Genomic DNA, 288,358 nt, shown 5'->3' with positions numbered 1-288,358 from the left:
CTCATGTAACTGGTGAACACCCCCACCCACTATGCCGGACACACGCTTGACCCAGTCTTCTCCTCCAGCAAGTACATCTCCTTCAGCCACTCCACCGGACTCCACTGGACAGACCACAGCTGCGTCCACTTCAGCTTCAGAAAGACCACGACTCACCACCACCCGCAACAGGTTCCCCGCAGGAACTGGAACAAGATCACCACCGACCAGCTCACCACTTCACTGAGCCAGAACCCTCCCGCCAGCTCAACGGACCCCAACCAAGCAGCCAACAACCTCACACAGTGGCTCACCAATTGCGCTCGCCCAACCAGCCTCGACCACTCGCAGTCCGGCTTCCGCGCCAACCACAGCACCGAGACCGCCCTCATCGCAGCCACTGACGACATCCGAGCCCTGCTCGACAACTGGGAAACAGCGGCCCTCATCCTCCTGGACCTCTCCGCAGCATTCGATACGGTCTGCCACCGCACCCTCGTGCAGTGCCTCAGCAACATCGGAATCCAAGAGAAGGCACTGGAGTGGATCATCTCGTTCCTCACCGGAAGAACCCAGAGAGTCCGCCTCCCCCGTACAGATCCAAGGCCACCGAAGTCATATGCGGCGTACCACAAGGATCATCACTCAGCCCCACCCTCTTCAACGTCTACATGAGCCCCCTCGCAGCCATTGTACGCCAACACAACCTCAACATCATCTCCTACGCCGACGACACCCAGCTGATCCTCTCCCTCACCAACGACCCAGGAACCGTCAGAACCAACCTACACGAAGGGATGAAAGACGTAGTCGAGTGGATGAGGAACAGCTGCCTGAAACTGAACTCAAACAAGACGGAAGTCCTCATCCTTGGATCATCACCCTCTGCCTGGGACGACTCCTGGTGGCCCCCTGCCCTGGGCAGCGCACCCAAACCAACGGAACACGCACGCAACCTGGGCTTCATCCTGAACTCCTCCCTCTCGATGACCAGACAAGTCAACGCCGTCTCATCATCATGCTTCAACATCCTACGCATGCTCCGAAAGATCTCCTGACGGCTCGCCACCGAAACCAGGAAGACGGTCACACAGGCACTCGTCACCAGCCGACTGGACTACGGAAACACCCTCTATACCGGAACCACAGCCAAACTCCAGAAAAGACTCTAACACATCCAGAACGCCTCCACACGACTCATCTTGGACATCCCCCGACACAGCCACATCTCCGGACACCTGAGAGACCTTCACTGGCTCCCCGTCAGCAAGAGAATCACATTCCAACTCCTCACCCACGCACACAAGGCCCTCCACGACCTGGGCCCCAGGTACCTCAACAACCGCCTGACCTTCTACACTCCCACCCGCCAGCTACGATCGACCAGCCACGCCCTCGCCGCCGTGCCACGCATTCGAAGATCCACCATGGGAGGAAGATCCTTCTCCTACCTGGCAGCCAAGACTTGGAACTCCCTCCCCATCCACCTCCGCCTGACCCAAGACCACCTCTGCTTCAGGAAGCAACTCAAGACATGGCTGTTCGAGCAGTAGCGGACCCCCCTCCCCAAGCGCCTTGAGACCCTCTGGGTGAGTAGCGCGCTATACAAATATCCTGATTGATTGATTGATTGATTGCCCGCATGCTCGGGATGTGTAGCGCGCGAAGTTACCCATGAAGTTTGTCCCGCCCGCTCCCGTCCCCTTATTTCCGATCACTACTAACGTGTTCGCAAATTATTCTGTGCCAGATTGCAGTTTCTGCGTGTTCGGCAACTCTATCTTACCGACAAGCATCCTTGCGCACGCGAAAATGCTATTGAGCACGCGAGAACTACGCTACGCAGCAGTTTGCGGAGTATTCGACAACTTCGCGTTCTCCGCGGAGCGCGGAGTTGCCGAAACTCCGCAAACTCCGCGAACGGAGCGTAGTTCTTCGCCCAGGGTTAATCAGGCCTCCAAAGATTTTTCTGACACCCTTCGTTGTTTTAATTTTACTTCTCACATTTATGCCCCTACCCATGTCCATGGTCACACTCTCGACCAGATCTGGTCGGCCAGTCGGACCATTTCTTCCATCGTCATCCTTCCCTGTACTTGGTCTGACCACTCCCTCATCTCCTTTTCCATTGAACTTGCAGTCACTGATAAGCCCCCCTGCCCAAGAACGTCTTAGCACAGCACTGGAACCGGGTGGATTTTAACACTCTTCATTCTTCTTTGGCGATCTCCCTCCTTGACTTATCCGACCTCTCTCTCGATCTTCAAGTTGATGCCGTTAACACCTGGCTATCTACTTCTTGTGACTCGGTTGCCCCCCTCAGGAGGGTCAAGGCCTTCCGCCTCCACGAAGCCAATAAATGGTTCTCCAGTTACCTCAAAGCCCTTAAATTGGCTCTCAGACAGTCAGAGCGTCAGTGGAGGCGCAACTACTGTCCTCTCCTGAGGGATCGATATAGGTCTCTTTTAAAGAACTATAAGAGAGCTATCCTCTCAGCTAAATCAGAATACTTTTCTGGAAAAATCTTACTTGCGGCTAACAAATCCAAGGAGATTTTCTCCATTGTTCATAGCTTGGCCGCATCTGACCGAGTTAATTCCAACTCTGTCCCCTCCGTCTCTCCCTGAATGATTTTTTCCTTGAGAAGATTGCCAATATCAAACAGAACATTCCTTTGACATCTTCTCCTCTTCCCCCCCTTTCCTTCCTCCTTGGTCTGCTTCTCTTAATCACTTTTCACTTATTTCAAAGGAATCCTTCCTTGCTCTGCTTAGGAAGGTCAAGTCAGGCTCCCCTGCTGACTGTGGACCGGCCCGCATCTTAAGGGAGCTATTCTCTGGCTGCCCCGACCCCCCTTATCCCTTCTCAATGCATCTATTTCTCAGGGTATAGTTCCGTCCCTCTTTAAATCAGCCACAATTATTCCTATTCTGAAAAAACCCGGCTTTGACCCTACTCTCCCTGCTAATTTTAGACCCATCTCCCTGCTCCCTTACTTAGGTAAAATCCTGGAAAGCCACATTACTTCCTGCTTGTCGGCCTACATCGAGGACAACCATTTATTGGCCTCCCATCAAGCGGGTTTTCGTCCGGTCCACTCGACCCAATCTGTCCTGGACGAGCTGAAGAGCAAGGCGGATTCCAACTCTCCCCAAGCCCTGGTGCTTCTCGGTCTGTCCGCTGCTTTTGACACGGTCGACCATTCCATCCTTCTCGACCGTGTCAGGGCAGCGGGCATCCAGGGCACTGCTCTTTCCTGGCTCGCTTCTTTCCTCAAAGGCCGGACGCAAGCTGTTCGTCTCTCTGGCTTCTCTGCCCCTTCCCTTCCGGTGTCCTCTGGGGTTCCCCAAGGTTCTTCCCTTTCCCCTCTTCTTTTTAATCTCTACATTTATCCCCATATTATTTCACTGCTCAATATGGGGGTCTCCGTATTTAATTACGCTGATGACCTTCAGCTTGTTTTCGATCCCTCCCCCTCTCCTGATTCCCTTCTTAAATTTCAAACTACCCTTATTTTCATTTCTGATTGGATGAACCAAAACCACCTCAAGCTTAACCCGGACAAAACGGAGTTGGTCCTGACTGGCGGTCCTACTAGCCCTTGGACTTCTGCCTTCTGGCCTCCCATCTTCGGCCCTCCCCCGGTTCCCTCTGTCTCAGTCAGAACCATGGGAATCAAAATCAGCCAGGACCGCTCCATGCGCCCGCAGGTCAGCTCCGTTCTGTCATCCTGCTTCCTGTCCCTCAGGATTATTCGTAAGATCTCTCGTTTTTTCTCGTCTGATGCCCTTAAGATAATTATTTTGGCTATGATCCTCTCGAGATTGGACTACGGGAACTGCCTGTACGTGGGCATCACTGCCTACGAGCAGCACCGCCTCCAGACCATCCAAAACCAGGCCGCCCGTCTCATCTACCGGCTCCCTAGGTCTCACCATACCACCCCTTTACTCAAGTCCCTCCATTGGCTTCCCGTCCTGCAGAGAGCCCTTTTCACGTTGGGATGCATAGTCTTCATGGCCCGCACCCGCACGGCTCCTATTTTCATCAATTCCATGATCACTCACTATCTCCCCTGCCGCGATCTCCGTTCCTCCAGTCAGGCACTTCTTAGTGTCCCCGCTTCCGTAAGTCCAGAACAGGCGGCACGAGGTTCTCTACCCTTACCCCGCGCTTCTGGAACAGCCTTCCATACTCTATTAGGTCTATCACTGACTATCTGCATTTCCGTAAGGCGCTTAAAACTCACCTGTTTGCTCAAGCTTTCTCTTCTCAATAATCCCCTGGTATCCTCTCCATCTGCTACCGCCCAACCATCCAGCGCCAGGAAGCCGCTTGGTCACAGTGCGCTTTACAAATATTTTCAACTTCAACTTCATCGACGCTCCCGCCGGAGCCCGAGCACTGAGCCTGACAAGAACCGGACTTCCAGACATCCAACGGCCCGATCCACAGCCCCAGCAAAGCTGAGACCCGTGGAGACGACGCGAGACGTGGGACCGGCCATCTTGAAAAGTCTGCGACCTGCTAATTGTGCAGCCCCCGAGGCACCCTCGAAGCTGTGCATTGGGGATTGAGAAGCCCCAGCCCCGAGCATCATCTGCACTGAAGATCAGCCCTGCACACTCCACGAGTTCGGCGTGGGGCCCTTCTGCATTTTCCTGCTTGACGCGTCTGCCTGGTCACTTGCCCGTTGGCTAGTGGCCATCTTGGCGATGATCCTTCGAATTTACACCGCTGGTCTGGTTGCTCCAGATTGGTCCTTGCTTCCCTCAAAAGAAGCAGCCCCTCAGACCTTGCTGGTCTGAGTAAGTAGCCAACTTTGTTTCCTGCGTGGGTTGCCTTTGCCAAGGCTTGTTGACTCCAATCCTGAAGCCAACACCGCCGACAGCGAGAGCCTTCGTGGGACAGTCCATGCCTGACTCCTGGTTGTCGTTGACGCCTCCTGGTCCACGTGGCTGCAGAGACAAGCTTCCCATCAGCACCTGATTGCTTTGCGACATCGCCTGGTTCCTTCCTGGTCACTGGCTAGTGACCCAGACTCTGTCCCCTCTGCTTTCAGGTCCTCTTCATCTTCGATCAACCCTCAGATCCACCCGGACACTTCTCTCCTGGCCGCCTGCAGGATCTTTTCTCGAGGCTCCATAGGTTTCGGCGAAGAAACCCGACACACTTTGACACCTATGCACCCGCTTCCTGTGGGTGAGGTAACGAGAGTACTCCGGTGCTCCTGTGGGTATTAACTATCCAACTGTCTAGGTTTCAAGTAACTTTCACCGAGTCCAGTCAGAAGTACCCTAAAAGAACCAGTTTCCATCTTTTACGTTCCCATTTATTCTCTATGGTAACCCGCGTGTGTGTTTAGACACTGCACACGAATCCTGTGGGCCTCCTGCTTCCTAACTCTTGGTAGCTCCGCGTAGCCCCAGCGATTTCCTAGGCCCTAGGCCTAGTCACTTTCCCTGTAGTGGTTCTTATACCACTATTTTAGTATATGGTTTAGCATGCGCCTAGGGCCCTACTGTATTTTGTGCAACTTATTGTATTTAAATTGATTATCTTGTATTGTGCTTAGACCTCTGACCTCATAAAGAGTTCAGAGGGATTGCTTAGTAATAAATCACATATATATATTTTATATATATCCTGTGTGGTGTCCTTTCATTTGGTATTAAAGGGGTTACATATGGTAAAACAGCTGGCTTCACATGCCCTCTTGAGTTTAGCGTAAGACTGCTCTGTCCATGCTACCTCTTGGATAGCTGGTCTATAAGGTTGACTTTACAACCATCACCATAAGGGTTGTTTGGACTGGTGCAAGGTGCTCACTAGAATAGTGAACATCATATATCAGGCCAACTTCTCACACTGCGGTGGCTTGGCTGGAGGGGTCGCCTCGAAGGGGAGGGAGTAGCCCCTTCGGACGATTTGCAGCACCCACCTGTCTGACGTAATGGTACGCCAGTGGGGGAGGTGATGGCAGACCCTGCCCCCCACTGGGAACGAATGGACCTGAAATGTCGGACTAGGAAGGCTTAGAGGCAGATGCTGCAGGGGTGGGTGTGGACTGACCCTGCCGGTGTCCCCGGCACCGCCACGGCGTTAACCACGTCCGCGACTGCGTTGAGCCTGGGTCTGCGGCCTGTGGCTGGATGGACTTGTGGGTGTGCCCCTTCCCTGGCCACGAAAGGAGCGAAAAGTGGAAGTTTGCTGGTGTTGGCCTAGGCCGAAGGACTTGGCTGTAGCCCTGGAGTCCTTAAAAAGCTCCAGCGCAATGTCCGCCTTGTCGCCAAAGAGGCGACGGCCATCAAAGGGCATGTCCATGAGGGTGGCCTGGACATCCCCCGAAAGTTGGCGGACCTCAGCCAGGCGTGGCGGCAAACCCCCACTGTTGTTGCAATAGCCCTACCTAGCGAGTCTGTGGTGTCGAGTCCACACCGTATTGAGTAGCGTGCTGCATCCCGCCCTTCCGCCAGGGCTTGGGTGAGCTTTGCCCGACCTCCTCCGGGCACTGTGGCAGCACCTCAGCAACCGTGTCCCACAGAGAGTGGGTGTAACGGTCCAAAAGGCAGGCGGTGTTCACAGACCGCAGCCTCAAACTCAGGGAGGAGAACAGTTTCTTCCCAAACTGATCGTACCTTTTGGATTCCCGATCTGGAGGAGCGGTCGGGAATGCTGTCTGGGATGTAGAGGACTGGATCACCAGTCTCTCGGGGTGGGGTGAACGGACAGGAAGCTAGGGTCGCCCGGAGCCGGGCGGGGACGTAGGGCCACGTTCCGATCCACAGGGAGGCCTGTGGAGGGCTTGGACCAGGTGCCCAACAGAACGTCAGTGAGGTCTTTGTGGAATGGCAGTAGAGGCTCCAAGGAGCTTGCCTGCGGTTTGAGCACCTCAGTGAGGAGGTTAGTGCTCACAGCCGCGACAGGGAGCTCAAGAGTCAAGGACTTGGCCGCCCTGTTCAACACCACACCCTCCTCCGAAGCCACGGAGGGAGGAGAGACAAATCCAAAGTCGGGCGAAGTGTCCAGACCACTGGCCTCCCCTAGCTCGTCTGCCCAGTCTTGGCTCAACTGGCACTGCAGTGCCGGAGGGTCCTCAGACCCCTCCCAGTCCCCCTCGTCATCCATCTCCTGATAGTCAGGGAAAAATGATGGAGCCGGGTCATAGGTGAACTGCTCACCCATCGGCGCTGGAGGCGGTGCCGGCGGCGTCGGTCCGACCCTGGACCGGGGCTGGGACTGGGGACGTCGTCGTCTGGGGACGGTGTCGTGGGCGACAACCTTGGTGTCGGCGCCAGCGAAGGAGTCGTAAGGTCGACTGGCGATGACTCGGATACAGACCTGGATCCTGAGGGGCCCTGCGGCGTTGAAACTGGAGTCGACGACTGAACCGGGGCCGAAGCACCCAACGTCGCCGGGGCCAAAGCCGCCGGCCCGCTAGGGCTCCCAGACGGCGCCTCGACAGGGTGCGACGGAGGAAGGTAAGTCCTCATGGCCACGAGGAAGTAACTTATCTCCTCCGGCGTTGCGTGCAGCCCAGGGACCGGCGGGTGTGGAGCTGGACGCAGCACTTGCGGCTCCGGCAGAGCCACCCGAACCTCCGGCCGCGTTGAGCGAGCATCGGGGGGAGGCGGAAGAGCGAAGGCGCCTCTTCGACTTCTTTTTCGAGTGGCTCGACTAACCGGAGGACTTGGAGCCCGAGTGGTGGTGACTCGTCGAGCTGCGATGACTGTGGCTCTGTGACTGGCCCCTCGACTTCCTCCTAGAAAGGGACCATGAGCGGGGCAGAGCCAACTGCCGGAGCTCGAGCAGCTTACGGGACCGCTCCCGTCTAGCCTTCGAGGTCAAGGCCCAGCAGTCGGGGCACGACTTCTCATCGTGGTCTGCCCCAAAACAGGAAAGGCACCGACGGTGGTGGTCGGTCACCGACATCAAGTGGTGACAGTCCTCGCAAGGTTTAAACTCAGGCATCCCTACTGGCACCGAAAGGCAAAGGTCAACTCGAGAAGTGATCAAAATAGACCAAAAAAGTTAGTCAAAAAGTGACTAAGAGTACTGCTCTTCCAGGATCTGAGCTTCCTGGCGTGGAAAAAATAACTGACATCAGCACGCAAGGGCGGCGTCTAAGTACTCGGACAACGTCATCCCGGCGATCACGACGCCGACGATATTCACGGAGCCGCAGATGAAGACTAGTGACGCGCAGGAGTACTGCTGATGAAAACTTTCCGGATCCAGTCTGACGCCTGGGGATATTCTAAGGTAAGGAATCCAACACTAACCTGTTTCTTTCAGATATTCCTGATTTGACACAAATGGGAGTTTGCACCAAATCATGATTACAAGATGCGTAGGAATTAACTAACCCCCTCCCACCTCCCTGTTTTTCTCTGCTTGATTTTCGCCAGGAAAACAAATCGGAAGAACTAAAATTGCGAAAACGCACAACATTCTCAGATCTGCACATCGGAGCAAAAGCAAACCAGTTAAAATACTAACTCTTCCCCTACTCGAAAGCACGGAACACAGAATGATGTAGTCATAAAGACTTGACAAATATTGCACCCTAGTGAGGGCCGGGCCACTTTGCTGCTTGTGTGAATGCCTTTACTTGATTTCTGTGTCTGGTCGCATCTTATGCCAAAGAGATGGTCTGTTAGTACATCGTCTTTGCATCTGGTGGGAAAGACTAGAGGTCTATCTGGAAAGAAGAGATGGCCAGGGTTCTGGCTTCCTGATAGTAAACATTTGATTAGACTCAGTGCAAGTGACGTCCCTCAACCAGATTCATTAATGAACTGAAAACCTTCAATGCTAGAAATTATTATTGCATGTAAACTATGCATTGAAGCCAACCGTAAACCGTACCATCTCCAAGGTACGGTCCTTTGCGCCTCTGTAAAGGAACAATGCAGAATGCATCAGAGCCAGGTACTGTAAAGATACAGTGCAGTATGCACTAAACCAGAAACAGTGCAGTATGCATCTAAGCAGGTTACGGTAAAGGAACAGTGCAGTATACATCAAAGCTAGTCACCGTAAAGATACAATGCAGTATGCATCTAAGCCAGTTACTGTAAAGATACAAGACAGTATGCATCTAAGCCAGTTGCCGTAAAGGAACAGTGCAGTATGTATCTGTGAGACGGTGCCGCGGACTCCCCTACCTAGACGCTGCCCTCCCACACACGTACCTCCTTCCTTTCCGCCGGGACGGCAACCCCGCGAACACTTCCCCGTGTCAGAAACGGAGCTCGGAGCAGCAACCATAACAACCGGACCTCCGCCCTTCTCTCTCTTACAGGAGCCAACCAGAGACCTGTGTCCTGAGGAAGTACATCCCTCTGACCTCGGAAGTCCCGCCCCGTGGCAGCGCCAGAACAGGGAAAAGCCGAGACCAGGAACCAGAACGCCGTCGGAGCATCGTGGCAGGACACTCGGACTGGAGCGGAAGAAGGAGAGCAGGCGTATGACGAAGACGTGTGGACCGAAGAGTGGTGGAGTCCTCAGGAGGTGGCTAAAGAGCGGCCGCGACTCACTGGAGAGTTGCGGCGGACCGTGTGAGTACCCTACGACTTCCTTTTCGGTGCTCGCTGTATAGTCCCTGTAAATAACTCCCATTTCCATAGAACCACGTTCCTTGCACTGTATCGTATATGTATAGCACCCTCACAGCGTAACTAGCCCTCCCCCACACGACCCGATTGGACACCCTTTCTGTCTGCCGCCCTGCTTTTCCTTCCCCCCGATACCTCCCTTCCCTCACTGTCTCTTTCCGGCCCCCCCTCACTGCCCGGGTGACGGTGACTGTTACAATTGTGCCTTGAGGCCCAAGATAGGACTAACGGTCCCTTGTTTTCTTCTCTTGCTGCCCTCCGTGGATCCTCCCCAATACCGGAGCCGTCGTCGGAGTCCCTGAAGACCTGGACCCGAACCCAAGACCCGGAGCGGACACCGGCATCATCCCCTGGAACCTTTTTCTGCTGTGACTTTACTTTCTGCCTTCTGTAAAATAAAACTAACAGCATAGCTCACTATATTCGGCCTCCTTGCCTGCTTTTCCGGCCAGCAGCACACCCACCATCACATCTGGTGCCAGAAGTGGGATCTGCTGGAAGCATGGAGGCCGTCTTAAGGAAGATGGCGGAATCACAGGAACAGTTCGGAAAACTAATGGAGCAATTCCTGAAGACCGCTGAAGACGACAGAGGACAGCTACACGACGTTCTGAAGGGTCAGGGAGTAGCCCACGAACAAACAATGGGAAAGCTCACCGAAGCCCTGGGCCAGCAAAGGCCTATGACCTCTCTCCCTTCCGTGGTCCTACAGAAGTACGTGCCGGGGGAAGACCCGGACTACTTCTTCACCAACTTTGAAAGACTAGCCCAAGAAGGCAATTGGCCTGTGGACCGATGGGGCCAATACTTAGGACCCCTTTTAACCGGCGACTTGCAGGCCGCCTATCAACAGGCCAATATACAGGGCAACATCCCGTATACAGAGATAAAACAGTGCATATTGGAACGTCTTGGTATAGACGACGATACCTATAGGGTAAAACGGTGACAAGCGAAAGAAAGACCCCAAGAGAATCCAAGAGTCCTCTCTTTCCGAATCAGGGATCTCGCAAACAGATGGCTCAGACCCGAAGCCTCCACAAAAGAAAACATCCTTGAGAAAAAATATCTCGAACAATTCCTGAATTCCCTCCACCAGGCTACCCAGCGCTGGGTAAGACAACACTCCCGCCTCACGTTGGACACAGCCATCGAAATTGCTAGTGCTTTTAGCTGAGCTCAAGAACCCCAGCGGGGCAAGGAAGATCATCAACACAGGCCCCACAACGCGACAGCCACTCGTCCTCCCCGACCACTGTTGCCCCGAAGACCAGAACCATCTCCTCTTTTGCCCTCACCGGTCTTCTTCCGACCCCCTAACCCCGGACCCCAGTGCTATTCGTGTGGGGGTTTCGGACACATCGCCCGTGTATGCCCACAAAAGGAGGAGCCGATGGAGATCGGCCTCGTAAGGAACTATGTTTGCACCACTCCGGGGACCACACCTCCCCCGTTTCATTGCCCTGTGTCTATCGATGGACAACGAGTCATGGTCCTTGCCAACACGGATTGCCGTCAAAGCGTTCTCAGACCTAAAGACCTATCCCACCCGGTGGGTACCCCTACGGGAGTCGTAGCCATCCAATGCGTCCATGGAGATACCAAACGGTACCCCACTACCCAGGTACATGTCCAGCATCACAAGGAGCCCGGGACATGCCTCACAGAGGGTCTGGTGCCGGCTCTACCAGAGCAAGCCATCTTAGGGAGCGACTACCCCGGACTGCCTATGCTCCTCCAGGACACCACCGACTCCCTGGCCCAGTGGTGGAAGGAGGCTCCCTATTCTCAGGGTCATACATCCCCGGATAAGGATCCCAAACCACACAAACCCAAAAGCCAGAAGAGAAGAGAAAAAAAAAGACTACACCAGTGCTTATCCCGCGCTTACGGAAGACCACCCCTGGCAGACAGACAGGGATTTCAGGGCAGCACAACAAGAGGATCCCCTCCTACAGGAAGCATGGGGAAGGGCCCTACATAACGAGGATCCCTTGCAAGTAGGTCCCTACTTCTACAAAAAGAAGGGGTTACTGTACCAAAAGGGGGAGCACAACAGAACCCACAGTTATTAATCCCCGGTCCTTTCCAAGACAAAGTCCTCTTCCTGGCTCACAGCCACCTTTTAGGGGGTCATTTCGGGGATGAGAAGACCAGTCAGGCGGTCCTGGAAAAGTTCTTTTGGCCTGGCGTGCACCAGAGGATTAAGACCTACTGACGTGAATGCGCGGTCTGTCAAAAACATAGCCGTCATAGACCCCCCGAGTGCCATTACAGCCTCTCCCTCTCATCGACATCCCGTTCAGCCGAATAGGGATGGACATCATAGGACCCCTCTTGCCCTCCCGAAGCAGGTGTCGCTATTCGTTGGTCATAGTCGACTATGCCAATCGCTTTCCGGAGGCCATACCCCTACGTCAACCCACTGCCCAGAACATAGCCAAGGCCCTTATCTCTATATTTTTCCGGGTAGGGTTTCCCCGGGAAATCCTGACCGATCAGGGCACCCCTTTCGTTTCTGCTCTTATGAAACAAGTCTGTTCACAGTTAGGGATAAAACAAATCAGAACATCAGCGCATCATCCGCAAACAGACGGATTGGTTGATCGCTATAACGCCACCTTAAAGCAAACTCTAAAAAAACTCATGGGCCTAGAAGCAAAACGGTGGGAAGACATGCTACAGCTGGCCCTATTCGCCATCCGCTGCAAGACCCAGAGCAGCACAGGTTATTCCCCATATGAGTTGCTGTACGGGTGCCCCCCTCGTACCCTGTTAGACATGGCACAGGAGGCCTGGGAAGCAGAGCCGGATCGTACGCGTCCGCTCCCCGAATACCTGGAAAACCTGAAGACCCACCTGTCGGTGATTCGGGACATAGTCAGGCAGAACCTAGTGAGCGCCCAAAACAGCCAAAAGAGGCAGTATGACAAGGGCACCAGAACCCGAGTCTTTGCTGTCGGTGATCTGGTCCTCCTCATGATGCCCTCGTCCGACCAGAAGCTCCTGGGTCAATGGCAAGGACCCTACACCATCCGACGGCAGGTGACCCTGGTTACCTACGAGGTAGAGCTGGACCCCACTCGGGGTACGTCCCAGATATACTACGTGAACCTACTAAAAAAATGGGAAGGACCCCGTCCGGTCCTCTCCGGAACTAGCCCACCACTTCCTTTCCCTTTTGACCCCTGTCTTGACCCCGAGCAGAACCCCGTACAAGCTCGGGAACTCCGAGAAGCCCTATGTTCTGTGAAAGGGGTCTTCTCCTCTTCTTCGGGGCGAACCACTATCACAGAAAATGCTATTGAAACAGAGCCAGGGAAAGGTGTCCGTTTGCGACCCTACAGAGTCCCAGAGGCACCCCAGACAGTTATACGAAAGGAGATAGAAGAGATGCAGAGGAAGGGGATTATAAAGCCCTCAGTAAGCGACTGGAACTCCCCTATCGTCCTTGTGCCAAAACCTGACGGGACTGTCAGGTTTTGCATGGACTTTCGTGAGGTCAATAAAGTATCCAGCTTTGACACCTATCCCTTGCCCCGGGTGGACGAGATGATTGAGAGGATAAAAAAGGCAAAATACATCTCCACCCTTGATCTTCGCAAAGGGTATTGGCAGATCCCCCTAAGGGAACAAGACAAAAAGAAAACCGCCTTTTCCACCCCTGAGGGGTTGTACCAGTTTATAGTCATGACCTTTGGGCTTCATGGCACCCCGCCACTTTTCAGCGTGCTATGAACCACTTCTTACGGCCCCACTCCCAGTATGCCGGAGCCTATTTAGACAGCATCATTTTCAGTGATAGCACATCTATTCAATGTTGTCTCTGCCCTTGGCTCCTTTGGTTTTGCTATCAACCCCGCCAAAACCACCCTGGCAGCAAAAACAGTCAAATACCTGGGCTATCTCCTGGGGGATGGCCTGATAAAACCCAAAGAAAGCAAAACAGAGGCCATCCAATCCCTCCCCTTCCCTCAAACAAAAAGGGATCTTCTAGCCTTTTTAGGGCTTCTAGGGTATTATCGGCGGTTTGTACCCAATTTTTCACAGAGAGCAGCACCCCTCACCGATCTACTATAAAAAAAATAAACGATCCAATGAGATGCTAAGAAACCCCACTCCAGACTTGTGGCAGGCGTTCACGGACCTAAAACACGCCCTGACCTCAAGTCCTATACTGGTGAGCCCTGACTACTCGCTGCCCTTCATACTGCAAACAGATGCTTCCGATCAAGGGTTAGGGGCAGTGCTGTCACAGAAACATGACCTAGGGAACGAAAAACCCATTCTCTATTTGAGCCGAAAACTGTTCCCCAGGGAAAGACATTACGCTGTAGTGGAAAAGGAAGCCCTGGCAATAAAGTGGGCTGTGGAAAGCCTACAATACTACCTAGAGGGAAGACTTTATCCTCTACACCGATCACGTCCCCTTGGAGTGGATGTCTCGGAACAAAGGGCAGAATGACCGGGTCCTCCGCTGGTTCCTGTCCCTACAACCCTTCCATTTCAAGACAAAACACCGAAAAGGGTCTAACCAGGGTAATGCCGATTACCTTTCTCGCTACCCTCATTCACCAACCTGTACAAGAAGGACAGCTAGGAGAAGGGGATGTGAGACGGTGCCGCGGACTCCCCTACCTAGACGCTGCCCTTCCACACACGTACCTCCTTCCTTTCCGCCGGGACGTCAACCCCGCGAACACTTCCCCGTGTCAGAAACGGAGCTCGGAGCAGCAACCATAACAACCGTGTTGCGTGTTTATCTAGGTTCCTGATCGATACTGTGACCTTATCCCCCTATTCGGCTATAAATCCATTTATTCCCTATATTGGCATAACCGTTCAAGTGCGATTTTCTGAAAAGTCATCTCTGGCCTCACACGAACAGAGCCACATTCCAGCATAGTTCCCTCTGCCACTTCCTTTGCGACCAATTAGTGCAATGACAGAGCAGTAGTCACTATCTGATATTCCTAGATAACACTCCGAGTTCTTCAACAAGATAAAAACTCAGCAAACCTTGAAATCCCCGCTTGCTGTGTTTTGATTAGTAATGGAACTCTAATGAGCAACTGATAACTATCACTTCCTAGTGACATCTTTAATTGACGTCTTATGTCCAGCAAACTTGCGTCAAACCCGGCACCTGTCAGGTATAAATATTACCAACGTTGCCTTAAGCAATGCGAGCTACTGTTGCTGATGCCAGCTGCCTGCAAGACCCCGTGTTGGTAAATCTAGCACTCTGTCGCTGCAGCCTGCTGTCCCTGTGGTGGTGAAGCTGCTGATACCATTATCGCTGCTAAAGCGCGAACTATGGTGCAGTACGCTTAAGGAGCTGAACAGCCGTCCTCTGCGAAGACATCCAGCAGATTCCAGCTGCCCGCGGACGCTGTCCCCCCTCCTTCCTCGACGCGCTGAAGAGACCCGCTGCCTTTCTCGTGCAGAGAAATCCAGCCCCGGCGTTTCCGGTCTACCCTCGCGGGTGACTGGGATATCGAGAGAGACCCCTGAAGGAGATACCAATCCTCCATCATTCTATTCAGAGGTATGGTGTTGACTAAACCCTTAGACGAGAATTCTTGAAACAAACCTTGGCAAAACCAACTTAACTTAAAGCTACTTACTTACTCCCCTTCCACGTGTTAGGCTTAGGTCAGGCACACTGGGGTAGGCTTAGTTAGAAGCACCAGTTGAGTATGTTAGCCTAATGTATATATGACTGTATATATGTTTTATTACTTTTAAACCATTGTATGGCTAAGAAACCATATCAATGCTTTTACAGTTCTATTTCGCAATACTTATCTTACTGTACGTACTTTTTATAATAACAATTATTGCAATTGTGGCAATACATTTCTCTTGTACGAGAAGAAAGACTGTTCAATAAATGTTAACCTGTTATTGACAAACGCCGTCTCTCTATTCTCTACATATTGTGAAAGTAAACTGCACTAGACTGACTGAGTGAAATACATGTCTATTGTTTCACACGACCCTAGAGATTGACTCTTGATCTGAGGAGCAAAGTTGTCATGGTGCACGGTTGTTGGAAAGCTGAATCCCTTCTTGTCTGTGCCAAGGAAGCTGATCACTTCCTATGCAGAGAAGAAAGTTTCCAGTGACCTCTGAGCTAGTTGGTAACACAACCCAATTAAGTTTAGCATAGTCAGTGGAGGCCTGGAATATCCGCAGTTCCACGTCGATACTACTGTTTATGTTATTCCAATGCGCAGGGCCTAGTGGGAAACTAGGAACTACACTACATGGCGCCCAAACGTTTGGTAAGGCGATAAACTAACGCAAGACTTTTAGAGTAACTCAGTCGTGCATATTTCACACCCCTTTCTCCCGTAAATACTCCAATAGACGTCTGGAGTGGGTGAAAGATTAAAATCCGCCCGACCTTAGTAGGAAGAGATTCCTATGTAAAGCTCTGGTTTATTCAACGTTGAAGGATACAGTGTTCCAAAATATTGAGCACCTAATCTTTGTCTCCTTGGAGACCTACTCTGCAAACCTCGCATTTTCACAATGCCAGAAAACGGAACCCCTGGGGCCGCAGCAGATGCGACTCAGCAAGGTCACGAATACACAGACCCGGATGCTATTATCATCCCGGTCCACTTAAGAAGATCTATAACTTTAAAACTTATAGAAAACGGACTGACACCTCAAGGTGGTACAGTAATTTTCGTGATAGAGGCTCACGAGTATCGGCAGACAGAGGTATTCTATTCATGGATAAACTTTCCAGCGGTAAACGCTAGAACAAAAGAGTTTCACTATTACAAAATAGAGAAACCTCCGGAAGAGTACGCTCCTTTCGAGGAGATTGAAATTCCACTTAAATTTCAAGAGCACCTGCTCTGGTTTAATGGCGCCCTAAAACATAATGATCACATTACCAGGCTCGGTCCACTAGGTAGACCAGGAGCCACGTGGCCGGTTCTAGCCAGCTACACACCACATCCTGACATTGTAAAAATGTCTAAGGAAGAGCTGTTAATACAGCTAAAAACATTAATAAAAATACATAGGCAATTAGTCCAATATGTAATGCGGACTGCAACAGTCCAGCCAGCTGTTAATGTACCACAGCTGACCCCTCATCAGGGGAACACAAATAAAATTACACCACAGAACATACAGTCATGTCTTGGTAAAACACCCGTAAAACGGGAACAAATTCCTTTCTGGTTAGCACAGAAAATCACTCAAATAGAGGCAGTATTTCCTGATACTACCCCTATAGAGAAACACAGAATCTTGACCATCTGCCTTCCTATGGGAATCGCACCACACGTGGAGGACTGTGACACTTGGGGTACAGTCTTTGCTTCCATTTACACAAAAACACACGGTGTTCCGTCTATGGCGGTAATACCAGAAGTGCTAAAACAGATTCAAAATGAATTCGGTCCAGAGCCCGCTTTAAATCTAGGTATGAAATTACTGAAAGACTTCAAGCAGGTCTCGGCTATATTATTAGCCAACATTAAAGGAGAAGCAGCATCTGTGGCGATCCGCCAGAAGTTGAAGGAAACAGATATAAAAGATCCTGTTGAGCTTGCAAAAATTATAGAAAAATGCTATGAAGAATTAGGTAGAGACAGCTTGGGTGGGAAACCGGTAAAGCCCCAACTGCTCGAAAATCCTGAAAAATTATTTATTAAAAATAATTCAAACACTCCTAAAAAGAGCTGGGATATAAATAAACAATCCACTCCCAAGGAAAAAGTTTCCCAGTCCAGAGGAAGGTCTCCTCGACGGAGGGAAAGAACTCCGACTCGAGAAAGCCAGTCTCCCCAGAGGGAGCCCTCTGAGAAAAGATATAACCTTAGAAATAGGGATAATCTGAAAAAACCTGATAGATATCAAAGTATTGATACACGTCCCTCTCGATCTTTTCCACAGAATTCGGAAAGAAGAGGACGGTCAGACCCAGGAGAGCACACCAAGTCCAAAGACAAGGAACCTGCTCAGAGTAAAAAATCTCAATTTCAGAAAAAGAAGGTAGCCAGTATTAGAGTAATCAACCATGCCGAGAATACTGAGGACACAGTTGAAAAACGGGGAGTGGGCATTGACAATGTTGGACAGTGCAGCAGAAATCAGTATAGCGCGCAAGATCTTGATGAGTCATCTGGAGACAGTGGACACGAATGAATACATTCAGGTTGAAACTGCCGACGCCAGACTTAGCGAGCCCCATAAAATATACGAAATAACATTGCGTATAGAGGGTGATAAGACTAGGAAAATTAAGGGTCTATTTTGGGATAAGCTCTCAAAAGGCTATGATATTCTGTTAGCTGAAAAAGATTGGCCCCCAGAGTTTGTCAGGGAGTGCCCTCGTGGCGAAGAGGTGATTATGCCTGCCTTCTCGAATCACATACCGATTCACAAAACATATACATATGCGAGGAAATGGGCAGTGGCCCAGGCACCTGCATTATATAAAAATCATGTAGGATGGGATGAGGATTCACCTCCTCACAAAATCCAACTAAAAAGTGAACCAACTGCCCAACGGCAGTATCCCATAAAGCAAGAAGCTAAAAAACAAGTCAGGGAGATCTTAGATCAACTTGAGTACCAGGGGGTGATTGAAACATGCACCTCTCAAATGAACAATCCTTTGTTTCCTGTCTCCAAGCCAGACAATTCATATCGTCTAGTTTTGGACTACAGACACCTTAATACATGTTGCAAAACCTTTGCAGTACAAAACTCGCATAGTGCAGCCCTAATGAATAACATAGTTAGGAAAAAATATAAAACGACATTAGACATTTCTAATGGTTTCTTTTGTCAAAACATTGCACCAGAAAGCAGATATTTGACCGCTTTCTCTGCATTTGGGTCGCAGAAAAAATTCTGTTGACTCCCACAGGGGTTCAAGAACAGCCCAGGACTGTTCTCAGCTAGGGTAACAGAGTTACTACAAATCTATGATGATGAAGCATTGTCTTATGTAGATGATATTTATCTCACAGACGACGACTTGGATACTCACTTGAAAAGAGTGAACACCATTATACTTGGGTTCGCAGCAGAGGGTTACAAATTCAACTTTAAAAAGTCCCGAATTGCCCATCTGACAGTACTGTTTTTAGGGTACGAATTATCAAGTGAAGGGAAAAGCCTAGCGGACAACTTCTTAGAGAAGTGCGCTGTACTCCAAGCTCCAAAAACGCTGAAGAATTTACAATCCATACTAGGTTTTCTGAATTTCGGAAGAACTTACATTCTTAATTACGCAGAGAGGGTTAAACCTCTCTACGAACTAATTAAACCTGATTTTAAACAAATCAATTGGACTCAAAAACACACAGAAATTTTGAGATCACTGCAAACAGACATGTTAGCAAAAACAAAATTAGATACACATGACAACACGATCGATCTTGTAATCCGAGTCATCCCAGGAAGATGCGGATTCACGTACCTAACCTCTAATGAGGGAGAAAAGGTACCAATTTCAATTAAATCTCACTTGTACACACAAGCAGAAAAAACATTCAGTCACACAGAAAGAACTGTGAAAGCAGTGCAAATCGCATTAGCAAATGAACGAGAACTAGCACACGGCAAACGGATTAATATCCTTACAGCGGAATCCGCCTTCGAGGCGCTATTCAGCCCAGTAAACTTGCCTACAGTGTCACTGGATCCGAAATGGATACAGTGCATAGATTCTCTAGGAGCGGAAGATGTGAAATACTATTTCGCCCCGCAATTTGAAGAACTGAATGATTTAGAATATGAAGAAGAATATCCTCTGCCAATCGAAATTCTGCCTCTCCCACAATATGCCTGTATAATCTATACAGATAGCTTTGTACAGCATTTCAACGTAGAGAGAAAATCCTACGAGGCAGCATGTGCGATTATTAAAGGTCGTTGGCTGTGCGGTAAATTCAGACCGAAAGTAACAAAAACTGAATCTGTAAGAAACTGTTCGGTTCAAAGAACTGAAATCAGATCTTTAAAGATGACGCTCGAAAATGCAGAACGTGAATTCCCGACACTTATAGTGTGCGATTCTCATTTTTGCGTCAACTCTTACAACAATAAACTGCAGAGTTGGATTGAAAACGACTACAAAGATGACACAGGTGCCACAATAAAGCATAAATTGCTCTGGAACGAGGATAGACGGGGAAACCATGCTGGCAGTAAAAACGACCGTAAAAGGCGACTGTGCAGCACTACCCGTAAACTATCCACTCAATTATGCATACATAATCGATGCAAACTCCGTTCCTTTTGCTCGAATCCCTGGAGTGGGGGACAGAGTAATTCCAAACATGAACAGGAGAATATTTTTAATAGCAGACGCACACATGAGTTTGGGTCTTAGGCACAGAGAGATCAAGGAATCACTGACTGAATTACAATCAGTATTCTGGTGGCCGGGAATGAGTGTAGAACACCAAATATATGCAAACAACTGTGAAAACTGTAATAGGGATCGCAGTAGCGAACCTTGCTACCGGCTACCAGTCAGAAAGAGCGTAACACTGCCTACACCCAGTCCTGCGTCCTATTAACAGTTAAGACGAAAAGCACTTAAAAAATGAGGCCTCCAGCGCTCGGCTGACGCTAGAACGGTTATAAAAGATTTGCGAGTCAATATCGGCACATACGCAATTACCACGTTCCATTCTGACCAGGGTCCTGCTTTCAGCTCTCGAGCTTATGGGGAGGCCATGGCCAGCATGGGAATTGGGTTGCGGTATTCTTGTCCGTCGCACCCCGAAGGGAACAGTGTGGTAGAAAGAAAAAACTGTGACATAAAGCAATCTATAACAGCGAAGGTATTAGGTTCAGGCGCTGGGTGGGTCAAACATTTAATAAGTGTCCAGACTAGTCTTAACAACATGCCAAGAAATTCTCTAAAAGGTTTCAGCCCATACGAACTATTGTTCGGAATTAGAATGAGAGTTCAGGACCTCGATAGTCAGATGTCAGTGGTACAAGAAGAAACAACGCACTTTGATGTAAAGGATCGTTTGGCTGTTTTACAGGAACTGAATGAAACAAGAAAATCATTAAGCAACATAAAGTTAAAGCAACAGCCAAGTACCACTGACGAGGCACCACCCACAACAGCCCCAGCAAGGCCTGTCTGGATTCCAAAGATTGGGGATCTACTCAGAGAAAAGATCGCGGTTAAGAAGGAATTTGGGCCTTCTTACAGAAAAGCAGTACCTGTCTTGGCAGTCACCGGAACAAGATCAGTTGTGCTACCGCCCCTTGCTGGTAAAAAGGAGAACAGAGTTGTGTCCATCGATCTGGTAAAACCACAAGCATGTGGCCTATAATCAACAGTAGGCCCAGTGGACTCCCAAGAAACAACAGAATACCCAAACTTGCAACAATTCAAGAAGTTCAAACTGAAAGACTAATCACATTCGATCAGCCTGCAGTGCACAATGAAGGACTATGCAATAATGCCATGGAACTCGTGCCTCTTGAAACACAGATTGAAACAGTTCGTCAAGAAACAACACCAGTCTACAATGATGTGGCATCAGAAAGTGCTACCGATAGACAGATTGAAAGAACAATCCCATCAATTGACAGAACTGCCTCTGGTTATTTCATCAACTTCGACAACTTCTCTGAAGATTTAAACGACCCCGAAGTGATGCCAGAAACAAAAAAGACTTTTAAAGAAAAAGCAACGGAACTCTATCAACTGAAGGAAATCTACCTTATTTCCCCTTGGCTAGAGTTCTGGTTCGGTCTAGGTGTATTTTTCCTCCTGCTTTGGCTCATCATGGTACTATGTTTGGGAAAATTCATTGAAGGAAAATATATTACAATGGACACAGCAAGTCAGAACATCAACCTAGTCCTGAAACCACACAGATCATCCCACGTGAAGAAAAGAGAACTGTCAACAGTAAATGTCACAGCAATTCCAATACCTGGTGGGGTAGTATGGGAGAAAACAGACTATGAGATCTATGGTCCGGTAGAAATCCTGAAGTATCCTCATCAACTAAAGGTTTCCTTAAGTGACTTTGTGACACCTAGTACATTCTCTGATGATTGGGACTTTAACAGTATTAATGACATGATGTCTGATTTAGTAATGTCAGCTAGATTCACAGATCATGATTATTTACAAGGTTCATCTAGTTATGAGCAGTTATTCTGTTACACCCACTATGGGGATCACTACTTGCATAAATCTGCACAGCCTAGAAATGTTTTTATGTATAATCAATGGGAACATTGTTCTACACCACCTAAAAGCAGTTCTAAAGCATTCTTTGAGAAATTCAAATACTTCTCAGGGTTTAACACCAGTGATGCAGAAACATTTTATTACAAACTGTTAGATAAAACAGGAATGAAAACAATGCTGACAAATTCTAAATTGATATATTCAGAAGCATTTTATGACAAAATGATGACATTTGGTTTTGATTATTGGAAAAATAATATTGAAACGAAAATAATTTGGGGTACAAAAGATTGGCAGGTGCAAGGCATTGAAGCACTATTTAGAACCTGCATGATACCAGAACAAATGTTATTTTTAAATGACACAATACACCAAACATCTTGTCTTGGCCTAGCTAAGATCAAAGACCTTAAAACACCGTCTATACCAAAGCCAATACCTGAAAATGCAACCGCAGATATTGAGTTAGACGTGTCACAAATTTTACATTTCAACAGAACACATCCTGATTGGAAAAAGTGGTTAATCTGGCCTACAGACACAAATAGCTGTCAAGATAGATTCCTGAATAAAACACAGGGGTTAAAAATGACCAGATTAGACTCAAGATACTCCCAGAGACAACATCCAGGGATTATAACAACATACAGTGTAGGGAAACTCTGCCTTGAATGGCTAACCTCGTCCACACTGGCTGAAATTAAGCAACACTTGTCTTTACTAAAAGATGGTGCTGATTTGCGCGATTTCATTCTTGGACCACGCAAACAGCGTAAAAAGCGTTTCATAGCGACCAGTATCTATGCTGCTTACAACGAGGCTTGGAAAGTAAAGCAAATTGAAACTGCTGAAAAAATACGAGAAATTGATCGTATTAATTTGGAGAAATCACTTTCTGTAGTAGACAATGGGTTAATGACTCTGTCTTCCAGAATATATTCGTTGGACAATATTGTATCCTCTGCCTTTGATGTGATAGACAGAGATTTGCTAATGTTACAACATGGCCAGTCTCAATTACGCTCTATTATAGAATTAGGCTGGACGCTGCAAAATCTTCGTTCAGGCTATGTGCCTTGGCGTTTAATCAACACAACGTCATTATTTTCCAGTTTTAACCTTACTGATAAACAGATCAGTTTGGCACAGAAAGGAGCAGACTATACAATCCTGAGCATCGAAAAACTCGAGAGATTACCAGTCAGAGAGTCCTGTCATTGAATGGATAATACACAGAATTATCACAATTCCGATAACAACTTTCCGATTTAAAAAGTGCCTTGAGTACATACCTGCTGGCCAGTATGAACAATTGGGTAAAGGATGTGTAAAATCCGAATGGAAATTACCATACACTCATTCTTGCTATAGTGACAGTGACAAAAATGTATTTCTTAGTGGTGAAAATTGTAAACATTCACTAAGCGGTATACTTTTGTGTCAGGGTATTAATTTACACGGAGCATGTGATGGAAATTCAAACAACCTTTCATGCCACCAGCTAGTCACACCTGCAACTCAGATAGAGCCCTTCTTTATGCAACTCGCGAACGGGAGTTACATTCTTAGAACGGATCACAGATGTTGTGGCCTCGTGCCAGGGAAAAGTTATCTAGTAGAAGTAACATCCATGGTCAAATGCTGTATGCAAGCATTGTTTCCGAGTGGGCCTCCAGACATAGTGACTCCCATCTGGCCTCGTCTGAATCTCTATTCTATACGAATTGATACATTAAGCAAAGTGAAATCTGTACTTTTACAGACAACAGTGCCTATAACGTCATCTAAAGAGACGTATGATCTTCTAGTTGCAAGGACAGCTACTGAAGTTCATGACCTTTTATCAACAAATTGCCCCGTGCATTTCGTAGAAATGTTCAGCCAGCTCCTTAACATGTCTAGTGCAACAAGCATCCCAGGCATATTTAAGACAGTCTTTACGGGACTGTTAACACCCTTCCAGGCAATTTTGGGAATCTTTCCTAATTTTGTGCACTCCATTTTTTTTTTTTTTTTTGAAAACCTTTATTGTGCATCAAATCAGTACAAATACGGGCCTACAACCTTCCGGCCGGCCACGCTAACAATTGAGCATCAATGCAACTTTACGACGACACAGCAATATCTTCGTTATAGGCAAGCATTAAATGAGTTACACTGTAAGTATCATATTACCATGTCTCAGGATCGGTGAAGGTTAATTTTAAGGTTTTCATCGCGACATTGAAGTTCAGGTCGTACTACTCCGTACTAATACAAGCAAGAAGAAGAGAACTAGGTCCATGTAGGTGGGACTCGACAACAAACATCCATATCAATCAGTGCGGCTCGCAACATGCAAGTTCCAGCCAGAGGACGGCCACACAGTATGCATACCCCAGGAGAGGACGCAACATCCCAACCAACACCGCGCCACCACCCATCCCCCAGTCTGCCTAACATGGGCCTAGGAAAGAGGAAATTATATAAAAACAAAAGGGACCATAGAAATAAACACCAACTAAAACGTACCCCCCACCCTACACACATGCAGAGGCTACGGCCTACCCCCCCCCCTAGCAGAGTGTTTCATCTCCCCATAAACCCGAAATGTAGTAAGAAAAGAGAAATTGAGAAGAAGAAAGAAAAGGAACGAAAAAGAAGCACATTTCACATAAGACCGGAGGAGGGCCAATCCAGCATGTCCGATGCAATGAACACACGAATAGCAACGTTACCCACGGCCGCCCGACCCCAGGCCCGACCTAGTACCTAATCGACTTGTACCTCCAACAAATTACGTCCACAGTCCCGGCCATACACATAGAAAGCAGCAGCATAATCGAACACATCATCAACCCTGTCCCCTTCGAACCGGCGTGTCAACAGGGTCCAAGTCCAGATCAGCCAATGTGGATGGGGAGGGCTCCGGTGAAATCCAGCGCAGGAGTCGAGGTGCTTGCGATGGGGCAAATTGTTTGAAAGTTCGATGGCATAGGGCACAAGAGTTCTTCACGGCCAAACCGAAATCCGCACCACTGGGCGCAGGACCAAATAAAAGTTCCAGCGTAGCAGCCCGACGGGGTCCAAACGGCAAGTCCAGAATGATGCGAGGAAGCATGTCGCCAGAGAACAAAGGAGAAGGGCAACATGGCGTCCGAGGCCCGAGCAACGGCCCCAGCGAAGAAGCAGTGCCGCCGGACCCTCCCGAGGTGGAGCCGAGGGGCACCACAGCAGTCATGGAGATGCGCCCATCCATCGCCCCGGTACACTCCAGAGCGGGTGATCCACCTTCAACCGATGGAGGATGTGGCGCAGTGCGCAGAGCTGAGGGGCAATCGTGACCAGCTGGAAGGATCTCAGTGAGCCGGGCCCCCAAATCGGTAGTGATGACACGGAAGGCCATACGCAAGTCCACAATTGCATCTAGGACATCACGCAGCCCCAGCGGAGGATCCAGAATGGGAGATGCGCAACTGGCCACCATCTTGTGTGCACGGCTGTGGAGCGCCATGGAAGCAAGCCTTACTCGTCAGCGAGCCGCCCCCGAAGGTCTGTGCAATGTCTGCAGGGCACAGCTGGCACTGGGATGGGAAGGCAGCCGGTCAAAAAGGGGGGCTTCATAGATCAGGGAGCCGGCAAAGCAGGGAAATCCACTGGCAGATGCAAGAATGCAGACGCGGAAAATGGCGTCCGCCGCGGGAGAGTGCAACAAAGAAGCAATCCCGGCCCTCATCCAGCGAGACCGGGATACAATGAGTGGAGGCGACACAATGTTGCAGGGAAGGCGCGCTGGGCAGCCAAGCCGAGGAAAGCTGCAGTGAGAAAGCCCAGCGCCAGCCCGTGGAGTCAGGCCACCGGCTCCTCCCCCTCCGCTGCGGCCGCCGCTGTTGTTGTCGCCGCCGGCCGTCTCCGCACTCGATGTCCCTGCTGTGGCCACTCAAGAGGCCGGGGTGGAAGCGGAGGCTCTACACCCCCGGGATCGCTCCGCTTTCGCCGGAATTCGTCGCAGCGGGAGTAGGAGCGTCTCCGAGGTAAGTGGGGTTCGCGGAGGTGCAGGATTAGGGTCAGGATATCGGAAAAAGGCACCCGGGTCGACGGAGCCGAGGCGCTAGGCGGCCATCTCGGCTGCTGGCTAGGCTCCTCCTCGTGCACTCCATTTTTGGCGGCATACCATTATTTTTGGGACTCGTCGCAGGGATTCTATTTTTGACCCTCCTGCTTCGTTATGGCAAGCCTCGGCTCAGACATAGCTCCCATGGGAATGGAAGAGACAAACCTAGCAATGCGCTACGGGGACAGGATAACTAACGTCCTTGGATTGGCCAGGCTGAGAGATCTAAACATGACCTGGTTCCTTTCATTCAGACCGATATGGCAAAATTGCATTTTACCTGTGCTACGGTGTATGCTGTGCGGCGATGAATGCGTGTTGGACATCTGTCTTTCACTTCCATCAGCAGTACCAATGGACGTCGATACTTTGCTCAGTCCAATAACGGCTCACGCATTGTGTTGTCCCCAGCGGCTACCAATCCTGATGACGGCATTCGTGGAGACTCCTGTGCTACAGCCAAGTGGTAACAGTGGAGCGAGTGACAAAAGCAACATCATCCAGGTACAACGTTCTGTGAGCATTGCTGGTCCTGACTATGATGACAGCAATCATTCTCACACCTGCCAAGTTACAGCGCTATCTAATTTGGTTGAACTATCACCTGAATTTGTAGACCAATTCTTTGAGAGCCTGTCTGATACGATGTTCTCACCCGTACAGAAACAATAACTTTTAGAAGCTTTTCCGACACACAGCGTTCCCATGAACTCTGAATTCGGCCTTCAGTTTTGATCAACAAAAACTGCCAAGAGCTTTGGAAATCTATTTTCTTTGAATTGGACAATTTTTCTAATATTGACTTATTTTTTGGCACGAACAATTCTTTGCTTAACGTAAAAACTATTCTTAGAGAACAGAAGCTTCACACTTCTATTTCTAAACACATCTAGAGACATAACAATATTACACCAGCCTCTAGCACACATGTTATTACAATGCATTTTTATGTGATGATTTATCTCGCCTTTCTTCTGTCAGAGATACTTCATGTGTAATTCCTTTTGCATAATCGTTCATTGATTTCATATGCAATTAATTTTTTTGAATGATTACTATGCTTTAAAAAACGTACAGTACCTAAATTCATGTATTACAAGTACGCCTATTTCAAATGCATTTATGTATTTTGGGGTGGGCAATGTTACACATGCATCTAATTGCTTTAGTTTTAGTAATTTTGATGGACATTAACCCGTGGAGTGGGTGTTGCGTGTTTATCTAGGTTCCTGATCGATACTGTGACCTTATGCCCCTATTCAGCCTCTCCCTCTCATCGACATCCCGTTCAGCCGAATAGGGATGGACATCATAGGACCCCTCTTGCCCTCCCGAAGCAGGTGTCGCTATTCGTTGGTCATAGTCGACTATGCCAATCGCTTTCCGGAGGCCATACCCCTACGTCAACCCACTGCCCAGAACATAGCCAAGGCCCTTATCTCTATATTTTTCCGGGTAGGGTTTCCCCGGGAAATCCTGACCGATCAGGGCACCCCTTTCGTTTCTGCTCTTATGAAACAAGTATGTTCACAGTTAGGGATAAAACAAATCAGAACATCAGCGCATCATCCGCAAACAGACGGATTGGTTGATCGCTATAACGCCACCTTAAAGCAAACTCTAAAAAAACTCATGGGCCTAGAAGCAAAACGGTGGGAAGACATGCTACAGCTGGCCCTATTCGCCATCCGCTGCAAGACCCAGAGCAGCACAGGTTATTCCCCATATGAGTTGCTGTACGGGTGCCCCCCTCGTACCCTGTTAGACATGGCACAGGAGGCCTGGGAAGCAGAGCCGGATCGTACGCGTCCGCTCCCCGAATACCTGGAAAACCTGAAGACCCACCTGTCGGTGATTCGGGACATAGTCAGGCAGAACCTAGTGAGCGCCCAAAACAGCCAAAAGAGGCAGTATGACAAGGGCACCAGAACCCGAGTCTTTGCTGTCGGTGATCTGGTCCTCCTCATGATGCCCTCGTCCGACCAGAAGCTCCTGGGTCAATGGCAAGGACCCTACACCATCCGACGGCAGGTGACCCTGGTTACCTACGAGGTAGAGCTGGACCCCACTCGGGGTACGTCCCAGATATACTACGTGAACCTACTAAAAAAATGGGAAGGACCCCGTCCGGTCCTCTCCGGAACTAGCCCACCACTTCCTTTCCCTTTTGACCCCTGTCTTGACCCCGAGCAGAACCCCGTACAAGCTCGGGAACTCCGAGAAGCCCTATGTTCTGTGAAAGGGGTCTTCTCCTCTTCTTCGGGGCGAACCACTATCACAGAAAATGCTATTGAAACAGAGCCAGGGAAAGGTGTCCGTTTGCGACCCTACAGAGTCCCAGAGGCACCCCGGACAGTTATACGAAAGAAGATAGAAGAGATGCAGAGGAAGGGGATTATAAAGCCCTCAGTAAGCGACTGGAACTCCCCTATCGTCCTTGTGCCAAAACCTGACGGGACTGTCAGGTTTTGCATGGACTTTCGTGAGAAGTATCCAGCTTTGACACCTATCCCTTGCCCCGGGTGGACGAGATGATTGAGAGGATAAAAAAGGCAAAATACATCTCCACCCTTGATCTTCGCAAAGGGTATTGGCAGATCCCCCTAAGGGAACAAGACAAAAAGAAAACCGCCTTTTCCACCCCTGAGGGGTTGTACCAGTTTATAGTCATGACCTTTGGGCTTCATGGCACCCCCGCCACTTTTCAGCGTGCTATGAACCACTTCTTACGGCCCCACTCCCAGTATGCCGGAGCCTATTTAGACAGCATCATTTTCAGTGATAGCACATCTATTCAATGTTGTCTCTGCCCTTGGCTCCTTTGGTTTTGCTATCAACCCCGCCAAAACCACCCTGGCAGCAAAAACAGTCAAATACCTGGGCTATCTCCTGGGGGATGGCCTGATAAAACCCAAAGAAAGCAAAACAGAGGCCATCCAATCCCTCCCCTTCCCTCAAACAAAAAGGGATCTTCTAGCCTTTTTAGGGCTTCTAGGGTATTATCGGCGGTTTGTACCCAATTTTTCACAGAGAGCAGCACCCCTCACCGATCTACTATAAAAAAAATAAACGATCCAATGAGATGCTAAGAAACCCCACTCCAGACTTGTGGCAGGCGTTCACGGACCTAAAACACGCCCTGACCTCAAGTCCTATACTGGTGAGCCCTGACTACTCGCTGCCCTTCATACTGCAAACAGATGCTTCCGATCAAGGGTTAGGGGCAGTGCTGTCACAGAAACATGACCTAGGGAACGAAAAACCCATTCTCTATTTGAGCCGAAAACTGTTCCCCAGGGAAAGACATTACGCTGTAGTGGAAAAGGAAGCCCTGGCAATAAAGTGGGCTGTGGAAAGCCTACAATACTACCTAGAGGGAAGACTTTATCCTCTACACCGATCACGTCCCCTTGGAGTGGATGTCTCGGAACAAAGGGCAGAATGACCGGGTCCTCCGCTGGTTCCTGTCCCTACAACCCTTCCATTTCAAGACAAAACACCGAAAAGGGTCTAACCAGGGTAATGCCGATTACCTTTCTCGCTACCCTCATTCACCAACCCGTACAAGAAGGACAGCTAGGAGAAGGGGATGTGAGACGGTGCCGCGGACTCCCCTACCTAGACGCTGCCCTTCCACACACGTACCTCCTTCCTTTCCGCCGGGACGTCAACCCCGCGAACACTTCCCCGTGTCAGAAACGGAGCTCGGAGCAGCAACCATAACAACTGTGTTGCGTGTTTATCTAGGTTCCTGATCGATACTGTGACCTTATGCCCCTATTCGGCTATAAATCCATTTATTCCCTATATTGGCATAACCGTTCAAGTGCGATTTTCTGAAAAGTCATTTCTGGCCTCACACGAACAGAGCCACATTCCAGCATAGTTCCCTCTGCCACTTCCTTTGCGACCAATTAGTGCAATGACAGAGCAGTAGTCACTATCTGATATTCCTAGATAACACTCCGAGTTCTTCAACAAGATAAAAACTCAGCAAACCTGGAAATCCCCGCTTGCTGTGTTTTGATTAGTAATGGAACTCTAATGAGCAACTGATAACTATCACTTCCTAGTGACATCTTTAATTGACGTCTTATGTCCAGCAAACTTGCGTCAAACCCGGCACCTGTCAGGTATAAATATTACCAACGTTGCCTTAAGCAATGCGAGCTACTGTTGCTGATGCCAGCTGCCTGCAAGACCCCGTGTTGGTAAATCTAGCACTCTGTCGCTGCAGCCTGCTGTCCCTGTGGTGGTGAAGCTGCTGATACCATTATCGCTGCTAAAGCGCGAACTATGGTGCAATACGCTTAAGGAGCTGAACAGCCGTCCTCTGCGAAGACATCCAGCAGATTCCAGCTGCCCGCGGACGCTGTCCCCCCTCCTTCCTCGACGCGCGGAAGAGACCCGCTGCCTTTCTCGTGCAGAGAAATCCAGCCCTGGCGTTTCCGGTCTACCCTCGCGGGTGACTGGGATATCGAGAGAGACCCCTGAAGGAGATACCAATCCTCCATCATTCTATTCAGAGGTATGGTGTTGACTAAACCCTTAGACGAGAATTCTTGAAACAAACCTTGGCAAAACCAACTTAACTTAAAGCTACTTACTTACTCCCCTTCCACGTGTTAGGCTTAGGTCAGGCACACTGGGGTAGGCTTAGTTAGAAGCACCAGTTGAGTATGTTAGCCTAATGTATATATGACTGTATATATGTTTTATTACTTTTAAACCATTGTATGGCTAAGAAACCATATCAATGCTTTTACAGTTCTATTTCGCAATACTTATCTTACTGTACGTACTTTTTATAATAACAATTATTGCAATTGTGGCAATACATTTCTCTTGTACGAGAAGAAAGACTGTTCAATAAATGTTAACCCGTTATTGACAAACGCCCGTCTCTCTATTCTCTACATATTGTGAAAGTAAACTGCACTAGACTGACTGAGTGAAATACATGTCTATTGTTTCACACGACCCTAGAGATTGACTCTTGATCTGAGGAGCAAAGTTGTCATGTTGCACGGTTGTTGGAAAGCTGAATCCCTTCTTGTCTGTGCCAAGGAAGCTGATCACTTCCTATGCAGAGAAGAAAGTTTCCAGTGACCTCTGAGCTAGTTGGTAACACAACCCAATTAAGTTTAGCATAGTCAGTGGATGCCTGGAATATCCGCAGTTCCACGTCGATACTACTGTTTATGTTATTCCAATGCGCAGGGCCTAGTGGGAAACTAGGAACTACACTACAACCGGACCCCCACCCTTCTCTCTCTTACAGGAGCCAACCAGAGACCTGTGTCCTGAGGAAGTACATCCCTGTGACCTCGGAAGCCCCGCCCCCGTGGCAGCACCAGAACAGGGAAAAGCCGAGACCAGGAACCAGAACGCCGTCGGAGCATCGTGGCAGGACACTCGGACTGGAGCGGAAGAAGGAGAGCAGGCGTACGACGAAGACGTGTGGACCGAAGAGTGGTGGAGTCCTCAGGAGGTGGCTAAAGAGCGGCCGCGACTCACTGGAGAGTTGCGGCGGACCGTGTGAGTACCCTACGACTTCCTTTTCGGTGCTCGCTAGGAGCTCGCTGTATAGTCCCTGTAAATAACTCCCATCTCCATAGAACCACGTTCCTTGCACTGTATCATATATGTATAGCACCCTCACAGCGTAACTAGCCCTCCCCCACACGACCCGATTTGACACCCTTTCTGTCTGCCGCCCTGCTTTTCCTTCCCCCGATACCTCCCTTCCCTCACTGTCTCTTTCCGCCCCCCCCCCTCACTGCCCGGGTGATGGTGACTGTTACAATTGTGCCTTGAGGCCCAAGATAGGACTAACGGTCCCCTGTTTTCTTCTCTTGCTGCCCTCTGTGGATCCTCCCCAATACCGGAGCCGTCGTCGGAGTCCCTGAAGACCTGGACCCGAACCCAAGACCCGGAGTGGACACCGGCATCATCCCTTGGAACCTTTTTCTGCTGTGACTTTACTTTCTGCCTTCTGTAAAATAAAACTAACAGCATAGCCCACTATATTCGGCCTCCTTGCCTGCTTTTCTGGCCTGCAGCACACCCACCATCACAGTATCTAAACCAGTTACTGTAAAGATAGAATACAGTATGCATCTAAGCCAGTTACCATAAAGATACAATGCGGTATGCATCTAAGCCAGTTACTGTATGTATACACAATACAGTATGCATCTAAACCAGTTGCCGTAAATGAACAGTGCAGTATGCATCTAAGACAGTTACCATAAAGATACAATACAGTGTGCATGTAAGACAATTACCGCAAAAGAACAATACAGTATGTGTGTAAGCCAGTTACCGTAAAGGAACAATACAGTGTGCCTCTAAGCCAGTTACCGTAAAGGAACAATACATTGTGCATCTAAGCCAGTTAGCGTAAAGGAACAATACAGTATGCATCAGAGTCAGTTACCGTACAGGAACAATACAGTATGCATCTGAGCCAGTTACCGTAAAGGAACAAAGCAGTATGCATCTAAGCCAGTTACCGTAAAGAAACAGAGCAGTATGCATCTAAGCCAGTTACCGTAAAGGAACAATACAGTATGCATCTAAGCCAGTTACCATAAAGGAACAGTGCAGTATGCATCTAAGCCAGGTATTGTACAGGACAGTACAGTACAGTATTTATCTAATATAACAAACAAGACCTTGGTGCTATCAGCAATATTTTTCTTAAGAAATACAAAGCCCTCTAGCCAATGTCACATATAGGGATTGGTCATGCTCCAGTAAAAACTCAGAAACAGACCATATGTTACGGTGTAGTTTTTTCTAGGTAACACGCCTAAGGACCATCAAAATCACTCAAAAGTAAATACAAAAAAAATATTCAAAAAATTATTGGAAGTGCCTCACATAGGCGACCACCATGAGTCGGTTGGATGTTGCTCACCAACTGGCTCGCTGTATCATCATCAGCACTTTTCTATAGTAACAGGAGGACTTAGCGCTATGCATATCGCAAATAGTGGTCAATGTGTATAACTACTAATTACCGTCATAACAGTACATCATCCTCCTGTAAGTCCTCAAAAAAGGAAGAAAAAATGTAATACCTTACTTTCAAAATAAATTTAAAATGAGTCAAACAAGGAATGTCAAATTAACTTAACTCTATGCCGAGGCTCATGGTTAGAAACAATATATCATGTTTAGATCATTTTAATGCGAACGGCCAACATGTTTCATTGCCAAACAAGAACTACTGGCAAATTCATCAGGGAAAGAGGACCAGTTGTCCCCAAATTTGCACTGCACCTGGAAAAAGAAGAAGTAAACAACAACAAAGAGTGGACAAAACACATATAACGCATCAAATGGGTGAATTTATGAATCTCATTTTACCAAAACTCCCTTTATCCTTTATAATATTTTTACCATATGACCAACGGGTGCACACCTACCAGTAGATCATAGAAGATGATTCTAGGGCAAATGTAGCGGTCGCTTATAGATTAAAAAGAGTCAATGAACATAAGGCAGCAATATCACATGAGGCCTCAACCGTTTGACAGCGCATCACAAAGCATATCCAGTAATCATAGTGGCAACCATCCTGTGTTTTGCATTGCTACCAGATAAAATATGGAGTAGTTTCTTACCTGTAACTCTAGTTCTGTAGTAGGGGTATCTCTGTTATAGTCATAATCTAGTGAATAGTCCCGCCCATGTGCGTGGACCCCGGAGCAATCAAAAATAATCTCTTAAGTTATCTTCATTGCAGTCCTGCATAGACACTGAAGAGAAAATTAAAGACAATAATGCAGCCTGTACCTACAAGGCTACACTGTCCAGTACTTCAACTAGAAATGCCAAGGATATAACACCAATAACACATTCAACACAATCTGTCAAGTTTCACCCATAGAGAAACTTTCCTCCCCTCACCAAATCCTTGGAATGATAGAGAGGAAGGTAAGGACAGACAAGCCTCCATAGGCTGCCATTATGTGTCTGGAAAAGGGATACCGTGCCTTTAAGGAACTCTCTGGAGATCCTCGGTATCCCAGCATGCTCAGCCCCTTCCTTTTACTTTCAGTTTTTTTGAAGGTGCATAAAGCAAGGCCTGTAGCATACATTACAATACCATTTTCTCCACCGGGGAGGAGGGAGGGCGCTTATGACTATAACAGTGATACCCCTACTACAGAAGAACAAGTTACTTACCTTCGGTAACGATATATCTGTAAGAAACAGTAGTTAGTATTAGATTCCTTACCTTAGAGTACACCCAGGCGTTAGACTGGATCCGGAAATTTTTGCGTAGCAGTACCCTAGCGCGTCGGTAGGCGTCGTCTGCGGCTCCGCGTCCGTCGTCGGCGTCGTGGGCGCCGTGATGACGTTGTCGCAGTACTTAGACGCCGCCTCCGCGCGCTGTCAGGTCTTAGACACAGCTTTTCCGCGCCAGAAACGCAGAGCCATGTTAAAAACCAACACTGGTGCCATTGAAAGTAGGGCCCTGAAAGGGGATGACCTTAACCCTAGATATCGGTTCGCAGAACTGGGAGGGGTGTGGCGGTAAGGAATCTAATACTAACTACTGTTTCTTACAGATATATCGTTACCGAAGGTAAGTAACTTGTTCATCTGAAAGAAACAGGTTAGTATAAGATTCTTTACCTTAGAACAGATACCCCAGCAACACCAACCGCGGTGGTGGATCTGCGAACCAATAATCACACCAGAAAGTCCTGGAGGGCGGAACGGCCAAAGAAGCCATCTTTCCGGACTTGGCTGTCCAAGCAGTAGTGTCTTGCAAACATGTGCAGCGATGCCCACGTAGCTGCCTGACAGATGTCCTGCAAGGGGACTCCCCGGCCCAGGGCAGTGGTAGCCGTCGTGGCCCGAGTGGAATGGGCCCTCAGCCCAACAGGAGGCTCCTTCACCAAGGAGTAACAAGCCTTGATACACAAGACGACCCACCGAGAGATGGTCGGCTTGTGCACCGCCCATCCCTTCTTAGCGCCCACGTAACCAACAAAGAGTTGGTCATCCACCCGGAACTGGCGAGTGCGATCCAGATAAAACAAGAGCACACGTTTTGGGTCCAGATGGTGGAGCCGCTCTTCCTCCTTTGAGGGATGCGGATGCGGAAAGAAGGTGAGCAAGGTGATAGACTGCCCGATGTGGAAGGCCGTGACAACCTTGGTCAGGAAAGAGGGTCTAGTCCGCAACACAACCTTGTCCGGATGGACAGAAAGGAAAGGAGGTTTGGATGAAAGAGCCTGGAGCTCACTCACTCTCCTGGCAGAGGTGATGGCAACCAGGAAAGCAGTCTTCAGAGTAAGAAGGCGGAGAGGACAGTTGTGAAGTGGCTCAAAGGGACCGCACATCAGATAGGTAAGAACCAGGTTTAAGTCCCACTGAGGCCTCACAAATGGAACAGGTGGAAACGTGTGTGTGATGCCTTTCAGAAAACGAGTTACAATAGAGGACTAGAACAAAGATGGTTGATCAGGCAGCCTTAGAAAGGGTGAAAGGGCAGAAAGGTAGCCCTTGATAGTGCCCAGAGCAGAGCCCTGCTGGGCAAGAGAAAGAAGGAAGAGAAGAACCTCAGAAACAGGGGCAGAGAGAGGATCCACAGCCTTTGCTGTGCACCATGCCACAAATCTGTTCCACCTGCAGGCGTATACCGAGTTTGTGGAGGGACGCCTGGCTGCCAGAATGACATTACAGACTTCAGGAGGCAAGTCAAATGGCCTCAACTGTCGCCGCTCAATCTCCAAGCATGGAGGTGGAGACTGGACAGGTTCGGGTGGAGGACCGTCCCCTGCTGCTGCGACAGAAGGTCCTCCTGAAGAGGCAGACGAACCGGGGGAATCGACTGACATACTGAGTAGCTCCGGATACCAGTATCTTCGTGCCCAGTCCGGAGCCACAAGGATGACTTGGGCCCGGGCGCGTTTGATCTTCTTCAGCACTCTGGGCAGAAGTGGTATAGGCGGAAAGGCGTACAACAGACCGCAACTCCACTTGCGACGAAAAGCGTCTCCGAGCGAGTGCCGCCTTGGAAATTCCAACGCGCAGAACTGATGACATTGCGCGTTCTCTTCGGTGGCGAATAGATCTAACCAAGGCTCTCCCCACTGCAGAAAGAGACCTTGCGCCACGTCGGAGTTCAGACGCCATTCGTGATACATCATGTACCGGCGGCTGAGTTCGTCCGCTCCCTGGCGTTGAGAGAACCTGCCAGGTGTTCAACCACCAGGGTCACGCCCTGATGTTCCAGCCACTGCCAGAGGCGCAGAGCCTCCTGACAGAGGGTCCACGACCCCACCCAGCCCTGTTTGTTGCATTACCACATGGCGGTGGTTTTGTCCGTGAACACCTGCACTACACTCCCCCGGACAGAGGGGAGGAATGCCTTCAGTGCTAGACGAATCGCCCGCAGCTCCAAAAGGTTGATATGGAGCCGGGACTCCGCCGGAGACCAGAGGCCTCTGATCTCCGCCTCTCCCATGTGGCCTCCCCAGCCCTGGAGGGACGCGTCCGTCACAACTACGTGCTCCGGTTGGGGAAGGGAGAGGGATCTGCCACTGACCCAATCGCGGTCCGTGAGCCATCACTGCAGTGGTCTCGCAGTGCCCTCCGAGATAAGGACATGGTCGGACAGGTTGCCCTGATGCTGGGCCCACTGAAACTTCCGGTCCCACTGCAGAGCCCGCATCCGCCATCGGGCGTGAAGCACCAGAAAGATGCAGGAGGCCATCAGCCCCAGAAGCCGCAGCGTCAACCTGACCGAGATTCGGGATAAAGGCTGAAAGATCGGAATCAGAGCCTGAATATCCCAAACTCGCTGTTCGGGAGGATAAACCCGAAACTGCGCCAAGTCGAGAACCGCTCCGATGAAGAGGAGCTTCTGGGAGGGGCACAGGTGTGACTTCGGCACATTGATGGAGAACCCCAGCTGGTGCAGGAGGTCTGCTGTCGTCTGGAGGTGGCTGACGACTGTCTGGGGCGAGCCCGCCTTCAACAACCAGTTGTCGAGATAGGGGAAGACTGAAACCCCTTATCTGCGCAGATGAGCTGCGACCACCGCTCCGATGAAGAGGAGCTTCTGGGAGGGGCACAGGTGTGACTTCGGCACATTGATGGAGAACCCCAGCTGGTGCAGGAGGTCTGCTGTCGTCTGGAGGTGGCTGACGACTGTCTGGGGCGAGCCCGCCTTCAACAACCAGTCGTCGTCGAGGTAGGGGAAGACAAACCCCAAACCTGCGCAGATGAGCTGCGACCACCGCCATCACCTTTGTGAACACCCGTGGGGCGCTGGTAAGGCCGAAGGGGGGCACAGTAAACTGAAAGTGCTCGTGGCCTACCGTGAATCGCAGGTAGCGCCGGTGGGCCGGCAGGACGGGGATGTGGAAATATGCGTCCTGCAAGTCCAACGTTACAATCCAGTCTCCTGGGTCCAGGGCAGCTAGGACCTGAGCCAGTGTCAGCATTTTGAACTTCTCCTTCCGGAGGAAGCTGTTGACGTTCCGTAGATCCAAGATAGGGCGTAGGCCCCCTTTGCCCTTCTTGGGTACCAGAAAATAGTGGGAGTAGCAACCACACCCTACATCTGGCCCAGGAACGCGTTCGATGGCCCCCTTGGCCAAGCGGGCCGTAACTTCCTCCTGCAGAAGTCACAAGTGATCTCCCGACATGCGGTGGTATTGCGGTGGCATGGCTGGAGGGGTCGCCTCGAAGGGGAGGGAGTAGCCCCATTGGACGATTTGCAGCACCCACCTGTCCGATGTGACAGTGCGCCAGGGGAGGAGGTGATGGCGAACCCTGCCCCCCACTGGCGTCACATGGGCCTGAAAGCACAGACTAGGGGGGTTTTGAAGCGGATGCTGCAGGGGTAGTTGTGGACTGGCCTCGCCCTTGTCCCCGACCGCCGTCACAGCGGTTTCCATGGCCGCCACCGCGTTGGAAATTAGTCTGCGGTGCGTGGTTGGCAGCACGTGTGGGGGCGCCCCTTCCTTGGCCGCGAAAGGCACCCGTTTGCTCGCGCGGAGCCGAGAGGCCCAAGGACTTGGCCGTAGCCCTGGAGTCCTTAAAGCGCTCAAGCGCATGGTCTGCCTTGTCGCCAAAAAGGCGACGGCCATCAAACGGCATGTCCATGAGAGTATTCTGGACATCGGCCGAAAAGTTGGCGGACCTCAACCAGGCGTGGCGACGAATCGCCACTGTCACTGCCATCGCTCTGCCCAGTGAGTCGTGGTATCCAGCCCACACCGGATGGAAAAGCGCACTGCATCTCGACCCTCCGCAAGGGCTTGGGCGAGTTTAGCCTTGATCTCCGCCGGGCATTGTGGCAGCACGTCCGCGACCGTGTCCCACAGAGAGTGGGTATAGCGGCCCGAGAGGCATGCGGTGTTGGAAGACCGCAGTCCCAAACTCAGGGAGGAGAGTACCTTCTTGCCGTATTGCTCATACCTCTTGGATTCCCGATCGGGTGGAGCCGACGGGAATGCGATCTGGGAGTTGGAGGCCTGGATGACCAGGCTCTCAGGGGTGGGATGGGTGGACAGGAAACAAGGGTCGCCCGGAGCCGGGCGGTGGCGTCTGGCCACGGTCCTATCTACAGGCGGACCTGTAGCGGGCCTGGACCAAGTGCCCAAAAGAACGTCAGTCAAGGCCTTATTAAACTGCAGCAGAGGCTCGGTCGAGCTAGACAGCGGTTTAAGGACCTCAGTGAGGAGGTTAGTCCTCACGGCCGAGACGGGAAGCTCAAGGCCCAAGGCCTTGGCCGCCCGCGTCAACACCACACTGTAGGTTGCCCCCTCGTCCGTAGCCACGGTAGGGGGTGAGACAAAACCATTGTCTGGCGATGTGCCCAGACCACTGGCATCCCCAAGTTCACCTGTCCAGTCCTGCTGGGACTGACACTCACGTGTCAGAGGGTCCTCAGACCCCTCCCAATACTCCTCATCACCCATGTCCTGAAAATCAGGGTTGTCAAAGGATGGGGACGGTTAATTGAAGTAAAACTCTCCAAGTGGCGTCGAAAGTGGTGCCGTTACGATGCCGGAACCGGATCGAGGGAGGCATCGGGGACGGCGGCGCCCGAAGGCGGTGCCGGAGGTGACACCCTAGGGACCGGCGCCAGTGAGGTGGTTAGGTCAACCGGCGACGACCCGGATACGGAAGCGGATCCATCAGAGCCCTGCCGCGGCGGGCCCGAAGCCGTCGGCTGCTTTGGGGCCGAAGCACCCGCCGGCGTCGGGGCGAAAGCACCCGACTGGCTAGGGCCCACAGACGGGTCCGCTGGGCCCGAAGGCGCCGCGGAGCCCGTTGGAGGAGAGAGGGACCTCGTGGCCATGAGGAAGCGCTCGATCTCCTCAGGCGTCGCTTGCTGCCCAGGGACCAGAGGGTACGGGGCAGGCCGCGACGCCCGCGACTCCGACGGAGCCGCGTGGGCGGTATCACCTGAACTCCCGGCCGCATCGCGCAAGCGTCGGGGGGGAAGGAATCAGAAGAGCGATGACGTCTCTTCAACTTCTTGTGCTTACCTGACGACTTCGAGCCTGAAGAGTGATGGCGACTCCGCAACCGGTCCCTCGACCTCTGTCCGGACCAGGACCTCTCGCGGCGCGGGCCGACTGCCGGAGCTTGAGCCGCTTGCGGGACTGCTCCCGCCTAGCTTTCGAAGTCAGGGCTCGGCAGTCGGGGCAGGCCTTGTTGGCGTGGTAGACGCCGAGACAGCGAATGCACAGACGGTGAGGGTCGGTTACCGACATCAGTCGGTCGCAGTGCTCACAGGGCTTAAAACCTGGCATCCCTACCGGCAGAGTTCGGAGGCGAAGACTCGAAAATGATCAAAAGGGATTGTAAAAAGTTTAGTCAAAAAATGACTAAGGTACCACTTTTTCCGGATCTGCGCTGCTGGCGCGGAAAAAAGAACTGACGTCAGCGCGCGGAGGCGGCGTCTAAGTACTCCGACGTCATCACGGCGCCCACGACAGACGCGGAGCTGCAGATGACGCCTATCGACGCGCAAGGGTACTGAGACGCAAAAATTTCCGGATCCAGTCTGACGCCTGGGGATATTCTAAGGTAAGGAATCGAATACTAACCTGTTTCTTTCAGACCTGGAGTTATAGGTAAGAAACTACTCCTTCTGTAGCAGGGGATCTCTGTGTATAGTCATAATCCAGTGAAAAGAATGGCAAGTCCATCCAAAAACAACCCGGCGGTGGAGAAATATAGACAACACCACTATTGTGCGAACAAATTCCGCAGCGAAGCCTGCCCATCCTGAGCATCTGCTCTGGCATCCGAGTCCAGACAGTAGTGCTTAGCAAAGGTGTGGACCGACTTCCAAGTGGCCGCCCTGCAGATCTCTGCAATGGGAACATTTCGAAGCAAAGCTGTTGTAGCTGCTTTGCCCCTGGTAGAATAAGCCTTAGGCTTACCCCCTAAGGTCTTATTCGCTTTCTGATAACAGAGCTGGATACATGACACAATCCACCTAGAGATGGACTGTTTCGAAGTAGCCAGACCAGTCCTAACCGACCCATAGTTGAGAAACAGCTGGTCGGATCTATGGATATCCTTCGTCTTATCCAGATAGAATTTCAACACCCTCCTGACATCCAGGGAATGAAGAGACCGTTCCGCTGGAGTTGAAGGATTCTGGAAAAATGTTGGTAAAGTTATAGTCTGATTAACATAAAAATCAGAAATCACCTTGGGAAGGAACTTAGGGTGAGTACGCATAACAACCTTAGCAGCATGAAATACAGTATAAGGTTCCTGGCAACACAATGCCTGAATTTCACTCACTGTGCGGGCCGATGTAATGGCCAACAGGAACGCCGCCTTCCAAGACAGGTGCTGCAATGAAGCCTTATGAATTGGCTCGAAGGGTTCCTTCATCAGCCTGGACAGCACCACATTGAGTTCCCATGAAGGCGAAGGAAGCCGAAAAAGAGGGAACGCCTTCTTTAACCCTTCCAAAAAATCCTTAATCACAGGAATCAGGAAGAAGGATGTCTGTTAAGGGTCTTTTCTGTAAGCAGTCAATGCAGCTAGATGAACCTTAATGGAATGAAAATTAAGGCCAGACTGAGCTAGATGCAGGAGGTATGAAAGGATAACGTCCTCCTTGCAGGTCGTCGGATCAAAGTTCTTAGACATGCACCAGATGCAGAATCTCTTCCATTTGTAAGTATAAGATGTCCTAGTAGATGGCCTCTTAGCCTCCTTCAATATGTCCATGCAATCCTCAGGAAGATTCAAGTGGCCATATTGCACTATCTCAGTGTAGGAGAGTAGGGTCTGCAATCCTATGGTCACCCCAGATTTTTGCTTATTGCTTCACTGGTTTACGACTTTCCCTGGCTGTGGGCCTGCTAATCAGACCCACAGCCTAGCTGTTCTCTCTCTAAATTGACACACATGTACTTAAGGTGTATTTACCAATTGGTATTGGGTCACTCTTATAAGTCCTTTTACAGTGTACCATAGGTACCCAGGGCATACGTGCTCCCAAGGCCTACCAGGGGCTGCAGCATGTATTATGCCACCCCTGGCTGGCCATCTAAACAGACAACAGGCTGGTTTACACAGCTGGTGCAAGGTGGTGTAATCACCCTTTGCTGCAGATATAGTATACCTATATCTAACCTAAAATGGACACATATATTCCTATAAGTCACTCCTATGGCAGGCCTTATCAATCCTGAAGGCAGAGTGCTTGGAAATATGTGAGATGGTGCTCTAGCATGAGCTGAGCCAGTCTGCAGCTTTCGGAACCATGTCCTTTAGCTGTTTCCATGATAGTGCCATACCATATACTCTTAAGTGCATTATAATCCTCGCGGTTACTGCTAACTTCGGTTTGGCATTATCAAAACATGTTGAGTAAGGTGTCATACGATTTGGAATACTACCAGAACTAGAACCTGGTTATAGTTAACCCGAGCCTCAGCATCACAAAATGGATGCTGCTGCCACAGACACAAGTCTGAACTTCTGCTGCTGGGAGTCCTGCCAGCAAGGGAGGCCTGGACAAAGGGTTTCCTACCTGGGGAGATGCCAGCACCACCCCAGACTGGACTTTGTGTATCCAGATAGGCAGGGCTGAAATGAATGAGACATGCCTGGGGCACACAAGGTGTCCCTGTGCATACCCCGGTTCAAACCAGTTGCTGGGGCACTCCAGCCCCAGCTCTGGCGCGAAACCTGACAAAGGATAGGGGGTGTAACCACCCCCCTTTCTGGTCCCACCCATGGGAGGGACCTTGTCACTAGTACAGTCCCCTTTAGCAGAATAAAGGTAGGAGCCAGTCCCATTCCAAATTAGATTATCCTGAACAACTCTACAAAGAAGAAACTCTGGACTTCGACGTTCTGCTCCACAGAAGACTGAAGAAATCTCCCTTGTGGCCAAGGAGTGACCACCCTGCATCGGCAGGCACCATCAAGCGTCCTAGCGGTTCACTTTGTCGTCTTTCCTTGTGGAACCAGACTTCAGAGCCAGACGAGACCCGGACTTCCAGACCTCTCCGACCTCAACTCACATCTGCAGCACAGCTGAGATCCGTGGGTACGACGAGACACGTGGGACCGGCCATCTTGAAGAAACTGCACTTCGCTTCCAGCACGGCCTCTGAGGCACCCTCGAGTGAGTGCTTTGGGGATTGAGAAGCCCCAGCCCCGAGCAGCTCCTGCACCGAAGACCAGCCCTCCAGCATCCACGAGATCTGTGTGGGGCCCTTCGGCTTGATTGCTACTCGACGCGTTGTCTGGTCACTTGCCGGCTGGCTAGTGGCCTCCTTGACGACGAAATCTTGAAACACCACCGCTAGTCTGTTTGCTCCAGACTGGCCCTTGCTTCCCTGCAAAGGAGAAGTACCCCGGACCCTCCTGGTCCACACCAGACGCCATCTTTAATTGCCGCGTGGGTTGGATTTGCCAAGGCCGGTTGACTCCGATCCTGGAACAGACACCGCCGACAGTTAGAGATTGCGTGGAACAGCTCGTGCCTCCATCCTGGTCCTCGAAGACGCCTCCTGGTTCACGTGGCTGCAGAGTCAAGCGTCACCTCTTCACCTGATCGCGACAACATCATCTGGTTCCTTCCTGGTTCCACTCCAGTCACTGGCTAGTGACTTTGAACACTGTCCCCTCTGCTTTCAGGTCTCCATCTTCTATGATCCGCCCTTGGATCACTCCTGACATCTTCCTCCTAGTCGCCTGCAGCATATTTTCTCCAAGGCTCCATTGACTTCAACGCGGAAACCCGACACTTTCACACCTTTGCACCCGCAGCCCGTGGGTGAGGTAACGAGAGCATTTTGGTGCTCATAGGTAGATTGACTCTCCTAGTGTCTAGGTATCCTGTAGTTTTAGTCTCAACCAGTCGGAACTGTCCTTACTCACCTATTTTGTAAATTGTTCATGCCCATTGACTTTTCATTGAAGCCCGCGATTGTGTTTTAACACTGCACACGCGTCCCGTGGGCCTCCTGCTCCTTACCTAAGGTTATGGTAGCGTAGCCCCAGCGATTCTACAGCCTCTGGGCATCCTCATTTCTTCTATCGTTCTACTTAACCCATTTACTTAGTATATGGTTTGTCGTGCCCCTAGGGCACCATTGTAATTGTGCGACTTACTGTATTTTTCTGAAGAGTATTGTTTTGTGTTTAGCCCTCTGATCTCATAAAGAGTTCAGAGGTGTTTGTTAGTAATAAATATATTGTTTATTTTCATAACAACCTGTGTGGTGACCTTTCATCTGGAATTCAAGGGGTTATATGTGGTAAAACAGCTGGCTTCACATGCCAAAAGAGTTTAGCCTAAGACTGCTCTGTCCATGCTACCATTAGGATAGCTGGTCTATAAGGTTGACTTACAACCAATCACCATAAGGTGATCACTAGAACTAGTGAGCATCATATATCAGGCCAACTTCCCACACTCAGGAGCCATGCTGCCAAACTCAACGATGAGAGGTTGGGGTGCACCATCTGCCCCCCGAACTTCGTGAGAAGGTCCGGCCGACACGGCAGCCGCCGATGAGGTAGGATCGACCGGTGAAGCAGGTCCGTGAACCACCACTGTCTGGGCCATTCAGGCGCAATGAGGATCATCCGCGCCCGGGATCGGGCAGCTTGATGAGCACCGCTGGAATCAGGGAAATGGGTGGAAAAGCGTACAGAAAGCTGTTCGACCAGCTTATCCATAACGCGTTCTCCAGAGTCCCCGGCTGGTAATACCTCGAGGCGAAGTTGCGGCATTTGCTGTTTTCTGCGGTGGCGAATAGATCCACGTCTGGAGTAACCCACATGGCCAAGATGTCGTCGAGCACGTCGTCGTTTATGACCCATTCGTGGTTTTCGTGAAGCAACCTGCTTAGGGCGTCCGCCTGAACATTCTGCACACCTGGCAGATGAGTTGCCGTTATCGTCAAACCTCTGGCTAGCAGCCATTGCCAGATCGCCTGCGCTTCCTGTGACAGTGTGCGCGTTCTTGAGCCCCCCTGCTTGTTGAGGTAATACATCGTGGTCGTATTGTCCGTCTGCACAAGCAAGGAGTTGGTCTGGAAGGACGGATGAAAGGCCTTCAGTGGCAAGTGAACAGCTCTACGCTCCAGGAAATTGATGTGATACGTGGACTCTGTCTGAGACCACGTTCCCTGGATCTGTAGATGGTCTGAATGCGCTCCCCATTCCAGGAGAGACACATCCGTAACGATAGTCTGAGTTGGGATGTCCTTGTGGAAAGGAACCCCTCTGAGGAGATTCTCTGCAGAGCACCACCATCTCAGGGACTGTTGGGCGTGAAGAGACAACTGCATCCGGTCGTCCCAACACCCTTTCCCCTGGTCGCCCAAACATTCCTGTAGTGGCCTCATGTGAAGGCGCGTGTATGGAGTGAGGCAGATACAAGAGGCCATCAATCCCAGTAGAGAAGAGACCGTCCTCACTGTTGTAGATGGAGCAGCTATGAGCCTTCCGAAAGATGGATAAGCGTCTCTCCTCCGAAGGAGACACGCTTGCCGACAGCGTATTGATGGAGGCTCCCAAGTACTGCAGGCATTGTCCAGGAATCGGAACAGACTTGGACAGATTTATGTGCAACCCCAGACGGTTCAACAGGACGGCCGTCCTGTTGAAGTGCAATTGTGCTTCCTGAAAGGTGGAGGCCTTGATCAACCAATCGTCCAGGTACGGGTAGACAAACACCTTGTTCTTTCTCAGGTGCGCTGCTACCACAGCAATGCATTTCGAAAAAGTCCTGGGTGCAGACTTCAGTCCAAACGGTAGTACGGTGTATTGATAGTGATTGACGCCGACAAGGAAGCGCAGGAACTTCCGATGTTTAAGTGCAATGGGCACATGGAAGTACGCATCTTGCAGATATATCACACACAGCCAGTCTCCTCTCTGCAGCTGAGGATAAATCTGGTGCAAAGACAGCATGCGAAACCTTTCCCTGTGAATCCACTTGTTTGCTTGTCGCAAATCCAGAATGGGTCTGAACTAGTTCTTGTCCTTCTGTACTAGGAAGAAGTGTGAGTAAAGACCCTGTCCCCTTTGATACAGAGGGACATCTTCTATTGCCCTTTTTCTTAAGAGGGTATCGGCCTACGCCTGGAGCTCGCACAGTTGGAACTGCGAGCCGACCTGTGGAATTGCTTGAGGCGGGCTGGTGAAACGAAGACTGTATCCATTGCAAACAATATTCAGCACCCACTTGTCCTGAGTAATGTTTCTCCACTCTGCCAGGTAATGTTGAATGCTTCCCCCCACCGGAGCGGGTAGCGGATGAAGGGGAAGAAGCACCTCAGGGGCTAGACCCAGCCAGGCCTTTGGTCGTGGAGGAAGACTGTTGACCACCTCGGCCCGTCTGCCGCTTTTGGAACAGTTTCCAGCCTGTCGACCTTGCCCTCTGCCTTGCGCCCCGTACTGCCTCTGGAACGGGCGGAAGGTCTTTTTCTGTTCCTTAGGCTTTTCCAACCCGACAGCAGTCAGGGTTTCTGCCTCCTCCTTCATGCAGGCCATCTCGTCGTCCGCATGTTTCCCGAAGAGGGTCTCGCCCAAAAAGGATAGGTTAGCAACCCTCTGCTGTGCCTCGGGTTTTAAGAATGTAAGACGCAGCCAGGCGTGTCGCCTCAGGTTGGCCCCATGGCAGTACCCGTGGGCTGCCAAGAGGGAAGAATCCGCAGGCGAACTTATTACCTGGTTGGAAACCAGAAGCCCTTCAGCGAGGATCTCTTAGAAATCTTCCCTCTTCTCCCGGGGAAGGTGTTCCGCAAACTGTTGGAGGGACTCCCACAGAGCCTGATCATAACGTCCCAACAGGGTTGAGGCACTCGCGGCCTTCATCGATGTGGAGGCCGTCCCGCAAACCTTCCTGCCTGCCGAATCCATCCAGCGGCTCTCCTAGTCAGGAGGCACTGTTGATGATGGGGTGGTGGCGTGTTGTTTTCTTGCCGCCGTCACGATCACCGAGTCAGGCGTGGGATCCACCTGAAGAAATGCTGGGTCCAAGTCAGGAGCCATAAATTTCTTCTGCAGCCTTGAAGGTGCCGATCTCGTAGACGCAGGCGCGAGGAACAGTTCCATGGCCGGTTCTACCAGCCCAGGCACCAAGGGCAGCAAAGGATGAGACAACTGCTTCTTGTGCAGCGTTTCGAAGATGACGGATGTCAATGGTGCGGGCACAGTGAGCGTGATGCCCAGCTTAGCCGCTCCTTGTAGCAACACATCCTGGAAGGACACTATGTCGTCTACTGGAGACACCCTTGTCCGAGGGGAATCAGTCAGGGTAGGTGAATAGTCCCTGGCACTAGAGCTATCCATGTAGCAGGACCTCAACCTGTCCCTCCAGTGGCGCCGTCTGGATCTTGTAGAAGAGCGACGGCGACTCCTGGATCTATCCCTCCGTCTGGAGCGGGATCTCTACCTCCGCGGCCTCGGACGTTCCACGGGCCACAGCGGTGAGCGCTGTGGAGGTCTAAACGGGGGCCTAGGTTGCAGTGGCCCTGTAGGTGGTGTCGGAAGATGTGGTAGCGAGGCAGACCTCGGCGAAGGTGGTGGAGTAGGAGGTGGAGGATGATGAGGAGGAACAGGTGGCGGAGGCGGCGTCTGGTTACGTGGAGGAGGGTCCTTAGGTAACGGAGGCAGTGTAGGTGACCTCGGCTTGGCGGGGGAATAACCTTGTGAGTGCCCCGAACCCAGAGACTCTTCCCCTCTCTTCCTTTTCTTCACCTGACCTGAAGGGGGGGACCTCGAGGCCGTACCCCTGGTAGCCGAGCGACGGCGCCATCGCGACCGTGGACTTGTGGTGACAGTAGACAAAGTCCTGGCCTTGGAACTCCTCCTGGGGGGCGATGCTCTCCTCCTCGACGCTGAGCGCCTTTTCGACGGCGATGAACGCCATCTCGACGTCGACGAACGCGGTCTCGACGTCGATGAACGCCTCCTCGACGTCGACGATTTCCTTCTCGACGCCGACGATTTCCCTCTCGACGTCGAGTCGAAGTTGAACGACGGCGACGCCTCGACCTTGACCGCCTGCGCCTTCTTGAACCCTCTCGACGTCGATATTGTTTTGACGACGAAGCCGTTCTCGATGTCGACCTTGGAGGTCTCAACGCCAATCCCCTCGACGCCGACCGCCGACATCGCTTCGACCCAGAGCCCTGGGGAGACAGGGAGCAGACCGTGGTCATTCCTCTCGACGCCGATGTCGAGGCTATCGACGTCGAAAGAGACCGGTGGTGTTTTCTGGCCTTCTTCTTACTGGGGAGCCCACCAGAGGCCTCAGCATGGGCAGAGGAAGAAGCCCCTTCCTGCCCAGACACACCGTGACCTTGCGGTCTTCTTTGCTCCAGTCCTTGGAGCCTGATCTTCTCTCGGTCCTTCAGGGTCCTACTTGAAAACTGCAGGCAGATCTCACAAGTCCCAGGAACATGAGAAGAAGGGAGACACAGGATAATGACCCTGTGTGGATCAGATCTTGCCTTCTTCCTGGCACACTCTGGACATTTCTCAAATAAGGCAGGCATATTTGATAAAAGAGTGGCCAAATCACCAAAAAAGTCAAGAGGCAAAAACACGTCAAGTGAACACACTAACACTTTAAAAGTGCCAAAAAGTTAACAAATTACCCAAAAAGGGAGAGCTCAATGCTCCAGGGTCCTGCTAGCAGGAGCCGGAAAAAAGAACTGAAAGTAAAAGGAAGGGGCTGAGCATGCTGGGATACTGAGGGTCTCCAGAGAGTTCCTTAAAGGCAGGGTATCCCTTTTCCAGACACATAATGGCAGCCTATGGAGGATTGTCTGTCCTTACCTTCCTCTCTATCATTCCAAGGATTTGGTGAGGGGAGAAAAGTTTTTCTATGGGTGAAACTTGACAGATTGTTATGAATGTGTTGTTGGTGTTATATCCTTGGCATTTCTAGTTGAAGTACTCGACAGTGTAGCCTTGTAGGTACAGGCTCCATTATTGTCTTCAATTTTCTCTTAAGTGTCTATGCAGGACTGCAATGAAGACAACTTAAGAGATTATTTTTGATTGCTCCGGGGTCCATGCACATGGGCGGGACTATTCACTAGATTATGACCATACACAGAGTTCCCCTACTACAGAATTAGCAGCTCTCCCAAACTTCATGTACAGGATTAACATCCATATCACACACAGTAAGCAGATCCCCTAGCAACCTTCTCGAGAGACATATCCAAGCGTAATGAACCCGTGTTTTAGTATGTTGTTAAACCACCACTCGGGTTTTATTCACGAGCACAAAAGAGAAATAGATGTTGGTTTTCTATATCAAATACGGGCCAAACACTAGTGAAGACCCAGGCAACTCACAGGACTTTCCCTCAGTGCCGTCAGACCGTTTACAGCCACACTGCCAAACCGGCTCAGCTGTGCAAAGGAAAAAGGCTCCGGCCACGTTCTACATCTTTCAAAGGCAGGTCGCTGGACTGCAAACCACCCGGTTGCCATCTTGTATGTACACACTAGGACGCAGCAACAGTATTTATCTAATCCATTTAGCATTGAAGAACAAGACTGGGCATCAACACCATTTGCTGTAGAGGATCAATGTAGTATGCAGTCAGTTAATGTAAAGGAGCAGTGTAGAAGTATGGTCTAACTACATATATTACTTTCTTTGAGAAAACGTTCAATAAACTCAAGCTCAGTCCAAGGACTCCCTCACTTGACATTTGTCAAAGGAGCCTAGAATGACCTTAAGGGAACCAGCTGAAAAATTCAGAAAGATGAGGAGAGACGACTGTACAAGATCTGTTCCAAGGATAACCATGGTAACAAAATGAATAATTAAAGTGTAAAGAATGTGAATCTATGACAGATTGAAAGCTGTTGAAATCATAGATCACCTAAACTGACGGTACGAGAGAGCTACAAAAAGAGCAGCTGCTCTTAGAACGGAGGAGCCAATTGGAGGAGGAGAAAGGGAAGAAACTATGCAAAACTATTTTGATATATACAGCAGAAAGATAAACATTACTCAACTATAACCATCAGTTTGCAGCTCGCCTATATAATGTACACACGCAGAGCAAACTCTTCCACCCCCTGTGTTGGGCCTGAACACTTCACAAACAAGCCAATCAGCAAAGCCAATGGTTCAATGTATAGAATATTCTCAATATGCAGCACATACCCTACTGTACATTTTTATGCTGTGCATAAAATGTAAAACAGTTACCCTCACCTCCATCACAGTGTTGGCACGCATGGAGTGGGAGGCAGTAATACCTTTAGCCCAGTCTGTCCAATTAGCACTTGACTTCCAGCAAGAATACAATGTGTTGAGACGGCCACGATGCCTCCATACCGAGTGGTATATTCCGTAGGAAAGTAATTATAATCCGGTTCTTATAAAAAAAAAATGTGACCATCTTGAGTCGTTTGGTAGTGGAGACACCTCTTTGCAGAGTGCCTCGTACACAGGAGTGGCTTTGACTTGAAACTTTCAGTGTTTCTACAGTGAGGTCTGCAGCACTTCTCACTCTGGATCTCATATCAAACATTGGTGGTCCTAATAAAACCTGCTTTGGCCTATGGCAGGATGCCTATTAAAACAAAGGCATTGGAGTTCCTATACCCCTATTTACTTGGCTATCTCATTGTGCTTTTTAACAAATCTTTGTAACCGAACAAGTGTTCGCTATTAAGGAGAAAGTTAGCGTGTCTGAAATCTTGAGAAAATGTTCAACTCAGAAAAAAATGGCAAGTGTTTAGCATTAATATGCTGGGTGCGGTAGGCAGTTTCTGCTACATCCGAGCCCCTTCTAGTGCCAGAATTAGTATTAGCCTTACCCTCATTGATAATTTCCTCCAAGTACTTAGGTTGTGCCTTCGTGAAATATTTTCATTTTCTTCGTCTACTCTCATTGGAAATATTCATAATGGAGAAATTGAGCTTGTGAGTCACCTATATGCGAGTTGGTGGCTGCCACTGTGGCTAAACGTCTGTCTACCTGTGGCCCGCAAGTGATTTATCTCCTTACTTCATCAAGTGGCAAAATGACTGGGGGAAAACCTGCAAGCTTGATTAACCACCACTGAATTAAATTCTACATGGTCTCTAATGCATAGAGGATGTTGGGGAGCAACTTCATATCTGTGTTCAATCTCTTGAATGAGCGTCTTATTAATTTACTTATTTATTGAGCACAGATTAATAGCATGGGAGAGTGGTCGAAACCACAGCTATATTAAAAAAGCAATATGTAACCATATTTAAGTGGTTGAGCATCCTAAAATATGTGGGTGGCCCTGCCCAAGTGCGGATGGGAACATGCAATCAAGGTTACAAAGATCATGTGAGGAACTTGGGGCGCCAAGCAAATTGTTGCTATTTCAACACGTGTTTTCAGAACCTCAAGGGTTACCAATACTTCTGGAACAGCGCCCCTCAATCTGGAGAGTTCTTGCCTGCAGTATTGTGCTTCTGTAGTGCTCTATATTTACATCTATCATCAGCATTTTTCCCATTGGTCTGGATCTACGGACAGTAATAATGTTTTGAGTATGTAGGCAATCTGTTAAACTGCTTTAGGGGTCTTGAATGATACTCTTGCTTCAAGAGGAAGCCACTGCTAGATTGGAGTTCAATGTCTTTGTTCCCACTGCTAGTTTAGTAACTGCATGCAACGGACCACCCTTTGAGAGAGTCCAAGGTTGTGCTAGAGTAACATTTTCTTCATTCATATCAAATATCTCTAGTGTTTTGGACCACAAGATGAATTTCTTCTCTTCTTTAGGAATATTTGCTAAATAAATGAAGATGCTAAGTGCACAACATATGATTGTAGGTTTTACATATTAACTTTCAACGTCACTGAAGATCTGGCAGTAGGTAGTACCTAAAGAGATCTGGTTTTAGTATCAGCATGAATACATTTTGATTGATGTACTCTGTTCTGCTCAAATGAAAAAGAAATTTTCTTTCTCAATCTGTATCACAATGCTTCGATGGTATGCTACCATCTGCATATCTCCATCACATGCAGACGTGTCATCAGAGGGGAGAGCTCAACAGGGTAGGAATCTAACCCTCATAGGTCAATCTGGTGTTTGTGTGAGGTATCAGTCTTCCATAAGTCGCTTTGGATCTGGGTTTTGGACGTCATTTCATTGTTTCTCCTTATCCGAGTCAAACGGTGAAGACAAAGTAGCAATAGGCTGCACAAATGCATTTTCTCCCTGTGGATCTACCTTATCACAAGGTAACAAATGTGTTCAAAGAGGTCTGGGAACTCATCAGCAGTCCTCTTGTGCCTCTGTGCGCACTATATAAGAAATTGTGAGCCTCCTTAAATGGATGAATCAAGGCAGAATCTGTTCACAGTTAACTGCTGAAGTGCAGCCTCTCTTGGGGGCAACGTGGACAATGATCTCTCTAACTTTAGGTCTATCCGGTTCTTCCATACAGAAAAGCTTAGTGAATGTGGGAATAGTAGACTATTGTTGCAGCTTTACAGATGTCTGAAAGGCAAATGCTTCATAAGATAGGTATAGTGGAACCCACTTTGCAAGTCAAATTTGCACAAAGGCCCGCATTGTAAACTTGCTTTCCAAAGTGAGACTTCGGAAAAGCTATGAAGAGCTGCTTAGCTTTCCTGATAGATTTTGTACGATCAATGCAGTATAAAAGACCTTTTTTTAAATGTGAGTAAAACCCATTTGGCAACCAAATATATCTGCGGGAAGGCTCACCAACAGTCTGATTAACATGGAAAGATGAGGGAACCTTTGGAAAAAAAAAAAAGGCTGCATTCTCAGGACAAACATCATTTATGCACTTGAATAAATAGCTCCTTCACTATTGGGTTGCAGTTCACTTATGCTACGGAGGGAGGTGATTGCAATAAGGGAGGGAACTGCAGGAAAGGAACTGCATTGGACAAGAGTGTAGTTGCCTAAAAGCTGTTTAACCTCTTCAGTGCTCATGACAAGGTTAACTCGTCATGGGTTTTACGTGGGCTGTGCTTATGACGAGTTGACCTTGTCATGAACAATGGGAATTGTCATAATGCAGCACCGGACGGGAAAACCCCTTAGCACCCAAGGTGTTAACACAGCCATACGGTTGGCCTTTGCACTTCTTTCAAAATTAGAGCTGTAGAAAACTAAATTCTACGACCTCAGTAGTCCAAATGCAGGATTCAGTGCACTGATGCCTGGATGGGTGCCCTTAATATGGCTTAGCAGGTCTGGTCTTGGGCTTGGGGGAGGCTAATTGACATTTCAATAGTGGCAAGTACCACAAAGGCCTTGCCTAGGTGGGACAGTCATCCAGCTATGGTTGGTATGTTGTGGTGAAGATTTGCTGACATTACCTTCAGTCATTTGGTAAACACTTATGGGGCAATTGTGACCCTGAATGGTAGAACTTAAGTACTGGCCATGAGCAGGGCTTCTAGGGATGTAGAAGCAGATGTCCTTGATTGACACTGAGGGTCACCAAGAAGTCCAGTTGACTTGACATCTTGACTATGCATGATAGTCTCAGTTCAGCAGTCATAGCTCTGGTATCTGCAACAATGTCCCGACGTTCCTGAGGATGAGAAAGTAAAGAGAATGGATGCGGTTTCCTCGCTGATGAGGAGGGACAGGTTTCATAGCCCACTTTTGGAGCAATACCTGCACAACCTCTTGATGCAGCTGTTGGTCTAGGCTGATGCGGTGTCTGTGTGGTGAAATATTTGGAGAAGCTCTGTGAAATATCAGGGAGTATCCGTAGGTGACTACAGAAAGCATCCATTGGTCAGGTGTTATAAACTCCCACTGAGGCAGGTATAACTAGACGCGTTGCCTGACAGGTGTAAAGTAATCAAAGTAAATATGCAGGTCACAGATTTGAGGCTGATGAGCCCTTGTTCAGGGTGCTTCTGGCTATTGCTATGGAATCCACCTCTAGAGTATGATCTGGTGGTTTCTGTTTGAATAAAAGACTGCTATGACTGGAACTGGGCGAGTAAACCTCCCACAGAGTTCACTAAGTGGTTGACGAATCCTTCAACTGGTATACATTATAATTGGAGACCCAGCCTACAGAGCTGATGTGCCAGTAAGGGCCAGCTACCACTGCTACTAACCTACACGTGGCATCAACTGTCTTACTCTCCTTATAGGGCTAAAATAACACACTCTTACGTGACAAATGCGTTTGAAGGTGTTCAAGTGGAACATGCCCAAATGCATGGGCTCTTGCTTGGCTACCTTGTATTTCGTTACTACCCGAGGTGTGACAATATATGTTTTCACTGGAGGAGACAGAATTAATAAAACCCTTCCTTGCATTATATCAATTTGATCCCCCTGGCCTTCAGTAGGATGCTGGTCACATGCAGTCTGTCCTTATGCCGCATTTGGAGTTTCTCGACTCGGAAATGGACTAAGTGGACTTTTATGCCAAAGCAAGGTGTGGTTTGAGAGAAAGCCCCCCGGTGGCAAAGGTATATTTTAGGGATGAGGTGCCTAGGGAGCAGTGCCGACCACTGAGGGTCCTTTGGAGGCAAGTTGACCATAATGTATAGCCCTCTTAGTGCCATTGCTTGCCGAGGAGGTGAGGCTCCAATTGACGTTGAATGCCTGAGGCAACATCATGTATGTGATGGATATGCAAAACCCTAGGTGTTGTCTTTATCCTGGGAGTAGGTTCCATCAAGTTCCCTGGAGAAGATTGGTCCGCAAAGTCTAAGTTGTTAAAGGACACACATGCTGGACTACGCTGCCCATGGGTCCTCGGACTATAGGAAGCCGTTGCTCTTTCGCCACTGGAGTAATTTCCTTCTGCCTCAGCAATACCTTGTCAGGATCGTGGCACTGTGTTCTGCATCGTATAATGCACCCACCATATATTAATTCAAGGCCTGATGGTCTTCTTACAAGCCAGACATGCTTACTCATTGTGGTCCCACTGGAGACTGAGGACATAAACCCAAAGCTGATCGGACTACTGAAACTTACTATTGTAGTTGGGGCAAAATGTACATGACATGTTCTCTGTACACTCTCCCACATCACCTTGTCATATGACCTGGCACCAGGATTCTTGACGTAATCCAGTTCCTACACAGGTGACAATCATACAAGGCTCAGGTGAAGCGGTCATCGGTCGTACAAAAATCTCTCGAAATAATTTTGTTTTCCCTTTGTCTCAGTGTCGAAATGGTCAGACCCTTATAGGGGAGAAATATCAAAACCTTTAGTTCGAAGAAAAAGAACTAGCAACGTCCGCACCCAACACTAAATGGCAGGAGCGTGCACAGCACGTGATCTATAGCAGCACATGCTGCAAACAATACTTTCCATGCCTCCTTAGTGTTATGAATAATGTTATTGCATTGGGCACATATACTACTAGAATCATACCTTTACGCAACAGGACAGTCAATCTCAAAGCAATGACTCCGCATTTCAAACCATCTTAACATTTTTTGCCATCGACAATAAGGCAGATGTTTCCAGGCTCACTTGGAGGTGAAACCCACAAAATAACCCTAAAGCAACAGTATCATCAGAAATATAATGCCCTCATTAAAAGGACGCGTCCTGCTTGCCTTCTCGCAAAAAACTAAAAAAGGCAAAGATGATCTCCACATATGGCATCTCTCGCAATGGCCGAACTAGATACAACTCTGAGGCTACAACTGAAAAGAAACAAACTCTGTATATTGTATTCAAAGGAGGCTTCTCCCACTATAGCAGATCTTGTAACAGCTGGGAGTGTGTATTAGATAGCTGTAGAAGTACAATAGAAGAAGGGTTTAAATAGCAGTGCACTACACAAACAAGGAGCATCAACATTTTCTCCACCTTATAAAATAAAATGGTTACTTACATATCGGTATAGTTTGGCAGCAGCAAGATTTTTCTGGATTCACATGTTGTACATTATTTTAGCATCTTGTGGTTGGGTCCGGAATACTTTTATATTTGTCCTCTTTCTCTTTTTGTGTGTGGCATTTTTAGTTTTCCTTTGGTGGCTTGTCCGTCTGCCACAATGTCAGATGTGAGCCCTGGAACCCCTTGTGCTTGGTCGGAATCTTCAGGCTCTTTTTTTCCTCCTTAGCAACCTTTTTTCTGTTCATGTAATTTCACAACTGACATTTGCAATGCACCGAATTTCTCAGGAAGGTCAGAAGTTGAAAGTGAATCCAGAACAATTAACAAGCTGCAAAACTATGCCTGCAGGCAAATAAACATCTCACTTTGAAGCATGAACCTTCTTTGGATACACATTCTATGTACTGATTTTGTAGCAGTATCCTTCCTTATTATTGGAGGTGCGTTGAAATGAGCTTGTGTTTACAAACAGATGCTTTAGTAGACTTTGACCCATTTGTGCTTCCATATGAACTTGGATGTCCACACAATGTTTTGTGAATGTGTGTATAGAAGACCAAGCAGCTGACACACATATATTTTTAATAGGTACAGTCGCTAAGATAGTGTGAATTCCAAGTGAAGTGGGATCTGGGTTTTACTTCAAATGAACGCCAGCAATCGTGCAATGATAGTAACTTGTGGGCCCTTGCTTGCTTCTGAAAAAGAGACAAATAATTAAGTTGCTTTCCAGATTTCTTTTGTGCTTCAAGCTAATAAAGGACTGCCCTATGGGCATCCAGAGTACAAAGGGCCTTTTCGGCTTGTGTCTTTGGTTGCTGGAAAAACCCCAGTAGTCGAATGGGCGGACACGCGTGGATATGTGATGCGACTTTGGTAGGAAAATGGGGCACGTTTGCAGGACTATTCTATCCTTGAGGATTTCCAAGTACGGTTCTTGTAGTGTTAGTGCTCATGGTTCATTTACCCAGCGTTGTGATGTAATAGCAATTAGGAAATTGGTTTAAAGAGTCAGGAATTTTGCACCAGCAGAATCCAAAAAGTCAGACTTCCACCCTTCCTCGCTAAACTCACAGAGATCAACTGCGGAGTACCCCAGGGATCATCGCTCAGCCCCACACTCTTCAATATCTACATGGCCCCCCTCATCAGACAGCATAGTATCCTTTCTGGCGACTCTCCCTCACCAAGGACTCCGTCGCCACCAGACTCCGCTTCCAGAAAGGAATGAAGCATGTTGCATCCTGAATGAGCAGCAGCTGCCTGAAACTTAACTCGGAGAAAACAGCAGTCCTCGTTCTCGGAACCTACCCCTCTGCATGGGACAACACCTGGTGGCCTACCACCCTCGGTAGCCCCCCTATCCCCACGGACCATGCCCAGAACCTCAGTATCATACTCAACTCCTCCCTCATCATGACCCGACAGACCAACACCGTCGCCCCCACCTGCTTCAACACCCTCCGCCTCCTTCGTAAGACCTTCAAATGGATCCCCCCCAGAATCAAGAAAGACCGCCACTCATGCACTTATAACCAGCAGACTGGACTACGGAAACGCTCTCTATGCCAGGATCAACAAATCTCTTCTCCGCAAACTCAAGACCATACACACAGCAGCCAGACTCGTCCTTGGCATCCCCCGACATACACACATCACCCAACACCTGCAAGACCTCCACTGTCTCCCCGTCGAAAGACGAGAGTAACCTGCAAGATACTCACCCATGCCCACAAATGCCTCCACACCCCGGACCCCACTCTCAACAAAAGAATTTCCTTCCACATACCCAAGAGTAACCTCCGTTCCGACAACCTTGCAGAAACCCCACTCATCCGCAGAGACAGAACAGGTGGAAAAGCTTTCTCCTACACCGCAGCTAAGACCTAGAACGACATCCCAATCAACATCAGAATCGCTCCCACTCTGCACAGCTTTAGGAAGACCCTCAAGATCTGGCTCTTCGACTGACCGGACCTCCACCCCCCACGTGCCTTGAGACCCTTAAGGGGGAGTAGCGCGCTCCACAATTCCCTGATTGATTGATTTGTGTAGTGGTTAAAAAATTTCCTTTATTAACTGGGTAGGCATCAGATTCCAAAAAGGGGCTGGTACCGATCTGGAAGGAGCTATATCCTTTGCTCCTAAGAACCTTTTCGTAAACAGTGTTCTGAACACGCATCTACCTATCTGTTCCCTCGTGTAGGCCACTATAGCTTATAACAGGAATTTGAGTGAAATGTGAGTTAACTCTCGTCTTGCAGCTATGGTAGCTACCAGTGGCATAGGTGCCTAGAAGTGATGTTTTGGCATTTAGCATTTTCTGGTTTTGCAAACAGATCTATCACTGGCAGTTTTAAAAACGATTGGTGCACGTTTTTAGCGATCAGCGCTTTGCACCACAGTAATAGTTTAATACTTGTTTTAATCCTCAACGGAGTGCTGGTCTCGATCCCACTTCCTGCCCGCCTCGGTCCGACTCGGTGATTCATTACCGTTGTGCGGAGGGCGGACAGGTGAGGGCCAGGCACTTCCGGGAGCGGTCAGCGCTCTAGCTGTCAGCAGGGGGCTATTTAGCCATCGCCTCACAGGAAGCGCGCAGCGATTGCGCGCAGCCTCATTGCAGCCGAAGACCAGCCAAAGAGCTGCCCGTCTGCGCCCGTCCGCGACAGGACGAGGCGACGGAGGCGGCAGTTCCATACTATGCCGCCACTCAGTGCAGAGAAATATATCAGGTACGAGGCTTCCTCCCTTTTACTATTAGGGCAACATACCTCCCCTTGTTACATAGATGGCAACAGACCCTGCTTCGAAGGACCTTTCTCATGCAAAAAATGCCATTATTCCTCCATGCAATTTTCCGACTCTCAAAAACCTAGCATGTCTTCTGATAACATGCATTGTATCCTTATTAACGTTCGATCGATGCCCAAACACCAGATTGAGATCTGGGACTTAATACACTCCCTAACTCCAGATATTTGTTTCATTACTGAAACTTGGTTAAAGCCTCATACGGTATCTGCCATCACCCTGGGAGTACCTATGGGATACAAACTACACCATTCTGATCGCCCCGAAAAAATAGGCGACGGCATTGCCATAATTTATAAAGACCACCTCAAACTGGACATTTTAGATAAACAATGCTGCAAAGAAATGGAAATAATGGTTTTCAGAATTAACTTCCCTAACAGAAAGACTAGTAAGGGAGCACTTATATACAGACCACCACTTCCATGTCCCAGCTTCTCCACATCTCTTTTAGAGACGCTAGGCCCACATATACGGGCCAATGAGGACTTCCTTCTCCTAGGAGATTTTAATATTCACACCGACCAACCTGACTCCACGGGGACCAAGAGTTTGTCTACTGATATGACAACCATTGGTCTTACACAAAAGAATCAGGGTCCCACACATGAAGGTGGACACTGCATCGACCTGATATACACTAACTTTGACAATATATTGTGTCACAAACCCACCCAAGTCAATTGGTCTGATCATTTTTTACTACAATTCACCATCCTTAAAGTTAACAAAGCCCCCCATAAGAAACCCCTACCCCCCACTATACGGAGACAGTGGCACAAACTCACACTGGAGGCATTACAGAAGGTGTGGGAAAAACCAGACATCAAAGATACTGAGGAAGTAGAATGTAGCCTAACTATGCTTCAGCAATCTCTAACTACAGCCATTGACAAAATTGCCCCCTGAAAACATTCAAACAATTCCCGGTGGCCAAACAGGAAAAATGGTATACTGAGGCTCTCAGAAAAGAGAAGCAAGAATGCAGGAGGATAGAGAAGAGATGGAGGAAATCACACTCCGAGGATAACAAAAAGGCACATCGTGCAGCTCAAACCAACTATTACAAACATATCAAAGCTGCCCGTAAAAATAACATTGCCCAACAGCTCATAGAAGACGGCAATTCTCCTAAAGAATTGTATAGGATTCTAGAAACATTCGTAAAACCTATGGCTTGTATAAGTCCTGATGACTTTTCACAAAGTTTATGTGAAGAAGTCTCTTTATACTTCGAAAATAAAATAGAATCCATCTATGATAAAATTCTAGTATCCCAAACAAATAGTGACACTCTGACCGTCTCCTCCCCTAACGAAAACATTAACCTCACGCTGACTACATTCCCTCCTATCAACACTGAAGAGATGCACACATTAATGACCCAAGTTAAATCTGGGTCGCCAGATGATCTTACCCCTGTTAAAACCCTAACCTCCCTCAGTACCTTGTTAGCCCCCCACATTCAGGATGTAATTAACCAGTCTCTCAAAGAGGGAAAAGTACCAACCGAATGGAAAAGAGCCGTGGTGAACCCCATCCGCAAGAACGCGGCTCTCCCGTGGACGGAGCTTTTTAACCTCCGGCCCATCTCCCTCCTGCCTTATTTCAGCAAGCTGGCCGAGAAACATGTCAACGCAGACCTGTCTAATTACATCGAGGCAGCGGGCGGCCTGGACCACTCACAATCTGGTTTCAGGCCAAACCATAGCACCGAATCAGCCCTCCTGTCGGTGACAGACAACATCCGAATGTCACTTGACAGGGGGAGCTCAGTGATTCTGGTGCTATTGGATTTGTCCGCTGCCTTCGACACGGTGTCGCATAAAATCCTTCTCGACCGCCTGAAGGGAGTGGGAGTAAAAGGGACCGCCCTTGCGTGGCTTGAAAGCTTTCTTGAAGACAGACAACAAGGTGTCAAACTAGGCTCCCATAAATCTGTCTGCAGGAAGCTTACCAAAGGTGTGCCACAGGGCTCATGCTTGAGCCCACGTTATTCAACGTATATGTGGCCCCTTTGGCGGAGACTATAAGATCCTATGGGTTCTCCCCAATCTCTTACGCTGACGATACTCAGCTGTTGTTTCCCTTCCAAACCATCACACCTGCAGTCATGCAGTCATTTCAAAATGGCATGAGAGCTGTGGCAGGTTGGATGGCCCAGAACTTCCTCCAATGCAATGTGACTAAAACCGAAGTCATGTTGTTTGGAGGGGCCACCCTGCTCTGGTCTCCGGATTGGTGGCCACTTGAGCTAGGACCTGTCCTAGCGCCCAAACAGACCATCAAAAACCTAGGAGTACGCCTAGACCAAACTCTGATTCTAAAAGATCATGTCAGCCAAGTTACGGGAACGTGTTTCCGAACAATTGGTCTTCTACGGCGTATCTTCCCTTTCCTGCCTAACACCCACAGGAAAACGCTGGTACAGGCACTGGTCCTTGGGCGGGTGGACTATTGTAATGGTCTACTCATCTCTGCCAACCATGAACAACTACGCAGACTGCAGGTGGTGCAGAACACCGCAGCAAGACTCATCCTGAATGCCCCCCCCCCGCACTCCATCCCGCCCCCTCCTTTCCCTCCTTCACTGGCTTCCAGTGCAACAACGGGTAAATTTCAAACTCTGCTGAATTATGCACAAGTGCATCTATGGGTTTGGTCCCAAATATCTAAAAGATATTTTCTTTCCCTACTCTCCCGGACGTGCTCTGCGATCCAGCAACACCATGTTGCTACATGTACCCAAAGTCACCAGAGCGAGACAGGGTGGCCGAGCACCCTCTGTTAAAGGCCCCTTGTTGTGGAATTCCCTTCCACCTCAGCTGAGACAAATCTCCAACCTCTTTTCCTTTAGGAAAAAACTAAAAACATACTTGTTCACACAAGATTAACTTTTCTTTTTCTCTACCCTTCTGTCATCCCCTTAACAAAGCTGGTCCGAATCACACAGAAGCTACGCGCGGAGATACCCCTTCGGGGCTGATTCATGCGCGTTATAAGAATATAAATAAATAAAAATAAATAAATCTACCTCTGGTGTATCTCTTTATTTGAACACCCTTACCAACACTTGTTGCTTTAACTTGCATTCGTGAGAAACGGTTGATTGTCTGCCACTACATTTTATACAGTTGGTAGGTGTATTGCTATCAAGGTCATCAGTTTTTGGAAGGCACATTTCCAAATGTCTTGGGATAGTTTTGACAAGTATATGACCTAACTCTCCTTTCTTGTTGCCGTAAAACACTGCAGTTGGGTTTCTGTTAGTATTTGCACTCTCCTTCCACATACTTATTTCTGGAGGTTCAAAAAAAAGTGCCATGTTTATTTGATGTACTGTTTCCCACAAACCCCTGATGTTGAGGTTCCATCCTGTGTGGAAGGCAGCTGTGGTGATGGTCACCGCTGGAGTTGGGTTAGAAATGCCCTGCCTACTGCTATATCATTCAAGCTCCACCACACCATTTGTTCCTACACCCTTCGCAATGACTAGATCTTTCCAACTCCCCATTGCTTGGTCTGCAGCCATTCTTAGATTGGTCTTATATGCAACTTGGCATGCAAGATCAGTGGGATACAGGAAGTCATCATGCCCAACATTGTTCCCAACGTCCTCATTGGTAGAGCTTAAAGGAGATCTTGCTCCATCAATACTAGTATCCTCAAAGTTGTGGGGACTGCTTTTCCCTCCAATGTATAGAGTATTGCTCCTGAAACGACCTTTTACCTCTATGGTATTGGTGAGACTTTTTGCAGATTTACGGAGAAGCTCAGTTTGTGCAGGCCTGCTTCTATGCTCCTTTGGTATTGAGTGAACAAGCTCTCTTCTGCTAGCCAGTGGACTCCATAAGGGTTCACATGTATCCCCTGTGCTCTTAGGTATGATGCTACTGAAGCAAATATTTCATAAACACTCTTGTTGCTGACTTTATAGCATACGGGAATACCTTGAACTGATAGTGTATCTGGTTTCTGACAAAGCAGATACATCATTTGTGCTTCTTCTTCATGGAACAAGCAGGTAGGCGTCTTTGGGATCTATTGTCACCATGTAATCCTTTTCCCACAGTCATGGGATAACCCCTTGAAGTGTTGTCATCTTGAATTTTAGTGTTTATATGAATTGTTCAGAAAAAGCAAGTTCAAAATAGGGCTCATTGTCTTGTCCGATTTTAGTACCAAGAAATAGAACATGTAGGTTCCCTGATTAATCACTAACTTTGGATTCCTTTCTACTGCTGCTCTTTCACCGCCTGCTGTAGACGCAGTCGCTCTTCTTTTGTACGTGTCCTTTTCTTCTGTTTCGCGCTTTGAGGAACTTTTAAGAGCTTGATGCAGTAGTGATGCTGGATGAGTTTCAGTACCTTATTGTCAGAGGTGATGTTCCTCCACCCCTGAAGGAACACCCCTACTCTGCTCCCCAGTGGTGTTATGAGATGGGGTTGGTCTTGTGGAAAGTCACTTGCTCAAAGACCCTACTCCTCAACGCTGGCTTCCTCTACTTGTTCTGCCTCGAAATGACTGTTGCGGAGTTGTGGTGAACTGCCACTGCTTGTTGTGGCCATGTTTGCTGGTATGATGGAGGGTCTCTTCATGGGTATCTATGGAAGTGTCTTGTTGAACGCTGACCCAAACCAATGGTCTCCTGTGAACACAGTGTTAATAATGCTCACCATCACTTCATGCTTTAAGCCTGAGCAATATCTGCAGCCTCTAAAGCAGATTTAAGGCATGTATTGCCAACTGTCTTGCTTTCATCTATAATCGAGGTTTCCCTCTTTTGGTATTGTTCAGGGAGATGTCTCTTAAGTTCAACGATTACCTCCCACTGCAGGTATGCAGTGTGTTTGGATTGCAATTTTCCATTGGGTGTCAGCCTCCCTTCCCTGTCCCAGGATGCTTGACAGCAAAGGAAGGTACAGACTATTCCTCTGTGAAGAAGACGGTTTCTAGTAAAAAAAAATAATTTGTGATTTCTCATCTTCTAGATAGACCCCCTGTTTGTCTGTAGCTCTTTTATCACCACATTCTACAAAGCGGTGTCATCTGTAGAAGGTGGCCTCGAAGAATCATATTTGATAACGTCTTCTGGTGAATGGAGTTGAGGTCCGGACAGGTTTCTGTGCTTTCCAGGTCCTGAAAGAGCCCCTGCTTGAACATGTACTCCTCTTTGAGGAATACCACTTGCTCTTCTTCCTCAGCTTCGGAAGTCGTAGGTGGCTATAGCTCAGTTCACTCTCCCTTCTCTTATTGTTTTTTCCCCAAGTGGCTGAGAAGAGATTCAAAATTCCTTGAACGATGTGTCAAAGTACTCATTTTTTAGGATTGCTACCATTTCAGCTTTAAAGCATCTCTTCTTTCGTTTGACCATGAGGGTCCATTGACCATTAAAGGCACTGTCTTTCTATTCAGTTGGACTGTCCTACTTTTGGTCCTTTCTCCTCTCTCCATCTCGATTGCTTTTCCTGCTTTGAGGATGTGTCAGAGGGACGTCCTCCACCAATGTCTATGTGTCAGGACACTAGGGATCTTTTTGTTTCAACTTCCCTTGTGGAGGTTTTATGCGTTGAGGGTGCCCTTTAGGACTTCGAGTCTGAATGCTTAAACTCAGTCCCACTGTGCTTTTGCACACAGTTTTTTGTGTTCTCCATCTTTCTGCTTTTTCCCAGACTGCTGTTTTTTAATCTCAATGATATCTATCCTCTTCGATGTCGGATCCTTCTCCTTGTGCTCCTCCATATTCATGACAATAGAGCGATGGAGTCATCGTCGCTCAACAAACAAAGCTCTCTCAGGGAAATATATTCTTTCTTCTGTGACAGAACTGTTACTACTCTTCCCTGGTTCAAAATGTCTTTGGTTGAAACTGCAAGAATGACTCACAACCTTCAGGGATGTGATCCCAGGGCAAGTAGAGGGTGGAGACCATGTAGCACTCCTTTAACGATTCTAACCCCACAGCTGTAAATTCGTCAACCATGCGGCTGATAACCCACATAGCACAGCTACTTCTATTCTACACTCTTTGGTGCTTCTTCGTTACCTTCGATGGATATTCCTTTACGGTGGTTTCTCGACTGTTCCTTCAAAGTTTGGCTCGACAATCCATCACATTTTCTCAACTGTTTCTTCAGCATTAGATGTTTCTGCTTCCAGATCCAACGATGGATAAAAAGCATCTGGGAAAAATCCACCATACACAAGACCTTCTGGATCACACTTCAGAAGTCATACAGAAGGAACATACAACCGAATTGGGAATGATGGCGCCCAAAACAAAAAAAGAGTAAAAGGACACATAGGAAAGTATTCCGGACTCCACGACTAGACAGCAGAAAAAAGCACAGCATGTGATGCCAGAAAAGATTCATCATACTGCATAAAAATGTGTACACTTAAATAATAAAACGTGGGAGATTGACATTCTCTCTTTTGGGCACCTGCTTCAGAGGCATTTCTGAGGTCAAACAACTGTGAAAGCAGCACTGCAGAGAACCATCGCAAGCACATCTGTACACTAGGAAAATGCAAGAGAAATACAATACACTTTCTCTCAATTTGAATCTGTACTTACTTGAGAGATGTGATCAACAGTAATCGTCTCAGTGAGATTTGAAACAGGTACATTCCTATCATAGACACTTGATTGTAATGGGAGGATCAAAGAATTGTTAGTAAGTACATAAAGAGAAACCCATACAGTTCAAGGAGACTAGGATTGCATCTAAATGCCAAGAGGATGGAGACAGCGATGGAAACTTAAAATAAGCAAAGGCAGTCAAGTTCAAAATTCATTAAAAAAATTAAAATTAACCAAACAATACCAATCCCAGATACTTCTGCTTTATGTACAGTTTCCAATTTTCACCTGGGCAGCACAATCATGTTTATCCTCTGTTGAGGTTGCACTCGTCTTCTCCATATTGCTCTTCTGCTGAAAACCCAATAAATACACCCATTGGCGTCCTTTATGCAACAATGTCTTTTAAGACAGTATACAAATCTCCAACAGTGTGTTTTAGCTTTGCATCTCTGGAGGAATGCAAGGATTCGTCCATATTTCCTCCATTTCCCCACAAAATAGAAGTCCCTTTCAACATTACTCTGGCATTTCAGTTTCATACAATAATGTGACAAGGTCCCAGTGCCTCTTTTTTCTAACACTGGGAAATGTAAAGGTTGGTAAATGGATGATATTTTGCGACATAAAATGAGTGAAACAAAACTTCCAATCAGACCAGAGATCGTATTTTGGAGGCCCCAGCAAGATCGGGCCAGCTGTTCCGGCACAGGCATCTTCTGGAAGGCCCCAACAGCGGTGCAAGGCCACTTCAGATGGCTTATAGGGACAACTGGTATCACTCCTGGAGACCTTGGCAACCATTATAACCCAAAAATCTCAGCATGTTTAGGAGGGCAGGATCTTTCAGAAGTCCACTGCAAAAGCGGGGTGGAATCTGGAGGCTGTGGGTGTTCCAGAAGGCCACAAAAAGTAGTAAGATCAGTTCCGAAGGCGTGACGTGTTTTCAAAGGCCACAGAGAATTATGACACTTATCCTGGAGGCAAGAATGAGCTCAGAGGCCAGCTATGCAGGCTTGATTTCTACATGAAAACAAGCATGTTTGAGGCCTAAACAATCCAAGTCTAGTTCTCATGGTCAGGGGGTTTCCTGAAACTCACAAGAAGCTCTAACACGGACTGCAGGCAGGTTTGCTAAGCATGACCAAATCAAACCGTAAGTCCAGTTCAAGTGGCTTGATGTTTCTGAATGCCATAATGAAAAACCTGAGATCTGTTTTCGTGATGCTGTATGTTTCTGTGGGGCACAAGCAGCAAGTTCAATTCTGGATACCTGGAATGTTCTAATTAATTCACACATGATTTAAGGATCTGTTCTTGAGACTCTGAACGGCAATGTTTCACAAGGCAAATTCTTTAAGCTTTTGGTGTGTAGGTCGGCGGCCACAATAATGTCAGCCTGGCTCTTGAAAAACAGTGTTTTAGATGCCATAATACGTTCTGAGGTCAGTTGCAAAGGACTGGTATAAGTTGCTGACATTCGTATAGCCTGGGGCAGATCTGAAGGCATTGAGCTAAATGGCATCTTCCGCCGAGTTTCAACACAATGCAACCTTTGGAGACGTGCTTTCATCTCGCCCTTTCAGTCTTAAGTATATTGGCTGAAACTCATTATTTTATGTGAGATACAAGGACAGAGAAAGAACCGAGGGAAGACAGAAACTAAGAGCACAAGAGAAACAAAGAGGATGATAGAGAGTGGATAAGAGAAAAGGAAAGATGGTCATATAATTAGCAAGACAGAAAAGGGATGATAGAAACGTGAAAGTCCAGGTAGTAAACTGAATTGAAAAAGTATCCATCAAAAATAATTTACACTACCCATAAAAACGAGGCAATTACTGAAACTCCTGTATGAGACCAGCTCCACATACCTCACATAAAAATGCAAATGTAGAATAAGGTGCTGGGCGTTTGCCTGTAACACATTTTTTTGTGTAGACCTGCTGAAGTCTTTCCTGCAAGTAAGGAACTTCTTGAGAACAAGCTAACAGAAGGACCTGTGGTGCTACACAATATTGGGACAAGAGATTGCTAGCATCCTCTCTCTTGATCAGCAGAAATTTAGTAGCAGTTTGAAACAAAAGAGGGAGATCGTCAATGCCTGTCCATTAAAAAACCGATGAGTTTGTTTTTGACTGTGGCCAGCCCATTTTGTAAGTCCATTCTTTCCCTTTTTCCACTCCAGAGGATGGCACAAAAGAAAGCAGCAAGCAAAGAAGGCATCCTCATCAGCAGCAGCCCAGCTTGCCAACTACTGCAAATTAAGCTCTGTTGACAACTGACAATGTTATCAATATTTTAGAGCAATGCCTAACAGCTCCACGGCTGGAGAGGGCCCCAGCCTAGAGTCCCTGAACCAAGGAGTGGAAAGCAGCAGGAAGAAGTAAAACAAAAAACACCATCCTGAACCCTAAAAACACTTCTGATTCCAGTTCCCAACTCCCATATGACATATGTCCACCTCTACCCATCCCCAGGATTCTCCTCCAAACAGGGACTGAGGGCCTATCCCTGAGGTCGTTTCTCCGGCTTAGCAGCCAGTGCTTGGACAAACACCAGGTCACTGAGGTACGAGGCGCAGAGTGTTGACCAAGTAGGGGTTTAGGTCTTCAGAGTTGACGGCCCGGTGTAGAGAAGGCTCCGACGCACTGCGCTCCAGCTTTGGCAGGGCACGCTGAAGTATTTCGATGGATACCAGGATCTGGAAAGCAAACAAAGAAAAATAGGATTAAGATGTAGAAAGGATGAGTGAGTGAAGGGAGAGGTGAAATATACAGCATGTTATCCTCTTGGGACAGGAGGGAAGGGGTGCAGCTAGAGTAGATGCGCAAGTCAGGCTGGACACACTTGCAAACATCACAAATAGATGGAAAGTGTGTCATGACACCAGTAGATTCCAGTGCTGAAGGGAGCAGCGGACGCACTATTGAGAAGACGGGTCAGGGGAGGGTGCAGATTAGTCAATGAATCCTTATGACTGATCAAAGTGATCTACTATTTATTTTTGTATCTACATTACACAGACACAAGGATGCCTACAGCAGCTTATATAGGGCACAAAAAGATGCACTAGAACAGAGTAGCAAAAGCATATGTAGAATGAGTCTTACAGAAGTACAGCTGACCCTTATTGGAATTTAGGGCTGGACATAGGTAGACACAGGTCAGAAAAAGTGGTCGGAAATTGAGCACCAACGTTTTGTGACCCCCCCCCCTCCCCAATTTTGCGATGCGCCCGAAAATCTCGTCTCCCAGGGGTTGCAGAACAACCTAATTAATACAGATAGGGCAGTCAGGTCGCTACTTATTTTGCAACCTTCTGTGTTTGGATATAAACGCAGGAACTGTGGCCTGCAAGGAACAGAAGCATACCAGCATCCCTGTGTTTGCATTTCCACAGTAGGATTTTTATTTTTAAGTGATTTTGCAAATCGCAATGTTAGCCACCACAAATGAGCTTTGCATATCTGGCTCTTAGTGGCCTACAAAGGAGTTAGATGAGAGGGGAGCACATACCATGAGCAGCCGTCGCGTGGAATAGAGCCAAAAGATTGGGATACAGAATTTAGACTAGTAGGTGAGTTTTGAGCAGGTGAGTTTGCAGGCTTTTCAAGAACAATATGATTATTATGGATTCATATACGTGGTTCCACAGCCTGGACTAGACAAAAGAGAGAAGACCTAGTTTAATGTCTTGCATTTATTTGATTTCGCAATTCCCAGAAAGAAGCAGAATTTCTTCTTGTCATTCTTTCTTCTCCAGAGGTTTTCAAATCATCCTTTAGGTAACTAGTACGTTGGAAGTGCAGAACTTCCCAGGCTGTAAGTAAAGGCTATTTTGAAGATGAATCATGACTAACAGTAGCCACTGGAGATCTTTTAAGATAGGTGTGATGTAGTCTCAATTTTTCTGGCTGTGGGATGTCCATTAAAGGTACAACTACTATTTTGGAAGTATGGCTAACAAGCATTCCCTCCATAGAGGTGAAGGAGTACCGCAGGGTGTTCAGCTGTCCTGTAGGAGATAAGGCATTACAATGCATGCCTTTTCCTTGCAGCCTTTACCTTGCATTGAAAGTATATTTATCCTTGTGCCTTCAACATACACTGTTTATACCCAATTACATCACTGATGTTATGTACAATGACAGCATTGAGAACATTACTGATGACATCTGAAATGACATCATTTATGACAACACTGTGCATAGCAGAGACGGAAGTTATAGTTGTGTTAGGGCTTGAGATATAGTTACTGTAGCTAACTATAACTGGTGAATTTCAGTACCATTTACTAGGGACTTACAAAGGGTGCTAAAGGTTTTGCCATTTGTGGGAACAATTGTACAGTTTTGGGAAAGAGCTCTGGCACTGAGAACCTGGTTAGCAGGAACCCAGAGCACTTTCAGTCGAAATCACATAATTTACCAGGCACGCAATGGGGGTGACAATGTCAAAAAGGGCACTTTCCTACATAAGCACCCTCCGACCCCCAAATGAAAGAGGATGAAACTAACCTTTCCCAAGTGAGTCTGCATCTTTTAAGTGGAAGAACCTGGAAAGGCCATCTTGCATTGGCATGGTCAGCCCAGGTCTCTGTTACACTGTAAAATCCATTCCCTGTAGGGAGTGAGAGCTAAAAAAGAATGGCCTCAAATCCTTCAGGAATCAAACGACAGCAGAGGCTTCGCCTTCAAAGAAACTCCAACACTGCTCGCTGGGAAGTAACCTCCTGCTAATGAAAGCAACAGGTTGGTCCTGGCCTCATACGTTGTTTGGGATAGGACTGCTCCTATTCCATGTTCAGACGCATCTGTCTGCACTATGAACTGCTTTGCAATATCTGGACATTTTAGAATGGGTGCTGAGCACATTGCTTCCTTCTGAGTTTCAAAAGCCTTTTGACAGCTCACGGTCTAGTTCACTTTCTTTTGCATCTTCTGGGTGCTCAATTCTGTGAAGGGGGCTTAATGGACCCATATCCCTTCACAAACCTTCTGTAAAATGAAGTTACACCAACAAATGCCCTGAATTTGGTCTGGGTGGCTGGAGCTACCCAGTCCAGAATTGTTTGGAACTTGGGTTGTAGAGGTTGAACCTGGCCTCCACTACAAGGTGGCCCAAGTATACAACAGAGCCTTGCCCTATCTGGCACTTTCTTGCCTTGATAGAGAGACCTGCACTTCACAGAGTCTCGAGGACGTTGCCAAAGTGGACCAGGTGATCCTGCCAGGTGGAGCTAAAGACCGCAATATCGTCAAGAATTAAGCTGCAATTAAGGATTCCAAACCGGCAAGGACTTTATTCACCAACCTTTGGAAGTTGGCCGGGACATTCTTTAGACCGAAGGGCATAAAAGTAAACTGGTAATGCCCATCTGGGTCCAAGAATGCAGATTTCTTTTTTGCTCCAGTGGTTAGACCTATCTGCCAGTACCCCGATGTCATATCAAAAGTACTGAGATATTTGGCTGCCCCTAACCTGTCATTTAGTTCATCAGCCCTAGGAATTAGGTGTGCATCAGTCTTAGTTACAGCATTGAGGCCCCTATAATCCACACAAAACGTAAACTCTTTCTTTCCACCCTGGGAGTGAAGTTTGTGGCCTAAGTCAACTAGGCTGGTAAAGGGGTTCTCAGAGGATTTCATGGCTTCCAATTTCAGCATGTAGCTTAATTCAGCTTTGATGTTCTCCTTGACATGATCAGACTTCCTGTAAATAATTTTACAGGTGGGCTATTTCCAGTGTCCACATCATGTGTACACAAGCTAGTCTGACCAAGGGTCAAAGCGAAGAGCTCAGAATATTGATTTATAACTTGCCTGCAATCAGTCTGCTGTTGGGCAGTGAGGGTATCTGAAAAGACACCCTATCTTTAGGGCTGTTTGAGAGGAGGTCAGGCAGAGGTTCACCCTCTGCTTCCTGATCTTCATCTGTGACCATGAGTATGGTCATTCCAGCACTGTCATGATAGGGTTTAAGGCGGTTGACAGTATGACCCTATGGGGGTTCCTGCAACTGCCAAGGTCCACCAGAAAGGTGACCTCCCCTTTTCTCTCTAGGATAGGATAGGGCTAAACCCATTTATCCTAGAGAGCCGTAGGAGCCACAGGCTCTAAAACTAATACCTTCTGTCCTGGTTGGAACTCCACCAGTGCAGCCTTTTGGTCATACCAGAGAATCTGGAGCTCTTGGCTGGCCTCAAGATTTTTAGTTGCTTTCTTCATGTACTGAACCATTTAGGAACAAATGCCAAGCACGTAATCCACAATGTCCTCTTTAGGCTCTTTGAGGCCTCCCCCAGCCTTACTTTACAAGGCACACTGGCCCTCTTACAGGATGACCAAACAGAAGTTCAAAGGGGGAAAACTCTACTACCTTCTGTGGCTCTTCCCGGTTGGTGAAAAGCAGGCATTGCATTAAGGCATTCAATCTCCTTCTGAGCTTTTCAGGGAGTCCACAAATCATACTTTTCAATGTCTTGTTGAACCTCTCAACAAGGCCATTTGTTTGCGGATGATACTTGTAGTCACCCCACATTCTGCTCACATGTGTTTCAGGTAACCAGACATGAAGTTTGTACCTCTGTCTGACACCACCTCCTTTGGAAAATCCACTCTCGTAAAGATACCAATGAGGGCTCTAGCTTCTGCAGGAGCAGTAGTAGTCCTCTAGGGAAATCGCTTTAGGATACCCGGTAGCATGATCCACTACTACTAGTATCAATCTGTTTCCTGAGCCAGTTGGAGGGTCAAGGGGACCGACCATGTCCATCCCTATCCTTTCAAAGGGAACCCCAACCACTGGAAGTGGAATTAAGGGGGCCTTTGGGTGGCTACCTGTCTTGTCACTGGCTTGACAGGTGGCACAGAAGTTGGAAAACGCATTTACCTTCTGGGGTATACGTGGCCAGTAGAAGTGGTTCACCAACATATTTCATGTTTTGGCCTGGCCAAGATGCCCAGCTAAGGGGATGTCAAGGATCAATGTGAGGAGAAGCTCTTTAAACTGCTGAGGTACTACCACTCTCCTAGTGGCACCAGGTTTGGGATCTCTGGCCTTAGTGTAAAGGAGACCGACCTCCCAATACGTCCTATGGGAGCCACTGACTTCTCCCTTTTCCTGATCAGCAGCTTGCTTTTTGAGGCTTTCAAGAGTGGAACATGTCCCCTGCCCCTGAACCACAGTTCATCCCTAGAGGGTCCCCTGGGCTCAAGAGCTCTGTCATTAAAGGCCCAAGCTCCTGGGGCTCAGTTCCCTTTGGGGCTGACAGGTCTTCTCCCTGATAAGAGAGGGCATGAGTTGGTATCAGTTTAGAAACTGGTTTCCCATCATTCCTGCCCTTTCTCCTGGAAGGTTGGGCCAATATCCCAGGTGCCAATTCTTCTTTTTCACCATGGGCTCACAATGTTCTCTGGTTTTCACATACACCCATTCAGGTCTACCGAGCACTACCACCTTCTTTTCGCCAGTAACCCCTCTCCATTCTAAGGATACCACCGCCATGGGTGTACCTTATCCTGATATTCAGCACTGAGAACAGTATAGGTCTCACCAGTCAAGTACTGTTTTGAGGACAGTAGTGGCTCAGCCACCATGGTGACTCTGGCACTAGTGTCTCTCAGTGCTTTAACGCAAATTCCATTTATATATAGCTGTTGTCTGTATTTTTCCATATTAATGGCCCAGACAGCCAGGGCAGGTACATCCACCGTTCCCTCTGAGAGTAAAGTTGCCTCAGTCAGCTCTCTGACACAGCCATGGTTCACCTGTGATCTCATCTGGAAACTTACCAATGCATCTACTGCAGGTGCACTAGAGGAATTCTTTTTATTTGGGCAGCTAAGGTCTCCAAATCGGTGTCCAGGAGCTTTACAATCATGACACAAAGTCTTTTTTGGGATCGCAGTTCTTCCCCTGGTACCCTAAGACTGTGTAGAGTTTTGGGCACTCCCTCCTGAGCAGGCTTTTGGGGGCCTTTAGAACACTCTTTGTTTTTGTCTTTTTTTTATCACAATCTTTCCCTTGGGGGGCTTGGCCACCTCTTTCTTTTGGTCATTCCCACCAGTGGTAGTTTTGGTCACACTTGTTTTGACCGAGTGGTCGGTCTTCTTCCCCAACTCTTGAGGAGAAAGTGAACCTATGTCTACCAGGTACTGATGTAACTTCTCCTGATAACAATTACTTAACAGATGCGCTTTCAGCACTAAATTGTAAAGCCCATCATAATCGTGCACATTGTTACCTTTCAACCAGCCACCTAGTGTTTTCACAGAAAAGTCTACAAAATCTACCCGCTTCAGACTCTGGATTTTTTGAGTCTCCCTGAACCTGATCGAATATGCTACTTACCAGTATGCATCTGTTCTTGGCATGTAGGGCTGCTGACATCCATATCTGTGCATAGATCGCCGCCTAGTGTTGGGTCCGGATGATCGCACATTGTTGTCCTGGAAGAGTCTTCGAAGTATCACGAGATAGGTGGCTCCTCCTCTGGAATACAGTGCGCATGGGCATCGACTACATCCCCCAGATTGTTTTTAGACATTGTGGCAAAGATGGAGTGTAACACCGTGAGTGATGACCATGCTAAGAGTGATTCTGGGTGCTGCAGCCGCTACAGGCGCCGGGGAGGAGGGCGGGCGATATGAATGTCAGCAGCCCTACATGCCAAGAACAGATGCATACTGGTAAGTAGCATATTCGGTTCGAGGCATGTGGGCTGCTGAATTCATATCTGTGCATAGAATACATAGCAGTCCCTCCATTAGCGGCGGCCGCCTGTGCCAGCTGCAGCAGTTTGAAAAAGTGGTTTTAGAACAGCCTGCCCTACAGCTGCCTGCTGTTTGGAGTGCACATGTACACAGTAGTGTTTCGTAAATGCGTGTGTGGTAGACCATGTGGCTGCTCTACATATGTCTTCTAAAGGAATATTTCCAAGGAAAGCCATGGAGGCCCCCAACTTTCGGGTGGAGTGGGCCCGTGGGGGGACTGTTAAAGTGCGCTTGGCTTTTTGATAACAAATTTGAATGCACTTAACGATCCACCTGGCTATACCCGCTTTGGAAATGAAGTTGCCTTTGTGTTGTGGCGAAAAGGCAACAAATAGTTGTTTTGTTTTCCAAAAATCTTTGGTCCTATCAATGTAGTACATTAAGGCTCTCTTGACGTCTAGTGTGTGGAGCATTCTCTCCGCCACTGACTCAGGATTTTGGAAGAACACAGGCAGTTCTATAGTCTGATTTATATGGAACTGTGAAACCACCTTAGGAAAAAACTTAGGGTTAGTGCGAAGCACCAGCCTGTTGGAGTGAATTTGTATAAATGGCTCTTGGATAGTTAGTGCCTGGAGTTCACTAACGCGTCTCAGCGATTTAATCGCTATCAGGAAAGCCACTTTCCATGTTAAGAACTGAATCTCGCATGAATGTAGAGGCTCAAAAGTTGGACCCATCAGTCTGGTGAGGACCACATATAGGTTCCATTCAGGAGCCGGTGGGGTCCGGGGAGGAATGACTCGTTTGAGTCCTTCCAGAAAAGCTTTGATGGCAGGTACTCTGAAAAGTGAGAGATGCTGCCTGTTGTGTAGATAAGCTGCTATTGCGGACAAATGTATACGAATGGAAGCATAGGCCAGATTGCATTTGTATAGATGCAACAGATAACAAATGATGTTGTGAGTAGATGCATCTAGTGGGTTGATGTTGTGGTCAGCACAATAAATGATGTACCGCTTCCATTTCGCCGCGTAACATGCTCTGGTGGTGGGCTTCCTTGCCTCCCTTATGATATCCATACAGTCTGGAGGCAAGTTGAGGTAGCCAAATTCTAAGACTTCCGGAGCTAGATCGCCAGGTTGAGCTGTTGCGGATCTGGATGCTGAATGTCGCCATGGCTCTGCGTCAAAAGCCTGGGTGTGAGGTGTAGCCTTTGATGCGGTACCACGGATAGTTCTAGAAACATGGTGTACCATGGTTGGCGTGCCCACGTCTGAGCAACCAGGATGAGTGTCATCGAGTGTTGCTTCAGCTTGCGTGCCACCAGCGGTATTAGAGGTGCTGGGGGAAAAGCGTACGCAAATATGCCTGACCAGTTCATCCATATTGCATTGCCCTGCGACTGTGGGTGTGGGAACCTGGCGGCAAAGCTTTGGCATTTGGCGTTTTCCTTTGTGGCGAACAGGTCTATCTCTGGATGACCCCACTGCTGGAAGTACGGGTGGAGTACTGATGGATGTATCTCCCACTCGTGTATTTGGTGGCTGTACCGGCTGAGCAGGTCCGCCATCTGATTGTCTTTGCCTGGGAGGTGTTCCGCCATGAGGAAGATGTTCCTTTGAATGGCCCACTTCCACATGCTCTGAGCCAGATGAGACAACTGTGGAGAGTGTGTACCTCCCTGCTTCTGAATGTAGTACATGGCCGTCATGTTGTCCGTCCGGATCAACACGACCTTGTTGCACAGATGTACTTTGAATGCTTTCATTGCCATGAAGATAGCCATCAGTTCTAGAAGGTTGATGTGCATCTTCTTTTGCTGCGTTGTCCATAGTCCCTGCACTGTGTAGTGGAGTACATGAGCTCCCCATCCCTGGAGAGATGCGTCCGTTGTCAGAATGATCTGTGGCACAGGCTCCTGGAACGGTCGTCCCCTCCAAAGGTTTTGTGGATTCCACCAATGCAGAAAGTTGTATGCACAACAGGTTACCAACACTAGGTCTTTCAACTGTCCGTGAACCTGATTCCACTGACGTGCTAAGCACTCCTGAAGCGGACGCATATGTAGTCTCGCGTGCGGGACTATGAAGATGCAGGAGGCCATCATGCCTATCAACTGCATGAACGCTCGTGCCGGAAGCGAGTGTTGCGGTCTGAATTTTTGAATCAGCAATTGAATGCTGTTGATCCTCACTGAACTTGGCTGTGCTGTGGCTGCCAGAGTGTCTATTGTCGCGCCCAGATACTGTCGTACGTGGGTGGGCTGAAGGTTGGACTTTGGGTAATTCAGTGAGAATCCCAGATCGTGAAGAAGGTGAATGGTGTGGGACATGTGGGCGGCACACTGCTCTGCCGACTTTGCTTGGTTAAGCCAGTCGTAGACGTGAACATTCTGTCTCCGTAGGTGTGCAGCCACTGTCGCCAGGCACTTTGTAAACACCCTGGGTGACGTCGTCACTCCGAAAGGGAGGACCTTGAATTGGTAATGCTGATTTTGAATGGTGAATCTGAGATATTTTCTGTGTGACGGGTGTAGCGGAATATGAAAGTGTGCATCCTTCAGATCTAATGTTGCAAGGAAATCTCCCCGACTGAGCAACGGTAGGACCTGCTGCAGTGTTAGCATGTGAAAGTGTTCTGACAGGATGTACTGGTTTAGGGGTCTGAGGTCCAGTATGGGTCTGAGGGACCCGTCCTTTTTTGGGATTAAGAAGTACAGTGAGTACACTCCTGTGCCCCTTTCTTCCACAGGCACGAGTTCGATTGCTCCTTTTTGCAGCATGACGAGTACCACCTGCTGCAATAAGTGCAAATGCTCAGTGGACATAGGACGGTGTCTTGGGGGTATGGTGGGTGGAGTGGATGTTAACTCCAGACAATAACCGTACTGGATAAGCTTCCTGACCCACCTGTCTGTGGTGATGGATTTCCAGACTGGCAGGAACTGTTGTAGTCTCCCCCGACCGGTGTTGTATGGTCGGGGGGCAGTGACAAGGCGTCACTGTTTGTTAGTGGCGGAGGATCTGGAGCTGTTGTTTCCACGTCCTCTGCCCTTGGCGCTGTTTCCACGATAGCCACCTCTATTTTTTTTGGTGTATGTGGTTTGCGCGCCCGCTTTATTGTACTGTGTTTGCTGGGACAGCTGGCCTCTGGAAACTCCTCTATTGTTTGAGCGACGAAAAGAACCACCCCTGAACTGCTGCGACTGGAGAGCCCCCATAGACTTTGCAGTTTCAGTGTCCTTTTTGATTTTTTCCAAGCTGGTGTCCACCTCTGGGCCAAATAACAGGGTTTACAGGCTGAGTTAGTTTGGTGGTCTGTATCTCTGGCTTGAACCCGGAGATTCTAAGCCAGACATGTCGCCTCAACATCACACTGGTGTTAATGGCTCTGGCCGTGGTGTCTGCTGCGTCCAGTGCCCACTTGATAGAAGCATTTGATATGAGCTTTCCTTCCTGAATGAACATCTCTGCTGCCTCCTTATATTCATCTGGCAAGTGTTGTAACAGGGTCTCAAGTGTATCGTAATGGGCCCTGTCATATCTGGCTAAGAGTGCCTGAGTGTTTGAAATGCGCCAGATATTGGCCGCTTGAGCTGCCACCCGTTTCCCTGATGCTTCTAGCACTTTAGATTCTTTGTCAGGGGGAGGAGCATCACCCTTTGTTTGCGAGTTTGCCCTCTTCCGGGCATTGGAAACAACCAGAGAGTCCAACGGCAACTGTCCCTTAATGTAGGTAGGGTCCCCAGGCGCCGGTTTGTACTTCTTTTCAATTCTGGGGTTTATTACCCTGGCCCTTGTGGGCTCTTTAAATTTGTCTCCAGCATGTTTTAAAACCCCCTTCAGCATTGGCAGAGTCTTGACAGTTCTTTCTGAGGTGGAAAAGGTGTCAAACAGAAAATCCACTTCAATAGGGTCAGCATGGAGCTGGACATCATGATTTTTGGCTGCCCTTTCAATAAGTGCATTAAACGCTGCCGAGTCTTCAGTAGGCGATGTTTTTACAGCATACACATGACTGTCCGGGGCAGTGTGTGGATCCCCTGGGTCAGCAGCGTCCGCCCAGGGTTCATTTTGATCTTCTGGATCAGTGTCCACAGGATAGCTGTACTCCTCATTGTCACCTTCCCCTGTCTCCACATCCGAGTAAGTGGGCGAAACAGGAGCAGTGTCTTGGCCACGTGGAGATAGAGGTTTGACAAGAACGGGTGTTGTAGTAGAATCCTTCTTCTTTTTCAATGGGATTCTATATGACTCCATAGGCTGTTCCGGGGCGATCTTTCTTTTGTAAATTGAAAGTCTACCCGTGTCGGCATCGATGAATTGTTCCGACTGCTCTTCAAGCGAGGGTTGTCGATGCTTTGTGACCAGTACCGCAGTTGTGGGCTTCGGCCCCATGGACACCTTCTTGGACGCTTCGACGGCCATCTTCGGGGCGAAGGCCTTAGGTAGCACTTTCGGCGGCAGCGTGAACTGGATGGGCGCCGGCGACTTTTGAGGTTTACTGGCAGGCTTTGGTGGTGGAGTATCATTTGGTCCGACAGCCGAAGCCTTTTCTTAATTCGCTTGAGCGATTCCGACACCTGCTTCGAGAAGGAGGCGGACGGCTGCGTCGACTCGACGGGTTCCTTCGAGCCACCGCCAGGCGTGGACTCGAGGTTCGTACCGCTCTTAGCCTTGTCTGGTCGATGCGTAGGAACGAGAACCTTCTGAGCTCAGAGTCCTTTGTCTGTGTCGACGGTCTTCGGCGCCAATTTTTTCGGGTCGACGTCTTTGACCAGTTTTTTCGGTGTCCCAGTCTTCAGCTCAACACCCTTTAGCGACCTCACCGGGTCGATAACACCTTTTTGCTTCGTCGTTGCCGATAGTTCAGAGGACTTCGAGCCGACCAAAGCAATACCCACTTTCCTTTCGGTTTCGATTTCGCCTCTAATGCTTTTGGTTGCTTAGACACCAAAGCTTTCTCTTTCGGTTTCGATTTGGCAACCCGTGGCTCCTTCGAAGTGTCCAAAGCCGGGCCCGAAGGTGAGGCTGTAGAACCTAGTGTAAGATCTTGGGTAAGGCCATGTGGCGATCCCTTGACCTGAGCCTTATTAAGTGTCTCGGCCCCAGTATCAGCGTTCGGGCCTAGCTCCTCGCTCGAGCTATCTTCCATGGCCCCAAAGGCCCCATCGTCGTCTCCTACCTCGTTGACGACGTCTTCAGTATCGACCATTTCAATATCAGCGTCGTAGCTGGAGTCGATCTCCGATGCGGGATCAGACAGGTCCTCTCGAACCTCCCGCTCTGCTCCCTCATCGTCCCCGGCATCGAATACGTTCACCGGGTCAGGTGCCGTCTGCTGGGCTTCCTTGCGCGCTGCGCGTCGAAGTCGAATCGTCTTCTTGGAGCGGAAACGAGAACAAGCCATACAGCTGGCTTCATCGTGATCCGGCGACAGGCACTTGTTGCACACCGGGTGGACGTCGATGTGAGGATATTTTGAGTTACACACAGGACATCTCTTGAACGGGCTCCGTTCCATGATGGTTCGTCGATAAGGCCTCTGGCGTCGACCGGGCCTTCAGTGCTGAAAAGCCACGCGGCTCCTCTGGATGTCCGGCTCGGGAACTGAGCTGGAACAGAACTGGGCACCGATCGCAAGACAATACCGACGATATACTAAAGGCCTTTTGGCCAAAAAGAAAGTTTTTTATCGATTCCGAACTTGAGTTAACAAATATGCATCCGAACCCAATGGAGGAGCCACCTATCTCGTGATACTTCGAAGACTCTTCCAGGACAACAATGTGCGATCATCCGGACCCAACACTAGGCGGCGATCTATGCACAGATATGAATTCAGCAGCCCACATGCCTCGAACCCTGTATTTTTTAGTGGTGAGTCCAAAGCCCTCAATCAGGGTGTCCTTCATGAGGTCATAAGACTCAGCATCTGGCTCATTCGGTGTCAGGAGCCTATCCCTACACTCCTAAGAATAGCTCCCAAAGAAGACAGCCCTAATACTTCTTGTTCAGCGGTTTCATTTTACAGGCCCTCTCAAAGGCTGTAAACCACTTGGAATCATCATCAATCTCTGAGTATTTTGGAACAATCCCTTGGGGAATTTTAGGGTCAAAACCTTTTTCCCCGTTTATAATTTTGCTGCAACCCGAGATAGGTCCTAGGCCTATCTCAATTATTTCCTTTTCTAGAGCCAGAAGTGTAAATATCCACTGATATTCTTCTGGTTAGCTACTTAAGATCTCAATCTCTTCAGGGTTTAGCTCTTCTGGAACAATACTAGGAGTGCTCCCAGTGGAGTGGCTATCTGAGAGGTTGGAGTAAGAGTCATTGTCAACCTCATTCACCTCCTGATCTTCCTCATCATACCCGATGGGGGAATATTTACATGCCAAGGCATTTTCCTTTTCTGCCAGCAACTGCTACAGATGAGCTTTTGCGGTTTTAGGTCCCATGGCAAGCTCTCATGCCTTACACACCTCCTTAAGTTGGGAAACCCTAAGGTGCGGATAGGGAACCATGTGGAGTTCCTGGAAGCTCCCTTCAACAGACATGGGGGCATATTACCAAGCAATAGCGATAATTATCGCTATTGCTTGGTTAGAGACAAAAATGTACTGCTGAGCTGCGGCGATTTTTATCGCAGATAAACCTTGGTATTACCAAGGTTTATCGCAAATGCGATAAAAATCGGCCGCAATGCATGAATATCGCTGAAAAGTCAGCGATATTCATGCATTACCGAGCTAATGCTCTTAGCCATGTTATCCACCTCCCATTGGATAACGTGGCTAAGAACTGCTCAGGGCAGGTGTTAGCTTTTGGAGATATTCGCGCTTAGCGCGAATGTCTCCATAAGTTGGTAATAGGAGATAGCGATGTTAGCGACTGTTTCCAGTCGCTAAAATCTTGGCACGCCCACTTTGCATGTCATTAGTGATAAATATCACTGACATGCAAAGTGGGGCCCAAGATGGTCGCTATCTCCTACTAGCTGTCGCTAACTGGTGTTAGCGACAGCTAGGTAATAGGGAGATAATTTTATCTCCGCTTTCTTGGCTTTTAAAGCCAAAAAAGTGGAGATAAACCCCCTTGATAATATGCCCCATGGTTTTTAAACCAGTTAGGAATTTTATAAGGACTTAAAAATACTAAGTACTGCTAAAGGCCTAACTTACTTTACTACTTGTTAAATTCCAAACAGTTTTGCAAAGGAGCATAACCAAGGCCATAACAGCAATTTTAAAACAATTTAGAAAAAAATAACAAAATAAAAAAAAAAGTTTTTAGAGACAATTTTGGATTCCTCTGTGGAATCACTTATGAACCAAGTGGTACAGAAAATGTAAAGTCTTGTACACCACCGCTGCACCACCAATATAGGAAGCTGGCTCTTTATGTGATATATCGAAGAGTTGATATACCGTGTATAGAGTCTAGGGGTTCCCTTAGGAGTAGACAGGGGCTGGCTATGCAATTCCAAAGTGCTATCAGAGCTTAATGTGGTCGAGCTGCCACAATGATCAATAAAAGACATACACAACTCAAAAAGATCTACACTAATTTATAAAAATAGCAAGTATCTTTATATATGTTAAGGCATCAGAGAAAAATTGTTCAGGTAAGTACGTTTTTAAATATAAACTCTTATCACTTTAAAAAGTAGACACTGCAATTTTTGAGGTATGCAATGTTATCGTATGGGAGGAAGAACAAGTTCTGCAAACAGGCATGGTACAGCGACATAAAAGGCCAATCTCCAGGAGTTAGGGTGAGTGGTGGCCAAGCAGCACCAGCACTATACCACCAGCAGCACAGGGGTGGTCGGGTGCAGGATACAAAACAGTATTGGAGCCCAATGTATTTCAATGGGGGTCGGTCCCTGCGGAAAGAGGCTCAAGGCTCTGGCCAGCAGGCCAGTCAGGCTGAACAATTAAGTGGGCTAAGACTGTGCGATGTTTGGGGACAGGTGGACACCTTTGGTCCTCTTCTCCATGGCCATGGGGCAACAGGTGCAGGGGTGTCCTAAGGCGTCTTGTTTTTCCTTACCGGGGCAGTTGTGGCTGAGGGAGCCTGTATGCAGAGGCTGCAATGACGTCGGGGAATCCAGAAGGGGTGAAACCACAATGTACTCTAGCTCTGAAGGGCTGGGTGACCTTGTTGACACTGGTGAGGCACTTCAACTTGGGCTGGAGGCTACTGGTACAGTGGTGGCTTCCGGTGTAGAGTTTTGGTGGTTCTGCAGGCCTCAAAGGCTTCTCCTTTAGAGTTTTTCAGAACATGTCTGCTGTATATGGGAGGTGTTGAGTTTTTTTCTAAGGCAGGCAGTCCTCCTAGGTTTCCAGAGTCTACAGCTGCAGGAAGAGTTGACTTTGGTGTCGTTTTCAAAGAGGGATGTAATGAGGCTGCTACGGTTGGCACCAGGTCAGCTGCTTCTCTGCTTTTGTTGCTCTTCAGTGTATTCTCTCTTCTTAGGTCATCAGGATCTGCTTCTCTGGTGCCAGGTGATCTACTAAACACTGCATTGAGGAGCACTAGGGGACTGTAAGATAGTAGCCAATAGACTACTGACCCTTGGGGGTCACTACGCTCCCTATATTACCACTTCCTGTGGGAAGTGAGCATAATCCTGTTTCAGAATTCCTAAGTATGCCATCAAAAGATGGCTGCTTCTGAAAAATTGTATCCACCACCGTAGGGGTGGTACTAGTCTGGAGGTGGCACGCCTACCTGACAAACTAGTTTTCCCACCTGTCCAGATGCTAAGGGGGCTCTGAACAGGGAGTAGCTACCCGCTTCCCCTGTGAGGGGAGTCAGATTCGCATTCCAAAGAAGGTAACTTCTTTGAAGCTTGCCGGCCCAAGGAGACTAATTAGCAGTTCATCCTGTGGGTGGGTGTATTACACCCTCTCCCCAAACAGACCTTTGTTCTGGGTCTCCTGAGAGCAAAGGCTCTTACCCTAGGAGGACAGAACAGTCCTCATAGGGTGGCAGAAACCAGTCAGCAGGCACATCCGAGGCTAGTAGGTTTTCAGGGAGCAAAGCTAAGGTGCCCTCTGGGTGCATGTATTGGTAAATCCAACACTGGCATCATTGTGGGTTTATCAATATGAGAAGCTTGATACCAAATACCCCTTTTTCAGGTGAAGCCATCATGTAGTTGGGGAACACATTTTTACGAGTATCCAGTGCATGTCTTAAGATGGCTTCCCTGGTCACGTGTACTGGCAGTAATAGGACTGACCAGCACAAGGGCCTATTTGCTCATGCAGGCATGCCCTCACATGTAATATTCAGCACCCTGCCTTAGGGCTGTTACGGCTGGTGTAGTGGTGACATACAAATATCACAAGTAATGATAGGGGATATGACACACAGGGATGTGTTACATTGTTTACACTTTTGTCTGCACCGAGGCATGCAGCCTACAATGGCAGTCTTGCATGTGCTTGGCGAAGGGGTCCCTTAGGGTGGCATAATTCATGCCGCAGCCCTAAGGGGCCCTCTTTTGTACCTCAGACCCTAGGTACCACGGTACCATTAACTAGGGACTTCCAGAGGGTACTAAAGGTTTTGCCAACTGGGGGACCAATTGAACAGTTTTGGGAAAGAGCTATGGAACTAGGACCCTGGTTTGCAGAAACCCAGTGCACTTTCAGTCAAAATCACATCATTTACCTTGCAAAAAGTGCCAGTGAATCACACATTACAAGATTAACAGATTAAAACTGCATGTATGGCAAGAATCAAAAGGTGGTCATCTGATCCAAGAAGCAGAACTTCGCAAGAGTTCTTGAAAAGTGCAAAATTGTGTTTACCACGTGCAACCCTTTGCAGTTTGTGATCCTTTAAATAGCAGGTATTAAGGGTTACAAAACCAATGTATCAACTTTTGAAGGATTAAAGTGCGAGTTGACCATGCTTTGGATACAAACCTCATATTTGCAAACTACTGATCGATCTTGGCAGGGAGTGCTTCACAAGTTAAAACATTAATAATTTTACACACAATTCCATGCAACATTTTTTTTATTTGAGGGTGGGGCTTGTGGGACATTCTGCAATCCCATTCTAGCATGTATTTTCTCATTTCCTAAACTGTGATATTTTTGCTACACATGGCATAATACTGACTAATGTATTAATGCTTGATAGTCAATGTTTTTTGCACATGGCGGCATGCAACTTTACTTCAATATGCATCTAAAACTACTCTACCCTGAACCATTACACATCCTTTTGACTCTGGTCTCCAAATGGATTATAATGGAGTGGAAGGAGTTTCATTCACTCCTTGCATGTGCTAATGTTACTGAGGCTGCTTCATTATGCTTGGACTGCTCTCTCATGATTTGCATGTCAAAGTTCTACACCAATAGTACTGACCTGGGGAAAGAGTGGCCGTTCATCTCTCTTGAACTTCAGACAGTTCACCAGCAGTCTCCTCATTGCCTTGGGGCAGTTGTTGGATACCTTGGTCAAGTCTGGTGACAGGTACCCACGCCCTACCATGAATATGATCTGCAGGACAGAAGCATTAGGATTTTAAATATCACACAAGCCAATCCCCCTTTTCACAGAAATAAAATGTAACTTCAAATCATACTTTATTCGGTCGTTCCGACCATAAAAGTGCAAGTGCTAACAGTACATGATTGCAAAAATTAAAACATTACAATGAATTTGGTATGACCAAAAAAGTGCAAGTGCTTACAGTACGGAACCTCAAGTTTGAGTACATAGCAAACGTTTGCAAAAAACAATTACAATAAGTTGTTAGAAAAGGTGTAACAATCAAGACTAAATCAATTAAAAAAGACAAGTTAAAAAGAATAAAAAGTCCAGTAAACATGGGGAAAGCCCCAATGGAGTACATTTAAAATCCTGCTAAAATCACAAAAATAAAGGTGAGACTCTGTGCTACGTTGCAAATGACTGCATAGTTCTTGTTAGGAGGTTTGGGAAGATGGAGTGGAAATTGTAAGTTCACCAGTTCACATCTTTAGTGTGAGCCTTCTAATTATCCACATTTTCCCAAGCAACTTGGCTACTGCACAGAGACCGCCGCCGCCTGCAAAGAGCCCCGCCTGGAGAGCCGGAGACGAGTACGGGTGAGTGGGGGCCTACTTCCTTTGCTGAGCTGCGAGGGATCCGAGTGGGAATTCTGAAAATATCGAGCCCCCAAAGAGTGGGGTTGGGGGGGTTCTCTATGTGTGTATGTGCATGCGTGTGTGTGTGCGCGCTCGGCGGGGTGGGGGGGTTCTCTATGTGTGTGTGTGTGTGTGTGTGTGTGCGTGCCTGCTTACAAGGAGCCAAGGGAGACAGGAGATTGTGAACGTGCGTGCGATCTGATCCGATTCTGAAAGGTTGCGCGTGCACATCACTTGTCTCCTGTCTCCCTTGACTCCTTGTAAGCAGAAATGATTACAATAGAGTCTTGCAGCGACAATCACTTTTCAATCGGTTCGCAGTGCGAGACCTAAAAAGGCCTTCAATCTTCTTAGGACTGGTAGAGTGCAACTGTCTGGGAATTCTCCAAGTCGCCTTGTAGCTGGCTATCTATATAGTGCTCCAAAACTAAGTACACTGCAGAGAATCTAGGCAAACCTTACACGTTAACAGAGGCAAAAAATATACCACTAAATGTTCTCTTTTGTGATGGTGTGGGAGAGCCGTTTAAGCTCATCAGAGGGTAGTGCTCAGAGACAATAAATGAGACACACTCAAATAAATCCGAGACCAATTTAGAAAAATAGCTTGTATTTTTATATTAATGTTGATACCAAGAATTTCGCAAGCATGTAATTACCTTTTTAAAATAACAAATTTCACAGGCAAGTAAAATGTTCACTTAAATGCGTCTTTACGCATAATGCTTTCCTAAGGGGATCCCCCTCAGGACTTTAAGGTGGTAGGGAGGGAAGGTCCAAAGTACCACCAGCAGTTAGAGTTTACCTGCCCTGGGGCGTTTGGGTGCAGAAGTGCTGGTCAGGTTGGTAGACTTCCACGATACACCGAAGAAAGGGGGGGTGGGTACCTAAACACAAACTGCAGAGGAGTACTTGGGGACAAGTCCAGGAGCTCCCAACAGGGGGCTCGGTTCACAAAGCCAATGGTTGCAAGGCAGCATAGTCGGTTTTCAGGAAACCGGGCAGGGGTGCTCGGGTGCAGAAGGGTTAGGTTGGATGGGCTGGTGCGTCGCAGCTCCTTGTGGTGATCGGTCTCGCTGGTTGAGGGTGCAAAAATCAGGACAGCTGGGCAACTCTGGAAGGGGGTCACCGTGGAACTGATGTCCCTAGACGGATGCTCATTCTCAGTGCCACTGGAGTACGGATTGGACTCAAACAGGCTTTGGTTGCTGCAAGGGGTGTCCCAAATATTGGTGCTGTTCACCTCCGGTTGGTCCTGGCGTCTTCTCACTAGGTGGGGCGACTGATTAGACCTTCTGGAGCATGGTGACCTCTTTCTGCTGCATCAGTACGATCGGGGAACGGCAGCACAGTAAAGGACTCTGCTGTTTTGATGCTTGCGGACTGAAGGGAATAACTCCTTTACTCTGAAGGAGAGTGCTGGCAATTTGCAAAGGGGTGGCAGTCTATCAAAATTCTTATCAGAGGTTTTTCGCAGCTCTTCTTTGTCCTTTTCCTTCTGGGTCCATCAAATCAGAATTCCAGGCATCGGGGGGGACATCTAAACACTCAATTTAAGGGTGTTAAGGGGAGTGACTACATGCCCTATATGAACACGGCTCCTGAGTAGCTAATTTTCCCACCTGTTCCAGTACCAAATGGAACTGGGATGGGCTTTCCCCAGTCTGCGGGAAGCAAGGGTTGCATATCAAAGGCGGCAGAGGCCTTTGAAGCCTCCTGCCTTGTTATGCTGATAATTAGCCAGCCTATTTGGGAGAGTTGACAACACCTCCAGCCAAAGCGGGCATGGTTTCTGCCCTTATCGAGCTTGTGCGCTCACCTATAGGTGGTCAGAAACATGCCTGTGGTGCAAGGCTGATCTGTACCAGTCGGCCAGAGGTTGGTAGGTTTTCAGGGGGCACCTCTAAGGTACCCTCTGAGTGGATGTATTAAAAAAATCAATCACTGGAATCAATGTGGGTTTATTAAGATGAGATGTTTGATACCAAGCACCTTTTGTTTCATTAAAGCCATCATATAGCTGGGGAACTTGTAATGACCAGTGCACAGTACATATACTCAAGAGGGCTTTCCTGTTCGCCGGCAAAGTCCAAGAATCGACATGGCCATTACAGGGGAATATCTGCTCATGCAGATATGTCCTCACTTGCAATATAATGCACCCTGCCTTAGGGCTGAAAGGCCTGCCTTAGGGGCGACTTACATATATTGCATGCAGTGTCTGCAAACAAGGCACACAGGAGCGGTGCCATGTTGTGTCTTCAATTATGTCTGCACCACGTCACAGAGCATGCAAAGGCAGTTTGATTGAGTGTGGTGAGGGGTCCCTTAGGGTGGCACAAAACGAACTGCAGCCCTTAGGGACCCTCTTTAGCATCCATGCGCTAGTTACCAGGGCTACCATTTACTAGGGACTTATAGGGCTGCTAAAGGTATTGCTAATTAGACAATCAATTGTACAGTTTTAGTGAAAGAGAGCTGGCACTGGGGACCTGGACAGCAGGTATAAAACAAGCATGACAGTTGGATCAAGAGTAGGTGTCACTAGAGCCCAGGAGAGAGCTAATGTGACCTTTGGCACGTATGTGAAGGAATAAACTGGTGCAGGCAGGGAGCCGGACAGGGACCCAACTTAGAGGCCAATTAGGATGGCGGTGAATCTGCATCCTCCTGGCCGGCGGAAGCCACCGCCGGCCTAGAGGATGCGGATTCACCGCCGCGGCCACAGAAAACACCCACCGCCAGATTAGGATGGCGGTGGGACCAGCGGCGGATGGCAGGTCCATCTACCGCTGATCCGCAGGGTGTGGAAGGCTATTTGGTGGCGGTGTTTGCAAGACACCGTCAACCAAATTACGATGTGCATTGCAACATGCTTTTCCACGGCGGCTTTTCCGCCGTGGAAAAGCAGGTGGTCTTTGGTGTTTGGGGGCCCGTTGCAGGCCCCCAAAGTGTCGGGGGTGCACAAGGGGGGTACCTATGGTACCCCCAGCATTTACATCGACAAAGCAGCAGGCACCGCGCGGTGCCTGCCGCTTTGTGCATGTAAATGTAAAACATGCATTTTTTACCTTGCGGCGGGTGCTGCTTTAAGCAGCACCCGCCGCAAGGTTAAAAATACAAGATGTGACCGCCAGGGTGGCGGTCACATCCTAATTGCACCGGAGGGACAGCCGCTGCCCCTGCGGACGGTCCCTCTACCTTACCTCAGGGGTGGCGGACGGACGCAGGTCCGTCCGCCATCCTAATGACCCCCATAGTTAGTTGGGGCAGAGGCTGGGCCTACCAACTTGGGGCCACTGCAATTCCATTGTGTCTGACAGCATTCCAAAGTCCAGAGGGGGACAGCATTGCCCAGAAAAGTTGCATCATGGTCTACTTGTAGTACTCTACAAGCTGCAAGGGTTTCACAATAGCCTGGGGAACTCTGATGTGCTTGGACCAGCCTCAGAATAAATTCAAAGTCAGAAGAGAGTCGCAGAGTCTGGTCTGTTGAGTGCATACTGTCACACTTCTCCTTGGAGCAGGAGCGACGGGACTGAGAACAGTCTTGCTTGGACTGCTTAATTTTTTTGTGAGACTTTTCTTGACTTACCCAAAGCCAATGACTTGGAGGGGGGCTGAGACCCAGAATGGGTGTGGCCCACAACCAAATCCATCCATTATTGAACCTATACGAGATATCCTACTGCTTGAGGTAGTTGTGCGGTGGTGTCCTGTTAGAGCTTTCACTTTTTTTCTGTTTCTCCTCTATTTCAGGTAGGGGTCTGGTGGTGTGCCCGAACACTTGGGGAGGCCAGCTTCCAAGTAATTCTTCTTGCACGGAGCCTATCCTCCCCATGACAATTGGAGTTCTTATTAAGCATCACTTGGACAATGCCAGTGCGAGTTCTGAGCTCAACTGCTATCAAGTTGGGACTGCAATAGAGACTACTTAGGAGGAGGAACATGGCTCAAACTTTCTGGTTCAAGTCTCTGAAGCAAAAAGACACTTGGTCCATATAACTGCACCCAGCGAGGCAGAATGGCTGAACCTCTCAGTGCAAAGGGTCCGGCTCAAAGCTTTGTTCAGCAGAGGATTTGTACCTCAATGCCCAAACAAGGAGCTTGGTTTGTCTCTGTGAGACAGAGCTTACAGAGCAGGAGTAGGGTTTTGTTTCTTAAGGTACTCAGCTTCACTGTCCTTTCCTGGACTGTGTAAACATAGTCTGGGTGGGACAAGTTATCTGGCTACTCATACATACATACCGCTCAAATAAGACCTGTGATGCTGACCTCCATGTGGGAAGGTACCTGGGGGCAGAGGTCTTCACAGTGCCTCATGGACTCTAGGTAGCAATGTACCCACAAGTTGAGAATAGTTATGGCACCTAATTGGTTTATGGGCGTCCACCACATGGTGGCGGTCTCAGCAAATTCTTTAGAGCACACCACGAAAATTTAGCAAATAAACTTCTTGAGGGAAATTATGAAACTCACTTGTGTAATGGGTAATAGTTAGAATATGGCACCAGAGGCGGTGGGTGTTGCTGGGTGCAGTAGAATATCTTGGGCCTTTACACTTATATCAGTGTCATCTTAAGAATGTTTTGGGGGCACCAGGCAATACATATTTTGGGTGCTCCTGTTCAGAACAACTATGTAGTTCATAACCCATTTTCTGGAAATTCAAGATCCATGATGCCAAACAGTATTGAATAATATGTCAAAGTGCTGTGTGTCGATTTAGATACCTTATATAGGTTTCCAGATGTATGCCCTTATATAGGCACAATTCTCTTTGCCCTTATTTAGGCATAGCAATCCAACCCTTATTTAGGTATTATCCATGCTAACCAAATACAGGCATGGTCACCTACATCCGTCCAACTACGTCACCACGAGTTCTTTGAAAACCAGACTCTTAAGCCTTTAGGACTTTGCTTGGAATATTGATTTCTCCATGAACTCCTTTATTATGCATGAACATCTATTTCTAAGGGGTTCATTCATGGCGTTCCTATGCCCGACTTGTACGTCAATTCTGGCATTCCTAAACACCTTCAAGGTATAAATATACCTTCACTTGCTCTGGCAAACTAGAGTGCACGGTACGGTCCAGATGCATACTTGCACAACGCAGTTTGCCACGGCAAGTTCGGAAGGAGATCGAGCCCCCGCCTGACTCACTGACCAGACACTGTCATCTTCCTCGCAGAGAATCCAGCTCCAGTGTTTCTGACTCCCCTTGCGGGGTGTTAGAGATCGAGACCCCGAAAGAGATTCCAACCTCTCTCATTCTAAGGTATGGAGCGGACTTTTGGCAAATCTTGGCAACACCTATCTAAACTATAGCGAAGCAACACCTACTTATCACCTCGTACTACACTTAGGTCAGGTACACTGAGGTAGAACTAGCTAGAAGCACCAGTTGAGTATTTATATTTTAGCCTGTGTTATTTATGTATGTATTTTTATGAATAGGTCATAGCTACTAGTCATGCTATTGAAATATTATTTTATCCTACTGCTAACGCTGTACGTATTAAACTTCGCATTCTGTCTCCCAATTGTAGCAGCTCATATCTCTTGCATGAGAAATAAGACTGTTCAATAAACCCTTTTTATTGAAACGCCCGTCTCCCCATTTCTGTGCAACTCTGTAGAAACGAAGCATGCACGATTGACTGAGTGAAACTGTTATCGTTTCTGAGACTGTTCCGATTCTAAAGGGAAACAAAGATGTCATGTTTATGCGGTTTTCAGAAACTAATCCCTACTTGTTCTTTCGAGAAGTTTCTAGTGACTTCTGAGTTAGCTGGCACACACAAGTAATTAAGTTTAATGTACTTGATAGAGGCATACTGACCTCAGTCCTATGACAAAACTATAGTGTACATTATTCCAATGCGCATAGCCTATCAGGGATATAGGAACTACACTACAAAAGAGTGAGATTGAGAAATAGACAGAATCAAGATAGAGAAAAAAAAATCAATTGCCCACTTTGCCCATGCCTTAAAATGTCTGACTTATATTTTTACATTTTAAGCACTGGCGCTCTGTCATAAGGGTAATATTAACAGCAAGGTCGATGTTACATCTGAAACTTATAAAAACTCCAAAGAGAGGGTACACTTACCTTGAGCATATCCCATTCATCTTTTACAACCTTCCCTCTAACACCCAATCAACTCTTTCAAATTTACATGCTACACTACTCGATGACACCTCATCATGATAGACTGTAATAATGGATACCTACTACAAGCAACAATCTAGAACGGGAAACATCCATTACAACACAGTCATTACATCGTACTACTTTTACAATGCAACTGCCTTTACAACGCATGCCATTACATCGCATGCCATTACAAGGCATATCATTACAAGGCATATCATTACAAGGCACATCATTACAATGCACATCACTACAACGCACGTCACTACAACGCACGTCACTACAAGGCACGTCACTACAAGGCACGTCACTACAAGGCACGTCACTACAAGGCACGTCACTACAAGGCACGTCACTACAAGGCACGTCACTACAAGGCACGTCACTACAAGGCACGTCACTACAAGGCACGTCACTACAAGGCACGTCACTACAAGGCACGTCACTACAAGGCACGCCACTACAAGGCACGCCACTACAAGGCACGCCACTACAAGGCGTGCCACTACAACGCGTGCCACTACAACGCGTGCCACTACAACGCATGCCACTACAACGCATGCCACTACAACGCATGCCACTACAACGCATGCCACTACAACGCATGCCACTACAACGCATAACTTTGCAATGCATACCTTTACAACGCATTATAAGGTAAGTAATGGAGCTATTTTTAGTTTTAGGGTGGGTATGGGTTTTGGGGTAGATGGGAATAGTAATTTTTACCCCTACACTATCCATCACTTTCCCTACTGTTCCACTCACTGGAGTGGAAATAGTAATGTTTATCCCTACACTACCCAACAGTTACCATACTGTTGCCCTAAATGTATTATGCGTTGTAATGGTATGCGTAGTAATGAAACGCGTTGTAATGGTAGTTTGTAAAAATGTGTTGTAATGGCATGCGTTGTAAAATCATGCAATGTAATGGTAGTTGTGATGAAAAAAGGTGTTGTAAAAGCTTGCGCTGTAATGTCATGTATTCATCTAGGACCGTGCCTCCGTAGATCAATAACTGAGTCAAAACCTCCGTAAACAGGTATCCTGATAAGCTGGAACTATTCATCAAAAAAGAATCCTACAACGGGACTTAGGAAACTGATTGATGCAACAACACTGCTCAGCATGGTCAAAAATTTGCGACTGGTCACGAACCGACAGTACAGGCAGAAGCAGTGGTCAATTTCTCTCTTCACAGGTTGACGCCTCGAAGAAGGATCTTTCCTTTCCATTGCTGCCTGCAACATGTACATGCAACCAATGCTCCCCTGAATGGAGTCCACTGGATTGGCAAACGGTGTTGCAAGATCACATCTACACTAGACAGAACAAGTCCATATTTCGACAAATAAACACATATGTTCTTCAAAACCCTTTGCATCAACCACTGGGTCATCCATGGCACAGGCGATCACTATTAGCAAAAATAATCTGAATACACACACCCATAAGTAGTCTGCTATCCACTTCGGAAGTACCAACTGTCTTCCAGAATCACCAGACACTACGCATGAAAGGATCCTCGTATTTGACACAATTAGATGAACCTCGGAACTCAGTACTGATACACATTAGGAACCTAAGTGAAAAAATGGCCTTCAGAAAAGACACCTTGTTAACATTACGGTGACTATCGCAGAGCAATAGGTATCTTTTACTGACAAAGGCACACAGAAGTAGAATGGTGTCAGCTGCCAACCACTGGAAAAATAAAGGCTCACAGTGACCTTGCATACCCTCAATAAGAAATATAAAAAAATGTTTATGCATATTTCAGCACATAAAAATTGTTTAACAATGCTGAACCTATCCGTTATAATTGAATGGGCTTATGACTGCTTCATTGGTATTCAAATCTCCACTGACAGTTTTGCTGTGAGCAAAACAGGAAATAACAATTGGCTATTTGGTCAAACATCAACTGAATGTTGTTAAGTTCAGCCATCAACCACATTCATGACGATGTGTTTCTGTTTTCTAAGACATGCATCTACTCAGTACTGTACACTGAAGCACAAAACAATATTGCAGCATTAAGTGAAAAGGTACATTATCAAAGTAAATGACTACTTTAATAACCTTAAAGCATTAATTTAGAACTTAGTCAACAGAATGCATCTTTTCAACTCAATTTGTAAACAGTAATTCCAGGTATGTATTAATAGACATGAAATTATAATGAGTATTTCTCTAAGTTCTTTCAAAGGTTGCCAAGTTATTTGTCTTTTGCTTGTGACAGAATGCTCAGGTGCCTTGCTATTATATCAGTCATGGGAAACATACATTACAACGCAACTTTTAGGACGCACTATCAGCCATACCTATGTAGGGCACAAATGCTTTGGTATCAGGATGCGCCATGAATTGTATATGTAACTGCAGCTTAAAGATGTTAAAGTGCTTCATGGTAAATGCAAAAGTGCCATCAGCTATGAGGTACAGCTAGACAAACCCCTATCATTACCCCTGTCTGGAATGACAATGACAAGAACTAAGGAGTACAGCGAGGCCTACCCAATCTACAAGCTAGAATTATCCAATACCGGTCTCCAGGAGGGTGTTCAAAGGCAGCATCCACTCCACATGTACCTTGTCACTTCTTACACAATTAATTATTTCACAACAGCTCTAACAAATTCCCTAATCAGAAAGTCCCACGCAGCAGCATCTAAATGATCATACATTCCTTACTACGGTCTTGCTTTCTTAAATGAGCTATTTCTTTAGTATACTTCACATCAAGCACCAAATAAAAGCCAATAAGGAGGTTTAAAACTACCTCCTCCCCTCAAGTAGCTTAAAATATTAATGCTAGCTACAAAGGTGAAATTAAGAATAATGAACAGCACAATCTCTTCTGTCTTTTCATGGCTTCTGACATAACAAACAAATATTTATTTATTACAGACCGACTCACCTCCTTGAGAGACCTTTCCCTGCACAGACAATGTGTATCTTGTTATACAATTTCCTACCCAACATACAATAACAAAAGGGCGTGAGGTGCCACGCTTCCACTGTGCTCCCTCACAAGTATTCTACACACGAAAAAAGCGAAAGAGAAAAGTAAATCCAAAATAAACAAACACTCTCTAGGAAACACTCATTGGTTTTAACCTCTTGTGTGCTCATGACGGCCTGGTTTCGTCATAACGGCGCCGCTCCGCCCACGCACAGTTAATTCCCCGCCAGGCCGCAAACCACTGCTAGGCAATTCTGATGGAACATATTCTTGACATCAAGTAATAAGCAGTACACAGTGATTGATGCTCTAAAAAAACTGCAGAGAGCCTAAGAGGGTCACATGAGCCTATTTACTGTTTATCTTTATTTTCTTAGGTTAAAGAATGCAGCTTGTGCTGAAGTTCCTAAGGTTTCGGACTATGCTGTTATGAAAGTGTATGGTTTCCATCTACAACAGAAATGATCACTTCTACAAGTGACGCAAGGAAGGAATATGAAACTTAGGGTTGAAGAACAAGTTACTTGCCTTCAATAACGCTTTCTCGAGTAAAGACTAAATTTGCCCGCAGACTCTCTTAGAATTATCCGCAGTTGTCAGACTGTTCCGGAAATATTTTATGAGCAGTACTCTTGCATGCCAGTAGGTGGCGTCGTTCGGCTTCATGAGGCATCTTCAGCCACACCAGGAGTGACATGCTTGGTGCCTAAATAGGCGAAACTCAAGTGCGCTGATGTCAGTTTCTTTTCGTAACCTTCCATGCCAGAGCAGAGAGCCATCATGAACACGGAGCTCTGGTGTGTGGAACAAGGCCCTGAAAAGGGAACAGTCCTGTACCTAAAAATCTGTCCGTAGAGCTGGGAGGATGGCTGGGTCGGTAAGGAATCTGCAGCTATATAGCGTTGATACCCGATAAGGTGTTATTGAAGGTAAGTAACTTGTTCATCTGATAGAGACTTCTAGCTGCAGATTCCTTACCTTAGATACCCAAGCAACACCTCTCCGGAGGTGGGTCTGCAAACACAATTTAAACCAGTAAGACCAGCAGGATTGAAAAGGCAAAGTGCCCATTCTGATGGACAGGACTGTCCAGGCAGTAGTGCTGGGTGAGCATCTGCTGTGAAGCCCAGGTTGCTGCCTGGCATATGTCCAGCAGCAGAACTCCATGTTCTAGCACAGTGGTCGCAGCCTTCGCTCTGGTGGAATAAGATTGCTTCTTGGCCAATACGCAGCAGATCTTAAAGCAGAGCACGATCTATGTGGAGACAGCTTGCTTCTGCATGGCCTTTCCTTTCTTTGCCCGACACACCCCACAAAGAGTTGATCTTTCGGTCAAGGTAGAGTGCAAACTCACTTTTTCGGTCCAGGCTGTGGAGTCTCTCCTCTTCTTTAGAGGGATGAGGTGGAGTGTAAAAGGTAGGCAAAGTGATGGACTAGTGTACATGGAACAGGGAGATCACCTTCGACACAAAGGATGCCAGAGTTCAAAGGACCAGCTTGTCTGGGGAAGGAAAGGCCGTCTTGATGGTGAGAAGCCTAAGAACGCGGTACAAAAGGGGGTGGTGATAGACGGAGCATCTGAATAAATCAAACACTCACACCCAGTCAAAAGATCAGGGTTTAATCCATCACCGCTCTTTAGGCCACTCTGCCACCCTAGTACAGACATGGCTATATGCAAATCAGTCTGACCCTGTGCCTCATGGGAACAGTCCAGCCCGAACTGCCATGCCATGTCTTCCTTGGACCGGAAACAAGCTTCCGAGGACCGGTTTCTGGCATTCCAGATGTATTCAGCCCGGCTTGCTTGAATCCAGTGGCAAAGTGAGCAAGGGACTCACGTCTGAGCATACCCTGCCACACTTATGGCGGCCAAAAGCAGTACAAAAAGGGGGTGGTGATAGTCGGAGCATCTGAATCAATTAAACACTCACACCCAGTCAAAAGATCTGGGTCTAATCCATCACCGTTCTTGAGCCCACAAAGCCTAAGAAGGCCGGTTTGAAGTGGCTCAAAGGGAGCTCACACCAGAAAGGTACTAACCAAGTTAAGTTCCCACTGAGGCATAACGAAGGGAGCAAGAGGAAACATGTTGCACACCTTTAAGAAACCTATTTACAATAGAGGACTTGAAAAGAGAAAGCAGATCAAAAGTGGAGATAGCAGACTAATAACCCTTCAAAGTGCCCAATGCAGAGCCCTGTGCGGCTAGGGCAAGGTTGAACAAGAGAATTTCTGAAAGTGGTACAGATAAAGGGTCAACCTGTTTGGCTGTCCACCATGCCACAAACCTACTCCAATGGCCGGCATACAGCGATTTGATGGAAGGACACTGAGCTGCCAAAATGACATCCCTGACTTTGGACAGAAGCTCAAAAGCTGTCAACTGGTGCAGCTCAATGGCCACGCATGAAGGTAGAGCGTTGACAGGTTCAGATGGAGAACTCTGCCCTGTAGCTGCGACAGGAGATCCTCCCGAATGGGCAGCCTGATCGGAGTACTGATGGGCATGCTCAACACCTCGGGATATCAGACTCTCCATGCTCAGTCCAGAGCCACGACGATCACTTCAGCCCAGTTATTCCTGATCTTGAGAATCTGGACAGGAGGGGTATTGGCGGAAAGGCGTGCAGGAGGCCGGAGCTCCACTCAAGACAAAAAGATTCTCTGAGTGAGAGCCGCCTTGAAAATTCAAGCACGCAGAAGTGCGGAGATTGTGCGTCCTTGGCAGTGCCAAACAGATCTAATCTAGGCTCTCCCCATTCTTAGAGGAGTACCTGCAACGCCTCCAGATGGAGACACCATTCATGATCTGCGAGCCATCTTCAGCTGAGTTTGTCCGATCAGGCATTTAGAGAACCTACCAGAGGTTGAACCACCAGGGAAATGCCCAGATGGTCCAGACATGTCAAGGGATACAGAGGGTCCGTGACCCTACCCTGCCCTATTTATTGCAGTACTACATAGCAGTGGTGTTGTCTGTGAACCCCTGCACTAGCATTTCCTTCATTGAGGATAGAAAGGCTTTTAATGCCATTGGGATCGCAAAGAGCTCCAACAGGTTGAGTCCGAATTCCACTGGAGACCAGAGCCCTCTAATCTCCACCTCTCACAGATGGCTGCCCCAGCCCAGGAGTGACGCGTTTATCACTACTGTTAGCACTAGTTTGATAAGGGAAAAGAGCCTGCTGCAGACCCAATCGCGGTCCGTCATACACCAAAGCACATCTTTTGCTGTGCCCTTCGAGATCTGGACCACTTCAGAGAAATTCCCAGATGCTGCGCCCACTGGAACTTTAGGTCCCACTGCAGAGCCTGCACATGCCAATGGGCATGCGTCACTAGCAGGAGACCATGAGGCCCAGCAGCCTCAGAGTTGGTCTCAATCCGAAACCCAGGATGCAGGCTGAAATATCTTTATCATAGCCTAAATATTCCGGACTTGCTGCTCAGAAGGATAAGCCCGAAACCGCACTTTGGCGCGCTGATAGTGAACACCAGAGAGTGCAGGAAGTCAGTCATAGTCTGGTGGTGGGAGACAACCGTTTGGGATGAGCCCACCTTCAACAGCCAGTCGTTGAGATAGGCGAAGACTGGAACCCCTCATCTTCGCAGATGACCTGCAACCACAGCCATCACCTTGATGAACACCCAATGTGCGCTGGTAAGGCCAAAGGGGAGCATGGCAAACTGAAAGCCCTTCTGACCAACCGTGAACCGCAGGCAATGTCTGAGGGCAGGTAGGACGGGACTGTGGAAGTATGCAACCTGCAAGTCCAACTCAACCATCCAGTCTTCAGAGTCTGGGGCTGCCAGGATGCATAAGTATTTTGAATTTCTCCTTTTCAAGAGGAAATTTAAAGGGTGCATGTCTAAGATAAGACAAAGGTCTCTGTCCTTTTTGAGCACCAAAAATTATTAGGAACAACAACCGTGACCTACTTCTGAAGCTGGCACCCTCTCTATGGCTTCCTTGGTCAAGAGAACTGCTCGTTCCTGGCAGAGCCTCTTGCAAGTGGGTGGCATCGGTGGAAGGGTAGTCATGAAATGGAGGGAGAAGCCCTTTCGGATACTCTGGAGAACCTAGTGTTGGATGTTATGGACCTCTAGTGGTGCAGGTGAGGGCCACTGGTTGCCTATGATGGTTGGAGAGCAAATTAAAGAGGTATGGAGGCTATGGGTGCTGGACTGGCCTGACCTGTGGCTACCTAACTTACAAAGTTTGTGAGAATTGCATCCTTGGCCAGCCTGGGGCTGGATTGCTTGCATGTTGTGGGGGCTGGGTAAAGACAAGGCTGTAAACCCCTTATGTAGACCAGATAGGAATACTAGGGTTGGCAAGGGGCCACGGAAAGGCCCAAGGACGAAGCCCTACCTCTGCTATCCTTGAAGTGCCGCAGTGCTGAGGCAGCCTTGTCTCAGAAAAGACGGCAGCCATTAAAGAGCATATCCATAAGTGAGTCTTGGACACCCCCGAAAAGCTAGTGGTTCTCACCCAAGCATCGTGCCTAAGGACCACCAACAACGAAATCGCTCTGCCTAGCGAGTTGGTCATATCCAGTCCACAACATATGGCCAACTTGGCTGGAGTTTCTACCGCCAGCCACAGCCTTGGAGTATGGCCCAGAGCACCTCTGGGACCAAAGGCAGAACATGCACAACTGAATCCCAGAATGAGTGGAAGTATCAGCCCAAAAGCCATGTGGTGTTCACAGACTGCAGTGCAAGGCTGGCGGAAGAAAACATCTTCTTCCCCAAGGTATTCAGCCTCTTGAAATCCCTGCCCAGTGGAGTAGTAAGAAATGCACCAGGATGTACTTTGAAGGTGGAGGCTTGGACACTCAAGCTCTCTGGGTGGGGTGCTCTACAAGGAATCCATGGTCCCCTGGAGCAGGGCAATGGTGGAGGACAATTCTGCTATTCACAGCAACCCATGTGCAGGGCTTGGACCAGGCTCCAAGTAGGACATCTGTGAGGGCTTCATTAAATGGGAGAAGCGGTTCAGATCGGGTTAATCCCATCTTACACCGGGCTGAGGCACCTCCATCAAAATGTTCACCTTGACTGCCACAGTGGGCAGCTGATGGTCCAGGATCTCAGCTGCCGGTCTCACCACCACTGAAAATGAGGCTCCCTCCTCTGTAGCCGCGGTAGGAGATACCAAGCCAGTATCTGGAGATGTGTCCAGTCCACTGGCATCCGCCAGATTCATACCAGGTGCCCTTGGTATTAGTCAGGGTCCAGTCGGCCCTCCCATTCTTCCTCAAGTCCTAGCGCACAGGAATAAGGCACAGGCTCCATTCTGGAGAGAATGCCTTCAGTCGGCGTCAGCGTCGGATGACGCCCATGCATTTCCATGTTGGAAATGAGAATGGGGATCGCTCTTATGGTGAGCTCCAGGTACATCGGCATTGGAGCCAGGGAAGGCCAAGGGACATGCCTAGTGCCAGGGGCGAACCAGCCGGTGGATGACCAATAGGCGCCCCTCCCGAATCACTGGGGCCCAAAGGCGTGCCAACAGGGACAAATGTGCCCAAAGGCATGCCAACAGGGACACATGTGAGGTGCATGATCTCATAAAAATCACAGAGTTCGGTGGGTGTCATTCCGGCTCTGGGAAACTCTCTGAGACATGGGATGACTGCGACAGATGTGGAGAAGTTAAAGCCCTCTTTGGCTTTTTGTGCTTGCGGGACTTACCTGAATGCCCGGCCAACTTCTCTTGCGACGACAATCTATGGCTCCGCAACCTATCCTAGGTAGTTTCACTCGACTGGGATTGAGACGGTTGCGGTGTCGAGAGGCAAGGTGCTTGAGGAACTGTTCCCTCATCGCTTGGAGTGCATGGCATGGCAATCGAAGCAGGTCTTGGCATTGTGGTTGCGCTCGAGACACCAGAGGCAGATGAGGTGTGGGTCCAATAGACATTTGCTAGTGACAGGCACCACAGGGCTTAAAACCAGCCTTCCTTGTGCCACACCAGGAGATAAAGTCTCAAAAAAGCCTTCGACAAAAGGTTGAAAAAGGTCAGTCAAAACGTGACTAGGGGTAGCTTTTCTCCGGATCTGCACTGACTGATATAGAAAGAAAAGTACTGACGTCAGCACGCCAGGGTGGCTCTTATAAAGGCCCCATGTATGTAATTTCCTGTGAAGAAAAAGTCACACGGAGCCGAATGACTCCACCTTCTGGTGCATAGGGGTACTGCTCCCGAAAAATTTCAGAATCCAGTCTGAGGCAAGGGGATAATTCTAAGGTAAGGAATCTGTGGCTAGCAGTCTATCAGATATGTATTTTAAAAAATGTATAAAGTACAATTTTATCATTAGGTGAATTTAATTGATATTAACTTTTTAGCATAAACAAAGTTCATGACTTTATGATTTGATTCCTAATAAATTTTGGAAGAACTTCTATTAACGGTCTATTGTTAACTTCCAAAATACATTGGTATAATGATTCTGGAGTTGCTTGCCACCCTATTGCCAGGTGCTGCTTAGAGGACCCTTAAATGTAATTAAAGGGGACCCTTGGAGGGGAAACATACTTTACCTCGCATTTTTTACTCCGCGTGTCTTTACTCCACAATTTTACTCCGCCAAAACTTTTGCAACGCAGGGCTTTAGACTGCAAACTGTTACAACGCATTCCCCAAAAGTTACGCCCCCCCCTAGAGTTAGAATAGTAACTGAGTTTAATGGGGTATGCATTGTAAAGCCGTGCATTGTAAAAATTGTGCGGAGTAAGAACTGTGGGGTAAAATCATGCGGGGTAAATACATGTGGGGTAACGTCATACAACCCCCTTGGAGTGCAAGCTATGCACTGCTACTCCAGAACAGTACACTTGGGGTTCCCTAACTCTTGATGTAATGCTCAGGTTAGCAAATACCATTTTGGAAAGGTCGTTAAGTTGGTATTAAGGGCTTTTTTTGATCTGTCACCCAGAATCTGTAAAGTTTCTTGCAGTTCTAGATCTGACCTAAGACAGCTGACATTTGCAAAGCTCAGACCTACGCCCCTTTTATAAGAGAGAGATTTGAATGGAATCACCTCCAAGTACTTGAGATAATTTAGTGTGTGGATTTGGTGCTCCTGACAAGTACAGAATACTGTGTCAAGCTTATCACATTGATCAGTAATGTGCATCAAGCGTCTTAATGTTAGTAGCAACAGGTCAAATCTGTGTCAGTACTAAAGAGACTGCCACAAAGAATGCCAACGTCATGCCAAAAGTACACATGAATGTAGACTTGATCCACAAAAAAGCCAACTGCATACACATATGATGGGACAGAACAAGACTTTGTACATACAAGACAATTAGAAAATGCATGAATCTAAGCCGGCGTGGTAGGATCCACAGGTCAAGGATTACTGGCTCAGTGGGCACAGCTGAGGTTATGTGACTGGACATTAGAGAGAGAGGCTAGAATGTTAAAAAAGAGATAAAGAAAAACAGGTGGGGAGAGTGGATGAAGTCGAGTAGTGGAGCAGTGAAGAGGGAGAGACGAGAGAATGAGAAAAACCGTGATGGAGAGTAAAAGAATGATATACACAGAGGGACTTAAACCCTGCTACACTGTCAACCAGTGATATTCATGTAATGAAATGCAAACAATGTGGGATCATTAAGCACTGCTAATATTTAATTTTTTTGAAGCTTGATTCCGGTCCAGGGAAGACATGGCTTGGCAGTTCGGAATGGACTGTTCCCACGAGGCACAGGGTCAGACTGATTTGCATATGGCCATGCCTGAACTGGGGTGGCGGAGTGAGCTAAAGAACGGTGATAGATTAAACCCAGATCAGTTGACTGGGGGTGAGTGTTTGTATTGTCAACGCTCCGTCCATCACCCCCTTTGGTTTAACTTTTAATTTGGGCACACAATCTCAGTGCACAGTAACAGAGCCTTCATTCAGAGGGATTGAGGAAGCAACTCCTGTTTTAGATCATAATTGCTTGCTAGTGTGGTATTCTGAACGCATTTCAAACGTATTATTATTTGGTTCTTATGCGTCAAGAATCATAAGAGAATATATACATTATTGCCACAAGAAGGTCTCTGTAGCACTCTTCAGCTCTCACCTGGTCTCGGTTGTTAATGCTGGAGTAAGGCAGGATCCCCGTCATGAGCTCGTAGAGAACTACTCCATAAGCATAGCAGTCGGACTGAAAGCTGTAGGGATTACTGTCTTGCATTCTTATCACCTCCGGCGCCTGGAGAAGAAAGCAGGAAACTGGCATAATCAAATCAAGATGGGTGTTTCAAGGAAAAATATTAATCATCAATAAACGCACAGACATGATTGCATAAAACTTCATTTCCAATCCAGTTCATCCATTTTCATTGCTCATCGCTACCCATAATCTTGGTTTGTACCAGACATATTGCATTGTAATTTTTTTTAATAAGAGCACAAAGGTTTCTGTGCTTCACCGCTCTGAGGTCCCAGCAGTGGAAACCTCATTCTCTGCAGGCAAAGGACAGAATCATTATCTATTACTAAAGTTCAATGCAGCCACCATACGTACTTAAACCCAGCCGTGTCCATGTTCCGAGGTATTCGGGTGAATGCAAATGATTATGTATCAGTGCACTCATTGAGTATATTAAATATATTGGCTGAGGGCAGTTGTTTTATGGAGCGCTACCCTGTCAGATTCCTTCTAGCTCCGAAGTCCAGAACATCCAATAAGTATTGCAGATACTATACCATAATGTGTGTCAGAGGTGCTTAGCAAGGGAAGGAATTCTAAGCTAATCCACTTATTCCCATTCATCAATATATATATATATATATATATAAATAAACAATTGTGCTCCTCCTTACATGTAAAACTTTTTTTAAAAATTAAGGTTGACAATTTTAAATGAAAAGTATCCAAACCTTCAGTAAATGCCCCAAGGCAATTCAGTACACCCTTAGCCAGGGGACACAATTATACAGGTTTCACAAAGCTGTGAAACAGAGCAATGTGGTTAAAATAATATATCAAAAAACACAAAAGGTGACAGGAGGAACACTTGCACATACATGCATATATTTTCAAACGGCAAAGAGGGAGATTTTGAAAATAAAATCAGGGGAATGACTTACTCCTATTGACTAACATTGTAAAAGAGGCAATTTCAGGTGGGAGACAGCTTATTGAAGCATTTGGAACTTCAAATAATCAGTAGTCTCCCGCCTGAATCGGATCAGTTGGCATGTATGCTTGCACTAAGACAAAATTCTGGCAATTGCTCAGGGTAGGATTCCTACCCATATTTCCATTGTCCACCATGCCCCCTCAGCTAGACCCAGGCTTATGCATATCAGTTTTGACCTCGCTCCAATAGGAACAGTCTAACCTGAACTGCCAAGCCAGGCTCTCTCTGAACCGGAACACAAGCTATCCAAGACCGGTTTTGACCCAGCTGGGTCTCTTCAGTCAGGTGTAGCTTGGTTTCAGTGGCACTGAAAGTAAGTGACCAATGTCTGATCATAACCGTAGCCACGTAGGGCATTACATCAAATGCACAAAAGCAGCGGGAGGAATTATTGCTAAAAGTCTAACCACTGACAATTACAATGGCCAGTATTCCAATCCATTGTTCTTTGGCCCACAATGTCACCCTAGATTAGACCCAGCCATATGCAAATCTGTTTTGGGCCATCCTCGGATAGGTCCAGCTCAGCCTAAAGTTGCTAAGCCAGGTCTTCAGTGAAGGGGAACACAAGCAACCCAAGACGTGTTTCAGCATGACTGGGCACGGTGGGAGTCCGCCCGATTCAACATAACAGCAACATGCACTGTGATGTGAAATGTGATCCAACAAATATGCGGCTGAGTTTTGGTCAAAAGATATGTGCTGAAATATGGATTTGTAGACCCTTCACACCACATCTCCCCCCAAAAATGCTCTAGCTATCCTTTTATGTTTGAATTGTAAGAACATATGGTAATGCCACGTCTAACTTCCTCAGAGACAAAAGACTTGGGAGTAGTGCTCAACTAGGATCTCCCTTTTAAAAGACGAATCAATGAGCACTAAAGTGACAAAAATGTGACATAACCCTATAATGATAGAACAGCAACAGTAGGGTGCAGTGAGAGAATCACTACAGTTACTATTTACAAAAGGAGCAAGAGCTCTCTCTCTCGCTCTCCCTCCCTTTCTCTAGAGGGAGAGAGAGAGAGAGAGAGAGAGAGAGAGAGAGAGAGAGAGAGAGAGAGAGAGAGAGAGCGCGAGAGAGAGAGAGAGAGAGAGAGAGCGAGAGAGAGAGACATCCCTCAATCCCCTTCAACCCAAAGTCACAAGTGCATATCAGCAGGCATACACACGATTCTGGAGTAAGCAGCCATAAATAAAACAACCCATGCTCTTCAACAATACATCTCAATATATGGCTGAACAGAATAGGAGGGCTGAGAGAGTAAAGGAACGACTGAGTACATTCTCTTTGTAACAGTATCTAAAGCATAAAGGCGAATGTGGTGGAGCCAGTATAAGGGTATCTGAATTAAACATCCAGGATCAGAAAGAATTTCAGTCTCTTAAATTGCTTGACGTACATAATTGTCATTAGTAGCTGGGGATGTGTATTCCACAGCTTTGGTCCTAGAGCTAGCACAACTTTACAAACCATTATTGGTGATGAGCTGCATCAAGACCTGGTGCAGTCTCAGTGTTTCACTATGAACATGCTATATCACTGCCTCTGTCCAGTGAGCCGGCCGTGAGTGCATAATTCCGCTCACACATACAGTACTCTAAATATGAACCTAGATTTCATGGCAAGGCCATGCAGCCTTGGGAGAATTGCAGAAATACAATTACACTTAGCAGCTATCAACTATTGAGAACTTTACTCAATACAGCCTGACAGTTGCCACTACAGTAATTATTGTGAGATCCAAACATTGTGCATGCAACCTGATCTTGCTTATCAACACAAGGTTGTAAGTTGACCAGACCTTAAATCTTAACAGTTTGGATTTTGAGCCCAAGACTTCAAAAAAGAGTAGCCTTGGCCCAGCTTTTTAACCAAGTAGGGCAAACCCCCTAGCAAAGCTACATCTTACTGGCATTTAAGGGCAACAAGTTTCCTTCTATCCAGGTCTAGCAGACTTTCATGCTTTCCACTCTTTTGTTCAATTGCTTACTATAACTATATAACACTTTCTTCAGCATACACTCTAGTGTCTAGAAAAACAGAGCATTTGACTTCTCCCTTATCCTTTCCAACAGCCTGTTTCACAGTGTAATCCTCGGAGTGGCCTTACGAAAGCCCTCTCTTTTGACTGCTTCTAATAGGACCAATACAGGCTCTATGTACAGAAGAAGGCCACAGGATAAAAACAGAGTTGCACAGACTAAACTGCTCTTGTATTTTCTCTGACACACTACACTCTTGTTGATTTTTGTAGTGATTGCCTGGGTGGGAGGGAGAGGGAGGGGTTTGTGGCGCTGCAAACATAATGTGTAAACTTAATTCTGCAAAATGACTGGCTGCATCATTCTTCTTCTATAAAATCAGGCATTATTCGTGCTTTGGCTGCCATTTAAAGAAAGGGTTGTCTTCAGAGCTGTGTCTGATCCACAGGCCCCACTTTGGACAAGAGATCGAAGAGCGACTTCACAAAACCATCTCATCCTGCTGCTGCTAGATACAAACAGTTCATGGGATCACCTCTTCACTTTCACAGCTTTTCCCTGTGGAACACTCTTGCTCTGCCTCTTCGCTCACAATAACTACAATGATCTTATTTGCTAATTCTGTCTGCTGTTTCCAACATTCCTGTTCGATCAGTGCCCTGAAGCATTCTCTGGTGACCTTGCGCTTAATAAGAACAATAAATAAATACATGAAAAAGTATACACTGCTAATGGGGATATGTTGTGTCTATAGGTTTGCAAGGCCTGACGAGGCTTTGATACTTCTCATCACTCTTAGTGTTTTCTTGATCAGTTGGTCTTGACCCATATAGTCAGGGATGACCGCATAGGCATTAAAAACAAATTTTATTTCAGACAATGACAGGTTATTACGAGAGTACACTGTAAATTGTTCTCGTTACTGATCGATGGGCTGAACTAGGTGACTGGGACTGTCCCTAACATTCCTAAATTTATATTTAACGTAGTCCAATGGCTTTTCAGAACAGCCTCTCACCTTGCAGAGGAGGCATCTCTTATACACAGGGTTTGCCTGAAAATGCACTCCTCCTATCAGAGAAGTGAATGAGGCTGAGACTGGCAGTGATAATCGAAGATCACATGGCCAGAGGAGGAAAGTTTGTTATGGGACATGAGTAGGACAAATGAGAATAGATATTGTAAAGGACATCGGAGGGAGGGCCACGCTGAAGAGGTTCATCACAGTATTTCTTTAATGGCGGTAACTATTAGGTCCATGGTTCATTTTAGTGAAAATACGTAGGGATCATCTTCAAGTGGTCCAATATTTATGGGCGTTTGTGAATCAATGAGTTAGATGCTGGGACGTTTGTGGTACTGCTGTGCCAAATCCACATATAAAGCACATACGTTTTCTTCTCTACGATACAGGTGGTTTAGGTTTGTACACAAACATCGGACCTTAAAAACAAATGACTTCCCTTTGGTAATGTTATTTCTGGTGAATACTCTATCTAATCGCATACTTCTAAACCTTGTCATTATTCGCAAGTGTGAGATTGGATCTGGAAAATTCAAAACAGCACTCCTGTGTACACGCAAGTGGCGGAGTGGGACTCCATTCTACTTCGGAAGTGACAAACGTAGTCCCATTTAATCTCTACCCACACACTGACACCACTTTCAGTAACATTTCGGCCCCCTAAAATGCGGACCACTGTGCAAGAGAACAAACCAGTGTGCAGATTCCCAAACTGGGATCTTTTTCAATGGAAGAGACCATACCGCAGAACGGGGAGGTGGGAGGTCGGTGAGGAATTTGTGGTTAGATAAAGCATACAGTATTCACCAGAAAGAGTGGTACCAAAGGGAAGTAACTAGTTTTTCTAATCACAGAGTCCTAACCCTGTAAACAGTTATTAAAGTGTTACCTCCCAAGGTAATGGGTCTATGGAATGGCTCAGGCTAATGTTCTGCAGGACCGGGTGAGCAAAACCCATCTATACAGACTGGGCTGTCGGGCAGTAGTGCTTAGCTAAAGTGTACACTGAAGCTCACATAGCTGCCTGAAAGCTATCCAGGACAGGCACTTCCTGTGTTGCCTTTCTTTACCCCAGACAAACTCACAAAGAGAAGATAGACAACCAAAGGTTCTTTGGTACGAGCAATGTAAAAGTGGAGTGCTCTCTTGGGGTACAAATGCGGGAGTCTCACTTACTCTTTCTACGAATTAGGGGAGCAAAGAATGTTGGAAGAGTGATAGCTTGTCAATATGAAACGGCATCACCACCTTTGGCAATAATGCCACTCAAGTCCTGCGTAGCAGTTTGTCCATAAAAAAAGAATGTAAAAGGATGCTGGCACTGAGAGGGCCCGACATTAATAATAAACGCATTTATAGAGCGCATGGTTACACTCGGCCAGTGTGTCCCCGCGCTGCGGTGCGAAACTGCTACAACCCCTAACCCTACCCCTAGCCTAGCCCAGCATGCCTATCCTGTAGGGAGAAGATAAGTTTTCAGATTTTTTCGGAAGATAGCTTCCGAGCCCTCCAGCCGGAGGCTCACAGGGAGCTTGTTCCAATGCTGTGCTGCCAAACAGAGAAAAGAGCGGCCGCCCGTCCTAGCTTTCTTAATGGCAGGGATGCACACCTGACCCGTCCCCTACAATCTCAATTGGCGTGTTGGGATTAGAGCCTCAATAAATCAAACAGATAGGATGGACACGTCCCCTGAATCATGCGATGGCAAACGCACAGTGCTTTAAACAGGACTCTCTCCCTTATCGGCAGCCAGTGCAGGGAAGCACGCGCCATCTTCGAAGAGGCCGGACAAGGGAGCATAAGAACCAGCCGAGCAGCCGCGTTCTGTATAGCTTGAAGTCTTTGCATACATTTACGCCTGGCCCCCAGATACAGAACATTACTATAATCAAGGCGCATGGTTACCAGGGCATGCACCATGGTCTTTCTGGCTGCGGTGGGAAGCAAATCCAGGGTTTTCCGGAGGCCTCTCAGGTCCCAAAACAGGCCCCTGCGACCCGCCTGGTGTGATACTCAGGATAGCTTCGTATCCAGCCAAACCCCTAAGTTCTTTGCCCGATCGCAGGGCATCAGGGTGGGCCCCAAATTCTGCGGCCACCATGCTGATGACCACACCGATGGGGCTCTCCCCACCACAAGCACCTCGATCTTACTGCTGTTCAACTTCAAGCAGTTATTCACCATCCTTGACGCAAGGTCTTGCATGCAAGCCACGAAATTGGAGGCTGCCGTATCCTGTGCTTGTGTCAGGGAGACCACCAGCTGCGTGTCATCGGCATAGGACACAACCCTGATCTCAAAACCATCTGCAATCTCCGCTAAAGGTGTAACAGAAATTAAACAGGGTCGGGCTCTGGGTTGACCCTTGCGGTACTCCCCGTTTCAACTTGATGACACTGGAGTGATGAGAGCCCTGCCTCACCCGAAAGCTGCGGTCGGACAACAAGGATTAAATCTAGCTCAATGCACTCCCTGACACTCCTCCTTTCCTCAGACACTGCAGCAAGGTATGGTGAGCAACAGTGTCGAAGGCGGAAATTAAATCCAACAGGATTAAGGCCCCCGTCTGTCCCTCGTCTACGTCTTTCCTGATGGTTTCCATGGAGAGTAACAGGGCTGATTCTGTCGAGTGGAGTGCCCGAAAACCAGACTGCGTGAGATGCAAAAGATTGTGTTTCCCAATATGCCCAATAAGTTGCATATTCACCACCTTCTCTGCAACCTTTGCGAAGTAGGGAAGTAGAGAGATTGGGCGAAGATTATCAATTTGATCTGGACTAATGTGCGGTTTCTTAGGTAGCGGGAAGACTACGGCTTCCTTCCATCTCGCTGGCACGGTCCCGGTCATGAAAGATAATTCCAATAGGTGTCTAATGCATGGCTCAAGAGTTCCAATGCTCCCTCCAAATACTTTAGGGGAGGCAGGGTCTCTTGGAAAGCCCAACTTGACACTCATACAGATTTTCATTAGCAGCTCTGTAGGGGGAACAATAAATCTATCAATGCATTCCACCTCTGGAATGTGCCCTGCTTCCCCAGGGATCTTGTGATCTATTCGAGAGGGGTCGGGGAAGGTGGAGTAGATTTCCTCCACCTTATCAGCAAAGAAATCTGACACACGATTACATGATTCCTCTGAACCAATTGCTGGCACTGCCGTAGTTGCTAGGGATGAAATTTCTTTGTAGACCCTAAAAAGCTCCCTTGCCGAATTCTCCGCCGCCCCAATTCTTTCCTGGTAATACGATGCCTTTGCCCTTCTAATGAGCCCATGATAGCCCTTCAGAGCGACTTTATATTCCCACCTGACCTGGACCAAGTAGTCTTTCCTCCACCTCCTTTCTAGGCGTTTACAGTCCACTTTAGCAGTTCTCAGGGCGTTGTTATACCAGGGAGCAGATTTTTGTACTCTCCCTGGTCTTTGATGCGTCCAGGGCGCAGTGCTCTCCAGTGCTTCCGTAATGCGGCTATCCAAATTTCCACATATACTTTTGACATCTGTGCCCCTCGGCACCCACCCTGAGAAAGAGCGCTATTAAACTTCTCCTGAGACAAGCCAGCCCACTTCCGGTGTGCTGTGTCCCTCTTGGATATCACCTGTAACTTTAACCCCGGCAGCCTCAGCCCAAACGGGACCAGGAAATGGTCTGACCATGGGAATGGGAGAGGAGGGTTCACAACTATGTCCTCCCAGTTAGCAAAAATGGGGTCAAGCAGATGACCCAGATGGTGTGTTGGGGAATCAGATTTTAGCGTCAGTTGTAGGGTCGCCAATTCTTGACACAGCTCCCCGGCCCCCACGTTCTTTGCATCATCGAAATGCAAGTTCAAGTCGCAAAGTACTAAAAGTTTTTTGTAGCGCAATGCTGGCTGCAAAAGACATTCTATCAGGCTAGTGGAAAAGCGAGTAGGGGGTCCAAGCGGTCTATAGACCAGGAGCCGTTTCAAGATGTAGTTCGTAGCCACCCTGATTGTGAAGAACCCAGCATCACTATCTGAGATGGTGACCGGCTCTAGGACACATTGGATGGTGTGTTTGAATATAATCGCCACCCCGCCTCCTCTAATGGAGCCCCTATCAACCCTAGTGATCCCGTAACCACTAGGAAGTGCCTCCAGGATCTCTGGTGCGGAATCCTCCTCCAGCCACATCTCAGAGAGGAAATTCTAAGGCGACACTCTAAAGACACTTTGTGGATAGTGCTGGAGGGGCAGAGTATTGAAGATCAGGACATTGTGTGTCGGATTGGAAAGGGCTGTGAAACCTGTTGAGTGAGCAGTTGGGGCTGGCACTCCCGATTTGCCAGGCCCTCAAGCAAAGCCCCTAAAAGGGTGAAATTGCCGCAGGGACTGCCGGTCTAGAACAGCGAAAGTGCTGTGGCTCGGCTTTCTTTAAATCCTTCTAGGGCAGACACTGCATATCACTAAACAGGCAAAAACCATCAAACAGAATATCCAATTAGGACAAATGAATACCCCCGAGAAACCTATGGACGTCATCCATGGGTGGCGTCGAAGCACCATGCCTGCTCCAATAGCCTTCCCTACACAGTCTGTGGTGTTCAGGCCTTAGTGAATGATGAATTTGGCCATATCCCAACCATCTTGAATGGTCTGAGCTAAAGAAGCCTGGAAGTCTTCTTGGACGGCATGTAAGATCTCTAAATGTCCCCAAGTGCATGGATATAACATTCAAGCAGGCAGCTCGCATTAGCTGACCTCAAGGCTAGGTTGAAGAGAACATAACAGTGTGGGGTGAGTTGTCCAGCCCACTGGCCATCTGTAACTCCTTACACCAGTGGTCTTCGTCATTAAAAGGGGGAGCAAATCTGTTCCCATCCTCACCATTGTCTTTCCTAGAAGCCTGGCTCTAAGTGAAGTGTGCACCAAAAAGCTGATGTAATGTGTGTGCATGAGCATGGCTGCGTGTTAGTGGAATTGTGTCTGAGTCCAATGGGTTTAACATGGGTTGTGGCATATCAAGATCTGGACGTGGCCATGGCCAAGCTGAAGCTGGACGGGAGTCAGACATCACAATAGGCTGCGGGTTATCCTCTGTTGCCAGTGGCATCTGGTTTGTGGCGTCGATCCTGATACAGAAGTTGAAGAGGGCTCAAATATTATGGATCATTACGAATCAGACACCACCCCCTGAATCTGTCCCAGGAGGACTTGGTTTTCTCATCAAAGAACTTCCAGCACTCACCATCGAGTAAGTCACTGCTTGTATAAACGTCTGCTTCGACCCATTTTGTCCAGACGATATATTTTACCAAGTTTGTTCTTGTGTACAGGTAAACAGACAACTGCAACCCAGATAAGACAGGGAAACGTAACTGACAATAATGAGTTCAGAAATGCACTACTGGTTACTAATGCAGAAAGCATTTACCTAAAATAGGAGTTTTTTACCGGGGCAGAGTCAGACTCTAAGATAAAGTTTGTTGTTGGTTATGGTAGGGGTGCACAATTAGATGTTTTAAGGAACAACTTCCCTAAAAGTGAAAAAATGCAATCAACTGCTTTAGCAAGACGGTTACCCAGTAACATTGGGTGAAAAATGCCATAAATTTGACCTTAGCTTTTGAAATGCAAGTAACATGGCTAATATAAATGTCCCCGCACCTCTTCGTATACTGACAAATGTTTTCGGTCTAGTACATCAGTGCATCCCAAATTGACCGCCGTGAAGAAAAATAATTTGCCAGGGATGGGAGGGCGAACTACAACAGAAATTAGAGGACCATCTACCCTAAGGACAGGGTTGACTGCACATATAAGGGGACAACTGAATAACACTTGCGGAATCAGAACTCTTTTAAAAGATAACACACCGGGAGCAAGCACATCTATGTTCCAAGTTTGTAACTGAAGTGACATTTTCCCCAATGCGTTCTCAGAAGCACTCCGTGGTAAACCTGGCCTTGTGGCGTGGTTCCCCCCCGTTCCTCAGCTCCCCCGTTAGCCCAGCTCCGTACTTAGAGGCCCCTGGCTACCCTGCCCATGCCCCCCACACGCCAGCGGCCCGCATCGGCCTGTCCCCGGCCACCTTCCCAGCCCGCGCGCCCCAGTCCCCGCAAGGCCCCATAGGCCCACCGGCAGCCATTTTCCCTTCCCGAGGTCCCTGACTCCGTGGGCTTAGCATGACCCCAGCCCCAGCGAAGCTTAGGCTCCAGACGCGCCAGCCCCCGTTGGGAGGGTGAGGGCTACCCTAGTGAGAGAAGACAGGGAGTTTCGATGGCACCTCTGGCCTCCCCTGAGAGACTGGTTTCTGTCACAACTCTGGTCTTCCCCTGGGGGCCAGTTTCGATTGCACCTCTGGCCTCCCCGAGTGCTGGCTCCAGACTTGCTGGACGTCTGGGAATTCCCGGACGCATCCTCAAAGGGATCAAAGGACCAACTGCCGGACCTCCGCCTACGGGGGTCCGGACATCAAAGAGCCCCTGGACTATATCAAGGCCCGCCCCTGAACTAGCGGCAGTTGTATCTTGGACAAGAAAACCCTGCTGATCTGATCGCGGCTGAACTGAACTTCGTAACTCTTCGAGCCCTGCTGACGCTGTCGCGGCTCATTCTCGGAACTGGAACATCGGAGTCCTGCTGACCTCGTCGCGGCTTAAGCTTGAACCCTGAAGATCTGCACCGAACATTCTGAGCCCTGCTGACGTGGTCGCGGCTCCTAACGAACTAACCTCCGGACCGAGCCCTGCTGATTTTGTCGCGGCTCGAGGAGTACTCTAGTCCGGCTGGACTATCGACGCTACCAACACGAATTGAGTCATCCTCAAGTGAGTAAGACCTCCAGTGCGACTACCATCTTCCATAACCCCCATGCTCGAGGATTGAGAGCTGTGCGCAGGGTACGCTAGGTACTGGCCAAAGAGACTGAGACTGTCCCGCTACCCCTTCCCTGAAACCTTGAGACTTTGGCGATCCCTTGATCGTGTGTACATAAGAGTGCTAATTCTTTTACCTGATTATAAAGAAATTGATATCGGAAATCCACCGTGTGGTGCCTGTTCATTAATGTGGTGTGGTCCTCGTGTGTACGATTCAATACTTGGGGTCTCCCCCTGTGGGGATCTCTCGTTAAGGCTCTGCGTTATTGGTGGGAGAGGCCGGTCACGAAGGAGTCGGGTAGACATAACCTGGCCTCTGGGACTGCCCCTTCTAACACTCTGTAATATTATGAACGGTACAGGGTTGCATCCAATTACAGAAACAACTGCTGTCAGTCCAAGAGAAAGGAAGAGCAACACCGGGAGAAACCAATTAGTCTCAATTACCAGCTCCCACCACAGAAGGGGCAGATAAACTACTAGACAAGCTAGGGGAGACAAAGGTGTAAGTGGGTCTTGCTAATGAGCGTAGAGGGGTTACCATGTGATGTTGTTAATCTATTAGAAAGCAAGGATGATTAAGAGGGGGTTCTCAGAGGGATTAGAGAATCTGTATTAAAAAACATACCTCAAGCATCAAAGGTATAGTTACATTTGGAGGACACATTACCTTGGATGGCTTAGACTGCTTATGACACAAAAGATCCCTCAACTTGCCAGTACTGCCCATTCGGGTCTACATTGGAGCGATCCACTCATACAGGGATGAAAGAAACAAGCATAGAAAAACGGGACCAGAGTGATAAAGTAGAACTTGAGGAGCAAGACACTGTGCACTAGTGATGTTTAAGGTCCTTGGACGCCTTTCTCCTAATTAAGGCTGTTCAGAATGACCCAATATTACTTTCAGTACTGGAACAGAAAACTATCCATTTAGGGTCTCCTCCTCAATGTGGAGGTTGGTGGCCACTCTTCAAGGTGTTCATGGAGGACAAGTGGAAATACAGAGAGCCTCTGTCAGACAATGAAACTGATGCAGCTAGCTGACCGAGAGATCCCCACTTTAGAGAAGATTAACCAAGCCGAGACTCCCCCTAAGAGGCACTGGTCCAGGCAGAGGAGAGTTTCCTAAGGACTCAGACAGTTGCATCTAAGAGAGAGAAGGGCCTTGAGCTATGGTGCTTCTGGGGCTAGGTAGTTTCCTCAAGTCAGTTTAAGCAGGAGGGGACAAGGGAGTGGGGCATCCCAAACTTTTCTAGAACCAAGGCAAGTTGGCAGTGAGTTGTCATCCACTAATTTAACTTTACCCAGAGTTCATGGAGGGAAGAGATGGGCAGTATAGTAGTTATGCTAAACAGGGTCATGGTAGAGATGAAGCGGACATCCCAAGACTAACTGAAGCAATATAACCAGGAAACAAAGCTGTGTGCTTCTCCATATTTACTTTACAACTAGGCCCATTCTGAAAAGAGGTACTTACTGGTTTAATACAGTAATCAATCTAGAACCGGGCATGCTGTGGAGGCGGTACAAATCCTATTACTTATGCAAGATTCAGGACTGGGTGAGAAAGGGCATGGTGTCTTAATTAATTTAGAAGTGCTGCAATCATCAGTAGCAACTAGGTAATTCCGAACGGTATGTTGCCCTATGATACTTCTTGAGCAGAACCATAACATTGAAAGCAATATGAATGGTCAATAATTAACATTTTAATCTTTTCTTAAACTCACCATCCAGAGGATTGATCCGCTGGGCTGCTCCACCTGCTGAGACCCACTCCACCGTGTTTTCACCGTGGCCAGGCCAAAGTCACCAATCTTCACAGTAAGGCCTTCATGCAGGAAGATATCTGCTTGAGAGTGAAGGATCATAAACAAAATGTGACGCAGAGCTATAAGAGATGACCTTAAAGGACAGATGTGACCATTTTTTTTTAGCAGTCACAAACCCTCCAACTGGCAAAATCTAAATATTTGCTACATACTATATCCATTTTAAGAGTCAATAAAGTTTTGCCAACTTCTAAAATTGATTAAGAAATTACCACTGAGTCGCAGAAAGAGGGTGTCCCTTCCAAACTGCAATTCAGTACAATATGAATCAATGATTTCTGACCGAAAAAAACAGTTGCAAACCATTGATTAGTAACGGACTTCCATGTTGGGGTGCTAATTGATTATTAAAGGAGAAGGGACGTCTTTTGCATCACTTTCCCTTTGGCAGATTTAGCTGAAGTAGTTTCACTGTAGCTTTTCAAATTTCGTTTTTGTTTTATAAAGCAACCCGATTTACTATAAGGGAATGGGGCTGCATTAAAAAAAAAAAGTTTTAAATTCTGAAAAGCAATAACAGTGATGGAGGTCTACTGACTCTTGCAGGCTTTTATCTTTGAGACTGTAGCCCTTAGTAGTGATTTGAAAATTGCGACCTGCCAAATTAATATTCATCAGAGATGTCAATCTTCGAAGAACTACGATTTCTTATTTTGGAAACTGTCCTAATTAGGGCACAGACGGGTTTGTCAAAAGAAATTGCACGCACTTTTTGCAACCAGGTATTTAGTACATCTGGCCCTTGATCCTCACGTACAGCGGCTCACAAAGCTCAAACACAAACTCGCTCAGCTGTCTTACGAGCAAAATGTGTACACAGAATAATGAAGAATACAGTGGAGTCATTATGCAAAATAACTTGCATCACCCTTATCTCTAGCACATTTGTATGGTGAAACGTCTGAGCTCGGGCATTTGGTAGAAAAGTCTTCAAACCTTTAAACTACAGAAAATTCCTTTCTTATTTCGGGGACATGCCACCACCCAACTCCTGATTGTTAGACTACGTTCTAAGTGTGTATTCCAACTGTTCTTACAGGACACCTCTAAAGGAACATTTCTATGCTAGACACTGAGGCCAAGCATGACTTCAAATCTAGCCTTTAGTAATCATAATAGTGTTTGTTAGACGGGACCTGGAGGGTCGGCCGAGGACAAGGGGAGAGGTCTCCGGGGAGAGCCGTCTCCAGCGATCGTACAGACAAGTAACTTCCCCCCCACAGATGGACACCACACAAAGATAAGGTTTAACGTTCTTTATAAGCAATCTGGAAGTACGGTAGGATGGTACAAGGAGGTCAGGACTCAGGGGTCCCCTCGATTCTAGTCTCTTTGAAGGGAAAAGGGGTAGCGGGACAGTCTTGTTACCAATCTGGTAGTTGCGATGAAAAATGATGGTTAGCTCACAATCCTCGAGCTCGGCGTTCTAGGAGGACGGGCCGCGGCGGCACCAGCAGGTCCCGAGATGGTCGTAGGTAGCAACGGTCCGCGACAGCGCGAGCAGGTCCCGACGAAGGTGGTAGTTACAACGGTCCGCGGCAGCGCCAGCAGGTCCCGACGAGGAGGAAGGTTGCAGAAGGCTGCGGCAGCGCCAGCAGGCAGGACGATAGTTCACAAGGCAGGGCTGCGGCAGCGCCAGCAGTCCGTCAAGGATGAGTTCTTCACGGTGTCTCTCGACTCCAGGATACAACTGCCTTCCTGCTCTGGAGCTGCCCCAGTTATAGGGCTGGTGCCCTTTGATGTCCGGACCCTCGCACTTGGAGGTCGGGAGGTCCGGGATGAGGGAGTCCAGACACCCAGCAGGGGGGTGGAGCCAGCGCCCGGGGGAGCTGGGGGCGATCGGCACCTGGAGGGGGAGAGCCATCGAAACTCTTCTCTCCCATTGACCTGCCAAGTGGTCCGCTCACCTCCCGGGTGGATGGTGGTGCCGGGCTGTCGGGGCCTGGCCAGGCCCAGGGTTAGGGTCGAGTTGAGGCCACGCGGCCTCGTGGTGCAAGGTCCAAGATGGCGGCTGGGCCCGGGCGATGGTGCCGGTGGAGGCTCAGGCCGGTGTTACGGAGATGTTCGGGGCATGGGTCCTGTGTGGGACGGGGTTACTGGTTACTTCTGGGGGTGGCCTCTGGAGTGCCGGTGTCCGGGCTCTGTCATGCGGGGAGGGAGCGAGCCGCTTTCTGGGGCCTGTCCAACAGTGTTCAATATTTGAAACAAGACTTGAAGACCCGGTTAACTGCAACTAAAAAAATTGAGACTACTAGATCGACAGATGTGCGACTCACAGACTCCAAATCCAAGATATTATTGAGGTCCACAACAAATAGCAGGTAGTCTGTGGCAAAAACAGGCTAGAAAATTCAGACTTCATTAATCTCAGTACAATTCTTACTTTAATGAGGGTAAAATGTTACTTCACAAATCATTCGACGCTTGGAAACCCATACTAAAGAGGAAGAATCTCTCCACTGTGAGCCCTCAAAGAACAGCAAAAGCAACATACCCACGATGCAGCACTTTGCCAAGGCCCAGTTCTGGTCTCACAGGGGTTGGAGCTAAAACCACCAACAAGTGCGGGGGGCATGAAGAATGAGTCAGGGAGAGCACTCATAACAAAGGAGGAGGAAATGCCTAGCTGGGAGAACGGGGTGCAGAGGGAACACCTGAGACAATGACAGTGTATAAACCAAGCTAGGGCAAGTATACAAGAAGTATCAGACACCTTTGGGAAAAATTGCCATAATATAGATTCCTCCCTCACTGATCTTGGCCATTTGAAGAGAAAAGAATGGACCTGGGCCTCAACGCCCACTTGGTTCTATAGATGCCGCCCGAAAAGAATTGGAGACTCTGTTGAGTCGAGCACAAGGGCCATCATCCTGAAAAAGAAAGGATGCAGTACATCCAAATTATGAAAGTAACCATGTCATACTAATCGCACATCACTGATACAGAAGAAAGTGACCAGGAGAAAGAATCTCCGAGCGTGTGAGACTGCAAAAGAATAAGATAATGAGTAAAAGAAAGAACAAGTGAGAGAAACAGGGCGTGTGAAAGGAAAAAAAGACATCTACTGAGAATGTTGCTGTTTCAAGCTATTGCCATTGAAACATTGAGTATAGGAGAGTGTTTCAGGAACTGAGGAAGCCAGTCACATCTGGGGGTAAAGGCTACTGAGTGGCACCTGAGAGAGTTAAGCACCCCGCAGAGAGAGAAGCTACTGTCTTAGTTTGAAGCCAAGATTAGCTAACAGAATTGTTACTGTGGGAGAAAAAAGTCTGTCAGACCAGCGGATGTCTGGATGGGAGTTGTACATCTCCTTGGAGGGTAGGGATGTCTTCTCGGATATCATTCAGAAAAGTACAGTTCTTCCACTGATTGACTAGTTTAGTCTAATAGGCACAAAAACATTTTTAAAGGAGGAATGAAACACATATACACTTTTCCTCTAACTGAAAAAATGATATAGAAATAATGGGGGGTTTCAACAAAATTATACCCAATGCAAACAAGGAGCAAGTGAGTGAATTGGTAATTGCCAATAACGTTATTGAACAATCACAAATAACAATAGTACTCATTAAATAAAAGATCCTCACCAAAAACAATGGAAATAGCGCCTTGGAAACAGAGCTTTATTGTGATTGCGATCTTCCAAAGCGGGTCCCCAAGGCTAAGAAATCATCATCACAAAAGGAGAACTTAGAGGCCTCTGGAGGAGACATCAATAGCCCAGCCCACAGAGAGTTGCTTTACAAATCCACATTTGTGCCAAGGAGGTCATCAGGACATTGGCCAAATCTGCCTGTCGCACCAAGCAAATGTACCTACATCTGACTCAACCCTGGTCTTTTATCGTAGTGGCACATACATTAAACAATGTACAGAAATGAAGGGACACACCCCTTCCATACACTCCTCACCTGATCCTAATAAGTGACTTATCATCAAAGGATACTGTTGGATTTCAGGTCCCGATGGATTATGTTCTTGGCGTGAAGATAACTGAGGAGGACAAGAATGATACGTAATCATGGTCAAGAGCATATCCTAACATATTTTGCTATATTTTGTGATAACTAAACCACATCATGAGACCCAATAAATAGAAGATTTGTACTAACAAAGCATATGAATAAAGTACTGTCCGGTTGATTTTTCATGGGGGTTGGGTGCAGAGTACAAAGAAATAAGTTTTATCATCAAGGGAGAAAGGGCAAAGATATGAGAGGAGCTAGAATCACTGTAAACAGAAGGAAAGATTACCTACTTGAACACCTAAGCTCTCACTGATACCAATCTTCATTAATGTCATAAAACATTATTGGTCCCACCTGGGGCCAGATTCTGGACTATATAGGAGAACTCATATCTGTTTGTATATCCAGGTGCTCTTTCACATAAGTAGTGGGAGCAGAGAACTGCAGAGGGCAGAACATTTGCTGGTACTTGTAATAATTGCAATTGGGGTACAAACTGGTCTCTGTAGAATCCCGGTTGCCATGACCAACTAGAAAAGGAGCTGGCCTTCCTAGTGTGCAGCCAACACTTGACTTCAAGGAAGACTTACTTGTACATGGTACATATGAGTAAGGACCCGAACAAAGATCCCCAGAACAGACTGAGACTCCAATCAGCAATGTGATTCTTGTAATCCGGTTGGCCAGAGTCACTACATGAAATCAGGATCATGACCTTGGTCACAGTGCCTCTGCAATACTTTCCTTCCGTCATCTGTTGTGAGGATGCACTGTCCGTAACCTGTCCTCTACTCTTTATGGCTCCGGTATTTTACAACAGCCCCCCCCCCCCCCCCCCCCCCCCTCTCCCAACCGCCTTCTAAACCCGGGCATTCTTTTGGCTACAGCTGGACGCTTGGATTTCAGAACTGTCTGACCCATTTCCCTAGTTATCACTGTTCAGGAGATATTGTAGTTTGATTGTAAGCTGTGTTGGGACCATTATCTTATTTCCAAAGTACTAGTGGGCATCATTTTAGTCTTGTGGTGCCACCTATACTGAGGGGTGTCCCAATCTCCCAACCATGGAAAGGTTAGACAGCGAGCAGCCGACTTGAATTACAGGCAAATAAAATGTATCGCCCCAACAGACACACTGCTATCTCCGTTAACGTTGAAATAGCCTGCACAGATTGGAAGACCATCCGCTTAAGTAGCCGGTCCCAGGTGAGCAGTGTTCTACTGGACACAGACTACATCAGATTGTCCACTGAGAAGGCAACTCACAGAATCCAAGTACACGTTTTTTTTTATTTTTAGCTGGGCGTCAAACTTCTTATTTGGGTTGTCAAAAACTGTTAATAATTGTATTGTAAACTCAGTGAAGGCCATTAAATTGTCTAGTTGGTGCCTAGAGTCAGACACATTGAACCAGAGAGCGGGGCAGTTTGCAATTCTAATACCTTTCGTCTGTCTGGCACTTCGACAAAAAGGGTAAAACCTGCTGATTCATGAAAGTTTCCAAGACCTTACAAACACTGTCTCTTTGAATAAAATTGGCAAACCGGCTCATTTTTATACAAAAACCCAGAAGTTGGCATGTGAACTGTTAAAAAAAGAATTTCGATGCAGACATGTCGGGCTTGGGGATGCTAGAACCTTTCAGTGTGGCATACTAGAACCAATGGGTATGGGATGCTAGCTTAGGGATGCTAGAACATTTGGGTCTGGGATGCTAGAACATTTGGGTCTGGGATGCTAGGACCTCTGGGCATGGGATGCTAGGACCTCTGGGCATGGGATGCTAGGACCTCTGGGCATGGGATGCTAGGACCTCTGGGCATGGGATGCTAGGACCTCTGGGCATGGGATGCTAGGACCTCTGGGCATGGGATGCTAGGAACTCTTGGCATGGGATGCTAGGAACTCTTGGCATGGGATGCTAGGAACTCTTGGCATGGGATGCTAGGAACTCTTGGCATGGGATGCTAGGAACTCTTGGCATGGGATGCTAGGAACTCTTGGCATGGGATGCTAGGAACTCTTGGCATGGGATGCTAGGAACTCTTGGCATGGGATGCTAGGAACTCTTGGCATGGGATGCTAGGAACTCTTGGCATGGGATGCTAGGAACTCTGGGCATGGGATGCTAGAACTCTGGGCATGGGATGCTAGAACTCTGGGCATGGGATGCTAGAACTCTGGGCATGGGATGCTAGAACTCTGGGCATGGGATGCTAGAACTCTGGGCATGGGATGCTAGAACTCTGGGCATGGGATGCTAGGAACTCTGGGCATGGGATGCAAGGACCTCTGGCTTTGGGATGCACACATCTGGCTTTGGGAAGCACTAAGGTCTAGATTTTGGATTGCTGGGACCTCTGGCTTTGGGATGCTAGAACCTTTGGCTTTGTGATGCTGGGAAATCTGGCTGTCGGATGCACATATGCCTGGGTCCAGGATGCATGTATGTCTGGGTCTTAGATGCATGCTTGTATGGATTTGTGATGCATGCATGTCTGTGATGCATGCATGTCTGGAATGCACGCATGTCTGGAATGCACGCATGTCTGGAATGCCCGCATGTCTTGGGATGGGATGCTAGAACCTCTGGGTATGGGAAGTGAGGACCTCTGGCCTTGGGATGCTAGGAACTCTGGCTATTGGATGCACCTATGTCTGGCATTTCGGATGAACGCATGTCTGAGACTGGGATGCATGCTTGTCTGGCATTGGGATGCTGAAACCTCTGGTTTGGACTGCTGGGAAAGCTGGCTTTGAGATGCGAGGACCACTGGCTTTGGGATGTATGCACCTCTGGCTTATATCAATGTTCCTCTTTGATTACCTATTCTTCTTTGACCTGTGTTCAGGCCAGGACGCTCCCCCACCGCTCCAGCATCCCCTGCTGGTGCTGTGTCCCTGTCCGCTGCCCCTCGCTGCTGCTGAGAAGTCGAGGCCCTCCTCCAACCGCAGGCTCCCGCCTGCGCCTCATTCCTGGTGGCCCAGTGGTGGGCGGTAAGTATTCGGTTTGTTCTGCTGCCTGCTTTATTTTGCCCCGCCTCATATTTTTGTCTCCTGTATCTGTGTTGTCTCTGTCTCCTGTTTTCTCTGTGCGCTGCGTTAGTTAACTGTCGCCTGTATCTGTTGCACTGTCTCTCTGTACTCTGCTTTGGCTAACTGCTGCCTGTAATTTGTTGCCTACTTCTCTGTGCGCTTCTTGTCAACTGTTGCCCTTTGTTTTGCCCATTTCTATGCCCTTGTGCTGTGCCAGTTCTCCCACCCGCTCCCCGCATTCCTTTCCCGCCACTGCTCCCCCGCCCCCCTTCTCTCATTCGCTTCCCGCCACCCGCCTCCCAGCTGCTCCTCCCTCCCTCCACCCCCTCTTAATGCCATCGTCCACAAGGCCAGCCCTCAAGGTCACCACCCACGCAGACGACATCCTCAACACCGCCGAACACCTGCAATTCCGGATCCACACTGACCCCAACACCACCCTCAGAGGAACTCTCATTAACAGACCCCCCCGGACCCGCTTCAGCGACTCCATCGCCGACCTCGCCAGCACCCATGCACTCACCTCCACGGACTACATCCTCTTTGGGGACCTGAACTTTCACCTCGAGAACAACAACAACGCCAACTCCTCCACGCTGATCGCCAACCTCGAGCTCCGACAACTCGTCACCGCGCCCACTCACGCCGTCGGCCACACGCTGGACGCAGTCTTCTCCACAAGCACCCACGTCACTTTCAACCACACCACCGAACCTCACTGGACCGACCACCGCTGCATTCACTTCACCTTCAAAAAACCAACCACGTACCATCGCACCCAACAGCTGTCTCGCCGCTGCTGGAGCAAAGTCACTGAAGATCAGCTGATTAACACCCTCTCCCAGAACACACCCACCGATCCCACCAACCTAGACGCCGCAGCCAGCAACCTCAGATAGTGGATCAACGGCTGTGCCAACACCCTCGCCCAACTGAAGAAACCCTCCAACAACCACGCCAGCAAGAGAGCCACCTGGTTCACCGACGAGCTCCTGGCCTCCAAGCGCGCACGCCGGAAACTGGAGAAGAAATGGCTCCACGATCGAACATCCGGACAACCACGCAGCCCTCATGGACGCCATCCACAGACACCACCACCTCATCAGATCAGCCAAGAGATCCTCCTTCAAAGACCACCTGGATAACAATGCACACAACAGCAAAGAGCTCTTCCGCATCGTAAAAGAACTCTCCAACCCTAGCGCCAACACCAACAACATCCCGCCCTCACAGGAACTGTGCGACTCACTGGCCATCTTCTTCCACCGCAAGATCGCCGACATCCACGAAAGCTTCAACACCACGACCACGCCAGGCTCCACCCCTCTCCTGAACACCAACCGCCTGACCACTTGGTCCAACGTCAGCAACGTCAAGAACTCCATCCACTCAGGATCACCGACAGACCCGTGCCCACACCACATATTCAACAAGGCAGACGCAGCCATCGCACCCCAACTACGGAAGATCGACATCTCCTTCAAAACAGCGACATTCCCGGAAAGCTGGAAGCACGCCGAAATCAACGCCCTCCTCAACAATCCCAAGGCGATCCCCAAGGACCTCAAGAACTTCAGGCCCATCTCCCTGCTCCTGTTCCCGGCGAAGGTCATTGAGAAAATCGTCAACATGCAATTGACCCGCCACCTCGAAGACAACAACATCCTGGACCCGTCCCAATCCGGTTCAGACGAAACCACAACACTGAGACAGCCCTCATCGCCGCCACAGACGACATCAGGCGCCAATTAGACAACAGCGAAACATCTGCCCTCATCCTCCTGGACCTCTCGGCCGCCTTCAACATGGGCTGCCATTGCACTCTAAAAACACGCCTCCAAGAAGCCGGTATCCAAGAGAAGGCCCTCGACTGGACCACATCCTTTCTCTCCAACAGATCCCAGAGCGTCCGCATCCCACCTTTCCGATCCGAAGTCACGGACATCATCTGAGGCGTCTCCCAGGACTCTTCCCTCAGCCCGACGCTGTTCAACATCTACATGGCCCCCCTCGCACAAGTGGCCCGCCACCACAACCTCAACATAATCTCCTACGCCGACGACACTCAGCTCATCCTCTCCCTCACCAAGGACCCACGCACCGCCAAAACCAATATCCATGACGGAATAATGGCCATCGCCGACTGAATGAGGAGCAGCCGTCTGAAACTGAACTCGGATAAGGCGGAGGTCCTCATCCTCGGACCCAACGACTCAGTCTGGGAAGATTCCTGCTGGCCAACCACTCTGGGGACAGCACCGACACCCACCAACCACGCACGCAATCTTGGATTCATCCTCGACTCCTCCCTCTCCATGTCCAAACAGGTCAACGCTGTATCCTCCTCCTACTACAACAACCTCCGCATGCTCCGCAGGATCCACAAGTGGATCCCGACCGAAACAAGAAGGACGGTGACACAGGCCCTCGTCAGCAGCAGGATCGACTACGGCAACGCACTCCACGCCGGAATCCCAGCCAAACACCTACGACGACTACAGCGCATCCAAAATGCCTCCGCCCGACTGATCATCAACGTCCCCCGCCGCAGCCACATCACCCCCACCTGAGAATCCTACACTGGTTCCCCGTCGACAAGAGGATCACCTTCAAACTCCTCACCCACGCACACAAAGCACTTCACAACGCCAGACATGCCTACCTGAACAGCAGACTCAGCTTCCACACCCCGACCCGCCAGCTCCGCCAGTCTCATCCTTGCCGCCGTCCCCCGCATCCAACGAACAACCTCAGGCGGCAGATCCTTCTCCTACCTCGCTGCCAAGGCCTGGAACACCCTTCCTACCCACCTACCGCAGACTGAAGACCTACTCGCCTTCAGAAGACTCCTCAAGACCTGGCTATTCGAACAGTACCCTCACGGGTAAATAGCGCGCTCTACAAATAGATTGATTGATTGATTGATTGATTCTTTAAAGCTATAATAGAGGATGGACTAGCAGTACACTCAGTGTTATTTACTGTGTCATTGCTTATCTGCGTTTCCAACCCTAACTATCCACCAAAGTAAACCACGCCTGCATGTATTCACCAACCGGGGAGAGTCAAGTGCCTAACGGGAGGGATTTATTTATCCAACTGGAGGGGAACAGAATTAGGTTGTCTAGAAATCTGCTGTAAATAGTACCCACACAACATAATGCCCAGTAGCCTCTCCTACCCCCGGTAACCCATATAATAGTCTCACATTCCTTAGAAGCACAGACACTGATGTCTGCCCAGAACACTTCCTTATTTTCATCCAGGGGGAATAAGAGACTGGTCAACAGGTGTAGCTTAAAGTAAATAATGTTATTATCAGATTACAAGCAAAAAGAAAAATTTTCCCACTTCCAAGCCTCATATAGGGGGCCTGCACTTGCGGACATATATCTTCATTTGGCCCACTGGGGGAAGGCCAGAACTCGTCAACACAGATCACCAAGGCCACCATGAAAACATCAGGACACCAACAGTTGATTTTCTTCAACCTTAGCCCAAACAGACTTCTAGGCGGAGTAGGAAGGGGGGAGCGAAGTGCTCTACAGCCTTAGCACAAACTGAGGCACAAAAAAGAAGCAAAAACAGCGTCTGTTTTCTTAACCAACATCACCACCAATGGCCCTTTAAACATTTATAGAAGGCTATAGATAATGGTTGAAATAAGGTCCACAAAAATCAATGTTTCTATATCTGACCAAGAATATAAAACATTTTTCAGAAGTATAGCCAGTGTTTCAAGGAGATACTTGAAGTGGTCAAAATTAATGTGAAGCACGTCTTTTACTGTCACAACATAATTAATAAAGCAAAGGAAATGGTGGAAGAAGTGCGGCTATTCAGTGAAATCTTTAGATCATCATTTGGGAACAAATGGGTTAACAAAGACATAGGTGGGCTTTAATGAACCACATGCATTTTCAAATGGAGATGTTGGAAATCAAAGGCTGATGTTGGTAAGGTCCTTTGCAAGAGGCACATGACGAACTACCACAAAGTCATTCAAGAAACTAAAAGGCCAACTATGCAAAAAAAAAATCACTAGGCCACACATCAAACTAGGAGGTTATTTAGAATGTACCAGGATATAAACAATCTGGAAGCCTTAAAGAAACGCTCCTTGACGTGGCAGCACTGTGAAGACCTCATGGTCTTCTTTGAATTCTCAAATTATTAAAATCCTCCAACTTTATTTAGAAACTCTGAACCATCATCTCATGCTCTCACGCCAACTACCTTTGATTCAGTTTTCGAAACCTCTTTTCACACGATGACAAACAAGAAGTATCAAACTTGGTCCAAGGAACAAAAGCTTCCATAATTCCATTTTACAATGCTCAGCAGCCCCTAATAAACAATTCCTGCTCTCTCTTCAGGTAGATGTCAAAGCCGTGATCAACTCCTACTTTTTCACAGTTGTAACAGGCTTCTTCAAAACACCACCATCATATCTCTGCTAACAAAAGTAGCTGCAACATAAATACATGCAACTAAACCTTTTACGTCATGACTGCCAATCTGCCTGTTCTTGTAAGCAAGGGGCACTGCAAAAAAAAAAGGCTGCTGTAGTACTTGTTGTAAAACAAGTACTTGACATAGTGGATCATAATATACTGAGGAACTGATGAGTGGACTCAAGGAATGTGCAGAGTAATTGTTTTTTTCACGTTGTTTTAGATTTGTTCCATTTTCACCAACCAGATCCAATGATTCGGAATTGGGTCAGTGGGATTATCACTTCTGAGTCGGTTATGTGAGTTTCCATCAAGACCCATCTCTTTTGTGTCTGCTCGTCAACATTTACACATGGACATTGGCAATGCCTTTTAGAGAAGTAATGGACAACCCTCCAAATGTACCCTGACAGCACTCAAATCCACTAACAGCTAGTAAACAGGCCACTGAGTTTCAAGTTTATTTTATTTTATTTGATTTAGTTCTCCACTGAGTACCACAAATATTTAGCACCATAGTCAATTTTGAACCGTTTTGTTAAAAGCTTTCGTTTTAATACAAAGATAAAAATGGTTTAAAAATTTAAAAAGTTATAACATACAAATTCATTTGGCGGAGCTTTATATAAATTAATAATTTCATGTACTGAGTTGATTCTACATTTAGCATAGACTGGGTGTAGAAACCTTTTCCTTGCCTTAACAACTGTTGCATTTGGGCAGGTAAACAAAAGATGCTCCAAGTCCTGCTCTCCACCATTACACAGATTACAAATAGTGCTTTCTTTTGAATGCCACCTAGATGTAACAGTTTTTACAGGGAGTATTCCTAATCTGAGCAGGACAATCGATCTCCTAGCCCCATGGTTAAGATTAAATTTAATGTACTGTTGAGGTTTCTTGAATTCAAAAGACTCTGCAACATTTTTGTATAGGGGCAATTTAAGACAATGCTGAGAGTCAAGGTCAAAGCTAAGTCTTGGCGTAAAATGCTTTAAAAAGAGTTTCAGGTGAGCAGGTGTCCAGGATAGTAGCAAATTAGTGTTAGTCTCGGAGAGTTTGTAAGCCGTTAAAACGTTTCTTGAGAATACATGCTTCGATGATCCGCGTTCGAATATTTCTATTTTAAGCAAGGATCGGAGCGTTTCTTCCTCCGCATGTAGGAGATTGTATGCCCACCTGATTACATTAGCGATTCCTCGGGCGTAGGCACTAGTTAGTGAATACTCTAGGCGGAGGGCTTGTACTGGTACTACCTGGGACAACTTTGTTAGTTTCCGTAGAATCTTTCCTTCTCTTAGGGATAGAAAGTTCCATTGACTTATTGGTATGTATTCCAAAGCATATGACAGAACTGGTGGAATTTTAACGCTGTATACTTTAAGCATGGACAAGAAGTGTCTTTGTCCAGAAGCGGCGTACAGCCTAGAGAGTGCTCCCACGTGCATATCCGATTTCCGGGTCAAATTCAGGGTGTGGGGCCTATTCTGTAAAGACTTAGTAAAGATTCGACCTAGATAAGTGTATTCGTTTACGACTTCCACCCTTTTTTCACCTAGGGACCAATGGAATTTGATACTCCTTTTCCTTCCTGAGAACGGGACTATTTTTGTTTTCGCGATGTTTGGGATTAGAAAGTTTTCCTCGGAGTATTTGTGGAGTGCCGGAAGGCTCCTTTGCAGACCAAATGGGGTTAGATCTAGTATAATTATATCGTCTGCATATAATATCGTGTTTATTTTGTGGAAGGCAATTTTTGGTGGAAAGTTACTTATCTCCTGGAAACGATGAGGCAGATCACTAAGGTACAGGGAAAACAGTAGGGGAGCGAGGAGGCATCCTTGCCATAGGCCGTTTGGAGTCGGGATAGAACTAGTGAGACCCTTTTCCCTTCCCATTTGAACCTGTCACCAGGTTTTTGTATGTAGTGATATTAGTATATGCAGTTATTTGTCCGAGATGCCCATTTTGCCAAGTTTTCTCCAGAGGGTTCCTCTATCCACTCTGTCAAATGCAGTGGAAAAGTCGATAAAAGCAGCGTATACGACCTGAGATTTAGCAGTCACATATTTATCAGGGATGGTTTGTAACACTGCAATGTTGTCCCGCCACTGAATTAGGTTAACATCTCCATGTGCCTGAACTGTGTATTTGTTTGGCTGTAAGAGAGCTTATTTCGCTTTAAAGGAGGAAAAACAGACATCTTCCTATAACTCGAAGACAAGAGTCTACACCTTACTGCCATTCATGCGTCCAGCCAATCTAGGTGAATCACCTTAAAGAAATCAGAAACTTATGAAATAGGGGGCCTCATCCAACTTTGAAGTCTCCATCAATCTCTAGGCGAGTGCAGTAATCTGGAGCATCAATTTGGAGCTTTCACTAATCCCTAAAGATAAAGTGATCACAAAACGGAGCTAACTAGAGCCCTTCTGATGCCACACAGAGACTTTTACAGCAGAGCTTATACTGTGCTCACAAGGAGGTTGATCGAAAGGCCTAAGAGAATCAAGATGCCAAATAGGTCTCAACTTGTGGTGATACAACCACCTAAAGGCTGCCAGGAAAGCACTTTACTGGCTTCCAGTAGCAGCAGGATTGCAGTTCACAGTTCTTTTGTGGCATGCACAAGAATAACTATGGCAGAGCTACAGGATCCCTGCAGAAACTGGACATCTAATACGTGCCTAACTGCAAACAGCATTGGCCAATGACAATCCTTACAATTTAATGTGCCTTGAGACTGGATAAACATGGTAAGAAATCCAGGGACCCAAACAATGGAACTCCTAGAACCCAGGCAACAGAGCAGAACCAAACAAATTGTTTTTCAAGGCAGGCCTGAAGAAGTGATTCTTACACCAAGCTTTCAACTAATCATTGCATTTTGTGGGGCAGAGAACAGTGGACCGGGCCTTCCCTTCAGTGACAGCACTGGACTGAACTTGGTCCTTTTCTGTATTCCGCCTAATACATTGAAGTAACCAGAAGGACATGTAGAGATCTGTTAAAACTTAAATAAGTGGATCATATTTAGGAAATATTTAATGCATTAGATTGTGCACTTTTTTGAGAAAAGTATTTGCTAGGCATTCCTAAACATTTTCTGCTTCTCTGAATAATTGAGGGACAGCAAAACAGTATTTGCTTATTACAAAGCTTGGTGAAATAATTGCTTTAATCATTAAAATCCAGTTAAAAACACGTTGTGTCAGCAACAATTTTCATTAAAACAAGGTGACATTTAATCTTTAAGCAACTGAGCTTGGTGCCACCATAAAATGAGGTATTTTAACTTTTTTTTTACACTTAAAGTACTTGAATTTCTTTCTCTGCTGTTTACAGCCTCATACGAACATTCACTACTACCTGAAGTGGCTTACAAATAAAACTCTGAATACATGTACAGTTCATTTCATTTAGAAAACAATGTTTTGCATGCTATCTTTATTATTCATAGCAACAGAATAGTGATGCCTATGAAAATTAGTTACAAAAAAGAGTGATAAGTACATAAATATTGACAAAAACCAATTACTCAAGGGCAGGGTGGGAATGTTCCCTGCACTAAATGTCTATTATTGGGTGGGTGAAGTAAGAGATACAATTGTCAAAATTCCAAATTTTCATATGGAGAAAAGTAGAAGTGTACTGTTCATAACAATATTTTAAAGAAGGTTTGAAACAGGTCGGGGAGGGAATACTGTACATGAATGTTTTTCAAGCAAGATGAGCAAAAGAAGCATTGCCAGTGCATACAAGGTGCATTTATGGGTTTGAAAGACACAGAGTTAGGCCTAGAAGTTTAAAAGCTTCCAACTGCTCTCATAAGATTAATCCGGGAAGGGGGACTCATTGGTTGCTGACATTTGGTGTTCTATTGCTTGAAACACAGCAGACAGGCTTTAGGTCGGTTGAAATGCACATCTAATACAAGCATACAGGGACAAGATATACAAGGGTTGCTACTTACTCCATTCCCTGAGCTGTTTGCCGAGCAACATCAATGAGTTGAAACATGTCAAAGCGGGTCTCGTTCACATGTAGGTGATGGTACAGGCTGCTCCCTTCACACCATTGTGTGATGATGGCAAAGGTGGGCTTTGTCATAAAGCCCATGAAGAGCAAGATGTTCACATGACGCGTCTTCCTGTTAGAAACCAAGTAAAGAAAAGTAACTCATAAGGGAATAAAGTGACAGTATGTTTGTCCAGCTAACATCCAAGGGTTCCATAGATAAGAATACTGACTGTTCGTTGGGAACAAGAAGTATGCTGAAACTACTTGAAGGAAGCGAGAAGCGACAGGTAGATAAACAAGGCTATAACCAAGTGATCCAGACACACCAAGTTACTCACCTTCATATCCTCCTTACTCTTAAGTTACTGGCATGATTCACCAACTAGAATAGCACAAAACGCAAGTGCACGTTCCTCTGATCCCACAGCATGCCCTCAAAATGTGGCACAATCTTCCTTCCTGGGGTCTTCATCAGCAGTCGCAAATACACTCAACAGGCAGGGATTCTAAGAGGCTTTGTACGAAAGAATGGAAAACAGGACCAGACCCTTGCAAAAGTTACTATGTTGAGTAACAGAATATGTAGAGCCTACAGAAAGCATAGTGTGTGGTTAAGGTACCTGCTTACCGACCAGGGAAAGCTTTTGTGAGCCATGTGGTGCAAACCTAGGTTGAAAGCAATGAAGCACAGATAACATACCTATGCAGCGTGCCCCATTCTCAGCCTGAAACAACCTCTCTAAGTCAATCCTGAATAGAAGGTACTCAACTGGCTGCTGTCAACGAATGAGTCAAATTCTAAACACTCTGTTTTGCACATTAAGTCAAGCATTTTGAAAGTTGTTGCTCCTGACCAGACACGCAAAATCGACCTCTGAGGTAAGCGAAGACTCTCCAAGTCAAGATACAAACATTTTGGAAGAAAAACCTCTGCTGTCCAGTCTCTTCCTATGAAATCCTTTCCACTAACAAATACTCCCACAAAACAAAGTGGAGGGAGCAGAAGTGCTGCTGATGTCCAGAATCTATGGGCACCCTTACAGGAACTGGCTTGTGGGGAGCAGACCTCGCCGGAGTGTATAGAGCCCAAGACTCAAGGAAGCGCGTGTAAGACCGCTGTTAAAAAAAACAGGTGCAGACCCCGCAATACTAAAAAATTACAGGCCGATCTCTCAGTTACCATTCCTCTCTAAAGTACTGGAACAACATGTACTAAAATCCCTGTCCGTGTACTTGGAGTCCCACTCTCTGCTTCACGAACGACAAGCAGGGTTCCGAGCACATCACAGCACCGAGTTGGTGATGCTCTCGGTGCTGGATGAACTGAGAGGCCTGGCTGACGGTAAAAAACCGAGCGCCCTGATTTTGTTAGACCTTTCAGCGGCGTTCGATACCGTCAGCCATGCGTTGTTGCTGGAAAGACTGAGTGATTTTGGCATCAAAGGCCTGGCCTTTAGTTGGTTGCAGTCTTTTCTGTCAGGAAGGACACAAAGAATACAACTTGGAGAAGAAGCTTCCGCAGTGGGAAAGTTAGAATGTGGGGTGCCTCCGGGCTCGGCCCCATCCCCACTGCTGTTTAACTTATACCTACAGCCTCTGATTGCCTCCCTGGCGAGTATGGGCTGCACAGTATACAATTACGCGGATGACACGCAGCTGTTGCTGAGTGTCGACAATACAAGTGCAGCTCAACTCCACACTCAGAATATCTTGAGATACACGGTCCAGTGGATGACAGGAAACCTCCTAAAAATCAACCCAGATAAGACTGAGGTCCTGGTGATTCCATCCGCCACTTCACCATGGTGTGATCTCTACTGGCCCGCAGAGCTAGGCCCAGCCCCAAAACCCAGCCTGAACGTGAAGAGCCTGGGGATCAAATTGGACTGTGACCTCTCTATGGTCAACCAAATTTCCTCAGTAGTGGGCAGTTGTACTAATATTATCCGACAGCTACGGAAATTAGTACCTATCATTTCCTAATTTATGCTACGTTCCATTGTCGCAGCCACTGTGATCTCAAGAATAGATTACGGAAACGCCCTCTACCTTGGCCTACCAAAAACTCTGACAAATAGGCTACAGGTGGTGATGAATGACGCTGCCCGTCTTATCTTCAGATTGCCAAGACGTACCAAAGCATCCCCCCTGTTACAAAGTCTCCATTGGCTCCCTATCAAATAACGAGTGGAATTCAAAAGCTTGTGCATAGCCCACAAAGCCATCTATGGTATGGCGCCCGCATACATTAAAGATCGTCTGACAGTGTATAGCCCAAAGAGAGTTCTCAGATCCTCAGACTCTCAACTATTGGTCTGCCCTCAGTACAAACTTGCCACCAAGGGCGGAAGAGCCTGTTCGGTGCTGGTTCCTCAGCTATGGAACACACTACCTGAGCCACTGCGCAGGGAAGAAAACCTCCTACGCTTTAGAAGGGGGTTGAAAACGTTGCTGTTTAGGAGGTCCTTGTGAGCCACTTAGGCTAGTGGATGCCTTCTGTATTGTCAAAGTTGTTGTTTTACCATCGATTCCCGAGCGTTTAGAGGCCTGTAGGTGATTGAGCGCGCTATAAATCAAAAATAACAATAACAATAACAATAACAAGAAGCCCAAAGGTGTGACAGAGCCCAATGTGAAGCCGGAGGAGCCCAAGGATCACTCAGAGGTTGGAGAAAGCACAATCATGCTAGGAGATGTGGATGCGACTGTGCATGGTGCAGTAAGCAGGGGTAGTACTGGGGTTGAAAGAAATCATCCTAAGAAACTATTGGTGCAGGTACTGTCCTCTTTAGTTCCATATATGTCAGACACCTGTACGATTACTAATATAGTGCAGCCTAAACATCACTCGTGTGGCGTTTCACACCCTGGTCCTCCAGGCGTGCTGGCCCTGGCCTTGGCCCAGTGCAGAAAACAATGACTGGTGTTTTTCAGTAAATGGCCTGAGAGGACCCACATGTGGTTAAAGTTATCCAAACTAGTGGCCCCCCTGGGCATTTTGAGTGAACATTTTTGGGATCAGTCTGCTTCTTCAGACCCTGCACAATCTGATAAACTCTTACCTGAGACTTTAATCTTTAACCCTATTACCCTGAACAACAGTGGGGAATCAGTTTTGAGCAGCTGTTTTTAGAAATACAGTAATACAGGGATCCATGACCTCCTGAGATGGGCCACAACCACTACTGTCACCATCAAAAAGACTTGCGGTGACAATGTCAATGGGAGGACTACGGACTGGCAGAGGGTAGACCCTACTCACTACTAGTGCAGGTACTTCCTGTGTAACCGTAGGACCAGAATGTGGCAGTACATATCCTGCAAATAGAGGGAGTACCAAGAATAGCACTCCTGCTCCATTTCCTGCTCTGGCACAAACTCCGCCACTCCTTTTTGCAACTAAACCACCTCCACATGTAGTTTTCGCCTTTGATCCTATGCTAGTAGGGACTGTTGAGGTTGCGTATTGGTGATGGGTGTGGAGCTGCAGGAAGGAAAGAATATACTTTCATTCTACAATCTGACGGACACATTGATCTAATAGTACAGCCCTTACGTCCTGTGAAAAGAAGGATATAAATAAAAATGACCTTTCAGATGGTCAGGTAGGTTTGAAACAATCTTTGCCGCCACAAGGCATAGGTACAGAGGTAAGAAGGGATGTGGCGATGAATGAACGCAATGCTAGCCTGCCCACTGAGAACACTTTCTTACCCACTACTTTCAGTTTATTGCACTTTGTTCGTCGGGTGGGTAGGAAAGGATCCCTGATTGAGTTTTGCACAGGAGGAAATTTGTACCATAAGACCCTGCAGCGCAGGATGGACCAAAAGAAATACTGGGTCCTCTGGTGCGGACCTATAAAGCCTATTGTCGCTGTTCAACGCAAAGACTGTGGTTGGTTTTGCCCATGCATCCTTCCACTGAGGTAGTGAAGCACTTTGGCTGCCTTCTTAAAAGATCGCATCGAAGCAGGTCTTGGGAGTGGATCAATATCAATATTTTGTGATGTATCCAGCCAAATAGAATTCTAAAATTGTAGATAGTGGGTCGCTTCAGATGTGGGGAGTGGTGGAAGGGATAGACTCTTGCTGTCATCTGCGTCCTGATGCTCTTCAAACAAGCAGAGGATCGGAGTCCATTTCTTGTATGGTGTGCTATTAACACTGGCGGGCATCAGCACATTTATCCCTTCATTCCTCCTCCTCTGTTAGTCTCTGAGCCTCACTCTTGTACTGCAGTATCTTGACTGGGGCCAGCAGGACATCATGAGGAGATGGTGGTAGCGGAAGCGGCGCTGGGGACAGCTTCTACATCAGCACAGGAGCAAGAGGAACAAGCGAAGGTCCTGGCAATGGCGCAAAATTAGATGGTGCCAAGGAACGTCCCAACATTATAAAAGGGATGCTGGAGGAGGACTAATTTCCACCAGTTCTGTCTCAGGTGAAGATACAGCCAGGAACAGAGGAGAGTGGTGATGGCTTACCCTTCAACCACAATCGCCTCATTGATGCTGCTGTTGCTGCTGCTGCCGTCGACAGAAGTGCCTATCAATGAGGATCTGCTGCGTCGCCACAGAAGGCACAACTGCTGAAAAGGAGCATTCCTCTGAATCAGCTTCAGAGACTGCATCTGAAGAAGACAAACGCACAAACACATCAGCCCGGAGGCCAGCAACTGCCAGCGAGCCAGCCAAGTGCATTCAATCCCAGTGGCCCAGAGATGCATGATACCACAGTCTGTAGTCCCCAGTCACAGATAGTGAAGTCTGAGGGTGCGACTTTCAGACTGCCCAGACCCGCATGGCTGATTAGCCAGGCTATTTCAGCAGGTAACGAAGGGCTGCATCCACACAAACGGAGAGACTGTATCTAATACGGGGACAGAGAAATCTGCCTGTATGAATGCTAAACTTTGTCAATATAAACATATCAGGCCTAAAGACTACTTAACTGACCAATGAGCTAAATATCGGTTATAACATAGTGATCCACATCTGTGTATAATGTATGCATATTCTCTGTATCTTTGCACAAGGTACTCTAGGTGAGGGAGTTTTCGTGAGAAAGAAAGAGAGAGAAAGAGAGCATGCAGAAGTGGGCACCAAAGAGGGTATGAGCATACAACCCTGCACCTGGACCGCCTTTACCTTTGTAGTAGTGGGCAGTATTTTGTTTTACTGTATGAGTATAATACTTTTCTGTAACAAGATGATAAGCACAGCGCTGGATAATGTGCCTGTTGGTTGATGGTTGACTTTTGAGTCCCTTACATGACCTCCGTGAGAAGGCTTTGGAAGTTCACCACTGCTAGCCTGGGAGTCAAGTGTGGAAAGGGTGAATTTGGTCCAGGAATAGAGCTATAGTAGCATGAACCCTACGACACCAGTGGCAAACAACCTCAACTACCAGAGTTTGGTCCGTAGCCCCTGTCTGCACTCTGGCACCCGGCATGGGGTCTGACCCACATACTTCGCTTTTTGGTACTGTGGCAGGCATGGATGCCACTTCTGCTACAGGAAAGTGCTTTCCTAGAGTATAAACGAAGGGTAGAGGGTGGGGGGTGTTTGAGGATAAGGTATGAGAGAGATGTATAAGATTTCTGGATGAAAATAAAGCTTTGTTAAAAGGAATGAATGAGGCTCATAATATACAATTGTAAATGGGCATCGATATATGCTGATGGTTAAGTGCCACACTGTGTTGTGGTTCATTCTGAAAGTCAGTCGCAAAATTACCTCAAGACTTGCATCTCATTTTTGAAGGCCTGGATCTGCTCAGCTGTGGGATTGGTGACCTTCAGAATCTTCACTGCCACGTCCCCATGCCATTTGCCTTTGAAGACTGTGCCAAAGGAGCCAGTGCCGATTCGCTTTTTAACATCAACTTCATTGCTATTCACCTCCCAGTAGTAACCTGAATCCCGATATCCAAGTGGTTTCTGTGTGGGGTTTGCAGACAAAAGTTATCTTGACGAACTGATCCCAATAACATAGGATGAAATAGCCGGCATGTGCACAGGCTCACATGTATATCTGGAAGACTTGCACAAAACAATGTCAAAGTGATGAAAGTCACACTTACCACTTTTTTGTCAGCTGAGGAAGAGGGTTTGCGATCAGAAGGCGATTTGGGATGTGGTGACTTCCTCCCGGGGGAGACTACGTTAGAGCTGCCAGGGGACACTCTAGGAGCACTGTCGCCTTCTGCTATCGGAAAGACAGACAGCATTCTAATCAACTGGTGTGCCAAAGAGAGAGTGACCTACTGGTAAGTAGAGGAAGAAGTGTGTACTTACGGGAAACTGCTTGGCCACTCAATGCCAGCTGCAAAAGAGAGCAAAGGGTACAGGAGTTAGCTCAATAAACATTAAGGGTACAGTGTGCACCAATGTTTACATTGAAGAATGAGAAAAATATCACAGTGCAGTTCCTAAAAGACTATATCCATATGAAATACATTTTAATATGGTGGTAAGAACATCAAAGCATCCAAAAATACTGGACAAGAATTCAGAACCCAACTAACTGTGCAGAAGGAGAGTCCTTAAGAAGGGCCCGCTAATGTGATCTGTCTGAGAACTCATCACTGAAAGGATTACAGTTGGGCTGATTTGGCTTATTGTTGTCTTTTTAATTGTAAACTGATGCAACAGTATCAGAGTGATTTACAAATAGCTTAGATGATATCAAGCACACAACATGAAACACCACAAAGAACAGTTGGGGTAAATCATCCATGGGAAGGACAGGCATATGTACACAGTTTATTTCTTGGAAATAATATTTTCAAAAGACGCTCTTTGGGCATCCACCTTAACATTAGGATGCTCTGATTAAATTCAGCATACTTCCTGGGTCTTGCTAACTTTCATGTTCTAGCTTGACTTGAATGTTTTCAGTATTATTCATCTTGGGGATATCGGAAAAGAGAGTGATTTGCTCCTGGCAACTAGGGAGCATCACACAATTATCGATCTGTCACGGAGGTTATGACAGCAGGTTCAGAAAAATCATACTATATGTGTTACAGTAAATATTGAATTGGATTTTAGATTTCAGTAGGAACAAAGGAGAGGTACGTTTTAACTATATTGGGGTTATCTAGATGCTTTATTAGATTCTCTGTATGACTGGAGCTGCTTCAGGCACAATGCATTTCATTGCAGCTAGATACATTTCAAGCACACCAGTCTGAATTGTGTTACCTTCATTGACTGACAGCAGCACTGCTAGTAATTTGAAAGTTCTTAGAAGAGATCATGGGCTCAGTACCTTTCAAGTCAGTAGACAGTAGATTGCCTTGGTAACATGGCCTTAGCACTGAAGAATATCATTTATGAAGTTTAGTGACAAAACTGTAGGAGAGACTCTAAGCAGCTTCAACTTATCCAACAATATTTGTGTGCAGGAATGAATGCTTCTTTCTATAAACAGAAGAAGCCAATCCGTGTCGCCCAGTTTTAATTTTAGCCAATAGGAAGTCATTTAACTTTAGGAAACACCTTCATTTTCAAGACGTGATTGAGAAATGTCATCCTCATGCTGGTCATCATATATAAATGGGGGAAAGACTGCCATCTAATGAAGCAAGCTACACATTATTTTATGTAGCAATAATCATGGAGAGAGGTTGTGATGAACTCTGAGGCACTCCCCAGGTAACACATGTCTGGACATCCAAATGACCCAACTTGTTCCATCAGAAGGCAGGAAGATAAACCATTCAGCACAGTTAGTTTTCCTTAGGGTGCCCATTTTATTCCATGCCATCACGGACAGTTACCAATCGTGGTCTTTTCACTTACAAATCATTGCTATTAGGTTCTTACTCTTTACTCCAATGTAAGCAAACCAACACTACAACGCTACACAATGAACGAGCGCCTTGAGACCCTCACAGGTGAGTAGCCGCGCTAAACAAACTGATTGATTGTCACATGAAGCCCAGGTTTGAAACAGTGTCTGCTGACTTGAAACGAAGTGGTGACCTTAATTTTCCCCATCCAAATGGGGGGCATGCTCAGCTATGTCCCAATGCTGGCAGTATTGAGGGCTGCTACAGTAAAGATTTGTGTGGTTGTGCGGCTAAGGACATTGTGGCTATTGTGGAATAGAATTGGTATTTGAGGTATTTGGGTTTTAATTATCCTTTCCATGGCTCTCCGGTCCATCAGTATTTAGCCTGTGGCTCTAATGATTCAGGTGGGGAAACTGAAGAGTGATGGCTATATATTTATACAGTCTTCGTCGCCAATGTGCCAGTGTTAAAATGATCCTTTCCGTCCTCTTTGGAAATATGAACTATAGTATATTTGTCTGGCATTCACACGGGTCGGGCTAGAGCAAGGAGATCTACAGGTTTGATGTGTCTTTAACATTGAGCTGATGGCTGTAATTATTTAATCTACAAACTAATGGAAGTCATACCTCTGTAGACGTTAATGGTAGCCATTTTGGATGAAGCTACCAGAAGGCAAAAGTGTTTGGTTGAAAGACCTTAAGGAAGCTGCAGGTAGGGTTGCAAATAGAAGGTATACTATTTGTAGGGATTAAGATTAGGCAAGCAGACCAATGACACTGGGAAGTTTTCCAAACCGCATTGTAATGAAAGCTGCACAATCCTGGTTGTAAAAAGGGAACATGCAATGAATAAGGAAGAGAAGCTGTGACAGCAAAGTGTTCATGGGAAAGTGTCATATCAATTCCCCAGGCATCAGCAAAGCTACATCCCACCCCCTGCCGTTTGTAAGCCATGAATGCCTGTATTGTGTGGCATAAAATAATTTTAACAGGTGCAAAAGGTACTTACTTTTTACATTGTTTGTCAAAATCACAACTGGGCAACACACCATAGATGTCTGTTATCAGAGAAATAACTGGTTCCTCTTGTAAGGCATCTCATGCACTTACAAAACACACTATCTTGGGTAGAAATATGGAAGACGAAATAAAAGCCAAGCTTACAAAATCAATTGTAGTTCAATTAGACTTATCTGCTTCTAGATTACTTCTGCTTTCTGATATCACAATCCAAGTGTCCTGACTGCCGATTGAGTGCCAAATATCCAAATGGGGGCTTCAGAACTTGCAGTTCCAGCACATTTTCCCTGACTTTTTATAAGCATTGGAAAAGGATTTTGCAATTATGTGTACCAGAGTCAATTTACATTCTGGGTACTCATTTGTGGTGAATCGAAACTCTTTCAGTCAAACACTGTTGCTGTAGATTGTGTTCATGAGTCATACTAATAGCCTAGCTATAGTACAAACAAGCCTTTAATGCAAGTGACTCAAGTTGGAATCAATCATACTCCCTGGGACTGAGAACAAAGGTTATTAATGGGACTCTTGCATTTGTAAGTAAAGTGATCCATGATGGAGGCTCTGTTCAGATATCAAACATATATATATATGTCTTAAATGCACAACCAGCCAACAGACAAAACGTTTAGAGTGTGAGTAAGAGAAACCACTCATTTTGAGGGGCAAATTTCATACTCAGCTCTTGGCGAAGATTAGGTGGGAGATACGAGACACATTTTGGGCCTAACATTAGTAGTGACATTTTTTGGAATCAAGTTAGCCCCCAAAAAAGGCAGCTTCTACAATTAGAAATCAGTGGGAAAGCATACCGATCAGGGACATTAGCTATGCGTCATCAATAGTACACTAATCTGGACATCCTTTTCTATACTCAAAATATGGGAATTTCGCTTACAACCAGGATGTCGCTAGAATACATTTCACACTAGAACACCTATAGAAATGAAAAATGCATCCCTTTATCTACTTAATTCACCTGTGCATGGAAAGCATTCACTTAAAGATGCTTATTCACACTCAAAATTTGCCCAGACCAACGTACGTTTTACTGTTGTGGTTCTATTAATAATCACCACAAAATCTACTTAGTGTTGAAAGGAGGGGATGTTCATGGAGAAACAAAGACATTTAATCATATTATATGCATTTTAAACAAATAGTGATGATTAATTCCCATGCCATATTTAGAAGAAAGGTACTAACAGCTTCAAGCAGATAGGAGGGTGCATTTCTTCAAACTCAGAAGAGTGCATGGGCAACAGTTACATTTACCTCTATCATGCTGCTGTCCACTGGTGTTGTGGTGCTAATCATGTGCACATTGGGGGTGGAGGTGGAGCGGTGTCGTTGCAGGGGTTGGCCCTCACCAGGAAAGGTAAAAGCATCTGTGTTCCTATGCACACGGGCACTGAAAAGTAAAAGGAGAGAATTTGTGTGAACAGGTAGTGACACTGCCACCAAAGTCCAGATCAAACAACACATCAAATGCAGCTTGAGGCAAAAATAGACGATGAACCATCAAGAAGCTTTTAATTAGCCTAGTTATTTAACAATAGTTTGGACTACATACCATTCTAAAGTGTATTGTCATTGCCAGTAACACACAACACATTCTGACTCAGCAAAAAAGGTGCCATCACCAAGCATCTGTGACTGCAGTAAGGATGCTGCAATACTGGGCGTGTCTTTCGAAGATGGCACCACTGACCAGGCATAAAAGAACATGCCACCACTGGCAGAAGGCAGAGAGAGGACTATGCTGTTCAGAAAAGATGTAATCTAAGAATTGATGAGCTTCACGCACACTGGGTAGCATTAACATATATTTAAAGCAGGCTTATGCTGATATATTTTGTACTGAGTGCTTTAGCAACAGTATATAGAACAAAAGCAATACCATAAAAGACAATTGTCTTTTTAAAAAATGACCAGGAAATACATTCAAAATTGTCAAATGAAGACAGACACCATATTTTTAAAGTGTTTCATACAAACACCAGTCAGGCTAAAAGCAAAAGCAGACTATTTGAAAAGTAATCATCATAAAGCTTTATTCAGCCACAAAGACCATAAAAGCACAATAAAAACACCGTTTAATATGCCAGATCACAATAAAATCATGCAAATATCAACTGTCCCCCACATTTAAAAGAAAAGTAAGAGTACTTAAAGAACTATTTTAAAATCCCTGTGAATTACAAAATTTCATGACAGCTTTTTGGCTCACATACAAGAGTCCTTCCAAACGCATAACCTTGAGCTAAAGTGCATGTCTCCTTCTCAGTGCTTGAGTAATACAGTTTAAGGCTGAGCAGCAAATAGTTCGGGACTCCAAGCGCTGGAGGAAACACAAACCCTCCTGGTGATTGTTAAAATATCTCCCTCTCAAAATTGGGCACAGAATCCGTAACCTGAGAGAGGAATGTAGCATGCAAAAGAGCATAAAGTTCTTCGTTAATCAATGAAGTTTCCCATCCTACGGACAGTAAGGTAGCGATGGAAACTAAGTACCTGGCAATGGGAAAGGCACCAAAAAGTGAATCTTGTTCCCGTGTCACCTACTTAGGTAGAACCTTAGCTCTGGTTCATTTACCCAGGACAAATAGGACTCCACACTTTTTTTTTTTTTGTGAATACCTTTATTTGACATTTTCAACCAGATACAAACACGGGCCTACAACCCCCAGGGCTGGCCGCTAAGCAGTTGCAACACAGTACTACAATGAAAACTTCAGACCCAGCCTCCCGGGAGCATAGGAGCTACATCCACAATACGTACTGGTTGGAAAACATATCAAATTAGAAACAGGATACAAAAGTTTTCATTTTATAATATAAAATATAAGGATCAGGTGCCGTACAATTACTCAAGCTACGAAGTGGTGGCGAGCGAATTAGCAATGTGTCCACAGTGAATCCATTTTCATGTAAGTCAGTGGCGTTTAAGCAAACGACACCCAGGATGAACAAGCATACTATTACGGTTCGCACCAACAATTACGCCCGCCCCTTGGCCCCGAAACATCGCGAGAGTTGAGGCACAGATATGAAAACAGAGATGGGCCTAACAAGGAACCCACTACACTGACCCGGAAAAGGAGAAAAGAAAAGGCCTAAGAAAGATAAGAAGAGAAAAAAGGCCATAGAAACAAAGAAAAACAAAACTCCCATCCCCCACCCCCCACCCTGCACCCCTGCAGATGACTACGGCCTACCCCCTAGCAGCGTGCCTGTCGCCCAAAAACCGAAACCCGAAATATAGAAGAAACAGAGAAAAAAGGAAAAGAAATTAACCCCACCCGAAGAGGGGAAATGGAGGAGGGCTTAATTCGAAGCACTCCCGGTCTCTCGCCCCCGACCTAACCAACCCCGCCCCGGACTCCGTTGATTCAATAAAACAATCCCGTTAACCATAATACCACAATGAACAACCCAGAAAACAATCTCAGCCTTGGCCCCGGCGATGAAATTTGCTGAGTCCGTAAGGGGAAGAAAGCCCCGTCCTCAAAAAATCGAATGGTACACAGAAATTGGCAGAACAGGGGTCCACAGATGAAAAAGGAACGGCAGGTCCCAAAGTAGTCGGCTGGTACCAACGATGCCCCTCCCCGTCTCCGAAGCCAGGCTTTATCCCATCCGCCATCTTGATAGACTGACTGGGGAGGGGGGGTCGACACGGTCCAAAACAGTTCACAGTCCCAATTAGAAGGAATCGAAGTGGGGACAGCACAAAAATGTTCCGACAGTTGCAAAACCGGGATCCCAACGGGTTAATTGAATCACCAAGCACAGTACTTTCGGGTAGCTCCACTGCGATGGGGGCAAATACAGCTTCCAGCGCCGGGTCTAAGTACGCCACCGGGGCGTCAATCGAAAGGCGAGCTGGCCGCCGGGTCTCGGGCGTCAAGTCAGGATCCGGTCTCGACCCTTTGACTTCATCCGCCGCCAACAGCAGGTTGCGGGTCCGTGCTTCAACAGTCTCCTGGAGCGCCACAAGGGCCTCCAGCACCGTCCGCAATGACGGGCCACTTTGAGCCTGCTCCGTCAGCCTCCGTTTTCCCACGGGCATGGTGGTCCCCAGGGAGAGGCGCCTTCTCCGGGGGAAAGTTAAGCGGAGCAGGTATTAGCCATGAGGGACAGACTGTTAGCGTGCAGTAGCGCGGAGTGAGATTCCGACCCAAGGGGCGCCGGCGGTATGGATGCCGGACCCCCGGACCGGGACTCCCGCAACACAGCACCGTGCGCCCTCGTCACCTTACCTCCTATAGAGCACCAGGCAGCAGATGGTGGCAAAGCAATCCCAAAATTCCGAGTGTTCCAGAGACCGGACCCAACCGCATTCAGCAGTCCGTTGTTGTTCAACTCGGACCAGGCTAGGCCAGCACTCGAGACCCCGGCTTCTCGGCTGGGTTAGGCCTCAAATCGATCCTCGCCGTTACTCCGCTCCACGATGTCGGAGAAACTCCAGGATTACATCAATGGAGTGCAAGTCGGGGCACACACACGGATCCGGGGCAGGAAATCATGATAGGTGGCAGGATATTAGAGCGTAGGACGGAGGTCAGCGGAGCCGGGAGACTATGCGGCCATCTTGGTTGGTGTCATGGCTCCTCCGGACTCCACACCTTTAGATGTAGAAAGTGGCACTTATGATTGAACCGTGACCAGGTCTAGTACCTACATGAACCTAGCTTTTTCACTATATGCAATATATTTTTCTTTTATTAAATTCTTAGCACTCAGTCCCAGGTCACAAAAAGTGTTCTTAATGTACTTGAGCCACGGTATTGCAATCATATTAATCTGCACAAGGCAATCTTTTATTATATTACATGTGAAACATAGTTCCTGTGTGATCCTAATTTTGCACCATAATTGAATGGGGGCCATGCCTACCTTAGCTTCCAAAAACCCCCAAACCAGCCCGTATGGGTAATAAAACTTGGGGTGGTCTTTGGGGTCCTTAATAATCTATTTAAAATATATTTTCTGCTCCTTGTAGAGCTTTAGGAATAGAATAACCCCATACCCCTGCCCCGTATGTGCCCATGCTGAGAGCTTTACTGTTATAAAGCATAACCATTTCTGGGAGGGGCTTTGTCCTAAATTCTTTGCAAAACTTAAAATTGATTTAGAAGCTGCCTCCATCCCGTGTCTTCTCTGAATTAATAACCTGTCCCAGTTTATGTTCTCATTAAAAATCAGACCTTGATAACTAAAAGCTATTGTTTTTTTAACCTCAACCCTCCCCCCAATCATTTTTTTTTTTTTTTTACAGAGTATGTTTTGGTTTCAACAAAATAAGAGTGTCCAAATTTAATTACTTTGTGACAACAAGAGCAAGAGAAAGGAAAATACAAGACCCAACTCAGGTTTGTATAGAAGGCCCTCACTCACCAACCTGGTTGGTGACATGCTTCATCATCGGGCCCCACTGGGAGAGGCCGAAAGCCTCCCCAGTGTGCTTCAACGCCAAATTTACTGTGGAGCAGGTTTTTGTGAATTTGCGAGAAGTGAGTGATAATAGTGATGATTAAAAATGTCTGAATTGTATCAAAAAAAGGAATTTTAATGTTTGATCAATTGGACATATTAAAAGCAAAGTGTAGGAAAATATGCCAAATAAATTGTTGGTTATTTCCAATAGCTTATAAGTGGGTCAACATGTTTCTGCCTTGAAACGGTATAAAATTACCAGGCATTTATCAGGACCATGTGTGGACTAAACCCTGGCGGTATGGGCACGCTAAGGCCCACCCTAACCTGGGGACGTGAAAGTGAAAATTTATGTAAAAAAGTGCATTGAGAAGGAAAAAATTCCCCCTATGGTACTCCCGATTTGAGAGACCTCAAAATTAGTGTAATGCACTTGAATGATGAGAAGAATGTACACCATGGATCTCGGGAGGGGGGTGGTGGCGAAATCGACACACCGCCCTCTCGACGCCAGGCACCCACTGGAAAACTGCTTCTACCCTCTGAAACCGGATCCCAAAGAGTATGTTTTGGGTCACAGGTCATAACATAAGATTTACATGAATTCACCTTCAGATCTTGCATAATTTGATTAAAACAATTTAAAAATGATTGCAACCCATTTGCTGTGAGCACAATTAAAACTGTGCTGTCCACATACAATAGTACAGGGATTAATCGGTACCAATTTTGGGGAAGTCACAGGTGCAAGAAATTTAAAAAGTCTCCAAGGGATTTATATACGCTAAAAATAAAAAAGGGGCCAAAATACAGCCTTGTCTGACTCCAAGATTGACTTGAATTGGGGACGTATAGTCTCCTTGTTGCGCATAGCGGAACCTCATATGGGTATCTTGATGTAAAGTTTTTAAAACATGAACTAATACATGGTCAATCCCTGCATGGTCCAAGATTCCCCATAAAAGGTCCCTGTCCATCAAGTCAAAGGCACAGGAGAGGTCCAGGACGGCCATATGTATGGCCCCTCTCCTGGCCTTAGCATATTTACCTAGGATCAAAGTTAGGTTCAGAGCTTGCTTTGTGGTCCCCAAGCCCAGGCGAAAACCATATTGCACTTTTGTAAAGAATTCTCTTTCGCTCACTCCTCGAATTTGCTAAAATTACCCTAACAAAAATTTGAACTGAGGTATCTAATAATGAAATGGGTCTGTAGTTTATAGGGGAGTTTCTATCACCTTACTTATAAATGGGAACAGTGATGAGATTCCTTCCAGGTCTCTATAGCTCCCTTTTTAACACCTGGTCTAAAAACGTTTGTTAGCAACAGGGCCTAGATGTCAAGGTCATGTTTAAAAAAACTCTGCCTCGGCCCCATTTGGGCCTGGTGCCTTCCCAGTTGCAGGACTTAAAATTGCTTTACGAACTTCACCCATCGAAATGGTCTCACAAAAGTTTAGAATTTCTCGGACTAAAATTCAGAAGTCAAAGACAGCAGTGGTAGATACACAGTAATGCAGGTACCACTGCTCTGGACACATTACCTCAAAGTAAATGATCAACAAAGTTATGTCTTGGAGAAAGGACAGAGGTGGCAGAGTGGGCAGAACTACCGTTAACCTTGTGATATTTCTGGAAAACTGCAAAACCTATGATGCGATTATCCTAATCAGCTTTAACCGACACTGCTTTAAACCCATACGATCTGGTGTAACAGTGAAAGGTTTGCAGTAAACTATAGCAGATGTCGTCATTTTTGTGCAATATAAAATCTGATCATGTATCACTTTGAAAATGCCAGACATATCTAACGAGAAGTTGCAATCTTACCTTGAACTAAAACTCTAGCCATCACCAGTTAAATATTACCATGACAGTCTTGTGATAAATCTGAGCAAAGGTACAAAAACTAATGCGACTTTGCCAGAACAGTGTTTAAAATATCTGGGTAGGCTAAAGAGAAGGATTAGTGTTAACAATACGAGAGGGTATTACTAGATTTAGTGATAATATTGAGCTGATGCTTTTGCTTTATTGAAGAAATATTTTGCTCTCAAGGTTCTAATAAATAGAACATGTGTCACATATTAAAACCGCCAAGTAAGTAAGCAATGTGATCTTGAACTCTTAACCTAATATAGAGCATGTTTAAATTAGCATAGCCATGCCACAGGCTGTACAAGCCTTTTTTCTTTTATTCACCAATGTAATAATTCAGTCCACACACGGGAGTCAGTATCAATCATGACAAATGCACTGCCTGAAGGCCAAATTCTCAGCTTTCCTAGAGTGACCAGAAATGCCCACGACCAAATGACACACTTTAGCATAAATTCACTTTGTTATCATACAGGCAGGCAAGTAATAGAACCTGATTTAACTATTTAACTAAAATATGCAAATTAAGTGGCTGATTAAGCACCCACACCACTGGTGACATATCCGCCCTATTTACAGTTAGGCCTATGGAGGACATTCCACTGGTGGATAACACTCCTGCTACTCTGCCCGTGAGCAGAGGGAACTACCACCAGACGTTATAGCTAACCACCCGACCCAGGATAGATGGATTTCCTCAGAAAATCCATTGAGGTGTTCCTAACATTTTGAAAATACTAGCAACTAAAAGATTAGATAAATGGGCACAGACAGTATGCCCTCTACTTTGGGGGTACAATTTCAGTGAACTCATTTACCTGTAGAGCTTGCACCAGGCAGCAGGCTTGCACCAGGCAAGACAGTGACTGGCATATTTTACTTGTCCTGCGTGTTGAGTGGGAAAATAAATCTGCTTACATTGCAGGTCAAAAATCTTCTATTCAAACTCTACACCTGCCATACTTTGTTTCTAAGGAAAAGCTAGATCTTCCCTGTTCACCATTACTCACCTTTCAGGCTGTGGGGTAAGAGGCTCAGTAAGCTGGAGGTATTCCGGATAACCTGACATTTCCGTGAAACCTGAGGAGTAGGATCTGAAATGGAATGGATAAAAATATTATGCTAATGAACTGTGTAAATATGAGAAAAGTTATCAAAGCTCAATGGAGGATATGCAAATATTATGTGCAGCGTGGAACGTAGTGGTAGTGTGTGGTTAAAATTAATTCTAGGGATAAAGCTGGAAACGCTAATTCTTCTACATGAACATAAAAAAGATAAGCAGAAACTCATCTTGAAAGTATGCTCAATTAGTTAGTGAACTACATACTCTGAATTTAAACTGAAGGCCTACCAAACAACACTGCACCGTGTGTCTCTGCTAGGCGTGGTTCAAAGACATATAATCAAGAAAATAAATGACACTTCTGGGAGAGGGATGTTGGGCAAGGTCATATGTAGGAAAGGGAGGTGGCGGGCGTCTAACTCACGGTGGCTTGTGTATCTTGGTCATGTCAACACAGGCAGTCGGCACCTTGCTGCTGCAGTGCTGATGGAACTTGTAGCCGCAGGTCTGGCAACGGAAGCCATGGAAGAGGAACTTCAGGCAGAAATCACAGAAAGCCATGTTGAAGTAGGTTTTGCGCACCTGCAGAAAGTTATGGAGACACAACGTACAGTGAGATGAGGGGGATTAAGTGAGGTCAAAGACGACTGTGAGCTATATTGGAAAATGCAAGAGCACTGCAAAAAACAAGAATAGCGAGGATGGAAATCACATGAAAGAAAGAGAGAATCATTTATCCGCTGGGAGACTAGTAGAAAAGTCATTGGGCTAACAGAGACCAATCCTCCCTGGTCACAATATAAATATTTTCAAGTGTTTTTATTATTTTTATATTTGTATATACACACCACAGAGTATCAACAATACACAAATTTAGTACAAACAGTAATATAAACACCTTCAATCGCTCAAATCGCTCTGGGATCGTCCTGCAAGGCCTCCTCATTTCCCACCCAAGTGAGCCATTATTAAACATGCATACCACCGATGCACTACCATCCACCGCCAGAAAGGGAATATTTGCCAAAAGCATGTGTTCAAGCTTTACACCATCTTCCATGTTATAGGAGGACAAACATATAGGTGAATGGCAATTTATTTTTTGTGGTGCCATTACCATCTCCTTCAGAGAGATAATGGGCATCTACCCTAAGGTTGCTTAGCATTGAAGACCAAAGTCTTATCAGGTAACATCATTCGAGATGTTAAATCTTTTTCTAATGGTAAACAGAACAGACATGGCTGGAACGCTTTCTGCAAAAATTCAATTTTGTGGGGCCATCAGGTCATGGAAGCCCAATCAGCATATTCATTTTCCTAGTAATAAATGGCTGAAACAATGGGTTGCTTACAAAAAACAATAAAAGTAATGTCTCTGACAAACTGGGAGCTTTCTTACAGCACATGGGGGAAACTTGTTTTTTTTTTTACATTCCAGATGCGTATGCTTTGGGGTGGCAGTTTTAAACAGGAAAAAAGGTCATCAATCCTTCTGATCGCCTGTAACTGGCTGCCCTGTGGTGGATGGCCTGCAGGTAAGATGTTCCCCATGGTAGAGACAGAAGAGCCTCTGCCTTTGAAAATGAAGCTGCTCCCCCAAACGGAAATCCTGAAAATGGGTATCCTGCCAATTTTTTGTACGTTTGTAGTCACTATCATTGTTAGAATTGGGGGTCTCTAGTTGGCACAGGTAGGTACTTGTGACAAATAGGGACCCTCTCCTCTAGTCAGAGTAAGGGTTATTATACTCCTAAAAATAACCCCTGCTCACCCTCTAGGTGGCGTGGCGCAAGCAGTCAAGGCTTATTTCAGAGGCGGTGTAAGTTAAGCATTTATGACCCCATACAGTAACCCAGTGACAATACTACAAATGGACACCACACAGGTTTTATATCAAAAAGAAGTTATACTTTATACTACTATTATAAAGAGAGAACACAAACCTTTTGGCAAGGTAAACTCGGGAACCACAGCGCCAATCCACACAACCAGATACATTGTAGAAATTGTCAGGGTGTGCAGATGGACATAGGCTATAAAAAATAAAAATAAAACGTACATTTAAAAATATAACTTTTTTTTAAAAGTAGTGCCCTGAGATTAGTGCCGGCCGCGACGCTGCTCTGGCCGTGACGAAGCGCTGGCGACGTGCGTGATGACTAGGAGGAGATACATGGAGCTGCGGTGAAGTGAGCATGGAGCTGCGGTGAAGTGAGGAGCGTGGGCGCGTCATGGCGAAGAGGAGCGTGGTGAAGTGAAGATCGAGGGAAGGCAGCTCAGGTAAAGTAAATGCTCATTGAAATCAGGGCGGGAGGGAGTCGGGCCAGGAGGGGGGCGGTAGCGGGTGTGCACAGAGGGACAGGTGGGAGGAGTGGGGCGGGAGGAGTGGGGGCGGGTGCACTGCCCCCAGCCCCTTTCTGCCCCAGGCAACGCTGGGGCGGGCTGCTAGTACTTTATATAGAGTTACCACAAGACCAATGACGACAAAAAGAATTTACAGTACTATTAGCTTTCAAGAGTTGTTGTTGAAAAACGCTTAAATCAAGGTTCTGTGCAAGTCGATAGCCCTGACGGGCTACAGCGTTGTTAAAAATAATAGAGTCTAGCAAATCCAGCAGACCGCGTCGGTACGGGCCCACTCAAATGGTCGACAGACTCAGTCACAGTACCTTTTACTTGGGGCGGCAGGCACGGATGTGCGAGCCGGTTCCGGTGATCGTCGCGTTGCAGGACGCGTTGTCCCTCAATGTGGTGCAGGCAGCGGCCCGTTGACAGAGTCGGTGGATCCAAGGCTTGAATTGCAGGGCGAGACGGTGCTTCGATGCGGTGCTTGCAGCTTGCGGTGCGGCGAACGAGCCGGAGTTCGGGAGCTGGCGTCGATCAGTCCGGACAACGGTGCGAGTCGGGCGGTGCGTCGCAAAGCGTGTGAGGCGGTGCCCAACTCCGGTGCGGTCACAGGACTCGAAATCAGCAGTAGTGACCGTGTCGGTCAGACCAGTTCAATTCGGTGTAGCGAGGCGTTGCACGTCGTGGTGTCCTTCCAGTCGCGGTGCATGCTACTGTTCAGTGTCGGCGTCAGGACGGAGTCAGTGAGCGCAGAGCTTGCGTTGTTCGAGGCGGAAGTTGCTTGAGGCGGTGCCTATAGGAAACCGGGCCGGTCGGGAGAGTCGGTCACAGCTCCCTGCCTCAATCAATCAATCAAAGCATTTGTATAGCGCGCTACTCACCCGGAGGGTCTTAAGGCGCTTGGGGGGGATCCTCTACTGCTCGAACAGCTAGGTCTTGAGTTGCTTCCTGAAGGCGAGGTGGTCTTGGGTCAGGCGGAGGTGGGTGGGGAGGGAGTTCCACGTCTTGGCGGCCAGGTAGGAGAAGGATCTTCCTCCTGTCTTCCTCCGGTTGTGGCTCTTCGGATGCGGGGGACGGCGGCGAGGGCGTGTCTGGTTGATCGAAGCTGGCGAGTGGGAGTGTAGAAGTTCAGGCGGTCGTTGAGGTATCTTGGGCCTTGGTTGTGGAGAGCTTTGTGTGTGTGGGTGAGGAGTCGGAACATGATTCTCTTGTTGACGGGGAGCCAAGGCAGGTTTCTTAGGTGTGCGGAGATGTGGCTGTGTCAGGGGATGTCCAGGATGAGTCATGCTGAGGCGTTCTGAATACGCTGGAGTCTTTTCTGGAGTTTTGCGGTGGTACCGGCGTAGAGGGAGTTGCCGTAGTCCAGTCGGCTGGTGACGAGGGCCTGGGTGACCGTCTTCCTGGTTTCGGTGGGGATCCACCGGAAGATCTTCCGTAGCATGCGTAGGATGTTGAAGCATGACGAGGAGACGGCGTTGACTTGTTTGGCCATCGAGAGGGAGGAGTCCAGGATGAAGCCCAGGTTGCGTGCGTGGTCCGTTGGTTTGGGTGCGCTGCCCAGGGCAGGGGGCCACCAGGAGTCGTCCCAGGCGGAGGGCGAAGATCTCAGGATGAGGACTTCCGTCTTATCTGAGTTCAGTTTCAGGCAGCTGTTCATCATCCACTCGGCTACGTCTTTCATCCCTTCGTGTAGGTTGGTTCTGGCGGTGGCGGGGTCGTTGGTGAGGGAGAGGATCAGCTGGGTGTCGTCTGCTTAGGAGAGGATGTTGAGGTTGTGTTGGCGTGCGATGGGGCTCATGTAGATGTTGACCAGCGTGGGGCTGAGTGATGATCCTTGTGGTACGCCGCAGCTGACTTCGGTGGCTTCTGATCTGAACGGGGGGAGGCGGACTCTCTGTGTCCTTCTGGCGAGGAAGGAGATGATCCATTCCAGTGCCTTCTCTTGGATTCAGACATTGCTGAGGCGCTATACAAGGGTGCGGTGGCAGACAGTGTCGAACGCCGCGGAGAGGTCCAGGAGGATGAGGGCCGCTGTTTCCCCGTTGTCGAGCAGGGCTCGGATGTCATCAGTGGCTGCGATGAGGGCGGTCTCGGTGCTGTGGTTGGCTCGGAATCCGGACTGCGAGTGGTCGAGGGATCCGTTCGTCTCGAGGAAGGCGGTCAGCTGTCTGTTGGCGGTCTTCTCGATTACTTTGGCCGGAAACGGGAGGAGAGATGGGGCGGTAGTTTCTGAGATCGGTGGGGTCTGCTGCTGGTTTCTTCAGGAGGGCACTGAGTTTGGCGTGCTTCCAGCTCTCCGGGAAGGTTGCGGTGTCGAAGAAGGCGTTGTTGGTGTCCCATAGATGGGGTGAGATGACGGAGTCAGCCTTGTTGAAGACGTGGTGAGGGCAGGGGTCGGTTGGAGATCCGGAGTGGATGGAGTTCATCGTGCGGATGGTGTCTTCGGTGTTGATCGGGGTCCAAGCGTGGAGGATGGTGGTGGTGGGGGGCGGGGTTGGGCTGGTGCGGTTGTAGCGTGCGTCGGCTGTGGCTGAAGCTGTTGTGTATGTCTGCGATCTTGCTGTGCTATGGGTTGCAAGGACACCCCATCGCAAGACCTTGCAGAGGTCTTGCGATGGGGTGATGTCGTTGTTTCCGGCGCTGGGGTTGGAGAGCTCTTTAACGATGTTGAAGAGTTCCTTGCTGTTGTGGGCGTTGTTGTCCAGTCGTTCCTTGAATGCGGTTTTCTTGGTGGTGTGGATCAGTTGGTGGTGTTTTCGAGTGGCGAGCTTGAGGGTGGTCATGTTGTCTGGAGTCGGGTCTCTGCGCCAGGCTTTCTCGAGGGCTCAGCAGTTCTTCTTGGAGCTCTTGAGTTAATCGGTGAACCAGGATGCTTTCTTGCTGCCGGGTCTGCTGGGAGGGGTCCTCAGTGGTGCGAGTTCGTCTGCGCAGTTGCTGATCCACCTCGTGAGGTTGTCGGCGGCATGGTTGGGGTTCGCTGAGCTGGCGGGAGGGTTCTTGTTCAAGGATGCGGCGAGCTGGTCAGCTGTGATCTTGTTCCAGCTTCTGCGGGGAACCTGTTGCTGGTGGTGGTTGATCGTGGTCCTTCTGAAGCTGAAGTGGATGCAGCTGTGGTCCGTCCAGTGGAGTCCAGTGGCGTGGCTGAAGGAGATATCCTTGCTGGAGGAGAAGACTGGGTCGAGCGTATGGCCGGCGTAGTGGGTGGGGGCGGTCACCAGCTGCTTGAGTCCGAGGTTGGCGAGGTTGTCCAGCAGGGTGGTGGTGTTGCGGTCGTTGTTGTTCTCCAGGTGGAAGTTGAGGTCCCCGAGGAGGATGTAGTCAGCGGAGGGGAGGGCGTGCGGGCTGATGAAGTCGGCGATGTCTTTGCTGAATTGTGTGCGTGGTCCCGGGGGTCTGTAGTTGAGGGTGCCTCTGAGGGTGGTCTTGGGGTCGGTGTGGATCTGGAAGTGCAGGTGTTCGGCGGCTGTGAGGATGTCGTCTGAGTTGGTCATGATGCGGATGGTGTTCTTGTGGACGATGGCGAGGCCTCCTCCCGTCTGTTTGACGCGGTCTCTCCGGGTAATCTTGTATCCGTCCGGGATGGCGATGGCGAAGTCGGGCGCTGAGGAGGCGTTCATCCATGTTTCCGTGAGGAAGGCGACGTCTGGGGATGTCGAGTCGAGGAGGTTCCAGAGCTCCACGACGTGTCTGTGGACGGAGCGGGTGTTGAGCAGGATGCACTTGAGGAGGTTGCTGCTGGGGGTCGGCTTTGTGGGTGCGGTGCAGGTCCGGATGCAGGAGAACTTGCAGGACTGGCAGGTGAAGGGTCCGTGGGTGCGTCTCGGGGTGGCTCGGTAGCACCCGGGGGTTCGGCCGATGTTGAGTGCGTTGAGGGTGGCGGCGTCGTAGGTCCGGCAGGTGGGGTGGCCTCTGCGGGGGCCAGGGGTTCTGGCGCTGGGCGCGGTCCGGGCCCAGTCCAGGCGCGGACGGGCGCAGACGGGCTTACCTTTGGCGCACCTTCGGCGCTCAATCGGTGCTCCCGCTGCGCGGTCGCTCTGGGGGCGTCATAAGTAGCCACTTGTTTCCAGCAGCAATTCACAAAGGCTGGTGAAGTCCACTGGTCCTGGGACTTCGGTCAGGGGGCAAGCTCTCTTCCAAGCCCTTGGAGATCTTTGCACAAGTTGAAAGAAAAGTCCACAAAGTTCTTTCTCCTCTTTTTGGCAGTCAGGCAACCACTGCAGGCCAATCCCCCAAGCAGCACATCAGCTTGGGAATAGTCTCTCCTCAGTTTCTTCAGGTTCCTTCTCCTCAGCAGAGGTTTTGTCTTGTAAGCCCAAAAGTGATCTAATTTCATGGGATTAGGGTCCCAATACTTATACCCCAAAATCCTTTGTTCTCTGAGGGGAGAGGGGCCTGTGCCCAGTTCGAGCCGGTTCTGAAGCACTCTGTTTACCAGACTTCTCCTTTCCCTTCATAGCGCAGGCCAGGCACATCAGACGCCCCACAGGAGGTGGAACCAGCAATATAGAAGGCAAGTATAGTCCTGGAGCACTTTGACAGTCTTTCTTCTTTTCTTTCAGTGTGCAGGGCAGAGACATCAGACGCACCACAGGGGGTGGAGCCAGATTGTAGAGGGAAGGCCCAGCCCTATTCAGGTCCCAGGTGCAACTCCTCCCTTCCATCTAGATGCATATCTCTCTATTAACCACCGGGCTGCCCCAGCCTGTCTCATGGAATTTTAAAGTTGTGTCACACACAAACCCAGACAAGGAATACACAACCTGGAAGAGGCGGCCTCAATTGGTTAGGCAAGCAAATACCTACTTTCTAAAAGTGGTATTTGCAAACACAGAATATTAAAATAAACGTTCCTAAAAGATTTACTTTATTATTCTGAGTCCAGGCATACTAAACTCGAATTTCTACCATGTTCTCTGAGTCTGCTAGGATTATAAAGTGTAATATTTCTACAGCCCATTCTAGCCTATGAAGAACAGGTAGCCTTGCAATAGTGAAAAACAAAAATGGCTGTAATTCACTATTAGGACATGCCACACACATCAGGGCTTGTCCTACCTTATTCTTACAATGCACCCTGCCCTTGGGCCTACCATAGGGGTGACTAATATGAAGAAAAGAGAAGGTTTGGAAGGGAGACCCACACCAATGGTGCCAGGTCTAACAATCATAATCTAAATTACTCCCCACAACTTTACGGAAACAACATGACACTGCATCCTGTACAGTCTACCCTAGTTCGGAAGTCAAAATATGCCATTTCTAAAGGTTTCTCTTTCATTTTTTTAGTAGTATTTTGTATTGTTTCTTTTTTGCCTTTAGCTAGGTTTTATATTTTTAATATTAAAACCTATTTTCAATTTCAGATAAACATTAATTTGAGAACTCTGAATTCTACAGGAACCTCCTTTGTTCCTCCCTAGAGAAGCCAGATATATCCAAGTTTGGCAAGGTGGGGCATGAAACTATTGAATACTAACAATGGAACACTACAAAAATTAACAGAAAAAGGAACAAGAATTAAATAATAGTATCAGAAATGGGAAATGTTAGAGACAGCCACTTCTTAATCTGAATGTAGCTAGTATAACCTTTTAGGAGAGTCAGAGTGAACAATCCACAATCAGTTTTGTCATGATGAAAACCTTTAAACAGATGTTCCAGTGCATACCACCGGTGAGACTCATAAGTGGAAGACTTGTCCTAGCCTCGATGGCATGATGCTATACAGCCATACAGAGTGCAAAGGGCACTTTAGGAAATGGTTAGCGTTAAAAAGCAGGTGCTGCACAATACACCATTCAGAGAAGGTTTAACATCTTACATTCAGTATCCTGCTCAATTACAAAACCTGCACAGAGTAGTGGTTAAATACCTGAAGAAAATGTATCACATTAAGAAACTGCATTTCTTCCAGTCAGCTATGCAGTCGTGTGCAGGCAAGATTTAGCGTCAAGTTTTAAAAGAAGTAAAGGACTACTGGGGAATATGTTTTAATCTGCCAACAATGACAAATTAGAGTGGGATGCCCCAATAGTCTGAGAGGGCTGGGACTTACAAAGTTGTGCATTGAAAGTGGTACATCGTCCAACACCTCCACTAGAAGCTCCTCCCCTGCCAGCGGGCTGATGTCCGTCTCCCAATCCGTTAGAGCCTTGCGCCTGTAAAAGAGAGGAGAAGTGGAAATGGATATGAGAAAACAAGTGGTGGAAAAAACTGGGACATGATTTTAAAATATCCACCAGCCTTACAAAATATACTATACAATAGTGCAGAACTGCCATCCAAACAAATATATCAAGGCACCTCAGCCCTGACCTGCTTTGCCACTTACAAAACAGTACTAAGAAGAACAAACAGCACTGCTGACATGCCATTCATGACAAGATGTTCACAGACTGAGACCCAGACAAGACAGAAGTCCTCATCCTGGGACCATCCCCCTCCGCCTGGGATGACTCCTGGTGGTCGCCGGCCCTGGGCACTGCCCCCAAGCCAACGGACCACGCACGCAACCTGGGCTTCATCCTGGACTCCTCCCTCGCGATGACCAAGCAAGTCAACGCCGTCTCGTCATCCTGCTTCAACAACCTGCGCATGCTCCGAAAGATCTTCCGGTGGATCCCCACCAAAACCAGGAAGACGGTCCCCCAGGCCCTCGTCACCAGCCATCTGGACTACGGGAACACCCTCTACGCTGGAACCACAGCCAAACTCCAGAAAAGACTCCAGCGCCTACAGAACGCCTCGGCACAACTCATCCTGGACATCCCCCATCACAGCCAAATCTCTGCCCATCTGAGAGACCTGCACTGACTCCCCGTCAGCAAGAGGGTCACGTTCAGACTCCTCACGCACGCACACAAGTCTCTCCACGACATGGGCCCCAAATACCTCAACAACCGCCTCTCATTCTACACACCCACTCCGATCGGCCAGCCTCGCCCTCGCCTCCGTCCCACGATTTCGCAAAACCACCGCCGAAAGAAAATCCTTCTCCTACCTGGCGGCCAAGACATGGAACTCCCTCCCCACCCACCTACGGCTGACCCAGGACCACCTCTTCTTCAGGAAACAACTCAAGACCTGGCTGTTCGAGCAGTAGAGACTATCCCCCCTCCCAGCGCCTTGAGACCCTAGCGGGTGAGTAGCGCGCTCTACAAATTTGTTGATTGATTGATTGATTATGAGCGGTCAGATGCGGTGCCAGACTCCAGCTATCAGCATTGCCGTACATCCTACATATACCATCACCTAGTGTTCACCCGTGTTCAGGGACACTTTTAGTTAATAAAGTGTTTTCTCTGATGCTTTCGTTCCGGGTTTCAACCAATCATCACTGCGACCTCCATTGGTAACTCTCCAATTGTCTAGACTCAAGCGAGGCCACCGTCTTGGGCCATAGTACATTATTATTTCCTTCAATACATTTCCCCTCACCTCCGCGCCCAAACGTGTTAAGGAACAATGTTTAGTTAATAAAGTTCCTCTCTAAGATGGCCGCCCCAGTTGAGTCCCCGGTCACATACACGGTGACACACGGTGACCTACGGCAAGTACGGTCTTGTCGCCACGTGTACCACTATTTCTTAAATTACCAGCACACCCATAGAGGGACCATTTTTATTTCAAGGGACGCTAAATTTGGTGTGCGAATTTCCGTCTAGTAACACCCGCCGTATTTCCAAGATATCGACAATCTCAATGAATGTGCAGCATTAATGCCGGAGTTGGCGTAACTGTAACGAATAATCTCAATGTGCGCCATAACAAATGAATACAATGCCTTTCACATAATCCCTCAATGTCACCATATATAATCGCATGTTGGTAACAGCTGTTGATACTACTCTCTTTCATGATTCCAGCCACTGCAAGCGCTATTTAATCATGGTTGGAATCGTCGCCATCGACCCAATCACTGGTGGTGCATGGATGAATATTAGATCCTGTTGCACTATATAGCCCTATATTGCAATGAGCAGAGTCCAGGAAGTGGTAAGGAGGCAGACTAGTGCTGGCTCTTCCCCAAAACAAATGTTTTTTTTAAATCGATGTTCCCTTTCTGTGATTTCTGTCTTTACCTGTGGTTGTTACAGTTTAAAAATTGTAGTTTTAACCTGCCTGTGATTGGATATTTTATCACCGGTTTTGTGTTTTAAAAGTGTTTTTTCCTGCCCATGATTGCTTCCATTTAACGTGTTGAATTGTGGGATTTGCAGTCCAAACTCAGTAGTTTTCCCTCTTATTGCTGATGACTTTGTTCTCCCTCCAAATTTCTCCTTTGCTTTGTGCTAAGACCTGTATGTTAAAACAGTGCACCCCGAGCCACCATTTTGTGTTCACAAGCCAGTGAAACAAGCCCCCCTGCCTCCCCCCCAGCAACTGGGATATTCTACATTAGAGGGTGCTTCTGTGAGCTGTTTAAACTGTGTTTACTAGGGACTGTGCACTTCGTTTTTTAGCCAGTAGAGGGAGTAACGTTTTATTCAAACAGTATAGTTAGATTTCAAGTTAGTGAGGCCTTTACCTGCAGAAGTCCAACGTGTGGATTGAGCCGGTCTGTCTCCTAGGAGATTCTGAACAGGAAAAGCAGCTTCCAACTCCCTGGCCAGCAAACCTTGTCTGAGGTCGCTGGGACCTTATATGGTCTGATATTGTTTGGTACATGTGTACACTGAATGGTGGTTGTATCTGATGTTTCTATTGGATTAGGGTTAGTGTCCTCATTGGTTGGGTATTTGAGTGTTCTGATTGGTTTCTGGGTCTGTAATTCAATCAATGTAGGGTTGGGACTAGGGCTAGGGTTAGGATTTTCTATTGGAAGTAGGGATTAGGGTTTCTTGTGTTATTAGTTGTTGGGACTAGGGTGGGACAACGGCTAGGATTAGACATTTAACTGGAAGTAGCGATTAGGGCTTCTGGTGTGATTGGTTGCTGGACTGGTTGTGGGACTAAGAGTAGGGTTAGGCTTTCTATTGGAAGTAGGTACTAGGGCTTCCTGTGCCATTGGTTGCTTGGACTTGGGGTGGGGCTACTGATAGGGCTAGGGCCTCTATTGTACGTAGAGATTAGGGTTTTTGAACTGATTGGGTGCTGGGACTAGGGCTAAGATTAGCTGTAAGGTCCTGGTCTCCTATTGGTTCTAGATTTTTAGGGCTAGTTTTGTGATCGGATAGTGTTAGGGCTAGGGTTCCCATTGGCTGACAAGGTCACCCGATTACTAGGGCTACAAAAGGCCAGGCTTAGGGCGTCTCAGCCCGGGCATCGAGGCTAAGGGCGGAGAGGACCAGAGCAGTCGCCTGTTTGAGCCTTTTCAAGACTGACCAGGGCCAGGGCCAGGAATGCTGCCCAATATACATACCTCCATTATGCATCTATATACTTTCAATATACTTATGGATCTATATATTTATCACTTTCTTCTAATTTAGCATTTCCAATGCACTTCCCTATTTCTCAGCCTATACATCCACTCTCTCAATTAACCCCATACCACTAATATGATCCCCAAAAAAACCCTTTCTAGACTCTCTCCTACACTACCCCTCCTTGCATCATCTTACACCTCTTTTACTATACTGATCCCCCAAAACAAACTTTTCTAAACTCTTCCCTCTTTTCTACCCCTCCCCAACCCTTCTCAATTCAAATAACTGACTAACATATCCACCACTAAAATTACGTTCATGTTTCACCATACTAATTCAACACTAACCCTGTTGGGTTCCAGAGTAGCGTGCTACTTGCGCTTAAAAACCCCATCAGGGGTAGCAAGCGGTATATATATACAAACCTCTTTCCCTTCACTATCCCGCCACCTACCCTTCTCTCCCCACATAACTGAATAACATATCCACTATTCAAATTACTTCATATTTTACTATACTAATTTTCAACACTAATCCTTTATGAGTTCCGGAGTGGCGTGCTACTCGCCAGAAAAGAGATTCAACATCCATCAGGGGTAACAAGTGCTATATGAATGCAAACCTTTCTTCGCCTTTTATCCCTCCGCTATCCTTCTCACTCCAAATAACTGACTAATATCCACCACTGAAATTACTTTCATATTACACCATTTTAATCCACCACTAATCCTTTATGGGCTTCCTGAATAGCATGTTTCAACACCCCATCAGGGGTAACAAGTGCTATATAAATACAAACCTTTTTTCCTCCTCTATCCTTCTGCTATCATTCCAAATTACAAACTAACCTATCCACCACTTAAAATGTATTTGCATGTTTCACTATACTAATTCAACACTAATCCTCTATGGGTCCCGGAGTAGCGTGCTACCCGCCGAAAAAGCGATTTGGGGGTAGTAAGCGCTATATAAATGAAATTACAATACAGTACAATAACGAGTATTTGTTTTGATTTAGATTTTAACCAGACATTGGACCTTTTTGTTCTCTTTATTTAACTCCCCAGGTTTCTTAGGTTTATCACCTCGGGATCACTCAACCCGGGGCGTTTAACTGCTTCTGGTTATCAGTTAAGAAACCATTGAACCAGACTTGTGGTAGTGCAAAATACCCATTATCATTCTTCTGGTCCTGATGAAGTGCCACCAGACCAGTTAGGGGCTAACCTGGCATGAAACATGTCGACCCTTTGCACAACACTAGCCCTATAGGATCATTATATCCAGTTATGGCTTATTACTTTTAATTAGGCTTGTGCGCCCTGGGAATAAACACATTTAGTTAGGACAGCCCTAGAACTATTTCAACCCACTCACACACCCACACACACCCACACTCACCCTATGACTCCATCCAAAAAAGACCTCTGTCAAAAGAGACCCTAAGCGGGTGCCCGTCAAGCATGGCAGCCCCGGCCCGACTAGGAGCAAGGCCCAATGATTAAGCATGACATCCTTTGGGGCGTGTGAGGGCACTTTTTAGAAAAGACCTTTCTCCCCTACCCTTTGGAACCGCACACTCCCTGTATTTCTGTCTAGTGTGACTGACACACAAACACAGCTTCTCCCCTTTGTGACTGGGACGGATTAAACAGCTGTGCTTTGCAAGTCTGTTCCTTCAGCAGCTCACCCTTCAATGAGCCTGTAGACTGCACAGCAACCCTGGTTCAATCCTCTGACCTTCAGTGCCTTGTCCAGCGCCTCATAAACGCTCATTCCTGGTCTGACGATATTCACCTGCACAAAATAGAAAAGACAAGATAGAATGTAGTCGCAATTGCACCCAACAACAATGATTAACAGAGAAGAATGGGAAAGAGTAGGCAATCCGCCTTCTCAGTTGAGGGCCTTAAGGGACCCAGAGGTCGAGAGAAAGGAGAACAAACGAAACCAACATATATTCATCAACCTGCAAACAACTGTAGGACATAATAAAATATTTAAATAAGTAAACTAGGAACACACACGTATGGGAAAGGAGATTAAGGATCTGATAACGATGGCGGTGAACTCGCCACCGACGGGCTAACGGTGGTGGGTTCACTGCCATCGTAAGGCCCTTTTTCGCCCGCCATATTAATATGGCGGGCGGTAACGCGATGGTCGGAAACTCCGACCGCCACACATCCGACAGGCTCCTTGAGCTCACCGGTGCAACGGAGGGCCTCCCAATCCCTTAAATGACGGCAGTGCCTAAAATGCACCACCGTTGGGATTGCAATGGTACATCCCGCCAACCATTCCATAGCTGTTCTCCCGCTATGGAAAGGCTGGCGGGGATGGACTTTGGGGGCCCCGGGCACTTTATGTTTTGTTTGGGGGTCACCTATGGTGTCCCCCAACATTTTCCTGCACTATGTGGCAGGCACTGCAAGGTGCCAGCCACGTAGTGCAGGGAAACGTACTGCGTGCCGTTTTTACATTGTGGTGGGTACGGCGGGTGCTGCTGCCAGCAGCACATTACATAAGACTTTTTTCCATGTTTTGCCCTATATTTTGCCTGTGCCCTGCAAACATTTAGGGCTGTCAATTATTACATTTTAGGTACGCTTATTCAACTAAAATCCTAAAGATTAGTGGTACTGCAGTAACACACACTTCATTTCTATTTTGATCATAGCACTTCTGTGTACCCTACGAAACCTCTCGGTGAAGTGTGCGTGATGTGTTTACCACATGTTGTAAGTTTCTCCTATTCCAAGTTTTCAACAAGAAAATGACGCACAACATGCACCAAATTCCAAAAGCTGCCTTTTTTTGGAACCTTTTCTCCGTTAAAACATTTTGGCAGGTTTAGCCTGGCGGAGTTTTGCAGTGGATAACTAAGAGGGCGTCAGAATGATAACACAACTCATAATTCTCATGCCTATACAAACTCTTGCTAAAAAAAGAAATAGAATATAGCTCTTAATTTATAATGGGGGTCATAGAGTTCTAGTTAGAGAGGCAGATCGGCACTATCACCACTTACAGTGCCTGATTGTTGGTGCAACACTAAATCTCTGTATATAAAACACCTGCCACAGAGCCATCTTGCAGGCCAAGGTTTTTAATGTGCAGGGAGGCAATCTTACACAACAAATCTCTAGATCTCCTTTGCACTGATACAGGCACACCTCCTCTCAGAATGACACTGGGAATATTTCAGGAAATATATCCTTTTGCTTAGAGACACAGATCAATTTAGCCATCGTTTCCATAGTTTCCTTGAAATGGTTCATACCTCCGCAGATTTCTGTGCATGACACCAAAATGAAGACAGAATTATTGTCCCCAAATATGTTGAATTTGCCATAATTGTTTCATTGCTAATGTAAGTTGAGTATGAATGCACTGTGTCAGAAATGTGGTAAGCTTTGCTAATGTAACCATCAAGTGAAAAAAATACATTAGTGACCTTCAGGGATCTGCATGAAAATTCTAAGACAACCGGAGGGCCTTTACCTTTTTAAACATAGCATAAACATTACAGTTTATAATAAAGCCATAAGCTGCAGTGGCAAATCTGGTTTTCCACACTTGTCCAGTGAGCAGATGGGAAGCACCCTCTCTGTATTCTTCACTCTCCTTACTCACCACAGTGCGCTGTTGGTTCGGCAGGTAGACCTTGATGGTGCCCCCCGACTTGGGCACATCCTCCGGGGATGCGCGATGCGGGCGCGGGGTTGGGAGCTCCATAATCGGTGCAGAAAGCATCACCACACTGCCCTTACCGAGTTTACAAGTAAGGGGAGAAGGACTAAATCCATTGGAGAGGAAGCCTGAGGAGTCATGGGTGCGCTTCATTGGCGGCCTAGGAGGGATGTAGAGAGGGAGAATAAGATTATTAAAAAGTGAACAAATCAAGGGTTTTTCTTAGAGCTCAGTTTAGTAGATCAATGCCTGAAATGTAGTGCCCCTCAATCTCTTTCTCTGGGAAACAGCAAGAAATATATCACAGGGCTCAAGATGCCTTCAACACAGATAGCAAATGTGCCCCTTGGATTCACCACATCGTTCAAGCAGCAAAGTTAGATGCACCCCCAAGATTACACATAACTCACAGGTAGAGAACACGGGCAGCAGAGCAAATCCTCTGCTTACAAGCATCGAACATGTTCAACAGCACAACCTTCTCAGTTACACACATCTTACAGACTGATATAGGAGACCTCTAGGACGTGCTCAACACACCTTACAGAATCCGAAATTATTACAGAGCTATCGCTCATGCTACAGACATATTACAAGCTCAGTCCTCAGGTAGCACATATCCCCCCAGGTCCAGGAAACATACATGTCACACAAACAGCTCTTTCAAAGCAGAGGTGTCCATCCATAAGGTTAGTCTGACTTGAGTGGGTTAATGCTTCCTGGTTTGAACCAGCAAGGCTACACCTCGGGGTTACAATGTATATGATCGGGTTTTAGGTAATAGAACAAATACATTGCTAATTACAGAGACTATGAAATCTTTAACATGTGACCCAAGCTACGGAGGTGTTACTAGGCAAGACCGCTGAGAGCGGAGGTTCAAGTCCAGGCTACACTGATCGACTTGACATGCTATGATTATGCTAGTTTTTCAGGCTGTCTTACGGATTAGAAGAAAGCAGGCTCAAGGCAACACATCGGGATTTCATAAAGCACGAACACCAGAACTAGCAGACAGACTCTACTCGGGTAGGCGAATTGTATCTTGAGAGGGCCACAGATTTCCTAAAGCTTCAGCCGCAAAATGTAATTCTCAGCAGTCCCATAGTCCCTGAAACACCTCCCATGCTCTCATCTGCAGCTCTCCCAACCCCCTGTAGTATTGATTTGCTATTATTAAGTCATGGACACTTACAGGGATCTATTTTTGGCTGCTTAGCCACGTGTTAATCAATTCATCTCTATGATGCTCTAAGACAGGCATCATTATTCAGGAAAAGCACAAAACATGGACTTGCTTTTTAGATATGTTAAGCTTTCAGAAAATAAGTGTAAGATGGTTCTTTGGGGTTACATCAAACGATTCAAGAAGTCCACTTTACCAGACACAGGGCTTATGCGGCTTTGTTTTGTGGGTTTGCAGGATGTGCAAATGCAATGTATGGATGGTAAAAGCATATTTATGCACCACTTGATACTTCAGGTTTGTCATTTGTTCTGCAGTGTTACCATAGGTGATGAATTATTATTCACTAACTCAGCACTATTCATTTTACCACCTAAGGAATGGTGAAAAGGTGAAGTGCTAGGCTCAGTACCCCAAACGGAGAGGTTCTGGTTTCACACAGATCTGTGCACTGGCTGCTTAACTCAATGAGAGAAGGGTGGCTTGGATTGATTTCAGTGTACACTATTTCATATATACTACAAATGAGTAAGTGGTTCTGATGTTTTGAGAATGCAGAAATTGTAAATAAAAATAATCATGAAAATATGACATTGAAGGTTAACAAAAGACAAAAAGAGAACACTTGTGCCATGTCATATGGTTCAAGAAGCACCTTCTCTACATGGTCTAACTAGCCCTTTGGAATGACCCTGCCTGACTGACTACACCCAACCATCTTTCAGAAAGGCCTAAAATAGGCACTTAGCTGGTCCTATCTTGTATTTTTCTGAGATGCATAGTTAAGAAAAATAAGGACTGCAGGAGCTGCCAAGCCTAGGTATTTCTTTGGCGGTTATGTGCCTTGTCACCACTTGCTTGAGCTTTAGGACACTGACGGTGTAAGTACAGCAGCAAACTATTGGCACCAGAGTTAGGTGTGCAGGTAATTTACCATTGGTATCATACGCATGCAATACAGCTGATAAACACAAAGCAGCCAAACAGATAATATGCATATATAAAATACGGCTACCCTGACTAGACACATAGCATACAACCATGCAAATGCACACCACAAAAGAAGAGCCTTCGAGTTTATCAAACTTACAAAACATCACACTAATTACATAAAGCATCACACTGAATAAATCTTCTAGTTACCGAAGATCAAATTAGAGGATATGGTTTCTGGTGGCCCCACTGGAGCCACTACAAAGAGTGTACAGAGATACAAAACAGAAGGAACTAACACTAGCCAGGCATTGATGATGAGCAGTAGAGCGGGGGGGGGGGGGGGGGGGGGGCACAAATTTAAGTGAGTGCCCTAAACACAATAGTAAGCATTAGAATGCTTACAGATACAACAGAAGCATAAAACGGATGGAGAACTGAGCAGATACTCATTGTAGGTAATCAAGACCTTAGATGGACAATGCACCAGCACATGCGCGGACCCCTGGCCCTACAAGCTGTTAAAATTCTGCAAAACAATATCACTAGGAGTTACAGAGCACTCCTACAACAAGCCCAATGACACCCAGAAATTGCTCTCAGCGGATCTAGTCACAGATGATAGGGTCATTATGCTTTTTACTTGGAAAGGACTTTTGGTCTAGGAGTGTGATACAAGTGACATTAGTCCTTTAGTCCTTTACGCACCAGAAAATCAATATTAATATATATTCCATCCTTTAGTCTTCATGTATAAGCAGTTCTCTGTGTCGCTACTGCGGTCCCTCCCAGCCATCAAGTGTCAATAGATTTCCAAAAAGGAGACGGTAGTACTTCAACACCTTCTCTGAAAACTGCCAACCCCAATTTGAGGCGAACAGTGTTAAAGCTTCAAGCTAAAATACAGCAAGAAACTGTTCGAAATGTAGAAGACACTTTTGCAGGAGGGCAATTGGGCCTCAACACTGCAGCCAGCTTAACTGCGTTATATGCAAAGAGAACCATAAATGTGTTCATACCCAGAAGTGACAAAATCTTTTTCTGGAGGTGTGAAGAAGGGCGAGACATGAAAATAAGCAGTGACAGATTAATAGTGCTGCAGTGAAGAGAAGAATTATATATTTCTTTGTCTGGTCTCGAGAAAATATCAGAAGCTGGTGCAGGACTCCAAGCTAGATGGAATCAAAGAGCTACTGACATCAAGTCCATACCCCAATATTTGTGTACTCCTCCCAACTACATCAGCTTTAAAATCTCAGCTCTAGCTCATTAGATTGTTAGAGGTAGTAAACGGGAAACAATTATTAATGAGGAGAAACTGCAAAGAAAAGAAAAAATACAAATTTGCATTTTTGTGCATCTGGAGCCGACATTCTGCAGAAACCCTGTTGACATTGCTTTTCTTCATTTTCTGCCTTTACCTTGTATAATGAAAAGCATGCAATTAAGAAAGCACTTGACAGAAATGTTAAAGCTACAAGCCTTCCTGCCCACACAACTCCAATGTCCCGGACGCCTACAAGGAACAAACATCCACTCAGAACGACTCTCCCGGCGACCACCAGAGCTTCACCACTCTAGTCAACAACTACCAGAAAGCACCTCTAAAATCCCCTCTGCTGGAATGGCCCTGCATCCCTAAATAAGGAAAATGCACCCTCTTCTAAATCAAAAGCCTACCTGCTTCTTCAAAGGGGGGTGGGATCAGCTGCCAAAATTATTTGTGGAAGAAGAGACAGACTGCCAACAAGTACCAAGCGTGCCGAGCGCCTCACACGGTCTGCCCACTACCTAGGATGGGAAACACAGACAGGGGGGGGAGGCAGAGATCTGCGCACAACACGCAGCGTGCATGCAGGAGGGGTTAACACACAAAATGGAGGCCAGGTTTTTTTTTCCTTTTAAAATGTTAAACTGTTTTTGAACACTGCTGGGGAGACAGATGGCAATTTCTCTTCCAGCAGAGCTCCTGTGAAAAATCCTCTAATTAATTTACAAACTGTTCCGTCTCCGGGAGGGATGCAGCAAGTATTAATGCAAGAAGAAAATGTGCCCTTGCAGTTTCTCAGAAATTAAGGTGAACTATGCTATTTCACTGGGAGACGAAGGGGTGCTCATCTGGATTCGTATCACGAGGGAACACATTTGTTTTAACTGGAGGAGATGTAGCTTTGTAAAATCATTGGAAAGTTGACAGGGCTTTGAGAGCGCTGGGTGGGAATTTCCAGTCTCGATGACGTGTATTCCTGTTTTTGATTGGTAAATGATTCCTCGACACATTTGCAGAGGCTCTACATCTCTTTCATGAAGACAGTCACTTCTGATTTTCCGAAGTGTCACTATGTGAATCTCTAAAGGAAGCTTCTTGCTATAAACTATCCCTTGATGGATAGCTACAGGCTCAAGAAGGTGTCCCATCCACTCCTATGCCTTGAATTGCAATATTAGAAGACCAGTGAAAGTCAAAGTGGTTGTGAGCAATTTATGTCTGTGGAAGTGGCTTCGCCTGCCACGAACAGATCCATCTATCCCAGGCAATCCAGATCGGTGTACAATTCAGTGGAGATTTCTCTGGCTACTCCCACAGCAGGATCTATGAGGGCAAGAGTTGCAGGCAAAAAAGATGCACGGCAGTCCAACACACTGCTCAGGAAAACCAGAACACTGCTGCATGACCGAATAGAGACTCGCCAGAGATGTGAGATGAACCAGAGCAGCAGACTGCTGACTGTGCAGGGGGCAGCCAATTCTGGACAACAAAGATGGGCAGCCTGGTGCCTGTAGTGTAGAGAAGAATACAGCAGGAGGCCTCTTTGTCTTTCGTCTGCTCTCTGGTTTACAGAAGTGAGTAGAAGGGGTCCATTTCTAAGAGTGGGCACTGTATTGAAGCAACCATCTTAGGGGGAAAAAAACTTGACAACCTGGGAAAATAACAACTGCCCCTTCCCTCTTTGGTCCCCAAACGTGATGGGCGTTTGATAAAGGAGGCGGACAGGTTCACCTACATAGGGAATTAAATAACAGTAGTTGTAGGGTTGACCAGCTACTTTCGAAACTATTTATTTTCATGTGCAAGACTTTAAAGGCATATCTGTTTTGGGGTTCAGTTTACAACACAAAAAACTTTGTTGAAAATAGGGTGAACATTTCTACCCTGACCATACTCACCCTTTACTCACCCCTTCACATTTTGTCTAGTCATTTGGAGGATGGCTGAGATTCCCTACCCAATTAAACGCACATCTGATAGAAAATATCTATATTCCATATCTTAGTCAACTGCCACCTCTCAGTCACTGGCAAGATGCAGGTTTCGGATGAAGTTTCCATCAGTGTTGCAGGGAAGAAAAAGGAAAAGGGGACGCAAATAGGTAAAGGCTAAGTGATATAAAACAAAGAAAATTTCTACTGCACCTCTCGCGATTTGTAATTGTGGTCTCCTCCAGGGTCATTACAGAACTTCTATAACCGCTTTTATTTCAATATCAAGCAGGGATGAAATTTTTAAAAGCTGATTCTTAGCACCTAAAAAGCAAAAGCACCTCGCCAGTCAACCACATAGTATGTATAATTTTTACATATCAAACTGTAGCTACATTTCAACCCAAATGAGAAGGTATAGTCACAATATTTTGCTTTTAGATGGAAGCTGATGCACCAGGATAAATCAAATTCCCTCAGCAAATGAACTTTTTTTTTATCTTAACCCACAAAGTACTGCACTCGCTCCTTGCACTATATGGAGCTTGCTTCTACACTAGGAGGTGACCAAAGCTCTCTTTATTGGTGGAAGAACTTATGCTATAGACATTTTTAGAGTGCAGCGGTTACCCAAGGGTATCCTGGTGCTAGTCACTTCACCTTTCGAAAGAGAATGGAAAAAGGGGTTTGGTTATCAAAAAGCCAGGTTTTTAGACCCCTCCTGAATTCTAAAAGATGAACGGCATTTCTCTGGTGGAAAGGAAGGTCATTCCAGGCTTTTGCCGCACAAAAAGCAAAACTTCTACCACCCAAAACTACTTTTTTGTAAGAGGCACTATGACAAACTTGGCTCCCAGTGTGCGAAGGGTTCTTTTCGGAGTTTACCATTGAAACAGACGTTTAAAATGGTCGGGTCCTAAACCTTGCAGAGCCTTAAAAGCCATGCAGAGGGACTTAAAACGCACTTGATTCCTTACCGGGAGCCAGTGCAATTTTTTTTTTTATTTCTTTTGATAGTGGGGAGAAAATGGACGTCCCAGTGAGTAGTCTGGCAGCTGCATTTTGCAACAGCTGAAGTTTATTCATGAATCTTTTTTGACTGTTTAAATAGAGACTATTGCAATAATCCAGCCTCAACATGACCAGTGGTGGGACTACTGTTTGCCGGCTACCGGATGGTAAAAAACAGCAATATTTTCTTAACTGCTCTAAGAACATGTGCTGTTGTCGATGCCACTGCATCTACTTGATCACTCAAGGTAAGTCTCTTATCCAATATTACTACCAGGTTTTAACCTTTTTTGAGGGCATAGGGAGAGTGCCCATAGAGTCCGGCCACCAGTTTGGGGTCCAGAAGTGAGTATCATTCCCAAAGAGAATAACTTCAGTTTTGCCTGAGTTTAATTTTAGGCAATTATCGGACATCCATCTCCCAAATGATTCCATACAGTCTTGGAAGCGTTTATCCATACCCACCTCCTGGCCTGGAAGCAGAGATACCGCAATTTGGGTGTCATCTGCGTAAGAGGTGAGACCAAACGCAAATGCACCCATAAGAGTTGCCAATGATTAGACATACATGTTAAAAAGTGTAGGGTTCAGGGACAATCCCTGCGGGATGCTACAAGGCAGTGCAAAAGGTTTAGACTGATATTTACCCAGTGAAACAATTTGTCCTCGGTCTGCTAAAAAGGATTTTACAAGATCCCATTCTTTAGCCTGGATCCCTCATGCTCTTAGCCGATCCATCAAGATGTCATGATGGACCATATCAAAGGCTGCGTAAAGATCCAGTAGGATCAAAGCCGCCTTACCACCCCGGTCCACGGCTTCCCTAATCTCCTCTGTTGCCTTAATGAGAGCGGACTCTGTACTGTGTTGATTCATAATTAGTTTAATCAGTTTTGCTGGAAGAGGGAGACGTGAAATAGGGCGAAAGTTGTTTGGATCCTTGGGGTCCAATCTAGGTTTTTCTAGAAGGGGCAAAATTGAATCAACCTCCCAAAGTTTCGGGAAATGCCCTGTTTCAAACATAACATTGTAGATAGATGAAAGTGCTAGAGTGACCAGGCCCGGGGACAATTTGAGCACGGTAACTGGGCATGGATCATAGGGCGATCCTGATTTAGCTGCCATAAGAAGCCCAAAAATGTAATTCGAGGACGGTGGTACGGATTTGTCCAGGTTATAGGGGGTAGACTCCGTGGGTTTAATTTCCTATTTTGCCGTATTCACCGTGGCAGTGCTTGAACAGCTAAAAGCCGAGAAGATGGTATCCACTTTATTCAAAAAGAACTTAGCGATATCTTCACATAGTTCTTGACTGGACTTTAACTGGACAGAGAGAGGGCAGGCTTTAAACCGTTCTGAACAGCTCTTTCGCAGAATTTTTCGCTAAATCAATTTGGGTTGCATAAAACTTTTGTTAAGAGGACAATAGGAGTTGTTTATAACTCTGGAGACTGGTTTTATATAACCTTTTCTCTGTTTCTTTGTAGTATTTCCTCCAGCTCCTCTCAAGACGTTTATACTTACATTTTTGATTTCTCAATTCTTCTGTAAACCACGGAGCGGAGGGTTGTGATTTTTTAGGGAAGAGGGTTTTTACTGGGGCTACTTTACAACAGGCTCGCTCCACCCATTTAGTGTATGCGATGGTAGCCTCCTCCACTCCCAAAGGAATTTGACCTGCCGTGGAAGTAAGGAGTTCCTGAAAAACGGTCCCCTCAACTTTATTCCAGACTCTGATTACTGATTGTCCTTTCGGACATTTCCCACTTGTGCGCTGAGCCGTGAGAGTCAACTCAAATTGAACGGCAGCATGATCGGCCCACACCAGAGGTACTAACCCAGTGAACAGAAGGCAGGGATGGTTCAAGAAAATGCCAGCCAAGGTATGTCCTGCCACATGATTCGGACCACTTACGTGATGCCTAAGGTCGACGCTGTTGATCATGTCGATCAGATTCACTTTGTTTGGTTCGGTACCAGCCTCCAGGTAGTAATTAAAGTCTCCCATAATAGTATAGGCGTCGGTGCAAAGGCCCTCTTCCAGTAAACTTCCAATGGATGCTGCAAAGGGGTTCCTAGCTCCTGGCGGTCTATACAATAAAATACCCTTAAAGGTATCATGGTGGGATAAACTAAAATTGAACAACAAGACCTCACATGCGGAGTTGGAGGCAGGTTGAAAAACGGCCTTAATAGCACTATGGTAAATCACAGCCAATCCCCAGTTCTTAATAGGCCTATTTAAAGTATGGCATAGAAACCCTGGTGGGGTGGATGTCACTAAATCCAGACCAGGAGCTTTGTCAGTCCATGCTTCCATAAAGAAAGCCATCTTTATATCCCTTTCCTCGATAAGCATTACACACTCTGTGCTGTGCTTAACCAATGACCTAGCATTGAGCAATATACATTTAAACACTTGAGTTTCATGCCTGGATGACACTGTCCTAATTTGCTTCTATTCTTCATATTTTAATATACCGCTGTATTGGGAGAATGAATATTCTCACTTTTACACACCGCCATTAGCGGGAATTCACGTATCAAAGTCAGCGTTCTAGACGCTGAGCTACACGTCACCCATGTGATGACGTGCACTTTCCCCCGGAAGCCGGTTCCCGTTCCGTAATCTTTCTTAAACAATAAGTGTGGTCCCCCCATCGCCAGCCTGCTCCTGAGGACACCGAATAGGTTACCCGGCGGGAGAGACCTCCACTCCAAGTAAGACTGATCCAATCAGGGTGCTGCCGGCTCTACAAGCCTGTGGCCGCTGCACCCGTCTCTTCCTTTACTGCAACGCCATTATTTGGTTTTTACTGGAGAGCCAGGCTTTTTATTGATTTCCTCCTCTCTTTCTTTCCCTCTGTCGCCATAGTTTGTGATTTAAAGGCTGCACCCTCCCAGGAACAGATACGCAAGCCATCATAACGATTAGTGTAACTATCTAAACTAATCACTGTGTTTACCTTTCACTACTCATTATAATATTACTACTTGTTCACGGCGCAACATAGCCGGACTCGTATTACAATATATTTGACCATTCACTGCCACAGGTTCGCACCGAACACCCATGCTATAAACCAAAAACAGGCCCTATTTTTCTACAGTATTTGATGGCATGACCACCGTTTTGTATACAAGCAGAGCTTATTGACTGCATGATATGTGTATGAATGGGTAATGCACGAATGTCTGACACTGCGTGTTGCCGCACTTTACTCCATTTCATGAATATTACCATCAAGGAGTAACAAACTGAATGTTTGAGTCCTGCTTGACTGTGTATTAGATTATGTCCTTTTCTCTTTCAGGTAATAGCCAAATCACGGTCAGTCCTTTTTGGCATACACAGTGCTCCTTAGTGCGAGCACTGAAAAAGCCCTAACACGTGGTTATTATTTTTTACCACACAATTTCACTTACGTCAATTGAGTGGTCCTGAAGAAAGCCCCATTTATTTTTATAGCGGGCTGAAACATGTTGACCATCATAGGATAATATTTGGCTACATATAGTATCTTTTATCCACTCTCTTGTTTTTAATAATACTCGGCGTCACCAAGAATAAACTGTCAGGTAGAATCCAGGAGGTACATTTATATTTACACTCACTTCATCACATTCACTTAAACCTCAAACCTGCTCCACTGTATACAGGTGTTGTCGCACAGCTGAGTGGCATTTGGCTGCTCAGCTGGGACCCGATGATGAAACATGACACCAACCAGGTTGGTGTGTGAGGTTTTTCTTAAAAAACCAATGAGGTGCCAGACATTACCGTGTCAGTCATTAAATGTGGCCGTCTTAGTTGGTTTATAACTGAATCTAGGGACAAGAACGGCATCCGCACGTCTTAGCTCTCTCTCATTTTTTTTTCAACTGTCCTAATATCATCAGGAGACCTAATGGGCTGATTTAGGATATTAGGTAGGGTTACTTTACATTTGGGACAGACAGCAGAAAGAGCAAATGGCTTTACATTAAAAGATAGACACATGCAGTCCCTATCCTTGCCCGCCGTATTCAGTCCTAACAGAGTAATTTGTGAATATGTGCACGTGAAGGGCTTACCTGACCTGAAACTAAAAGGGGTCTTGGCACGGAGCGCGGGCCAAGCCGGCTGGGCTTGCCTTTGGCACAACTTCGGCGTGACCGCTGCGCGCCCGTACCAGCATCTCAATTTATGTAGAAGTCCGGGAAAAGCCTTGTCCACTGACCGTCCGACCCCCAAGATGGCGGCCCCGCCCGACTCAAGCGACTATGACCACGTTCCAGCCAAGCGTCAGTCCCCAGTCACAAATCATTCAACACAGAAAACTGTGATGTATTGGGACATTGGCAGTCATGCTATTGCAGGCAATTCGACAATTATGAACTTTTGCATTATATGATACAGAAAATACTTATTGCTGCATTACAATTTTTATTTTTTGTAAACAGTAAGACTTTTTAACAGAAATTGTCAAACGGTGCTGGAAACTGGCTAGGAAAGTGATGCCTCAGCCTCATGGATGCAGATAGTGGACCAGAACGGAAAATCCGTGTGGAATAGAGCCAGATCGTAGTAGCATCACAAGTCTATTCTCCCCCTTTCCATACACTCACGATACAAGACTTTGTGTCACATAGGAGGAACAGTACTGCAGGAAAACGTAAGCTCTGTCCTAGGACTGTTTTCAATCGAATTGGTATACAACAAGAAGCACACCCCTCCAATGTTAGCATTGTGATAAAAACATCGCAAAGAAGACTGTAAGACTGTAAGGGCAACTAGACAAGCAGAATGTCCCTCTAGTGCTCGGATCATAGAGAAACATTTGCTTGGGCAACCATCTAGGGGTACAGAACAAGCAGCTCACCCCTCTGGTGTTGGGATCACAAAGAAGCATTTGCACATGAGATGGTCAAAGGGTAGACGACAAGCATCACATACCTCCCATGCTGGGATCACAAAGAAGCGTTTGCATGGGTGACCATTTAGGGGTACACAACAAGCATCATGTCCCTCCGATGCTGGGATCACAAAGAAGCTTTGGCATAGGTGACCGTGTAGGGTATAGGACAAGCAGCACGCCTCTCCCATGCTGGGATCACAAAAATCATATGCACAGGACACGGTCAAGGGGTACCTGAAAAGGAACATGCTCCAAAGATGATGGGATCACAAAGAGGTGTTTGCACAGGTGACGCTGTAGGAGTACATGACAAGCAGCACGCCCTTCTGATGCTGGGATCACAGAAAAGCATTGGCATAGGTGACTATGAAGGGGTACATGAAAAGCAGCACACCCCTCTGATGCTGTGATCACAAAGAAGTTTACACACAAGGCCATCAAGCGGTAAATGAAAAGAAGGATGCCCATCCGATAGAATCAAAAAGAAGCGTTTGCATGGGTGACCATATCGGGATACATGACAAGCAGAACAACCTTATATTGCTTAATGAAATTAGTATTTTACTATGACTTGTGCATAATGCACTAGACCTGGGAGGATTGTTGTATGCCCAAGGGGCCCGGATCCATACTAAACTTTCAGTGTACCCCAGTTAAGTTAATGATTTCCATTTAGACTAATTTTATGTACATTTATCAATTTTATGTGGATACTGTAAAAATGTGGCATAGATCCAACTACACAATACTTTCACTGGAAGCTTAAATGACTTAGTTTGTGGCACCAAGCCCTCGATCATATATGGGCTGCAAATGGAACTCAAACTCGCATCAACTAAGTACTGCTTGTGCAGGGTCTGGAACTTGCTGGTTGTGCAACTTGGCATATTCCTTTTTGCACTCCTCAGAGCGGGGAGTAACGCACAAGTGTGTAATAAGCTCACTATATTTGTGTCAAGCTTGAATTTGTCGAAATCAGCCTGAGGAACCCCCCTGGAATTTGCAATTTAGGCCAGATGTGTCAAAAGTAAAGAGGAGTTTGCCCTCGTTATCACTTCAGCAAGGTTCTTATCACATGTGGGATGTAAAATGCACACAAAAAGCGTATTTGGTAAACATGGACTCCGGGAAGTTTGGTATTTACAAGGTGTGCAATTTATGCCAAACTGCACAACGTAGAATGGGGGGTAACTCACAAACTATGCATCAGCAATATTTGTCCACTAGATTTGCACCACTTTAGATCTGCTATAAATCAGCCAGACAAAGATGCCCAGAATATGCAGTTTGCCCCCAGGTTGTACTCTCAGAAGTCCACATAATTTTGCACCCAACCAGAATTACCTTGGCGCATGGGATCTGGCCCAAGTAGAGCTGCAGGTTGTAATCTAGGCAAGTATTATTTGCAAATGCTGTGATTTCATCTCTTTGTACGCTTAGAGTTTAGATGAACAACTTACACCAGATCTCCCGCCAGCAAAGACTCAATACTATTTATGTCCCAAAATACTTGAAATGCTACATTTCACACTGGACACCAGTGCATCATTAATTAGCGAGATCATTCTGACAATATACACTCTTCTCCCCAAGGGCAATGCACTACTGGAGGAAGGCAGCATGATCATCCAACTGGCACTTGATTAGATGTGTAAACGTGGTGACAGACTGACTGGCAACCTGCCAACAAAAAGAGAGTCCGCGACCATCACAGTGACAACACTCCGACTGAGGTCTCCATTTTCTAAACTATTAAACCATATAAAGGAGTGAGAGACACACTGACATGAGAACAAGACAACTTAAAAATTATTATCGAACGGTGTGTCGTTTTTACATTGCCCATGTCAGACAAGCTGCACCAAAAGGGCAGAGAGAAGCAGCGACAAGCTTTGGTTTCAACAATGAGGACCACATGTGCTCAGTAACTGCTGTTCCCTTGCAAGAAGACAGGTACCACTTACGCGAACAGCTATCAGAAGGGCAGAAAAAAATGGATGAATACAGCCCCAGCACGAAACGGGTCCCCTAAGTAAACTAACATGACTCAACAGTACATGTAGTGACTCAGCTTTGGAGGTGTTTAATCCCTGCCGACTGTTTAAGAGGTTCCAATAAGAACTTCTGCATTCATGATCACAGCACGGCGTGAAATTCAAAACTAGCAACCCAGGCAGCGTCTAAAGATTGACGCCCCAATAAACAGATCAGTCTCATGTAAGTGACAGCAACAGGAAGACTGATATGTTACAGCAGAAGGGAATACAGAATGCAAAGTAAAGCAGGGGGTGGGGCGATAATAGGAAGGCAGGTTAAAGTAACAGAGACTTCAGGCAGCAATCACAAGCGAGGGGCCATTGTGGGCAGGTACATCTACTAGAGCGACAGGCAAGCCCGCCAGCATTCTCGAGTAGGTTGCCCACAAAAAGTGGGAAGTTCTCTTGGAGAAACATGTAATTCATACTATATTCGAAAGTTGCTGTCCAGAACAAATATAAAGAACCCCTAGAGTAGGAGGAAATCCAAATTGCAACTAACGCTGTGTGCGCTCAACAGGTCGCTGACCTCTCAGTTTAGGAGTCTATCCAGAAACAGCCTTGGTCTGAAATATGGTAAAGGTTCACAGATAGTCAAGCATCACAGGGAAGTTTGAAGCAATTATGGACAATGATTCAGGTCACATACAAAGCTCCTATGGGTAGAGATGAATAATGTGATGAGGTTTTCCACTGAAACTAGTTAGACTGCAAGTGTTCGCACACCAACTACCATACTATTAACAAAGGGCATTAAACAACATGTCTGCTACATGTGTTTCAACAGCCAGGTCAGTAACTGTAGTGCAATATGTTTTTTTAATAATTTGCATCTGTGGCTGGTTGTGTGATTGTATGAGTGTGGGTGGCTGTGTGTGGAAGAGGTTGGGTGGCAATATGGGTGGGTTGGATGGGTGGCTGTGTGTGTGTTTTTGGGTGGGTGTCTGTGTGCGGGTGGGGGTGGCTGTGTGTGTGCAGGGGTGGCGGAGTGTGGGATGATGGCTGTGTGTGTGTGCAATGATGGCTGTGTGTGTAGGTGTGTCGGAGTGTATCAAATATTGTGAACTGGAAACAGAGAGCCCACAGGAGTAGGGCCAGGGCAGCAGACGACACAATGAATTGATCAGAAGAGGTCACGCCTGAGAATTTGGCGGTTCCGGAATGGACATGAGAGAGTAATGAGCATGGATTAGGCCATGCTTCAATTTTACTTTCATTATTTGGAATAGCTGAGAATTCATGACAACAATCAAAACATCAGCAGATTGCTTAGTCATCGTTGTAGACTGACTTAATGATGTCTAAACGTTGAGGGACTTTTATGTGTAGGTATGTGGAGCATGGTAAACTCCAAGTTAGATCCTAGGGATACATTTACGAATAGAACTCGCAGCTCACCTCTAGAAGGATAAGGAAAAGGCCAGCTATGGCCACAACAATGAGCTGTTGGAGGCAGTGGGTATTGGCTCTGATACTTCCAGCCCATGTACATTGTCTCTGCCATTCAGGAACGACCCAGAGTTTCACGAAATAAATCAAATATAGGAAAGATTCATGTTAAATGTATGCATTTTAAAGTTTACTCAGAGGACGTTTTTTAGAGCGATGCAGAGTAAAAGGGCTTTGGGGACCCACACTGAGTAAATAGATCAATTTCGCTAGGTATTTAAATAAGGCAGGTTTTAGGGTCACTGTGTTTTAGTATGTGATGTTGCAATATCGCTATTTATTTAAGGAAGATGCATGCCAATTAGCAAATGGGCATTGGAAACGGAATCAATTCCTGGCAGCTAAGGAGTGAATTAATCAAGTTTGCAAGATGAGGTATGTTTGGATCACATTCAGAGGCATATGGTACAAATAGACATATTTCATAGAGAAATGGATTAAAAAGATCCTTTTAGAGTAAGGCAAAGAATAAGTGAAACAATCTCAGTATTATGAATGATTCATGAGAATCTCTCCATCAAAGAACAGGTTTCCTGTCTGTGGCACCTGTTTTGCTACAAAGCACGTGCTTCAAAAAGTGTTCTAGTGGCTCCCCTTAAGTTTCAGGTAAATCCTTATTTAGACCGCGGTCATGAGTCATATTGACTACGGTAATGCCCTGATGGTTGCAGTGAATGAAGCTCTTTTTTCCAAACTACAGGTGGTTCAGAATACAGCAGCACGTTTGCTCTGTAATCTTCTTCCTGGTACCCCATCAGCTCAAACTATAAAAGCACTGCACTGGCTGCTGGTCAGAAAGCGGTCCTGGTTGTAACTTATTTGTCTCACTCATAAGTTGTTGGCTGGCAAGGGTCTGATTTATTTTCAAAGGAGACGTATCCCCTACTGCCCCATGAGACATCTTAGATCCAAGGAAAAAGCCCTTCTCAGTGCCGGCCATGTCCGTACCTCGAGATTCGCAAAAAACACAGTTGATGGACAGAATGTAGACCAATGTCATACATTCACCCCAGTACAAGGATCTGGGCCTAAATCCATCGTTGTTTTGCACTCCACACCACCCTGGGTTAGACACTGGCTATATGCAAATCAGCTCTGACCCTGTGCCTCATGGGAACAGTCCAGTCCGAACTACCAAGCCATGTCTTTCCCAGACCGGAATCAAGCATCCAAGGACCGGTTTCTGGCTATCAGCCTTCATCAGCCTGGATAGCTTGACTCCAGTGGTGTGGAGAGCCTGGGACTCACGTCTGAGTATACCCAGCACACTCGGGGTGAAAATTGCAAAAAACACAGTTGATGGATAGAATGTAGAACAATGTCATACATTCACCCCAGTACAAGGATCTGGGCCTAAATCCATCGTTTTTTTGCACTCCACACCACTCTGGGTTAGACACTGGCTATATGCAAATCAGCTCTGAACCTGTGCCTCGAGATTCACCAGCCGGTCCTTTTACTACCTGGCCCCCTTTCACTGGAATAAACCACCTTTTCATATTCGCTCGAGCAGGATTTGGCAGACTAAAAAACATTTGAAGACATGGCTATTCTAATGTGTTTGTCTTGCTCCGTCTCTGGGAAAGCGCTGAGATACAGGTGTGATTCGCTTGTGTTATATAAAGTACAGTTAAGATAACATTGTACAGTAAGCAAGGTTAAGATTCATCAATCCTTCTCATCTAAACAGGATCCTTTGGAGGTAAGAAAGCGGTAATGTATCCATATTTGGGGAGATGCAACAAACCAAGATATTTCACTGAATTGTGGGTAACAAAACATTTTAGAGAGGTATACTTCGACCAAATTCACAAGAATAGTTACTGGAGGGGGGGCGTTGAAACTATGGAAAATCACAACAGGGAGGGGAACATGGCGGCAGTAGGCTAACTGCCGCGGTACTCCGCTCTAGGCTATAGCGGAGCGTTTGTTTATTTTGGCACAATGAGGACTTCTTAAGATTTTTGTAGCTCTCGTAACGTAAAAATGAGCTATTAGTTGTTTATACTTCTAAATCCATATCGAAAGAAAAAGAAAAACCTTTTTTCGGACGAAAAGTTTGCTCCGACCGTTAGCGCGTTCTCTCCTCGCTCTTCATGTGCGTTCAGAGGGGCGTGTTCCAGATTGTTTCAGCGTCCATCAGAGCTCTTTCGCACAGCTCTCTAGCGGGTCAGCCGTCACTGCAGACGCCAGCAGTGTTGTGGAAGTGGCATCGAGCCGCCCTGGAGCTCCGCCGTGGGAGGCAACTGCGGTCCCTTTGCAGAGACCTTTGCTCTGTGAGTATAGCGAGGGAGGGGAGCGAAACCGCACAAAAGGATATGGCAGTACCAGCAGCAACTGTTTTGGGATCTATAACGGCTACAGCAGCAGCAGCAGAATTTGATCCACTGGAATCAGCTGCAAAGAAGGTGAGGGGAGACAAGGAGGGGGGAAGACAGTCAACAGCAAAAGTTTGAAGGTACGAGAAGAGATACTTGAAGAGGGGCCGGACCCAGGCGCGGGTCCTAGTGAAAAGCAGAGAGAAAGTAGCTTGGTTAAAAACCCACGTTCTTCTACCCTCAGAAGCCATTACTTAAACCAAGTTGAGTTTCCCCCAAACTTGCATTCAACAACCACTAATAAGGGCCGTAGAGGTAATACGTAAAGCTAATAAGCATCAAAACTCGTCTCAAAAAAGGTGAGGTAAGATCAATTGGAAGAAAGGGGGCGCGAGTGGGATAACACCTTCATTGCGATCCTATTTTAAGGTCATTCCTCAGGTTTTTAATCTGGCTCAGAGCAATCCCTCTGCAGTCTGTGCCTCTCCAGGTATAACCCTGATCAAAGTTATATCTGGTTGTCTGGCTTCTTTAGATTCTAATTTACAAAATATGGAGGAGGAGGCCCGCAATGAAGATCAAACTGGGGAGAAGGGATGTGTATACACTGACACTATATTGATAGATGTTAATTCAGCTATCCTGTCTACGGAAACATCAGCAGAGCAGGGCATTGAAAATAACAACAGTGTTAGTGGTTCTCCAGTTCTTTGCGAGGCTGTCACAACTTCTATGGTATCAATCAGTTCTGCTGAAGCAGAAGTCTGTAGCTCCCCAGGTGAGCGTATATGTCTGGAGGTTGATATATGCCCTGAGCCGGAAGAGTCAGGGAATCGACAACTAGACTCCCTTCCAAATGTAAACCAGAACATTCAGCTGCAAACTGCCCATATCCCCCCTCCTAGCTCTGACATCCCTTTTGGACTACCTGCTTTTGCCACCAATATACCCCCAGATCTCTCACTCCCCTCAATATTATCTATGTTTTCTAATCTATCAGCTGACATTAAACGAGGTTTGAGGAGTCATCAAAAATCCAGAGAGAGATTAGATCATACTCGGAGTCGTTAGACAGCAAGATTGATGGGCATTTTTCAAGAACTGGGGCGTTGGAAGAAACAACGGCTGCAATGTCTCTTGAATTGGAAAATGCTAAGGAGGATATAGTTAAACTCAAAAGACAGGAGACCGCTCTGGCTGATAGAATGGAGGTCCTGGAAAATAATGTGAGGCGTTGCAACATCCGCATTCTAAATGTACCCGAAGGAAGCGAAGGATCTGACATCAAGTCCTATATCATCCAACTCCTTACAAAATCTCTCAATCTAACCCACACAGAGGAGAAATTGAATGTAGACATCCAGGGGATTCATAGGGACCCCTTCAGGCGAAATCTGCAGCGGACGAAGCCCCGGAAGATACTAGTTAACTTTCATACTTTCCTATTGAAGGATCATATCCCCAACTTAGCCCTTAAACAAAAATCCCTAGCTGGTGGAGATTTACTTTTCAAATAAGATCCAACCTTTCAAGGGTAATCCTGGATAGGCAGTGGGAACTGGGCAGGAGAATGGAGACCTTTAGGAATCTGGGTGTGTCAGTACAGTTGAGCTTTCCTGCAGCTTTGAAGATTATGTTTAATAATAAAATGTTCAACATCCGCTCAGTTCAGGCAGCAGATGAGCTATTGATGAATATTGGTACTCCTAAGGGTTAAGGGCAGGTCAGGTCTGGGCTGAGAGATTGGGGGCTTGTCTACTCTTTCGGCACTTAGGCAAAGAGTATAGAGACTATATATTATAACCATATCTTGATCTTCCCCAGCTTTCTGTTTTTCTTACTCTTGGAAGCACATAATAAGGAAAAAAAAAGAAAAAAAGGAAAAAAAATATAAAAACCCTTAAAAAAGTATTAAAATCTTTAGCAGAGCTACAATATAATAGAACACTAATATCAATAACTTGTGAAAAATCACAAACTTGTGCATCTCATACCTTGAGGAATTTATCCTGATTTCGAGTGTAGCCACAATAGGTAAAACTATTGGCAGATTTATCCAGTCCTCAACACTATAATAAATAACGCTTCGTGGGGCCTTAGAATGGGTCAGGGGTACCACAAACCGGACGTGCTCCGGTTGGACAAACAAGGGTTCCTCAAGGGAGGGTGGGCGGGGTTCACGTGGGTGAGGGTTAGGGTAAAAAATTATAAAATGTTTCTCATTTCTGAATTGGTTGTTGACAATTCTATTTTTCAAAAATGGACAGACTTTGCATCTCAGACATATACTAAGGGTTGTAAGCTTGTAAGGTCTAGCCTCACTAGGTATATTAGCCATGAGTACTATTAAGATTCTCTCCTGGAATGTTAATGGCCTGCGCACCAAACCCAAATCAAACACGATTCTACAATATATACGTGATTTTGATGCGCAGGTCATTATACTTCAGGAGACACATCTGGTTGAGGCTGAAGTACTCGATATGGTAAATAAAAACAGATGGATAGATCTGTCTGTTACCACTTCTCAAGCAGTTAATACTAGAGGGGTTACCATTTTTTTTTAAAAACAATCACTACTAGACTCATAGAGCAGAAAGTAGATCCCACAGGTAGGTGGGCTATCGGGACCGTCGTGATAGGTGGCTCACGCTTTACGATAGCTGGGTACTATGGGCCTAATCGAGATGACCCCTCTGCCTTGGTATCATTATTCTCCGAGCTTTTGCACTTCCCAGAACCTGTCATAATAGCAGGAGATTTTAATATTGTACTTGACCCCTTGTTAGACAAGACTACCTCTAGTCGGCAACATACTCTGTCTAAATCCAGAGATGTTTTACTTAAAGCTATGTCTCAATACGGAATTATAGACATTTGGAGAGTAAGGTCGGGCAGAAAACTGGTTTTTCTTTCCGAAATTACAAATATCGTCACAGATCCAGGATCGATTTCTTTTTAGTAAGTAGAGCTTTGCTTAATTCAGCAAAGAGTGTCACCTACCTACCATCCCATCTGTCGGATCATTCAGCTGTTCTTTTAGTACTGATTCAACCTCCGATCAGGTCATGGTCTATTGATAGGTCTTTCCTTACATCTCCAGATGATTTGGAGTATATTAGAGCAGAAGCACCAAAATTCTTTCAAGTTAACCTCGGTTCTGCGAGCTCTAGCTCTGTATGGGACGCTTTTATATGTTCCTTGCGAGGGGTTATTAAGAACAAAACCACGTTCCGAAGGAGGCAGTACCACCAAGAAGTTGCATCTATAGAGGCTAACCTATTGCTAGTCCAAACTGAACTAGAAACTTCCAATAATGCTCCTGATTCTGTCACATTGGCTAAACAGGAGGAGCTGCTTAAACTTAAAGGGCAACTAGCTTCAGTACTTAATCAGCGTATTCTTCAAAGGTGGGAAGCAAGCAAACTAGCCCATTTTGAATTTGGAGAAGGGGCGGGTAAACTTCTAGCTTGGAAGTCTAGAACTGATCGGACCCGCAATAATATAGGATCTATAACAACTAGTTCCGGTACTGTATCTTCGGACTTAGAAATAAGATCAGCCTTTAAAGACTTCTTTCAGACTATCTAGTAGGAGGACAATAACATCTCCTCTAAAAATATAAGGAAGTGGCAGAGCAACATTACACTGCCATCACTTTCCTCAGAACAAAGTGCCTTTTTAGATCAGGGAATAACGGAAGAAGAGGTAGTGACTGCTATACATAACAGCAAAGGCGGTAAGGCGGCGGGGCCATTTGGCTTGCCCGCCGAGATATATAAACACCTTGCGGGTGATATTGCTCCTTTTCTTGCCGTATTATTTAATCAAGTTCTGCTGGAGGGTGATTTACCGCCCGTATCTTGGAATAAAGCATCAATTACACTCATTTTTAAACCAGGCAAGGTTTCAACCGACTGCGGCTCTTACCGCCCTATTTCAATACTCAACGCTGACTATAAGATCTTCACGTCACTCTTGGCTAAGAGGTTGGGTCAGGTCGCTCCCTCAGTCTTACATTCCAACCAAAAGGGCTTTGTTAAAGGTCGCCAGCTCTTCGAGCTGACGTACGACCTGATAGGAGCAATCGATATGGCAACTAACTCCTTACTACCCTTGGCTATTCTCACGCTGGATGCCACCAAGGCCTTCGACAGGGTCAACTGGTTGTACCTGTCGGGGGCCTTGGAAAAATTCGGCGTGGGTCGGGCTTTCCGCAGAGCGGTGGAACTTCTATACCATAATCCATCTGCTTCGGTCTTGGTTAATGGCGGTTTGTCGGAACCATTTACTATTACAAGGGGCACACGACAGGGCTGCCCTCTATCGCCCCTGCTTTTTGATCTCTATATTGAGCCGTTTGATAAAAAAATTCGGGAGGACAATAACATCCTACCTTTTAAATATAGAGACTGGGAAAAAAGGTGTCCCTGTATGCTGATGATATTATGATTATGACTTCAGATATCAGCACTGCATTCCCGGCAGTCATAAATCTAGCATTGGAATTCGGTAACATCTCTGGGTATGAAGTAAACGCCACCAAGACCAAGGTTATGGTGTGGAACAGCGTAGCAACTGGGCTTTCTGTGCAACTCAGCGGTAACATGAGATATCTAGGCATAAGAATTGTTAAAGATATCAACCTGATCGCCTCTACTAACTTCACCCTAGTTGCTAAAGAGTGTAGGAAGTTAATGGGCTCTTGGGGACATCTCCCATTGACACTCCTGGGCCGTTCAAACCTAGTCAAAATGTCCATTTTACCTAAGTGAACTTTTATTTTTTATTTTTTTAAATTTTTTTTTGGAAAACCTTTATTGTGCATAAGTAAAACAAATACGGGCCCACAACCGTCAGGCCGGCCGCGATACATTTCAAGCACAAGTGCAAGCAATGCGGTTCCCCAGCGTCATCAGGTGACTTAGCAACTATCAATGGACATGACACAGAATGTATTCATGTCGCCGAAGAGAAGGAGCATTGAAGGTTAATTTTGTAAAAGTTTTTTCGGTCAAAATATAAGAAGTGAAGAATAGGAACGTAGGAGAATTGAGTCCGTACATTAGCTTCACGACATGAGCAGGCAGCATCATCAATGGAAACAGCAATGAAATTTAACACCCTGGGCAATATGGCGGCGCAAAGGAAAACAACAAGAGCTTCAGTCAGCATTTACGCCCCACCCACAGCGCCACCCACTCCCTGCTAACCCCTATCGCGGACCCAAAACAGAAACAGGTTAAGAAAGCGCAGAAAACTAGAAAAAATAAGGCCCATAGAAATGAAATGATGAAAACTAAATCTAACCCCCCACCCTACACCAATGCGGAGGCTACGGCCTACCCCCCCCCCGCAAGTGTCTGTCGCCCATTAAAGAACCCGAAATATAGACCAAGAAAGGAAGGGAGAAAGAAGGAAGATGAAAAGAAAAAGAACAAGCATTGGAAATGCAATAGGTCTCGCAGCATTAGAGTTAGTGCTTTTAGAATTGTTTATGGTTTTTTTTGTAAATCTTTAGCATTTTTGTTTCCTGTAGCCAATGCTAAAGAATTAAAAAAAAAAAGCCATAAACATTTCTAAAAGCTCTAACTCAAATGCTCCGAGACCTATTGCACTGTGTGAGGGTGAGGGGTTGAGGGTGAGTGAGGGTGAGGGTGGGTGAGGGTGGGTGAGGGTGAGTGAGGGTGAGTGAGGGTGAGGGTGAGTGAGGGTGAGTGAGGGTGAGGGTGAGTGAGGGTGAGAGTGGGTGAGGGTGAGTGAGGGTGAGTGAGGGTGAGGGTGAGTGAGGGTGAGGGTGAGTGAGGGTGAGGGTGAGTGAGGGTGAGGGTGAGTGAGGGTGAGTGAGGGTGAGGGTGAGTGAGGGTGAGGGTGAGTGAGGGTGAGTGAGTGAGGGTGAGGGTGAGTGAGGGTGAGTGAGGGTGAGGGTGAGTGAGGGTGAGGGGTTGATGTTGAGGGGTTGAGGGTGAGTGAGAGTGAGGGTGAGTGAGGGTGAGTGAGGGTGAGTGAGAGTGAGGGTGAGTGAGGGTGAGAGTGGGTGAGGGTGAGTGAGGGTGAGGGTGAGTGAGGGTGAGGGTGAGTGAGGGTGAGTGAGGGTGAGTGAGGGTGAGGGTGAGTGAGGGTGAGTGAGGGTGAGGGTGAGTGAGGGTGAGGGTGAGTGAGGGTGAGGGTGAGTGAGGGTGAGTGAGGGTGAGGGTGAGTGAGGGTGAGGGTGGGTGAGGGTGAGTGAGGGTGAGTGAGGGTGAGGGTGAGTGAGGGTGAGGGTGAGTGAGGGTGAGGGTGGGTGAGGGTGAGTGAGGGTGAGTTAGGATGAGGGGTTGAGGGTGTGTGAGGGTGAGTGAGGGGTTGAGGGTGAGTGAGGGTGAGTTAGGATGAGGGGTTGAGGGTGAGTGAGGGTGAGGGTGGGGGGTTGAGGGTGAGTGAGGATGAGTGAGAGTGAGGGTGAGTGAGGGGTTGAGGGTGAGGGGGTGAGTGAGGGGGTGAGTGAGGGTGAGTGAGGGTGAGTGAGGGTGAGTGAGGGTGAGTGAGGGTGAGTGAGTGAGGGTGAGTGAGAGTGAGGGTGAGGGGTTGAGGGTGAGTGAGGGTGGGTGAGGGTGAGTGAGGGTGAGGGGTTGAGGGTGAGTGAGGGTGAGGGTGAGTGAGGGTGAGGGTGAGTGAGGGTGAGGGTGAGTGAGGGTGAGGGGTTGAGGGTGAGTGAGGGTGAGTGAGGGTGAGTGAGGGTGAGGGGTTGATGTTGAGGGGTTGAGGGTGAGTGAGGGGTTGAGGTTGAGTGAGAGTGAGGGTGAGTGAGGGTGAGGGGTTGAGGGTGAGTGAGGGTGAGTGAGGGTGAGTGAGGGTGAGGGGTTGAGGGTGAGTGAGGGTGAGGGGTTGAGGGTGAGTGAGGGTGAGTGAGGGTGAGGGGTTGAGGGTGAGTGAGGGTGAGGGGTTGAGGGTGAGTGAGGGTGAGGGGTTGAGGGTGAGGGGTTGAGGGTGAGTGAGGGTGAGGGGTTGAGGGTGAGGGGTTGAGGGTGAGTGAGGGTGAGGGGTTGAGGGTGAGGGGTTGAGGGTGAGTGAGGGTGAGTGAGGGGTTGAGGGTGAGTGAGTGTGAGGGTGAGTGAGGGTGAGGGAGTGAGGGTGAGTGAGGGGTTGAGGGTGAGTGAGGGTGAGGGGTTGAGGGTGAGTGAGGGTGAGGGGTTGAGGGTGAGTGAGGGTGAGGGTGAGTGAGGGTGAGGGTGAGTGAGGGTGAGTGAGGGTGAGGGGTTGAGGGTGTGTGAGGGTGAGGGGTTGAGGGTGAGTGAGGGTGAGGGGTTGAGGGTGAGTGAGGGTGAGGGGTTGAGGGTGAGTGAGGGTGAGGGGTTGAGGGTGAGTGAGTGTGAGGGTGAGTGAGGGTGAGGGAGTGAGGGTGAGTGAGTGTGAGGGTGAGTGAGGGTGAGGGAGTGAGGGTGAGTGAGGGGTTGAGGGTGAGTGAGGGTGAGGGGTTGAGGGTGAGGGGTTGAGGGTAAGTGAGGGTGAGTGAGGGTGAGGGGTTGAGGGTGAGTGAGGGTGAGGGGTTGAGGGTGAGTGAGGGTGAGGGGTTGAGGGTGAGTGAGTGTGAGGGTGAGTGAGGGTGAGGGAGTGAGGGTGAGTGAGGGGTTGAGGGTGAGTGAGGGTGAGGGGTTGAGGGTGAGTGAGGGTGAGGGTGAGTGAGGGTGAGGGTGAGTGAGGGTGAGGGTGAGTGAGGGTGAGTGAGGGTGAGGGTGAGTGAGGGTGAGTGAGGGTGAGTGAGGGTGAGTGAGGGTGAGTGAGGGTGAGTGAGGGTGAGGGTGAGTGAGGTGAGGGTGAGTGAGGGTGAGTGAGGGTGAGTGAGGGTGAGGGTGAGTGAGTGAGGGTGAGTGAGGGTGAGTGAGGGTGAGGGTGAGTGAGGGTGAGGGGTTGATGTTGAGGGGTTGAGGGTGAGTGAGAGTGAGGGTGAGTGAGGGTGAGTGAGAGTGAGGGTGAGTGAGGGTGAGGGTGAGTGAGGGTGAGTGAGGGTGAGTGAGGGTGAGTGAGGGTGAGTGAGTGAGGGTGAGTGAGGGTGAGTGAGGGTGAGTGAGGGTGAGGGTGAGTGAGGGTGAGTGAGGGTGAGTGAGGGTGAGTGAGGGTGAGGGTGAGGGTGAGTGAGGGTGAGTGAGGGTGAGGGTGAGTGAGGGTGAGGGTGGGTGAGGGTGAGGGTGGGTGAGGGTGAGTGAGGGTGAGTGAGGGTGAGGGTGGGTGAGGGTGAGTGAGGGTGAGTGAGGGTGAGGGTGAGTGAGGGTGAGTTAGGATGAGGGGTTGAGGGTGAGTGAGGGTGAGTGAGGGGTTGAGGGTGAGTGAGGGTGAGTTAGGATGAGGGGTTGAGGGTGAGTGAGGGTGAGGGTGGGGGGTTGAGGGTGAGTGAGGATGAGTGAGAGTGAGGGTGAGTGAGGGGTTGAGGGTGAGGGGGTGAGTGAGGGTGAGTGAGGGTGAGTGAGGGTGAGTGAGGGTGAGTGAGGGTGAGTGAGGGTGAGTGAGGGTGAGTGAGGGTGAGTGAGTGAGGGTGAGTGAGAGTGAGGGTGAGGGGTTGAGGGTGAGTGAGGGTGGGTGAGGGTGAGTGAGGGTGAGTGAGGGTGAGGGGTTGAGGGTGAGTGAGGGTGAGGGTGAGTGAGGGTGAGGGTGAGTGAGGGTGAGGGTGAGTGAGGGTGAGGGTGAGTGAGGGTGAGGGGTTGAGGGTGAGTGAGGGTGAGTGAGGGTGAGTGAGGGTGAGGGGTTGATGTTGAGGGGTTGAGGGTGAGTGAGGGGTTGAGGTTGAGTGAGAGTGAGGGTGAGGGGTTGAGGGTGAGTGAGGGTGAGTGAGGGTGAGGGGTTGAGGGTGAGTGAGGGTGAGGGGTTGAGGGTGAGTGAGGGTGAGTGAGGGTGAGGGGTTGAGGGTGAGTGAGGGTGAGGGGTTGAGGGTGAGTGAGGGTGAGGGGTTGAGGGTGAGGGGTTGAGGGTGAGTGAGGGTGAGGGGTTGAGGGTGAGGGGTTGAGGGTGAGTGAGGGTGAGGGGTTGAGGGTGAGGGGTTGAGGGTGAGTGAGGGTGAGTGAGGGGTTGAGGGTGAGGGTGAGTGAGGGTGAGTGAGGGTGAGTGAGGGTGAGTGAGGGTGAGAGTGGGTGAGGGTGAGGGTGAGAGTGGGTGAGGGTGAGGGTGAGTGAGGGTGAGGGTGAGTGAGGGTGAGGGTGAGTGAGGGTGAGGGTGAGTGAGGGTGAGGGTGAGTGAGGGTGAGTGAGGGTGAGGGTGAGTGAGGGTGAGTGAGTGAGGGTGAGGGTGAGTGAGGGTGAGTGAGGGTGAGGGTGAGTGAGGGTGAGGGGTTGATGTTGAGGGGTTGAGGGTGAGTGAGAGTGAGGGTGAGTGAGGGTGAGTGAGTGTGAGTGAGAGTGAGGGTGAGTGAGGGTGAGAGTGGGTGAGTGAGGGTGAGGGTGAGTGAGGGTGAGTGAGGGTGAGGGTGAGTGAGGGTGAGGGAGGGTGAGGGTGAGTGAGGGTGAGTGAGGGTGAGGGTGAGTGAGGGTGAGGGTGAGTGAGGGTGAGGGTGAGTGAGGGTGAGTGAGGGTGAGGGTGAGTGAGGGTGAGGGTGGGTGAGGGTGAGTGAGGGTGAGTGAGGGTGAGGGTGAGTGAGGGTGAGGGTGAGTGAGGGTGAGGGTGGGTGAGGGTGAGTGAGGGTGAGTTAGGATGAGGGGTTGAGGGTGAGTGAGGGTGAGTGAGGGGTTGAGGGTGAGTGAGGGTGAGTTAGGATGAGGGGTTGAGGGTGAGTGAGGGTGAGGGTGGGGGGTTGAGGGTGAGTGAGGATGAGTGAGAGTGAGGGTGAGTGAGGGGTTGAGGGTGAGGGGGTGAGTGAGGGTGAGTGAGGGTGAGTGAGGGTGAGTGAGGGTGAGTGAGGGTGAGTGAGGGTGAGTGAGGGTGAGTGAGTGAGGGTGAGTGAGAGTGAGGGTGAGGGGTTGAGGGTGAGTGAGGGTGGGTGAGGCTGAGTGAGGGTGAGGGGTTGAGGGTGAGTGAGGGTGAGGGTGAGTGAGGGTGAGGGTGAGTGAGGGTGAGGGTGAGTGAGGGTGAGGGGTTGAGGGTGAGTGAGGGTGAGTGAGGGTGAGTGAGGGTGAGGGGTTGATGTTGAGGGGTTGATGGTGAGTGAGGGGTTGAGGTGAGTGAGAGTGAGGGTGAGTGAGGGTGAGGGGTTGAGGGTGAGTGAGGGTGAGTGAGGGTGAGTGAGGGTGAGGGGTTGAGGGTGAGTGAGGGTGAGGGGTTGAGGGTGAGTGAGGGTGAGTGAGGGTGAGGGGTTGAGGGTGAGTGAGGGTGAGGGGTTGAGGGTGAGTGAGGGTGAGGGGTTGAGGGTGAGGGGTTGAGGGTGAGTGAGGGTGAGGGGTTGAGGGTGAGGGGTTGAGGGTGAGTGAGGGTGAGGGGTTGAGGGTGAGGGGTTGAGGGTGAGTGAGGGTGAGTGAGGGGCTGAGGGTGAGTGAGTGTGAGGGTGAGTGAGGGTGAGGGAGTGAGGGTGGAGTGAGGGGTTGAGGGTGAGTGAGGGTGAGGGGTTGAGGGTGAGTGAGGGTGAGGGGTTGAGGGTGAGTGAGGGTGAGGGTGAGTGAGGGTGAGGGTGAGTGAGGGTGAGGGTGAGTGAGGGTGAGTGAGGGTGAGGGGTTGAGGGTGAGTGAGGGTGAGGGGTTGAGGGTGAGTGAGGGTGAGGGGTTGAGGGTGAGTGAGGGTGAGGGGTTGAGGGTGAGTGAGTGTGAGGGTGAGTGAGGGTGAGGGAGTGAGGGTGAGTGAGTGTGAGGGTGAGTGAGGGTGAGGGAGTGAGGGTGAGTGAGGGGTTGAGGGTGAGTGAGGGTGAGGGGTTGAGGGTGAGGGGTTGAGGGTGAGGGGTTGAGGGTAAGTGAGGGTGAGTGAGGGTGAGGGGTTGAGGGTGAGTGAGGGTGAGGGGTTGAGGGTGAGTGAGGGTGAGGGGTTGAGGGTGAGTGAGTGTGAGGGTGAGTGAGGGTGAGGGAGTGAGGGTGAGTGAGGGGTTGAGGGTGAGTGAGGGTGAGGGGTTGAGGGTGAGTGAGGGTGAGGGTGAGTGAGGGTGAGGGTGAGTGAGGGTGAGTGAGGGTGAGGGTGAGTGAGGGTGAGTGAGGGTGAGTGAGGGTGAGTGAGGGTGAGTGAGGGTGAGTGAGGGTGAGTGAGGGTGAGTGAGGGTGAGTGAGGGTGAGTGAGGGTGAGGGTGAGTGAGGGTGAGGGTGAGTGAGGGTGAGTGAGGGTGAGGGTGAGTGAGGGTGAGGGTGAGTGAGTGAGGGTGAGGGTGAGTGAGGGTGAGTGAGGGTGAGGGTGAGGGTGAGTGAGGGTGAGGGGTTGATGTTGAGGGGTTGAGGGTGAGTGAGAGTGAGGGTGAGTGAGGGTGAGTGAGGGTGAGTGAGAGTGAGGGTGAGTGAGGGTGAGAGTGGGTGAGGGTGAGTGAGGGTGAGGGTGAGTGAGGGTGAGTGAGGGTGAGTGAGGGTGAGTGAAGGTGAGGGTGAGTGAGGGTGAGGGTGAGTGAGGGTGAGTGAGGGTGAGGGTGAGGGTGAGGGTGAGGGTGAGGGTGAGGGTGAGTGAGGGTGAGGGTGAGGGTGGGTGAGGGTGAGTGAGGGTGAGGGTGGGTGAGGGTGAGTGAGGGTGAGTGAGGGTGAGTGAGGGTGAGGGTGAGGGTGAGTGAGGGTGAGGGTGGGTGAGGGTGAGTGAGGGTGAGGGTGAGTGAGGGTGAGTGAGGGTGAGTTAGGATGAGGGGTTGAGGGTGAGTGAGGGTGAGTGAGGGGTTGAGGGTGAGTGAGGGTGAGTTAGGATGAGGGGTTGAGGGTGAGTGAGGGTGAGGGTGGGGGGTTGAGGGTGAGTGAGGATGAGTGAGAGTGAGGGTGAGTGAGGGGTTGAGGGTGAGGGGGTGAGTGAGGGTGAGTGAGGGTGAGTGAGGGTGAGTGAGGGTGAGTGAGGGTGAGTGAGGGTGAGTGAGGGTGAGTGAGTGAGGGTGAGTGAGAGTGAGGGTGAGGGGTTGAGGGTGAGTGAGGGTGGGTGAGGGTGAGTGAGGGTGAGTGAGGGTGAGGGGTTGAGGGTGAGTGAGGGTGAGGGTGAGTGAGGGTGAGGGTGAGTGAGGGTGAGGGTGAGTGAGGGTGAGGGGTTGAGGGTGAGTGAGGGTGAGTGAGGGTGAGTGAGGGTGAGGGGTTGATGTTGAGGGGTTGAGGGTGAGTGAGGGGTTGAGGTTGAGTGAGAGTGAGGGTGAGTGAGGGTGAGGGGTTGAGGGTGAGTGAGGGTGAGTGAGGGTGAGGGGTTGAGGGTGAGTGAGGGTGAGGGGTTGAGGGTGAGTGAGGGTGAGTGAGGGTGAGGGGTTGAGGGTGAGTGAGGGTGAGGGGTTGAGGGTGAGTGAGGGTGAGGGGTTGAGGGTGAGGGGTTGAGGGTGAGTGAGGGTGAGGGGTTGAGGGTGAGGGGTTGAGGGTGAGTGAGGGTGAGGGGTTGAGGGTGAGGGGTTGAGGGTGAGTGAGGGTGAGTGAGGGGTTGAGGGTGAGTGAGTGTGAGGGTGAGTGAGGGTGAGGGAGTGAGGGTGAGTGAGGGGTTGAGGGTGAGTGAGGGTGAGGGGTTGAGGGTGAGTGAGGGTGAGTGAGGGTGAGGGGTTGAGGGTGGGTGAGGGTGAGTGAGGGTGAGGGTGAGTGAGGGTGAGGGTGAGTGAGGGTGAGGGGTTGAGGGTGAGTGAGGGTGAGGGGTTGAGGGTGAGTGAGGGTGAGGGGTTGAGGGTGAGTGAGTGTGAGGGTGAGTGAGGGTGAGGGAGTGAGGGTGAGGGAGTGTGAGGGTGAGTGAGGGTGAGGGAGTGAGGGTGAGTGAGGGGTTGAGGGTGAGTGAGGGTGAGGGGTTGAGGGTGAGGGGTTGAGGGTGAGGGGTTGAGGGTAAGTGAGGGTGAGTGAGGGTGAGGGGTTGAGGGTGAGTGAGGGTGAGGGGTTGAGGGTGAGTGAGGGTGAGGGGTTGAGGGTGAGTGAGTGTGAGGGTGAGTGAGGGTGAGGGAGTGAGGATGAGTGAGGGGTTGAGGGTGAGTGAGGGTGAGGGGTTGAGGGTGAGTGAGGGTGAGGGTGAGTGAGGGTGAGGGTGAGTGAGGGTGAGTGAGGGTGAGGGTGAGTGAGGGTGAGGGTGAGTGAGGGTGAGGGTGAGTGAGGGTGAGGGTGAGTGAGGGTGAGTGAGGGTGAGGGGTTGAGGGTGAGTGAGGGTGAGGGGTTGAGGGTGAGTGAGTGTGAGGGTGAGGGAGTGAGGGTGAGTGAGTGTGAGGGTGAGTGAGGGTGAGGGAGTGAGGGTGAGTGAGGGGTTGAGGGTGAGTGAGGGTGAGGGGTTGAGGGTGAGGGGTTGAGGGTGAGGGGTTGAGGGTAAGTGAGGGTGAGTGAGGGTGAGGGGTTGAGGGTGAGTGAGGGTGAGGGGTTGAGGGTGAGTGAGGGTGAGGGGTTGAGGGTGAGTGAGGGTGAGGGTGAGTGAGGGTGAGGGTGAGTGAGGGTGAGTGAGGGTGAGGGTGAGTGAGGGTGAGTGAGGGTGAGTGAGGGTGAGTGAGGGTGAGTGAGGGTGAGTGAGGGTGAGTGAGGGTGAGTGAGTGAGTGTGAGTGAGGGTTCAAATCGGTATTTGGGGGGTAGCTTTGAAATCAGTAGTCTTCGATCTGAACCGGGTGTGTTGGAATGTAAGGTGTCTGGCAGTGGATTAATGAGTCATGACCTGTATTTAAGACCATCCGCCTCGATATCAGGCGAGACGAGATTTACTCGTACAACCGTGGGCTTCTGAGCAGAGCTTCGGGCATAGACACTTTGTTTTTAAAATAAATTAAACACTGCTCTTAGTCCCAAGTCAGACACTCTATCACTGACGCTTTGGGAGCTTACGGGATTATTGCCCCAGCTACCATGTCAGGGAGGGAACGAGAGAAGCACCGGGAAGCCAGCAGCTCCCACTGCAGGATATGGGCTGCCACGGTATACAAAAAGAGAATGATAGTAGGAGACTCGTAAGTCTCCTACTATCATTCTCTTTTTGTATACCGTGGCAGCCCATATCCTGCACTGGGAGCTGCTGGCTTCCCGGTGCTTCTCTCGTTCCCTCCCTGACATGGTCGCTGGGGCAATAATCCTGTAAGCTCCCAAAGCGTCAGTGATAGAGTGTCTGATTTGGGACTAAGAGCAGTGTTTAATTTATTTTAAAAACAAAAGGCATATACGCGCACAGACAATTATATAAAATCGGTGCACCAATGGTGCCAAAGTAGGAGATTGCGAGGGCGTTAAAGTTTGTGGTCATGAAGAGAGCACTTCCTCCTCCCCACGGGGTCTGTAGAAAAGAGCAGAGGAGGGAGAGAGGCTTGAATGGAGCGAGGGGAACCTGCATAGATAATGAGCCCCATTCACAAAAATGCACGGAGAGGGGGAGGGGAGATGCTCGCAGCCTCTGCTGAGAAGGAGCTGAGTGCAATTAGCTGCATCCATCACAGAGAAGAGGAGGGGGCTTGGGGGATGGGAGGGGGAAATGGGATGTGCCAATTTGCCAGCACATACAAAAACATCCGCTTGCTGCCAAAGGCAAGAGACACTTTTCCAGACAGGGGGAGGGGAGACAAGCATGGGGGAGGGGAGTTATGACTTATAAAACAAACCCCACTTTAAAAATGTATAATACGCCATTGTGAGTGAGCGGAGATAAATACATGCCAGGTGGTGGGTGCCCAAGTGTCACTAAAGCTAGGGAAATGTGTGTGGGGTTGGTCAGACGTGGCGCTCTGATTGACGGACCAGGAAGTTACATAGCGCCTTCGATTAGATCTGGCAGCTGTTTAATTGGACAACAACAAAAAATCAAATTGGATTGTAAAGAAATCGCTAAACCCTTTCATGTTATTTTTGCACACCGCAAAGTGAAAGAAACGGGGCACGAGAAATTGTTCACCTAAGTCCTTTATTGGTGGGGAGGGGGCACATTTTATGCGGTGGCTCATATGGTGGCTTTAAGTTTAGTTGTGCTTGAATGTTACGGTAGGTGTATTGGGCACGCAGCTAACATCAGACACACAATTAAGGGGCATTTTAGCAAGAGAAAGGTGTCTTAGTAAATAACGAATTGCGTTTTTAAAGCATAGAGTAAAAAAATGCCTCTCCGTACTTACGTTGTTGACATGAAATTGCACGTCTCGGCCGGAGCAGGGGGCGGAGCAGGGAGAGCGGGCTTTGGAATGTAATTGACACGGCCGGCCGGTCGTGAAACTGAAAGCATGGCCGGCCGGCCGTGAAAGCCTTTGATGCGGCAGGGAAAATGCGAGACGGCGGGGAGGGGGCGGAGCGGGTAAACAAAGACGGACGTGCACGCGCTTTTAAGCTCAATGCGCATGCGCATTGAGCTTAAAAGTCACGGGCACTGCAAGGAATCGCCACGATTCCTTGCAGTGTGGATAAAGAGTAGATAAGTCCCAATACTCTCGCCTTGCTCGATGCACATGCGCATCGACAGGCGAGACCTAAAAAGGAAGTCAACACTTGAAATATAGGGAGGAAGAAAGAATAAACCATTCTACCACTCCCAAAGAAAAAGGGGGGAAGGGAAGGCGGGGAGGAGCCCACCCAAGATCGAATCTCCCGGACCCTCCAGCCCCGTGCAACTCCTACGCCGTGCAGAGCAAGAAATTTGAAAGGCATACAATCAAAAAAGGGGGGGGGAACAGAAGTAGTCACAGCCAGGTTACCGGGTCAGCACATGAACGACCACCCCATCAGTAAGGTATACAACAGGACGTGCCCACCTCCACCCCACATTAGGAATGGCCACAATTAACAACAAAATACCCGATGAGGGCCAAGTACTAAGTCTCCCGAGCTCCCCGGCCATTGAATACTCCCCACCCCTCACAGAACGATGAAATCAGGATCTTCATAAACTAAAGAGAATAGGGAGAGACATCACACAGCACAACAGCGCGCGTTGAGGAAGCGTCCCAACCCGGGTCCCCCCTCCGCCCTCAGTCACAGTACACAGGAAAAGACCTCCCTAGCCCTGGCCGGATCTCAATCGTCCCCCTGAACATGGCCCCGGAAAAGGTCCCGCCCCTGCATGGACAAAGGGGTAAGATGGCCGCCCTCGGCAAGACGAAGATCCCCAAGCACAAAATGGACCCCGCCTGTCCCATACATTGATGGCAAACTATAAACACACCGTTCCATTTTCAGCCTGTTGTAGCAAAAAATAACACATTGAGGGCGCACCATGCGTGACATTCATAGTCAACGAAAACAGTTGCAGTGCCAGCGGAGCCTTGAACAAACACAGCGATACAGTATCCGACTGCGTTAACTGTGGCAGGATGGGAAACAGTGTAGCCTCCACAGGAGAAGCTGACGACGGTCGGTTTGAGTAAGCATTGTGAGAAAGCTGCTCCATCATACAGTTCCACGGAAACAATGTGTCGCTGTCAATGCAAAGGGGGGGCTGATCGGTGCAACAAGAAGAGCCGATATCCAGTACACTCCCCAATCCGATACCGACTTCATCCAGCTTTGCACCAAGCGCTTGAGAACACTTGTGCCAGTCCGCCCTTAAGTCGGAAATCGCGGCAATAACGGAGGCATAGGTTAAAGCAGGCTGGTGTTCTATTATATCCACAATCCTGGGTGCACCAAAACGTTCCACATTCCTCTCGAGGCCGTGCGGGTCAGTCCAGTCGGGAGCTGAAGTGCCGTCCGCCAGTTCCGTAGAGGGAGCAGCCGCCATGTTAAGCACCCTAATGAGCTCACCGGTTCCCTTGGCGAATCCCTTACTGGACAGTGAAAATGCGTTCTCAGCGTACCGCGGGCCAGCCACCGGTGAGTGATGATACACAAAAGTCCCCCTCGCGCGGGCACCAACAGGTAGAAGCACAAAAGCAAGCCAAAGCGGCCAGGTCCGTGCCGGCCAGGAAAGGAAAAGCGCGACTCACCTCGGCGCCGCACCGAGAAGGGACGTCAATTTAGACCCACAATCGGTCAACACACACTGTCCATTGGGGGGGGCTAATGCAGGCGCCGTCACAGCCACCAGGTTGGCGGGGAAGGGATAGCAGAGCTGCTCCTCAGTCGACCATCAGGAGATCAAGCCATCCCCGGCAGAACAAAGCAGCACGGGGTCCGGTCTTAGGGCTCGGTAATGGCGATCGTGTCAGCACTTCGATTTTACCAGCTAGCGGGCAAGTAGGGACACCGGAGAAACACCCCCGGCAACAGCGCGTTTCCCTCGTCCTCCCGCAGTAGCGCTGTAGCAGGATTAAGATCAGGATAGTAATGCAGGAATCACAGGCTCGGGGAGCCGGGCCACTACACGTCCGTCTCCGCTGCCATCTTGGCTCCTCCCCCCCGAACTTTTATTTTTAACAGTATACCACTATATTTTGAAACATCACTAATTGCGAAGATGCAGAGTGATATCTCTTCATTTGTTTGGAAGAACAAAAATGTAAGAATAGCCTGGAAGAAATTAAGGCGTCGCAGGGAGAAGGGTGGTTTGGCCGGCCCAGACCTCCAGATTTACACCTGGGCCTTTCAGATGACACATGCCCGAATGTTGCTAAAAACTCCATCAGACCAAGGCATAGGGTTGATGTTTACAACATTACTACAGTGTGAAGGACTAGGGCAGTTGGGTTTTCTTTTTAAGTTTGGAGACCCAAAATTTTTCAAGAAGATCAAACTGAAGGCGTTGCAGGGCCTAGCAAGAACTTGGTACAATCTTAGAGTTACTACTAAAATAGGATACTACTCGAATAGATCTCCTATATGGGATCTCCCTGCTCCTCCTGGTTGGGCTAACGATGTACTGATAAGTCCATTAATAGACGCCGGAATCTCAACATGGGGTGAACTGTTTGTGGAAGGGGACATGCTTTCCTGGGAACATTTAGCGAGCAAGGTGGGCCCCAATTTCTCTAGATTGAAGTTTTTACAAATTTCAAGTTGGGCACAAGCACAAACAGCTGGGGCTCCCCGTCGCCCAAACATGCCCCTAGGAGGAAGTAGCCAACTGGAATCTTCTTTACTTGATAAAACACCTGCACCCAAGGAGGTTTCCTTTTTCTACAACTTAATCTTAGAGGAGATAGATGGGGAATTCCATCTTCCAGACCAACTACGGGGCTCCTTGTTGCCTTCTTTTAATTTGCATGAACTATGGCTAGCATCCTGCAACGTTCTCTGGGATATAGTCAAACCAGCTTGACTCCGTAGAAACCACCAGTAAATCCTTCACAGGGCTTACTATTCCCCCCAGAGACTGTCTAAATTTTCAACAGGGGAACCGGTGGCGTGTGCCCGGTGCGGCCTAGTGGCGGCCTCGGATGCACACATGTTTTACGACTGTCTACACTTAAAGTCTTATTGGCATTCAATAGGCAACAAACTAACATCTTCAACAGGCTCCACCGTGGTTATAGATCTCCGGCTAGTAATATTTGGAGTAGTAGACCAGAAGCGAAGTTCAACTAATAACCTTTTGTTCTATTCCATATTGGTGGCCGGACGAGAAATCTGCAAGCAGTGGAAAGAGGCTTCTGCTCCGTCGTTACATGACTGGTGTTCCTCCATGTTACAAATATCAACAAGCATTTACAATGCAATGGTTTCGCCTTTGGAAAAGTTAGAGTTATTGGCATTGCTCATGACATTTCTTTTTTTTTTTTAACTTATAAATAAATGGCATTGTTATTTACATTGCCAACAGCTCTCTCAGCCCACACAGCCCTCACAGCCCACACAGCTCTCACAGCGCACATAGCCCACACAACTCTCACAGCCCACACAACTCTCACAGCCCACACAACTCTCACAGCCCACACAACTCTCACAGCCCACACAACTCTCACAGCCCACACAACTCTCACAGCCCACACAGCTCTCACAGCCCACACAGCTCTCACAGCCCACACAGCTCTCACAGCCCACACAGCTCTCACAGCCCACACAGCTCTCACAGCCCACACAGCTCTCACAGCCCACACAGCTCTCACAGCCCACACAGCTCTCACAGCCCACACAGCTCTCACAGCCCACACAGCTCTCACAGCCCACACAGCTCTCACAGCCCACACAGCTCTCACAGCCCACACAGCTCTCACAGCCCACACAGCTCTCACATCCCTCACAGCTGTCACAGCCCTCACAGCTGTCACAGCCCTCACACTTAAGTTTTTAAGGCACTCCTGATGCAGCAATATTTTACCTGAAAATCCCGAAAGCATGGAGTGTGATAATTTCCGGTTATGGTGTTACCCTTCCATTAGGAGACTGCCCTGAGGGTTTTAGAGTTATTGCTGAAATTGTTATTTTTACATTTCAGCATTTGCCTTCGACACTCAGGGCTATATTACATGGACACACTTTGCCAGGTCTTACCTAGTGAAAAGTGTCCTTGAATAAGAATCAAGATTCCGCCTTTTAATTGTAGCTCTATATGTACATATTGTATTTCAATTTATTGCTCTCAATATCTTCCTGTATCTTTTTACTCGGCTGAGAGGATGTCATTATCAAACCTATGTAGAGACACAATGACTACAGCATTAGGAGTAACCTAAAAATCAAAAGAAAAGTTTGATTCGCTTTCTAAAAGTCAGTGTGTGAAACACAACAGGCCTGAAAGCACTCGTCTGTGAGGTCACTACCTCTTCCAGGCTCATCACAGGTGAGTAATGTTCAACACTGCCAACACTGCGAATGGAAGAAAATAGAAAACCCCTTCCACTCCTAAATCAAAGAACACATTCCTGAATTTCCGATTAAGGAAATTTCACCCGAAAATCAAGACAAGAGCTACACTGCTAAGGAGTACCCGCCTTTTAACTACAGTAAAATGAGCCTGAAATGTTGAGCTCTCAGGGCCATTATATTAAATGTGGCCTTACCAGGCACCTGTCAAAGATGATGAATGGATCAGTGTATTTTTGGAACCCGTCAAAGTTAGATTAATAAGAGAAAGAGTGCAGAGTGTTTGATTACCCATGCTGGCTGAGACACCACTTACATGTAAAATACAGCAGCAGTGGTTCCACACAGGCAGTGGTTCCAGGCAGCTTTGTGTCGGTCAGAATCTAAGAACGAAGCAAGATCGTTCTTAGGAGAGTCCAAGTCCACAAGGGAGGTGGCCAAGCTTGTTCAGCAAACAGCTGAACAAGCTAAACTGCAAGGGGCAGACGGATTGGGTGGTTAAAGGAGGGGAAAACATAATCAACACTTCACTTTTCTGAACAAACATGGATATCAGATACAGTAATTTACACCGGGCAGACAGTTTGGCCACAAGGAGGCAAAGTGCAAAGCACACTGGGATAGGAGGTAGACACACACAAACTTCATTGTTTCAACAGAAACAAATAGCTATATAAACAACGCCTTATTCACGTCAAAGAGTTGAAAAAGCTGCAATATTTCATAATAACTAGGACAGCCACAAACACCAATAATGGGACAGTAAAAAGAGCATTAGTGGAGCGAAATGTTGCTGGAGCAGGCAGGCATGATTTGGTTGAAGGAATACACTGAGAAAGACAAGCAATCAATAACACTCAAACAAATAATGCTTACAATAGGAAAGAGAACACAGTAAAGACACTGAGGCATTGTCTACAATGACAACCGAACAGGGATCATTCATGATGGGAAATTTACAACGAGGAAAACAAGTGAAATACAATTACACTAAAATATTCTGAATTAGGACAAGGAAACGCATACACCGGAGTAGGGAGACACAACACTGGACATAGACACACACAAGATTTGTCAATAAAGCATCACTGGGGCAATAATATACTAATAAAGTGACAAGAGACCTAACATTGGACACTGACACTTTTTAGAGTTGCCAGTACAGCAACAGAGGGGCAATGATATACTGATACCAGGATCAGGGGTACACTAACATGGAGACTAGGATAACAGGCATGCAGTTAACATTGGGACCGGACACAGGGATACACTTACACGTGATCAGGGAACAAATGGACAATGGCACATATAAGAGGGGATATGCCTACACTGGGAGAAGAAGCACATGGATTTATGTACAGGCAATACACAGACACACAGAAAGCAAAAGGTCCCGGGGTACACCCATCATAGAACAGGAGGCACATACTTTGCGTCAGAGAATGAGCAAGGACCTGACAAATCATTGAGAACACAACAGATAATACTGAATAGAAGTGTAGGATTTTGATTTGAGGCAAAAACACTAGAGCAACAAGACAATGGAGCAGAGAACACCAATACTTCAACTAGGGGACATGATATCCCTTTCCAAGCAAGACATGCATCAACTGTGGGCCAGGGAAAACACCACAACAGAATGGAAAAGAACCAACTCTATCACACGCAATGCACTAATGCACTAAGAAGGAAGCAGACATCCAAACAGTGCTCAACACTCGAGTGGCTGTTGGTAGGAGGATGCAAGACCAAACTGGCCTCCCCTTCCCCACCTCCCCTAACGGACCTGTGCTGGGGCGTTGGGAGCAGAACTACTCGTGGGAGCCTGCAGCCACGAGCCTTGGGGATTAGGAGATAGAGATGGTGCGGGGGCTCGAGGTGTCGGGATCTGGGGGTTCTGGTAAATTGGGGGTGAAAGTCCTCGAGGTTGCGTCCCTTGTGCACACTAGTGTCTCTCCCATGTTCGTGAGTCCAGCCCCGGGCTCTGGGTCATTGTCCGCTCCCCCCGGTCTGACTCGTGCTTCACACATCCCAGGACCCAAGAAAACTCCACACACATGCAGAGCAGAGATCTCACCTGGGCGGCATGGCGGAGGGAGGGCTGCGACCACGGCAGGTACGGAATGAGTGTGCCAGCCTGGGGCACCCTGGGCACAGCCGGAGCTCTGGGACCCGCCGAGGAGCCGACAATCCAGGAGAGGAAAGTGCTGAAGAGCCAGCGAAGTGCAACTGAGAGCAGCAACTGGAACCCGGCGGAATGCATCCCAGGGCAGTGAGCCGGCGGGTCCTAGCGCCAGACGGGTACCAGGCTGGCTCTTCGGTGCCAGAGGGCTTGGACAAGGCGCACTGTGCAACGCCAGAGGGAAAGATGGGCAAATGCAAGAGAGGCCAAGTATGGGGAAAGTAAGACTTGCCCAGAACCAGAGCATTAAAGACTACTCAAGCAGGGTGGCAATACTGGCACTGAGCCAGAACCAAAGCTGGCACGGGATCGTGAATGAAGGGGTCAGCGGCTGCCACAGAATAATGGGGAACAGGACTGGCACAGAGAGAATTAGCAACGCTGAGACGCAACCGAGGGATAACACTGGCACCGCACCAGGGCATTAAAAACCGGCACCGGCGGGGGAGGTGCGTCTGAGCGAGGCCGAAAAGATAAAACTCACAGGGCCACGGAAGAAAGTGGGAACGACTGCCATGGTACAAGTGGGGCATACCGGTCACTGGAAGGGGTGGCAAGGCTGAAATAGAACCAGGGGTTAGAAGACTGGCACTGGAGCCTCGCTGCCCGTATCGGGCGCAGTGCTGGCTGGCGGGAAAGCATTGTCCGCTCCCCCCGGTCTGACTCGTGCTTCACACATCCCAGGACCCAAGAAAACTCCACACACATGCAGAGCAGAGATCTCACCTGGGCGGCATGGCGGAGGGAGGGCTGCGACCACGGCAGGTACGGAATGAGTGTGCCAGCCTGGGGCACCCTGGGCACAGCCGGAGCTCTGGGACCCGCCGAGGAGCCGACAATCCAGGAGAGGAAAGTGCTGAAGAGCCAGCGAAGTGCAACTGAGAGCAGCAACTGGAACCCGGCGGAATGCATCCCAGGGTAGTGAGCCGGCGGGTCCTAGCGCCAGACGGGTACCAGGCTAGACACGGAAGCGGGAGGGGGGGGCGGGAAAGACACGGAAGCGGGAGGGGGAGGGGCGGGAACGGCGGACAAAATGCAGAAACTTACAAAGTGGGGGGGGGGGGGGCGGAACGGCACAGACGACATGAGACAACGGACGGGACCCGCCGAGGAGCCGACAATCCAGGAGAGGAAAGTGCTGAAGAGCCAGCGAAGTGCAACTGAGAGCAGCAACTGGAACCCGGCGGAATGCATCCCAGGGCAGTGAGCCGGCGGGTCCTAGCGCCAGACGGGTACCAGGCTAGACACGGAAGCGGGAGGGGGGGGCGGGAAAGACACGGAAGCGGGAGGCGGAGGGGCGGGAACGGCGGACAAAATGCGGAAACTTACAAAGTGGGGGGGGGGCGGAACGGCACAGACGACATGAGACAACGGACGGCGGGAGGGAGGCGGGAAACGGCGGGAGGAGGGACACAAGGCAGGACAGCAGCAAACACGGCCCGGCCGGACCAGACACGGGGGCGTTCCCGGCGTCGCGTGACGTCGGCAAAAGCCAAAGAATCTCGGGAACGCCCCCGTGTCTGGTCCGGCATTGACGGACGCCTCTCTGTTCCAATGGCTAGCCTCCATTTATGGAGCTAGCCAATGAAGCAGAGAGGCGTGTTCAAGTCACCCATACTAGAAACTACAGATTTCTCTGGAGGAGGAGCCTAACGGCTCCGCCCCCCAGCGAAACCTAAAAATGGATCTTTTCAGGGCTGGAAAATCAGATAAACGAGCTTTTTGGCAGAAACTCGATTGGTCCCACTAGTTTGAGCTTTGTTCCCCCCCTCCCCAGTTCTAATGATTACGAAGCCATGATACACTTTTTCTGCTATAAAATCTTCGCCCTCTCTCTAGGCGAATTGGTGATAAAAGCAATGGTGGTAACTGGCTAATGGTAAATATCTGTCTAACAGGTAATAAGGTGTAAAGATTGGATGGGAGAACGATATAGCTGAAGAGTTTTGGCGGATCCGTACATCGATTATACCCCTGTCTTTGACTGAGACAGCATGTCAATCTCACCATATGCCATTCTTCCCTGTCCATTGGTTCGACAGATTAGAGCCATGGTGGAGATGAGGAACAAAAAAAAACCAAGTAGTTACTGGACTGATAGGGCGGTGCAGTACAGCAATTTCGAGGTACTCCTGGGGCAATCATATTTAAGTCGAGTATACTACAGTCTAACTAGATAGAACCCTTTCAGGAAGATGTGAAACAGCATCCACCGTGGGAAGAAAAAAAAGAAGGTCGAGGGTAATTGCAGAAAGTTCTGGAGAGATGTAGCAAGTGTAATCTGGATAAATAGATTAATTTCAGGGAGTTACAAGATCAACCGCATCCCTTCTTTCCAATGAAGAAACTGGGCCATTAATGATTAATTGAGAAATATTCAGTGTTTCGATCCACTTCAGGAGGATCAGTCCCATACATTATTCATTTATTTTTTTAATTAAAAAAAAATAGGACAAGGGTTAAATTGATGCATTTCCTATAGATATAGGGGTGAGGGTTGTGAATTTAGTATTTACAGAGAGAACGCCATTGATGACTGATAAAGGAGAACATTTTAGACTGATTTAACAAATAAAGCACATTATGCATCATAAGATATTCTACAGGAAGGCATGTGTACAGGTGACAAGCAGCGCTCTACAAATCCACCTTCCAATACATTTAAGTTTCCTATCCATATTGCCCGGTATAAATGGACCAATTTTAAAGAGTGGCTTTGGAAATGGAAATCAGTAAGGGTAGATGCTAAATAAATGTATCGACCTTAGCGACAGAGGATTCTGTAAGGATTCCTGGACTGACACATCTCAGAAAGAAAATCAAGATCGGAACATCCCTTATACACAGTAACCTACTAAACTAAACTGATTCGTTTTGTGCTACAGATAGAGCTAACTAGTGGAGACTTTAGAGAACGATATTACTGCGGTCTGGAGACTCAGTATTGAATACACACTAAATGGCAGTGTTCCAAGATCTGGTGTCATCAATCCCCATCCAGGTGACTTCTTGCAACTACTTCCGTCTACATTAGCTGGCTAAACAACATTACTACAGGAGTGGCCAGAAGCTGTGCAGGGCCAGATTAGTCGGGCAGATCTTCACTTAAATACATTCTAATACGGGATGCGGTGGTTTTGTTCCTAGAGGTTCCTTTTACAACTTGAGTTAGTTGACCTAGAGCCAAGAAGGAAACTACATTGCTTTGTTGGATGGATAAACTGCTCTACTCAAATATCAATGGGTATTCAGTCGTATCACTTGCACTCTCCAGTTATTTCAGTACAATTAAACTCACTATGGGGGGTTCTAGAACACATATACGGTAATAATTCATGTATTACACAAAATACGCTTCAAGGAAAGAAACAAGCATTATCAAAGGCCACAGGTCTGACTTTAAAATACTACGTCATGCACTCACATGGGCAAACCTCTCATGCTACACTCAAACTACCCTGCATGGGCACACAACCTCATGCAACAAATATACAGCTACACCCTTGCCCTCACACAAATTCATTACTCACCCTGCACTCACAAAGGAACACAGCCTGCATTCACAAGGGCACACCTCTCACCTTGCACTCACAGGGGCACATCACTCAACTTGCACTCACAAGGGCACATCTCTCACCTTGCACTCACAAGGGCACATCATTCACCTTGCACTCACAAGGGCACATCATTCACCTTGCACTCACAAGGGCACATCACTCAACTTGCACTCACAAGGGCACATCACTCACCTTGCACTCACAAGGGCACATCACTCACCTTGCACTCACAAGGGCACATCACTCACCTTGCACTCACAAGGGCACATCACTCACCTTACACTCACAAGGGCACATCACTCACCTTGCACTCACAAGGGCACATCACTCACCTTGCACTCACAAGGGCACATCACTCACCTTGCACTCACACAGGCACACCCCTCACCCTGCACTCACACAGGCACACCCCTCACCCTGAACTCATACAGGCACACCACTCACCCTGCACTCGCACAAGCACACCACTCACCCTGCACTCACACAGGCACACCATTCACACAGGCACACCACCCACCACACACTCACACAGGCACTCCACTCACCCTGTACTCACAAAAGCCCACCATTCACCCTGCACTCACACAGGCACACCAATAATACAGGCACAACTCTCATCTTGCATATATACAAGGATACACCACTCACTCCATTCACCCTCCATGCACATAGGCACATCTTTCACCTTCCATTCATTCGGACTGCTCTTGACAGGCAGATCATCAAAATATAGAGAATGGTGGATGTTTCCGAAATGAAAAGCCACTGCTGATGAGCACATGCCTTGGAGAGCTATCATTCTTCTAAAGCCCTGGTCGTGCACAGTATCTGAATAGCCAAAAGGCAGATTTGATATTCTGAAACGGAGGAAGCACTGTGGGCAACAACCGGCAGGGCCTGTACAGCCAGCCTAGGGCTGCTGGCCAGCTGTGACTTGTGAATGGATCCAACCATCAACAGACTGACCACAACAGGGGTGATGTGGGGTTTAATGAGTAATGGTGGGAGTTTGTGGGTAAGATGACAATCGGGACAGATGTGTGATACTGAGCTCGGTACACGGCCCTGCCGATAATCCTACAAAATGCTGTTCACCTGAGCCAGAACAGAGCTAAGGGCAGTGGAGCGACTGTTTGCAGGGTTCCTGGGCTCCTGCCCAGCATTTGAGCAGGAGTACAGCCCGCAAGACTGCATGCGTGGAGTGCGGTGAGACTGGGCAACCAGATGTGGGCCTCGACAGCCTAGGAGGAGTGTGCAAGAAGTGAATGGCGAATGACGTGCTTGGATGGTGAGGAGGCTGTGGCGGCAGAGCAGATGCAGTAGCAGGCCTCCACTGGACTCCACGAGGCGGGAGGGCCCAGTCACCCTCAAAAGGAACAATCAGGATCCCCGTGTTATCTGGTGCTTGGCACAGTGAGGCAGAGTGGACGTGGGGTAGGACCACAGGCCTGCCCCGCCCCAGAGAGAGTGTGGAAGTGGCGGGCCCCACATGGAGACAGCGCACAACTATAGTATGGCCTGGAGGTACAGGCAAAAGGATGATGCAGACGGGCCTACAGCCTGGCCTGCTGATCCGGGGGTGAAGGGCTTGGGGCATCTGATGAGGGGGGAAAGATGGCTCTGTACTGGAAGGTGTCCCATGGACCCCACTACCTCTGTGGGCATAGCGGAAAAAGCGAGGGCCTAAGTATGACATTTACCTTGAAAAATGTTTAACTGACGAGCTGGCTGGAAGGCTCCTGAAATGTTTCCCCAACGATCGAGCGCATCGCCTGCCTGTCTGACCTCCACAGCCGGGAGCGGCTCCAGGACCTGTAATAGCTAGACTGCTTAATAATAGTGATGGGGATCTCATCCTACTACTGTTCCATACCAAAGGAACCTAGAAATACGAAAATGTGACAATCACGTCGTACCCTGACTACATGGCGAACGTCTAAAAACTCTAGAACTATTTTGGGGCAGTAAAGTAACAGTTATGGACCCAGCCAGCCTGCGAGTGGTGGATGGAGAAACAAACCACTTCTTAAATTCCTCAGAGGAGTCATTAGCATAGTTAGAATTTAAAAGGGTTGGGGGCGGAGTCCAGCTGCTGCGGGATAGATAGGAGCCAGATCCAATCGATGACGTGGGAGATGGCCACATGAGCAAGAGCGAAGGTATTATTGGAGGTTCTATAGCACAGCGGAAACCCCTTCACAGTCCTGCAGTCAGACCATGGTTCAGACTCCGACTCACAGATAACTGATCACTGATACAAGGTGCAGATGGAGGTCATGTGTGCAACAGGGCCAGGCACAGACATGCAGCCAATTGCACCCATTTATTCACCCAAAGAAGGCACCCACCAGCAGTACACGCGGCCCCTTGTATAATGTTGTGGCGTTGAATATTCACAGCATGACAACTCCTAAAAGATGTCATGCGGTCTATATGCATCTGAGGCTCTGCAATATACAGATAGCCTACCTTCAGGCAACCAACCTCGTACAGTCACAATTTAGTAAAATATGTAGGATGTGGCGGGAATAGTCATATGGCACGTCCTACTCTGCCTTTGCCTGAGAAGTACTGATCTGGAAGGCTCTGAGAGTACCCCTTGTGTTAGATACTTGCAACACAAACCCGGATGGCAGATATGTGATGGTGGAGGGATGAATGGATGGAGCGTTCCTGATACTCCTAGTGAGGTATGCCCGGATTGTGAACCACTGATTTTCTTAACCGACTCTCCCCATCTCTCATTCGCAATCTGAGAACCTTATGCCTGTTCCGGGTGAGGGAGGATTTTTAACTGTGTTATGGATCTAGGGTTGGACCACTCTACTCTCCTGATGCCCAACACAACAGGTCACAGAGTAACTCCGCACCTCCAAAACTTGGCCACTATCTAGGCAACTTCACGAGGAATGAAGAATCATGCACCCCAAAGTGGGAATATTCATACTACTCAGCGATGCACAGCTGCCCACTAGGCTAGACATGTTTTTCTATGGGGCAGAATTGTGTACGAAGGTGACCGCCTCTGAGTATCTGGCTCGTACAACATCAGATCACTGTCCGCTGTTGCGGTCGATACACTGGGGAAGGGACAAAGCCAGGATCCTGACCTGGCAGTTTCATACTGAGGCGTTGTTGGATGCACCATTCCGTGACATGATAGGTACACACATTCCTGAATAAATACTTCTTTGTGAATGAAGGGTTAGTCACCACTACGGAGATGGAGTGGGAAGCTTCAAGGTAGTGGTAAGAGGTCATTGCATTAACACGGCATGGGGGTTAAATCCCCATTACAGACGGAGATCCTAGACATGGAAAGTGCCATGCGTACAACAGAAAAGGTGACACCTACACAGCCCAATCATGAGAAGAGATTATGCGACCCACGCATACAATATACAGATTTGACCACTAGACTCAGTAACATTGACTACAGGGACCACATGACCAGACTAGATGGTGAGAGCAATAGGAATGGTACCTTACTGGCTTGGCTCCTGAGAGTTGAAACTGATAGATCACCTCTAGGAGCCATTGAAACCCGAGGAGGGAGGCGGTCAACAACCAAGACAGCATTAACACAGCTTTTGCGTACTATTATGCCACGCTATACATAGAACCCAAACTGGGTCATAGCTCATGCGCAAGAACATATGTCCACGAGACCAGGGAGCCCATACTTAATCCACTTCACCGGCAGGATATCGAACATCCACTACAGACGGACTAGATCCACACAGCACTACCACAGCTGGCGCGCAATAGAAGACCTGGATCAAGTGGATACAGGTACAATTTTATGCCACCTACAGGGCACTGGTGGTACCAAACCTATTACAGGTTTACAAGGAGGCGGGCCAACGGTATCTTGTCAGATTCTATGTGGGAAGTGCTGAGAAAGGTAATTCCGAAACCAGTGAGGAATCCAACGGATGTGCAATCTTACTGCCCTCTCTCCCTCTTCAAGGACATTGTCTCATATGAACCAAAATGGATTTAAACCAGGAAGGAGGACCTTCTTTAATGTCCGCTGTCTCTGGAGCTTGATAAGCAACGAAGAGGTGTTGGCGGAGGGCTGCCTAGAGGTGTCATTGGACATTGAAAAGACATTTGATACTTTGGGCTGGTCGTATCTCCTTGAGGTCCTGTTGGACATGAGATTTGGACCAACATTTCTTGCATGGATTAAAATATATCATCAACTGTTGCTTAGAGATAAAACAGGTCGGACACTCTCACCTCTGTTCAGTATACAGAGGGGCATGAGGCAGGGCTGCCCGCTATTGCTGATGATTTTTGCATTGGAAAGGGAACCACTGGTTTGCAGGCTTCATATACTGGCAGGCGACTGGCAGGTTTGTGCATTTGGGAGATGGCATGTGATATACTTATGCGAAGATGAAGCGCTGGTCTACCTATGAGGCACTATTGAGTCCCTGTCCACCCCGATTGAGGCACTGGTGTCGTTTGGGAAGCATCAGGCCTATGGGTGAACTGAAAGAAATGTTGGATTAAATATCTATATAGAGCAGTGCTACAGATAATTTAAGCTTGGAGAAGGACCACACAAAAAAGCAAAATGTGAGAATATTAAGAATGCATTAAATCTGTACATGCTGCATTTGAAGAATTTGTGTCAGCAAATTTTATTAGCTAAGAGAAAACATTTTAGTTACACAATTTATTTGTTTAGCAGCAGTAACCTTAGGATCGGAAACATACAAAAGAGAGAAAAACAATGGGGTTGGTTACCACTGAAACAAAGTGATTTTTTGTGATGTGGATTATTTGCATCCACTATCCAGTCATCATAGGCAAAGACAGACATATCAATACCCAATGTGACTTACAGGTATAACATACTTCTTCACAGTTTAGGGGAACTGCTACAGTAATTGCTTGGCTCACAAAAAAAAAAAAAGATTACATTTTAAAAATATTTTTTTACCGGGGTGGTAGAAAGCTCTACTATAGCAGCCGGTACGTTTTTGTACATTAACACTGGGAGTAACTCAATCACATGGGATGCTACATCGTAGGTAAGTACAGGTAAAAGTGAGTTTTGGTTCACACGCCCCAAACCACTGAAATTTACAAGTATTGGTAGCTACGCACAAAATAACTCTTACCACTCGCCATGGAGCCATGTTATTCTCTCGATCGCTTTTTTGTTTGTTTCTACCTATGCCAAATTGGTATTCTCAGCATGGCGGGCGTGAGAAGCTAATCATATTAAGCAAATGTAAGTGTTTTCCAAAATCTGATTCAGAACCATAACTTACTTTTTAACTCTTTCTATGCATTTCATTTTTTTATGATTTACTTAATTATAAACCTCCTGTGGCAAAGGCCCTGATCTGAAATATCCTTAGCTGCCCAACCCACACTGTGAAGGACTTTGGCTATAGGGTCAGGCACAGCTAGGAACCTGTTGTGGCAGCACATCCTCACTGCACGCAACCTGCCATGTATCCATTCTCTTCTGTGCCCAGACGTCGGCCAGGCCAGCTCAACATCTACCTCAAGCTGTGCGCAGGGGGTGGTTGCAGGGCTTGCCTGGACTTGTAATGGGCTTAATCTGCTAGTTCCCAACTTTCATGCAGATTAATAAACAGCACCAAAGTTATTAACAATTGAAAGTCTAATTGCCCTCCAAATTGGCATACCGAACAACAAATTTTTCAAGCTTCTGAGCAAATTTTGTGCAGAATGTTATTAGCAAATTAACACTCTTTGCTCCCTTACTCTGTTGTTAAGGCTGCCTCCTGTAGGTAGATATGCAGAAACGTAATCCTAAAGGAAGTTTAAATCTGACCAGTACCTGCGAAATTGTGTGACTATTTATCAGACAGTGCCAAAGTTCTTAGTAAACCAAACTGTTTAACTACGCCCTCACCCTTAACTTTGCCCCAATTTAGATCTTCACGAAATGAGGTATACCTGCACTGGGTATCACTTGCTACTTGTCAGCACATTTGACACAAACTGACTAAACAATGCCAGGTATTAGCAAATTCATTTTAGAGACACACTCCTTTAAATATGCCCCACCTTTATGGATTGGCACAAAACTTGACATACCAACAGAAAACGAACCCTTCCAAGCTTTTGCCAAATTTAGTAAAGATTCATCGCACAGCACCAAACATGATAGCAAATTAACACCGTTTACGCTCCCCCACCCCCTCTTATGGATATACTCAAATTCAAAAATACTAACAGCAATCTGAAAGTAATGAGTGCCAAATTCCAGACCTATTCCTCAAACGATGCCCAAGTTTTAAGGTCAATGACAAATAGCTTTTTAACTGACAAAAATGAAAAAAAGGTTTTAACCCTTTAAATCCTGCCCAACCCTTTTTCTTAAACGCAGATATCTCAAAACCTGCGTAACGGATTTACAGCAAATAATAAAGGCATGCTTATTGAACCAATTTCTACTTTTGTTCCAAGGTTCTCTCTTAACTTTTTCCCGTGGACAATCTTCACTGAACTGGTCATGATGAAACTTAGATGATATACGCTAATTCAAATAAAAGATGTTTTTTCTGCATATGCCCAGCCCTAAAAATAAACCAAAATACTTTTTTTAAAACTTACACTGCTAAGATTGGGTGTGAAAACTTGGAAAGAAGCCATTGAAATATGATTTAACTGTGGTGACGAGTGTCTATTGTCAAGCTCTGTAAAGTTCATGTCGGCCACTCCAAATAAACTCTTGGCAGCATCAGCTAACTTGGTCATCTGACAAGTGCAGGATTACCCAGTTCAACCGGCCTCTTTGCCTTGTCAGACTCTTGCAGGAATGAGCTCTCCGATTGGTTGCCAGCAACATAAGAAAAATGTTGCTGGCAGCGATTACAGGAATGGAGGACTTAGTCGCCTGTCATGAACTCTATTCCTCTAATGATGAACCAGGCAGTTACCATATCGACATCCGATATATATCCATGAAAGATGAGGAATCCTACATAGTGCAAAAGACTTTTTCATCAAATTACAGACGCCACTCAGCGATAAAAACCGCGAGAGAGATAACTACAAAGCTGTTTAAAATCGGTATAGATTTTAAACATGTATAAAGAATGTATGTAAAAAAAATATAAAACATTTTTTTATAAAAACATGAAAAGTGATACAATTCGTACCATAAAGGAGTATAACTTTTTAATTGCCAAATTAAAAAATAACTATTGATATCACAATATTATTCCCAATACAAACCTAGCCATATTGGAAACGTTTTGCAATGGAGTACTCTCAAAACTCAATCACACTGGGAAAGATGTTGAACTTTGAAGGGTTCAGGTTTATTCTTCCCTCTCTACACTTAACCATATTGTGGAATGTGTTAAGAGTTTGACTGGCTTTAGATTCACTATTCCCACTCCAAAACGTAACCACAGTAGGGACTTATTGGAATTTGTGGAGGTGAAAGTTACTATTCCAACTCAAAATGTGACCACACGCAGACAATGTTGGACTTTGGGGGATGAAATGTACTATTCCAACTGGAAACAATTTCAATGGTTTTTTAAATGCTAATTCCTAACTATATTAGGCCTGAAACCTATGGTTTTTTAAGTGAATTTGCATGGTTTTTCAAATGCTATTTCCCAACTATATAAGGCCTGAAACCTATGGTTTTTTCAGTGAATTTGCAAGGTTTTTTAAATGCTAATTCCTAACTATATAAGGCCTGAAACCTATGGTTTTTTTCAGTGAATATACATATATATATATATATATATATATATATATATATATATATATATATATAAAAAAAAAACAGTCCACATAAAGAATTCTAAATAAACATATCCCCTTTTCCTTACAAAGATTTATAAGCAAAAAAAAACATACCTAAATACTATTCAACAAGATACACTCATATTAACTTTTGAAATAAATAACTGATAATACTATTATATTCACAGGAGAAAACGTTCACCTCAAGAAAACATTCCCCTTACTGATTATTCAGTTCCTGCACTTCTGTAGAATAACATTTCCTTAATTTACGAGCTTTGCAAACATCAACATTTTGCAACTCTACAGTATTTTCTTTTACCTTCATGACTTTACATGATGAGGACCGAACACAATTACCCTTCCTTCTCATCCTTCCTCTTTTGTACTTGACTCAGTCATTTACAACAGACGAACATGATTTGCATTTTGAAATCGTCTCATGCCTCTACTGATAATTCTTTTGATATTCATACACTCTCTCAATCACATCCAACAGACAAATTATCCTTCATCTAACCCGGATACACTCTTGAATGAGGTTTGTTGCCTTTTAATAAACAAAAAGGTTTAATAAGGCTAACAAACAATGTGGTGTGGTTCTATAATACCAAAGCATCTTTTGAAATTCACTCTTCTACCATTTTCTCTAGAGTGATACACATCAGTACAATGGCGAGCAACACACTTTCTGCAGGAATTCCTTCATACAGCCAGACACAAATTGAGGGTCATTAGCCATTGTTATTTCCTTCGGCCACCCTTCCCGTACTAACACATCACTCAAGAACTCCACCACACTTTTGGTATTTACACAATTCACAAATTTTACTTCAGGCCATTTGAAAAATAGTCCATCAATACTACAGCATACGTTACTGAGCATTCCTTTACCTGGAACGGCCCACAGATATCCATACCCAATTTTTATCAAGGTCCAATTGGGAATTCCACAGGTGTTACTGGTGTCTTCTGAAACTTATCACTCATAGTACAAACAGTTTCTAACAAATATCTCACTCATACTATCCATACCAGGCCTCCAAAACTGATTTCTAGCCTCTTCTTCATTCCACACGTTCTGCCATGCCCTTCATGAAATAAATAAATAATTAAATAAACTTCCCTCAATTTTATTGGAACAACCAACTTATCACCACCATACAATGTATTATCAATACATACCAATTCCTCCAAATAGCTTTATAATTATCCAATAACAAAGATTTACATTGTTCGCTTGGCCAACCTTCAATCAAACATTTCTTGATCACCAGCATTTCTTCATCAAATTCAACTTCACAATTCCACTCTTCCTCTGCAATAATATTATAGCATTCAGATACAGCAGCCACAAACACCTCCTCATCGCCCTCACAACTTTCCCTCACAGCATTATTCTCCACTAAAAGTGGAAGGGGAGATAAACAATCAGTATTGATATCAATATGTCCTGGAACATATTTAACTTCAAAGGGAAATTCCTGCAAATAGTAAGCCACTTTGCCAACCTATGTGTAGCCTTGGTAGAAACTACTTCAATTAACGGTTTATGATCAGTCCTCAACTCAAATGCACTGTCCCAAATGTCACTTTTAAAATGATTGATAGTCCACCACCATGCTAATTCATTGTGCTATGCATGCGTGGGTTCTGATCCCATCTTCCCGCCACTAATGAGTCACCTTGATTGCTTAAAGGTGCTAAAGCCTCTTTTTTAATTACACTGCATGTTCGTTCTGCTCCATTGAGTACGAGAAGCAAACGCAACCACTTTTTCCTTATCATTCCTTGTTTGGATCAAAACAGCTTCTACACCATGCGTACTGGCATCCGTAACAATTATAGAACAGTCTTTCATATCGAAAAGCTTCAAATTCACAGCATTTTACAATGTTGTTCTTAATCCATGCAAAGTTATCTTCACATTCTGAAGTCCAAACAAATTTAAAATTTTTGTTCAATAGCACTCGTATCTCTCTAGTCAAATCCGAAAAATACTCCATAAAGTTAGCGTAATATTCTGTGATTCCCAAGAATGACCTTAGTTGTTCCCTATTTATTAGAGAAGGAGCTTTTTTTTAAATTTTTATTTCCTCCACCAACTTCATTTTTGGACTTATATCACCTTCCGAGGTAGCATGACCTAAATATACTACCTGTTCGAATGCAAACTTGCACTTATTCAAAGTCGCTGTTAATCCAGCATCACTTATTAATTTTAAAAGTTTCTCTAAGCTGGTATTGAGCTTGTTCAATTCCTTTCCCCAGACCAAGGAATCATCTGAAAAACCTTTACATTAGGTTTATTTACAAACAACTTCTGTATAATTCTTTGGAAGACTGCAGAAGCGGAGGGAATTCCGAAGGGCATTCGTACAAACCTACACAAACCCTCAGGCGTTATGAAAGATGTTCAATATTTCAATAATTGATGTACCTTAATCTGATGATACGCCTGAGATGAATTAAGTGAAGAAAACAAATTAGCTTCACCATTATCATTTATGTTTGAAAGTGGATACTTATCCACCCAAATTGACTTATTCAGATCTCGGAGATCGTTGCACATATAACTTCTTCGCCAAAACTATAGGATTTACCCACTCAACAAATTCCACTTGCCTAATAATCTCTTCACACTCCAACTGGTTCAGATCTTCCCACAAGGCAGCTGTCATGGCTATCGTTCCATTTCAAACCTTATGCACAATTGGTCTTGCATTGTCTCCAAGTATAATTTTATGACCAAACCCCTTGAAACAACCTAATTTAGATGAAAGAACACTTGAAAACAGGTTCTACCAATTTCAGCTAGAATTACAATTGGATTCAGTCAACAAAACTTGGTCGGTATGATTATGATCCAAAATGTATAACAAACAACTTCTGATCAACTAATCTTAATAGTTTTTTTCTAGAACTAACTACGTACACCCTAGATCGTATTTTCCATTCTTTAAAAACAATATCCGATTCACAACATCAGAACAACTGAAGTTTCTTCCCACAATAACCTACAAGATTAATATTGGCCTCCTCTAGTGCAATGTTTCCCAATTGCTTGAATGTGTTTTCATCAATTATGGTGTGTGGGAAACATGAATCTACCCAAACTTCAAAGCCCTTCTCCAACACAAGTATCTCTCATTTTGGCAGACTACATGATTCCAATACAGTGTGTACTCCCAATTCAGCTACCACCAACACCTCATCATCCTCATTATTCGACTCCTTATAATAGCTATCAACTTTCACTCAAATCATTTTACAATATTGCCTCTTGTACACCCGAGAAAAATGTCCCATTGGTTTACACTTGTAGCATCGGACATTAATAGCTGTGCAGTTTGGGAATGATGCCATATGTTTTTACTACCTCTGCGATAATATTTATCCTCCTCCTATTCTCTTATTCTATCCTCCTTCACAATTACATCTGAATTGTTTGAATATTTTGTTTTGACCATCTCCAGCTAAAACAGCTTGCCCTGGAGGATGTAGGTTCTTGTTGGTCCCCAAGCTGATTCAATTCCATTACATATTGTGAAGTGCTTTCAACTTTCTTAGCAATTAAGATTGCTTTCTCCAATGTGGGCTGGTTCTTTATTGAAGAGCATGCGATCCACAGGTGAGGTAACATCCAGGTCTTGCGTCAACTGACAATAATAGAATTACAGTCATATGTAATCAATGACTTGGAACTCCTAGGATACCAAAGGCTCCTTAACGCGCTCTTCTTAAATCTTATTATTATAATACATATAGATGCCAGGGTTCTTAACACTGCGACATATTGTTTAACAGTCTCTCCAGTCAATTGTCCACAAAAAAAAAATCAGTGGGGCTCTACCAGAATGTTTATCTTAGCTGTATAATTATCTCCTAAAGCTCTTATTACCTGCAAAACCTCATCATCATCCTCCTCAATGCCCCTTTCCTCTTCCTTGGCTTGCACATCACATGGTGGCATGGGTAATTTTTTAAGTATCTTTTACTCCCAGATTATGTCCTAATATGGCCAATTTGCGTTTATGCAAAAATGCACCACCCTTATGGCTTCCAAGTGGGTTTGAATGCATCACACCAGTCTTCCCATAACATCAATGAATCACCAGGAGTAGAAAGGAACGGTGGTGGAGTAGTTCTAGATTCCAAACTAGCCACATTAACAATATTATTAAATGTAAACAAGGATTTGCACTGCAATAGGTCTCGCATTAGGAAAGTTTGAGCTATTGGTCTTGTAAATGACAATTTTTTTTATTTATGTGTTGGTTTTCAAAATAGATAAAATAATAGCTTTGTCATTTACAATGACAATAGTTATAAATTTCGCAAATGTGACACCTATAGCATTTGTAATGCAACATGTTTTGTATTTACGTGACTTAGATGTATTGATATTACAAATAACAATGGTTTTTAATTTTTTAAAATAATTAATACTTAAATAAAAGTGATTGTAATTTATAATGGCAATAGCTTAAACTTTTGTAAACAACTTTTGTTAAGATCATGTTCAGTGTATTTTATTGTGACGAAAATGCAAAAACAGAAGTGAAATATTAACATATTTTTTGTGACATTTGTAATAAAGCTTGAAACATTGAGAGAACATATTTGAACCAGTTGTTTTTTAATGGTTGCACAGATTGATGCTGTGGTGGCGTTGAGTGATGTGGTGGTGCCGTGAGTGATGCTGTGGAGGCCGCGAGCGATGCTGTGGAGGCCCCGAGCGATGCTGTGGAGGCCCCGAGCGATGCTGTGGAGGCCCCGAGCGATGCTGTGGAGGCCCCGAGCGATGCTGTGGAGGCCCGAGCGATGCTGTGGAGGCCCCGAGCGATGCTGTGGAGGCCCCGAGCGATGCTGTGGAGGCCCCGAGCGATGCTGTGGAGGCCCCGAGCGATGCTGTGGAGGCCCCGAGCGATGCTGTGGAGGCCCTGAGCGATGCTGTGGAGGCCCTGAGCGATGCTGTGGTGGTGCTGAGTGATAAGGTGGTGGTGCTGAGTGATAAGGTGGTGGTGCTGAGTGATAATGTGGTGGTGCTGAGTGATGCTGGGGTAGCGCTGAGTGATGATGCTGAGTGATGCTGGGGTGGCACCGAGTGATGCTGGGGTGGCACCGAGTGATGCTGGGGTGGCACCGAGTGATGCCGGGGTGGTGCTAAGTGATGCCGGGGTGGTGCTGTGTGATGCTGGGGTGATGCTGAGTGATGCTGGGGTGGTGCTTAGTGATGCTGGGGTGGTGCTGAGTGATGCTGGGGTGGTGCTGAGTGATGCTGGGGTGGTGCTGAGTGATGCTGGGGTGGTGCTGAGTGATGCTGGGGTGGTGCTGAGTGATGCTGGGGTGGTGCTGAGTGATGCTGGGGTGGTGCTGAGCGATGCTGGGGTGGTGCTGAGCGATGCTGGGGTGGTGCTGAGCGATGCTGGGGTGGTGCTGAGCGATGCTGGGGTGGTGCTGAGCGATGCTGGGGTGGTGCTGAGTGATGCTGGGGTGGTGCTGAGTGATGCTGGGGTGGTGCTGAGTGATGCTGGGGTGGTGCTGGGGTGGTGCTGGGGTGGTGCTGGGGTGGTGCTGGGGTGGTGCTGAGTGATGCTGTGGTGGTGCTGAGTGATGCTGTGGTGGTGCTGAGTGGTGCTGCGGAGGCCCCGAGTAATGCTGTGGAGGCCCAGAGTGATGGTGTGGAGGCCCTGAGTGATGGTGTGGAGGCCCTGAGTGATGGTGTGGAGGCCCTGAGTGATGGTGTGGAGGCCCTGAGTGATGGTGTGGAGGCCCTGAGTGATGGTGTGGAGGCCCTGAGTGATGCTGTAGTGTTCTAGAGTGGTGCTGTGGTGGTGCTGAGTGATCATGTGGTGGTGCTGAGTGATGCTGGGAGTAGCGCTGAGTGATGATGTGGTGATGCCAAGTGATGATGTGGTGATGCCGAGTGGTGCTGTGGTGGTGCCGAGTGATGCTGTGGTGGCGCTGAGTGATGCTGGGGTGGCGCTGAGTGATGCTGGGGTGGCGCTGAGTGATGCTGGGGTGGCGCTGAGTGATGCTGGGGTGGCGCTGAGTGATGCTGGGGTGGCGCTGAGTGATGCTGGGGTGGCGCTGAGTGATGCTGGGGTGGCGCTGAGTGATGCTGGGTGGTGCTGTGTTGTGCTGTAGTGGTGCTCAGTGACGTGGTGGTGCTGAGTGATGCTGTGGTGATGCTGAGTGATGCTGTGGTGGTGCTGAGTGATGCTGGGGTGGCACCGAGTGATGCCGGGGTGGCACTGAGTGATGCCGGGGTGGCACCGAGTGATGCCGGGGTGGCACCGAGTGATGCCGGGGTGGCACCGAGTGATGCCGGGGTGGCACCGAGTGATGCCGGGGTGGCACCGAGTGATGCCGGGGTGGCACCGAGTGATGCCGGGGTGGCACCGAGTGATGCTGGGGTGGCACCGAGTGATGCTGGGGTGGCACCGAGTGATGCCGGGGTGGCACCGAGTGATGCCGGGGTGGTGCTGAGTGATGCTGGGGTGGTGCTGAGTGATGATGTGGTGATGCCAAGTGGTGCTGTGGTGGTGCTGAGTGATGCTGGGGTGGCGCTGAGTGATGCTGGGGTGGCGCTGAGTGATGCTGGGGTGGCGCTGAGTGATGCTGGGTGGTGCTGTGTTGTGCTGTAGTGGTGCTCAGTGACGTGGTGGTGCTGAGTGATGCTGTGGTGGTGCTGAGTGATGCTGTGGTGGTGCTGAGGGATGCTGTGGTGGTGCTGAGGGATGCTGTGGTGGTGCTGAGGGATGCTGTGGTGGTGCTGAGTGGTGTTGTGGTAGAGCATAGTGATGATGTGGTGGTGCTGAGTGATGCTGTGGTAGTGCTGAGTGGTGCTGTGTTGTTGCTGAGTGTTGATAGTGAAGTAGCGTCTGTTAGGGCGGCGGCTTGGAGTGTGTCAGTGTGGTCACAGTTCGTACTTGTGAACGTTTCTACTTTGTACATTGCAGCCAGCTTTGGAGTGGATTGCAAATTAGCGCTAACAAGGGGAGAACAAGGAAACGATCTTATAAATAATACCAAATAAACGCCTACATAATTTTAGCTTGCACCATTTAGGCGGATTTACCAAAGTCTACATTTTAGAAAGTGTGCCTTCATGCGAAGCCAGTGTAGGCTAAATGTGACCAGATACTAAACAAGAAAAATAATAATAAGCAAACACTGGCTTTGTTTTCAAGCAACCCCGTTTAAAGCCAGTAACTGAAGGAGGCTGGAAATAAAAAAAACTTTACAAGCTTGACTCTTCCTGCTCCGGCGGAGAGAAAAAAAAATGAAAAGTGTCCGGGAAATGCTCTCGGCATTGCGGGGGCAGGAGAGCAGATCCCTTTGAAGTGAAGCTCTCGGCGCGCTGGAGAAGCGTGAGCCTGGTGGGGGGGGGGGGAGGGGGCGGGATGCCAGCGAGTGTAATCTCTGCTTGCATAAAACCTGTAGAATGAGGTTACGCTGGGATAGGGCTGCATTAAAAGCAGTGAAAGTGTTGCACTGGAAGGGAACAGGAGTAGAATAAGTCAGAATGTACTGAGGAGGCATAAGGGATGGGACGGAAGTACATGAATGAGGTTGTCTTGAGACAAGGCTCCACTGGAATGGTGCTGCCCCGTGCCTCCCTACAACTGCGGGAGAATAAGCGTTAATTAGAATAACTCAGATTTGGAATCTGGCCTCAGTGGTGTAATGCTGCACCGCCGTGCGTTAGGAAAGGCTTCAATGAAATGGCACTGGGCGATAATGCACAGAGTGAGGGCCCACAATGAGGCGTTAATACAACGAGGTAGCACTGGAGAGGCAGACCTGAGCGAGGATGCGCCGTAATGAGGCCATCTTGCACTAAAGCTCGCTCGGAATGAGGCTGCACTGAAACGAGGGTGTCTTGAGACTCCCAAGATGAAGCAGCACTGATTACGAATGCACTAGAATGAGTCAGCGCTAGAAAACTATAGTGCTGAGAGGTGCGGCACTGGAATGCGTTGGTGCTAGAAGACTATAACGCTGAGTGGTGCAGCACTGGAATGAGTCGGCGCTAGAAGACTATAGCGCTGACTGTAGAAAGACACAAGTGTTCTAATGCACAGCTACCCTGAGCAAGGCAGGTCGACCAAACTGAGGCCACACTGGAGGAAGACTGAAACGGAACGAGGCAGTATTGAGTAACACTGCACGAACTGAGGCCTAACTGGAATGAGGAGCGCCACAATTATGCACTACTTAGCAAAAAGACACTCTAAGAAGACAACATTAGAAGTAAACCTTTTTGTAACACCCAATAGAAGCACTAGTGCGAAATCTGGCTGACCCAACAAGGCTGCACTGAAAGAGTAAGCGCAACGACGACAAGGCAGCGACTGGGGAGTGTCCGCTCCGATCGTCGACGCTGCACTTGAATAAGGCATCCCTTTGAAGTGAAGCTCTCAGCGCGCTGGAGAAGCGTGAGCCTGGTGGAGGGGGGGGGGGGGGCGGGATGCCAGCGAGTGGGAGGGAACGGGCCAAGCGCGCGTTCGTGAAGTCACGGATGAACAATTAACACACATTTGGTTCAGTACTAATAGGTTCGAGTATAACTCGACCTAAAAAGCATTGCTGTGGCGGGGGCGGGGAGCATTTCTTTTGCTACTGATGAGGCGGGCGGGGGAGCGGCAGCCTTCCCTTGAAGTCTGATGCGGCGGGCACGCAATAGGCTGGCAGCACTGTAAACAAGTCTTTGGAGGAGGGCTGACTAATGCGATGATGCGAGGCGGTTCGGGGGAGCAAACGGCAAGCGCGTGCATGGGCACATGCACTCGACGTAATCCGCCTGGTGGTTTCAGAGCTTGGTTTGCCCTCTATACTCTCGTCTATTTATCACTTACGTGATAGAATAGTTGCAACCTAAAAAAAAGTACATACTAAATTATAATAACTTTCTCAAACGCCACTAACATACAGTTTTAGTGCAGGTTCTAATATCTGCCAATGCCAACAATACCTAATCAAATGTCAACTGTAACTTACTGCAAGCAGCCGTACTATATTTCCTCAGGAAATGTGATCCGTGTGATACTGCTTAAGGTCGTGTCAGGACAATACTTTGTACCTGTGTGCCTAGTTAGAACGCACGTGCCTGAGCTCAAGCGTGAAATCTGTTTCTGCGTTAAGAGCGTTCTCTTCATACACGTCTTTGAAATGCACAAGATTGAGCGTGCAGTCTGCCCCCCGTCCGAACAGTCTCCGACAAAAAACCTCATGCCAATCAGAGGCCAAATGGTGTCAACATTGTGCCGTAGCACCTCCGGCAATGCAGCTGCAGTCCTCGTGCATCGGCACAGCATCGGGTCGTACATGCTAGCCAGGAATCCAGAAACCGAGCGCAAGCACCAGCCAACAGCGCTCCTCCTGTCTGGAAACCTCAAAGAGACACTGGAGAACACACTCCTGATGTTGCCACTGAGTCCTTCACCTGGACTGCTTAATGGTGAGCTTTTCAATAAGCTCAGTGTCCTCCAGCTATTTCCTTTGACCACAACTTCCCAACTGTTGTCAATAGAATTCTAGCAAAAGGTTAGTAAGGGCGCACTACACGATTGTTCTAGTTTGTATGGTTGTATGGTGCACCAAGGTATCACTCGCTGATGTAAAGTGTATCGAAATGACTCTGTTGGTTGCACCCCCATAGATATGGGGTGTCTCCCGGGGTCCAATAATTCCTTCTGCAAGGAAGGCTATTATAGGGTCATCAATAAATGCGTACAATAGTTCATCTTTTTTGAAGCTTAATGTTTATTCCATCTTGTTATTTTCACAAAGATGTGAAGTTCATATTTTTTCACTTTAGTTCATGAGTAGACATTTAAACCTTCCCAATGCATTTCGGCAAATCATATGCCTTCATCCAGGGGATCTCTCTAAAACAAAACAAATAATACCACATTCAATTTCAATCCTTAGTACTTTGCTTCCCAGTGAACCTTAATTAAACATATACAAATCATAATTCATGATTCTATAAGTTAACTGTTAATCTATGCCTCATGGCGTTATATTCAAGTGGATATGATATGTTGAGGAAAACATTGCAAACCCCAAGCGTCTTAACTGAGTACCCTTATGTGAAGCTGTAATGAGCTAGACCCGCTTCGCATGCATGTTCGAGTGATTACTATCGATATAACTGTAGGCTGTAAAAAATTATGATACTCGAGTCTGTGGCGAAAAACGTGTACTAACACACAATTCTACTGATGTGGGCTAACCAAAGTAACGAGGCAGCAAGGCTCTCAGAAAGCGGGCTTACCGTACGAATGTTTAATGCGTCCCGTACTTCTCTCATGAACCGGAAGCACTGAAAAATGCTCCGGAAGTTTAAATAATCCCTATGATGGGCCGCGTCTGTTGCTGAGCAACACTCGAGTTTTTAATAAAAACGTCAAAATATACAATGTTTATGTGATGTAAATCCTACTAGTGTAGTGTGTGACGGATATATGAAGCACTACTAACAGAAAGATAGTCATGGTACTGAAACATGAAATGTCCGTATTGGTATGGTATAATCTCAATAAAGAATCTGAAAAAAAGATGATAAAAAAAGATGTGAAGTGTTGCATGGTTTCAGACCAATGCTATGGTTAATGAACCCTAAATAAACATATAAGTAGTTTGAACTGGGTAGGATCAATGAATGAATGTGAAAAAAGCCACTTATCGGATTAAGGAACAAAAAAAACACATGATTATAGATAACAAGTAAATTCCATACGGTCATTAAGGCCATAGGGAGTCACGCTGGTCAAAATGGAAATCCAATAATTCTCTCTTTGTAGTAGTCTATTTTTATGATCTTGTCCTTCCATTTTTGGTACGTTCTCAAGAACACAAAATCTTAATTGACTAATGTTATGACTCATCTCAATGAAATGTTGAGCCATTGTTGATTTCAATTGTTTTGTTCTGATATTTGATTTATGTTCGTTCAATCTGACCGCTAGTGTGGTATACATGTTAAAGTGCCCCTGTGGGAAGATATACGTGGGCCAAACGGAACGCAAGATCAAAATCAGATTGTATGGAATTTACTTGTTATCTATAATCATGTGTTTTTTTGTTCCTTAATCCGATAAGTGGCTTTTTTCACATTCATTTATTGATCCTACCCAGTTCAAACTACTTATATGTTTATTTAGGGTTCATTAACCATAGCATTGGTCTGAAACCATGCAACACTTCACATCTTTTTTATCATCTTTTTTTCAGATTCTTTATTGAGATTATACCATACCAATACGGACATTTCATGTTTCAGTACCATGACTATCTTTCTGTTATTAGCGCTTGATATATCCTTCACACACTACACTAGTAGGATTTACATCACATAAACATTGTATATTTTGACGTTTTTATTAAACACTCGAGTGTTGCTCAGCAACAGACGCGACTCGTCATAGGGATTATTTAAACTTCCGGAGCATTATTCAGTGCATCCGGTTCATGAGAGAAGTACGGGACGCATTAAACGTTCGTACGGTAAGCCCGCTTTCTGAGAGCCTTGCTGCCTCGTTACTTTGGTTAGCCCACATCAATAGAATTGTGTGTTAGTACACGTTTTCGCCACAGACTCGAGTATCATCATTTTTTACGGCCTACAGTTATAGCGATAGTAATCACTCGAACATGCATGCGAAGCGGGTCTAGCTAATTACAGCTTCACATAAGGGTACTCAGTTAAGACGCTTGGGGTTTGCAATGTTTTCCTCAACATATCATATCCACTTGAATATAACGCCATGAGGCATAGATTAACAGTTAACTTATAGAATCATGAATTATGATTTATATATGTTTAATTAAGGTTCACTGGGAAGCAAAGTACGTAGGATCGAAATTGAATGTGGTATTATTTAGTTTGTTTTAGAGAGATCCCCTGGATGAAGGCATATGATTTGCCGAAAAGCATTGGGAAGGTTTAAATGTCTACTCGTGAACTAAAGTGAAAAAAACTGAACTTCACATCTTTGTGAAAATACCAAGATGGAATTAACATTAAGCTTCAAATTGTACTCATTTATTGATGACCCTATAATAGCCTTCCTTGCAGAAGGAATTATTGGAGCCCGGGGGCACACCCCATATCTATGGGGGTGCAACCAACAGAGTCAATAGAATTCTTCCTTCCTTTCCCTTCTGTCTATATATATATAAAAACGAAAGCATGTCTGTTTGTCCTTTATGCAATACTACACCATTCATCCGATCGGCATGAAATTTTGAGAAGTTGTTGAGTACACTCCTGCGAAGTTTTCTGGCAAAAAGAAAAAGAAAAAAAAGAAAAATGTGTTAAATATCGGCCCCCCGGTCTCCCAGGGCCCTCGTAATCTTTCCAATAATGAACGTTTACAGTTTCCAGTGCCACTCGCTTTTGCAATGACCATCAACAAAGCACAAGGACAATCGCTGCAAGTGTGTGGACTAGATTTGGAGAATTTGTGCTTCTCACATGGACAACTGTATGTGGCCAGCTCACACGTCGGAAAACCTTCTGATTTATTTGTGTACGCACCAAACGGAAAAACTAAAAATACCGTGTATCCACAAGCACTCGAATAAATAAACAGAATTAAAACACTTTGAAGTGTTTTCCATATTAAAATGAATAAGTTTCAATAAAAATGACACAATGTAAATTGAAGGTTATCATAACAAGTTTCCTTAAATTTCCTTTCTTCTGAGATCGCAGCAACGCGCGACGGGTAAGCTAGTTACACATATAAAACATTCCACATAACAAAATTGAAATACAACAAACGCTATCAGGCATTAAAGCATGAGTGTACATTTATCAGTATAAAAATGTGGAAGCATATTAGTGTCTGATTAATTTTTTCACAAAATTCAAAATAAATATGGATAAACAGAAAAAACTGTCAAAAATAGGCATGGCTAAATACATATAGAAATGTTCAAAAAGTAAATACCATAAAACTAGCCCTGCTTATATCAAACATTGCTCCCCATTAAAAAAGATGTACTTCTCAAATTACTGATGCTGAGAAAGAAATGCGCCTGTAGGTAACACTAAGTATCAGATTGAAATCTCTGAGTAGAAAGAATAGAGTTATGGGTACAAGTGGGTCAAGAACAATGTCAATTACAAAATGATGGTTTTCAACTCAAGGAAAGTTTAAAGTTAACACATTCACAGTGAGAAATAACTCAAATATATAGACCAGGAATAAAAGTTTCAGGACCACTTTATAATCAGTATTCCAATGCTTTTTTATATATGGACTAGTTCTTCTTCATAAAGACGCACAAAAAGACAAACAAGGATGGAGCTAGAAGCAGGTAACTCACTGCCAGCTCTCGTAGGGCACAGGCTGACACAACATCTAGAGATTCCAATCAAAACTGTCACTGGCAAAGTTATTTGCTCATCAACAAATGTAGCACCCAAAGCAAGAGAACCCCATCTCCATTCAACAAATACTGCAGCCAACGCACTACACAACACCTCTTTATCAAACGGATAAAGAAGTCAAGAAAAATGAACACCTCTCTAATCAGCGATCAAAGAAAACATGTTGGACTACATCGAGACAATGCAAGGGTGACAGCAAGTTGTGACGTTGTCGAAGGTTTTCTAAGGAAACAAGACAATTCACACTTGACTTTCTTGTGCACTTTCTTTATGAGAATTAGGTTTAAAGACATCCTTAAAATCAACCTGAAATACAATCAATTCACTGACAGGTCAGACAAACAAATTGTTTAATGGCCTACAAGGGCCTATGAACAGCAGAATATTTTTTGTGGGTCGAGTGGATCAGATAGGGGTTCAAGAGGACTAAATCTTCATAAAAGCAAACTAAGTGAGAGCACGGATTAAGGCGTCAGAGAATGAAGAACTGTGCATGGCTGTCAGTGGCACTGAAACAAGAGGTCAGTGACATTAACAAATGACCCTTCCATCCAGTAATCACAAGAGAGTATCAGAGGGTCAAAACTGAGACAAGCTAATTGTAAAAGACAGAACAGGTGTAGCGCTCCCACTGGCCATATGACTAAGGGGCAAAGGCTATAAAATATGCCAGATCAAGATCAGTATCTGGTCTCTGGCTCCCATCAGTCACCACTCGGAACCGCCCTTCATCATTTGGGGCTCCGAGGACCAACACTGTACCAGATCTTGGTATATTAACAGAAAGAGGTGATCTTCCTGTTAGTCAGTAAGTGTTGGTGTTATGGTTGAGACCATATGTGTTGGTAAAGTAACTGACAGGGTTGGAAAAAGGTGTAGTGTGCAGTGCAAGAAAAAACCAGGAGAAATATAAGGGTGAATAAAATTGGTTTAAGGAGCAAAAATTAATTTAATGAGGTATAACTCCTAGCACCAATATTAAAAAATAGCTCAGACAGGGCGAATTTATAACCTGTCTAGTGGTGTGACGTGGTCGACATGTTTCAGCAAAACTGGCCACTAGCCTTGCTTTCTTCAGGACCTAATTAAATACAGCTACTGCAAACAAAGAAACCCAACGTGATAGATAAGTAAACAGTAAAATGTAGTGTAGGAACGACACAGAAAAGTCACCTGAACCTCCAGGTTGTGTCTGTTCCAGATCTCTTCATACACTCAGCGGTGGGCTGAAATAAAAAGCATGGCGTGAGCTAATCCCCCCATACCTGTCTGAAACAAGCCTGTCTAGTATACCTGGTGCAATTCATCCACATAGGTGTAGTCCATGACTTGGACTCTGAACAGGCACACTGACCAAGTTTGAGTAAAAACGTGGAAATTGAAGCATTTCAAGTTTCACAGGGTACCCCTTACCTGATTAGTAAGAAGTATACACCTCACCCCGCCTGGCTGCGGCTCAGGACTGGTGAAGCACCGCTCTAAAAAAAGGGTGAATAAATTCAAATACAAGAATCATTCACCGTATCATGTCTGGACTCGATCAATGAGAGCACTAGTCATAGCTGAATGTTAGCAGGTAGTGTATGGCGGTAGAAATCTCATAACCGCTTGTACACAGAATGTGTTCAATGTTGCATATTATCTTTAGTTGCAAGATCCAATCATCAACTGCACTGAGCCGGGTAGTGTGTGGCGGTAGAGATGTCATAACCGCTTTAACACAGAATGTATTCAATGTTACATGTTATCTTAAGTGGCAAGACCAAATGCCAAATATGCTATGCCCAAACGTGGGAACCTCTGATGTCCATAACCTTTCGAAAGACATTGCGTGCCCCGCGGGTGAATGACTGTTAAGGCGTGGAAAAGGGACCCAAAGAACCCGTTACTAACGGATTACATGCTCAAGACTGCGTGCTATGGCTCTAAAAACGCACGCTGTAGCTCAGGAAGCGCTGCGCACACTCACCTGTCCGTCGGTACTTCCTAGCGGCATCTGTGCCGTCTGGGGAGGTGACGGCGGTGTGTTCACGAGGGGATTATATGACGCGTGCCCTCATTGGTTCATTGCGCTCACGTGACGCGCCGAACAGAGCGTCATGCGTTAGTGATAAAACGGAGCACCTGATAGGGGCAGCGTCCCGGCTAGGTAACCAATAGCGATCCTAGTCGATGAAAACAATAACAATGAACTTAATCCCTCGGCAATGGAAGTATGTTGAATAGTGTGATTAACCCAGAGTGGAGTGCATCACTTTACACACCTAGATTACAAAGCTAGCCACAATAGCGAAGTCCTTGATCTTGAAAAGGTTATAATAAAAATTATGACCATATCAGAGGTCGCACGATAAAGGACATAGCAGGCAAAAGAAAGTATAAAAATGAGGCGCAGTCCCCCCGGGATGTATCTGTGGGATGAGACAGGTATCATATTGGCATCAAATGAATTGCTCACTGGCCTAGAGGTGTATATACATTTTACATTAAATGACCATTAGAGCATATTTGACAAAGTCTGATCACCATGCTGAGTCGAAGACACAACAAGGGGATGACTCAAAACGAGGACCAGGGGATATCATCATTCAGCCCCGTGCGGTCGGTCCCCAACCTTAGTACCTATTTTTGTTCATTCTTGTGTAAGAAATCGCTCACATTGGTGATATGGGATGGAATGAATGGTTTCTCCAAGACCGTCCATTTGAAGGACGTGGGTGTGTGATTTTGCGTGATGAAATGATTGGTGAGTTTGGTAGCCTGTCTCCTGCAATTAATAGTACTTCTGTGCTCAGATAGCCGCACCTTTATTTTGCGGGTGGTCATCCCGACATATCTAAGCTGACAAGGGCAGGTTATGAGATAGATTAATTTGTCGCTATTACAGTTCGTGAACTTAAGTTGTCTCCAAGGTCTAGAAGTCCCGATGTCTATCTCATTTGTCCTAGATGTTTGGGGACATGATTGGCAAGTGCCACACAGATGGTGGCCAGACACAGGGGGTAGATCCCAAAGGGTACCTACAGCTCTCGGAGTCTCATCAGGGGGTCTGGTGTGTACCATCCTGTCCCGCAGATTGGGACCCCTTTTAAAGGAGAATAGTGGTTGTAAAATAGAATGTGGTCCTGAGTTCAAGATGGGCCAGCGTTTCTTAACCGCTTTCTTAATACAGTGCGACAGTGTGCCAAAGGTGTGTACAAAGGTTAGCCTTTCAAGGGGTGCTTTAGGAGTGGTAGGTTCTAAAAGTGCTTCCCTATTGTTGTTACTGGCACGTTTCAAAGCTCGATGTACCAAACGGGGAGGGTATTTCCTTGCGACAAGCTGGCTTTTGAGTGCAGTGGAATGTGTTCCGAAAGCAGTGTCAGTGGAGCAGTTTCTTTGGACTCGCAGGAACTGTCCAAACGGAAGATTATCCCGCAAGGACTTGGGATGGTGACTGTCATATAACAACAGAGAGTTCCTGGACATAGGTTTCCTGTACAATTCGGATTCCAAACCCGTGGACGTGGCTTTAATCATGAGATCAAGAAAGGCTAGCTTGTTTTCGCCAATCTCAATAGAGGTGTATACCCCAGGACGAAACCCTGGAGGTCATTCACTCCTTACTGGACACCACCGAGAGAGATACCATCACTCCAATACATTTTATCATGGCTTGTGCCACCCTAGCCATGAAGAAGAACTTCTTCCAGTTCGAAGATAACATCTATTTACAAGTGTCTGGAACGAGCATGGGTAGCGTTTATGCCCCGAGCCTGGCAAACCTCTACGTGCACTATTTCGAACAGCGGTTTGTCCTCAATGAGTCCATTCCATATCGTGAACAGATAAGAACATGGAGACGATATATTGATGATATTCTGGTGGTGTGGCGGGGCTCCAGAGACAGCTGTCAAGACTTCCTCGGTTGGTTGAATAGCAGGAATGCCTTTTTACGTTTCACCGTTGAGATTGGCGAAAACAAGCTAGCCTTTCTTGATCTCATGATTAAAGCCACGTCCACGGGTTTGGAATCCGAATTGTACAGGAAACCTATGTCCAGGAACTCTCTGTTGTTATATGACAGTCACCATCCCAAGTCCTTGCGGGATAATCTTCCGTTTGGACAGTTCCTGCGAGTCCAAAGAAACTGCTCCACTGACACTGCTTTCGGAACACATTCCACTGCACTCAAAAGCCAGCTTGTCGCAAGGAAATACCCTCCCCGTTTGGTACATCGAGCTTTGAAACGTGCCAGTAACAACAATAGGGAAGCACTTTTAGAACCTACCACTCCTAAAGCACCCCTTGAAAGGCTAACCTTTGTACACACCTTTGGCACACTGTCGCACAGTATTAAGAAAGCGGTTAAGAAACGCTGGCCCATCTTGAACTCAGGACCACATTCTATTTTACAACCACTATTCTCCTTTAAAAGGGGTCCCAATCTGCGGGACAGGATGGTACACACCAGACCCCCTGATGAGACTCCGAGAGCTGTAGGTACCCTTTGGGATCTACCCCCTGTGTCTGGCCACCATCCGTGTGGCACTTGCCAATCATGTCCCCAAACATCTAGGACAAATGAGATAGACATCGGGACTTCTAGACCTTGGAGACAACTTAAGTTCACGAACTGTAATAGCGACAAATTAATCTATCTCATAACCTGCCCTTGTCAGCTTAGATATGTCGGGATGACCACCCGCAAAATAAAGGTGCGGCTATCTGAGCACAGAAGTACTATTAATTGCAGGAGACAGGCTACCAAACTCACCAATCATTTCATCACGCAAAATCACACACCCACGTCCTTCAAATGGACGGTCTTGGAGAAACCATTCATTCCATCCCATATCACCAATGTGAGCGATTTCTTACACAAGAAAGAACAAAAATGGGTACTAAGGTTGGGGACCGACCGCACGGGGCTGAATGATGATATCCCCTGGTCCTCGTTTTGAGTCATCCCCTTGTTGTGTCTTCGACTCAGCATGGTGATCAGACTTTGTCAAATATGCTCTAATGGTCATTTAATGTAAAATGTATATACACCTCTAGGCCAGTGAGCAATTCATTTGATGCCAATATGATACCTGTCTCATCCCACAGATACATCCCGGGGGGACTGCGCCTCATTTTTATACTTTCTTTTGCCTGCTATGTCCTTTATCGTGCGACCTCTGATATGGTCATAATTTTTATTATAACCTTTTCAAGATCAAGGACTTCGCTATTGTGGCTAGCTTTGTAATCTAGGTGTGTAAAGTGATGCACTCCACTCTGGGTTAATCACACTATTCAACATACTTCCATTGCCGAGGGATTAAGTTCATTGTTATGGTTTTCATCGACTAGGATCGCTATTGGTTACCTAGCCGGGACGCTACCCCTATCAGGTGCTCCGTTTTATCACTAACGCATGACGCTCTGTTCGGCGCGTCACGTGAGCGCAATGAACCAATGAGGGCACGCGTCATATAATCCCCTCGTGAACACACCGCCGTCACCTCCCCAGACGGCACAGATGCCGCTAGGAAGTACCGACGGACAGGTGAGTGTGCGCAGCGCTTCCTGAGCTACAGCGTGCGTTTTTAGAGCCATAGCACGCAGTCTTGAGCATGTAATCCGTTAGTAACGGGTTCTTTGGGTCCCTTTTCCACGCCTTAACAGTCATTCACCCGCGGGGCACGCAATGTCTTTCGAAAGGTTATGGACATCAGAGGTTCCCACGTTTGGGCATAGCATATTTGGCATTTGGTCTTGCCACTTAAGATAACATGTAACATTGAATACATTCTGTGTTAAAGCGGTTATGACATCTCTACCGCCACACACTACCCGGCTCAGTGCAGTTGATAATTGGATCTTGCAACTAAAGATAATATGCAACATTGAACACATTCTGTGTACAAGCGGTTATGAGATTTCTACCGCCATACACTACCTGCTAACATTCAGCTATGACTAGTGCTCTCATTGATCGAGTCCAGACATGATACGGTGAATGATTCTTGTATTTGAATTTATTCACCCTTTTTTTAGAGCGGTGCTTCACCAGTCCTGAGCCGCAGCCAGGCGGGGTGAGGTGTATACTTCTTACTAATCAGGTAAGGGGTACCCTGTGAAACTTGAAATGCTTCAATTTCCACGTTTTTACTCAAACTTGGTCAGTGTGCCTGTTCAGAGTCCAAGTCATGGACTACACCTATGTGGATGAATTGCACCAGGTATACTAGACAGGCTTGTTTCAGACAGGTATGGGGGGGGATTAGCTCACTCCATGCTTTTTATTTCAGCCCACCGCTGAGTGTATGAAGAGATCTGGAACAGACACAACCTGGAGGTTCAGGTGACTTTTCTGTGTCGTTCCTACACTACATTTTACTGTTTACTTATCTATCACGTTGGGTTTCTTTGTTTGCAGTAGCTGTATTTAATTAGGTCCTGAAGAAAGCAAGGCTAGTGGCCAGTTTTGCTGAAACATGTCGACCACGTCACACCACTAGACAGGTTATAAATTCGCCCTGTCTGAGCTATTTTTTAATATTGGTGCTAGGAGTTATACCTCATTAAATTAATTTTTGCTCCTTAAACCAATTTTATTCACCCTTATATTTCTCCTGGTTTTTTCTTACACTACACCTTTTTCCAACCCTGTCAGTTACTTTACCAACACATATGGTCTCAACCATAACACCAACACTTACTGACTAACAGGAAGATCACCTCTTTCTGTTAATATACCAAGATCTGGTACAGTGTTGGTCCTCGGAGCCCCAAATGATGAAGGGCGGTTCCGAGTGGTGACTGATGGGAGCCAGAGACCAGATACTGATCTTGATCTGGCATATTTTATAGCCTTTGCCCCTTAGTCATATGGCCAGTGGGAGCGCTACACCTGTTCTGTCTTTTACAATTAGCTTGTCTCACTTTTGACCCTCTGATACTCTCTTGTGATTACTGTTAGATGGGCCTGTTTTCAGAGCTGGTCATTAAACTGCCCACGGGTCCCCTTTACTGTATGTGTTTTGGACCTTCCATCCAGTAGGCATAAATGTGTTTTATTGGAAAATGGTTTGAACTGGGAACATTTTGGCAAATCAATTTCAAATGATTTACATTCTTAAAAGAAATAGGCACTTCCAACTTGTGTTGGCTTTTTTCAGGATACGGCCTAAAGGAAGAGTGTCTGTGTATATTAGCACCGTGATTGTGTAATCAATAATACGACACGATGATTCTTTTTACCTGGTTTTCTGTTTGGTATTGAGCGCTTAGGCCACCAGGATTAAAAATCGCCAAGGGCTGGTACAATTTGCTTCCACATAGGGGTAACTGGTGTAAATGATAGTGGACATCAATGCAAGTGCAACTGGGGGTAGACCGAGACTACAATGCACGAGATGTAAGGGCTAACTGGAATCGTCTAGCAGTTTCAATGAGTTATGTTGGTCATTTAAAAATGTGCACTCATTTCAAATTAACATAACTGAAATAAAACTTAGTATGTAAAGAACAAACTACTCTCTTGTTTAGATAGTGAACTTTTCAAACGGTTCTTTTACCCATGGACATGCAAATGTACTTATGAATTAGATACTGCCAAGCGGCATGGATAATTCAAACTGATCAAGGAGCATGTCTGAGAAGTGGCAAGATTAAAATAGACACAGTTGGTATTAATTAGTATAGGTGTACAGAACTGTATATGAATAGTTAGCCGAGTATAAATTACAAGGACAACGTAGTAATATTTAATAAAGTGCTGCCTAGAGAACCCTTGGAGGATATCATTTTCATGGATAACTATGGTCCAGTAATTTCTACAACTCAGGTGAACAAATTGGTGTGCATTGTGTGATTAAAGCACCATCTTAACTCTAATGTCCTGTATTTGCCTCAATTCCCACTAGCAGACAATCCCTGTTTACAAGCAGATTCAGAACGCAATGCAGACCTTGAATTGGGCATTTACATCCAAATGGCCCTAGCCTAACATTACCTCTTGACACAACACAACTTCTAGATCGTTTCCTCTACTTCAGCCTCTGACGTACACTTCAGAATGGTTACCCCTCTTTCTCAGGGAAGCCACTGATGCAGGGAGCTCTTTTGTAGATAAATCCACCCATGTCATGCCATCACACTCTCTCTCATATCTATTGAGTGGTGACTGACTCCAGGGTGATGGGAGCAGAGACTGCCAAACACAGCTAGGATTCAGATTAAAGACACAGGAGCAAGGTCGATAGTAGTGCTCCCAAAGTAGAGACATTTCCCTCAATAGCAGACAATTTGCTACATCACATACCTGCATAGCTTATATTACACTGCAATTAGACTGAAATCTTTTAGCACATAAGTAGACATGGATTGTGCACAATGGCAAAACCCAGAAGCTGGTTTCACACACCTGGCCAGGAAATGTCCTTTTTGCTAGAGTACTAGCTACTGCTTTTTACTAAACTCTCAGACATGATTGATACACCCACAACTGTCTCCATTAGTGGCTATTCTTGGGTTTGGAAAGGGCTTCTGAGCTTCCACATGTCAGTTTTCAGCTCTGACACGGTTGCTAGAAAAGAGAAACTAGAGGCTATTTGTGAGGCAAGAGGTCCACTGCTAATTATCAAGGATTGGCACAAAGACTTCGCGTATTGCAACAACATGGTTGATATAAATGACATTGTTACTTACACATATCATCAACCAGAGATGCACGAGATCCTATCTGAACATATTTACTGAAAAGGGAAACGTGATAGAAGGAGACTGACTATAAGTGATGTTTTTGAGATAATGTGGTGCATTAGAGGTACTTGATATGATAATTAGACAGGGTGCACGTTAGTCCTAGAATGCCAACTCATGTAAGAGCAAATGTTAGAAGGGTTTAAGAGAGAATAGACTGATTGATCCCTGGATCTAGAGAGAGTAATACTAACAACGCTTCTAAAGCTTTATATTGCTCTTTATCTGTTTCATATGTCTAACATCATATACTGCAGATTGATTATGTACTGTTGAATAGAAATGTGTCGACTATTGTGAGTCAGAAAGCAAAAAGCGTGTACACACTGTTGAATGCAATTTAATACATACATCAGGGTTGGTAAATTGTTAATGATTATGACTGGACATGCCAGAAAACATAACAAAACACAATGTCAAATGGCGCGCAAAGCAAACTCATGGATCAGACACTAGGTTAACCACTCGGAAAACGAGGAGGGGGGAGGGATCAGCAATAAGAGAAGGGGGATGAGAAGAGTTTGGGGTAGAAATAAAATGCGGGGAGGGGTTGAGGAGGAGGAGGGAGGGAGGGAGAACCAGACGAGGACAGGGGAGTTGTGAGGGAGCAGAAGAAATAATACCTCAATGACAGCACGAGCAGTGGACGGGCACTAATTAAGTTCAATCAATCTGTGCTTTGTCCATGCTTAACCTATACGAATGGAAGCGACAATTGGCCAGCACTTGCCAAGGCTGCAAGGAAGAGCGACACTGAAGCAAACAAATGGTAAGCAATGGGCAGGCTCCGAGCCTTTTATTTTAAACAATAGTGTCTCGCAAGCAAGAGCACAAGCATCGCACACGTTGTCACAGGTTCAATCTAAAAACTAGTGCTTGAAAAGCAAGCAGTGATGCCAGCCAATTTGAGATATGGTAAAAAGGCAATGGTCCTTGGGAGTGACAAACACAAGATTGACTAGCTGGTACATGAATAAGAAGCAGGCAAACAACAGTGTCAGAAACGACAACCATTAGTAAACAATAGGAAGGCTCCAAACCACTATATGTTTTGGCAAAAGCCAGTGCATGCTCTGTCTAGTAGACTTGACCCAAAGAATTGCATTGACGCCAACGATTGGTAAGTAATGGGTGGGTTCTGAGCCCTTTATTGATAACAATAGTGTCTCGCAAACAAGAGCAAATGCAGCGCATAAGTTGTCGCAAGCTCAACCTAAAAACTAGTGCTTGAAAAGCAAGCAGTGACACCAGCCAATTAAAGATATGGTAAAAAGGCAATGCTCCATGGAAGTGACAAACACAAGATTGACAAGCTGGGGCACGATTAATAAGCAGGCAAATGACAGCGTCAGAAATGACAATTAATGGTAAACAATTGCCAGGCTCCAAACCACAATATGTTTTGCGCAGGCACAGTCTAGTAGACTCGAACCATAGAATTGCATGATGAAAGTGAAACACTTAAAAGCGCAAACATGACAACTTATGAAGAACTATAATAACTACCCTACAAAAGATGTACATAGATCCTAAATCAAAACTAAATATGACATGAATACTATTTATACCGCACGAGCTGAACCACCTTATTTCGACTTAAGCAAAGACACTATGAAAAGGACGACAAGGTGAGCAGGTTGCTAACCTTACAGGTGCAGTAAGGCAAAGCACATAGAATAATACTGGCAATTGTAGATGACTGACAAGCTACTGGCAAATCCAACTCATAACAAATGAGTTTGATACTTTCTAGAAATATTTATACATATCCTCCACATCCAACATTTATAGAAAGAAAGAGATATTCATGCAAAACATAGATACCACAAATCTCTCAAGTGAACATCGTCTATCATTAGATTAATAAATCACAGAAGGAGAGATAGTGAAAGGAATAGATGAAATGACAATGAACAAAGCACAGGGGAAGCTGGATTACTCATCGAGTTTTATAAAAATGACAAGGAAACTAAAGAACACCATTGCTGTACAAATGTTTGAGGAAACAACAGAAAATGACCATATAACTGCAGAATGCAATAGAACGTAGATAGCTTTAATTCCAAAATCAAACAGGTAGCCATTAAAGTGTGTCAATTACAGGTGTATCTCTCTCACCCATTCAGACATTAAGATATTAACGAAAATCATGCCAAACAGATTGAAAAAGTCGATTGCATTATTAATACATCCACTGCAAGTGGAATCTGTCCTTAAGCGATCTTCTACTAACCACTTAAGATTATCATACCACCAGTGGCAGGTGTAAGAAAATACTAAAGACATATTAATGTCCCAGTTGGCGCCTGAAATTCATTCAACCTGGTTGAATGGTCATATGTGTTTCGCACCTTGGATAAGATTATATTGGGTGTCACCTTACTTAGTAAAGTTAGCTGGCTCCACAATTGACCACAAACCTCTGAAAGTGGCCATGGGCTCGAGAAATGGTCTACCCTGCAACTGAATACGTGAAGTAAAATTAGCTTATTAGAATTATAGGTTCAAGACACATAGACTCTGAGCTGGGTGGAATTGTAAAGACATCCTTAATTGTAAAGAAGATTTAACGATATCTTTATTATACAAACTACCTACAGATTTTATACATCATGCAAATAGGTTTGAAAATAATTATATTCTGGACAGAGAGCTATTGAAGTTGATGTAAACAGTTGGTAATGTGATTAATCGTTTTCAAGTTTACAAAGTTCTAACCAGAGCATTTAAAAAATGTGCAGGAGGTAGACATTCTTCTAGGAGAGACTCAAGAAGCGGCACATTTCTAATGGGAAATGAAATATTACTTGGATCAAAACAGGACTGGGAAAGCTACTCACAGATAGTATAAAGGAAGTTCAGATGTTATGCGTGCTGTGAAAAATACAGGACAATGCCTTTTCTTGAAACAGAGTTTCACCGCACTAATGAAACAAGTGTCTAAACCACAAACATCGCGTACAGTGGGGCAACTTCAAACATCTAAAAGCGTATCCTGTCAAAACACAGTGACCTGGATATATTATGAGAAGCATGGAGTTCTCTGCAGTTTTGGTGTAAACGTCTTACAAAAAAGTATCTAAAATGTGTCACAAATGAGTTACGAAAATGTCACATAGAGGAACTTAGAAGATGCTGAAACTTTGGCAAGTATGGAAAGGTCCATACCAATCAGATACACAGAGAGTGCAAAATGCATACATGTAATTCCAGGCACACACATATACATACAAAACAAGAGGGTGGTTCCTAGACAGGGGTTCTTACCTGCCGCCTCCCCGCAATTGATCTTAAGTAATCCAACTCCCTCTGCTTTCCTTCGACTCTAACTGACTTCAATAGATGAAGGACACTAACCGACTTCGATAAGTGAAGGCGCGGCGAAGCAATCGGAAGGCTAAGTTACAATGATTGGCATGTCCAAGAATGGGACAGGGAGGGGCTTAAAGGCTGGGCTTCCCTATAAAGCCTCTCATTGGTTAAACAAAAATAAGTAGCCCGGAAAAGACAGCCCACCCGCCCCGGAAGATGCCGTCCCTGCGGCATCCCTGAAACAGATCTTCCTCCTCTCTCAGGAAGCGAAGGCCGGGTTGACCCGGAAGTGATGATGACCCAGCCGCATACGGGCCGGTATTGCTGAATACGCTGCTGACAGTTTTGCAGGAGCTTGCGTCAGTTACAGATTGAGTACCGGAGTGTAAAACAAGTGAGGGGCGAGTGCGGAGGATGAGCTCTGCGGAACGGTGGCAACTTTCCATGGTCAGGCGGGGATGTGGCTAGTAGTTGTGCTGTAATGGAGAGTGGCACCTTGTTCATTGAGTTTACCTTCCTGACAAGTGGTGGCAAAGCCAGTAGTTGTGGCTTGCACTTGTACTTTTGACTTAAACAAACCCTGCTGCTTAAAGATAATGTTTTCTGTATACGTTGCATTAATAATTGGTCCTCATGCAATACAGATCAGGCATCACCCGAACACCAAACAGCTAATCGGTGAGATAAGAGTGGACTACGAATACCCAATTTAAGCTGAGTCTGAGCTCACGATTTATTTTATTTCATTTAAAGAGTTTTATATAATGTGAACATGACCCATGGATATTGCAGTTCTGTACACAGCAAAATCAAGCTAACAACAAAAAATACATTTGGAACTGATGATAAAAGCAGGTAAGACAGTTCTCAGTCTATAATCGTCTGCTGTCTGGACATGATCACGGATTAGCAGTTGTGGTGTGGGTAGGAATAGATCTTAAAATAAAATGATCCAAAATCCAGGGCTTAAGTGTGATGAAAAAACTAGGGGGGGGGGGCTCAAAGGGGCTTAGATGATATAGTTAAGGGTGTTGCTTAAAACGCCTTAGTCAAAAATCTGTGCTTAGCATAGTGAGCCGCACGACTGGCATGTTGGTGCTTCTGTGATTGAATATATATATATATATATATATATATATATATATATATATATATATATATATATATATATCTATCCAAAAGGCTGCTTGCAAAGGTTAGGTGCAACGACGAATTCCCAGTCAGCACCAAGGAAGCAGACACGAGCCCAAAATATGTGCAAAAAGCAAGTAGCGTTTATATATATATATATATATAATACAATAAGATTACCTTCAACAAACCTGGACTTTTTGCTTTGTCAATGGCTGTTAGTTGCATAAGATACATATGCAACAACTATGGCTTTGTTGCATATGTATTATTGACAATACTTACGTTCTGAAATGATGAACTTGTAAAAGAACCATGAGGAATGTCATTGAAGTTACTTCAAAGGCAGTGAAGAGTGGTATTGCTGCAGAGTTAAGATTTTTTTTCGCCCCGAGATTGGGGGCAAAAATGGAGAGCTTATAGAGACCTGTTTTGGCACCTGCCTTTTAGAACAGCCGGTGCTGACCACCAGCAAGACCCGGCCCACTTCAAGCCATGGAAAGGGTATAAAGTGTTGCTTACGGGCCAGATCTGTTGTCATTCTAGTTGGGTGCTGTGATCCCCAATATCATAAGCTTCCATGAATGAGGAAGAAGTTCACAAAAACTAAAATGTTAGGGTGACCAGATTGTGAATACCAATATGGTGTTGCGGTCTAGTGTTCCAACCACCATGTGAGAGCGTAAAGCATTGTGGGCGAGGCACGCGCATTGTGTACGGGGCGCTCTCCCTCTGACTAATAAAGAACCTACAAAGTACCTACAACATCTGTACTTCTTTTAAAGGTTGGAGCTCAACATTACAAACTGGCGACGAGGTGGAGGGAACCTCGACCTGCAGCATACTAGGCTCTTCACTTGCAAATGTGCACGAGCAGTCACGCAGCACCATGGACCTCAACTTCAGGTCAGTCAGAGGGGAAGTCCAGCGGAACGAAGGCCAGTGGCAGGAGGCGCCTCCGGATAATTGCCTGCAAGCGGAAACTGGCTCCACCATCAGCCGCATTCAAGGTAAAATTCAGGCACTGGAGCACTGGAGCACATAACTCCAAACTACACGCAAGAGCACCACCGGTCAGCAGCCCTGCAGTGCTTGCCTGCGGTGCGTTCCTGCGCAAGTAGTAGACAAGTACCCTTCAAGTTCCACGTGGACACAAGACGGGCAAGCACCCACGCCTTGCTTCCCCGCTTTGCTGATTCCCATACTGGTCCAGAGCGGCGTGCCTGGAAGTCATCCCTGTGTAGTACACACTCCCTGCATCTACCAGGCCTACAATACCAACAGCGCCTGCTTGCTGCGTGAAGCAGTCTGCAACACACAAGTAAATCACGCCAAGCAACACTGAGTTTGGGGACATAATGGGACTTCACCACTCACATGGTGCCACCCCTGTCCAACGGTACAGTCCGCCCACCGTTACTCCTTCCATCTAATGGTGTTTCCTCATTCCTATGTCCACCAGCTAACCACCATGTGTGCCCAGACCATCTCGCTTACCAACCCCGTCCCGTTCCTGCCGAAACCAGGCGAGCCAGCCATGAAGTGGGCTGATTGGAAGGGTTACTTCCTAAACTATCTATCTGCCCTGGAGGATGACGGGGAAGAGGCCTTCTCAAGAAAAACCCAGGAAGAAAATCCTGTTGCACAACCTAGGTCCGGAAGGTTTGAGAATACGAGAGCATGGTAAAAAAGACTAAGGGTCCCAATGATGAAGACATATTCCAGCATGCGTTGGAAGACTTGGACAGTCATTACCAACCAGTAGTTTGCACAGCCATAGACTGATACAGTTTCTTTCAGAGGAAGCAAAATGATACAGAGACAGTGGAAAACTATGTGGCTGCGCTGAAAAGACTGGCAGTGAATTGCAAATTTGGCCACCTTCATGTTGATCTAGTGCAAGATCAGATCATAATGCACACGGTCAACACGAATGTACAAGAGAAGTTGTGGGTGAGTGGGGATGCTCCCCTTAACGAGACCATTGCGATTGTAAAGAAAGCAGAACTGTCCAAAAGATGCTCAGTTGCTGCAAAGAGAGACAGTGAGAGCAAACCCACAGTGTGCAGAGTGAGTGACACGAAAGCGCCTAGTGACAAACCACAATCCAACACTGGAATCAGAAACTGCAGGAGGCCGGTAAAGAAATATACAGGACCCAACAAATCTCCAAGTGATCATAGAGGCAGTTGCTATAGATGTGGGAGTCAAGCGCATATGGCAAATTATAGGCGGGGTCCTGCTTTCATTGTCAAGTGTTCCTTTTGTGGGGTAATGGGTCATTTTGGCAAAGTCTGCAGAAGGAAACTCAGCAATGCTACGGTTAAATGTGTTATGTATGAGTCAGAAACAGAAGGAGGGGAGGCTGATGTTGAAGATGACTGTATTTTGTGCAAGGATGACCAAATCATGGGTATTGATTGCAACAGTAGTAGGAAGCCCTTGTGTATGTTGTCTATTGGGGGTGTCCAAGTATCCATGGTAGCAGACTCAGGGTCCCCATACACCATAATCCAACGAAACATCTGAGAAAGAGGCTTTGTTCGCACTATAGCAGGTCGTATACACCCCACCGATGTACTCCCAGTTAATTTCACAGGTGAGAAAATTCCCATGGTAGGCTTCCGTCAACTTAAGTTTGAATTCAAAGGGAGGAACGCTGTAGGCAAACTATACGTTACGGAAAAGGGGCCCTCCTTCTTGGGATGGGCTGATCAAGGGGCGTTAATCCAGCTAAACCCCAGCGGAGAGACACAAGTGCTCATGACAGACAACCCACCAGAATCGGTATAGGTCAAACTGAAAGAAGAATTCGCATCAGTCTTCGGCGGGAACATAGGAGAACTTTTCAAATTCACGCATAGAATTCTCCTGAAGGACGGAGCCGCACCAGTTTGTCACAAGGTCCGGAATATCCCGTTCAACCTGAGAGAAGCAGTGCAAGTGGAACTGAAGTGCCTGGAAGACAACGGCATAATCAAACCCATCGAAAGCTCAGAATGTCTGGTGCCCTTGGTTGTGGAATGTAAACCCAATGGTAAGGTGCATCTCTGCAAAGACCTCAGGGAAGTGAACAAAAACATAATCGTGGATACATTTCCGCTGCCAAAAATCAGTGAAATGTTAGCTTAGGCCAAGGGAATCAAATGGTTCTCCACAATAGACCGCATAGCGGCGTACAATCAAATATCACTTCACCCCTCCTGCAGGAAGTTAACATAATTCATCACTCCATTCGAATGCTACAGAATTTGGCGAAAGCCTTTTTTGTCTGGCGTCTACGGCCGTGGTTTTTCAAAAGTGAATGCACAAATTGTTCATAGACATCAGCGGAGTCTTATATTTCCAAGAGGACATCCTCGTAATGGGATAACCAAAGCGGACCATGATAAAAAATTAGCAGCAGTGCTAAGGACACTGTCATTCAATGGCCTCATGGCAGAATTGGAGAAATGCCGGTTTGGACTGCGCTCCGTCACATACTTGGGGCACAAAATAAGTGACAGTGGGATCTCTCCGAAGAAAGTTAACATAGATGCCATCAAGACTGCGACCACGCCGCAAAACAAGGATGAGGTCCGCTCATTCCTAGGATTGGCCAAGCTCTACAGCAAATTCGTCCAAAACTTTGCAACCAAAACACACAATTCACGTCAACTCTTAAAGGAGAGAGTCTAATGAAGAATTCGAGAAGGTCAAGAGAGATATTTGCGATGCTATTCCCCTGCATGTTTTCAACAGTTTCGCGCCCAGTATACTGACCACGGACGCCAGCAAGAAAGGCCTAGGGGCTTTCCTGTCCAGATGTCCACAGATAGCACAGAAACCACCATCAGTTTTGTCTCCCGTTCCTTCGCCTCCAACGAGGAGAACTTCAGCGTCATAGAGAAGGAGATGCTGGCAGCCATTTGGGCCATGGAGAAGTTTCACCAGTATCTCTGGGGCTCCCGATTTACCCTCAGAACGGACCACAAGCTGTTGGTTAAAGTACTCACGTCCAGCATTCTCGACAGACCAGGAGAACGTTTATTAGTGCACAGGACTTGGAGTCAGCATACGACACGGATCCCTAACTCTTGTGCGCCAAAAAGTTGGTTACACAAGGATGGCCTGAGAAGAGGCACGTGAGCGACGACTTCAGGAAATTTTGGGAAGTGCGAGACAAACTCTTCATTAGCGATGATGCCATATTTTTGCTTTGTGGAGACAAAGACATCCCCCCGTGACAACTAGCAGATCGCCTCCTTAACATAATGCATGAAGACCACTTAGGAATAGTGAGGTCAAAATGGAGAATTGAACAGTCTTACTGGTGGCCCGCCATCGACATCCAAGTGGAGAAGTACGTGAGCGCATACGAGCATTGCAGCAATGCAGACAAGTCAATGCCCTTGCTTAGACTGCCTCTGGGGAAGTTCATCACACCCAACAACCCCTGGGAGGAGTTGTCAATCGACATTTTAGGCCCCGTTCTAGACTCTTGAGTCATACCCAAATACGCCATTGTCCTAGTCAACAGATTCTCCAAGTGGCCCGAGGTAGAAGTATGGGAGAAAGTGGACAAGGAAGCCGTTATTTCCTTTCTCACCAATGCATTGAGAGAAGGGATTCCTAAAGCCATCACGAGTGACAATGGTCCCCAATTTACGTCAGAGAAGTGGAATTCATCAAGAGAAACAGAATCACAACCAACACACCCCAGTGTACCACCCTGCCGGTAACGGCCTAGCAGAACGGTTCAACCGAGTGCTCATGTTTTCTGTTCAAGCAGCAATCAGTGCAGGTAAGAGCTGGGAGACAGAAGTTAGAAACATGGTATGGGCATACCGCATCACACCCGCCCTGACCGGCTACAGCCCTTTCAAGATCCTACGAGGCAGGGAGCCATTCACATGGGACAACACTGTTTGGATGAACCTTAAAGTACAGAGAAAATGTTCCGCAGCAGTAGGCAGAAGCAACTTGGAGAAAGGCACAGAACATTTACACAGACAACTATGACAAGAAGCACAGAGAGCGAGAAGTTTCATTCACAACGGGGGATTGGGTCAGGGTAAAGCTTGGCCACTGAGACAAGAAGGGAGACAGCAAGTTCAGCAAACCTTTACAAGTCAGAGAAACCTACTTAAGCTCCGACTTGTTGAGTGATGGCAAGGTATGGTCACAAAGCAGAATGGCAAAATGCAACAAATTGATCAACTGGAACAAGGGTGATTCCACTACAAGCACAGGACATACAGGATGGGACCTAGACAATGATTAAGACGGATTGGCCACAAGCACACCAAGAAATGACACTACGAAACAGACGGGGAGTGATGCTGGGACCACAGAGAAAAAGAGTAATTCTGAGGCCACACAACATACCACACCCCAAGGCACCACCGACATCCGCAACTCAGTCTCCAGGCAGGGACCTCCCACTTCACATGACAGGGGCCAGGAGGGGAGTACCGGGGATGCCAGTTCCCACAGAAGAGTAGCACAGGAGCCCCTCACACGCACCCGCACGGGCAGAGCGATTGTGTTACCTAAGAGATACAGCGAATTGGATCTGTAACTGTCTATCTACCTCATGACTTTCACACCACTGTGATGTTGATTCTCTACTTCCCTTACCCTAATTTTCCCCGTCATCCATCATGCTTTGTGATGAAAACTGTTTTGTTGTTCTGGCGCTGCTATGGTTTAGGCGCCACATTTATTATGCTAATGTATACGCATAGCCAAGTTACTTATGTGGGTGTTGTTGAAGGGGAAAGATGTGTGGTGTTGCGGTCTAGTGTTCCAACCACCACGTGAGAGCGCAAAGCATTGTGGGAAAGGCGCGCGCATTGTGTACCGGGCACTGAGAGAAGAGTTTACCATGCGCTCTCCCTCTGACTAATAAAGAACCTACAAAGTACCTACAGCGTCTGTACTTCTTGCAAAGGGTGGAGCTCAACATTACAACTGTTTTGTAGATTCGTTCTGCAATCGGGCCTTGAGTCCCACTGCCTTCAGAGAGGCACTGCAGAGCGGCCATTGTCCTGCATTTTGGTTCTCCACTATTTTTAACCCTCTCACAGGGCAACCAATTGTCACTCATTTAGCCGTTTATGAGCTTTGAAGTGGGTACCCATTGGAGACCAGGAAGGAGGAGCTGCAGTAGAGGAGGGGTCTTTGACAATGCTGCTTCAGTACCACGTTCGTCTATTGATACGCAAATCCAGAGACCTGTCGATAAATAGTCATCAATGAATACCATGCTGGGGGCTTGTCCTGGGAGTATTTAATTGATGTTTATTTCTTCCTGTTTCAACATGGTGATGTATTGCCAAATTAGTGGACAGTGGTGCATGACTTGCCTGAGATCAACCAATGAAGTATAGACCTGAAAACGCAGCACACTGCTACTTGCTGCAAATGCTATACATTTATTACCAAATTGCATTTTAGTTATATAATAAAATACTGTGCATTTCTCCCATCCCCCAGTTAATATGCAGTGCATTTCTTAACCACATGCTTACTAATAGCTTTTGTGATTCTTAATACTCCTCATCTTGGTAAAAGGGGAGCAGAGGAATATGTTAAAAACTGATGGCAAAAGAGCACACAATTTAGACAAATGGAAGGCCAGAGTTAAACACGGCGTCTCCTGGATCTACATGCATAACTAGTGCAATAGACAGCAACTGCGGTGGCAGTAATTCTGATGTCAAGGCAAATTGTCTGCTCTTCCCAGGGAAATGTCACTATGTCGTAGGCCTTTCCCAGCTTGGAATATAGTGTTTCTTTACGTCATATTTAGGTTAAGTGATAAAGCTGAAATTAGAAGCCATGTTATCCTAGTTCCATAACTGAAATGTTCCCACTGGCTCACGTCCTGTGAAAAGTAGGTAGTTACTGAACAGTAAGCATGGTATTTCCAAGCCCAAGACTGTTTAATTCAATTTGGAATTTTCTAAATTTGTCTGTGAAAAGTTGAAATACTAGTGAGAAGTCTATGTTTAGTCCAGGAGATGGTTAAGGGATTAGAATTCATGTAGAGCATGCACAAGAGGGAGCCTCCTTCCTGCACATGGCACTCCCACATGCCCAGAAGGTACTTGATTACTGGCTCAGAGTGGTTGTGATGTTGAGGACGGTGACTATTATTATTATTATTATTAAATGAAATTTGTAGAGCGCACTGACACCATGAGTTTCCTGGCGCTATGGGACATCGAATTCCGGGACTGAGGTAAAGTGTTGGGTTAGCAGGGTGAGGGAAAAAGAAAAGGGAGCCGCTTGATTTGTTGTTCAAGGGAAGGGAGTTCCAGAATTTCGGTGCCAGAGAGGCAAATCTTCGTCCACCAAATTTGTTAGTTCTAGTTTTGGGTGTGATAAGTGATTTTTGATAGGTGGAGCGCAGGTTGCAGTTTGGACAGTAGGGAGTGATGAGGGAACTCAGGAAGGCAGGGCTAGGGCAGTTGAGGGCTTTGTACGTGAGGCAACCCAACTTGAAGGCCACTCTTTGTTCAATTGGTAACCAGTGAAGTTTGTACATCATGGGTTTGGCAGATTGCCATTTTGAAGATTTAAAGATGATCCGGGCTGCCTGATTTTGGACCACCTGAAGGAGGTGGAGGAGGGTTTTTAGAAGTCCGTGGTAAATACAGTTGGAAAAGTCCAAACGGGAGAGCACAAGAGAAATGATAACCTGGGTCAGGGCAGGTGTGGGAAGTAGGTGGCTGACCTTCCGGATCTTTCTGAGCTGGAAGGAACAGGATGAGATCACGGAGCCGATATGAGGTCGGAGGCAGAGTTCGGCATCAATAGTTACGCCGAGACTTTTTACAGATGTGGAAGGGGTCGGCGGGGGCCCCAGTTCGGAAGGCCAGAACTGGGTTCCTCAGAAACAGAGGCTGGAGCCCGGGAGGAGGAGCTCGGTTTCCCGAGGTTTAGCTTCAATTGGTTTGAATTCATCCAATCTTGGATATGAAGCATAGCAGAATGAAAATTGTTTATTGCATTGGGAGAATTAAGTGGAAAAATAATCTGCAAATCATCGGCGTAGTTAAAGACAGTAATGTCCCAGTTACGGAGTGAATGGAGTAGGGGCCGAAGGTACAGATTGAACAAGAAGGATGACAGGGAGGAGCCCTGGGGGACTCCGCAGGTTGTGGGGGTCTTGGGTGCTGTGTAGGGGCCCAGGCGGACGGCTTGGAATCTGTCAGACAGAAAAGACCGGATCCAGCTGAGGGCGGAATCCTGGATGCCAGCCTGTTCAACACGGTTGAGCAAGATGTTATGGTCAACCGTGTCGAACGCGGCCGAGAGGTCCAGGAGGACGAGAGCCTGGGGGGTTCCTGCGTCGGCATTTTTCCTCAGTGTGTCGAAGACAGCTAGGATAACGGCTTCAGTCGAGAATGAAGGGCTGAAGCCGGCCTGATTAGGCTCCAGATAGCAGGAGGACTCGATGAAATTGGAGAGGCATCTGGTGACATGTGCTTCGAGGAGTTTTGAAAAGTAAGGCAGAAGCGATATGGGGCGATAATTGGAGAGTTCCGCTGGGTCCGCACCTGGTTTTTTTAGTAGCGGGACAAGGATGGCTTCTTTGAAGGATCTCGGGACAGTGCCTGTGCTGAGTGACCTGTTCAAAAGAGGTAGTATGCATTCAGGTAAAGAGTGACATACTCTACTCAGGACTGAGGGTGGGCAGCCGTCGTTCGGGGAACCTGATTTTAACCGGGATGCAAGCTGTACTAGGGAGGTGGGGTTGATGGGGGGGGAATTCGGTGAAAACAGAAGAGTTATTGGAGGAAGATTCCAGGGGGGTGATCTGAGGGACGGTGATTTTTTCGACGAAAAAAAAGTTAAGGGCGTCACAGGTTTCTTGGGTGGGAGTCTGGCCTGGGAGGGTTCTATCGTCAGATGTCAATCCATTCATAATTTTGAAAATTTCTTTGGATTTGTTGTCCGAGGAGGAGATTCTGTCCGAGAAGTGAGTAGATTTGGCAGAAACTATAGCAATTTTATAGTCTCTGCGAGCTGAGATGTATTGTGATCTAGCTGGTTCGGAGTAGTTACGTCTCCATGCCCTTTCTGATTGGCTTACTTTCAATTTCAGTTTTTTTAGGTCATCCGAGAACCATCTATGAGAATTTTGATATCTGGTCGGGGGAAATTTGATAAGGGGGGCGAATTTGTCACTGGCTGACTGCAGCCAGAGGGAGATGTCATTTTCAAGTCTATCCACGTTGGTACCTGGGATAGGGGCAGGGCGGGTGTCTAATAAGTTCGCGAGAAATCCTTCAGCGTCATAGGCGTTCCATTTGCGGGAAAGACCTCCAACCATCAGTGAGATGGGGGGTTTGCCACTGATCGTGAGAGTGGTGTCTATTAAATGGTGGCCTGACCAAGTACAGGGTGAAACGGAGGGGGGAGAGAGTAAGGTTTTGGGTCCATATTTGGTCTAAAATGTGGCCCTTGATGTGTGTGGGCAAAGTGGTTTGTTGGGACAGATTGAGACTGGTGAGGGCCTCAAAGACCTCCGAGGCATGGGGTCCGGCATTGGTGTCATTGAACCAGTAATTTAAGTCGCCAAATAGGGCGAAACTACGATGGGAAGTGAGGAGGTTAATCAACTGATCAGACAAAGTAGCCGCGAAAGTTGGCATCGGTTGAGGGGGGCGGTAGAGAAGAAGGAAAGTTAAGGCCCCGCTATCCATGTTTAAGCTGAAGATGAGGTTGTCGACTCCCAGGAGGGAGATGGATGAAGTGGAAGTGGAGTTCAAGTGTTTGGAAATTATGTCCGCTACTCCACCCCTGGGCGGTTTCCTGGCCGATCGGCGCGGAGGATGTAATAGTCTGGGGGGAGGTCTGCCAGAATATCAGGGAGTGAGTCCACCGTCAGCCAAGTTTGAGTAAGCAGGAGGACGTCGGGTTTTTCATGAGAGAGAAGGATGAAAATATCGGCGTGATGTTTTACTAAGGATCGAGTATTTAAATAGAGGACTCTGATGGTGGTATTGCTCTGAATAGGCTGACTAGGAGATGCAACCAAATCGGTGAGGTGCCGGTCTGGTTGGGCGATGTCGGCCGTGAGGATACGTCTGATGGTAGAAGGGGAGGGTGGGAGGTTGGGAGACTGTAAGTCCCGTAAGGAGGTGGCCGAATATTTGATGATATGGCCAGCCTGGCTGGCCCCTGGGCCCAGTCTGCGCGGACGGGCGCAGACGGGCTTGCCTTAGGCGCGCCCGCTGCGCTTCCTGAAATGGCACATTTTTATGGGTGCCGGAAGGTAGCAAAGGGGGGGCGCGGCCTAAAAAGGGGTGTGGCCAGCGATCTCGCCGGTGATGGCGGCGGGGAGTTTCCCTTTCCCCAGAGTCCCGTGACAGCGCTCGGTCCGCTGCCAAGAGGAGAGTGTGGCCCCAAGAGGAGCAGGTGGTACAGCAAGTGAGAGATAAGAACAGTTTTTTAAAATAAGTGCAAAGGTTTCGCATACTCCCGGCTTTCCGCCTCAGGAGGATTTGATGTCACAACCGCGCTCGTAGTCAGCGTGGCTTAAGTAATGAGGGCGGTGGCGTGGCCTAAAAAGGGGCGTGGCCATCGATCTCGCCGGTGATGGCGGCGGGAAGATTCCCTTTCCCCAGAGTCCCGTGACAGCGCTCGGTCCGCTGCCAAGAGGAGAGTGTGGCCCCAAGAGGAGCAGGTGGTACAGCAAGTGAGAGATAAGAACAGTTTTTTAAAATAAGTGCAAAGATTCGCCTACTCCCGGCTTTCCGCCTCAGGAGGATTTGATGTGACTACACTGACAATTGAGGGAGTGCCTGCTCTAATTCATCAAAAAGTGTTGAAGAGGTAAAATGTGTTGGAAATTCATGCAGATGTCATTCATTTTGGCTAAGAGAAGGGTGGCTATGTAATGGCTGGGTGCTAGGGCCCCCTCCATAGCCCTATGGTGTAGACACATAGATGAGATTACTGAGGAAGTACGTATGAAGATCAGTCGCAGGGAAGATAAGTTACAGGAGGACTTAGAAACATGGGCCACACTACTAGAAAATATGCAAACGGGTCAGGATGTGAATGATGTACAGGGTGAGCAGTCCCAAGACACAGGTACGGGCCTTCCTTGTTTCATTTAAATTGGGCACTCCAGTGTACTTGTGTGTTGCCTGGCCCGCTGGTGAGACCCCCTGTCACCGGTGCCTTAACTCTGTACATGTGGGATCTTTACCACATTTTCGGCTCTTAAAGCGTCCAGGAATTTTTTGTCCGGTCTACTCTTACAGGTACCAGGGAGCTCGCCCTGGCTAGCTTGGTGGCTGCACTAAATACAACTGGGATCAGATTGAAACTCTGTTCCTACCCCGGAGCTGCCGTACAAGTATCTGGAACTTTTCATGTCCAGACCAGCCAAAGGAACGTCGTTCTAGCAGGGGAACGAATAACAGTCAGGACGTTGTATATTGAACAGCATATCCCGCGCAGAGCCATATCTGTCCACCAGTTCTATAAAACAATCACTGGAGGGAGGTAGTTACGCTATTCCTTGCCTATTTCCACTTTGGAACATCGTTCATAAACAAGGTTTTCAATCATCATGGCTTCCTCACGAATGCTTTATAGCTGAAACGCGCATTGGTCACATCGGTTACACTCTATAAGCCATGCTGTATTCTCACATGTTCCATCTTAACAAGCCGCATTGTAACCTGAAAAGTCACACTTCATCTATCCCACCTTCTCGTTGTACACCATAAGGAATCAGAATGTTCAGTTCTTAAAGAAATTGTGATTCATGATAAAATAAATGTGACTTGATGCACACTATAAAAATGCAATGTGTTGAAATCTGTATCCATACTTGTTTACATAGACATAGAAGAATCTGTATGAATATGCATACTGAATAGGTTGATTTCCTATACAAACCATTGAATAAACATGTATTCATAATAGAAAGATGTGTTGAAGCGTGACTGAATATATAGGCTTGTTCTATCATTATTCAGATGGAAGAATGAATTGTCTTTTAAAATAATTTAAAATCATGAAAATACTCCTTTGAATCATGTATTTATTTAATGTATATTGATTAAGTTTTTTGATATTAATAAATTGTTTTCAAATATAGATTTTGATCTGGGTTTCTGTAATCACATCTGTTTGCCCATTATCTCATTAGTTGCCTAAGTAGTTATATATACAATTGCAGTTCCAAGACACAGCCGCCCTCGGCACACAGGGACAAACCCAAGGGGACATGGGTGCGACCATGAGTGTTTTGAGCTCTTGACGAACACTGGGCAATTGTGGGGGGAGGAACCGAACCCCCTAGCCGTTTAACACCCCAAAGCAAGACTGACATTTTGCCATGTGACAAATGGTTCTAGAAAAGGAGACAAAGATGGAATAGCTGACAAGGGAACTGAGCCTGGGGGGAAGTGAGATTGGAGTCCTTGGAATGCCTTTGACTATGAAGAGGAAAGAATAAAGCAAATGTACCCTTATCTGTTTTCTTTTATTGTGTGAGTCATTGTTAAACTCTCTATTTGTGGAATGCAATATATAAATGCATAATGTAGATGCGATGTAATGTATAGAATGCTGGTAAATATTCAATAAACAGATTATATACAAAAAAGAATTCCTATAGAACATGAATAAAAATTACTGTCGATAAATGATCACACTCACCAACATTGAAAATAGGTCGCTGCGAGGCTGTAAAAGCACAGAGATTGGTACATTTGTGGGAAACGCTCAGCAGAAATTAAGTGCAATGTTGACGCATGGTTTTCATGTCACATAATTCCGAAGATTGCTACAGCCTAATCCAGCAGAGTTACACAGTAATACTCATCTCCCGCTGTGCTTACTCGACCCTCCTTGAAGAGGGGGACATGCGCTCAAGTCACAGGAATTTGCCAAGGCAGATAAGAAAAAAGGTCTCTCAAAGCACAATCTGGACGCCCAGCCACCATATTAAAATGACTTTTTAAAACTCAATACTGTCTTTGTTATGCAAACCCGAATGAGTTTGCAATTACTGCATTAACAAAGGACAGAGGGCACATTTTTCTGGACCGATATTTTGTTTTTTGAGGAAACATATTTGCAAACACATTTCTTCTACTCAGACTACTATGTATCAATTCTGTGAAATTACCCATAATGATCAGGAAAAACTGCTAAGCTAAAAGAGAACTATCAACTATTTGTCAGCCGACTGTTTTTTCGTGGCGATAAATATTGGATAACCCAATTGATGATCTATTGGCAGTGCTTTATGTTGGATGAAAAAGGTGAGGGTCTCTAAGAGGGGCGTGGCTATAAATCCTTTCCAAGAGGTAGCGCATAAATATTTAAGGCTGTGGCTTGAAACATAAAGTAAAACCATGTACATCACCGAATGCCACATGGCCAGTACTTGGGTGCCTGTCTGAGTTTTCTGTTACTGTATCCTGACATATCATACAGCAACAAACGTGCCTAGAACAAGGAAGACATCATTGACTTAATTTAGGGGTCACCAGGTGTCGCAGCTGCGACCCCTAGCACTGCCCTTGATATCCCTTACCTTAGAGGTAGCAAAAGTTATGCCAAGAAGAGTCGATAAAGAGTTCTCGGAAGACTCCTGTGTACCTTCTGCAGCTCTCACTGGGATAGAAAACATTAGGATTTCTGTTTTGTGAAACAAATGCAGGATTGCAGTGCCCACTGTTCTGAATAAAGAAAAAGAAATAAACATTTTTAAACAACTTGTTGCCAAGTTTAATTATTGTGAACATGAAAACTGATGCGTTGGAACAAAATCGTTACCTCTCCGCTGTGCCGAACCGTGCATCTAAAGAGTGATCATAATCAAAACTTTTGATGATGTGGAAGGGCAAGCCAAAAACTGCGTTCATATTCAGTATATGCTCTATATGAGTTATTGCAGGTGGACATAAACACTCTTGGTCTCCTATTTGTCTGTCTTCCTGTGATTTACCATTATCTCTAATTAAGGCAGTATGCACGGGGGACCCATTAAACCATGACTGTTTGTGGTATCAAATATTTTGGATACCAGTGTTGTTCTGTGATTCAATGACATTTAATCATTCTATCATGTCAGAATCGTATTTAAGGAGTGGTGTACAAAATATACATGTATTTTTGTTAGTACCTGTTTAATTGTTACTTGTGTACCTCTTCAGTAAAGCCAGTTACTGTGATGTCATCTGGTTCAAAGTCATGATATCACCTCCTGGAAAGATTCAGGGGCAAAGATCATGTGTTGTCACTGGGATCACAAACTTGGAGATGTATCCCTTGACATTTTGATAAATCAACGTCCATGCCAGACCTATTGTCTTTGCCAATGTATTTTAGCAGTATCAGCTAAAAGAGCAACAACTGATAATGTTATGAATAACTGGAATTGGTCATTTTTCAATTCTGAAAATATGAAACTGTGAATTAAACATTAGTAGGGTCTACAAAAGGGTTTCCAAAGTGTCTCAAGCATGCCCACTCTCTCCTTCCTACCACTTTCCTCTGCAGTTTCTCACTCTGTTAGGCACCTATGCCATTTTACTCCACATCTTTCTGAAATCCTCCTGCCACATATCTCACGCATCATCTCAGTTTCCCAGAACAAGATCAGGTCGAGCAACTGAAGCGCCAAGAAGATTGATTGAAGAGATTTGAAAGTATATGTCTGTCTATATAAATATTTTGTAAAAACTGTAATTTTTTATTTAACAGGGAAGGAGATGTAGTATCTTGCGAATTAGAGATGATGGAACCATTTTGACTCCAGATGGACTCCGTAGACTGTGTCGTAAGTGTTAGAGCGGAATGCACTCAAGGCTGGTTTAGATTGTTGAGTTTGCAGTTACATGCAGAAGAATAAAGACGTGTATTACTAAGCACCATGTGTGGCGTAGTCCTTTGTGGGTAACCAGGCTGGGGAGGACTTTGCAATCACAACTGTTCTTAAAATGTGGGACACCTAGGTAGTAAATGGGAGTAATTGTGAGGGCCAAAAAAATGTGCAAGAATAGTTAAAACTACAAAAAGGATAACTTTTAGGAGGGCCTGAAGCAGTCTACTCTGAATATTGTTGTACATAAAGTGAGAGAATGATCAGCACCCTATGGCTTTTGGAGAGAATCATTTCCCTCTGTGGTTTTAGCGAATAACTTGCATCACCTCTGTGGGTGGAACAATGAAGGGTGTATACTCCCTTTGTTGGATGTTGTTGCTATTTGATACACCGAAATATGGGTTACGAGACACTCCAAGGCAAAAATTCAGGGTGGAGGGTGCGGGGGGAGGAGGGAGAGGGTGGGTTTTATTATCCCCAGCTCGGATATGGCTAATCAGGCTACATCTACCCTTAGGGTCCTATCGTGGAATGTTAATGGGCTAAATGATAGAATTAAACTGACAATGTACTGCAGTACCTACGCAGATATTCTTCTGACCTGGTCTTACTGCAGGAGACACATTAGAAGGGCAATTACTATTCAGCACTGAACAGGTTTGGGTACACTCGTTTCTGCTGCCAGGCTCTGGAATTCCCTCCCTCTCTCAATTTCTGGACAAGAGTCTCACTCTCTCTTCCGCAAGGCCCTGAAGACCTGACTCTTCACCAGCTAATCAGTGTGAGCATTACATGTATTTCGACTGCTGGCTCTTTCCGCAGAGCCTTGATGCCTTTGGGCAAAGTTTGCTCTTTACATGATTAATATTCATTCATTCATTCACCCTCCTAGCACACACAGGATTTACCTCTGGCTCTAGAGGGATAGCAATCCTAGTCACGAAATCAGTGCCCTTTATACTAGGAAGTATATGGCAAGGAAAAAGGAGAGCCGCTCTTGGTGCACCGAAACAGAACAGAAGATCGCAACACTTGAGGAGCACTGGAGACAGCAGGGGGAGTCTGATTTGAAACTCCTGCATAAATTGCGCCTCAAACAGAAGGAGTTTAGGCATCTGGAAGAAGATGTTACCCACTCCCATGCAGTTGCAACGCAAAGGAAGATGTACGATGTGGGCGCCCAAGCCAATAAGCTAATTGCCTGGTTAGAGAAGAGGGACCGAGACCGGAACTGGGTGGCTGAAATCCTGGATTTAGAGGGTACGCAATGTAGGGCGTGTTCCGAAATAGCAGAGGCTTTTGCGCAGTATTATGAAACATTATATCAGTCAGCCTCATCCACAACAGAAAAGGACTGCACTGAATTCCTTAAAGATATCTCCCTGCCAACACAGCGGAAGATAGCAAGGCAATTGATCAAGATTTGGCAACGGAGGAAGTCGCCAGTGCCATAAGAGAGCTGCAATCAGGAAGGCAGTGGGCCCGAATGGGCTGCCCCCAGAAATGTATAAATGCGTAACAGAAACAGTAGCATAGCCCATGCTTAACATGTTTTGCGTGGTGCAGTAGGAAGTATGTCTACCAGAGGACCTTAGGCTAGCCACAATAGTGGTCATGCCTAAACCTCGGAGGCCGCCAGAGCTATGTTGCTCATATAGACCCATCTCCCTGCTCAACTTTGAAGCCAAAGTGCTGTCAAAGGTGTTGGCCAATAGACTTCGTCCAATTATTTCCACAATAATTCATCTGGATCAATCAGGGTTTATGCGCAGAGAAGTACTAGACTGAGCCTCCGTCGCCTATACGGGTTGATGCATGAGGTGGCATCACGCCCGACAGAGGCTACAGCGGTGCTGTCGCTAGATGCCCATATGGCACTTGACAGCATCGAGTGGCCATACTTATTCATGGTTCTGTCCAAGCTGGACTTTGGGCCAAGGTTTTGTGCCTCGGTCTGTCTGCTATACTCCGACCCTTTGGGGAGAAATCAGTTCAATGGGGTGATAAGCTGCAACAGGGAGTTTATGAGGGTGGCTGGCAGTACCAGACATCAGGAGCTACTACTTGGCATCCCAGCTTGTTAACGTGAACAACGGTATCTTTGCTGGAACGTCATGCAATGGGGCCTGGGGGTTACCCTGCGGCATTGTATATGGGAGGTCGTAAGTCACATCTTCCGGCACACACGAGGACAATGATTCAGGCATGGCGCATGGTCACAAAATTACTGGGGTGGGAATCCAAACTAACGGACCAAGCCCCACTATGGGACTGCGATCAATTGGCAGAGGAGGGCTGCTTGACGGGCTTCTAGAGGTGGAGCCTCATAGGGATCGACAAGATCGGGGACGTCTGGCGGAATGGGTCCATGATTAAATTCGAGAACCTGCTGATAGAATACAAGCTGGCAGACGGAGAGCGGTTCCGTTATTTACAGCTGCAACCCAGCAGCACTTTGCACCTTCGTAATTTAAAAACATACCCGAATAACAGGATGAAAGCACCAGAGAGAGTAGGAGGGGGAAGAAAGAATGCAGGGAGGCAGAGAAAAAAGGTGGCAAGAACAAAGAAAAGGAAGCGTCTAAGTATTTCAAAGTAAATCCATACACTAATGTACAATAGGTTGGAAAAAGGTAAGATCATTAATTAAGCTAAGCTATTTACAGATGAAAAAAACATAAAGTACATTTTGAATGAAGCTCTTACGTTATTTCAATATTCAAATAAGACATGTAGAAATCAAACAAGCTTCAGAACATGGCACACAGGTATTTTAAAACATGTCATAAATGTTTTATTCACTCATAAGAATACATTATTTTTTTAACGGTAATGATGCTCCTTCTGGTGGTTTTTTAGGGCTGGGCTCTTTTTGGGATTCCTATGGGAGGCCAACTGCTAGCTTTAGACTTCTGTTTAAGAGAGATTGTGCTTGCTTAGTATTTCAAATCTGGTAACACAGCACCAGTGTTAGACCTGACAGCCTTGACTGTACCACGCATCCTCGATGTCAAAGCACCCAGGATTAAGGTACTTTTGTTCAGCGGGTCTCACTTGGTCCCTGTATCTGGCCACGCTCCATCGTGGTCAGCCTGAACGTTTGACTTTGTCCTAGTACAGGACTACCAGATATCCCAAATATTGCTTTTTGCTTCTAGGCACTATTTTCACGCAAAAACATTGAAACTCAATATCTCAAGTTCTACTTATTGGAACTTTGTTGCTTTGGTCTCATTTTATTTATTAAATAAACTATTGTTTTTCTGACCAGGTGTGGAATCTTTTTGTGTGGTGTTTTAACTGTCTAACTGTTTGGAGTGTTGCACAAATACTTCACACATTGCCTGTAAGTTAAGCCTGACTGCTCTGTGCCAAGCTACCAGTGGGCGAGAGGAGGTTAATTTCGGAATTGCCTACTTCTTGCCTTGACTAGGATTGTGGTTGCTGCTTGACAAACCTGCAACCCACTTTCAACAAGCAGCAGGCATCAGAGGGAGGGACAAGTACAGTAGGTAATTAGTGTTTGGGGGCCCTTGAAGGAGGTACATTGAGTGAGACACCATAACAGGGCGTCCATGGACTGGGGAAGTGAAAGCAGAAGACAGGCAAAAAATACATCTGGGTAATTCTCAGGAGGGGTTCACTATGCTGCATGTGAATAAACACACTGTTTTTGTACTATTCATCCAGCAGAGCAGGTTTAGGGCATTGCTGTTCATTGGTTCCATTTCAAGAGTGGCCCCTTCAGCCACAGTGACATTTTAGCCACCTGGACGATGCATCTTGTGAATGGTAGTTTTGATTTTTAAAATTTGAAGTAGTGTTTCAAGTGGGCATGATCCTGTCTCTACAGGGCCCTCATTTCGGTATTTGACTGTGTTGTCTCAGCAAAAGAAATCTGGAAGCCAAAAAAAGAAAATCTTTGTGGCAAGCTTAGAGGCTGTACCTGATTAAAGTCATTGTAAAGGTGGTGTGAGGGGAGAAAGCAATAGGAGGAGGATGATGAAAAGTAGGAGAATAAGGGCCTAGAGTTGGACTACTTGGAGGGCTAGGATGACCAGAGCCACAAGAAAAGGACAAGAAGGACCAGTGAAACCTAATCTATGATGACCAAGGTTACTAATTCCAGATGTGACCAGGAACAAATTGACAATGAGGAACAGGACAATGAAAAACAGTACTAGGGGTACCGGGATCAAGGTGAGAAGGCTCAGACAGGCAAGGAAGATGTGGAACATGGGATCTGGATCCATGGACAAGAGCAAGAAGGATTAGAGCTGGAAATAACAGAACGCTCAGGACCTTAACAGCAAGAAGGACTATGAGGGCCTGTACACACTGACCAGGACCAGCGGGAGGAGGACAACCAGGGCCAGGAGTAGCAGATCCAAGTAGACAGGCCAATGGGTACTAGTGCCAGGAGACTATTGGAGAGAAGGAACAGTCACTGGGGGACTAAGACTACAGACACCAGATCAAAGAGGACCAAGGGGGTAGAAGCAAAAGGACCAGGAAGACCTCAACCAGAAAGGAATAGAGCTAGAAGGACCTGGGACGCTAGATTAGAATGACGAGGGGCTTGTAAAGGATGGGAAAGTGTTAGATTTCGGGGTCTCTGGTTGGCACAGGTAGGTACTTGTGACAAGCAGGGACCCTCTCCTCTAGTCAGGGAAAGGGGATTACACTTCTAAAATAACCCCTGCTCACCCTCAAGGTAGTGTGGCGAGAGCAGCCAAGGCTTTACTTCAGAGGCGTTGTAAGTTAAGCAGTTGTGACCACATACAGTAAACCAGTGACAACACTACAAATGGACACCACACAGGTTTTATAGAAAAAATAAGTACTTTATATTGAGTTACCACAAGACCATAAACGACAAAAATACACACTACGATTACTTTTAGATGGTAGATTTAAGCTTAGTTCAGTTCAGTTCTTAGATGCGACACTCTGCGTCAATGCACCTTAAGTTGCGTTGCGCTTCCACGACAAGCAATGTCGCAGAGATGGGAAATGCGGCAAAGTCAGGTGCAAAGAAATAAAGACGTGAAGAGTCTTCCAGATGCGGTGCGCTTCTCCGGGATGCGAGAAACTCTCGGTTCGATGCGTGGACTGTAGCGGTGACACCCTTACGATGCGATGGCAACAGCTCCAGCGGCGACGCTCTTCTCCACGATGCGTGAAGCTTCAGCTCGATGCGACAACTTCAGTGGCGGCTTCTTGGGTATGCGAGGTGCTCTTGGTCGATGCGGTGCAATGTGACAGTTCCAGCGGCGACACCCTCCTTCTTCGGAGTTCCGACGGCAGACACAGCGACGGCGACACGCTCCGACCTCGTTCCAAGATTCTTCTCTTGATGCAGTGCAGTGCGACAACTACAGCGGCGACAGCCTCCTTCGGAGTTGCGACGGCAGCAGCAGCGATGGCGACACGCTTCCTCTTCGTTGCGGCACGCTTCTCTCCGATGCGGTGCAGTGTGACAGTTCCAGCGGCGACACCCTCCTTTCTCCGGAGTTGCGACAGCAGGCACAGCGACGGCGACACACTTCTTCTCGTTGAGTCGAGCTTCTAGCTCCTTGCGACATGCAGTTCCTCAAAAGGCCCAAAACAGCAGCAGGCACTTCCATAAGAACTCTGGGGAGTGAGGGAGTGGGGACTTCAGCAGGAGGCAAGCTCTTTTCCAAGCCCGTGGAGATCCTTCACAAGTTGAAAGCAAAGTTACAAAGTTCCTTTCTCCTTCCTTTGGCGGTAAGGCAACCACTGCAGGCCAATCCGCCAAGCAGCACTTCAGCTTGGGAATAGACTCTCCTCGGTTTCTTCAATTTCCTCTCCTCAGTAAAGGTTTCTTCTTGTTGTTCAGAGTGATCTAATTTCATGGGATCAGGGTCCCAATATTTATACCCAGAAATCCTTTGTTCTCTGAGGGAAGAGGGGCTTTGCCTAGTCCAAACCAGTTCCTGAGCACTTTGTTTACCAGACTTCTCCTTTCCTTTCACAGTGCAGGGCATGCACATCAGACGCCCCACAGGAGGTGGCGCCAGCATTGTGGAAGTCAAGTACAGTCTTGGAGCACTCTGTTTACAGGACTCCTTCTCTTCTTTCAGTGTGCAGGGCAGAGACATCAGCCGCTCCCCAAGGGGTGGAGCCAGCATTGTGGAAGGCAGGCACAGCCCTATTCAGAGTCCAGGTGCACCCCTCGTTCCCATCTGGATGTAAATCTCTCTATTCACCACTGGGTGACTCAGCTTGTCTCCCAGCCCTGTCACTCACAAAACCAGACTTTGGAATACACAACCTAGCAGAGGCAGGTTTGAATGGTTAGACAAGCAAATACCTACTTTCTAAAAGTGGTATTTGCAAACACAGAATATTAAAATAAACTTTACTAAAAGATGTATATTATTCTGAGTTCAGGCATACTAAACTCGAATTCCTACCATGTTCTCTGAGCCTGTTAGGATTATAAAGTATAACAATTCTAACAGCCCATTCTGGCCTATGAGAACAGGTAGCCTTGCAATAGTGAAAAACGAAAATGGCTGTAATTCACTATTAGGACATGCCACACACATCAGGGCTTGTCCTACCTTATACTTAAAATGCACCCTGCCCTTGGGCCTACCATAGGGGTGACTGATATGAAGAAAAGGGAAGGTTTAGGGACTGGGAAGTGGGTGCACTTGCCTAGTCAGCATGACAGTACCAGACTGCACGCAGGCTCTGCAATGGCAGGCCTTAGATACATTTTACAAGGCTGCTTCTGTGGGTGGCCCAACCAGTGCTGCAGGCCCACTAGCAGCATTTGGATTACACACCCTGGCACACTCAGTGCACTAGACTAAGGACTGACAAGTAAACCAAATAACCAAACATGGAACCACTGATCTGTACATTAATTTACAGTAGGGAGCACTTGCACTGTGGCACTGAATAGCAGTGGCACAGTGCCCAAAGCATCTAACATCAGCAAAAATACATGAGGCAACAACAAAAATGGAAGGGAGACCCACGCCAATGGTGCCAGGTCTATCAGAAAGTATATGTCCAGAGGGCCCAGGATCAGAAGGTCCAGGAGTATCAGACTCAGGGTGATCCTAAACCAGATTGACAAGAGCTACATGAACCAGGGTGACCCACAACGTAGGAACTTGGTGGACCAGTGCCAGAGGGATGAGAAAGACACTCAATAGAACCATTACTAGGAGGCTCATGATGGAGGGGTTCAAGGTCAGCTGGACAAGAACAAGGTAGAATAGGCACACCAGAATACCAGGAGGACTAGTAGGAGTAAGATGGGGCAGGAGACCAGGACTATGAGGGCAGGGGGAAATCAAGGCCAGTGGACTGAGCATCCAAAGACCCGATACATGAGGGCCAGGCAAAGGAGTACCAGAACTGCGACCAGGAACACATAGTCCAAGGTGGCCAGGATCAGTAGACATAGGAACAGGCAAATGAGGGGTCTAGATAAACCAATGGAGCCAGACCAGAAGGACTGATGGATTAGAATTAGAGTGAGTAGGATAGAAAGGTCCAGGTCCTGGAGACTGCGAAACAGGAAACCCAAGATCCAAACGATTAGGAGCAGGAGAACATGGGAATAGGAATTAAGACCAGTCAAACCAGGGCCAGGAAGTACAAGGCTAGGAAGTTCTTAGCCTCGCATAACCTGGAAGCCAAGGTACATCCAAACTAGAAAAGGCTAGAATGATATGTGACAGGACAAGTTAATGCAGAGTGATGCCGGCAAGAAGCAGGAGGACAAGGGCAAGGAGGATCAGGAGCATATTGAAGAGGTATGATCAGGACCCGAAGGGTAATGTCAATTATTTTCAGGATACTACGAAAAACAGGACATGGATTAGGAAGATCAAAGGGGGACGTACCAAGGGCACCCAGACGACCTGAGCAAGAAGACTGGGTAGAGTAAAAGGATCATGAAGAGGAGGATGACCAGAAACCGGGCTAAGATGTTTAGGAAAATTAGGATCTAGAGAACCATGGCTTGGATTGGCAAGTGAGGCAGAGCGATCATTACAAGTAACAGGACCAGGGTGAGGAGGATCTGAGGTAAGAAGGCCAACCAGCATCTGGAAACAAAGTAGGAATAGAATATGGTGGGCAAAAGGACCAGGACCAAAATGACCAGGCTGACGAGGACCAGAACAAAGAGAGCCTGGATCAATGGCTGCAGTACCAGTAGGACTAAATGGTCAACGATCAGATTCAGGAAAAGAAAGACAACCCAAACCAGGAGGACAAAAACTAAGAGTGACAGGACATGAGCAGCAAGATGGACCAGGACCTGTGGTACTAGGGTTAGGAGGTTGACGGTGAGGTGAACCAGGACAAGGTGATTAGGGCCAAGAGGACCACAAAGGGACGGATCACTGACAGAATTTCGACCTCAGAAATATCGACCTACAAGAATATTGAGTCAACAATATCGAGGGCAAAAATATCGACATCCTATCTACAACATGGTAAGTACAAAAATATCGAAAAAATAATATCGATGTAAAAAATATCGATGTTAAAAATATCGATTTTTTTAATATATATAAATGTAAAAGTAAGTATATAACACTAATAAATAAAATATACATATTTAAAAGTATCTAATAATGTTTAAAATTAATAAATAATACATATATATTAATAATACATTAATTAAATATATACAGTAAAGATATAATATATATGTACTGAACAATAAGTATTAATAATTAATTTACTAATTTATAAATTAATGAAATATATTCTAATTTACTAATACATTTACAAACATAAAACAATAACATAAATAAAATGTAAGTAATATAAAAAATAAAATAAACATGTGATATTTTAACAATTAATTATATAAAACGTTGGATAGCGTAAGGGTAAAAATTACTATTCCTACTCCAGAGAGTGGAACAGTAGGGAAAGCGTTTGATAGCGTAGGGATAAAATTACTATTCCCACTCTAGAGAGTGCAACAGTCGAGAAAACTGACCCTGAACCCAAAAAACACCCCTTTACCCACGAACTGAAAACTGACCCTGAACCCTAAAAATACCCCTTTACCCAAAAACTGAAAACTGACCCTGAACCCTAAAAATACCCCTTTACCCAACAACTGAAAACTGACCCTGAACCCTAAAAATACCCCTTTACCCAAGAACTGAAAACTGACCCTGAACGCTAAAAATACCCCTTTACCGAAGAACTGAAAACTGACCCTGAACCCTAAAAATACCCCTTTACCCATGAACTGAAAACTGACCCTGAACCCTAAAAATACCCCTTTACCCAAGAACTGAAAACTGACCCTGAACCCTAAAAATACCCCTTTACCCATGAACTGAAAACTGACCCTGAACCCTAAAAATACCCCTTTACCCAAAAACTGAAAACTGACCCTGAACCCTAAAAATACCCCTTTACCCAAAAACTGAAAACTGACCCTGAACCCTAAAAATACCCCTTTACCCAAAAACTGAAAACTGACCCTGAACCCTAAAAATACCCCTTTACCCAAAAACTGAAAACTGACCCTGAACCCTAAAAATACCCCTTTACCCAAAAACTGAAAACTGACCCTGAACCCTAAAAATACTCCTTTACCCAAAATTAATTAATATTATTTAATTACCAAGTAATTATTAATTAACAATAACAATAAAGTAAATATATTAGCACATTAGCTGTAATTAATTTAATTTAATAATTAATATTATTTTTTCCCAATTAATTAATTAACAATAACTAAAAATTATATATATAAATAAATTACTCTAATTAATGTAATTAACTAATTAATATTATTTAATTACCAATTAATTACTAATTAAAAATATGTACAAAATTATATTAATTAATTAACTAATTAATAATAATGAATTACCAATTAATTATTAATTAAAAATATTCACAAACATATATTAATTAATTAATTATTATTAAATTACTCTCCACCCTTATCCCCTATTAACCCAACATCCCGCTCCTAAACATTAACTACAATTTATATTACTATTAATAATTTTTTTTAACCTTTTTTCTACATATTATCAAAATTTTTTACTTTGACTATTTATAGATGTTTTGTCTTGTCAATTTTTTGGAGTCGATATTTTTGTACTCAATATTTTTTAATCATTATTTTATTCGATATTTTGACCAACGATATTTTTGGACAAGCTGTTTTTTAAAAGTTATTTTTAATGCACGTAGAAGTATGGAATACTCATGAATTATTAATGACTATTGTTTCTTTCTTGCACTTTTGAAATGCGCGACGTAGTAAATGCACTAATAATGTACCTTATAGTGTCTATTGCACCTATTGTAACTGTAATTGTAAATGTCAATTGTTTTAAAGTGTGCTTTTATGGATTTTTGAAATCCGAATAAAGATTTTGAAATTGAAATTGAAATTGAAAACTGACCCTGTACACTAAAAATACCCCTTTACCCAAAAACCCAAAAATGACCCTGAACCCTAAAAATACTCCTTAACCCAAAGTTAAATAATATTATTTAATTAGCAATTAATAATTAATTAACAGTAACAATAAAGTAAATATATTAGCACATAAGCTGTAATTAATATAATTTAATAATAAATATAATTTTTCCCCAATTAATTAATTAACAGTAACTAAAAATTATATATATAAATAAATTACTCTAATTAATGTAATTAACTAATTAATATTATTTAATTACCAATTAATTACTAACTTAAAATATGTACAAAATTATATTAATTAATTAACTAATTAATATAAATTATTTGCCAATTAATTAGTTATAAATATTTAAAAACATATATTAATTAATTAATTATTATTAAATTACTCCCCACCCTATTCCCCTATAAACCCACATCCCGCTACAGAAAATATATATCAATTAATCAATTAATTATTTCCCAATTAATCAATAATAATTAGCAAATAATTATAATTAATTAATTAATCCTACTAATTATTAATTAACTTACCATAATTAAATTACTTCCCACCCTATTCCCCTATAAACCCACAACCCGCTCCGGTACTAAAACATCAAATTTCCCTATAAATTTATATATTATTATAGAAAATGTATACACGTATAATAGTAATTATTTTAAATACTTAAATTAAACATATAACACATACATAATAAAAAACTATAAAATAATACAAATATCGATATTAGTGTCATCGAAATTATTAACATCGATATATATGCTATCGATATTACTAACTTCGATATTACTTACATCGATATTAAGTATTTCGATATTACTTACCTTGGGTCGATATTCTGTCCTACGATATTCTTGCCTTCGATATTATGCTCCTTCGATATTTCAGACTCGATATTATGGTAGGTCGATATTTCCAACTCGATATTTTGACTGTCTACCCAAAGGGACAGTGCCAGAAGGGCCAACACTGGGGGAACCAGGATGGGCCAGGATTGCCAAAAGGCAAAGTTTATGATAACAAGCACAATAGGAAAAGAAGGGCCAGGATAAAGGAGACCACGACTAAGATAGCAGGTAGTTCCAGTCAAGGTGAACTAGGTCCAGGAGAACCCAAACTATGAGGAACAGGACCAAGAGGATCAGGGGCAATGAGCACAGAAACTCGAGATCGACAAGGGCTTTGAAAAACAAGAATGGCATGACCATGTCCAGGAATGCCAGGTAGCAGAAACCAGGGTCTCAGGCAGCCAGAGTCAGAAGGAAAAATGCTAAGAAGACCAGAAAACAAAACACTAAGGGGATCAGGAAGATAAGGGCACAGAGGATTAGGACCTTGAGTACCAGAACCAGGTGGACCAGGGTAGGGAGGAAAAGGAGGTTCAGGAAGATCAGGACAGCAGGACCAGGATGATCACAGCCTGGAGGCCAAGGCCATAGGGCTAGGAACAGCATGATCAGGAAGAAAAGCAGCAGGATGACGAGGCCCAGGAGGACCAGATAAAGAAGGATCACAGTGAGTTTATCTAGCAGCATGAGGACCAGCATCAGGAAGACCAGGGCCATGAGGATCAGGACAGATCCAGGTGAACAAGAACCGGGCCAATAGGACCAGGGCCCAGAATACACAGGGAAGAAGTGGGGATCAGTTCCAAGAATACAAGGAGTTCCAGAGTGTCACAGCCTGATTACTAGGGGTGGGTGGAAGTGCCGTAAGGGACTTACGCGGAGAAGCACGGAGATTGAACCAATCTCCGTGCCTCTCCGCATATTTCCGTTACACGACGCCCGCCTCCGGCCCGCCTCCTGCCATGCGCATTCCTCGCCAGGAATGCACATGCGCTGGCTCCCGCACATGCGTAGATCCAAGAAATAGGCGCGATGGACAAGGATGCGCCCACGATAAAGTAAGTTTTATTTAAATCTTATTTGAGGCTTTTTAATGTAATTTTATACTGCAGGTGTGAGGCGGGCGGGAGGCGGGCGGCCAACTTCCGTTACGCCCCCGAGTGTGCGGAGATTTGCCTTGTGTCTCCGCCTTCATTGCGAAAGGCGGAAGGGGCAAATCTCCGCAAATTCCGTGGGCGGAATGGAGATGTCCGCCTACCCCTACTGATTACCCGGGAGCTGTACCCACAATATGCCCATCTTCCAGCAGCACAGATTCCGTCTTTTGCAACATTTTGCAACAGAATACTGGAGTGGCCAGATGAGGGGAAAGGTTTAAGGGAGAGTACTGGGGGAGGGAGACCTGAAACAACCAGCATACAATTAACTGTTTGATGTTAAAAGTCACTGTTGCATAAAGTAGGAATCCTTAGATAAAAACCTGCTCTTACATGTAGAAATAAAAAATTCAAACTTTAAATTCTAATAACAGTGTAGGAGCCTCTATTTTGTAAAGACTGATGAAATTATTGTGCTTTCATCCAATGGTTCTATTATACGCTTGAAATTCTAAAGACTCACAGAGCCAGTTATAATTCACCTTTCATCAGTTCTTGTTTTGCATTTATCCGAACATATTGTTTTGTCTTTATTTTACATATTGTTCATAACATAGGGCATAAGAAAGTTCCAGTATAGTGTCCATAAATAAACAATAACAATGCAAATGTTCAGTTGCAGGACTACAATAAATAACGTTTGTTAAGCAATAGTGCTCTCCAGTGTTTAATTTAAAGAACTACACCCAACGTTTTGGTTTTCTCTGTCCATACCAAAATCAAATGCTAATTGACTTCACAGAATGCTGCTCTGTGCTAAAACTGACGATTCGCTGTCACAATAATCCAAAAATACAACAGAGACGTCTCCCACCTTTCTCGGTGATCCAGGACTCGAAGAAAACCTTGAGGAGGGGAATTCCAGCGCTGCTGCCAAAGAATGCACCCACAGCAAGAAGACGTGGTAGGACATCACTGCACACAGGACAGGATCTTTAATAACGATCCCCGGCTTGGAGATGTGACATATATTTATAGTGTCAACCATGCCCAAGATGGCTGCCCTGATTCGTTTATATTCTTTGACGTTTCATGGATCCTCTTACTTAACTTGTTCAGTTAAATAAAAGAAAAGGCATAACAAACAATACACAACATAACAATCTTAGTGCAAGATGGCCATTTACAACAATGTTAATGCAAGGTGGCCATTTACCTACTCATGAATGTTCTAAAGTATATATTCTCTGCCATCATACCTAAATGGAAAAGATGTGTACACATAATACAAATAGGAGCGATCATGACAGTACTCCGCCCATAAACCATCTTGCAGTAGCTTAAGGAGGCATAGGATGTGTAGCATGGAATCTGCGAAGCAAACGTGGTCCCTGAACGGAATAATAAGGCTTCCAAGATACTTCTTCAGGTCCACAGCCTTTCCAGGAAACCAAATACCAGATTATTCCTTTACGCTGTTTGACACTTTTAATGGCTCATGCCTCATATTCTAAATTGTCAATAATTAAAAGAGGAGGTGGTGGCCGAGAACGAATGTGAGCACCAGCAGGTTTGAACGAGGAAGTGTGAAAAAATGGATGCACTTTCATTGCTGAAGGTAACTCCAATTTAAATGAAAGAGGATTAATAATTTTTTGCACTGAGAAGGGTCCTATGTATCTTAGTTGGAACCTCTGATGATGTTTAAACTAAAGATATTTTGTGGACCACCACACTCGATCTCCTGGTTGATATAATGGCCCTGTTTTTTATTTATGGTCAGCAAATCGTTTATATAAGGCTTTGGCTTTCAGAACATTGCTAGGGCCATGGTGGATAGCTTTGTTAATGTGTGTGTCACACTAGGTACATGAGTACTTGGTAAGATAAAGTAGTGGTAAAAAGTTCAAATGTTGTCCATAATTAGCATAAATTGGGAATAACTGTGTTGCAGAATGTTGTAAATTGGTATACGCAAATTCTTCTTCCCAAAGTAATTCCACCCATAAACTAGGTGTAACTGCTAAATAACTTCAGATGTATTGTTTCAGTACTTGATTCACCCATTCAGTTTGGCCGTCAGTCTCTGGGTGATAACTTCTTGATGTATGGCTTTTAGTATTAAGAACAACACACCAATCCTTCCAAAATAGGGATGTGAATTACGGGTCTCGATCAGAGGTAATGGTCTTTGGTAAATCATGTAGTTGTACGACTTGAGTTAACAACAGATTAACCATCTCTACTCCAGTCGGGAGGCCTGCACAAGCAATGAAATTAGCCATTTTGGAGAGACTATCGACCACCACAATGATTGTGTCGTTTCCTTGATCTATTGGTAACACTGTTATGAAATCCATCAATATATTTTACCCATATTCTCTGTGATGTGGGAAGTTGATGTAATAAACAAGTTTTTCTAGATTTATCAGACTTGGTCCTGCTATAAACTTCACATTATTGTGCATATTCTTTTACATTTCGTTCCACGTGGACCACCAGAAATTATGGCTAACTAATTCTTCAGTTTTGGTATGTGCAGGGTGACCAGCCAATGGATGATCATGACAGCATTGTAATAAATGTTTTTGCAGACTTCTTGGGGGAATACATAGACATTTTCCAAGGAATGGTAAGTTATCTATTATTTGTCTGTTTTGCTCTAGTTTTCACCATTGTATTATTTGCACTATTGGCATGGCCTTTTGTATTTGATGGAAGAAGTCCGTGGTTAAATCCATGACAGTTCCTATGATTTGTTCTTGTGGAACCATCAGAAGGAATTTCAGTAGACTCTGCTGTTGTGATATCTGTATGAGAGAGCGTATCTGTTTTACTATTATTACTACCTGGACAGAATGTTATTTGAAAATTTAATTCTACAAAAAAACAGTATCCAGCATAACTGTCGCGGTATTAAAGCCTCAGCACAATGGAAGAACTGCAAATTTCAATCATCAGTGTAAACCACTACTGGGTGTTAGGCACCTAATAAGTAATGTCACCATTCTTTAAAGGCCAGACGAATGGCCAACAGTTCTTTTTCTGTAATTGTATATTTGTGCTTGGCTGGCAAATGATTAGTACTACTGTTTTTTGGAGAGAGAATAGCCCCAATAGCGGTTTTGGAAGCATCGGCTTCTTCAATAAATGGTGTTCTGCGTTTGGGTGTCTCAATATAGGAGCAGTTGTAAAAGCTGTTTTCAGCAACGGAAATGCAGTGTCAACTTTTTGAGTCCAGTAAAAAGAAAACCCTTTACGGACAAAGTTGTTAGTGGAATAACTGTAGCTGAGAAATGGTCTATAAATCTTCTGTAAAAATTTGCAAAACCCAGAAATTGCTGAATATCTTTTACATTCTATGATCTAAGCCACGCTCTGATGGCCTGGATTTTGTGTTCAGCCATGGTAATTCCATGACGTGTCAGGATGAATTCTGAAAATTTCCCTTGTGTGGTTTGAAAATTACATTTAGATAATTTACAATATAGACCATTGTTGCGTAAAGCTGTCAATATTGTTATGACATGTTGTATGTGTTCCTCCATGGTGGTAGAACATTTTAAGATATCATCAATATAGACTATGATGAATTTGTCTAAATGTTCCTGAAAGACATTGTTTATGAAAAACTGAAATGCTGCAGTGCCATTGCAAGGCCCAAAGGGCATAATTTTATATTCAAGCAATCCATATGTCTTGCGAAATGCGATTTTCCACTCATCGTCTGCTCATATGTGTATGACATGGTAAGCACCTTTGAGGTCTAATTTGGTATAAATATTTGCACCTTGAACTGGATCAAGTAGAACAGGGATGAGAGGTAAAAGGTATCTATTTTTGATGGTGATGTTGTTGACAGCTCGGTAATCGATACACCAGCGTAATTCACCACTACTGTTTCAGTATAAAAAACAATGATGAGCCCGCAAGGGACTTGGATGGCTGAATGAACCCATTTTTTAAATAAATAAGTTCTCAAGTGTTGGCTTTCTTGTTCTGTTAAGGTATATATTCAACTGCATGGGATTTTTGCTCCAGGTATGAGATCTATTTGACAGTCGTAAGCTTTTTGCAAAGGTTGGGTCTCTGCCAACGTGGTATTAAAGACGTCACAAAATGATTCGTATTGTTTCGGTAGCACAGTGTCTTGTTCTGCAGAAGTTGTAGTTATGTGAGTTGTTACTGGTGGAAGTTGGTGTGTTATTATACCTGTGTTTTGCTAGAGTGTACATTGGCTTTCATCAAACAGACCTGAGTACACCATTCTGATTCAAAATAGATGCTGTTTTGGGCCCAATCAATTCTAGGGTTATGTTCCATTAGCCTGGCCATTCCCAAAATAATACCAAATTGTGTAGTATCGATAATGTCAAATTTAATAATTTCCTGGTGTATTCCTGATTCTTGATGTAACTTTAACTCAACTGGCATTGTATGGTGTGTAATTGGTCCGGAGGTCAACATTGTTCCGTCAACTGCTTGTACAACTTCTGGGATATTTTTTACTATGATGAGGATGTTTAAACTAGTACAATGCTTAGCATTGATGCACATCCCGGTTGCCCTAGAATTTATCATGACTACTTCATCAAGAGACATACCATCCACAACAATGGTAGCATGAAGAGTTAAATGTGGGGATGAAATCTGCAGTGTGTCAAAATAACTTGGAAACATTCAAACATTTGGGACATTTAGACCTAAATGTTACTGCCTTCTTCTAAGCAAAGTTTAGCACTAAGGGTCTCAAAACCACAAGGTTTATGACCCCACATTATTTATCATTCCAAACCAAATCCATTTTGTCAGTTGGGAATTTCTTTAGACTAGTACAAGAACTTTTGTGATAGTTTCTGAATTGCAAATTGGAGGGTTCATGAAAGTGGGTTCCCCCATCCCTTTTCCAATTCAGAAAGGAATTTATTATTACTTTGTGAACGCAATTGCAAACCATTGATGAGCTAACAACCCTTGAATTTTGAGTGGTAACTAATTTGCAAAGTGGAAGCGGTCCCCTTAGGACAAAATGTTGGCAACCTTGGTGGGGGAGACGTTTTCTAAAAACTCCTGGCCATACAGTGCAGATGTTCTACTACTTAGACTGCGACTGGGTAAATAATGATGATTTTCTGCTATTTTCACAGCTGTTAGCGGCACTGTGCGGAATCTCTACTGTTTAGCCAGTGGCAGGTTAATTATTGAAGTTTTTCTGCTGTTTGTCCTTCTCCAGATCTGCGATACCAGATAAGCCAGCCAATCAGTTATGAGTTTGTTTTGATTTTGCAACCATAGAAAAAACGCACCACTAGATATCTTTCATTTTTAATGTTTTATGCCCAACCGAGCATCTTTTTAAACAATTTTTTTCCAATAAACGTCTGAAGGATTTACACTAAATATAGAAAGCACACTTTCTGAGTGAAGTTTCAACTTTCTGCCTAATTTGGTTTAAATCCATTCATTGTTTTTTTCAGTACACATTACCAAACGTTCATATGGAAACTAATTTGGAAAATGTAATTTTTGGAAATTACCTTGCTCCCCCATTTATTGGTTCTAGCTTGATGAATCTGCACAAACACTTCCTAGAGACGCCAAAGTAGATGAACTTTTTGTTTAGCAAGTTTTGTGCAGATTTGTGAAGTTGTGCCAAAGTTATAAAGAAAACAAAAAAGGTCTTTCTTATGGAAAGTCTGACCTAACTATAACTATCTTGTTCGCGCTATATACAACTTTATAAATAAATAAATACACAGTAGCTTTCACCAGTGCAGTATCACAGGCACCTGTGAAACATGGATTTCATCATCATAATAACAGCCCTCCGAACAATTCTACAGAGCTTTACCTTTATCAGCCACCGGGAATATGTAGCAATGAAGAGCCAATTTGCTCTAGCAGTTACCTTAAATTCTTTGGCATGAAAAGGCAAAGTATGTGTGATTATGCTGTGCATTCTATAGCAGTATTTTTTTTGTTCCATGTGATCTAGAAAACAACTTTTTTGTTGAAATCTGCCAATTATGAGGCAAATTATGTAGCAAGTGTAGTACATGCCACAGTCACAAAATGTTGTAAGTGCACTGGCCCTCGCTGTTGTCTATTCTGAACAATTTATTCAGAAAAGGTGTAGAATCCAAATACTTTAATTGTGAAAAGTGTTAAATTTGAAATAAAAAACCCGCTTTTTTAAAGCTTGATAACCCAATGTACCATCTAATATATATGGGATAAAGAATCCTCCTGTCATACATTATGAGATTATTGTTGGGTCACAGAGGAATTCCATGACCATATAGAGAAACGATGCCAAAGGCTGAGTTCCTTTATCAGGTTATGGAACTCTGACGTGACTTACAATATCCTTCTCACGTATGTTACATCATCACCTTTTTTACAAACTACTTAAATCCTTGGTGCATAACTTTTTCATATGAAAGAGACAGCCTCTTTGCAAACATGAAAAACAAAAATAGAATATTTAATGCAAAATTAAACAAATCAAAAAAGTTGTCGGATAATTGTTGCAATAGTTATTAGAATGTTATGCTATGTTACAGTTTCTTGTGGAGCACATGACTATTCAGGGACAAACTTCCCAGTGCTGACAGGGATTGTGAGATAAATAATGCAGTAATTATACAAAGAAGTGAGACTTCAGTTGCTTTCTAAAGCTGAGCAGATTGTTTTTGGCTCTTAGATGTATAGGGAGGGAATTCCAGAGCTTGGACACGAAATAGACAAATAACCGCCCTCCACTTCTCACCCTTTTGATTCTAGGAATAGCTAAAAGGAAGCGATTGTTCGATATAATCTCTCTTGCATTAATATATAGGGATAATGAGATGACTGAGGATGTGTGGGCTGTAAGCATGTCTCTCCTTATGTGCAATGCAAAGAGCTTTGAATTCTGTTCTTTTTCTCACCGGCAGCCAGTGAAGGCTAGCCAGAACCGGGTGTGCAGACTGTGTTTTTAAAAGGCTCAGCAGTACTCGAGCAGCAGCATTTTGAATGATCTGCAGCTTCCTGGTGACATTGGCAGGATTGGGGGTGAGTGTCTAAAAGGTTTCAGAGCTCCATCCATCATCTCCTTGTGTTTGCTTTCTTTGCCTTAAGTTGGCAGGGTATGCCTAGATGTGGGTCCTTTGCTCACTTTGCCACTGGATTCAAGCTAGCCTTGCTGATTAGGTTTGTTACCCTGAAAATGGTCTCAGGATTCTTATTTCCGGTTCAGGGAAGACCTGGTTTGGCAGTTCGGGCTGGAGTACTCCACGAGGCACAGGGCCAAGACTGATTTCCATATAGCTGGGTCTGAACTGAGGTGGCAAAGTGATCTAAAGAATGATGACAGATTCAACCCAGACATGTGACAAGGGGTGAGTGTTTGAAAAGTTTCGGCGCTCTTTCTATCATCTCCTTGTGTTTGCTTAATTTGCCCAAAGTTGGCATGGTATGCCCCGATGTGGTTCCTTGCTCACTTTACCACTGGATTCAAGCTATCCTGGCTGATGAGGGGTGTTACCCCGAAACCGGTCCCAGGATGCTTGTTTCCGGTTCAGGGAAGACCTGGCTTGGCAGTTCAGGCTGGACTGCTCCTGTGAGGCACTGGGTCAGGGCTGATTTGCATATAGCTGGGTCTGAACTGAGGTGGCGAACTAAAGAACAATGATGGATTCAATCCAGATCTGAAATAGGGGTTAAGTGTTGAAAAAGTTTAACTGCTCCATCCATCATCTCCTTGTGTCTGACATAGGCAGGACTCTCTAGATAAAGCGAGTTGCCATCATTTAAATGAAAAAAGTATCAGGCCTTGTACTGCTGTTCTCCAGGTTTCTGCAGGGAGCCATTGACCATCTTTCTGAGGGCTCTTAGGAGACCAAAGCATGTACCTGCCACTTACTTGGCCTGGGAAGCCATGGTAAGAACTTTATCCCAAAACATTCTGAGGCTTTTTATTTTTGATTTAGGGGAAGTCCAGTCACCCAGGCACGAAGGCCAGAGGCGATGGTCCCACAGTGATGGGTTGTTTCAGCCACCATGACCTCCGTTTTGTCGCCGTTTAGTTTAAGATAGCTGGTTGCCATCCATGTGTTCACTTGTTCCAGGCAGGTAGACAGTTTCTCTGCTGTTTTATACTAGCAGTTTAATACAAGTCAGTTTTTAAAAAAAAGGGTGCAGTAGCTCAATATGTATAGAAACATGCAGAACAATTAAAAGTTTTCTATAATTACCTAAGGAGTCCAAAAAATAGACATAATGTCATTAATAAATATCTTCTTTCTGCTTGTCACTGTAAAGCTAGAAAAAGAGAGCAGAAGAAAGAAAAGCAATGTTTAGTTTTTGTTCTTTAAGAAGCTGCTTTAATTATGTTCTGTGGTGTGACCTGCATTCTCCATGGCTAATGGCTCTGGCAGCAGACACTGTGACGTCAGAACTCTACTGTAATAAATTATTACAGCTGAGTGGCTATGTCTTTTCGTTATAATAGGTGAGGGTGTGTCACAGGTCTCCTGTTAAAGAGGAATTAGATATCGATTTTTATACATGAAATGCAGATTCCTACTTAACGGTGGTCCATAGTATTTTGGGCCATATGGCTGAAGACGGCTGGAATGCCAGAAACCGGTCCTCGGAAGCTTGTTTCCGGTCCAGGGAAGGCATGGCATGGCAGTTCGGGCTGGACTGTTCCCACGAGGCACAGGGTCAGACTGATTTGCATATAGCCATGTCTGAACTGGGGTGGCGGAGTGGACTAAAGAACTGTGATGGATTAAACCCAGATCTGTTGACTGGGTGTAAGTTTTTGATTGGTTCAGATGCTCCGTCCATCACCACCCCCTTTTGTACCGCTTTTGGCCGCCATAAGTGTGGCAGGGTATGTTCAGACGTGAGTCCCTTGCTCGCTTTGCCACTGGATTCAAGCAAGCCGGGCTGAAGACGGCTGGAATGCCAGAAACCGGTCCTAGGAAGCTTGTTTCGGGTCCAGGGAAGGCATGGCTTGGCAGTTCGGGCTGGACTGTTCCCATGAGGCACAGGGTCGGACTGATTTGCATATGGCCATGTCTGAACTGGGGTGGCAAAGTGGGCTAAAGAACGGTGATGGATTAAACCCAGATCTGTTGACTGGGTGTGAGTGTTTGATTGGTTCAGATGCTCCGTCCATCACCACCGCCTTTTGTATTCAGGATATAGGCATAAAGCTCTGCCCACTTTCCGCCCATCTTTTGAATTGGCTCCTGTCCCTGTCCTTTGTAAATGGTGGCTTTTCATTGGTCAAAAGGCTTAGGTGTCCCTCGTTAGTACTGCCTTGTCTCTTCATGTAACCTCCCATGAGGACACCCCCTGTTACATGTGTTGTTACTCCCTAGGTTGTAATTATAGCCTCAAGGCACTATTTTCTTAAAAGGCTTCAGGCAGGACACATAATTGGTCCTAAGCTAGGCTGGCAGTGATCACTTCCCTCACTAGAACATCTCACATTTATATGCGACTGTCTATAAATTTCCCTTCATCAGCTCCACACAGAGTACAACCTAATCTGAAATTAATGTAATAATTATTTTGTGGTATTTCAAAGCTACTAATTGTATATATGGACATAGCTATTTGAATGTACTCGTAGTACAGTTTGCGGTATTGCACAGAGACAGGCAGTGCTGGTGCCCTGCTCACTAGCGACCTCTAGGAGCAGTTGTGGTACTGCACTGAGACATTGAGTGCTGGTGCCTTGCTCACTAGTGACCTCTAGGAGCAGCTTCCGGTACTGCACCGAGACATGCAGTGCTTGTGCCTTGCTCACTTGGGACCTCTAGGAGAAGCTTGGGGTAATGCACTGAGACATACAGTGCTGGTTCCTGGCTCACTACGCAAGCATTTGTATTGCACTAGCTCTCGAATTACTGAAAGTATGAGCTATTGGCGTTGCATTATTATTTGCAACACCAACACCTCAAATTAACAGTAATGCGAGACCTATTGCATTGCAAATGCTTGTTATAGTTTACACCTGGTCACCATCTGATACGAATCATTGGTTAATGCATTTCCTAAATGGCCGTTTTGCGACTAGTTGCTATTAGAAAATCCCTTTACATGCGGTTAGTCATTCGCTATTTGGAAATCCCTATTTGCGGTTTCCTATTTAGCGATGTCCAAAATGCGATTTCTACATGGTAGAATTCGTATTTTGAACCACTGCAAATGCCTTTCGTCCACACCGAAATGGCATTATGCATTTCCTAACGGCCCGAATTAGTGATTTGCACTGTTAAGAAATGCAAAATGCCTTCTTCCATATGGCCCTTTGGCTTATTAAATGGCCATTGCTTTCATAGTACTTCGTTCATTTCTGGGTGAGATAGGGGTCGAATTGTGCATTTATATTACGTTGTATTCACCTTACTGGACTGTGTATAAATACAATTGTTAATTGTTCTCCTATCACATGCATTCCATCGATTTCTGTGGGAGAAAATCCTCACAAACCGCTGATGCTTTCTAAACGTTCATATAAATTGGGTCAACTTTCTAATGCCTTAGCGAAAGCAGAGCTAGAGGTTGTTTTCTCAAAGCAATGTTGTGTAACAGCGACATCTATCGTTCATTTGGAGGAACACTTTACATGTTTTCACTCTGAACTTTTTTGGGTTTAAAATGAATGGATATTGTTTTGACAACATGTACCTTAAAGACATTTTTCCTTTTAAAAAATCCCCCTATTTCCTCACATTTACAAGCACAAGAGAGTCCCATGTTTTTAGTGCCTTAGCAATGTTTATTACTGTTTATATTGCCAGATTCAGGGGAGAATCGAGGGCCTCAAAATACAGGGCACACAGCAAATTACAGAGGAGACTATAGTAGTTGATTTACTAACCACGCAATATAGATTGGGTGAAAGTATACCATGAAAGTCATTATATGATGCGCGCGTTGCATCACAGTGTATATATTATGGCAGTAATCTCCACTTGCGGGTCAACTGGAAAGGGTGTGGCCTAACAGCTAGAGCAGTGGACCTTGACGCTTTGGAGTCACATTCGAGTCTTGGCAGGGACGCTCAACATCCTCTGATTCTGGGCAAATCACTTAATTTATCCATGTCTACAAAAAATAAATGTATCCGTCTGTAACATAACGGATGCTAATCTAAAAGAGCTCTGATACCTTCGGGGTCAGGTTTGTGCTATATAAAACGTTAAGAAATACATTTCCTTCGCCTACCGTAAGTTGATCACGAATAGAAACATCACTTTATTTATGCTATTTTATGTAACCTGGGTGTTACCTAGAGTTATCAAAAGAGCGTGGATCGTTACATGAGAAATTAAGGCCCACATGCATCAACAATGCCATTTGCGATTCCTTATTAGCGAAAAATAAGGATTCGCTAATATAGAATTGCAAAAGGCTATGCATGAAGAAATCGCAAAAAAATTGTGATTCCTTAAAATTCCTTAATTGCGACTCGCAAATTGCGAATCGCAATTAAGGAATACCTCCCCATTCATTGCCCATAGGAGTGAATGGGAAGACATTCTCAATTTGCGATTGCAAATTGAGAATGCAATTTCAAGGGTGCCAGGGTGTTAAAAGGACACCCTGTTACACCCCTGAAAGCTGCCTATAAGTACAACTTGCACACACACATGCCCCAAGGGCATGTGTGTGTGTAAAATGGAACTTTGGAAAATGAACTTTAGTGCATTTTTCAAAGTTTTCGCAAATTACCATGAAGGTCAACTTCATGGTAATTTGCTCCCCCTATTAGCGAAATCGCTAATTTTTTTTGTTTGATGCATTGCATTTAAGGAATTTCAATTTGAGATTCTTTAAATGCAATCGCAATTTCAGAAATCGCAATTTTGCGATTTCTTAAATTGCGAACAGAACAAAAATTGTGATGCATACCAAATAATGAAATTTGAATTCACAAACGGCCGAATTTTGCCATACGCACCCTTTGCGAATGCTATTTTCATTGATGCATGTGCCCCTAAGAGTAACAGAATTGTGGGAGACAATACCGTTAGCTACTATAGTTACTCATGGTGAGAGTTACTTATTCCCAAATTACATATTAATTATAGGTTACATATCTAGAAAAGTTAAAGCTTGCCCTATGTTTATGCATCCTGCATTTATGTGTCTGTTGTTACCCACTTCCTGGTCGTTGACAGGAAGCATAGCAATACTGCTCTGTATATAATTTAAATTACTCTAAAATATAACAGGGCAGCATAATTACATTTTCTAAGCACAGTCCAAAAATGCTGAGGAATTGGGGAGTGCATTTTCAGTTATAGTTGGGCTGGTCCCCATCTGCAGGGTGACAAAAATATGTGTGTTTCAATCTATGGATTTTCAGTAGAGGTTTGGAGCAATTAAAACACGAAAACCTTCGATATATCCATAACTGGCTTTACCAGCTTGCATTGGACACGTCCACGCAAAGTTTTAACTACCCACATTTGCCAGTGCGGCAGTATTTCTGAGCCTTGCATTAATTTCACAACCGCACTTTTTCTTAAGGTGCTAAATGGAACTGTGTCATATATGTAAACGTACCAGTTTACTCTACTCAAGGCAAGTATGGTGTTTATTCGATTTATTGCTCTAAAACAGGTTCAGCTTAAGAAGGAAGACAAGTGCTGTCAAAAAGATCACTGTGCTTCACTAGTGAAATCATTGCATTCTGTTAAATGAAATGTATGAAACCAAGGGACATGTTTACAAGGGCATTGCGCCACCAAAGTGTCACTTTTTGCGACGCTATGGGAGTGCTAAGGCAAGTGTGGCTGGCGACTTTTGAAAGTGGTGCGGCTGTGCGTAAAAGTACAAATGCCAACAAAGAGGTAATGGGGGCTCTTGACGGCAAGAAGTTGGAAAATGGAGGCTGAAATTGTGCATTTTACAGCAAATGTTGGCAGTGCTCTCACCTACCTCATCCTTGTGGAGTGTAATCGGCCATTGCCTTGTGAAGTCAAAATTGTAAACTACCAGAAAGACTGTCACCGGCACATGGTAAAGAACTTTGTCGCTTCAAAACAAAGCCACACAGTGACTGCCTCATGTAATTCTCTCAGCCCCCATGCAGCCTTGTGTGCCTTGCCTATGGGACTACAGGTGAGCCACCAGAACCAATCCAGGCTCTGATCTCAGAGTATTTGCAACAATAAATAGTATACGAACAGCACCAGGATTGGTTGGAGCAGGGAGATCCAGCAATCATGGAAGACTGGGAGGCTGTGTCTTCGTTCCCCCAGCTCTGTAATACAGCACAGATTTGGGAGGCTTTTAGTGAGCATTTCGGGCTAGCCAGTACAAGACACCCGTCCAACCTGACATGCGCACTACACTGTCTTCCTCCTCCCATTGTGCGAGTCGTTACTCTCACTGTCTTTCTGCCAAGGCTTGGCCACACCCTCTAAGACACCTGATGCTCACAGCAGCTGCATAACAGAAAGAGCACGGCAATCTAGCACAGGAGATTAAGGATAGGGCTAGTCAGTTTTCATTTAAATTATGGCATTAATGAAATTTAGATTATAATTTTATTGTGATGTGGCAACTCGAGGGCGGGGGCGTCAATGCCCCTTGTGCTCTTATAGATGAACCGCCCTACCCAGCTCCATATTTACAAGGTGGTGCTAAGCCACTTTGCTTGGCTTAATGTCGCCTTGTAAATATGGCCCTCCTCCGTGCAGTTTTCTGCAGTAAAGGGGCATGCAATTGGTGTTGCTGTGGGATTTTTGATGGTGCCCCAGATTTGCAAGGATCTGTAGATCTGAGGCAGTACAAAAACCTAATGCCTTTCAAATTAAAGGGTTAGAGTGGCACAACAAGGAGAAATACTTTAATTTCACCTCATTATTTGTTCTTTGTATGTGTGCTGCATTCCGGAGCAAAACGCTATTAGTGATTGTTTTTGTACAGGTAGGTCTTCCTTCCTGCATAAACTCAATTATCCCTGCAACACAGATACCATTGGTGCAAGGGTGCCTAGGCTGGTGCTAGGCAGATTTGTTAGCACCGGCGCATGGGAAAATACAGGGGTGTGCCGTATTCTTGTAAATATAGCGCAACCATGCTTTTTTTAAATGACGAGTAGGGCACTGCTAAATTGCTTCCAGCGCTGCACCATTTCATTGTATATATGCCCCCAAGTTTGCTTCAAGGTGGCTGCTTCAAGGCACCTGCTGCAAGGTGGCTGTCTTTCAAGCATTTTCATGTGCCAGAATAGGTTTAAAAAGCCACAACAAAATAGCCTATTGAAGCAGGCGATTTGTTTTAGGATTACTTTGATTAATTTGTGTTGCGTTCATCTTGCATTTGTAACATCAAACTTGTAAATCTAGCACTTCCAGCCCCCGAGTTCCGGGAGGCTGAGGGTCCTGAATGACAGCAACTAGCGAACTGGACGTTTAAAAACTTCAGGTCGATACTGCAGCGACAGACTTCTTTCATGTTTACAAGGATCTTGTCCTTTTCCAAATTCACTTTTTACTGCAACTCTGCTTTTTTAGGTCGAAGGCCTAAAAGGCTGCGCTTGCGCAGACTTAGGTCTGAGATTTAATGACTCTCAGTAGCGCAGAAGGTCCCGCCTCCCTGCCCTGTCTCTCCTTCATTGGCTGGCTTCCTAAACGTAGGCCAGCCATTGGAGGAGAGATCAGTCACTCCGATGTAGCCCCGTCCTTTTCGGATTTGGGGGCGTAATTTTTGATGTTCTTTAGACAGTGACGTTGTCCGTCACTCAGAACATCAAAACCACGCCCCCAATTCCGAAAAATTTCAGAAGCGCCGGCCGCCATTAAGCTGTTTGTTGTAGATGAGGTAGGTCGCATGCTCCCGCTGTCCTCGTTCCCGCCCCGAATCCGAAAGTCGTTGTGGCCGCCGTTTTGTTTTTGCCGTTTTATTTTTCTTTCCATTAGCAGAGTGGCTGATGTCAGAGATAAAGGAGCGGGCGCGCGGGGGCCCTTTGAAGCTCTGCGTGCACTCATGACATGTCCCGTGGGCTCGGCCGGTCTCGGCGTATCACTGTTCGTGGCTCCCGCCCCCTCCAGCCATTCGTGGCTCCCGCTGTCCCCCCTCCCGCCCCCTCCCGCTGTTCGTGGCTCCCGCTGTGGTAGGTGTCTTCGCTCTATTGCCTGCTTATGCTGGTCTCTCTCCCCCCGCTCGAGTCTCTCCCCCCCTCCCCCCCGCTCGAGTCTCTCTCCCCCCCGCTCGAGTCTCTCCCCCCCCTCCCCCGAGTCTCTCTCCCCCCCTCCCCCCGAGTCTCTCTCCCCCCAAGTCTCTCTCCCCCCTCCCCCCGCGGGTCTCTCCCCCGCGAGTCTCTCCCCCCTCCCCCGCGAGTCTCTCTCCCCCCTCCCCCCGCGAGTCACTCTCGCCCCCTCCCCCGCAAGTCACTCTCCCCCCCTCCCCCCGCAAGTCACTCTCCCCCCGCAAGTCTCCCTCCCCCCGCAAGTCTCCCCCCGCGCAAGTCTCTCCCGTCTCCCCCCCGCGCGAGTCTCTCCCCCCCCGTCTCTCCCCCCCTCCCCGTGGGACTCCGGGGATTCCTACAGAAATAGGGCTGTCCCTTGTAGGTCCAGAAGGGATGAATTTAGGCCGGATTCATCATTATCGCTATAAACGCATCCCATTTACATTAACTGGTAACTGTCTGTACATGTATCTTAAGTGGTTATCCTGGACGTCTTCCAAGTCCTTGATGTGGGATGCGCACAGGCTGGGCTGGGGGGCTGTTTCCTCTCTACTTTCTCCCCTTTGACGCCCCGCCCCCCACTTCTCAGGCACAATTATCTGATTTGAAGGGACCCCAGAGGTCGGTCACTTAATTACCAAATGACTCCCTCCGAGCCCCCACCAACCCCTCTCGTATCAGCTGCCAACTATTCCCAAAGGTCCCCAAAAGGTTGATGACTTGAAGCACGCGGCACATATGGGGTCAATTACCCAATTATCGAACGACCCGAGCACTAAACTCGAAACATTCCTAAGTAGAGGGACATTAATGTGCTAATCTGCCCCGACATCCGAGGTCACGACCAAACCACAGTGCAAGCAAACTTGCTTTAAAATGAAATGTTTGTTTGGCGTCACTGTACGCGGGGTATTATGTTTGTGCTTTCAAGCTATTTGTAACCTCACAAGTCAAACGCTAGTTTAGGTCACGGGAAACATTGCAGCTCCCGGTGACATCACGGGGAGTGACATCACGAGGTGCGACATCACTCGCGTAGTGGCACATCTCTGCTAGACCCTATGCAGTAGTAGCTGCAGAGTCTTATACTAGGTTCTCGACAGCGCTTTAAAATGAAAATCAGCACTAAAGCCCCAAAAAGGCATAGTAAGGATTTGAAACACCAATGACCCCAATGTGTTGGCGCTATATAAGAATCCAAAGTCATGAGTGGCTTTTCTAGAGAGCCCCCATTAATTTGGTTATTTTTTTTATTTATATAGCCATAAATAAACAAGCTGCAAACTACGCGAAAGCAATACTGACAAATACTTAGATAAAATGTGTTTGTACACGAATATCAAAGAAAACATGTAATACAGTTGTAAAAATTCAAAATTGCCTCGCCTAAAAATCACAATAGTAATATAAAAATCTCATTATATATCGAAGGCTTCTTGGCGCTAGTGGGAAGTGAAGAAACAAAACGATCATAACAAGAGACTAGAATATTACATAATAAGCGGCTTTCCTGCTACTTATGAAATAAAAAATGTAAGTGAACAAAATTCGAGGTGAGGCTACCTGCTTTTTGGGGGTGGGGGGGGGGGGGTGAAGCGCTCTGGATAAAGATGCTCGAAAGGGAGCCATTCTGGCTACCTGCTCGGACGGTGTCTGCGGTACAAGGGAGGCACAGTGCAGAGATTCAAGGCGCTTCTTTCAAAGAACCCAAATAAATGACGCACATGCAGCAGGCTCTTTCCCAGGCAGGCCCAAAAGTTCACGCTATCGCACAAAACACAAGCCGCTGCTTGCATTCCTAACTTTCCCGCTCAAGCAGTTTGTCGTTGATCGGTTCTGGGGGATCACAATGGCTGCACCATTCGCAAACACCCTTTTTAACAGGTCCATCACTCTTAACATGAAGACCTGCGGATCAAAGGATGTAAGACCCTGCGCACGCCCCGCACAGGACACAAGTCAAGCCCTGCACCAATCAGAGATGGCTACCTGTGCTGCTGATAACAGCGCAGGACCAGACCAGGGAGCAAGCAGGAACTGGGGTCCCGGCGGGTGACCCCCGAGTGCACCCATGCTGGGCTTCGAAGGGGCAGATAGGCTTATCAGTCCCTTGTTTGTTGTACCGGGGCAGCCCCCCTGCGCACACTTGCATCCGCCCAGCAGCCCCCCAGCTATCTGCACTTCACTGGCCCCGTGGCTGAGGAAGGGGCGTGGCTCACCCGGGGACAAAGGCCTGCTATCAGTTTGTCACAAACGGATTAATAATTTGTAAAGGTGTGGCGACAAGAGCCTCACGTGACCTCACACTGATTGAGAGGGAGGGGTAGGTAACTCAGGAAAATCCCCCACTTAAGTTCTGCACTAAAGGGCATTCGGAAGGTTTGGGGGGCTGCCTCCGGCGGGCAAAGACCTAGTTCACACTTGGAAAGTTAATCTTTTATCTGCATGTATCTGGTGGCCCAATATCCCATACCTCACACATGTTGAAGTGTTAGCCAAGGCTAAGGAATATCTGTGAGATATGGGAGACTCGGGGGGGGGCTTCTTACATTCTGCAGGAGGGGCCCCATCATTTGGCACTGAACATGACAATTCAGACTATTCCAGGCCCCAAAAGCTGTAAAAAAATACCCTTAGCGGGTGGTATTATTAACTTTTAATGTGTACTGGATTATTAAACACTCTTGTTGTACTCACCCCAAAATTAGACAAACAGTGCCACAATGTTGTGACTGTCATAAGGGCTAACGATGAGAATCAAGTGCTGGTGCTGGCCACTTGCAAACACCAGCTCAAATTAAGTACTGACCCCACCTCACCTACATCCTCCATGGGCTCACATTGGCCCCATTTACAATTGACTCTTTTGTTTAATTATGTTTTTTTATTTTTATTTCTGCCTCTGAATAAGTAGATATGGATGACAGAGGGTAGGGCTACTACAGGCATGAATTAGTTCCTGATGCAGTTCAAAATAAGCGGCTGACTTTTGGCGAAAGCATACAGCCAATAGCATTAACGGAGCGGTGAATATCTCCCTGGGCTCAGCCAAGACATGCTTTACAAATGACAACCTGAAGCCAATGAGAGACAGAGGTTGATTAAAGAAAGCCAATGGCTGAAAAGGGCGGGTCCAAAGCCAACTCTATATATTTTGTTAGCAATGGGTGTTGTGTGTTAGCTAGCTGTCAAAATAGATCTAAAACAGTACAAGAGGAACACAGAAAAGCAAAATACTCTGCGAAAACAGAAATCACACCTTGGTGGAGGCCTAGAAAACATTATAAGAACATTAATGTCACAATTGTGTGTACTAGATTGTGTAACTGGCCATCCAAGAAGGCTTTAGCTTAAATTGACGCGAGCAGCAGAGTAGTAAGGAGAGCTGCTAATCCTACACCTCGGTGTATGAAATCCTAAGCAGCAACACAGACCCTACATCATGCATCTTCCATGCACCTCTATCTCACTACCTCACTCTCTCTCTGCTAATGCAATAGTTATCACATATGCAAAAAACAAAGCTAATGCCAATACAAATGACAATGCCATTTATTTAGGGATACAAAAAAGATACAAAAATAATGAGCAATACCAATAGCTCTACCTATAATATTGCCGAGACCATTGCATTGTAAATGCTTGTTATCCTTTGGTGACACAGATTTATTTAATGTTTAAAAGCATTTCTTTCTTTTCAACGCACAATTTGACCTCTTTATTAAAGCATTTAGTATGACATGTATGATTTTTTTCTGCTGTTCCTCTTTCTCCATGCTGATACTGTACCCTCAAATATGTTTAATTTTTAAAGCATTCCCTTTTTTCCAGCATGCACGTACACTTTGTTAAGTTTCCATATGCAATCTGTACTACAATGTGACTGCATGTATTTCTCTGCTGTGCCTCTTCTCTGCTCTAACACGGTAGCCATGGAAATCAGTTTGTCTCACATCATACCATAGAACAGACCATACCATACAATGACAGGCCATGTCAGACCATACCAGACTATACAAGGACAGGCCAAAGCATAACATAGCATACTATACATACCATACAATGACAAGACATACCATACCATACAATGACAGGCTAGAACATACCATACTATACAATGACAAGCTAGAACATACCATACCATACCATAGCACACCATATCATACCATAGAATGACAGTTATACCACACTATACAATAAAAGTCCATACCACACCACACCCACCATACTATACAATACCACGCCATACCATAATATGGATCACTGAAATAATATCGAGGGTCAAAATATCGACTTGCAAAAATATCGTGGACAAAATATCGACAGTCAAAATATCGAGTTTGTATCTACAAACAGGTAAGTACAAAAATATCGAGTACAAAATATCGTTTACAATAATATAGTTGTAAAAAATATCGACTTTATTAAAAACAGTGTTAAATTAAATTAATATTCAAATTTAATTACTAAAATATACTTAAAAATACTAAAATTAACTTATAATAATTAAATAATAAATGAAAATAATAAAAATAATTTTTTACAATCTTATTTGTTAAAACATATATATATAGTAACATACTATAAAACAGTAGGGAAAACTGACCCTGAACCCAAAAAATACCCCTTTACCCAAAAACTGTAAACTGACCCTGAACGCTAAAAATACCCCTTTACCCTAAAACCCAAAACTGACCCTGAACCCTAAAAATACCCCTTTACCCAAAAACTGAAAACTGACCCTGAACCCAAAAAATACCCCTTTACCCAAGAACTGAAAACTGACCCTGAACCCTAAAAATACCCCTTTACCCAAAAACTGAAAACTGACCCTGAACCCTAAAAATACCCTTTGCCCAAAAACTGAAAACTGACCCTGAACCCTAAAAATACCCCTTTACCCAAAAACTGAAAACTGACCCTGAACCCTAAAAATACCCCTTTACCCAAAAACTGAAAACTGACCCTGAACCCTAAAAATACCCCTTTACCCAAAAACTTAAAACTGACCCTGAACCCTAAAAATACTCCTTTACCCAAAATTAATTAATATTATTTAATTACCAAGTAATTATTAATTAACAATAACAATAAAGTAAATATATTAGCACATTAGCTGTAATTAATTTAATTTAATAATTAATATTATTTTTTCCCAATTAATTAATTAACAATAACTAAAAATTATATATATAAATAAATTACTCTAATTAATGTAATTAACTAATTAATATTATTTAATTACCAATTAATTACTAATTAAAAATATGTACAAAAGTATATTAATTAATTAACTAATTAATAATAATGAATTACCAATTAATTATTAATTAAAAATATTCACAAACATATATTAATTAATTAATTATTATTAAATTACTCTCCACCCTTATCCCCTATTAACCCAACATCCCGCTCCTAAACATTAACTACAATTTATATTACTATTAATAATTTTTTTTAACCTTTTTTCTACATATTATCAAAAATTTTTACTTTGACTATTTATAGATGTTTTGTCTTGTCAATTTTTTGGAGTCGATATTTTTGTACTCAATATTTTTTAATCATTATTTTATTCGATATTTTGACCAACGATATTTTTGTTATCGATATTTTATTATTGTCGATATTTTTAACTCGATATTTTGTCCATTAGATATTTTGGAGTCGATATTTTGTCTGTGCACCCCATAATATACCATACCATACTATACAATGACAAGCGATATTATTTCAAGCCATTCCTAATTACCATACCATGCCATAGCATACCATACTACCTATGAGGATTCACACACCCACAAGAGTTGGCTGGGGTGATAGTACATTACCCTCGGTTCCACTAGATAAGCACAGATTAGCTGTAGAACTACTGCCTCCTGCTCCTCCTCCTTCTACAGTATCACCATCCGACAATACACTACCACAATTGCCATCATTCCTTGGGAGACGCGGCCAAGCGTCCACATCCTGCTGGGTCGCGCCCTTCTTGGTGTTATGCCTAAAGCTCGGGGATGGGCCTCCAATGGGAACAGCAGTCTGTTTTTGTGAGGAAAGACAAAAATAACATGAATTGTAGCAGTCATTCCTAACACATTTCTAAAGTCAGTTGGGCACACTATGGTGTTGGTTCTCTTGGGCCAATGGAATATATTATGTGATTGTGTGACTAACACATTAGTACTTCCCACACAATTCCACTAGGGAAATAGTGTCCAAGGGACTGTTTAACGACCATCTGCAGATTCAATCCCCAAATACATTTGGTTACATAAACAACAGAATCTGCTGGTCCAAACTAAAAGATAAGGTGCAAACACTGATTTGGTAGCCCCCAACTTATGTATGTCACCAAACAACCCCTCACTCATTTGGTAAGTCCAATATATGATAAAGTGACTGTTATGAACAGAGTTGGATTTCCATCAACTGCTGTCATATGGATACTTCGTTACATATATTGCGTTAAGTTAGCATGAGTGCATTACATGTTTAAACAGCCTTTTTTCCTTCGGCTTCAGTTTTGCACACGACACATACTTGTTGTTGTCGCC

General features: G+C 46.4%; 1 protein-coding gene and 1 pseudogene across 2 annotated transcripts; both read right to left on the bottom strand.

Annotated features, from left to right (window-relative positions):
- Positions 1-64,902: 64,902 nt before the first annotated feature.
- ARAF (A-Raf proto-oncogene, serine/threonine kinase) lies at positions 64,903-238,493 on the bottom strand. Of its 2 annotated transcripts, none has more exons than XM_086940425.1 (16): positions 238,174-238,493; positions 162,533-162,749; positions 160,587-160,693; positions 155,584-155,686; positions 147,607-147,764; positions 147,127-147,210; positions 140,078-140,213; positions 136,279-136,306; positions 136,065-136,189; positions 135,719-135,921; positions 129,935-130,111; positions 118,450-118,496; positions 114,399-114,517; positions 101,748-101,879; positions 83,765-83,899; positions 64,903-67,359 (listed from the first exon to the last, which is right to left on the bottom strand). In XM_086940425.1, the coding sequence occupies exons 2-16, from the start codon at positions 162,740-162,742 to the stop codon at positions 67,219-67,221; spliced, it is 1,905 nt and encodes a 634-aa protein (XP_086796551.1). In that variant the 5' UTR covers positions 162,743-162,749; positions 238,174-238,493; the 3' UTR covers positions 64,903-67,218. The 2 variants fall into 2 exon arrangements, with proteins under 2 accessions (XP_086796551.1, XP_086796550.1); XM_086940424.1 differs by having other exon boundaries at positions 136,065-136,186; positions 238,174-238,309.
- LOC147684584 (uncharacterized) lies at positions 69,923-77,802 on the bottom strand (annotated as a pseudogene).
- Positions 238,494-288,358: the final 49,865 nt, after the last annotated feature.

This window comes from Lissotriton vulgaris, chromosome 10 (genome assembly GCF_964263255.1).
Source record: "Lissotriton vulgaris chromosome 10, aLisVul1.2, whole genome shotgun sequence".
Classification (NCBI taxonomy): Eukaryota; Metazoa; Chordata; class Amphibia; order Caudata; family Salamandridae; genus Lissotriton; species Lissotriton vulgaris.
The sequence above is the reverse complement of the archived record's forward strand: the minus strand, read 5'-3'. Positions and strand labels throughout refer to the sequence as shown.

Bases quoted from the DNA above. Each gene is read 5' to 3' on its own strand.
- ARAF (XM_086940425.1), bottom strand. From the start codon at position 162,742: ATGAAGCGCACCCATGACTCCTCAGGCTTCCTCTCCAATGGATTTAGT. The intron at 155,687-160,586 runs GTGAGCTGCTGA...TCTCTTTTACAG, and splicing joins GTCTACAGGCTCATTGAAGG to GCGCAAGGCTCTAACGGATT. The intron at 147,765-155,583 runs GTAAGTCCCAGC...AACTTTCTGCAG, and splicing joins CACTTTCAATGCACAACTTT to GTGCGCAAAACCTACTTCAA.